This window comes from Clupea harengus, chromosome 3, assembly GCF_900700415.2.
Source record: "Clupea harengus chromosome 3, Ch_v2.0.2, whole genome shotgun sequence".
NCBI lineage: Eukaryota > Metazoa > Chordata > Actinopteri > Clupeiformes > Clupeidae > Clupea > Clupea harengus.
In genome coordinates this window covers 11,307,763-11,560,262 of record NC_045154.1, presented here as the reverse complement: position 1 = coordinate 11,560,262, position 252,500 = coordinate 11,307,763, and the positions used below count along the sequence as shown (strand labels likewise).

Here is a 252,500-nt window from a genome sequence, read left to right as displayed (position 1 = left end):
TGAGCTGGCCAAACACTGTATAGCTAGCTAGGTCAATTAGCTCGCCTAAGATACTGTAATTTAAGCTAACCAATTACCTCATTTCCCCCAAAACCCATCGATTGTGTGTGTTTGTGATGTGTAACATATATCCTTTATCAGTCATTCAAGTTATTTACGTTTATTTACCGCTAGCGATTACACCGACACAAGTGTAATTCAATCGCTATTAATGTTGAACTTGAAATTCAACAACGTGACACAACATTAAAAGTCAGGCATCGACATGGTTCCTAAAGAATAAATCAAAGGTCCTTGTGTCAGTGAAATTGGTACCAGCCTCACATGGGAGTACCAGACTATGTAGGTAACTTACCCTGTGAGCAGGAGCCGGGTGAATGTGGGTGCAATTGTGTGTAAATTGTGATTACCGTCTTTGCGAGGGCCACCAAGACACACTGGTGCTGTCCTTGCAACAGCAACAATATGTTGGTAATCTCACCCGATTGGACAGGCATCAACCATTCAACACAAAGGCAGATCAATTAAGTTGAACACCTAGGGGGAGCCACACAAAGTGTAGTGTCCTCCACGTGGTCAAAATAATGATAATCCACAAATCAGTCTCGTTAAATATATCAGTCTCATAAAATATATTATACTATCAATTTGTAACTCTGATTAATAATTAAATTAATAACTACAACCAAAGTTACCTTACTAATAGTATGGTTGAAGGTCATTAGAATTCTGAATAGAAGAGGTTGGCAACGTCCACTCTTGTGTAACATTAAATAAACCAGCGTATATAATCAAAGTATTTATTTACACAATGATAAGAAAATAACACACAATATGTAATCTAGCTAAATGCATTGAAGGAATATGTGTATGTGTAATAGAGAGGGAGTGTGTGTGTGAGCTTGTGAGCTCGGGGTTGCGCTGTTAGGAGCGCGCCAGAAAGAATGTGTGTGTTTTCCTTTGTTTGATCACCGTAGTTCCGCGTGCATGTGTGTGCACGTACGCGAACATACATGTGATGTGAACAAGGACGAGCCTATATGCAGCGCGAAGTTCGAGTATTCTCTTTGCGTGTGTGGCTACGTGAAGGCCAATGTATATGTAATCGTGCGCGATTAAGATGCCATGTTAGAAAAGAGGGAAATGGTTAGTGATGCATGCAAGACCCGATGTGTCTGAGAAGCAATCCTAACGATAACCCAGATGGTGTGGCGAAGCCAACTACCAACTAACAATGAAAATATATCAACAGTTACGTTCAGTAAACAAAATATATGAAACACATGAACAATGGCATGTAAACAGTCTTATGCTTAGCCAGGTTGTGAATAGCTAGGATAGCTAAATGCCCAGTTAATGTCAGAGTTACCAGTCCTTTATGAAAAGGGTCGTGCTGGCCCGATGTGGATGAGGCAGAGAAGAGATGATGCCGTCCGTAAATGGAGAAAGTTGTCCTTGCTGTGATGTCTCTGTTTTACTGCAGTTTAGGTCGGAGGATTTGATCGCTCAGAACGTTGCAGTTTGCCTTCTGTAGAGTTAGCTAGCAGGTCTAATGTTAGCTGCTTTCGCTAAATTTACTTCGTTTCACTGAGCAGTTCGTTGACTGAGAGATCTTAGGCGTGTGTCGGCCGTAAGAAGTGAGAACAAAGAGAGTAGTTCTTCACCGTGTGCAGGCGATGCCTGAGGTGAGAGGAGGTCAAAGAGGCTTGCTCCTTGGTCGATGTCCGGAGGGAGAGAGGAGGTCCTGGCCAGGTGGGCGCCGACAGAGAGGGAGTCACATCTGGGAAGACGTTGCTTTTGTTCAAGCTAAAGGGGCGTGGTCGAAGTCGAATCAGGTTGCCGTTTTACGATAGGTAAAGTCTGACGTAGGTTCCGGATGAAACATACGTAAGTTAATGATTAAAGTCAACCACAATGGACGAATTCCAGTGTACCTACATCCCCCCTGTGGTCACGGGATTGCACCGGATGTGTGATCCAGTGAGCACAACTGTACATAGTCCATGTGTGGGAAAAGTTCATTGGTCAGACAGTCAAAGTTGTAACATCAGTACTGGGCATTTGTTGATACTATCTATCCTGGCTAAGCAGGTACAAAATCATTAAGTTACAAAAGACAAGGTCCAAATAAACAGTAATGACAATGACATAGCATACAACAAATAAACCAGTGGGTCATCTACTCATCAGGGTTAGTGAGAATAGGAAATGTTAGTGATGTCAACTTGTTAGGCTGAGATGCAGAGATAGTGGCACCTGATACAATGATAAAGCCATTGCTGGAGAATCCAAGAGTGTGTTTGTTGGACCACTCAATAGATTGGATGACAATACTGACTAGTAGATGGCTAGTGACTGACTAGTCTTGGCAGCCTTTGCTGTTTTGTCCTTCAGGCATGTTCTGCTGTGGAAGGGTGTCATCATATTCTCAAAATCTTAAAGCTCAAATGGCTGTATCATGGTTTTGTGTGGCAGTATGGTAATGTCCTAACCTTGTGTTGAATGTGGACATGTGCATGACTAGCTTTGTCTGGGATGTATGAAGCTAGTGTGCTACTGCAGTGGTTTAAATGAAGTACCAGTTCAGAATAATGGAAGTTGCTGCTGTCGCTAACAAATCCAAGTTGGCCTATACAACTACAAGAAAAGTGAGATCCCTGAGCAAGCAGTTGTCTTACTGTCAGTGCAGGGTGGCTTGTGTTGTTTGGCTCAACAGACAGTTATTAACGAACTCTAGAGTTCATGCGCTTGGAGTGTCGCCTGACTCGTGGCTCAGGGCTGTAACGCTCTGGGTAACCATAGTCAGAGGGGCAGTCAGAGGCACTATCACTGTCTGTAGCCTTGCGGCCATGGTCTGAGAGACGGTCAGTGTAACGGTAGTCATCACCTGACGAATCTAGGGGCAGGTCATATTTCTGGGCCATTATTTCTGAATATGGCCTTCTACTGCTTCTAGGGGATGTATTCCCATTACGACGCTGATGATGGACATGGCGGTTACGCTCAGTGTCCCTATGAGGCCGTTTGTCACCCCCCTTTGATCTGTAGTGAGGGTGAACTTGTGAGGCAGTGAATTTGGGAGACGCTCTGGTATCTGAGCAGGCAGGCTCAGTTGTTTTTCCCCTTTCTTTGGAATTGACAACAGTTTCCCAAGCCATCTGTGTCATCTTCCTGATCTCATTCAGTGAGGGGTTACCTTGATGCGTCCTGAGGGAAACGTGAGTGCGCACACATGGATGCAGGTTGCGCAAGAACAGTGACTTGAAGGTGGAACTTTCTTCTAAGCCTGGTGCATTCTTGCCCTGGAAGTATGCATGTCTCAAACGTTTATAAAAATCCCTAGGGTGTTCTCGACGGGAGTGTTTAATTTGGGAGGCAGCAACCAACCATGCGATCTCGTCAGCGGGAGAAGAGTATTCTTCTTTTAAAGCATGACAGAGCTCTGCGTAATCATCTCTGATACGGGGAGGTTGTGCCTGAATAAACTTGTGGACTGCTTTAGAGCTAGTTTTCCACATGAGTTTAATTTTCTCCCTTTGGTTTGCGTTGGGTAGGTCAGTCATATTGATGTCTAGTTCCCTAACGTAATCGTCAATGTCTTGATCACGGTTGTGTGGGTCAAACATTTCAATGTCCTTAGCTATGAGCTCAAGCACTTCTAGACGGGGACTCTGTGAGGTCTTTTCCGAAAAGGGCGAGATTAATCTAGCATGGGAACGGACAGGTCTATCACATGCTAATGTGCTTCTCTCTGGGTGAGAGGCAGATGCTGGACAGCGGTGCTCACTCTCGTGGCTGTATGGAGAGGAGGCTGAACAGTCTGGACATGACCTAGTCCTGCCTTCGGAGGGAAGGGCACGGACGAATGTGTTATGGATCAGAGGCTGAGAATAAGTATGGGCAGTATGTCTACTGGAGGATAAACTACCTGTTTCTTCAGTGTCTGTTAGGGGCAGATGGGAAGTCACTAGTGGCAGTGAGTGTTATGACTATTTGCCTAGTCTAACACTAGAATATAAAATTCTGAATTTGGCCTGAAATTAAGCTGACATTAATATAGCACAAATATGAATGATTGCCAACAGTACTATCCTCACACGGGCTGCACCAAATTATGTAGGTGAAATTGGTACCAGCCTCACATGGGAGTACCAGACTATGTAGGTAACTTACCCTGTGAGCAGGAGCCGGGTGAATGTGGGTGCAATTGTGTGTAAATTGTGATACCGTCTTTGCGAGGGCCACCAAGACACACTGGTGCTGTCCTTGCAACAGCAACAATATGTTGGTAATCTCACCCGATTGGACAGGCATCAACCATTCAACACAAAGGCAGATCAATTAAGTTGAACACCTAGGGGGCGCCACACAAAGTGTAGGGTCCTCCACGGTGGTCAAAGTAAAGATAATCCACACATCAGTCTCGTTAAATATATCAGTCTCATAAAATATATTATACTATCAATTTGGAACTCTGATTAATAATTAAATTAATAACTACAACCAAAGTTACCTTACTAATAGTATAGTTGAAGGTCATTAGAATTCTGAATAGAAGAGGTTGGCAACGTCCACTCTTGTGCAACATTAAATAAACCAGCGTATATAGTCAAAGTATTTATTTACACGATGATAAGAAAATAACACACAATATGTAATCTAGCTAAATGTAACTAACCAATGAATTGAAGGAATAGGGGATATGTGTGTGAGCTTGTGAGCTGGGGGTTGCGCTGTTAGGAGCGCGCCCGAAAGAATGTTCCTTTGTTTGATCACCGTAGTTCCGCGTGCATGTGTGTGCACGTACGCGAACATACATGTGATGTGAACAAGGGCGAGTCTATATGCAGCGCGAAGTTCGAGGCTGAATGTGTACCTAGTGTACCTACACTTGTCCATTTCTGTTCAGGACATGTGACAAGTTTTATCCAACCAGAGACCGGAGTAAAGTGACGACTTCCGGTTTCAATACGGATTCTCTGGTCAACACGTTATCTCTGCCGACAACCGTTCGCAAAAGCCCCGTCCTCTTTTAGTTACTGGTGCTACGTCTTTTGAACTCGTTTATGCACTATACTGTCTGTCAGTGTCAGTGATTCTTTTTGGAGTAATATCTCCGTGATATCCTCCAGATCAAGGCAAAATGGACTGCAATATGCAGTGGAAGGATATATCCAAAACATTAAGATCAACAACGAAGGGGACACAACAATAATCTAAGCATAAGCACAGGTCTCAATCAAAAAATTAGAAACCCCACGACCTCTTCATTAAATGCCACCAGCACAACCTTGTAGACTAGTCATGTTCTTTCACCGCTGGTAAGATCTGTATATAATATTTCAAGCTAGCTAATAACCTACAAAGATTATTTATTCGTATTCTTTATTCCATCTCTGGCGAGGTATCTAGCTAGCTAGCTAGGATGGTGACAATCTAAAGCACAGTACAGTAACGTAGCAGTGTGGAGCAAAATAGCTGCTAGTAACGTTATTGTTCAAGGGATGTGTGTGCATGTTGCTAAAAGTATTTCACAGTCACTGTACCGATAACTTGCTTGTAAAACTGATGATCCTGATGTAATGCTATGACTTTGTATCAGATCGCCAGGTTATTGCTCTCAGGTTGTGCCTTATGCATAACTTGGGATACTCAGGAGCCCATTCACAAAATGTTACAAAGATTAAAATTAAAAAAAATCATAATGGCTTTTTGGGACGTTTTGTTTGAAGATGAACAAAAAAAAAATTCAGTTTCAAGTAATGACTGGGTTGTTACTTTCGGTGCTGATTTAGTATTGCCTATTGTGTTCAAATTGTGTTCAAATAAGGCCCAGTTTATAAGTATGCTCATTCTAGTCAGAATGAACTTCACAATTCTCAAAATTCTGACCCTTTGCTTTTTTATTAACAGCATTTACTTGTACTTTTAGTTTCAATACTTAAGTACATTTAATATCAGACAATTACTTTTGATATTTAAGTACAGTAAAGATTCTAAAAGGTTACTTTACTTTTACTTGAGTCATTTTCCAGTAAGGTATCTTTACTTTTACTCAAGTATGGCTTTTGGGTACTTTATACACCACTGCCTGTTGCTATACTTTGATTTGGTAAAAGTGATGACAGTTGCTAAAACAGGTGGCACAATATGACTTTTGGTCATGGGATCCATCCGCAATGTCAAACTGCTCAGACACGCATAGCCAGCAGTTAGCATGAAGCTGAAGCGGCTCTTCCAACATCCACACACATGCTCCATATGTATGTACAGAGGAAAGGACCCTGACCAATTCTTTCCCATGTGCCTGAAGTTTTACCGAACCACATCATAGTCCCAATTTAGCAATGAAACAGATGGAAAAATAAAGCAAAGCACTCCCACATATACAAACCACTGCAGTTCAGTATGATTTAGCTGAGGTTCACCTCTGATGACCAAATACCATAATTCTATCTGCATTTTGATGCTAAATGTCGGTACACGTTCCTTTAAGCAGGCACAGGCTGGATGCATGTACACTGTTAGCCCCAATTTCTTATCAAGTCTACTGTACTTAAACAATTTATTTACAGTGCACTTAAAAAAATAAAGTTTTATGACATTACTACTAAATGTTAAGTATATTCTACTAAGTGTGATGACATTACTACAAGTTTCTAAGTATATTCTACCAATTTGTAGATATAGTCGAATGTGTGAATAACTTTAAGTGAAATGGCTTTAAATTACTGAGTTTTTTTTCACTTAAAGAATTTAAGTTTATGACATTACTACTAAATGTTAAGTATATTCTACTAAGTGTGATGACATTACTATAAGTTTCTAAGTATATTCTACCAATTTGTAGATATAGTCGAATGTGTGAATAACTTTAAGTGAAATGGCTTTAAATTACTGAGTTTTTTTCACTTAAAGAATTTAAGTTTATGACATTACTACTAAATGTTAAGTATATTCTACTAAGTGTGATGACATTACTACAAGTTTCTAAGTATATTCTACCAATTTGTAGATATAGTCGAATGTGTGAATAACTTTAAGTGAAATGGCTTTAAATTACTGAGTTTTTTTCACTTAAAGAATTTAAGTTTATGACATTACTACTAAATGTTAAGTATATTCTACTAAGTGTGATGACATTACTAGACATTACTACAAAATTCTAAGTACTTTGTAGATATAGTCGAATGAGTAAACATAAGTGTTAACTTAAGTTAAGTGGCTTTCAATTACTGAGTTTTATTCACTTAAAGAATTTAAGTTTTATGATATTACTACCAAATGTTAAGTATATTCTACTAAGTGTGATGACATTACTAAAAAATTCTAAGTATATTCTACTACTTTGTAGATAAAGTCGAATGAGTGAATAACCTAAGTGTTAACTTAAGTTAAGCGGCTTTCAATTACTGAGTTTTAGTCATGACCAGAGTGCATTGTGGGAATGTGAATGCTCTTGACAGCTGAAAAGCATTAAGTAAATTAAGTCTGTAATTAATTTGGCAAAAAAAAAAACTACAAATCAGCCGTGGTTAACCTAACGTGGTCACAACTTGAATGCGGAGCATGTTTAATTGAAACGCTCCTCTTCTTTTTTTTTACAATGTTTTGGAAGTGCAAGTACTGTCCTCATAGCTGTGAAAAGAGAGCACAGCTATTTAAACATTATAGACTAAAACATGGAAGTTAAGCAAGAACAGAGCCTTTTCCATGTTTATATCAGGAATGTCTGTGTACGTTCAGGTTATGCTTAATTTGGGGAAATGCAAGCTGCCACAAGATGCAAGCTTGCGAGTAGGTGCTAACTGGTTGCAATAATAAAAAAAACTTTTATTTTTTTATTTATTTTTTACGTTTTTGTATTTTTGGTTTTCTAAAAAGTATTGAAATAAAAGTGAAATAAAAAACTTGTCATTTTGAACTTGTCATTAAGTGCATTGAACTTACACCCTTAAGTGTAGTAATTATGCAAAGTGATTTTTTTAGCGAAGTGAAATCAACTTTGGAATTAAGTGCATTGAACTTAATGCTTTAAGTTTAATCACTATGCAAAGCAGTTGATATTGCAATAGATTTTAAGTTAAATGTACTCAAGTTTTCATTACACATTACTTGATGTTTTTAAGGCAACCACTTTCCTCAATTTTTTTAAGTAAACTCAACTTATCTGGGCTTAGTGTATTGCAATAGATTTTAAGTTGAATCAACTTGGAATTTTAATGTTCATTGAACTTAATGCTTTAAGTGTAGTCACTATGCAAAGCAGTTGATATTGCAATAGATTTTAAGTTAAATGTACTCAAGTTTTCATTAGACATTACTCGATGTTTTTAAGGCAACCACTTTCCTCAAATTTTTTAAGTAAACTCAACTTATTGGGGCTTACAGTGTAGGTTTCTTTGGGCATGTTCAGGCTGAGAGCTGTGGGGTAGTGCATGTGTCTTTGGGCATGTTCAGGCTGAGAGATGTGGGGTAGTGCATGTGTCTTTGGGCATGTTCAGGCTGAAGGCTGTGGGGTAGTGCATGTGTCTTTGGGCATGTTCAGGCTGAGAGCTGTGGGGTAGTGCATGTGTCTTTGGGCATGTTCAGGCTGAAGGCTGTGGGGTAGTGCATGTGTCTTTGGGCATGTTCAGGCTGAGAGCTGTGGGGTAGTGCATGTGTCTTTGGGCATGTTCAGGCTGAAGGCTGTGGGGTAGTGCATGTGTCTTTGGGCATGTTCAGGCTGAGAGCTGTGGGGTAGTGCATGTGTCTTTGGGCATGTTCAGGCTGAGAGCTGTGGGGTAGTGCATGTGTCTTTGGGCATGTTCAGGCTGAGAGCTGTGGGGTAGTGCATGTGTCTTTGGGCATGTTCAGGCTGATGGCTGTGGGGTAGTGCATGTGTCTTTGGATGCGTTCAGGCTGTGGGGTAGTGCATGTGTCTTTGGATGCGTTCAGGCTGTGGGGTAGTGCATGTGTCTTTGGATGCGTTCAGGCTGTGGGGTAGTGCATGTGTCTTTGGATGTGTTCAGGTTGAGAGTTGTGGGGTAGTGCGTGTGTCTTTGGATGTGTTCAGGTTGAGAGTTGTGGGGTAGTGCGTGTGTCTTTGGATGTGTTCAGGCTGAGAGCTGTGGGGTAGTGCCATTCTTCTAGAGATGCTGATACAGGGAGATTGCAAGCCACAAGTTGCACAACAAGACTACACTCATCTTGAACACAGAAGCACAGAAAATGTACTCGCATACACACACATATACACACACACACACACACACACACACACACACACACACACATACACACACACACACACACACGCATACATTTAAACATACTGACAGAACCAACCATCTCATTTAGACACCAATATACTGTACAGAGACACTCACATTAGCTCAGTCCTGTTAAATATAATCTCTGCATACTCAGCATTTCCTGCACTGTGTGTTTGTGTGTGCGCGTGTGTGTGTGTGTGTGTGAGTGTGTGTGTGTGTGGTGTGTGTGTGGTTATGTGTGTGTACCCTGGAGGAGGCTGAATAGCGTTCTGTCTCTCCTATCTGTGCCGGATCAGAGAAAACCCTGCAGACCTTCCCCTCTCGCAAAAAACACACACAGACACAAACCGACACACACACACACACACACACACACACACACACACACACACACACACACACGCACACACAATCACAGTTACAGACAAGTGTAAACTCACCTGGAATGTTTAAGGAAAGGGCAGGAAGAAGCCTGTTATCTTAGGTGTGTGTGTGTGTGTGTGTGTGTGTGTGTGTGTGTGTGTGTGTGTGTGTGTGTGTGTGTGTGTGTGTGTGTGTGTGTGTGCATGTCTGAGCAGATGACAGGAATAGGAACAGAGGACGAGAAAGTGAGAGACAGAGAGAGAGAGAGAGTGACCGAGAGGTAAGACGGGGGTGAGAGCATGTTGACACAGGCAGTAAAGTGTTAGTACACACAGGCAGTTATACTCCATTGACTCTATTGACTCCGTATATCACACACACACACACACACACACACACACACACACACACACACACACACACACACACACATACACACACACACTGACAGCTGACAGCTTTGTCTCAAAGGCCAGATTTCTTTAAGTATGGTTAGATGACTTATAACTGATAGATCTGCTTTGGTGCTACAATTGTGGAAAGCAAAATGGACATCTTTTCATATTAGAGAAAGATACTATGTTGATAATTGTACTCCATAGCATCTTCCTCCTCAAAACCTCAATTTCCTTTTCTCATAGCAGAATTTTTGCAATGGATGGCCATCCTGAAGCAACTTTTAGTAGGCTACAGGACTCACTCTGGGGTCTGCAACTTACATCCACTATTAATGACTTTTTATATGACAAAGCGAGATTGAAAAAAGAAAAGAAATGTATGGCCAGACAAGAGCAGGTTTTTATGAATGTACTAGCCTGGTATAACCAGACCCAAATGTACTTAGTGAATGGGGTCTGGCTATGCTCCATTGGGTACTGTTGCAGTCGTTGCATCCTAATGGGCGTAGACTTTGGGTTCATTTTGAAACCACTGGATCAGCCTTTAACCGATCGGCATTGACCGCTATGGGATTTGTATACTTCCTACTTTGCCACTAACGGTGCAAGCTGATATATTAGCCTTTTCCCAAACCCAGTTTACCCATTGATGAATAAATGTACACGTTATTTTTGCTTCGGCTTCAATTCTTCGATATTTGCTATCGTTGCTACTTCTGTTTGTATCACATTGTTTAGCTCTGGCACTGCCATCTTTGTTGTTACTACATTTAGAAACAAACGCTTCACTTCAACGTCATCGCACTTAACTAACCCCACTGGTTGCTGATTGGTCCGCCCTTCAGAGTGGTTGAGCGATTCATTTTGCAAATAGGGTTTCCAGACCATAATCTCAGTGAAAACTGAGCTCAGAGCAAAAGGCGGGCGGAGTCAGGCTATGATGGCACCTGAAAATGAGGGGAAAGTGTGGGAGTACTGAGTGACATGCAAACGGTGAAGCAAGCCAGAGAGCCACGTTTGTGAATGAGCAAAGCTCCTCCGATACTCATGTTGAAGCTGATGGTGCATTGAATGTATCTTTACCAAGCTTAATGTTCTACACCAGTATATATCCCCCCCCCCCCCCCCATACACACACACACACATACACACACACACACACACACATTACCCTTAACTACTCCTCTGAGAGAGAGTTAACTAAAGCACTGAAGAAATGTCTGAGAGAGACGAGACACTCAGAACACACACTCTCTCTTTCTATTGTACACTCATTCACACACACACACACACACACACACACACACACAATGTTCCTCTCACTCTCTCTCATTCACACACACACAAAGAGTGGGCAGAGAGTGTGAGCAGTGCCCAGATCTCTATATCCTCCTTCAGCAGTAACAGCTGCTGCATACCTGATGCCAGGGAGCTTAACCAGGGCATGCAGTCACACAAACACACCAACACACACACACACACACACACACACACACACACATGCAGCTTAACCAGGGCATGCAGTCACACAAACACACCAACACACACACACACACACACACACACACACATGCAGTTTAAACAGGGCACACACCCACAATAATAAATCCGCAGACAAACACACACACCCCAACCCTACAGGCAGCTTAAGCAGGAGAAGATGCCACTCACAGATCTGATTCCACACCCATCATAGAGCAGAGAGCTAACACACACACACACACACACACACACAAACACACACACACACACACACACACACACACAAACAAACACACAATAATTCTAACTCTTACATACTTACAATCATACAGTCCATTTATTCATTAACACACATATATACAAAAACATCTGACACACACACACACACACACACACACACATACACAAACTGACAATCAGAATCATGACTTTCTAATCATGAATCATGCAATATGTATTCACTATTCTACACACATGTTCCCAGTACACATGCATGGTGTATTTCAGTCGTGCTGCTCCGCGCTAGGACAACTCAAAACGAGCCAAAACAAGACCTTAGATCCCGACACGCACCGTCACATATACAAACAAACAAGACTAAAAACAAGTACATTTGCCTAGAGACAGACAATCTGCTGTTATGTCAAGAATCCCAATCCATCCAGACTAGTGGCCTGTCCTCACATGCCGTTTGCAATAGGAATGGCGTCGCTCGGTGTGGTTTCACCTGGCTTAGCCCATCGACCAAGTACAGCCTGGATTTGCATTTACATACATCAGGGTCTAATCTCTTGAGGGTGTGTCTTTAAGTAAGGGATGAAGGCAGGCAAAAGTGTCCCAACATCCAAAAATATTCAACAAAGTGGAGGCAAAGAAAGTGTAACGTTTCTTCCGTTTATACCATTTTAGGTATGTATAGCATTAGACAAAGGAAAGAAAAAAAGTAGTTTAGTCTAAAAAGAAACCAAACTCTTTAATTCCCAGATAATCCTTTCTTTAGTGAAAGATAATGGAGAATGCATGGTTATAATTGATTCCATTATTTCTAAGCCCGAATCCTACATTAATGTTCGCTGTTTCTGCGTGGGATAGCTTGCCAGCTTGCCAGCTTGCCAGATAGCAATGTTATTTAACCATGAAATTTATCGTTTTTATAATTCAATGTCTGCCTAAACGCACTCACTGTGGTAGAAATGTCTACTAAATGGAACGTTTACCATTTACTTTCATTTTCTATCATCTATAGTTTTCAAATTCTGCAGATTCAACTTTTTAACCGGATCTGCTTCATACAAGTCAGGAGAGGGTCCAAAATGAGGCGCAGTTTGGCGCTGTTCAACTTGTAATGGCAATGCAAATTAGCTTGGCACAGCCCAGACAAAAGTGCCAACGGAAAAACCCCAACAGTGTCTCAGACCAGCTGATATCTATGGTATGCAAACATGGCAACAGTTTCCAAAATGTTGTTAGTTACATTCTCATGGAATTTCCCACATGCTAGGGCCAGCAGTGTGTCTGTGTGTCTGTACCTTTGTTGGGTTTCCCACCATGACCTTTGACCTGCAGCTCCAGATGGGTGTGTGGTGCTGGGGGCGTCGCCTCTGGAACATCAGGGGTAAAACTTTCATCCACTGGAGCAATGGCAACCTCTCGGTGTGCGACCTATGGGGGAAGGACCACAGCCAAATGGACCAAATAAGATGGGTGCACACACACTGCAAAAAGTGAAATCTTAGTAAGATGAAATATCTTCAATCAAGGCAATATATGCTTGTTTTTGTCTGACAAGATATTTCTTCTTACCAGGCATTTTTTATGTTAGAGCATTTCACTTGCTTCAAGTGTTTCAGTCCTTAATTATCTTAATGAGGTTTTATTACTTGTTACTGAGATTTTATTACTGGTTCTGAGCAGGTTAATGCTTGAAACTAGAATTACCGTAATTATAAGGCAGTATAAGTACAAAACTGCTTTGTCAAAGTCAGAATTTCTTATTTCAAGCATCTTATCCTTCTCATCTCTACATATATAAAAAAACAGATAATGACCAAAGGAATTAATTGTTTTACAGCACAGCACAGCAATTATGTATTCCTGTAGACAAAATACTATACAGTGCAAAGACAGTATTTAACTAAGTCAAACTTTTGCTTTAAGAACAGACTTTATCATCCTTTAGCAGGTTAAAGTGAGTGAGGAAAACGTGCTTATATTCAGCAAATGCTAGCACCAGCATCTTGAAATGAGGCTATTTGCTAGGCAATTTACCTTGAAATCAGTACAGCTACACTAAAAACAAGTATGTTTGCCTATATCCCCAAAAGATTTAAGAATTATTTTCTCAATATGTATTAAATTCAGCAAATGCTAGCACCATCATCTTGAAGTAAGGCTATATGTTAGGCAATTTATCTTAAAACCAGTAAACCTACACTAAAAACAAGTACATTTGCCTAGAAAAAAATATAAATATAAGAATTATTTTCTCAATATGTAGGAAAATGTGCTTATATTCAGAAAATGCTAGCACCATCATCTTGAAAGAAGACTATATGTTAGGCAATTTATCTTGAAATCAGTAAAGCTACACTACAAAGAGGTACATTTGCCTAAATACAAAAAAAATGTAAGAATTGATTTCTCAATATGTAGGACAATTTGCTTAAATTCAGAAAATGCTAGCACCGTCATCTTGAAGTAAGGCTATATGTTAGGCAATTGATCTTAAAACCAGTAAACCTACACTAAAAACAAGTACATTTGCCTAGAAGAAAATATAAATATAAGAATTATTTTCTCAATATGTAGGGAAATGTGCTTATATTCAGCAGATGCTAGCACCATCATCTTGAAAGAAGTCTATGTGTTAGGCAATTTATACTGAAATCAGTAAAGCTGCACTACAAAGAGGTACATTTGCCTAAATACAAAAAAAATGTAAGAATTATTTTCTCAATATGTAGGACAATTTGCTTAAATTCAGAAAATGCTAGCACCATCATCTTGAAGTAAGGCTATATGTTAGGCAATTGATCTTAAAACCAGTAAACCTACACTAAAAACAAGTACATTTGTCTAGAAAAAAATATAAGAATTATTTTCTCAATATGTAGGAAAATGTGCTTATATTTAGCAGATGCTAGTACCATCATCTTGAAAGAAGACTATATGTTAGGCAATTTATCTTGAAATCAGTAAAACTCCACTACAAACAGGTACATTTGCTTAGATACAAAAAAAAATAAGAATGATTTTCTCAATATGTAGAAAAATGTGCTTATATTCAGAAAATGATAGCACCATCATCTTGAAATGAGTCTACATGCTAGGCGATTTATCTTGAAATCAGTACAGCTAGACTTAAAACAAGCACATATGCCTAAATACAAGATTATGTCAGAATAATTTTTCTCAATATATAGAAAAATGTGCTTATATTCAGCAAGTGATAGCACCATCATCTTGAAATGAGTCTACATGCTAGGCAATTTACCTTGAAATCAGTACAGCTACACTAAAAACAAGTACATTTGCCTAGATACAAAAACATTTAAGAATAATTTTCTCAATATGTAGGAAAATGTGCTTAAATTCAGAAAATGCTAGCACCATTATCTTGAAATAAGGCTATGTGTTAGGCAATTTATCTTGAAATCAGTAAAGCTACACTACAAACAAGTGCATTTGCCTAAATAAAAAAAAATGAAGAATAATGTTCTCAATATGTAGAAATATTTGCTTATATTCAGCAAATGATAGCACCATCATCTTGAAATGAGTCTACATGCTAGGCAATTTATCTTGAAATCAGTACAGCTACACTTAAAACAAGCACATATGCCTAAATACAAGATTATGTCAGAATAATTTTTCTCAATATATAGAAAAATGTGCTTATATTCAGCAAATGATAGCACCATCATCTTGAAATGAGTCTACATGCTAGGCAATTTACCTTGAAATCAGTACAGCTACACTAAAAACAAGTACATTTGCCTATATACCCAAAAGATTTAAGAAATATTTTCTCAATAAGTAGGAATATGTGCTTAAATTCAGCAAATGCTAGCACTATCATCTTGAAATGAGTCTACATGCCAGGCAATTTATCTTGAAATCTGTAAAGCAACATTAATAACAAGTATATTTGCCTAAATACAAAGAAATGTAAGAATTATTTTCTCAAAATGTAGAAAAATGTAGTTATAGTCAGCAAATGCTAGAACCATCATCTTGAAATGAAGCTATATGCTAGGCAATGTAGCTTGAAATCAGTACAGCTACACTAAAACAAGTACATTTGCCTATATACCCAAAAGATTTAAGAATTATTTTCTCAATATATAGAAAAAAATGCTTATATTCAGCAAATGTTAGCACCATCATTTTAGAATGAGTCTACATGCTAGGCAATTTATCTTGAGATCAGTACAACTACACTAAAAACAAGCACATATGCCCGAATACAAAAGAATGTCAGAATTATTTTCTCAATATATAGAAAAATGTGCTTATATTCAGCAAATGATAGCCCCATCATCTTGAAATGAGGCTATATGCTAGGCAATTCATCTTGAAATGAGTAAACCTACTCTAAAAACAAGTACATTTGCCTCAATAAAAAAAAACTTAAGAATTATTTTTACCGAAATGTAGAAAAATGTGCTTATATTCAGCAAATGATAGTTCCATCATCTTGAAATGAGGCTATATGCTAGGTAATTTATCTTGCAATCAGTAAAGCTACTCTAAAAACAAGTACATTTGCCTAAATACAAAAAAAATGTCAGAATTATTTTCTCGAAATGTAGATAATGTGTTAGGCAATTAATCTTGAAATCAGTAAAGCTACACTAATAACAAGAACATTTGCCTAGATACCGTAAGAATTATTTTCTCAATATCTAGGACAATTTGCTTAAATATAGGGATTCTTTTTGCTCAGAACCAGTAATAAAATCTCAGTAACAAGTTATAGTACCTTATTAAGATACACCATCTTAGTAAGATGAAATATCTTAAATCAAGGCAATATATACTTGTTTTTTGTTTGACAAGATATTTCTTCCTACACTGCAAAAAATCAGCCTTTAAAAACAAGAAAAGAAAGTAAAAAAATGGGGCATATATCACTTAAAATAAGCAAAATTATCTGCCAACAGAACAGGAAGATTTGACTTACCAAGAGTTTGTAAAACAAGTAAAAATATCTAGCCTCAAAGAACCCAAATATATCTTAAAACTAGTGTGGCCAGACTAAAAACAAGTACATTTGTCAAAATATTTAAGAATAATGTTCTCAATATTTTGGAAAATGTGCTTTTATTCAGCAAATGCTAGCACCATCATCTTGAAATAAGGCTATATGTTAGGCAATTTATCCTGAAATCAGTAAAGCTACCCTAAAAACAAGTACATTTGCCTAGATACGGTAAGAATTATTTTCTCAATATCTAGGACAATTTGCTTAAATTTAGTTCCGTTTTTTTATTTTGTATTATTATTTTTCAAGCTTTATTTTTTCGGCTTTTTTGCCTTTACTCAGATAGGACAGTAGGTAGAGTCAGGAAGCGAGCTGGAGGGATGGATTGAGAAATGACCGCAAGTCAGACTCGAACCTGAACTCTTACCTGTATCCCAATTTTGCCCATTCATGGTGCAGGGTTGCTGCCGCTTGCGCCACAGCTCCATCCCTAAAACAGTCATCTGTTGAGGATATTGCCATTTGTTTTGGAGAGTTTTGAAGTCAAATGCTCTTACCCGGTAGGAAGAAATATCTTGTCAAACAAAAAACAAGTATATATTGCCTTGATTTAAGATATTTTATCTTATTAAGATGGTGTATCTTAATAAGGTACTATAACTTGTTACTGAGATTTTATTACTGGTTCTGAGCAAAAAAAAATCGCTATATTTAAGCAAATTGTCCTAGATATTGAGAAAATAATTCTTACGGTATCTAGGCAAATGTTCTTGAAAAGCTTTACTGATTTCAAGATAAATTGCCTAAGGTACTATAACCTGTTACTGAGATTTTATTATTGGTTCTGAGCAAGTTAGTGCTTGGAACTAGTTTCATCACCACTGGCAAGTACAAAACTGCTTTGTCAAAGTCAGAATCAAGACAAATGTACTTGAATTTGAGCTTAGATGCCCATTGTTTAAAGAAACAATGTTAAGACTCGAACCACATACACATATGTCTGACCATTGGACCCAATGATTTGATCTCTGATGGCAAATTAATCACATAATGCTGTTTAGGTGTAACACTGCGGTCTCTATTATCTCAATGATCAATTGCACATATGCATTGACTTCAAAACTCTCCAAAACAAATGGCAATATCCTCAACAGATGACTGTTTTAGGGATGGAGCTGTGGCACAAGCGGCAGCAACCCTGCACCATGAATGGGTAAGATGGGGATACAGGTAAGAGTTCAGGTTCGAGTCCAACTTGCGGTCATTTCTCAATCCCTCCCTCCAGCTCGCTTCCTGTCTCGCTCTACTGTCCTATCTGAGAAAAGCCGAAAAAATAAAGCTTGAAAAATAATAATTAGAAATTAAAAAAATCGTTGAATTTAAGCAAATTGTCCTAGATATTGAGAAAATAATTCTTACAGTATCTAGGCAAATGTACTTGTTTTTATTGTAGCTTTACTGATTTCAAGATAAATTGCCTAACATATAGCCTTATTTCAAGATGATGGTGCTAGCATTTGCTGAATATAAGCACATTTTCCAACATATTGAGAAAATAATTCTTATATATTTTGGGCATCTAGGCAAATGTACTTGTTTTAAGTGAAGCTGTACTGATTTCAAGATAAATTGCCTAACATATAGCCTCATTTCAAGATGATGGTGCTATCATTTGCTGAATATAAGCACATTTTTCTACATTTCGAGAAAATAATTCTTAATTTTTTTTGTATTTAGGCAAATGCACTTGTTTTTAGAGTAGCTTTACTGATTTCAAGATAAATTGCCTAGCATATAGCCTCATTTCAAGATGATGGTGCTATCATTTGCTGAATATAAGCACATTTTTTACATTTCGAGAAAATAATTCTTAAATTTTTTTGTATTTAGGCAAATGTACTTGTTTTAGTGTAGCTGTACTGATTTCAAGATAAATTGCCTAGTATGTAGACTCATTTCAAGATGATGGTGCTAGCATGTGCTGAATATAAGCACCTTTTTCTACATATTGAGAAAATAATTCTTAAATATTTGGGTATATAGGCAAATGTACTTGTTTTAGTGTAGCTGTACTGATTTCAAGATAAATTTCCTAGCATGTAGCTTCATTTCAAGATGATGGTGCTAGCATTTAGTGAATATAAGCACGTTTTCCTACATATTGAGAAAATTATTCTTAAATATTTTGGTATATAGGCAAATGTACTTGTTTTAGTGTAGCTTTACTGATTTCAAGATAAATTGCCTAGCATGTAGACTCATTTCAAGATGATGGTGCTATCATTTGCTGAATATAAGTACATTTTTCTATATATTGAGAAAATAATTCTGACATTATTTTGTATTTAGGCATATGTGCTTGTTTTAAGTGTAGCTTTACTGATTTCAAGATAAATTCCCTAGCATATAGCCTCATTTCAAGATGATGATGCTATCACTTGCTGAATATAAGCACATTTTTCTACATTTCGAGAAAATGATTCTTCATTTTTTTTTATTTAGGCAAATGCACTTGTTTGTAGTGTAGCTTTACTGATTTCAAGATAAATTGCCTAGCATGTAGACTCATTTCAAGATGATGGTGCTATCATTTGCTGAATATAAGTAAATTTTTCTATATATTGAGAAAATAATTCTGACAGTATTTTGTATTTAGGCATATGTGCTTGTTTTAAGTGTAGCTTTACTGATTTCAAGATAAATTCCCTAGCATATAGCCTCATTTCAAGATGATGATGCTATCACTTGCTGAATATAAGCACATTTTTCTACATTTCGAGAAAATGATTCTTAATTTTTTTGTATTTAGGCAAATGCACTTGTTTGTAGTGTAGCTTTACTGATTTCAAGATAAATTGCCTAGCATGTAGACTCATTTCAAGATGATGGTGCTATCATTTGCTGAATATAAGTACATTTTTCTATATATTGAGAAAATAATTCTGACATTATTTTGTATTTAGGCATATGCACTTGTTTGTAGTGCAGTTTTACTGATTTCAAGAGAAATTGCCTAACATATAGCCTCATTTCAAGATGATGGTGCTAGAATTAACTGAATACAAGCACATTTTTCTATATATTGAGAAAAAAATTCTTATTTCTTTTTTAATTTAGGCATATTTACTTGTTTTAAGTGTGGTGAAACAGATTTCAAGATAAATTGCTTAACATATTGCCTCATTTCAAGATGATGGGGCTAGCATATGCTTAATTTAAGCAAATATTTATACATATTGAGAACATTATTCTTCATTTTTTATAAATCTCAGTAACAAGTTATAGTACCTTATTAAGATACACCATCTTAATAAGATAAAATATCTTAAATCAAGGCAATATATACTTGTTTTTTGTTTGACAAGATATTTCTTCCTACCGGGTAAGAGCATTTGACTTCAAAACTCTCCAAAACAAATGGCAATATCCTCAACAGATGACTGTTTTAGGGATGGAGCTGTGGCACAAGCGGCAGCAACCCTGCACCATGAATGGGTAAGATGGGGATACAGGTAAGAGTTCAGGTTCGAGTCCAACTTGCGGTCATTTCTCAATCCCTCCCTCCAGCTCGCTTCCTGTCTCGCTCTACTGTCCTATCTGAGTAAAGGCAAAAAAGCCGAAAAAATAAAGCTTGAAAAATAATAATTAGAAATTAAAAAAATCGTTGAATTTAAGCAAATTGTCCTAGATATTGAGAAAATAATTCTTACAGTATCTAGGCAAATGTACTTGTTTTTATTGTAGCTTTACTGATTTCAAGATAAATTGCCTAACATATAGCCTTATTTCAAGATGATGGTGCTAGCATTTGCTGAATATAAGCACATTTTCCAACATATTGAGAAAATAATTCTTATATATTTTGGGCATCTAGGCAAATGTACTTGTTTTAAGTGAAGCTGTACTGATTTCAAGATAAATTGCCTAACATATAGCCTCATTTCAAGATGATGGTGCTATCATTTGCTGAATATAAGCACATTTTTCTACATTTCGAGAAAATAATTCTTAATTTTTTTTGTATTTAGGCAAATGCACTTGTTTTTAGAGTAGCTTTACTGATTTCAAGATAAATTGCCTAGCATATAGCCTCATTTCAAGATGATGGTGCTATCATTTGCTGAATATAAGCACATTTTTTACATTTCGAGAAAATAATTCTGAAAAAATTCTTCATATTTTTTTTATTTAGGCAAATGCACTTGTTTGTAGTGTAGCTTTACTGATTTCAAGATAAATTGCCTAGCATGTAGACTCATTTCAAGATGATGGTGCTATCATTTGCTGAATATAAGTACATTTTTCTATATATTGAGAAAATAATTCTGACATTATTTTGTATTTAGGCATATGCACTTGTTTGTAGTGCAGTTTTACTGATTTCAAGAGAAATTGCCTAACATATAGCCTCATTTCAAGATGATGGTGCTAGAATTAACTGAATACAAGCACATTTTTCTATATATTGAGAAAAAAATTCTTATTTCTTTTTTAATTTAGGCATATTTACTTGTTTTAAGTGTGGTGAAACAGATTTCAAGATAAATTGCTTAACATATTGCCTCATTTCAAGATGATGGGGCTAGCATATGCTTAATTTAAGCAAATATTTATACATATTGAGAACATTATTCTTCATTTTTTTTTTATTTAGGCAAATGCACTTGTTTGTAGTGTAGCTTTACTGATTTCAAGATAAATTGCCTAACAAATAGCCTAATTTCAAGATAATGGTGCTAACATTTGCTTAATATAAGCACATTTTTCTACATAGTGAGAAAAACATTCTTAAATCTTGAGAAAATAATTCTTACATTTGTTTTGTATTTAGGCATATGTGCTTGTTTTAAGTGTAGTTGTACTGATTTCAAGATATATTGCCTAACATATAGCCTCATTTCAAGATGATGGTGCTAGCATTTGCTGAATATAAGAACGTTTTCCTACATATTGAGAAAATAATTCTTAAATATTTTGACAAATGTACTTGTTTTTAGTCTGGCCACACTCGTTTTAAGATACATTTGGGTTCTTTGAGGCTAGATATTTTTACTTTTTTTACAAAGTCTTGGTAAGTCAAATCTTCCTGTTCTGTTGGCAGATAATTTAGCTTATTTTAAGTGATATATACCCCCTTTTTTTACTTTTTTTTCTTGTTTTTGAAGGCTGATTTTTTGCAGTGCACACACACACACGCACATATACAGACCCACACAAACATGTGTGCACAGTCATTCCCACACAGACACCTCACACAAACACATCCTCACATGCTTGCACACACACTTTTGTTACATTTATAAAAACATTTAAACTCAAACACACACACACACATTGACGAATGAACCAGTGAGTAAAAGTCAAAGCCAATATACTACTGGAGTAACAGTCAAGGCCAATATACTACTGGACTAAGACTCTAAGCCAATATATTACTAGAGTAACAGTCTAAGCCAATATACTAAATGGGCTCAGTTGAGTCACAGCCATCTCAGAGGAGCACTGAGTCATTCAGCAGCTTGAGGGCATCTGGTCCTGATGATCCGGTGCCCATTCACCAGTTTAGGGCCAGATCAGCTATGATTCACAATTCATGAACCAGCTTTGAGGCACCATACCAGCATTGGGCCTCTCCAGGTCTCCAGATCTCTAACCTTCCTATTTCCCTGCAGTCTGACTTTCCATCTTCCAAGTTTTGTTTTGTTTTGTTTTGTAGCTTTTTCCAATTATACTGTCTTTTCCCGAGAGGAAGACACACTCCACTCGAGCTGGCTACAGTCTGTGCAGTACCACAGACTCTCAGTTCAAACATCTGTAACCAATTACCGCAGATTCACCAGGAGTGCTTCCACGTCATGTCATGTCACAGTTCACATGTCCCTCTTTTGTTGCGTTATTTTTCTCATTGTTGTTTGCTTTATTTATTTTTTCAAATGTTTTGTAAGTTGATTTTGACAAAAGCGCCTGCTAAACACCTGAGCTATGAACTATAAATCCATGACAGAAATGGTGCATAAATGTGCTGTGCAATGTTTTGCTTTGACCCTTTAGGAGATATTTTGGAAGACAGGTGCTCTTCTCATTCATAGAGAGATGGCTGTGTTGGGATGGGCCAAAACACTGAAAGCTTACATTACATTATAATAGGATTATGGATCAGAGAGGCTGCAATGATGGGTATTAGAGCCCAAGTTAGAAGGTTGGCATATTTCACACCTCACTGTATTGGATACCAGAAATGGCCACATGATTGGATTGTGCAAGGGTGTGTAATGGAGATTCATAATATTAAAGTGGAAAAGAACAATTCATATTTCAGTTCATGTTATTCAAATATTGTAGTGCTAAAATAATCTCCTTGATCTCAGACCCTGGGGGGGTCCCACAAAATGTGTTCACCTGGAGGCTATTCAACTTCCTGACATAAAAGTATAAGTATAAGTTTATAACACAGTATATAATGAGTATGTAGTTTATAACACAGTATATAATGTATGTAAGTATGAGTATATGAGTATAGCAAATATATAATAACTTCTTGTACTGGTGTACTGAATCTGTTAGAAATGCAGATGTCTGATCAGAGCTGACCTCCGATTAATTTGCCATCATTTAGCGCTCAACATTCATTCATTCATTCATTCATTCAAGTGTTCATTTGTCTGAACCCTTCAAGGCTCTGATTTTGAGGTTTCTTCATCCTGGGCCTAGATCACTATGTATTTGATGTTTTTTTTTATTTTAAATGCATTAAAGAGAGAACTTATTGATGCACTTATAGGCCAGGCAAAGTAACCCATTTTGGAGCCAAAAATAGAATTAATTGTAAAATAAAAATATTTTCAGCATAGATCATTTCTATGAGGTGTCCAGAACAACATACTAAAAGTCTTAAGAAATCCTAGTTGAGGAAATATGTTTAATTCTCATCAATCTGAGAATAATGCATGGCAAAAATACACCTCAAAAATGTAATTACACAATGAAAGTACCCATGAAAAGTAAATTTTGTGTATTACAAGTTCCTTTGAAAATGAATTTTAATATGCAAATGAGCTATACACTAATCGAATATGCCCACAATACACCCAAATAGGCTTATTTGTTTCCTTTACTCCTACCACAATAACACTTTAAATAGTAAAAGTATACATGAAAAGTTACTTTTTTTGTATTACAAGTTTCTCTTGAAATGAATTTGAATATGCACATGAGCGTCACACTTATTGAATATGTCCTAATTGCATAGGCAGAAACACCATACCCCTGGCAGGTACTACCAAGCCAGGCAGTTTTCAGGTTAGAGGCCAGTCTAAAAGCAGCATTGCCATCTCCCATTGGCAGTAGGATGATTGGATGAAGATTGGGCCGATGTATTTGTCATACATATGAATGGTGTTTCTGCCTATGGACATATTCAATAAGTGTGGAGCTCATGTGCATATTCAAATTAATTTAAAAAGAAACTTATAATACAAAAGATTTCACTTTTCATGGGTACTTTCATTGTGTAAAGTTTCATTTTGATAGGAGTAAAGGAACATTTTTGAGGTGTATTTTTGCCATGCATTATTAGCAAACATCTCAGATTGATGAGAATTAAACATATTTCCTCAACTAGGATTTCTTAGGACTTTTAGTATGTTGTTCTGGACACATCATAGTAATGATCTATGCTGAAAAAAAATATTTTACAATTAGTCTGTTGTAAAACGCTACTTTGCCTGGACTATTAATTTGCCATGGCCTATTCCAGAGATGGTTGTAGCCTGTACATCGTAAAATAATAATAATAATAATAATAACAATAATAATAAAAAGAAAACAATTGAAATAAAATCAAAAACACAAATGAGGACTAATATTATAGAGGTACAGTACAGGAATACTATGCAAAAATACAACTACACATACACAAGTACACATGGTAATAACAAGGATGTCACCTCTTCACCATACAAACACATGGAGAATAGTAGCTCCTCACAGGACCCTTGAGCAGTGATTACTGTGTATTTACATATTTGTGTGTGTGTGTTGGGGGGTTTACAGATGAATGAAAGGACTATTCTGTTTATAGATGTGAGTGTATCACAGAAGGGAACAGAAGGGAAGAAGTTTTTGTAAGTGAGAGGCAAAAAATATGAGTGTGTGTGTGTGTACTACTCATGTTTGGGTTAGCTCAGAGGTCTTTTGAATCAGTGAGCTGTGTGTACTTCCTGATGATTCACAGGAGAGCTTCAAACACACACACACACACACACACACACACACACACACACACACACACGCCTGAGTTCAGCCTGAAGAAATGTGCTGAGCTGCGCTCAACTCCAGCCAACACCCACAAAACATTCAATCCCAGTGTGTGTGAGCACACACACACACACACACACACACACTGCTGCTGCTGTGGCGGGACTTTCCCGCAGGCACATGTTTAAAAAGCCTACATCTCACCAGGACCACTGCCAAGCTGGCTATCCAGTTAAAAAAACACCACTGGTCTCCACCAGTACAGCCAATCACAAACCAGGATAGCCCACCAGACAGGCAGGCCCATGGTACTGTAGCCAGGCCCATAAGACAGCCAACTGTACACTAACAGACTAGTTTTTCCCAGCCCTGAAAGCTGTAAGATTCTGCCGGAAGTGATGTCACTTCCTGTGGGAATAGGAGGCACAGGTAAACATCAGAGAACACTTTGTGTATGTGTGTGTGTGTGTGTGTGTGTGTGTGTGTGTGTGTGTGTGTGTGTGTTAGTGTGTGTGTGCGTCTGTGTGTGTGTGTGTGTGTGTGTGTGTGTGTGTATGTGTGTGTGTGTGTTTGTGTGTGTGTGTGTGTGTGTGTGTGTGTGTGTGTGTGCTCTTCTCTCTCACAGCAGTAGCACCAACAAACAGACTACACATATACACATGTCACTATCTCCACCCTCAGAACAGGAGCAGACCTCAGTCACAGAAGTAAACTCGACTCAAACAAGGGGTCATTTGAAGCAGCCATGTCTACTCTATCATCTACATGCTAAAAGAGTATACTGTGCTGTCACAGTGGGAGATTGCTGGCAGGTTTGGACCTCATCCTTGTCTGCAGAGCAGACTGAGATGGACGAGAAGAGAGCACTAACTGGGTTTTCATCCAACTCATTCGCATATTTTAAGGCATTCATGAAAATTCGGAAAAGGAAATGTGAGTCCGTGCCTGTTTCCATCCACTACTAAGCAAATTAAACATGGACACTCCTAATAAAGGGAGGAGTTGTGAACAGCTGTAAGTGCCATCAACCGTCACAGCATTATATCCTATTGAATCGGTAGTTCATTTCTTATTCGACTTGATTGATTTTATGCATTTCCACTCAGGATTTCTTATTCGAATGGTCAAAACTTGCACTAAAAAGTTGGATGGAAACCCAGCTAATGAGACCAGACTGTGATACTATCTGGGTCTGGCCAGACAGCTCAGAGGCATGGGCACAGCTCAGAGTGGGGGATGAAAACTGTTTCATCATTTATGTGGTGTATTTGTACAATTTTTGTATTGTATTAAAAAAGAAACATAAATGCATCATGGAACAATATCAAAGATTTTACTGAGTTACAGTTACACTATAGGAAATCTGTCAGTGCATCACAAATATAGAACAAAGCACATCCCGAATCAGCTCAACACAGAACACGTCTTTTAGTTTCCAACTACGGGATGATTCCATATCTTACGGGACGGTTGGCAACCCTAAAGGCATGTAAACTATGGACAGTGCATTACTATTGCTACAGATATAAACTTATGCATAAAATTTGTGAGACATTTTGTGAGCATGGAGACATAACAGAATCCCTTATTTCACTTCATGAAACTTCATGTTTCATAAATACAAGATATCAGTGTACATCAACTTCGTCTTCGGGTTTAAAACCAAGGACTTTATGCATGTGATACGGGTAGGGGTTACCTAAAACATTCATCACTTGCCGTATGTGTGTACTTTGTGGTGTATGTGTGAGTGTACTGTGCCTGTAGTGTGTGTGTGTGTGTGTGTGTGTGTGTGTGTGTATGTGTGTGTGTGTGTGTGTGTGTGTGTGTGTGTGTGTGTGTGTGTGTGTGTGTGTGTGTGTGTGTGTGTGTGTTTGTGTGTGTGTTTACGCTGAGCATATTTATTTACAGATACTTTCTGTCATTTCCTCCTGGGTATACAGATCGTGGTCTAGATAAACAACCCTTCAGACTGGCTACTACAGCATTGTGTTATTCTCCAGTCTGCAAGGTGTCTATCAAAGGCTTGCATGGATTTTGTACCCCTGAGACATGCTCACCCTTCACCTACATTAACCTACTCTTCACTTATTATACCATTCGCTGTGAGAAGTGTTCAAGGCCTTGGCTTTGAGAGAGTGCACTCCAATTTCTTGACCACAGGGATGGTGACCATTTTTACACCCAGGTTTGACCCAGCATAGCCTGGTCACTGATCTGGGCTTGGCCAGGCCCACACAGCAGCTTCCTGTAGTGGGGATCTACATGGGTTCATGGTCACATCTGTTCCAGGGTGCAGCCACTGTCGTTATAATTGTTATCTAAGGTACAGTTAAACAAGGAACCACCACACTGGTGAATCACACTGCAAACTGGCAATATGAGGTCCTGCGTTGAGGATAGATCAGTTCTGAACTCCTCAAAATGCAAGGAGGTCAGCAAGGAGGTCTAAAAGAGGGGGTCAAACGCTGCAACAGAGGTAGGCAGGTAAGGACGAATCACAAGGTACCAGTACGAGGCAACCCCAGATACTCCATAGCTATGTGTTGTTACATGCTCATATGCAGGAAAAAAACACTATTTCTGGATAATTCCACTAATTATGGATAATTTGATTTCAGACTAACTTAACTATGCAGGTCTATTTCAACCACAGTCCTAATGTTGAAATAGCACGTGAATGTACAGGTGGACTACCTAACACTGAGTGAGGACTTAACACTTCTTAACAATTCGTTACTATCAGACACACATAGCACAGTGGTGCCATAAAAACAAGAGAGGCACATGCTTGGTGAAACAAAGATGCCATAGCCATTGTCACTGTCAAGCATGCAAATCACACCGGACAGACAGACACACACACTCCTCTTCCAGTGAGCAGTGATATGACAGCCATCAGTGTGTCTCCTGTTACTTTGCGGTGCTTTAAGCCCTTTGAGCTATGTGTGGGGTCTGTTTGAGGTATGGGCTTAAATGACTGGCTTAAATGACTGACTGATGAGAGGACCAACTACAAACACACACATGCACACAACACACACTTCATTTCCCATAGACACACAAGTAATATTCACCAACAAGTTTATGCAGGCCAACACAATACCTGTCTCCCTCCCACAATGCTTTTCAGCTATTCTAGGACTAATACTAGTGCATCTGGACTATAACATTAAACTGTGCCACTGCTACAGCCTTACATACGCTTTCATAATGATGTTGCCTGGATGAGTTAAGGGATGTGAAGCTTTGGGGCCCACTGGTGAGAAAAAGTACACATACTCTAACACCTGGTTCAAATATTGACCTACTGTAAAGCACCTACCGTGCTGGCACATGCGCAACCGGTGTGGCAGGAGTTGATCGAAGGCGCAGTTATACATGTGGGCACAGGGCATGCCTGGGTGAGTGGCGTGGTGTGCTGCTGCTCGCCGCCGGTAAGCTGCAGGATCTCCTGGATCTGTGTAAGCCCGTGGCGCAGCACCTGTTTCTGATGAAAGCTGAAAGCGGGGTGGTTGGACGCCATGGTGAAGAGCAAGAGAAACTGTTCGCCTGTCTGGCCGTCATTAAGCTGCAACCCATAGTTGTTGATGATGGTGTCGATGTGCGTTAGCGTACGAAAAAGGACCCCGGCCGCCTCCCGGTTATCCGAGCTGAGCAGCGCGAGGGAAATAAGTAACTTGCTCCTCACCACCTCGTCCGTGATGTTGGTGAGGTTCGCGAGGTCCGCCGCGTTGTTGGCTTTTATCTCGGCGTCCCTGAGGGAGTGGTAGTCCTTACGGGCCAAGTCCTCTAGACAGGAACCGAGGAAGCGCAGCTCAATGGGGACACAAAGATCCAGGAGCCCGCACAAGAACTCGGCCCTTTGTGCCGAGCTCAGGACGGAGAACCAGCGGTACACCCCCTCCCTCTGGAGGGAGCTCCGCGTCTCTACCATCTTTAACGCGGTCATGGAACTATGTCCGCTCAAGAAAATTCTAACATTTCCATTGTACTGAAAACTATTTCGTAACGAAACACGTTTCAGCTTTTCTAGTAGCTTTGCTAGGCTACTCTTTAACAACAACCGGACATTGTGGATGGAGTGCGCCTTAATGTGTAAATGTTTAAGCCTGCATAACAACCTATTGTGTCACTTAGATCTCGCGCTCGTTGTACCATAGCTCAGTAACGTGTATTTTGTTCAATGGATTTGTTCAGGATATTATAGTCAAATAAAGTGTGAGTTTTTGACAGCGTTTGGGCGCGTGTGTGTGTATGTTTGTGTGCGCGCAGCGGCGCAGCCCCCTCAGCCAGATCTCCTTTCTCGGCCAGCCCCCCGAGAACCCCACGTCAGTTGGTTATGGAACACACTATGTACCGTCCTACGACAAAAAAAATGTTAAATGTTGAAAAGCATTTCTCGTCAAGAGCGAAATGTTTTCCTCTACAGTCTTCCTCTTGTCGTCCCAAATGTTCTCAAGCCCTGTTGCTCGCCTTCAAAGGTTTTCCCAGATAAAATCCGTGGCATGGCATACTTTAAGATTGTGCGGGAGCGTCTGCCAATAAACAACCTCATATGTAAACTCCACTGAATGCGTATAGTTGTACAACCAAATAGAAGTTTGTCTCCAGTGCTTACTCGGAAAAATCTGGTCACGATCAACTTTTCTCTTGTGCAAATGGGGTCCGCAGTTTTCCTTCTCCTCTACGAGAAATCCGCGAGGTCCAGGACAATGAAAAACACACGTTTCCTGTCATCTCCTGGTGCTCGTGCCCTGAAACCGAGTGAAACAGCTGTGTACTTCTATCCCAAACTCCACACAGTCATCCAGCCCACTTTCTCGTTTTCCATTAGGTGGGCTACATGTCTGTCACATCACAAGCGCCACAGATTGGCCGGTAGAGTATCCACAGAGCACAACTTTCTTCCATGCGCTACAGTTCGCTCTGATTTAGACAGTTAAGTGTGTTTTTATTTCAAGAGCTCAGCATACATAATTGAAGTCCACTCTGAAATATTGACTAAACGCCACATTTCATAACTGCATGAAAAAAAAAGAAGGGAACAGTTTTTTTTTTTAATCGCATAAGACGTTTAGAATGGACTGCCTGACTTCGTTGGCCTGCAGAGAATGCTGAGCTCTGGATTTGTCATCATGACGTCAACCCTGCCATCGGTGGCGCCAGCACGCGGTGAATCCGCTGTTTGGACCCTTGCCTGTACTATGGACGCAGAGTGGAGCTCGGCCTCAAAACGCTCAACACATGACTTCAGAAATGCAACTGCGATTTCAGCCACCTCCGAAACAGTTCTACGAACCCTCTGACCCCTTACATCAACACACAAACATCAGTCATCCCATTATATCTTACATTATCAGAATCAGAATCAGAAAGGTTTTTACTGCCAAGTAGGTTTTCACCTACGAGGAATTTTTTGTGGTACGTTGGTGCAAACAATAAACATACACAATAAACAATACACATATTAAGTTACAGCAGGAGTGTGCAAAAAAGGGATTAGAGTCCGTGTTGGGAGGCGGGGGTCCCGGGCCTTGTTGATGAGGCCAACCGCAGACGGGAAGAAGCTGCTCAGGTGGCGTGAGGTTTTGGTCCTGATGGACCGCAGCCTTCTGCCGGAGGGGAGTGGCACAAGGAGTTTGTGTCCAGGGTGGGAGGGATCAGCCATAATCTTCCCTGCACGCCTCAGGGTCCTGGATGCATACAAATCCTGGAGAGATGGCAAATTGCTAGTGTTTCAATAGCCTGTGATTCAGTTTCCTTCCATAAACAACACATTTGTATTTACTGTTGTTATCAAGTGATGACTAATCTTATAGCGCCTCAACATCAGGGATTAGTCAGAAAACATTGATGTTGCTGCAGGTCTCTTACGGATTTATAAGATACAATCTTGAGATACTCAACTAATCTAGATTTTGCTACTAAACTGCAGCAAGTGCCACCACAAACAAGGTTGGCTTCCCACTTGAAGTCCATTATCTCATTCTATGAGATGTCTGTCAAGCTGGCTGGGTTGGTCTTCCTGGACGTGGACATAAACTTGCAATTAAGTCTTCATCTCCTCTTCTGTGGGATAGTCTCTGTTTTTCTCTGGGAACTCCCCTTAATCAGACAACTAAGCAGGAGAGTCAGTGCCAGTACATTCTCCATCTGCAACACAAACAGCCATTTTAATATTGACTACATTCAATTCAGTTTATTAACACAGGGTCATTAACTCTGACCATTGCTGCAGGGCATTTTGCAACAGTAAGCCCATCATGATAGTGGCAAAGCCAAAAAAAATCAAATTAATTTACCAGGAGATCTTTATCAAAACTCAACAAAAAGAACTAATAGGTCTGTACAAAATGTGTATATTTATTACTAATAACTGATTAATTGTGGTCCATTTTATTTTCTTTAATACTGAAAAAGGCATGTAATGAGCATGATAGACATTAAACCAGCAAACATCAAGCTCTGTAGGTGAAATAATTTCACTTTTGTACCACTAGAGGGTGCACTCCACCAAGAACTTGACACAGTAAAGTGTAACTTCAACCTCAGCTCTGAGCCTCCGCCAACTGCATAATTAATGCGTGTAAATAATGCGTGTAAATTCGTGTGAATGATGAGTGTCGATCAGCTAGTGAGAATAAGACTCACACTCATGGACGGGGCTGGGGGAGGTTGGCCGCTCATTTCGTTACGTGGTTATGTACTAAATGGTCGTAGATGTGTCAGTATCGGTTCAGGATGATTTTAAACACCAGATGGCGTGTGCCATTTTCAAAACATAAAATGCTGATTTTTATAAAAAAAATATAATTTTGTCAAGATTATCACCAGCATTCATATGTTTCATCACTGTGTAGGCATATAATTTAGTTTACATTTAGCAACAGTTTACAGTATTTTATCACTTTTTAATAGTTTTGATATCATTTTCAAATTCAGTTAATGGCATTATGTAAAGGGCAGATAAACACATCTGTCAAGCTTTTATCAATAGCGACTGAGCTGTTGTTATTTTTCCAATATTTGATTTGGTGACAAAGCATTTAATCTTGAAATCACCTAAAAATACATACCTTCAAAAAGAGCACATATCTAGTCTGGTTTGTATTAGTGCATCATTTTGCTGCAGCTGAGACAATCTTTCAGTCTGTCCTTGCACCTCTCAGGACTCGTTGCTAGAGGGAGCTGTAGTGACATAGGGAACAGGCAGCAGTTCAGGACGGTAGCCAGATGGGGCAGCACGCCTCACACTCTCTGAAGCTAAGTCACTGAAGCAGAGATTACTAGGCAAGACATGTATGTTCACCTCAAATGAGTTTGAAGAGAGCTGTGGATTTTGGCTGTAACTGCCTGTACCTACATAGCGTGACTGTGACACAAGTGTTTGAGGTGTGTATGTGTGCATGTATGTGTAAGTGTGTGTGTGTGTAAAAGTTTATGAAGTGTAAATGAGGTACAAAGGAAATGTGTGCAATGTGTTTGTGAAGTGGAAAGCATGCTTACGACAAACACACATCCACACACACATACAAACACACACACGCACGCACATACTCAGAGAGTCTGAGACACACACACACACACACAAACACACTCCTGTTAACCCCTCAACCTTTGTGCTGCAGTAGATTAGCTGTGCCGATAGGATCAGGCTGAGCTGATTAGGGCTGTGTGTTTCAGGCTGGCGATAGCTTTGATGGGCTCCTCTCATGAACACAATTCCTCTACTAGAGTTTACACCCTGCGGTGGTATGCCTGGAGCACGTCGACGCAGAAACAACAAAAGGGATTAGAAACCCCAAACTAGTCGAGCTCTAACGAGGACAACCTCGCCAAAAGACAGAATGTGTTTACGTTTCACATTCACAATGGCAACCCATGCCACATGCATGAACGTGCACACTCACACACACCCGTACATGCTTAACACAGGCCTTTGACTGCCCATCTGGTCATTCTGTTTCGTACTGATGGGGTCAGTTATATTGTTAACCATTTGGGGGGGGGGGGGGGGGGGCAGTATGTTAATCTACATAAAAACTACATATCCCAACAAAAATCAGTGTAGAAATGGCACAATGGTGATCACTGGGCTGTTCCCCTTTCAAAATATGACCTATTACATGGTTGGGAACAGCTCCTTCCCACATAGGCACTAGCATTGGTGGTGTTATGAAGTATTATCAAGGCAGCTATGTACTGTATGTGCGAATGAGTAGAGTGGATGAGACATTGAGGCAGAACTTCTGTTAGGTTGATGCATTGCTAGTGTGTTGTGATCGGATATGCTGTGAGGCTGAGATAGACCTAATCGTGAGATTACAGGTGTGCTGTGAGGTTGCGGCATGACTGGCGTGCTGTGAGGATGATGCAGCACTGTACTGCAAGGTTGAGACTCTACTGATGTTCTGTGAGATTAAGACTGTACCATTGTGCTGTGTGATTGATGCATTATTGGTGTGCCGTGATATTGAGGTAGTACTGGTGTTCTGTGATATTGAGGTAGTGTTGGTGTGTTGTGAGATTGAGGTAGTATCGGTGTGCTGTGAGATTGAGGTAGTATTGGTGTGCTGTGAGATTTAAGCTGTACTACTGTGCTGGGAGATTGAGGCTGTACTCCTGTGCTGGGAAATTGAGGCTGTACTCCTGTGCTGGGAGATTGAGGCTGTACTCCTGTGCTGGGAAATTGAGGCTGTACTCCTGTGCTGGGAGATTGAGGCTGTACTCCTGTGCTGGGAGATTGAGGCAGTGGTCCTCCCTCCATCCCCCCTCCTTTCCTGTGGCATGCGAGAGCCTGGAGTGATCCATGCACAGGTGAGGCTACTGCGGAAACAGTGTCATGTCTAAATGTATTTTTACCCGGCTCAATGTGATCTCATCCTGGCTAATTGGCTCCCATATCCTCCCTTGTCCCCTAATCAACAAGAATTCGGCAAACATCGAGATTCTGTCTAAAGAATGAGAAAGACTGCGCTGAACGGTTCTGCAGAACATAAGCTGGGTCTGTGAACTTAGAGGACCTATGTCTGGAGTGAGCAAAGTGCACAGAAATGGATATTAATGTGCTCCTGTTTCTTTAACAGCAGAGAGAGTGTCATAAATATGTGCCTGTTTCTTTAAGAGCAGGGAGAAAGTGTGTGCGTGTGAGGGGGAGGGGGAGCGGGCTGCGTTGGAACAGTCCTCCTCTAATGAGCAGATTTGAGAGACACCATAGAGAGAGAGAGACAGAGAGAGAAAGAGAGAGAGAGAGAGAGAGACAGAGAGAGAGAGGGAGGGAGTAAAGCAGAAGGAGAGAGAGAGAGGGGAAATAAGACGACGACAAGCGACGGCGAGAAAAAAAAACCTGATGAGAGCAGGTTGATGGGGACCACAGGAGCAACGCACTCACAGGGAGCAGTTTAACGGGACAGGATTGTGGATATTTGACCTCAGCACTGAGGAAAGAGACGCAACAGCCAGAGAGACAGAGAAGGGAATAAGAGAGACAGAGAGGGAGAGATGCAGGGAGAGCTGAAACAACAGAGTGGGACAGAGAGATGAGGGCAGAGGAGAGGCGAAATTAATCAGTTGTATTTGTTGTGGAGGATCTGCGCCAGCACCGCCGAGTGTGTGTGCGTGTGTCTGCGTGTGTGTTTGCGTGTGTGTGTGTGCATGTTTATGCATGCATGCATATGTGTGTTAGCGTGCAGCAGGAGTGTGTGAGTCTGTGCCTGGATCACACACCGCAGTGCTGTTTTCCTAAAAGAGAGCGCGAAGCCAGCACAAGACTCATCTCTCCCTCTCTTTGTGTTATTCCCCCCCTTTCTCTCTCCCTCCGTCCGTCCGTCTCTTCGAGAATCAGTGCAGCAACAGCAGCGGCGGCGGCTGGTCAGCTGGGATGACTGCACACCGGAGACGCCTCAGTCCCTGCCGCGCCACTAGCATGGATTTATCATTTTCATAACGCAGCTGATGCTACACGGCTGCCTCTGTAACTCAGTGGATGCTTGCTGCATGATCCTATATCACCCGCCGGATGCTGCGCGATGGGTTATAACCCATGGGATGTCGTGTTGTAACTCAGTGGAAGGCGTGTGATCGTTTTCAGGAGCGGTGCAGTGTCTGGCCTGCGTTGCGTGGAGCTCCAGGCGTCTGACGCAGGGGGGGGGGAGCTGCTGCTGCTGCTGTTGCCGAGCGGCCCGGCATCAGAGCAGTCAGTGGGGCTCAGTGAGAGAGAGAAAGAGAGGGTGCTGGGGAGGGGAAGGGGGAAACACATGGCAAGTTTTGGCTTCCTCCCCAGTGTGCGCCTTCTGGGGCTCTGATCTGAGCTGGAGTTTAGGTCGCAGTAGTTGAGGTGGAGGGAGAATGGTCTGAAGCTCTAACGCTTTTCCTCAGGGGGTGGGAGCACCACCTGTAGGGATCAGCTTTTATACCTCCTTCCTATCAGCTCTTCCCATCGTTTAACCTCTCTACAACACCAATCCTCTTATTAGGGTTTGCTTAGGGTTTGTTTGTTGTTGTTTTTTTCCGCTTTCTTTTCTTCTTTTTTTTTGAGGTTTGGGGTATTTGCCAAAACCTATTTCATGCATGTCCACTGGGGGCAGGTTCAACTTTGATGATGGGGGGTCATACTGTGGTGGCTGGGAAGAGGGCAAGGCCCACGGACATGGGATCTGCACGGGCCCCAAGGGCCAGGGCGAGTACTGCGGCTCGTGGAGCCACGGCTTTGAGGTGATGGGCATCTACACCTGGCCCAGCGGGAACACCTACCAGGGGACATGGGCCCAGGGCAAGAGGCATGGCCTGGGAGTGGAGAACAAGGGCAAGTGGGTTTACAAGGGCGAGTGGACCAACGGTTTCAAGGGCCGCTATGGCCTGCGGGAGAGTACCGGGACCAGCGGCAAGTATGAGGGAACGTGGAACAATGGTCTACAGGACGGTTACGGAACGGAAACGTACTCGGACGGAGGTGAGACAAGCGCACACTTGTGAGCATGTACACACAAACACATACATACACACACACACACACACACACACACACATAGAAGGTTATGTGCCCCCTCTGTCTCACTCTTTCTTTTCATGCACACAAACACACACACTCTAACCGTAAAAGCTAAAATATTACCTACTGGCTGCATCCCAGCTTTATTGCTCCATCCACCATGCATCTTCCTCCATCTTGCCTTTCTCATCTCCATCATGCTGAGCATCCTTCTGCAAAGGGGAGAGATACCCAGATTCAGTATACCTTTCCACACACACATACACACACACAAGTAGAAGCATACTTAACCTCATATACACACACAGCAGCAGCTGTGCCATACATACACACAGAAACACCACACACACACATGTAACACACATGTGGTTCACACACACTCAGCAGCATATATACAAACAAACAAACAAACACACACACGCACACACAGATTTTGCAGGCTCACAGAGAGATGCCAGCACACCTGCCAAGCCTGGCACAGACCCCACTAGATACTAGAGGAAGCAGGACCAACCTGAGGAGGGGAGGGAGAGAGAGGGAGAGAGGGAGACGGGGAGGGATAGAGGGAGGGAGAAAAACAGAAGGAGCAGTGAATAGGGTTATAGAGTGAAGGGTGTTGGTGTACTTTGTAGGGCTCTATATTGCTGATGCAGTGTTTTTAGAACTGTATGGAGCACAGGTGTTTGTGTGGGTATGTAAGTGTTTATTTTCCGTAACATGCCATGCATCCGGTAATAGCTTTGTTTAGATGCCGTACAGGTGGGCATGCTGTATTTTGACAACCTTCACTCTAAGATCTCAGCTGCACCACACGCAAGCACAACCAATGCCAGCAGAGCATCCTTCTCACACACACAAACACACACACACATACAAACACAGAGGGCATGCACTCACTGTGTGCATACTGAGACTGTCACAGCTCTGCTGTCGCTGTACAGTAGGTTTCCGTGGAAACATCCAGAGGCACAAGGAGCAGGTCAGCTGTCACCAGGGACCCAGTGTTCTGGTTGCTGATTGGCTGATTCGCTCTGCTAATGGTGTTTACCTACTCGGGTGCTAATCTGGGATGCTTAATCATTACCAAGGTAGACAGAGGGAGAGAGAAAGAGGGAGTGAGATGGAGAAGAGATGGGAAGGAGTGTTAAAATTGGTATTTTTTTTAAACTTTTATATCAACAGGCCCTCACTTTGCTAAATGTAAAGCTGAACTAAGGAATCAAGGGCAATGCACCAGGTTTTTCACACAGTTACCAGGAGAAATGACCACTGATGAACTATGCAGTCTTTTTTTACCTTTCACATCACAAATTCGTATGTTAGCAGCAAAGCTATCAAAACTCTATCTTAAGTCATTGGCCTACTCAGTTTCCTGGTGTTGGTGTACTCAGTTGTTAAATGCAATCTGGAAAGATTGTATTTGAGGGCCTAGGAATCCCTTAGGGAAAAAAACAGGGTAACGCACTTTTTAGAACTGTCAAACTGCCAAAACATACATATAATATATGCGTGATCAACAAGTCTCACTTAAAGTGTTGTAATCCACAACTATTATAAAATCTCCTGAATCTGCTAAAAAAAAAACAAGTGTTAGAGTCATCGCGGTCTCAGTCGTGCGCCTTTTCTCTGCTCATTGTAATCCTTCAAATGAAGACTCTTTCAGATGAGAAGGACGCCACTGCCTGCACGACAGGGAAAAGTCTAAACGAAATCCCTTTACCCGGATAACAGCCTCGTAGTCGATGTAAGCTTACCGAGAGATTTAGCTTTTAACAGGGGCTTTATTTTTGGGTTGTGTGGCGTCGTTAGCAAGTGTACCGCCCTGGAAACTGAATTTTGGTAAAGAAAGCTTACATGCATATTTTTGTAGCAATAAAGACAGCCAATGCTGACCTGACTTCCCCCTTACCTTTGTCAACATCTCTGTCTGTGGCCTATTTCATGTAAACTTCCATGGTGTCATCCCATATTTTGTTACTTATGTCATGTCCCTGTCTAAACAAAAATAGAAAACTGATTTAGTCGCCCAATCAATCACTGACTCCTCAGTTTTCCATAACGAATAATGGCCCGTTTAGTATATTATATACAGCTCGAATAGCCCACACGCAGACTGTCTCCCTCACACTCTCAATCTCCTTTCACACACACACACACACACACACACACACACATCGAAGTGCTAGTGCTGACTTGGTCAAACACAGACAGATTAATAATTCACTTGAGAGCGACACACACGCATGTCTGCTTTACTTTAAATCCCTGTAATCTCTGGATTAAATTAACCCATTAAGGGATTTTATGAATGTACTGAACGCGGCCAATTATCTCTCCATGCTTTTATGATATGAGGGAGAATATGAATTCGGACTGTTCCAACCTAGAAACAGATGAGCGCACATTGTTAAAGAAACGATTATAAATCTAGCCTGGGGGAAGGCGCGTGATTAAATCAGGGAGCTGTGATGTTTCCGCGTCTTTGATCTGTCCGCATTAACCGTTTCTGTTTTGCCCATCACAATCATAGCGCATCAAGTGGACAGAAGGGCGCGACTCTGAATTCGTTTCGACATGTGAGTTGCAGTCCGCTGAGAGGAAACAAACATAGATAATCTGATAACCACGGCTACGTGGCCGATGATTGGCACGCGAGTCCGAGCTTCTCGGACAGAACATAGCCTCGCTCCTGAAGAAAATCAGGGCCGGCAGCTTTTGAGCTAATCGACTGCGCATGCAGATATTTACGGCTTCGCCGTCAGAGCCCGGTTCTCATGTCTGCGGGGAACTGAAATCACATGTGCACTGATGAGCACAAAAGTCCTCCGGGAAACGATTTCTCATATGAGTTGCTCATCCACGCTTGGGTAGGCAACAGGGTCGTCGTGATTATAATACAGAACCGGCTCCTCTTGTCGTGTTTAGAATACATATTTTAACTGGGTATGTGAACGTTGTTCTAAGCCAACCAAAAATAAGCATCCGCCCACTCTCAATTTCAGTACCAGGGACAGCGCCAGAAGAGCGGCGTCGTGACTGCTCTCCTGTAAAACTGAGTTAGTGCAAAGCAGCATGGGAGCAGCAGTAACTGTTACAAAATTATTATCCGATTAGCATCGGTGCCTGTGTGATTTTCACCTTCCGTAGATGGTGTTTACACTAATTAGGATGGCTGTCCATGGTTACTGATTTGTGACACCAAAGGAATAACCGTTTAAGTGCGTCCGTGCCCCAGGAGCAGGGATGGATTAACGAACGGGCCTACCGGGCCCAGGCCCAGGGGCCCATGAGCTCAGGGGGCCCCTAGGCCAGAGCCTCTGCGTGAAGTCGCTGTTATGTATCTTATTTGTGGTTGAAAAAGGTGTATTTTATTAATTTGCTAATGGCTTTAATTGAGTGTACCTGTGCTGTGTTAGAAAAAGCTAAATTAATGCGACGGTGATCAAGCATGACTTTTTGGGTGGGTTGAGGATACCTTATGCTATATATTCGCTCAAAATGGCAAACCTGTCTCTGTCATGGTTTTCATCATTTTTAGGGGGAATCGTCAGTAGCAATCTATAACAAAATTATACTGTATGCTTATCGTACATACACTATAGAAACTATAAAAAAAAAGATTCAATTAAATGAATAATTTCTTATTTTCTTTGTTATTTTTGTCATATAAAGATATGCAATGATGATTGCTGGGTAATATGTATCTTGTTGTCCAATGTCAAGTCTCTATTTGATCATGTGATGAGACGATACGATATAGCTAGTTTAGGCGCAGAATCTGAAAGTCAAGACCTACAAGCAGGCACAGTAGGCTACACCTGCCGGACGACGCCTTTCAAACATAAAAGTGGTGATGCATGATTCGATTTTTCAATGGACAGGATAGGCAGCCCATTCAGCCTCTCCTGCCCCATGCTGCCCCTCAGGTAGGTCTTAATCAGTTTCAATTTGGAAAAGAATCACTCGGCTGTTGCCCTGTCACATGTTTATGTCAGAAACAATAGCAGGGCAGTGCACACCTCACCGAAGTTGGATGTTACAGAGTAAACTTTGACCTGTTTTCTTTCCCAATACAATAGCCAAAGTATCTAATTCGACCGTAAAATCCAACACGTTGGTTGTGTTTGTGTGTGCGTGTGCGTGCGTGCGTGTTTTGCGGGCGCACAATTATTTTTTTCGCGGAGGGGGGGGGGGGCCTTTAACATGTCCAGGCCCAGGGGCCCGTGGTTTCTTAATCCGTCCATGCCCAGGAGGCACGGTTCTTCCGTGTTGCGCGAGAAACGTTGCCTCACACAAGCATGACGTACTTAAGGAAAGCTGCAGATGGTCGGGGGGGAAAGAAAACGTGTTTCTAAGATCAAGAGCAGGGGTAGATTGTATTACCCAAGAGTCTCCGTCACCAACCACAGATGCCAGTTCAATCCCTGAGGCGCGCGCACATACACAGATTTGAGGTACTCATACACTCCCTCAAAAGCATACACAAACATATCACATTACACAAGTTCACATAAATGCCAGCACACATACCACATAAAAAAACACATGCACACACAAGCATGCACACTCACATACACAACAAGTGCCATAATCACTGCCCTGGGTTTTTAGCTCTCATTCCTATAGGACCTAGTGCCGTCACGTTTACCAACTATGCACTGCCTGTAGAGGATAACCTCATGCGACCACACACACACACACACACAGAGAGAGAGAGAGAGAGAGAGAGAGAGAGAGAGAGAGAGAGACACACACACATCATTTTAGTTAAGTTGCATCAAAACAACCTAGAAGAAGTAGCATGTTTCATCACCATTTAGTCAAAGAAAAGCCAGCATGTCAGAGAGCTATATCTCATCAGACCATAACTATCATTTTATATTGATATATTTTATATTGACCATTCCCACTCACACAATGACAGATGATGTAATAGAACAGGATACATCTATTTGCAACTCTATTCTACAGTGTTGTGTGCATGCAGGAGAGCGGAGGCGTGTATGAAGTGTGTATGACGTGCTCAGCCACAGCACACTTCAGAAATAACATGCATAAAATAATCCTAATCCTAATAAGCCTAACTAGTGTAAAGAGTAAAACTCACAAATGTAGAATCCCCTGCTTTGTTGTACCTGCTGGACTGTGTGTGACTGTCTGTATGGTGGTGGTTTTAACTGTGTGTGTGTGTGTGTGTGTGTGTGTGTGTGTGTGTGTGTGTGTGTGTGTGTGTGTGTGTGTGTGTGTGTGTGTGTGTGTGTGTGTGTGTGAGAGAGAGAGAGTGTAGCTGTGTGCATGTCTATGTGTGAGCCTGCAAGATAGAGAGAGAGAGAGAGGAGAGAGAGAGAGAGAGAGAGAGAGAGAGAGTGTGTTGGTATGGAAGACAGTTAAGTTGCACTCCTTGATTACCTGGCTGTGTGCGTGGAGGCTCTGTATCGCTCATATCAATGAGAGCGCGGAGGTGTACTCAGTGATAGATGTGAGGGTTGAAGTAGTGTAGGGGGCCAGGGAGATCCAGGGAGGCTCTGGGACATGCCAGGGTTTTCTGAAGTGATTCAGTGCTGAGAGCCAGGTAGCCTACAGGGACATGCTGGCTGGTTCATTTCTGTATTCTCTGCTTCTCCTTGTATTCTCTCGCTGTGTGATCTGGCACAAGCGTATAACACTGGTTAGTGGTGAGCATGGTCTAAGGCACGCTGGTTTAGTGGTGTAGTTGTTTCAGCTTAAGTAATTCTGAACAGGAGCGACTCTGTTGTAAATAAACAATAAAGTCTAAGTCAAGCAGACAGCTGCATAGACTATACATTCACCTCCCTTTGTGTGTGTGTGTGTGTGCGTGTGTGCGTGTGTGTGTGTATGTGTGTGTGTGTGTTTCAGTATTATCTTATTGGGGTGTGTAAGAGACGGTTTGTTTGTGTACATACAGTATGTGTGGGTGTTGTAGGTATGTGACATCTACCATTATCATTTGCTGCTCAAATTGCATGCCCTTTCACACTACAATCGTTATATACACTCTGAAGTACTTATGAGAACACACACACACACACACACACACACACACGCACACACACACAGATGTTTGGATGTCGTGCTGGAGGTGGCAGGATAGGAGAAGTGGGGGAGTGCTGATTACGCCACACTGAAGCTTACTGAGCCATCCAAGCTCTCTACATTTCACTACATGCCTGCACACAGACACACGCATGCACACACACACACACATGCTTGTGTTCAGAGATCAATACAGTGCCAGGGAACAGGGACAAATCTATGCAGCCACGTGTGTGAGTGTGTGTGTGTGTGTGTGTGTGAGAGAGATTGAATTAAATTTAATTTAGAGACACAGGGAGCAAGAAAAAGAGGAGAAACAGCGGGTCCAAGGGAGAGAGGATTAGTCAGAGAGCAAGAGCACAAGATAGATAGACAGAGATAGAGTAGAGAGGAAGTAGAGAACATAGTCCAAAATAATCTTCTTTTCCCCTTCAAAAACAAAAAATAGCAAAGCATTGCTAATACAAAACACAGGAAGAAAAAATACTGCACTTCTCACCACCCAGCTAGTCCTCAATCCAAGCACTCCATTTTGGTTGGTCCAATGAGGCGTGGCATTTAAATCATACAACAGAAAAAAAATAAAGTACGTATGTACTGTATATATATATAGTTTGCTGCCATCCCCGCACACACAAAAAACAGGTCCTTTCACCTCACTCCCCTCAACCCTGGGAGTGTAGGCCTACCTATTTAAAGGAACAGTGCCCATATATGTTAGTGATGATGACTATATTTTGCCCCATCTCCATTAAAAGATAATTCAGTGGGATATGAACACAAACAATATTGCCTGTGTTTTCTCAGCACCCTGTAGGCCTATGATGTGTCAGGACACTTACTGTATGTATGTGAACATCACACCTGGACTCATCCAGTTGGTCCCAGGGAGGCTCTTCTAGAGAGGGAAATGTTGAGTAACCAGATAAGAGCCAGCGGGTGTTACATCAGAGGCCGTGAAAAACCCAACAGCTAAACACACAGCGCAGCAATCACATTGATGAAACCAGCTGCTGCATGGATCTAATGGACTTGGTGTGGGTGTGTGTGTGTGTGTGTGTGTGTGTGTGTGAGTGTGTGTGTTGAAAGGAGAGAGGGAGAGAGCAGATGAGAATGCATGAGAGCGAGAGAGAGAGGTAGGGAAGGACAGAGAGAGGGAGACTGTCCCAGATTTCAGGGCCAGTGAGTAAAATGAGTGGAATGAGCAAAGTAGCTGCTGGTCTTAGTGCGGAGGGGAGAAAGAGGACAACAAAGGGATATATAGAGAAGGGCAACACAGAGAGAAGAGGAGAGAGAGGAAAGAAAGAGGACAGGAACAGGGCGGAGAGGAGAGGAGGTCAGGAGAGAGATTAGAGGAGGGAAAATGAGAGGACAAAATGGACAGAGTGATACGAGAGCAGAGGAGGAAGTGAAGAAAAGAACAGATGCAGAGAGGTGGAGGAGACTGATACAGACATCCGATAAACTGAAGGATCTTTTGTGCTGTTGTTGCACATGGTACTGTCATCACCAAAGCACTGGGAACTAAGAGGATATTGTAATTTTGCACTGATAAGTGATAACATGAATCCTTAAGGATAACTGATCACATTTCTGTTGCCAGTGAAAAGAGCTTGCATGTCTGACCTCAATGACAACTGCTAATGTGTTACTTGTCACTGTATCATATTTAAGATGCAATTATGTACTGAGGACATTTCACATTGTTACCATCATCTCATGATCAATATCATTACTGACAGCAGAATGTCACTGTGATGTCTGGTGAGGATGAGTACAAATACTTTCCTGAGGTGGTTCTGCATGACCCCGTCCAGCAGGAGTATTACAAACTGCTACAGCAGTCCTTGGCGGGTTTTGTCACAGAATTATTTTGTTTGTGGTATCCTCATAAATGACATAGTTGGACAGATAGACTGATACTGCAGCTCTTAATATCATTACTACTGCATCTGATACTGTTTCACCCTGGAAAAAAGTGTCTGCTAAATGCCTAAAGTATAACTAAATAAACTATTATGCCACTTGTTGGAGAGTTAATTACTCCTGCCATTCATATTACTATTATGGTATTAGTGCTCCAATGGTTTCATTACCAATACCCCTGGTGCTACAATTCCCAGTACCATTACCATTGCTTGTTATACTACTATGACTTATGTCATTATCTCTGCGGCTAATGCCATTGCTGCTAATGTCATCTCTACTGCCTCTGATACAGTATCACTGCTCCCCCCATTGTCATTGTCACTGCTGATTACACCACTGTTCCTATTGTTATTGCTATGGCCTCTATTAGTCCTGTGTCTCTGTGATTATTAGCACTCTGTCTAATTTCACTGCACTCTAACACTACTGCTCCATGTAGCATTGCTTAGTCCTTCCAGAAATGTGCCATATTGCGACTGCACAAATTTACAACATCATTTGCTATTTCGGGGGGGTTTTGGCTGCAAATATCACAACAAACACTTGCAAGATCCTGGTGGGACTGATTGCCGATGGCCCAAACACCACGTCTCTACTGTTATTAATACAGCCTCTAATACCACTGCTGTTCTAGTGTTCACTGCTGTTCTAGTGTTCACTGCTGTTCTAGTGTTCACTGTTGTTCTAGTGTTCACTGCTGTTCTAGTGTTCACTGCTGTTCTAGTGTTCACTGCTGTTCTAGTGTTCACTGCTGCCTCTCATCCCTCTGCTCTTGATGACATCACCACTGCCTCTGTGCGTGCTACAGCGTCTTTAGCATCATTACCCTTGTCTCTAACACCTCTTCACCAATGTCATTACCGCCCCATCGGATACGGCTGCCTCCAATACTAATGCTTATAATATCATTAAGACTGGCACTAACGGTCCTGCTCTTGATTCCATTAGTGCTGCGTTTAATGCCTCCTAAAGTCACCACCCTCTCTCCTACTGACCTACTGTCTCTAACACTATTACTCCTGAGGTGGACTTGTCACCACTACTAAGTTAACCTTGTCCATAGTGCTAGTAGAACTATGAAGTAATGTTCACTGCATGTTTTTATTGAATTCGCAACAAACCTCCAGTTGTAAAACCTCTCTTTCTCTATTAGTCTAAAGTCTAAAAACACGTTTTAATTATCAATACAATTTCGAAATATTCCATCATTGAATTTCATTTGTGTTTAAAGATTATAATGTTTTTATTTACCTTTGGAATTATAATTTCATGGTACAATGAAACATCATACCCTCACTTCAAGTGTCAGAAAGGGTTCCAACATTATCATCATCATCATGGAATCCGAAAGAACCGTGTCTATTAGCTTTCTCTTCTGCAGCTGCCTTGTTTATTAGTAATCTTCTAATAAGAGTGCGAACTCACAAGCTGGCTTGGCTACAGAGGTGCTATAATTGTTGTTGTCTGTGGTAATCGGCATTTAGGGACCATCAGCGGTGTTTATGCAAGACGAGGGACAAGCTGAGGTAGTGATGACACCATCATTTGCAACAAAGAACAGCAGCATCACAAGCAGAGATTTGTTGTGTCTCTTCCTCTAGGAAAACCTGCTACCTTTCGTGATTGACAAAAATCATTGCAAACCAGGGCTATTACAGTTAACCTATGACTAAAACTAAACTAAACTAAATAAATAAAAACTACAATGACCAATGCAACACAAACTAAAACGAAATAGAACTGCAGGTAAAATTAGCTTTATTTTCGTTTTCCCCCCTCATGTGCGCTGTGGTTGCTATATCATATCCTGTTCTGTTTGACTTCTTGAGAGACACTAGCCAAAATGACCTATTTAATGTCATAGATTCTTTCATCATAGCTTCATCAGCTTATATAAATCAAGGCACAATACCTGAAAAACTAAAATAAACACTAAAACTAAACAAAAACTGAAATAAAACTTGTCAATTCCTCAAAATAAAAATAAAACTGAAACTACTTATGCCCCAGTAAAACTTAATCAAAAACCAAACTGAACAACTAAACAAAAATTAAAACCAATAAAAGTTTCAAAACTACAATAACTCTGCTACAAACTAACAATTCATGGGAGCTCAGGGTGGTTGAGCATAGTTGAGCCGTACTGTGGTTCCTTGGCATGGGTTACTCACCTCGTCAGCCATGCTAGTGTGAGGAAGGGGGGAGATGGAGGTTGGGTTACCTGCTTAGAAGGGGTCTGGTCATTAGTGTGAGGAAGGGGGAGATGGAGGTTGCGTCACCTGCTTAGAAGGGGTCTGGTCATTTGTGGTAAAGAGTGAGAAGGGGGCTTTGGTTCAAGCGCTGCTTCCTGCCGCAGCACACAACAGCAGTCACGTTAGGGTCTCTGTTTCTCTTTGACAAATCCATGCTTTCACTCTCTCGTCCATCACACATTAGATATAGACATTACACATGATAGACATTGCACAACTGATACATATATCACATGAACACTAACATTACATACATCAAACAAATTAGACATGCATGATTTTGTTTGCATATATGTAAAGTGTGTTGGAAAAGAAGAAAGACACTTTTAGTAGAATGATTCGTTTTATTGCACTAGCCTAGTATTATCTATTTTGCATAACTTGCATGCTGTATGATGCAATCTGTCTCAAGCGCATATTATGTTTGAATTGTGAACATCCTACAGCCATTCTATAGCCAATCTATAGCCATTACTGATTTTACCATTAAGTGTTTTTCTGAAGTTTACTCTATAAAAAACAAAATAACTGACGGTGTATCTCCCTCCTGCCTTTAGGTACGTACCAGGGCCAGTGGGTGGGCGGCATGCGCCATGGTTACGGGATGCGTCAAAGTGTCCCGTACGGGATGGCAGCAGTCATCCGCTCCCCTCTGCGCACCTCTATAAACTCTCTCCGCTCCGAACACAGCAATGGCTCCGCCCTGCTGCCCGACAGGGTAGGGTGTGTCACTGGGCCTTCAGGTGGCGGCCCTGGGAGCATGGCTACCAGCCCGTCGGTGTCACGTGGCGGCTTTGTCCTGACAGCTCAGAGCAGCGAGACAGAGCTTCTGGGGGCAGCAAAGAGACGTGGACTGTTTCGGCGGTCACTGCTGTCGGGGTTGAAGCTGCGCAAGTCGGAGTCGCGCAGCTCGTTGAGCAGTCAGCGGAGTAAACAGAGCTCATTCCGCAGCGAGGCCGGGATGAGCACTGTTAGTTCCGCATCCAATGCCTCTGACGTTAACTCCACCATCAGTTTGGGAGATGGTGAATCTGAGCTGGCTGCTGCTGAGGTCACACCCGATGATGTGGACGCTACTGCGACTGAGACGTACGCAGGCGAGTGGAAGAATGACAAGCGCACAGGCTGCGGAGTTAGCCGGCGCTCTGACGGACTGTGTTACCATGGTGAATGGCTTAGCAACAAGCGTCATGGATATGGATGCACCACGTTCCCTGACGGAACCAAAGAGGAGGGCAAGTACAAACAGAACATTCTGGTGAGCGGAAAAAGGAAGAACCTCATCCCACTCCGTGCGAGTAAGATCCGAGAGAAGGTGGACCGAGCCATGGAGGCCGCGGAAAAGGCTGCAGACGTAGCCAAGCAGAAGGTCGAGATCGCCCAGTCCAGGTGAGCAGGGTTGGGTCTGATCAGGGGATCGTCCGCTGGTTAGTGGTGGGAAGCTTTTAGTTGGTAGTTGAAGATGAAGGGGGTCAAGTGGATGATTATTTGTGGACTGATTAAGTGATGATGGGTGTGTCAGAGGGATTGCTGCTTACAATAAGGATTTACTTGAGAGTTCTATCAAAACCCCTGACTTCAGGTTTTCAAATACCTTTAAAACTCCCCCGGCCAATCTTAGGCCCACCTAGCATACCCAGCTGTTTGAGCCTCTAGAAGATCCATCGGGGAGTTGGTAGTCTTGAGTATGACTAAAGACAATACCACTGCAAGCTGATGTAGTTCAACTCTTGCAATACTTGGCTATAGAGCAGGCAAGGCAAGATTAAGTTCAGAAGAACCAAAAAGGGGTAACTTCCACGCAATGATTTCAAACTATATCTCTGTGAGGTAGATTGTCTTCCATGGTAGACAACTTGGTCAACATGCTTCTTTCCCTTCCATTCATACCCTCTCACCTTACTCAGATTCTCCTTGGTTTAGGAGGACAACTGTCTGGATAAGTTTTAAGGCTGCATGTTTTATGCTTTGGCAATGTAGGAATATTTTTGTATGTGATAGACAAGGATTAACTCATGAGATATAAATTGGTTTATTTAACGGGACTGAGAAGGGAACTGTTACATTTTAAAATCAGGATGGATTAATTGGCCACACGTGTCTTTGATGGGCATGGTTTCACACAGGTAGAACGCTCTGATTGAGGGAAAGTCAGATAGCAGGGTTAGACCTAATTGGCCGGAGGGGTCAACCAAACAAAAGATAGGTGGGAGTAACCAGATAACTTTAAAAAAGGCAAACGCACCATTCATTAGGTGAGATTCATCCTTGGGGCCTCTTCTATTGACACTTAGAGTTTGTCAATACAATCAAATCTGTGAGATCAATGCATCCGAGTCTCTGACCTCTGATTGAGAAAGTTGTGAGATGTTTCCCCAACAGCAGCTATCCGGTCATTTAAATCAAACACATCCCAAGGTCAACCAATCCATGACTGGGCAGTGGGCAACTAAGTTCCTCCTGAACTGGGCCGTATCAGTCCTTACTTTAGTAGGTCTTTGGATGAATCCACAGGGATCGCTTGATACATTCATGATTTATCTTTATAAGACCAGTTTAGGACAATAGACAAACTACCAAACATCCTTTGCCTTTCTCACTGAAAGACAGGGTTGGACAGCCTGTCGAAAGCCCCGGGACATTTCCCCGGTGGCCTGACAAGTCATTTTTGGCCTGCAGAGAACAGTCAACTTGACCAGTGATAATACAGCAAGCAGGTATGAGTTAACAGACCTCTCATAATCCACGCATCAAGCGCAACTCTCATTCTCACGGCAGTGAGATGAAGTTTGTGGGTGGTCCTGGTCAGCAGGTGCCACAGGAGCAGATCTGGTGAACGACATCCATCGCAGTCAGTTGCTCTTTGGGGTTCTTTCTGAGTTGCTTCTTATATGCTAATAGCTCAGCACATGCTCTTTGGAGTTATTTGGGTCATTCCTGAAGGCACACAAGTAGGAGGGAAAGAGGGAGAGAAAGAGGGAGATAGAGATACAGGAGGGAGGGGGTGGAGAAAGAGAGAGAGAGAAAGAGATTTCCGCATTATGCCAGCAGTGTTGGCTGCAAGCCGGAGAGGCCAGGATGACAGAGATGGAAAAGGGACAGCTCTATCTCTGTCTCTCACTCTCTGTATGTTGCACACATACACATGAAGGGGCAGATCTCCTTACTTATATTTTACTCCTACCCCTTGTTTTTGAGTGCCCCTTCATTTTCGAGTAGCCCCTCAAAACAGAGTTACAGGGAGGAGTGGTTGATATATCCCCAATGAAAGGGGACAGCCCTCAAGAGCCCTGCCCACCTGCACTGCTTTTAAAGGAGCGGTGTATATAATGCACTGCTTTGAAAGGAGCGGTGTATATAATGCACTGCTTTTAAAGGAGCGGTGTATATAAACAACAACTTTCTCCTATCCCTCGATCCAAGCCTGGCATATGATTACCACCTAGTAGCCACTAGAGAACATGCTATCAGAGAAGGTTACACAATAGCCTACTCCAAGACATGTACTGTATGTGAGTGTATCTGTGAAACTCATTAAATCATACATGTGGATCTGCCCCCCACCTTTGTCTCCCCTTCATGCATAGGTATGCAACTGCTATATTTGTCTGTCCTGCTAACCCTTAAATCTCATTAACCTCCTCAGTTTCCCAGACAGCACCATGCTAAGCACAACCAGTCAGTTTGAGCACAGGCTATCCAGCTCACGATTGAGCATATCTACTGGCAAACAGCCACTGGGGGTGCTGGTTAACTTCTGCTCTCTTAGAGCCAGGCTACCTTGCAGATAGTTTACTATGAAAGCAGATAGCTAGAGAACAAGCACACCATCTCAGTGTTCGGCATGAGACTCACATAGGGTCCATGCTAACAAGCTAACTGTTATCGTTGCTACAAGTATTTTCCCCATTATTAGCCTAACTAGTCATCAGTATGACTTAAGTATGATCATTTTGTTCAGTATTGTTATAACTTGTTATAACTTAAGTATGAGAATACAGTTAATTATGGTTATAACTTGCAACAGTGCAGCTGTTGTGTCAGCACTATCTGCACTATGGCTACGGTCAGTTAGTTCAGCCTGCCTGTAGAAGCAGCCCCTCAGAGAGAGGAAAATGCCTGGGCCTAAAGACAGAATTGTGCATATCATGTCACCTTTATAAAGACAACACATATATTTAAGGACATCTCATAACATTGTAAGAATCTTTATTATTACTTATTATAATTATTATTACATCAATCCCCCAGACACCAAAACTTAGTCTGAGGTCCTGAATCTTCATGTGCATTTGTTTTTGCATATATTTTATCCCATTCAGAGGTAATGCATCACAGTGGGAAATATGTCTTTATTTGTGGTTCATACATACAAGGCTAATCTCATGTTCACGTTTCACTAAATTGCAAGACATTTGACCTTTGAATGTTATGCTGTCATGCTTAACTGTCCGCCAACTCAGTGCACTCAGTGGACCCCAACAGTCTCCACTGTGTTATGTGGTCCCTGACTCATAACCAATTAGCTAGATGGGGAAAATGATGTGTTTCTTTGGAAGTTAGCTCGGCTGCATAGTTACACATTATAGGTCTGTGGAATACCTGTTGTGCGTAACCATGACAACATCGGTGTGACAGGGCTGTGGAAACCTAAAAGGGATGCCTGTAGCTACTGCTGGCTGTGCAGACTGGTGGCTGCAACCCCCCTCCTACCCTGCCACCTCGCCACCCCCCATTTCCCTTAGTTAAACAATGTTTGACTATTCAAACTCTTACTCATACAGTTCCTGCCTGAAGGGGATAGTTTCACTAACTAGCCTAACACAGTGTGAGAGTGAACAGAGGACTCCTATCCTCTCTCTCTCTCTCTCTCTCTCTTTCTTTCTTTCTTTTTCTTTCTTTTCTTTCTCTCTCTCTCTCTCTCTCTCTCTACTTCATGCCATCCATCCCCCCTCCCCATACACACTGCAATGGTTGCTAGGATACAAGTAGGCAGGAGGAGAGCTGTGCCACAGATTGTTTTGGTCCCTATACTGACCTCATCTAACCTCTCGCAAACACACATTAAACACATTGCATACACACTTACACACACACATTGAGACACATCTAGTATACACTCACACACACATTAAACACATTGCATACACACTTACACACACACATGAAAACACATGTACACACTCACATTCACATTAAAAACATTGCATGCACACTTACACACACACATTAAAACAAATGAACACCGTCACACACATCTTAAACACATCATGTATACACTCACACACACATTAAAACACATTGCATACGCACACATTAAAACACATCACATACACACTCATGCACACACATAAAAACACATCATGTACATGCTCACACACAGATTAAAATACATAATACATACACACCACACACGTACACACTTTAAAACACATGACGTACACACACACACACACACACACACACACACACACACATCACATTTATATTCAGGCACACACATTAAACATATCATATGCACACTCACAAATACACATTAAATACACCCACATACCCCGCACACACAGATCACATACACACTCATTCTCTTTCCCTCCCACACACATTATTGCCTTCCCACACCAACACACACCAACACACGCTAATCAATTCTGACACATACATATATGCATCCACGCACATCAGTCAGCCAGAGACACACATATATGTGAATAGCATATACACTCTCGTACATACACTGACATGCACCAATCTGTGACTCACACACACACACACACACACACACACACACACACACTCGCTCTGCTCTGTTTTACACACACATGCACACACACCATTTGCTGTGCATGGCTTGGCTTGGCTGGCTGGCTGGCTGGCGGAAGAGAGCTAGCGGCAAAAAGAAACAGAAAAAAATCAATAGACATTGACATACAATACTGCATCAAGACAGCAACTGCACAAACAAGGAGAGAGAGAGAATGAGGAAGGGCGAGAAAGAGCAATAGACAGGCAAAGTAACAGAGAGGCTGTCCCCTTGAGGAATCAAGAAATCAAAATGAGAGGTAGAGAAAGAGACAGAGAAATGTATAATGAGGGAGAGACAGTGTGTGTGCGTGAATGTGTGTGTGTGTGTGCATGTGTGTGTGTGAGACAGAGAGAGTGTGTACTCTAGTAGGGAACACTGGTTCTGTGGATAAATTATTGATGAGTCTGCAGTTCTTAGAGGTTTAGAGCGAATAGAAGCCTGAAATCTGGGGAAAAGGGTCTACAACCACACACACACACTGTCTCTGACACACACAGAGACTCACATTCACACTGATTTAGTCATACACACACACACACACACACACACACACACAGACATACACACTTTGACACACACATACACACTCACACACACACACACACAGTCACAAACAAACACTCACAAATACATGAATATTGCCCATTCTCATTTCCACGTATAAAGTCTCACACAAACAGAAGCATTCGATCAAGATCATCCACAAACACACACACACCACACATGCAGAATGATACACTCACTCACACACTGTTGCCAGGGTTTTCTGGTCCCACATCGCTGGAAACATGCAACGGTTACAATCACCATGGCGCCCACTCTCTGTCTTTCCCAAACACACACTCAAAAACACACATTTAACAAACTCTCATCACTTGTCTCTTCATTTAATGGGGGGGGGGGGACTATAAATATAGCATTCTGGCATCCCTAAGGACAGTGACAGGAGTTGTATTGTAGGGCAGTGATCTGGCTTGAAATTAAAATAGATTACTTTGGATAAAAGGTTAGCAATGTGCTTCTGAGCAAGTGATGTTTCTGAATGAATATGCAGTTCTTATGTAATTCAAGAATACCCTCTTTGTAACACCCCCATCTCTCTCTCTCTCTCTCTCTCTCTCCTCGTCTCTCTCAGTTCTCTCCTCTCGTCTCCTCCTCTCTCTCTCTTCTCTCCTCTCGTCTCTCTTTCTCTCTCTCTCTCTTCTCTCTCTCTCTCTCTCTCTCTCTCCTCTCCAGGACTGCCCATGCTGGAGGTAAGGCGGAGGCAGCAGCCAGTGCTTCTCTGAAGGCCCAAGAGGAGTGTCATCTGGCCCGGCTTACTGCTAAAGAGTTCAGCCCCTCCTTCCAGCAGCACAGAAATGGTGAGGAGAACCTACAGATCTACATATTTCACCTATCAGACTTATCACCACCACCTTAACCACCATGAAAACATGTGACCACTATTTGATTATAAAAAAAACATTGCTTGGTTCAATGTATGTACTTATTTCAAGAATGTCAATGTGGAAATGCAGCTTTTTATGGGGGAAGGTAACAGGTCAGCGGATTCAGTGGAAAACTACAGAGAACATGTCCTGTGATCCTGTGGGATTCATCATGGCTATTCTGTCGCCTCTCAAGCTAATATTGTCACATCAAGTTTTCAATAATTCTCACATATCTACACTTCTCATATCCTCTCACAGTCTCTCAAACATCTCTCACATGTTACATCTGAGTTGTGTGTTCTACTTTGACTGAGGTATGCACAGCAAGGGAATTAAGATATATGTGATAAGCCAGGATAAGATAACCTGCAAAACACACACACACACACACACACACAAATTCTCTCCCCCACTGTGGCAGGCGGAGGTGAGTGATGCCAACAGCATCAGGAGGCTCACTAACACACACATACACACGCACACATACACACACACACACATACTGGTGCCATCCCCTGCTGTGCCAGGTAGAGCTGAGTGATGCCAAGAGCAACAGGAGGCTGAGAAGAGGTCATCACTGACCTTTATAAAGCGCCCACACACACTCACAAACTGGAGGAAGAAGATACACTCTCACACACACACAGATAAACATGCACACATAGGTACTCTGTCAGTTCTGCTCTCATACAACGTACTGTTGCGAGGTGGCACAGATGAATGCAGACAGACACAGTTTGTTCCCCATACACCATGTGACCCAGGAGTGTCACTCCCTTGGATCCAGTACACAGGAGGCAGGTCTTATACTTAGGGATGGGTATCGTTTGGTTTTTATCCGATACCGGTACATAACCGATACTTTTAAAACGATACCGGTGCCTAAACGGTGCCGGAACCGATACTTTTATAAAAAAATAAAAAAATGTTTACGATTGACGACATTTAAGAAAGGCTTTATTGCCAAATATATGAACTGTTTAAAGTAGATTATATATATAAATAAATACAAAACACCTTTTAACTTAAAACTTAAATAATATATGAACTGTTAACAAAAGTTTAGACTATACTTAAATAAATACAAAACACACACACACACACTCTGTACACACACTACAGCTCAATACTTCAGCAATTCTTTTGTTCAATTCAATTTTTTTTCTTCAAATTGAACAATATATTAACTGTTTGAAGTATATTATAAATATAAATACATACAAAACACTTGGCTTCAAACTTTTTAACTTCAAACTATGAACATTATATTAACTGTAAACAACAGTTTATAGTATACTTAAATAAATATAAATAAATACAAAAAACAGCTTCAAACTTCTTTTGCAAAAATATGAGCATATTTGCCTTTGGAGTCAAAAATGTATTATTTTGTTTGCATTTATTTCATGAAATTTCAGCATTTTATGATTTGTTTATACCTATCTTTTCTAGCTTGTTTATAGTTAATCTTGTTACTTGAACACACTGAGTACGAGAAAATGTGTACTGCCCCTTCAAGAGACTACCGTAGGTTAAGTATAGCTGTCATCTCCGTTTATTTTTCAGTCTTCGGTTGCTGAACTGCCGTTGACTCTTGCCTTCTCTCCACTCTTTTCACGCAATTGTTTTGTTGCATTTGCTGCACGTCGCGATGTTTGAATATTTTGGTGCGAAATACAGCCACACTTTTGACCGTTTACCTTTCGGTATTTTCTCTGTTAAAAGGTTGATGGCTAGTTCTGTTTGTGCTTGCTCTGTGAAATGCTGCATGCTCTTCACTGTCATAAGACTGTTGCTATGAAAACACCAATGAGCGTGAGCGACACAGGACAAAGTTTACATTGGGAGCTGGGGCAGTTTTACATGTGCCCCGCGGAATCTGCCTAGCAACCGTTTTCAATTGGCTCAGGCACCGAAATGAAGCACCGAAATCTGCGTTGCATTTCGGTCCGGGTAGGTACCGGTTGTATTGGAACCGGTTCCATATTGGTACCGGTTCTCGGTACCCAACCCTACTTATACTCTGACACGACATTTACACTGACAGTGGACAGATACGCTAACATAAAACAGGGCTAGAATAAGGCATCAAACAACAATGAAACACGGATTAAATGATAACGGCTACTCACACTAACACCAGACACAAAAAGGGAAGGCATAATCACATTATGCCAATATAGAATGCTGAATTACCAAACAAACAGTTCCTTATTCGCAGGGCGTGCTGGGAGCTGGCTCACCCACACACACGGAAGCATGCAAACCCCTTGCTCACTACAGTTCACTGAAAGGATGGAAAGTTCCTGCAATTGTTGAGTGAAGATGTATTATTTATATTTACTTACTATGATTTTGCCACATTATTCCCACAATTTGAAATTGAATGTGGAAATTCTAGTTTTACAGTAATAATTCACAGAGTGTGCATACCCTGCAAAAAGCTTACTTACCCAATCACCAGCGTTAAGATTTTACCAATGATATCTACCAGCCTTGAGTCTTCCCTCTGTACCTTTCTCACTGAATACAATGAATGGGAGGAATAGTTTAAAAACTTCTCTGATTAGAAATAACTTAGAATTATTATAATTACAATATACATAGACTACATTTACGGTTATGATTCAGCACTACCTATTTTTTATAATGTATTTCTAACAGCTTGTTGTGCACCTTTGATTGTTATATAATGTGCTTTGTACTTTATACATCACAATTCAGAATGAAGAGTTGATACTGGGTCAAGCCCAGCTAGTACTGATGCTAGCCAGAATTCATTGGTTTTACTGGATTACCTACTTGAACTCTCTGTGCTTAATATGAACATGTTTCCCTTGAGCTCAATAAAATGTGGGTCTTTTGACGCAACTGAGATGTCTGTAAGTGTCCTGTCCACATCTTGTACATCTGATGACGGTCTCTTGTGTGTGCTCTGACTCCTGTCCTGTGCTGTTTGTCCAGGTGTCGAGTGCAAGCGTCCGAAGCAACAGGTGTCCAGCGAGAATGAGCTGGAGGTGCTGTCCAGTAGCACAGCCGACAGCCCAGACCTCTACATGAAGACCACGCCTCCAAACCTAAGCCCTCCCACCGGTCGGCCCACCTCCCCCAAGAGCTCCGCCAACCGGCGCAAGAGCACTCGCTTCCTGCGTCAGAGTGCAGTGGACGACGAACAGGCGGGAGGAGGGGCCACAGAGATCCAGGTCTTACTGGAGGGGCCCGGCGGGGCCCGGGGATCCAGCAGTCGAGGGGGCAGCCGCTCCAACACCCCCTCAGCACCGGACGCCCACAACAACGGACACAAGCACCCGGCCAATCACAGACCACGAGAGCACGGCTCCTCATCCAATCACAAGGCGGGGCGGGGCACGCGAAGTGGGCATCGCCTGCAGCAGGGCGACGGACTGGGCCAGCTGGACGAGGAGAAGCTGAGCAACTACGAGATAGAGATGCGGCCACTGCAACCCCGGGACTCCACTTCCCAGAAGCACCACGGACATGACGAGCATCACCATGGCGACGCGCGCTCTAACACACAACAGAGACAGCGGGCAAAGCTTGGGGAGCGGGCCCGGGAGGGGGGCAAAGACAGAGGTGGGTCGGGGGACTCAGAGCTGAAGCAGGACATTCGAGGGGGAGGGGAGAAGCCGGACAGTCGACCACTGCGGAGGGACCTGACCCTCTCCCCCCCACAGAAGTCAAAACCCATTGCACTAGAACACAATGGCAAGACCCAGCTCAAGACTACTGGGGTGAGACAGAGCAACATCTCTCAATCTCTCTCTCTCCTCCACTCCATTTCAGCACTTTCATTTGATCTCTCTCTCTCTATCTCTCGCTCTCTCTCTCTCTTTCTGTCATCACACTATCTAAACATTCGTGTAATACAAACTCCTTGACCTTCTTGTTTGCAGTGATTGGCAGGCTGAAGATCGTATTAGCAGCTCTTGCCATTATATTACACTGCTGCACCTTCATACTAGGAAACCATACTACACAACAAGACACAACACTGTTGCATCCTCATGCTCTTAACTCCTATACTAAATTGTTTTTTCAAAATACATTGTACTGCACTATTGCACCACCTTACTGTTGTGTCCGGGTGGGGGCACGCATTAAATAAGAAAGAAGCGTTGGAGAGGCTGATAACGTAACTGATATTTATTACTAGTAAGAACAGGTAGCCCTGGCTCATCAGGAGCGCAGAGTGGAGTGCGGGCAGAGTCCATGTATAAGAGGGCGAAAGAGGGGAGCGCATCCCCTTTAAAGTCCCCCATGACCTGAAGGATCATGGGAGCTGAAGTGGCAATATGCATACACAACACTTACCACTATACTGGACCACATTGCACTGACCTACTATGTAATAGTCTACCTTACCAAGGACCTGGACCTCCTTTTAGCCAAGTTTGGGAGTACGGCAATTGCTTTTGGCTGGTATATGACTTTACCATTCAAACACTCTTCAAGTCTAAAATCTAACTGGGAAGTTAACATTTGGTTTTAATCAATGAAAGATAGATGAATCTTAAAGGAATGTATGACTGAAATACTCTGGGGTAGCTTGAAGATATTTTCAATAAATTACAATTTAATATAATGATGTAATTAAGGACAGAAATCACCTCCGTTACTGAATTTGGCCCATTTTGATTTAATAGTTTTAATAATTTCTTTTTATTACAAATCTGAGGCCAGACTCAATTGAATGCCTTACTAATCTGATGTATTCCTACAAAGACATCTGATTTGCTGTTTTCTTCCCCGGGGTACTTAAGGGGAGGCATTTAGGTGGTCTGCAAACTCGACGGTTAACTGTTTGGTTGTGTGTATTTGCACTACAGTTTATGTCATGTGTAGATTGTGTGTATGTTGTATGAAGGATCTGTGTGAACGACATTTAGGTTGTGTTGTACTGGTATTGCTCTCACTCGAATATACTGAGAGGGATATTTTGGTGAAGGATCTTGATCAAAGCTTAGATACACATACACACACACACACACACACACAGAGATGTCCTCCATACAAAACACTCATGCATGCATCCACACTCAAACACACACACACACACGCACACGCACACACACACACACACACACACACACACACACACACACACAAAGATGTCCTCTAGACACACACACACACACACACACACACACACAGGTGCCCTAGTGAATGCCCATTGCTCCTTAGTAACAGCAGCTTGGTAAAGGGCTTCTTTCCCAAGCACTGCCCAGCATTGGCTCATCCATGTTTGTTGCTAGGGAACAGCTTATGCCTCACTTCAGATGGAGCCAATGGGAGAGAAAGATGGGGGAAGGGGAGGGGGGAATGTTTGTAGCTGCTGAGAGCGGGCATTGCAGCAGAGTTGTGTAAGACAGGTTAATATGAAACAGAAACAGCTGCAGCTACATACATACACACACACAAACACACACACTTGTGCTTATTCACATACACATATACAAACATGTTCACACACTCACACGTTGGCACACACACATAAATGCTCTCATATACATGTATGGTACAAGTTATTCATACATACTACACTCGGACAGACAGGGAAGCCATATAGCCATACTTCAGAGCTCCATCAATAACACACATACACACATGCGCGCACAGGGACACATACAAACATGCGCGCACAGGCACACATATATACATGCACACAATGCCTTGTCGCTACACACACTACGTCTGCTTCATGATAGCTACATATTTGTGAGGTAAATATGTCGTTTGTCTAACTACAAAAGGAGTTTACAATGAAGGATTGGAGAGTGTGCTTATGTACTGTATGTTTGTGCTTACACCCTCAACACAGTGCATGCATTATCTAATCAATCAATAGTCATACAAACATGTAATAGTCCACACCTTCACACACACACACACCAGCCTAATAGCCATCAGATCAGCTCTACCCATCCCAATATCTCATCCTTATCATAGACTCTTGTGTGTATATACATATGTGAGGGGGATGCAGTATAAGTTTGTGTGTGTCATGGCTGCCAGCATTAATGTGCTCTCTCTCTCCCTCTCTCTCTGTCTCCTTCTCTCTCTCCCTCAACAGGGCTCCAGCTCCATTCTGGTTGTCATGGTGATTTTGCTCAATATAGGAGTGGCCATCTTGTTTATTCATTTTTTTATTTGAACTCTTTGGTCTCGGATGGCTCACCTTCTTCATGTCTCTCACAGCGTGGACGAACGGATGGACGGATGGACAGACAAGTACTAAGAGCAGGAAGGAGTGATGCTGACAGAGACAACATACACACACACACATGTGCGGTGGGACACACACAGTGACAGACACCCTAATGCAGCAGGACCTTTGGATGGACAGCCCTGCAAGCCTGTCTCTGCTAAAACTCTCAGCTCTGGGTTTCATTCCACAGTTACTGCATCCTTTGTAAAAGACTTCTAGTTAAACTTCTTTATTTATACAGTACATATATTAAGTTATCCATTAAGTTATTTCTGTATGATATTCAGTTTTTTTTTCTTTTGAAACTTTCCTGCCTTTCCAATGCAGCTGGTGGTTTTGGTGTTTTTCTGGATTTGAGTGTATGTTATCATGAGGGACAAGTTACCCTAACAGGGGTGTGTGTGTGTTCAAGTGTGTGTATGTACATGGGAGGGGAGTGTGTTCAAGTGTGTCAGAAGAGGTATGTGTCTGTGTGGTTGTGTCAGGAGAGTGTTGGCATGACATCAGTGGTGTGTGTGTATGTGGGTGTGTGTTGATTTGATGTCGGGGAGGGGGTTAAATGTCTTGATGATGGGAAACGGTTCCATCTCTCATCCCTACTCTTCCACATGTCCTCTCTCTCTCTCTCTTCCTCTGTCTCTCTTTCTCAGTCTTTCTCTGTGCATCTTCCCACCCCCCTCACCAGTCACCTTGCTCTCCTAACCCCACCCACCCCCTTCCCCTTTCTCCTCCTGTCCAACTCCACACAGACAACGGGATAGTGCCATGAGCGTGAATTAATGCGTGTCCATGTATGTGTGTGTGTGTGTGTGTGTGTGTATGTGTATGTGTGTGTGATGAGGTCTGAAATAGGGCTACCTCTTTCGGAGCATCAGCTGGAAGAGCCTTGTGATCCCCTCACGCCTGGTGAGCCACTCCCACAGAATGTACATAACCATGGCAACCTGCTGTTACCCAAGGTAACCAGGGGGAGCCAGTCCATATCCAGACCAACTTGATGGCAAGAGGAACTTTAAGCAGCAGAAAGGAAATGTGGTCCAAATAAATCGTGTGTGTGTGTGCGTGCGTGTGTGTTAGCTCTGTGTCAGCATGTGTGTGTATCCCACTTATCTGAAACATTTTCTCAGTTATGATCGTAGTGGAAAATGGTCTTAAGTTGAGCAGCAGACCCCACTCTGAAAGCAGCCCCTATCTCTGTTCCAGCTGTTCAGCTCTTCTGTGGACTTTTGGTCAGTGTTGGTGTGAGGGCTGCAATTCACTTCCTGCCAGGTGGCCCCTTCCACTAATTTTGTCAATCACACTGCAGCACCCTGTCTCGCTACCTCTCACTCACTTTCCCCTTTCTGATGAGAAAATGTTTCCTTTTCAAGTTCACACACCCAACCAGACACATGCGCACACTAACACACACACGCACATACACACACGCACACACACACCTCTGGCTACCTTGTGTATGACAGACGCAGGACTTTGTAGATGGTCAGAGACTGTTATGTTTCAACCGCTGCTTTCAAGAACACTATTTATGGAAAAAGAGCATTTAAAAAAATCATTGCAAAAAAAGTTTTTTAGCTGTTTGCAAAACATCTGAAAAGAACGCTGAATGCCTTGTTTTTTAAAACAAAAAACGTTGCATGTAAACGTATGTTTTAGTTTTGTATAGATAAATTATGGGACAAAAATATATAAAGATATAAAACTGCTCTAATTTTGCAATTATTGTGGGAACAGAAAAAAAAGGTGGGAATCATTTTGATGCTTTGAAAAGGTGTCTATTTCTTTGGGCGGATGTGCATAAGGTTTGCTCAGTCCAGAGGCGTGCTGAGGCACCACAGTAGACGGCAGATCCTTCTGCCAAATCAGCCAAGACAGCAGGGGGCACACTGGGGCTGCAACTCATCCAGAGCACAAACACACACACTCAGACTCACCCACTTACTCACTCACAGACACAGACAGACACACACACACTCAGACTCACCCACTTACTCACTCATACACACATTAAAGCAGGTGAGAGGAGTGTGTATTTTGTAGGTACTTCTGCAGCAGACAGACAGAACTCCAAACAATCAGCCCCCACAACTACCTCCCTTACATCACTCACCATCCAAAGTCTGTGCTCTCTCTTTCTTGTTCTCACTCTTGTTCTCTATCATTCACGTTCCCGTCCTGTTCCATCTCTCCTCTGTCCATATCTCTCCGTTTCTCTATCCAGCATAACAGAACACAACTAGAAAAAGCTGTTGTGTGCTTATGTTAGTGCACGCAAGACAGAAATATGCATCTGTGTGTGTGTGTGTGTGTGTGTGTGTGTGTATGTGTGGTAGTGAAAGTTGACAGTCTAGGGTTTTATAGAGTACCTGACTAACAACAGCACTTCAGCAACACAAGGTTGTGTCCGAACACAGATTTGGACCCAACCGGGAGTAATGCCAGATCAGATCCAAATAGGTTAGTTATCTGGGTAGGGTTCAGGTCAGGTCAGTAGAAGTCAGAGAAGTTCAGAGAGAGCATAGAGGTTGATGGTGAATTGTGCTGTAAACTGGAGTGTGTGTGTGTGTGTGTGTGTGTGTGTGTGTGTGTGTGTGTGTGTGTGTGTGTGTGTGTGTGTGTGTGTGTGTGTGTGTGTGTGTGTGTGTGTGTGTGTGTGTGTGTGTGTGTGTGTGTGTGTGTGTGTGTGTGTGTGTGTGTGTGTGTGTGAGGGGGGTCTAGAGTTCAGTTCTGTTTTTATTGAAACCCTGGAGATATCCCATGGTCCTCTGCGCCTGCCGCATGCCCCAGCATGCCCGTTCTTTCTCTCGCCTCTGCTTTCTTTCTGTTTCCTTTCGTTTTCCTGTCTTTCTTTCCTTTGGGGTTGGTTGATTTGTTCAATTATTTTTTGAGTTATGTGGAGAAAATAATGAAAGTGTTTGAAAGTAATACACTTGTTTTGTGTTTTATTTCCTAAAAACTCTTTCTCTCTCACACACACACACAGAAACACACACACACACACACACTCACTCACGCACGCACACTCATACATAAACACACGCACGCACACTCATACACACACACATGCGTGCGCACTCAAACATGTTTACACACACAGAGAAACTCTGCAGTCTACACTTCTACTTGTGAACGTGCACTTCCTGTGGTGGATTTATTTAATCTGGATCATCTGTGATATGACAATGATTGTCACAGATATGACAAAGTGTGCGTGGATCCTTTTTGGCACGAAACACCAAACACACAGCAAATCAAATTATAAACAAACACTGGAACTCAAATTCACTTAACTCTTTCCACAGCCACCTACTGTCCTTTCAGTGACCTGTATAGTTGTGTGCCTGTACCTGTGTTTGTGTGTGTGTTTGTGTCTGTGTTTGCTGTCTTTATTAGCCTGACGATGTCATACTCATAATTCTAGTCAGAATATGAGTCTGATATCGCTCCATTGGGCTGTGATTATGGGGCGTGTTTCAACCGAACCAGAAGAAAAAATGCCTCTTCGCTCAATTGGTTACCTACAACCAATCAGAACAACTAGTATGTGACCAGGGCCAGCTGATACATTACACTTTTACCGGATCCCGTAGGAAGGAAGGCAAAAACATCTTTTCGATTGACAAATGCCTTAATCGCGTTTCTCTGTTCCTCTTTCAAAATGAATGCACTGTCAATGTCTAAATGGACTCGAATCTATACATTTCAGCTCTCCAGCGGCAGCCATGTTTGTTGAAAACGAATTCAACTCGTGTGTTGGTGACGTGGTTGGTTACGTTACTGTTGATCATCTGTCCATCATCGTATAAAGCCTGCCTTAACAATTTGATTGGTACGGCCGATATCGAGCCGCAGATAATTTCTCCTCAATGGAGTAATGCCAGACCGAACTTCCCAACCAAAAAATGTGTGGGCGGGGCTAAGTTCGGTCTGGTATCCAGGCTATGTCTTTATGGACATTAAGCCAATTTCAGGAGAGATTACAGAATCAAAACCAGCACAGAGAACTGAAGCCTGTCCCTCTGAGGGTATTATGCGTCATAGGTGGAATTAGAGAAAGCCTGGCTCTGCCAACAAACATTGTGTTCATTGTGGTCTGGAAACATTCTGCTGGATCCCAATTAGGGAAAGACCACCACCAACAAGCATCAATCCAAAAATTATTGAAAGTGATCAGATCGGCTCTTAACTCAAGTATCTCAAGCTCATAGCAGCTTGAGTCAGCTGATCAAACCAGGATGGAACCTGTGAGTAAGTTCCATATAACATGGGTTTGAAAGGGTACAGATGACCCTTGCCCAAAGGTCTACGATTAAACAATATAAACAATATGACAATATAAGTCAGAGCATGTTTAGCTACTGCTCTCCTGTATCCTGCTGAAATGGAGTTTGAATGTAAATATGCTAAGTGCATACCTGACGCTTTCTGCTCTTCTCCCATCATCCCACCTCCCTCCTTCGAAGGGGGTTTTCACTGCCACTGACATGCTCTCTTGAGGGTTAGTCTCCAGTTTCTATAAAAGGTCCCTGAAACAATGTTCATTAGTAATGGCCCTACAAATATAATTACGTTGAATGAATGGAAACAGAGCTGTATCAGAGAGTGTTTGTATGTCTGTGTGATGAAACGACACAGGTGAGTATAGGCTTGCTGTTGTTAAATTAAATCACCTTTAAAGGGTAAAGACAGACTGTCACAACACTAACAACATCTAACAACATCTAACATCTAACAACACATAGTAGAGTAGTAACACAGAACTAAGCATTCACAGTAGAGACAGTGATTTACACAAAACACACACACACACACACACACACACACACACGGTTGCTGACACGACGGATGACGAAGGCAGCATGTTCTCTTCGGGACGTCAGAGCAGTGCCCAAAAAAAGTCCCTTTAGTTATTTATAAAACCTGCGATCATACGGGAGATATGGAGCACGACAGAAGGAGGAGTGGGAGGAGGGAGAGAGAAGGTGGGGGGAGGGGGAGGAAGTAAGCAGTATAACAGTAACCTCATCCATCTAAAATCTATTATTCATCACCCCCTGCACACACACACACACACACACACATACACACACACAGAGAGAGAGGAAAGTAGGTCACACAGGGATGTGTGTTACACTGATTGCTCTCTGGCTGTGAAGCTTCCCCTCGCTGCTTAGTTAAGTTCTTTTCAATTATGGAGGAAATACCCTGCCTCGACCCCAGCCCATGTCACGAGACGTGTACCTGTCTCTGCAGGGGTGTGAATAGGGTGCACAAGTGTCCGCCTCGGCATTGTACAGCACAACATTATGATCTTTTGTCCCGCATATTGAGATAATGTCCTGCATTTTCATTGGTCATTTGTTTTTTAATTGTCAGAAATAAAAACACATGGATGTGTTCTTTTACCCACACGCAACACAAGCCACTTGCTATTGTGGCACAGTTTGTACTCCCTTTACTGTTATAGCACCACATCAAAAGCAGCAGCCTGGCTCATACAAATGCTACACAGCCAAGCTTTTCTAAAAGCCTAGCTTTCATCCAGTAGCTGAGAAGACAGCAGTGAAGTCATCAAGGGGCTGTGACGGGTGTCAATCAAACTGTACAGACTTGGGGCTGGTGAACTCCTCTGCTACGTCACAAAAACAAACTTACACAATTTTCAGTTAAGGTAAAACTACCAGGTAACATCATGGCCACATGCTTAAGCACAGCTGCCTTTGATGGGTCTGTAATGACCAATAGATGTTGGATGTCTATCAATAAAGACACTATGTTGCAAAATTAGTGTGCCTTTGAAATGACAAATGGCACTGTGCTCATCATATCTTTCATATACCCAGTGCCGCTGCCAGCCATTTTGGTGCCCTAAGCATAACTCCTTTATGATGCCCCCCCCCCCCCCCCCCCCCCGAGAAAAAAACAGTTTGTTTCTGCCAGTTTAACATTTTATTAAAACGAAAAAGAACAACTTCCTCAACCCCAAATGACCCCATACCATAAACCTATTCATTTCAGTGTAATTTTGGCAAACCACTACTGTACTTGCTTGGATGTATTGTTCATAGTAATAGTCATGACAATTATTACAAGTTTCTCTCAAATTTCATGTTGTTTTCTTGAAATAGCATTAGACCAAGGCTGCCCAATTTGGGGCCCACGCTCGATTTTTTTTGGCCCGCGCTCCGATCAGAATCAGAACGTCATTCGTAGCATTTTAACCCATTTCGAACAGGGCCTTTGTCTCAACGTCCTATGTAACTCAGACTGGTTGCAGTTCACTGTCTGGCCACAGTTTTAACATTGTTTTAGATGGGTCAAGGGAGGGCGCTATTTAGCTCTTGTCAGATCCATAACTTTGCAGCTAAAGTTGTGATTCCTGGTTGCTATGGTTATCTAGCCGAGGCTATGTTAGCTAGCAAAGGAAACTTTTAATAACAAACGATTTAAATGGAAGATTTCCGTTTGCATGACATGATAGCTAGTTATCTAGCTAATGTTATAGTCTCCTCGATTTAACTTCTACAATTATAATGGGTGCCTGTGACACTTCGTATGAACGAGTTCATATTCATCAGTTCATAGTCACACATATTAACACCAGTTCATTATGTGTAAAGAATGCTGATATGAAATATGAAAACAACCAGTAGTCAATGTGCAAGCTTCCAATTTAATCGTGATTTAAGATACTCTATTTGAGTTGGGGCAGTCTGTCCTTTAGTCGAGGCATATATTTTTCTCTTTTCACGGATACAAATAAAAAAGCACCAGCGTAACCTTTTTTGAGCAATTAAATATATCTCTTGTTCTGCCTGTTTTGTGATATACACGCCTAAACGGTGCTTAATATTACTATATGAAATAATATCGGCATTATAATTATTATAACTATGATGATTTTTCAGTTGCCTATTTTTTGGTGGGGCGTAGTGCGCGTTATGGGAGCGTTATGGGAGCGGCGGCACTGCATATACCAAACGCTGTAGCCTGTATATTGTGTGGCCTAACTGGTGTGCAGTGGAGAAAGTATCCACTCTGTGTTTTACAAGCCGAAAGGCAGAATACAAATTTCTTTCTCAGTTAGATAAACATTATATCAAAGTTTGAGGTTATCATTCAGTGCTGGTAACCAGACTTGTCCCACACTTGGTCTGTTTGCATATGGTCACCCTAACAGTGAATAGCATTGTTGCCTAACAAACAGTCAACCAGGGTTCAATTCCCAGTCAATGTACGTCTCTTCTGACAAAATGTGTTTTGAATAATATAACTTTTACCTTTCATCTATTTATGTTGTCACAAAGTTACTGACTAAACATACGGCCTACCCTGACCAAGACGCGTCATAGAGGCGCACCGACAGGAGGTCATTGGGACCTGGGAGGCTTGACCTGGAGGGTGTTCTGTTCTTTTGACCCTCTCCACTGACAAACAACATGTTCCCTAATGCTACGGAATGGGAATAAATCATATAAAAAGAAATAGTAATAAACTATAGTTCCAGTTCGGTAGCCGGTGCCCTTATAATGCAATCTTTCTGTTCAGTTATACGCCTTTCATATCGGTGTTCGACCAAGGCTAAGCCTATACGCCTTTCATACCAGTATTTGACTAAGGTTGGGCAAGGGTTGGATACAGGTTGAATTTGGTATGAATGAGACGAGTTTGTTATGAATGGAACGACAACCCAGATAACAGAGCTGGCAGTCCACTTGCCTTTTGCTCTTTGGTTTTCGGGTGGTCCAATGGTTAGTTGCACACAAATGGCCGACCATTTTGCCACTTGCTTTAGAAACATATTTTTCTTTATTCATGTATACTTCTTCATTCATTTTCACCAACCCTTAAGTGTTTTTTATAGATGTTACCAGTGTGTAACAGAAGTTTTTAATTGACCATAAGCCTTTTAGTAGGCCTACCATGAACTTGGCGGCTGATGTTTTAAAAAGACTATGACGTAGGCTAAATGATTAAAAAATTCCAGAAATGCTAACATTTTATGTTATTTTCTTGATTATCCAGGGTTGCGACCCAGATCCAATCTGGGTATAACCAGTGTCGACTGGCCTGAGATGAATAAACTGACTAAACACAGGTTAAACCTTGTTCAAATAACCTTCCTCCAACCTAGGCCATTGATTTAAAAAGGGTATTAGCATAGACTTTGGAAGAAGGGAGCGGGGCAGCTTCCATTCACTGCGCCAAACGTTTAGGATTTTAAATTTTTTTTTAATAAGTAATTGGTGCTTAAATTTGTCTTAAATTTCTGTTCTGTGATATTTCTGTAGCGAAGGTTCCTTACACCAAAGAATGAATGCTTTCATAGCCTGGTGATGTGATTGTCAGAAATTAGACGTAATGTCACGGCACGTTAAAACGTTTAATGCGCGGGTAAGCACATTCACCTGATTAGCTAGCAAGTGGGGTCAAATTAGTAGCGGACAGTTTAACGCGATGTCACAAAAGCGTATATAACGAATCCTGTCGAAGACCACCTTCTGAGCCAGCTAAGCACCTGAGAGAGACTGAAACGACAGCTGACAAGATGACACCTGCACCTCCCAGATCTGAGCCAGCCCAGACAGTACACTAACTCAGCAACAGGGACAGCAGCAGCACGCCCACTTACTACTGCGGCCCCGCCTCTTGAGGCTTCTCAAAAGGCAGGTGCGGTGTTCTTCAGACCGCCTATTGTAGGCCCTGTCCGAACAATCACGACAGCTTTGAGCGAGCGTGAGCCGCGTGATACGAACCGTTTGTTATTGTCATCTAAACTAAAGATGCTTTGTAAACATCTCAATCTTACTTTCTTGTGTTCTGCTGTGTACTTCTGAAATAATTTGATATTTGAAATGAAATGTTTGGGTCGGGCTGCTCGGTCGAATCAGCACTGCTGTATTGGACAGCGTTGCCCAGATTGAACGAAATACGTCGGTGCGAGGGGTAAGGTGTGCGGCCGGTGTGGCCGGTGTGGCACCCCTCCACGGAAATAGTTCCAACGTACTAGATGAGCAGGAAGGTTTGGCACCTACCAACATCATTGTCATCCATCAACAACATCATTGTCATCCAATTTTTCTTGCATATTTAGTGGATTTATGCACGTTGACTAGATTGGGACATTGTTAACAGACATAAATTGAACAACGTTGAAAGTGACTGCTCAGCTCATAGCTATTGCAGTGAGATTATCAAGGTATGTAGAGAGAGTTGGCAGCACAAAAGCTTAGTAGGGACGGTAAATTAATCTTGCAAAACCGTCGAGACAAACATCCCATCCATGCCATCCTGGTTTCTGATGTATCTTTAACATTAATTAACTGCAGGGTCAGAGTTTAACATTGTGTTCCAATTTTAGAAAAAGAATGACCATTTCCGACTGGGCCACTAAAGTTAGTGAAAAAAAAATTGTTTCCTGACCTATGACATCTTTTAGCCACCATTATTTTGTCCAAAATTGCTTGTCCAATTCCACACAGACTTCATGGTCCATGCCAGGTGTTATTTGCAACTTCAGTCCAGCAAGGGATGCACTTAACCTCACTAAACCTTGTTCAGGACATTGTAGTCCAAAGAGAATTCACCGGAATTTAAACGGTGTCAGAATGCTGCTTTAAAGGTTCTCTATTCTCTTGACACAAGTAAAATCCTGTGGAGGAAACTATGTCTGGCCTCCTGTGCTTTTAAAACCTACTTCAATCTTCAGGAGTTGAACTCATCACCATGAGGAGAGTCAATAATGGCCTATGATTGACTATGAAGGGGTTTGTGTTTGAGGGAGAGGCGTGTGAGTGTACAAACAGCAGGTACAAGTATTTAAATTATTTAATACACCAACCATCTGCAGATACAAATGACTGGCAAGAGGCACGCAGCCACACACACACACAGACACACACACACACGCGCAAACCATACAAAATCCACATACTTGGCAATCATAGAATACACACACACACACATCCACACAGACAGTCCAGGTCACACTCCTCAATGCTCCTCATAGAACACTTTGGCCATGGCTACACCCACTTTCTGCACCTTCTTGTCCTTGGCCTCTGGTCCCATGTTGGCACGTGCCTGCTTCACCCAGTACGATTCTGTCCGACACTGGTACTCCTCCAGAGACTCACCAGCCTGCACACACGGGTGATCACCCTCTGCAACACACACAAACACACATACTCAAAACTTCAGAAGTGCTCCTGACAGATGCACAGCTCATTAACTGTTACTAACACACACTAACACACACACACACACACACACACACACACACACACACTACAACAGAACTGTTTCTGAGACACACACACAAAATGGGGGAACTACAAGTGACACACGCAACAAACTACCGAAACAGTATGACATAAAAATAAGTGTTTACCTTCTTCACCCTCAGTCTCATCTTCCTCACTCTCCTCCTCACTCTCTCCCCCTCTGGCCTCTTCATCTCCATCATCCTCATCATCATCATCACCTTCTTCATCCGACCAGTCCTCCAGCCATTCCTGAGCCTCTGTAGAAAAAAACAGTGTATCAGTTTACAAATCAACACACACAATCTGTATTTCTATTATTATTGACACTACTGCTACATTTGAAAACTAGAAGTCTGAAAATAAGTTCTACAAAGAATAGTATAACAACGCGTGTTGTGATTTTTTTTACTGTCAGAGTATGGTCATGTTAAAAACATTTGTAGAGGATAAAAAGCCTGCAGGCCTAATGAAATACATTTCTTAAATAAAAGACAATTTCTTGAAGTATGTTATCAGACTTTGACAGGCCTCAGACACACAGACACACATGTACTCACTGGGATCTATCTCCTGCAGAACGTCCCATTTATCCATCTTGTGGAGGTCCAGGCTGTAGAGGTCGCTGAGCGTCACCTGTCGGTCTCCCACCTCAAACATGCCCCCATACAGGAAGAGACGCCCCCCCTTCACAGACACCATGGCATTGGAGCGGCCGCAGGGCTCTATCAATGCAGCTGCTGCCGCCCCCTCTTCCTCTCCCTCATCTTCATCTTCCTCTTCGTCACTCTCAGGCTCCGCCCTCGCCACAGGCACCACCTCACGGATGGTCATCACCGTGCCGTCCTCGGTGACGATCTCCTTGACTATCTCAGTTGGTTCCTGTGGCGACGCGTTCTCTTCCGTATTGTCCTCCGTGTGATCCCCTTCTTCTCCTTTCTTCCCCCGCCTCCGTTTCTTCCGTTCTGATTTGGTGCCCTGCAGGTGTGCATAAAGACTTTTTAATCTGTGCATGCGTGCGTGTGTGTGTGTCTGTGTGTATACAAGTAAACGACAACAAGTGGTACTTTACTCAAACAAGTAAAGGCTGGATAACATAACCAGTCACACACACTCACTCATACACACACCTTTAATTGGGCGGGGTACCAGCGGTTCTTGGTGACGTCATAAAGGTAGAGGTCACTGTAAAACTCTCCCTCGAGCGTCTCCTCATCCTCATCATCACACACCCCCCCGAACATCAGGGCCCGGCCCGCCACGCCCACACACACTCCCCCAGAGAAACCGGAGCGCGGGGGCGGCTTCACCCCCGCGGGGCTCACGCGTGACCACGCCCACTTCTCTACAGCAGAGAGAAGAGGATCAGTTATTGTACAGCAACAGCTTTGACACGTTCACACAACAAGGCACCACGACACAGAATACTACCAACCTATGCATGCATATGTTCTACTCCAGAAGCCCAAACAAATACAGTTTATAACTCATTCTTTCACACATTCAAAAAAATGTATACACACACACACACACACACACACAGACGTGTACGCATTCCTTTACACTTGCATGGATTCATACACATCGTTTTATTCATGCAAAGAATTCATGTTGTTGATGTGTATTGTGACATAAAATGTACCCTGGTCGTCTTTGCCTTCTCTTTTGAGCAGAAACATGTCTGCATGAATGGTGCCCTTGTCCACGTCCTTCTTGGCCCTCTGTTAGGGGAAGGAAGAACACGCCTTCTCATTAATCCGTCATAAAATGATGAATGGACTATAATCTGTGGAGGATCTACCACAAACTCACGATGGAGACTAGACTCATGCACACTCCATGTATAGAATCCATATCTACAGCCAAGGGGGACAGATAGTGATTCAGTTGAGTGTCATGATGTTTCACAGACTCTCCTATCAGACTTCAGTATTTGATTATTAGTAATTTAAAGGTAAAATGTGCTATTCTAATGCAATACATGTTTTGTCAACTGCAGTGAATTCCTCCTCACGGCCCTCTAGCTGTCCATGCAGTGTGTGCACTCAAATAAACTCCAGTGTTCGTACACAGTACTGCCTCTGTAAGTGGGAAACAGACACACACACACTATAATACCTGAAAACAAACACATACACACACACACACACACACACACACACACACACACACACACACACACACTCACAGATTTGGAGTAACCCCCATATATGATGACCCCTGAATGGTCTGGAGTGGGGCTCATCAGGCAGGCTGAGCGGGGGCAGGGGCCCGAGCCGGAGGGGGTCAGACGACTCCAGCTGAACAAGTCCAGACTGAAGGAGTGGACGTCATTGTAATAGATATAGTCCCTGTGGGAGAAAGACACACACACACACACACACACACACACACACACACACACACACACACACACACACACACACACACACACACACACACACACACACACACACACACACACACACACACACACACACACACACACACACACACACACACACACACACAGGATTAACGTTATTATCAGATTTTCGACCTCTAACCTGTAAAGTGTCCAAGAATAATGGTTTTTGAAGTCCACTACAGTCCAGTCTCAAATAAATAGAGTGACATCTTAGGAGATAAGTCCATTTTTGACAGGGGTTTGCTTAGGGGACATAATGTGCCATTCATATCACTGTACTTTGTGTTCAGGGCATTTAATGCCTTAGTGTGCCTTAATTTATGTACCAAAAGGTTGTGTACATTTGAATACAAAAGGTGCACACATCTATTAACCTTGTGCATGCACACCACTCTGATTTCAGATTGAAACAGGACTTGCCCAAGTAAGGTGCGCCAGGTGCCAGAGGTGAGTGTGTTGTACGTGCCAGTGTCAATGTCTTAAGTGCCAGTGTCAATGTCAGGTGTGTCAGTGTCATAAGTGCCAGTGCTACTGTCAGGTGTGCCAGTGTCAGGTGTGCCCGTGTCGGTTGTGCCAATGTCAGGTGTGCCAGTGTCATAAGTGCCAGTGCCCACACCTGCTCTCATGGAAGCCTCCAAACAGCAGCAGCTGCCTCTTACACAGGACCATCCTATGTCCACTGCGTCCTGAAGGAGCACCTGGAGCTCTATGCAACAATACACACATTCAAAATATATACACAAACATAGCGCACACATAATTAAAACACATGCAATACGGAACACACACCATCATGTAAACATGTATATGCACGAGGGCAAATATATGCAGCGCGTCTTACTTGATCTGTTCCCATTTGAGTGGGTTGAGGTGCAGCACCCACAGGTCCTTGTAGTGGTAAAACTGCTCTCCATCAGGGGAGGCAAACTCCCCACCAAACAGCCACAGCTGACCCCCTCCCTGGGCTACCACCACTGCCTGTCAGAGGAAACCCAACTCAACATAAGCAAGAAACTCATGCTGCACCGAGAAGCAAGATGAAATTCTTTGACCCAGGACTGATAAGTACAGTTAGAACAGCAACAAATGACTAGATGTAACAACCAGAACAACAAGGGGAGTTGATTGGACATTTCCAGAGTAATAAGGTCACATTAGTCAATCTATCCATTGGCCCAACTCAATGCTCAGCTTCACCATGGCTGGCCAACAACTGCAATGCAAGCATGCCCTCTAGTGGTCACAAAGAAGCCACTGCAGCAATGGCCCCACATTTCTCTGGATCTCTGTATGCTTTGAACTGTGAGAGTTCGGCACACCCCAACTAAAGCCTGTGAGGCACTGTGGTATGAGAAGAGAAACAGCTACAGAATTTTAAACACAGGGCTGAGGTCGTCAACAACACATGCACACAACACACAAACACTCAGTCACGGCAAAACACCAGCATGACATAAAATGAAATAAGACAACGGAGTGAGTAAGACCCCGAACAAAAAAGACACACATATGCAATATCCCACATAGGAACACCATATATATTTATATATATATATATATAACACATAGACACACTAAAATTCAGTGACACTTCAACATAATGATACGCTCTGTGCTGAGGGTACAAATCTGCAGACAACCTGTTGAAACATTTGTATTGAAATGTTTTGAAGTTCACTTTGGAGACTTTGCTCAGTTCCTTACAAAGGCACCATTCAGTAGCTCCATCTTCATGATCAATGTTGGATCAATGTGGAACATTCAAACTCATTTGACACTCTGAGCATTCCCAAACCCATTTAAAGGAATATTCCCAAACACATTTAAAGGAATCACATGATTATGCTGCTCAGGTACATCATGACTCCACCACCCAAAAAGTCCTGGTGTATTTGATGGACATTAAAGGCGGGATCAAGCAGTACCTGGTGAGCACAACGGGGAGGAGGGGGATTGGGGACGTCAACCTTCACCCAGGTGTTCTTCTTGGTGTTGTAGAAGAACAGGTCGTTGTACAGGCAAGTCTGGAGATAAGAGGACATTCAGCTTGACTTGATGCCGTATGACAGAATCTATGTACAAGATGTGATGTACAGGATAGTTCCCTTAAGTTTTGATATAAAAGTAATTGTATATAGAAAAAAAGGAGCCAAGTTAATTATACATTCATAACTATCTTGTTATGGTCATTAAAGAGGTACTGCACACTGGTGGTCTATGCTGGTGTTAATATTGACAAAATTACCATTTTTATAAAGAACAGCATTTTATGGTTTGAAAATGGTTCAACACACCAGCTACTGCTTAAAATCATCCTGAACCTTGCAAGGCCAATGCTGACATGGAGTCGACCCTTTGGGATTTCTCTACGCCCAGCCCCAGCCTGTGAGTCTCCTTTTAATTTGCTGATCAAGACTCATCATTCACTGGGGTTCAAAATTAGTTAGGCTCAGAGCTGGGAGTGGACCTACTTTTCAATGTCACGCTGCTCTAGCTTGATCTGTATTAAAATGTGATGCAACATGCAAAACCTGCAGTAGAAACTCTTAGCATGCTCACTTTCTTTCCATTAAAAAACTCTCCTCCAAACAGGATTAGCTCGTCTCTCTCGGGGTGTGTAGACAGGGAGGCGTTGAGCCTGCGGACACAGGGAGCAAGGGAGCAGGCGCATCATTGTTGGGTTATCAGAGAGTGGCGAGATTCTACTGGCATGTGACAGCCCTGCAGTCACTCACCTGGCCGAAGGCGGGGGACAGGTGGTCTCCATGACCTGCATCTTCTTTGAGTCCAACTGCTGAAACTCCGCTATAAGTGCCTCGAGATCCTCCTATTATGCAGGACACACAGAGACAATATTTTTTTACTTATCTCGTAATATTTTCCCTAGCTAACAGTTGCTAACGGGAATTAAGTTACCTCCTCCCTTTTCGACCGTTTGGACACCTTTTTCTCCATTTTGGCGGCCGTCTTCTCCGCTCCTTTCCCTTTCTTTTCTTTTTTGCTCTTTTTGACCATTTTTATATTTCAAAAGACTCAGATTACTGATAAGTGTAGGTAAGTTTGCTTTACCTCCCAAATACAGCTACTGAAACACATGGGGGCTCTACAGCAGCAGTAACCGCCATGCACATCCGGCAACAACATCCTGCTGGAGGATCGTGCATTCTAGCACCATCAAATGGACGGGAGTGTTGCATGCAAGGCAATGTGAGGAACGATTATTTCTGCTGTCTTTTCGAAGTTCTTCATGTTGCTATAAATGACAAGTAACCTTCCTGGATTGACTGAGAGCAGGCCACTTAAAAAACTACATGGCAGGGAATTGCTCTTGTTATAGTTGCACCTGTAGTAGTTGTATGAAATTATGTCAAAATTAGTTGTGAAGCCATTTGTAAGCTCACAATTACAGTACAGTAATGTTGAGGAGGCCTAGAAGGACAGAGTCAGATCCTTTTCCCCTTCTGCTTCTTGGTGTGGAGCAGACTTAAATGAGCATTGAGTAGAAATAACCGTGGAATACAGAGTGCTTGAGGAGAGTGCGATTGAATGTGTGTGAAGTTTAATAGAACACAAACTTTTGACAGATGAACAAATTCCGAATCAAAAGAGATTCATCCAACAGTATTTGTATCAGTTCTCCCCCCTCTTCACATTGTATGCTTTTGTTGCATGCTAGCATTGAGACGGAACTGAAAAGCTTGTGTCACACGCCAAATGCATGAGTTGGCAACTCTGTCGGTGGGTTGGTGGGTGTGCCTCTACATGCTACATGTCACATTCCGGGGGCGTTTGCCATGCAGTCTTCAGCTGAATGTGCCCCGGAATCCTTTCACCAGGAGGGATCTGGTCTGACCTGTTAGAATAACAAAAAAATGTAATGATGAGATGATGATGGATTTATTTAGCTTCCCCTCACTGCAAATTCTTCTATTCTTGCCAAGATTAAAAATCTTAGATCTGGAAATGTATCTTGTTTTTAGATTAATTTGCTAGTTATCAGTTCTAGGTTGGTTACGTATTCTTAAATGTTCACACCAATATGTCTTTTATGCCTTAATAAGTCAGGAAATCTTAAATCTAGGTAATTTACTTTTAAAATAAGATAAAATATCTCAAACATCAATTCACCTTACATTTTCTCCATAAAACTCAATTCATTTCAAGATTAAATGACACACACTTGCTTGATTTAAGAGTGACTGCATAATTTGGTCAGGAAAGACACTTTTATTCAACAAAAAACATGCTCAACCTCAAAGGGAGAATCACCATAAACAAAATGTGCCTACTCAGTGACAACTGGTTATTTATACATAATGATGAGTGCAATGACTTCAGTTAGAACTCATGATGGGCCAGGACCATTTCTATTTGCAATGATGTCACTAAGATTATATTTTATTGGCACAAACACACTTTCTTTGAACGTAACAGAAAAATATGAAGTGTAATCAATAAGCTTGTGCGCTAGTTCTGTTGCCTGAGCAAGAACAGGAAGTGTCACTTTATATGCCATCAAATCCTTGTCAAAATGTAATGTTTCATAGCGCATCGTTTCAAAAGCAACAAAAGATGAATCTACAATTAAGATGTCCTTCACCAATCCAAACACGGGTAAAGTATCTTCCACATCTGAGACAATCATAGACTTCCCACTGATGTATTTATTTCCATTGAGGATGATCCATTTCACCGAAACAATTGATCCTGTGATGTCCATGCCCAAAAAATCTCTAAATTTAGCTTTAATATAATGTGTGTCTGTCACCTCCGAGACAGGCCCCAATTCTTTCTCATTTGCAAAAATGGGATGTTCAACGCCAATGTCATTCTGACAACACTCAAGAAATTGATTATGTTTTGCAAGTGACATGCAAACATTTTTAAAATTTAACGTTGAAGCCCACTGCTTAAAATAACTGTGCTTTGCTTCAAATCGCATGCACATACTTCTTGTCAAAGGACCAAGGGCTTTGATTTGACTCGGTAGATGCAACATGTAATGTTGCTTAGGTATTACATTACTCTCAGGGAAAAGATGTTTGAATTGATACAAGTGTTCCTCTATCATAATTTTGAGCTGTGATATCATTTGTAACGAGATAACTGGAGCAAGTACTATCTGTACTATCTCAATCAACTTATTAATAAACCTGACATACTCACTGTCCACATCATGCAGAAGAAAAGGTAGTATTTTCAAAAGTATAAACATTTGCCCACAAGACTGTTTCAATTTGTTATCATTAGCTGCCAAAGTGCTGACACTAATAGGGCAAGGCTTATCACGTATATCAAGGGGTGAGTAAGGAAAACTCTGAAGGGCTGAATTGAAGGCATCTAATTCTAATTCTCCTGACAGAATACGTTTTTTTAACACAAGCTTAATTTCCATTGGAGCTACACCCTCGAAAATGACATGCATTATGTCCTGAGGAGTTTGATTGATTAGGTCAAATGCAGGAAAATCCACTAGTCTGCTTCTTCTGTTAATTCCATAAGTGGTTCTGAGGGAGGCCTTCAAATTATCTGTGCTAGCTTTGTCTATTTCAAGGCACTGCCTACAATGATTCTCCAAAGTTCTTCGGACAAACTCATTTTCGTCAAAACATGTTTGCATATCCTCAAAAGTGCATTCACAGTGTCTGCACTTGCTATAGGCAAAGCCAACACCTTCTTTGAACCCCGCAAGCTCATGTTGGGCAAGGGTGTCTCCACACACAGCTATCACAGCACCATGCAAGTCCATGTCACCATTTGATGTTTCAATTTTAACACCATTATAGAGCAAATCCACATCTTTCAGAATTCTTTGTAAAACAACATCGACACCCCACTGTGAAACATCCTCAGCTTTTGCAATAGCTAGGAGTCGTATTGCTGCTAACTTAGACCTAAATTTTGGATCAATGTTACCTAAGGTGTAATAAACCATTAACAATTTATTTGGATGGGCATAAGAACCTAAGGGGTTGCATATTTGGATGTCATCTGTATACAGAATGATTTGTAATGCATTAGGCCTTACAGAATACAATGGATGAGTTGTGAAAATTTGCCCATCAGTAAAGTCATATAAGAATCCCTCTGTGCTTTTCTGTGGTACACTATTCAACATAGTGAAGATTCTCGAATTTGAGAGAAGCTGTTTTAAGCTTTCAATTAGCGGCACATAGTAAAAGCATTTGTTTCTTATGGCCATAACTTTTGAACTGCCTTGCTTGACCCAACAAATTTTACGAGAGACTGTGACTTCCTCTGGACTGACTGGACTGAAAAGTTCTGAAATAGTTCTATTCTGTCTGTACGCAGTAGTGGAGAAGGGGTCTACGAAAGTATCAAAGGTAGCCAGTGCATCCTCTTGAAGTTGAGTAGATGTCCCTGGGTGTTCTTCAAACACTTTTCTCACTCTGTTCCTCAATGTATCCAGGAGAGTGGCTTGGTATTGCTGCACCCCCGCAACAATGTTGTTGACGGTCCTCTGTGAAAAGTTTTAAGTTAAAGTCATTACAAGGGATGACCATGACCATTTTATCCAATTAACTATTGTTCTGACATCTGGAAATGCTTACCTGTGATAAGTGGCATTGTTCCCGAACACTTAGTGCAAAAGCTGCTGCAGATCTGGCAATGTCAGGCCTGGTTACAGAACTGGTTGGAACTGCAGCTTCTTCCTGATCAATCACAAATACCAAGACTTAGGTTAGGCTAGTGACCATTTGTAGTTCCATACAAATTGAATTCTAAATTTAAATCCCACTTAACAAGTCATTTTTTATATAAAACTACTCAAAGTGAAAATTGAAATAGGCTATATTGTATGGCCTATATTATGCTGCCTAATTGAAATAAATTTAGATCCAATACAATTTATCAATGAATATCAAATTAATATAACCTAACAGCCTCTTAGGCTACATATCACATTTCTTCCGCACATAGATAAGATAACCAAACAGGCTACAAACCGCACTCCAAAGTAGCTCACCCATATCATGATCTTCGCAAATTAAAAAAATGCCTAAAGTGCAAACTCACTGCATTGCATGATTGGTCCTCAGGCAGCTCTGGTGGTTCCTGTGTTCCAAGTTCGAGAGGACGGTCAGGTAATGATGATTCCACAGAGTTGTCCAAGGAAGGAGTCGCAGAATCGGCAAATATCGATACACCGAAGTTTTCTAATAGAGCTGGTGATGTGGGTGTCGCTCTCCATCCAATTGGTGGACATCCAGATGTAACATACAGAGGATGCGTTCGCTTCAGGTGGCGAAAAAATGAGTTGAAAACTCTAAACTCTTGCTCACAGCCATCAATTCCACAGAAAACCCAAAAATCTGCACTACGACCATGTGTGACATTAATGTGGCTGAGAAGAAGCTTTAATCTAAAAGCAACAAAAACGATACAGATCATACAACGCCACATGTCTTCAAATGAATGCTACCTTCTTCTTCTTCTTTTGGCTACCCTGTTTCCTGTTTTGGACTTGTTTGGACTCCTGATTGGTTAACCTAATGGCTATTGGACGAAACAATTTATATTACATATAAAACAAGTATTACGCATACGTCGTAATTATAAACAATTGTCAAGATTCTGTGGCAAAAACAAATATTTAATAATGTAATTAAATTAAATTAAATTAAATTAAATTAAATAATAATTTCCGATCTCTTCTGAGCCTGCTGCTCCCCTAACCGTCCGTTACATCTAAATGACGTCAGTGATAAGAGTTTTTGGCGCCTTTCAGACTACCAGACACTACGCAGGAGCATTTGAACAGAACAAGACAACTCCAACTGGGTGCAATTTAAACGTAAGTGTAACGCTGCTTTATCGTGCAAAATTGCATGTTTTAGGATAATGTTGTTTCCATCTACCCTAATTAGTCAAGGATTTGCTGTAATAGAAGCCTCGTTACTGGCTAGCTACCCTAACATGCTAGCCAACCAGATGTGCTTACCATGCTAATGGCAGCTAATTTGCTTACCATGTAGCTAGCTATCATATCTAACTTGAGGTAAACCCTACATGTGGGCAACCCTAAACTTTTTGACTGTCCATTTGTTGGAACAGGAATATTCAACGCTGGATAACTACCATTGAGCAGCTGATGCAGCATGGATGACTTGGATGACACCACACGTTTTGTGTTACAAGGTAAAAACGAGGTATTAGTGGTTTGTGCTAATCCAACTGAGTGAAGACGAGTCTTGAATGTGGGCTAGGCTAGCAAGGTGAAGGAGAGTGCAGTATGAAACCTACGGAAACTATTTCTCAGAAGCTGATATAGGAGCAAAGTATGTGGTTACTTGTGTTGTTTTGCTAGAACTCTCAAAGTTTGTAGGTAATTTATGTTGGCCGTTTCCTGTCGCTGTGCCTAACCGAATTGAATTTGAATTTATTCAAAGCCGTCTTATTTGCTAGCTGACACTTAGCTGGGTGGACTCTAGGGTCTTTCGCGGCACCAAGTCATGGACAATGTATGAATCTAATCATCCCCAATACTATGTGCACTTGTCACACAAAGTACTTATCTCTTCATATAAGTTGTAGCATTAAATATAAGCTATAAATTAGTTACATCTGGGGGTGAACCAATTAAAGGAGAAGCATGACATGATCTATCAATTAAATATTCATTATTATACGGCTCTTCACAATGTTCCAAAAAGTTCCGTTGATTTGAATGGGCCACCCGAACGTCCGCAGGTCCGATATGTAAGCGGTAATGTATACGACAATTCACCATGACGTCACAACAACAAATAACTTACTTCCGGGTGGCAAACGTCGCCCCTGCCCATAGTAAACCTTAACAAACCAACAGGATTTTCCATGTAATTTAACCAAGGTACGAACACGTTTAATCATAATTGTGAATATGATAACATCACAATTTATGAGTATGATCTTGTGAACTGAAAAACGAGACGTTCCCGATGTCGTTGCTGTTGATATTTGTTAGCGAGTAACGGTCATATTGTATCAAACTCGTAGTGACTGAGATCGCTACAATATCCAACTTAACGATGGACGATTTTCAGGACTGTTTGTAGCTTTCCAGCTATCTGTCTGGACACAAGATTTTTTCCACACAGATATTAATAAAGTACCTACCTATCTATCTTATTGACAGTATTGAAAACTTTGGCATTGTATTGTAGATAAGCAGTTTTGAGGATTTGTGCTCTCTTAGCAGATGTGGTTGGACTGGAGTTAGCTAACTCAGGTCCCAGGTGTTGTTATTGGGCAAAATCAGTGTGGTCAGCATCAGGGTTTGGCCGACCTGCATTATAAAAAAAAGATTTGAGTAACTGTATCATAGCCAAGCCAGATCACCCCACTGTGTGTGGTTTGTTTATTTACAACAACAGGACTAGCATTCTCACGCTAGCAAGCTTGCACGATATGCTACCGTTATGCTACCCAACAGCAACCCAACAAAAACGTTTTATAAATGACCTGTGAGAAAATGTCTTCCGCAAATCCGGTCATTAGTGGTTGGTTGCCAGCCTGTCCAGTTTGGTACCGTTAGATGCAACGAGACCGCCCGGTAAACGTACTAAGGCTGGATCTGTGCTAGCGTTATCCACCCGTCTTAGTCTCTGTATCTAGTGGTTCCGTATTACAACCCCAAACACAACACGTTTTCGGCATGACGTTAATCGATTCGTAAATGAACTAGTGTACTGTCCTCGTTGAGGTGTGATAACTTCAACTAGACAGCGAGCTAAACTCTCTTAAATTCATAAAGATGAAGAATGTCTTGTATTCTTGTTTGCAGATTTATTCTTCAAATTTTACTGAATCCACGACAATAAATTCAAGTGATCAAAGGGTGAAAGAGAGTGAAACTAGAACAGAAAAAGCAAAATGTTGCAATTAGCCAAGTCACCTAGTTCCATGAAGTAAAGAAAGGACATGTTAAGCGAACTGTTAACATTTCCTAATAGCATCCACGTTTTAACATAGCCTTTTTAGCATTATAACTACGTTTTTAAACAATGAAATTAACTTAGATATAACAAGATACAGCGATGCCTCTAATGGGGAATCAACCTGTAAGAAGGAATCTCTGCGGCGAAATGACTGTCAGCTTGCCGTTTCCAAATTATTCTGAACAATTTTACCTGCCTACTTCCTGCACAGCTCAAAATTACAACGTCAAAATCAAAGTCTGGATGAAACTGATTTAATGCCTGGAGGCAGAACAACTGTAAACTACTATGTTATGCTACTATGCTACTATACTAACAGCTGTTGACAGGATGACAGTTAGCCACCCGGAAGTACCTTGGCAACCTTTGTTTACCAACATTCTGATTAGGTCTATTGTCCTGAGGTCATTATCGTTGTTTCGTCCTGAAGGGATTTATTTTAGGATAATGACCAACGGACGCTTATTATAGGCTTACTTGCCAAAAACGATAGAAGACATTCCTCCAAAATACCTCTCTTTAATGATTTAGTTGCCGTTTCGTGATTTCTGCTAAGAAAAAATAGTTCTTCAAGCAAATAGAACTTTTAAGTTTCAGGTGTTGCGTAGCAACCCATTACTTGCTGACTTCAAATTACAATGAGTCTGTTACGTTAAATAACTGGACTACTTGCGAATGATATGAAAGATGTGAATTAAAAGCACAAAACCCGTTGCCAATGACAGCGGTCAATATCTTTTCGCAGCGGTCAATATCAAGAAATACTCACCTGCGAACGTTAGGATGGCCCATTCAAATCAATGGTACTTTTTGGAACATTTGCTACACACCACCTGAAACTTAAAAGTTCTATTTGCGTGTAACATACAGTATAAATCCATGGACAATATATTTAAGTAAGGGATAATGTATTGTCCGCAGGTCATTATCCAAAAATAAATCCCTTCAGGACGAAACAACATCGCTCCGCTGCGCGTCAGGGTGCTGTTCGCCCCGTCTGGATTTATTTTTGGATAATGACCTGCGGACAATACATTATCCCTTACTTAAATATATTGTGTTATGTTACAATCAATAGCTTTTGCAGGAATGGGGTTCAAAACTCAGATTTCATCTTCAGAGTAGGGCTAGTCAAATTCGGCATACTGGACCATTTTATCAGCCTGTTCCTTAAAAATGCATCATGAATGCATGTTTCGCAGACCTCTGAGGTTACATTCAGGGCTTTTTTATTTTTTTTACTTTGGCTACTGGGTGGTGCCAATTTCATGCACATTCAATGAGTACTATAGGCCTATTTGGCAGTTGGCAGAGTAATGATGTGATTTGTATGTGAAGTTGCTGTGAAATGAAAGTGCATTGGAAAAAAAATGAAATCATGGTTTGATGTGAAGCTGTGTAAGGTCTGTGTTCTGTCCGTGTTTAATTTCTGCGTTTGTCTCCCTTGTGTTGTCACATGTTTGTTCCCTTGTCTTGTCCTCGTGCTTCCTTGTTCCCGCCATGTGCTTTCCTATGTTTGTTTGTCTATGCCATGTGCCCTCTTGTTGTTGTCCGTGTCTCCACCCCTCACCTGTTCCCAATCTCCCGGTTTGTTTGTATTATTGGTTTCACCTGTGTCCTGTTAATTCCCCTTGTTTAGTCCACCTGTGTCTTTGTCTGCCCCGCCTTGATTGTTCTCACCTGTCCCTCGTTATCTGTTGCCTGTGTGTATATATAGTCCTTGTTTTCTTGTTTCTTGTGGCGTCTTCGTAAATTGTTGTTACCTGGTATGTTCCTTGTTTTTTTCCGCTGTTCCTAGCGATTAGCGCTTCCTCCTGGTTAATGTGATTACTCGTGCTTCTGACCTCTGCCTGTACTACGACTATTCTCCTGCCTTTTCCCTGTTTGGATTGTTTGCCACTCTTGGACTGCCTACCTGTGTACCGAACCCGGCTAGTAAAACGTTTAACCCTTTCAACCTACCCCTGTGCTGAGTCGTGCATTTGAGTCCTTCACATCACCCACCATTCGTAACAAGCTGATTATGTTTCTTGTAATTTTAAAGCTGCCGAGGTTGATGAAGGGATTTTGAAAACCCTCAGTCGGGATGATCTGCTGGATCTTTTTCCTGGACCACAGCACTTTATGAGAAGAAAGAAGTTGTGGGATGGCATTCATCCAAAGGTAAATGTCCACATGCATAGCTAGAGAAAGCCTGATTGTTCAAAATCACACAGCTGTTCGTAGGAAGATTGACAAAAGTTTGGTACAGCATAGACCTAATGGTGGATCGGCTGCTAGGTCTAATCCTAACCTATAACTTGTACTTCAAGTTTAACACATATGGGTTGATACAATTCCTTATTAGGGTGTTCCTGTAATATAGTTTTGACCCATTGGGGCAGAATGATGTCACTGAGAATCCCAATTAAGAAAAAAAAAATGGCATAGAAATGCCCTACTTAGAAGGTGGTTACAGCCCAAAATGTGACATTTTTATTCGTTAAATAAAATGTTGTTGATGGAAACACTGGTATTTCTTAGTTTCGTCACCTGCCATGTATATAATGATGTTACTAACTGTTTTTCTGACTTGACACCACACAGTAACCTCAAATTTGATTTAATTCCCAATTGCAGGTATGCAGGCCTTATGTAAGTGCTTTTTCTCTTTCAACTAATGTACTGGGGTTTGGCTGGGAAAGGCGGAGTAATGACTCAAACATTTCTTTCCCACAGCTGACTGTATACTCTAAAATGTACAAGCGTGTGCAAAACATCAAGTCCCCAAGAAAAAGGCAAGGCCGAATGCCACAACGGGGGGTACAGAAGAGGTCACTCTTTGAACCGAGTCCAGAAGATGAGAGTGAACTTTCAACTCCTTCAACCGATGTGTCATTAGCTTCAACTATATTACTGCCTGAGAGCGATGATGGCAACGATGAGCTCAGTCCAGGTATGCCAATGCAGAAGTAAATGAGTGCTAAAATATTCCACCACAGTAAGATTTTGTTTATGAAGAGCTGTTATCATGAACTCATCTTATGTTTAGGAAAGCCATTCTAGGGGTGTGCATGTATGACATGATTGGCGTCCTTATATTTGATCTTTTCTCTGGTGTTTTCTCTATGTTTAGACCAGGACAGCCGCAAAACCCAAGCAAGGCACTATAAGACCTTAAGTACCATGTACAGCAGACCTAACTCCAAGCCGAACCAATGTGATGTTGCTCAGATTTTGAATTTGGAGTTTGAGGCCAGACGGGCCTTCATCGATTCCGACGCAATAAGGAAAGAAGACAGGGCCGCCAAGGTCATGGATGCGTATCCATGTTTTAAAGATCCTAGACATGTGAGCCATTTGCACCCTTTATCTTTTAGCAAACACTTTTTTCCAAAGCAACATCCTTAGGGCCAGCGTCAGAGCATCTCTGTCCAATTGCCTTGCTCGAGGTCACAAAGGTGGCAGCTGAAATTAAAGGTGCAGTCTTGATGGTTATTTCCTTGTTAGCCCTTCTCCGTTCGAACCACAGTGCAATCACCAACTTAGTAAATCTACTGAAGCCCAATTTTGTCTTGTAGGCAATCGATGAGCTTGGGCGTATCTTGGGTGGCACCAACAAAAGATACATCGATGAGACCAAGAACAGATGGGAAAACTTCTGTGCCAATGTGCAGTTATATGGTCTGTGGAAGAAGGTCCTAAAAAAACCCTTTCCTATTGATACGTATGGAGGTATGTTCTGTATTGTAATTTGTCAGGTCCTAATACTACTTCTGTCTGCATGTGTACGATGCATCTGGCATACTGCAAATCCCAATGTCTCTTCCATTCTATTCTCTTCAAATGGGAACAGTTGAACCCAAGGCTCATGCCAGGTCTTTACAGATTTATCCCATATAATGGAAACATTTTGCTGTTCATCTGTGTCGTTAACTGAAGTAACTTCCATTTTGATTATTTGCTGTGTATTTATGAAGTAATAATGAAGTATTTCTAGGAAGTAGAGTATTATTGTAAGGTTCAATGCATATTGAGTTTTCTCCACTTCTGCTTCCACCCAGCGGAGTTTACCATTGCCCTTCTGCAATCACTACCCTCTCTCTTCCCATCACCAAAACTGCCACCAAAACGTCTTGGAAATGCCAGTGAGGCTCTCATCCATGTTCTGCAGGTGAGGATTATGTTGTGGTGTTCCACATTTTTCCCCTTGTTTTTACTCATATGAACTCCACATCCTGACATGTGTCACATTTGGTCAATTGTAGGGAAACGAGGATCCCAACAAATACCTGGAGACGCGTCCACTGTCGTCCCCAGTCCTTTTGTACGATGGCACTGTGTGCATTCTCGCCATTGGTGAGGTTCCTGTTAGCCCCCTGGAAAACGTATTCGATGGCGTACTACTATGCCTTTAATTTAACGTACCCAAAATGCATTGCAACACTTTTGTCTGTAATTCAGACAGAGGTTCTTTCTGATGAAATACATGAGAGTGATGCCACAAGGGTATATAAAAAGACTATGACTGAGTGGAAGGAATTTACTACGAAATAGCTCAGTTTCTCCCAGGGGGCTCCCAGGCCAAAAGAATGTCCTGTTTCTATCTTAATTGGTTGACTGTTTATTTTTTATTTTATTCAATTGCAATATACACTGGCCCTTAATTAAAGGTAGGTGTTCTACCTTTTAATTAAGGGCCAGTGTATATTGCAATTGAATAAAATAGTCAACCAATAAGGATAGAAACAGGACATTCTTTTGGCTGATAATCCTTTGTTCCTTATCTTACATGTTACACACTGACAGATGTCCTGTTTCTATCTTATTTGGTTGAATGTATATGCATCTCTGAACGTACTTTTATTCAATGCAATGTACCTGAATTAAAGCAAGAACACGTTGGCTGATAATCCTTGTTTGTGGTTCCTTATTATACAGCACAATCTTACATGTTTCAGTACGACCCTGTGACGTTACTTGTGTGGAAATGAATGCTTTGGTCTGCTGTCTGGAACACATGCTCGTGCCCTCTCTTCCTTGATTACCGCCTACTTATTTAAATATGAGGCAACTGGTTTATGTTCTTCTCTCAGTTTTAATGAGTTTGAATTAATGATATTCTTATATTAAGTATCTAACTGTTTGTTGCTCTGACACAGGAAGACTAATAATAAGTACTTTTATCTAGAATTTAGCATTTATGAACTTATTTCCAGCACATGAACACTAATCAGAGACTGGTTATAAGCACTTTTATCTAGAATTTAGCATTTATGAACTTATTTCCAGCACATGAACACTAATCAGAGACTGGTTATAAGCACTTTTATCTAGAATTTAGCATTTATGAACTTATTTCCAGCACATGAACACTAATCGGAGACTGGTTATAAGCACTTTTATCTAGAATTTAGCATTTATGAACTTATTTCCAGCCCATAAACACTAATCAGAGACTTATTTCAAGTACTCTTATCTAGAATTTAGCATCTATGAACTTACTTCCAGGACATGAACACTAATCAGAGACTGCTTGATTCTAGACTAGAGCTAGCTTATTTTAAGATAACTTGTCAAGTAAAATTATCTTGCTGCATGGACAGATAATTTCACTACTTTTGAATCATTTTTTGCTAGATATAAGTGTTTATATCTAAAATTGGGGCCAACCTTTTTTGCAGTGCTCCCGCACTCATGTGCCACCTGACTAAGGGCAGAGGTCAAAGGTCACATGCTGATTCCAGATTTCACCATAGGCTGGGGAATGTGACGCCATTGGTCAGAGAAGAGAGCGATGCACAGTCACCACCGTGTCTGTTCAGCCTGGAGGCCCACGCATCAAACTGCCGACAAACTTCACACACACACACACACACACACACACACACACACACACACACACACACACACACACACACACACACACACACACACACACACACACACACACACACACACCACACACACACACACACCATGTACTCAACACATGCACAACAATCTGAACACACAGCCATGGAAAACCTGCACAACACTGTATGAACAGAGAGGTAAAAGCTGTCCAGTTATGAGAAGACAAGAACCTGTACTTCAAGTTTGTGCTGACATTGCTGTAAATACTAAAGTCCCTCAAAAACAGATACATTACAAAAATGTAGATAGATGTCCATAGCCACACTAGCAGGCTACAGTGAACTGAAAAGTTGAAAGGTCATCTGGTTTTTGTAGAGCTGACTCACTGTTGAGCTAGTCTGTTTTGCAGGTTCTGAGTTGCCTTAAATGGAAGCGCTGACAGTGATTTGAGCTGGCTAGTGATGCTGTGTTGGGACTCGCTGAGATGGCAGCTGCCTCTGGAAATCCCATAGTCCCACAACCTGCACAAATCCAGTGCAGATCCAGCCCTTTAGATGCCCCCATGGAGATGATAAGGGTTGACTTCTGCCTATCTGGTGTAGACACATAGACACACTCACTGTCAAAGGGTAACCGTCTTTTAGGGTAGGCAAAAAAGGCAGCAGGGAGACAAAACTGTGGTTGGAAATGTATTTGTCCTCCGCTAGGTGCAGAATCCAAGAATGTGAAAAATATAAACAAAAAGACTGAGAATATAAATGGAAACAAAAAATATTTTCAAAATACTTTCAATAGTACAGTGTGGTACACAATTTCCTTACACTGAGACATAGGCATCATCCTCACTCTTCTGAGAAAAATAGAGAAGAGCATCACCAACCAAACACTTATCAAAGAAGCTGTCTGCACAAACGCTAAAAGACTAAAAGACACGGTTACCCTTTGACAATTGGTGGCAGCGGTTGGATGTGTGCGTGAAGCACATGGGTGCACTTCCCGAGGGGAGGGCAGTGTGATGGCACTATATATCACCAACGCCACTGTATATCACTACACATGAGGGTGTGCTCTGACTGCCAAACCATCGAGCCTGGCTCTTTGGCGTTGTGGTCAGAGTGCAGCTTTGGCTTCTTGCAGACCTGTGTTCAAGGCCAGGTGGGGTGACTGCTCTCTCCCTTCGCTGCACTTACATTCAGTAGAACTTCCAAAGTTCAATGACAGAAATGGTACATTTTGTCCCATACCCGGTTGACTGTTCTTCACCCATATACAGACAGTGAAGTCTTGCCAACACACAGACACACACACACTCAGAGACTGAATGACACACAGATGCACTCACAACCTCAGTGAATTGCACACACACAAGCACAGAGACTCTGTGATTAACAGGATGTAAAGTTATCTCTGTGTTGTCCACAGGAAATTAAACAGATTAGAATCTTGTGGAAATATCCTCCTCAAGAACATCCTAATCTGCACTCTGTCACATTCTTCATTATACAGTGTGTATGTATGTATGTGTGTGTTTCTGAGTGCCATCATATCGAATGACTAACCTCACATCCTTATGCTTACCAAACCCTATGGTGTGGCTGCAATGCTGTACTCCAAGCAACCAGCAAGGGGCAGAAATGTGTTTGTTTACCGCCTGTGCAAGTACGGCAATCTAGACTATTCTCATTCGTAGTTCCACGTTGGTGGAACGAGCTGCCTAGCACTACCAGAGCAGGGGCGTCCCTCTCTACCTTAAAGAAACTCTTGAAGACCCAACTCTTCAGAGAGCACCTCCCTTCCTAACTTGCACTTCTACTAGTACTTAACTTGCACTTACAGCAGTTACATTCCTGCACTTTTTTCTCTATTTCTTATGTAAAATAGTATGTATTGTTACGCTAGGTCTCTATTGCTCGTAGCTTGACTGTTCTCTCCCTTGTACGTTGCTGCTAAATGACTAAATGTAAATGTAAATAAGGGTAAAGGCCCCGTCACACCATAACGGTAGACACATCTGGCGTGTGACTAACGACAGAATAGCGTGGGACTGACGCATGAGGAGCGTGGAACAGCGACCAAGTGACGTGTCACTGGTGCGCGACGAACATGTTGAGCGTGTGATTAACGTGTGAATAACGACAGAATAGCGTTTTGCTGGCGTGTGGGTTTTATGGTCAAACGGGTATAAAACGCTGGAAAATCATAGTGGATTCAATTGATCTGAACAGTGAACATCATGCCGCCAAGACGACGAAAAGGTGTGAGGGGGGCTTCTGCTACTAGCGCTGCTGCAAGTAAGAAGATGATAAATGCTGCTGAAAGTAAGAAGAATACAAAGCCTCTTTCACTAGCAATGTCTTCGGACGAAGATTTACTGTTATTATTACTGTGATTTACGAAATAACGGGCGTTATTCCTGGGGTTTTATGTTATTTAAATAGCTAAATGATTTAAATTTGACACTGAATTTGTGTTTCTCAATGTTAATTATTAGAAAAACATCAACACATCCACACACATTGTACACATCACAAGTCTTCATATCATATCCATCTGCCATGGAACACCACCAGCTATAACAGTGCTCAGCTATGTTCAAGTTCAGTACATCTACTTCATGCTGGGCTCAAGCAAGCATATATACCCTCCTTAGTCTTTCTGGATCCTCCATAGTGGGTGTTCTCCACGGTAGCCCAAAATCAACTGAACCCTACTTAAAAAACAGCGGTTTGTATAGGGTAGGCTGAGTACAGTTGAGACACTCATTTAAACCCATTGATGGTGACTGACCAAGAAATAAAAATACAGGCTATATCACAATCAAGCTGTATCAACTGTACTCTGTAATCTCCCACCTTGCTTATTTAGACCCCAAGATAAATCATTCTTATTACTTTCATGTTTGAAAAGACACCCATTCATATAGGACAGTTCTAATAACAAAAATATAACATTTTATTTTCATTTGCTTTGTTTGTTGTCTAACTTTGACTTCTAACCTGCTTATCGCGGGTACAGTTGAGACATTGTGTCTCAACTGTACCCCGCTGACCACCTCACGCTTTTCGCTAGATTATGCAATGACCTTGCATGACAGATTTATAGTGCACAGAATAACGTTTGCAATGATGTAAGTTGCGTTTGTTGATCACGTATGGTTAATAACATATTAATTGTAGAAGGGACATGATAAAATCAAGATCTTCCCTTGGTGAAAAACTTTCGCCGATATCTTCGTACGAGAGATGGGTTAGGTGCTCAAATTTCCCGGGATCAAAGAGGACGTTAGTAGGCATGTCCAAACTAAAAATCACATCTCAGGATTGCTGCGCACATAAGTTATTTCGGGTGCATCAACTGTACTCAGTCTACCCTACCCACATGCATGGACGTTCGGGAAACACTAAATAACGCTCATTGGATGCCATATGACGTTCGTTTGACGTTAGTCACACGCTGCGTGCGCTAGGGGTCCGTTCAGTGGTCGTTGACAGGTCGCCAGTGAGTCGGTCACTGCAAGGCAAACGATTAATAACAACCAAGTAACGCTAGGGTAACGACTGACTAACGAAAGCCAAACGCGTGTAGCGTTAGTAAATCGTTCCACGAACGTTCTCCAGCGTTTAAATTAAACGTTGAAGAACGCTGGTCTCCATGAGAACTTTTGTGCATGTTCAAAAAAAAAAATCGGACCAGCATTCTCCGCGATCCCCGACGATTACAGCGTTCACCAGCTTTCACACAACGCTCTTCTGGCGCTATACCAGCGACCAACGTCATAGAACGTTGAACAGAACGTTATGGTGTGACGGGGCCTTTAAGGAGGCCCTTTCATTCTCTGTGTTACCCCCCACACACACAGCACATGACTACCAGCCTACCAACTACTCACCTACTGTGAGTCTTTGTGTGTGTGTGTGTGTGTGTGTGTGATGTTACGTTATGCCAGAGACTCAATAAGGGTACAGGAGGCCCTTTAATTCTCAGTGTTACCCCCCACACACACAGCACATGACTACCAGCCTACCCACTGCTGACCTACTGTGAGTCTTTGTGTGTGTGTGTGTGTGCGCGTGTGTGTGTGTGTGTGTGTGTGTGTGTGAAGTAAGTATTTTGAGATGCCTGTGTGTGTGTGTGTGTGTGTGTGTGAAGTAAGTATTTTGAAATGGCTGTGTGTGTGAGACAGAGGTCAGTGCTTGGAGTGGTGTGTATGTGTGTGTAGAGTATGAATCACATGACAAACCACAATCAGCACCATAGTTTGATTTCCCCCAGGCAGCAGCCTCTCTCCTGTGGACTGGAGAATGAGACCCACCCATTAACAAACACACACACACACACACACACACACACACACACACACACACACACACACACATCAACATAAACCGGCACAGCCACAGAGTACTGAGGCCCTCACCAATGACTTGCTGCTGTTTAAAGGAAGATGATTTCGCTTCCCACTCAAAAGGCATAAACAGTGCACTAATACAAAGTATCAAAATCAGAATCAGAATTATTTTATATTTACACATACAAGAAATTAACTTGGTGTGTGTCACGATTCGTGGCACATTGCAACGATTTGGGACATTGGCGGCCTCTGGTGGCCAAAGAGACATTATTACAGACTTATTATTTGTGCTCACATGTGCCTTTGTTTTCCTTGTGTGCGCTCACCTGTTTCCCATTGTTTGCCCTCACCTGTGTACCATTATGTGCCCTCACCTGTTTCGCATTGTGCGATTGCCACCTGTCACAATTAGCCAGGAGATAAATACCTGGCTAGTTTCCCTGGCCTTGATCGGTTCATTAGATTGTCTTTGTCCCCATGGTTGTTAGTCTTTGTTAGTCTTGACACAAGACACGCAGCCCTCGCATGCACTCAGGTGCCTCTAGCTTTAGCTAGTTTTGGGTTGGTGTCTCGCTGCGTTTCTCAAGCCGTTTTTGTGTCTCCTTTGAATACGAGTCCTAAGAAGGCTTAGTGCTCCCAAGCACCTGGTCACCTCTAACCATAGCTAGTTCAGGTTAGTGTCTCGTGGCGGTTCTCAAGCCGCTTTTAGGAGTGTGCTTCTCCAAGTAGCCTTCCGTGTTTTTGCTTTCAGTTTTTTCCGCCTTTAGAGTGAGAGCTACCTTTTGTAGTTTCCTGAGTTTGTTGCCTTTTGCCTCCATCTCCTGTGTTTTTGGTTTTTCGCTGTCCAAAGTATCTTTTGTGTTTTTAGGAACTTTGTGAAAATAAATAAAGAACAACTTTTGACAACAGCCTGCAACTGGGTCCTCTCTAGCACACTGGGCTAAGTGCTGGTTCCCAAATCCAGTGACTCGGGTTCCAGAGTCAGTGTGATGCAGGGGGCTTGTTTGTGAGCCCACTGCCGTGAGGAAAAAACTGTTCAGGTGGCGCAAGGTTTTGGTCTTTATAGCCCGGAACCTTCTGCCGAATGGGAGTCTCTGAAATAGGTGGTGACTGGGATGGGAAGGTTTAGCGATGATCCTGCATGCTCTCTTGCTGGTCCTGGAGTGAAACCGGTCTAGGAGAGACGGCAGGTCGTAGCCGATGACCTTCTCGGCTGACCGAATGATCCGCTGCAGTCTGCCTTTGTCCTTGGCAGTAGAGGCAGCAAACCAGATGGTAATTGATGAGGTGAGGATGGACTCAATGATGGCTGTGTAGAACTCGACCACCACTTTCTGCGGCATGTTGAATTTCTTTAGCTGCCGAAGGAAGAACATCCTCTGCTGGGCCTTCTTGATTGTGGAGGTGATGTTTTCCGCCCACCTTAGGTCCTGTGCCATAATTGTTCCCAGGAATCTGAAAGACTCCACAGTGTTAACTGGGGAGTCACTCATGATGAGGGGGATGGTTGGGGCTGGGCTCCTCCTGAAGTCTGCTACCATCTCTACTGTTTTTAAGGCGTTCAGCTCCAGGTGGTTCTGGCTGCACCAGAAAGCCAGGCTGTCGACTTCTTTTCTGTAGGCGGCCTCGTCCCCATTGGAGATTAGTCCAATGAGGGTTGTGTCATCCACAAATTTAAGGAGTTTGACAGAGGGGTGGCTGGAGGTGCACTTGTTGGTGTAGAGGGAGAAGAGTAAAGGAGAGAGCACACAGCCTTGTGAGGCTCCAGTGCTGATGGTCTGGGTGTAAGGTCTGTGTTCTGTCCTTGTTTAATTTCTGCGTTTGTCTCACTTGTGTTGTCACATGTTTGTTCCCTTGTCTTGTCCTCGTGCTTCCTTGTTCCCGCCATGTGCTTTCCTATGTTTGTTTGTCTATGCCATGTGCCCTCTTGTTGTTGTCCGTGTCTCCACCCCTCACCTGTTCCCAATCTCCCGGTTTGTTTGTATTATTGGTTTCACCTGTGTCCTGTTAAATTCCCCTTGTTTAGTCCACCTGTGTCTTTGTCTGCCCCGCCTTGATTGTTCTCACCTGTCCCACGTTATCTGTTGCCTGTGTGTATATATAGTCCTTGTTTTCTTGTTTCTCGTTGCGTCTTCGTAAATTGTTGTTATGTGGTATGTTCCTTGTTTTTTCCGCTGTTCCTCGTGTTCCTAGCGATTAGCGCTTCCTCCTTGTTAAAGTGATTACTCGTGCTTCTGACCTCTGCCTGTCCTACAACTATTCTCCTGCCTATTCCCTGTTTGGTTTTGTTTGCTATTCTTGGACTGCCTACCTGTGTACCGAACCCGGCTAGTAAAACGTTTAACCCTTTCAATCTACCCCTATGCTGAGTCGTGCATTTGAGTCCTTCACATCTCCCACCACTCGTAACACTGGGGCTCCGAGACAAGCTTGCCCAGCCTCACGCGCTGCTTCCTGTCTGACAGGAAGTCAGTGATCCACCTGCAGGTGGGCTCAGGCACGCTCAGCTGTGTTAGCTTGTCTTGGAGGAGAGCTGGGGCGATAGTGTTGAATGCGGAGCTGAAATCCACAAACAGGATCCTGGCGTAGGTGCTGGGGGAATCAAGGTGCTGGAGGATGAAGTGGAGTCCCATGTTGATTGCGTCATCTACAGACCTGTTGGCTCTGTAAGCAAATTGCAGTGGGTCGAGGAGGTGGTTGGTGATGGCCTTGAGGTCGGTCAGCACGAGGCGCTCAAAGGGACTGGGACCATTTTGTGGGAGAGGGTGGTGTCTTTGTCCAGGCTGGGAAGAGTAGGTGTGATAGCTGTGGTGGGGACAGGGTTAGGACTGGTCCATTGTCTGCCAAATCTACAGTAGAAGTCATTCAGGTCATTTGCCAGTCTAAGGCCCCATGCAGACAAAGTCTAGTTTGCCTGAACCCGGGGAGAAACGTCTCCGGATAGCCCTATCGTGCAGACGAACCCACTGTATCCGCACACTGTATCAGCACTCCTTCGAATCGGGGGTTCAAAGTGAGTAAACTCGAAATCTGGTCGCGGGTTGGTGTTCGTATGCACGCCATCCGCAAACCCAATCGGATTGCCCCACGTGATCGCCTCGCAACCTCAGGCTGAACCCGTATTAACCCCACTGCTTCACTTCATAACAGCAACAACATAAACTAAATGTATGACGTAGCTCCTTTTCCAGTTATAACAGCTCTCCAGTAAAAAAAAAAATTCTTCCTATTACCTTGCTGCTTTTACACGTGAATTTCCCTAACGGGATTAATACAAATGTATCTATCTATCTATCTAAATCGATGTTGTTAGGAAAGGGATGACATTAACAAGCCATACTTTAATCTATCACTGTTTAATCTATTTGCATCAGACCATTTTTCAAAACCAGTTTTAAACAGTGTCAGCAATAACCTATATGAGCAAATCTGACGTGAAAAGATTTTTATTATAGACGGAAGTTTCAAAATGGTCTGTAATAAAGATGAATGTTACGTTAGCTTTAGTCCTGTCAGACAACGATAGCGATAGCTACTAGCTAGCGTTAACGTTACTTCAGAGGTTCGGTACGTGAAGGACAAAGCCCTCAACAATAGCCTACATTTGTTGTTAGTAATAAAACCATGAAATTGGAAGCAATTGTAAACCATGAAACATCCAGGATCCACAGCACTTGCATTGTGGTCTCTCGTGCTCAAGCTCAGCATCTCCATAAAGCACAGGCATTTAAACAACTCAGACATGTCATGTTGCACATTGCTTTGTTGCACTGTTCTAAACTCTTTATTATCAATAAAAAATATAATTATTTTTCGCTTAACCTACAGTCTGCTCTGACCACTGATTTTATAAACCACCATAATGTGTTACTGTGCAGATTAAATGTAGGCTATAGGGCTAGGCTAAACGTTGCTAGTTGGAGCTCGACTACTGTCATATGTCACTTTATTAGCATGCTCCTGTCTTCTTCTCCGTTTTCTTCAATTGTCTGTAGCACTGTTAAAGTGTCAACAACAGGCGTGTGGGATGTACTACAGCGGATTCAATCGGATTCGCTGGGTTTATGTGCACGCGATTAAAAAGTGGATATGTGTGAAAAATGAATCCGGGTTCAGGCAAGCTAGACTTCATGTGCACCGGGCCTAAGGTCTTCCATAGAGTGGGGGGATTTGGTTTTGCAGCCTGTGATCACCTGAAGGCCTTTCCAGACTGACGAGGAGTCATTGGCTGCAAATTGATGTTCCAGTTTCTTAGAGTACTGTCGTTTGGCCTCCTTAATCTCCTTGCCAAACGAGTATTTAGCCAGTCTGAACCTATCCTTGTCCCCACTCTTGAAAGCCTCCTCCTTCTCCAAACGAAGCTGTTTGAGTCTTGCAGTGAACCAGGGCTTGTCGTTGTTGTAACTCACTGCTATGCAGATGATACCCAACTGCCTTTCCCTCCTGACGACACCACTGTCTCGGCGCGGATCTCGGATTGTCTCTCTGATATATCCACATGGATGAGGAATCACCATCTTCAGCTGAATCTGGCTAAAACGGAACTGTTGGTCTTTCCAGCCAAACAGGCCATCCACCACAACATTGATATCAAAATGGACTCCTTATCTCTTGTTCCCTCCAAAACCACAAGAATGGTTTCATTATCGACTGAACTGACATTCACCGACCATATTGCCTCTGTCTCCCGATCGTGCCGCTTTGCGCTTTACAACATCGGCAAAATCAGACCGTACCTAACCCAGTATGCCACCCAGCTGCTGGTGCAAACCTTGGTGAGTTCCCGCCTTGACTACTGCAACGCCCTCCTAACGGGCCTGCCGGCATGTGTGGTAAAACCACTACAGATGATCCAGAATGTGGCGACGTGTCTGGTGTTCAACAAACCCAAGAGGGCACACGTCACCCCACTACTCATTGAGCTACACTGGCTGCCTGTAGCTGCTCGCATCAAGTTTAAGTCACTTATGCTTGCCTACAGAGTGATTGCTGGTTCTGCTCCTATCTACTTAAATGCTCTTGTAAGGGCAAATGTTACCTCCAGAATGCTGCGCTCGTCTAGTGAGCGTCGTTTAGCACTGCCGCCTGAGCAAGTACGGCAATCTAGACTATTCTCATTCGTAGTTCCACGTTGGTGGAACGAGCTGCCTAGCACTACCAGAGCAGGGGCGTCCCTCTCTACCTTTTAAGAAACTCTTGAAGACCCAACTCTTCAGAGAGCACCTCCCTTCCTAACTTGCACTTCTACTAGTACTTAACTTGCACTTACAGCAGTTACATTCCCTTTTTTCTCTATTTCTTGTGTAAAATAGTATTTATTGTTACACTGGTAACTGAAATAGGTGACAATCGCCACAGACTGTCCGGTAAGAACAAGAACGGATGCCAAAGTTCCAATGATGACGGATTAACTGTATTTATTACCACACACACACTCAAGACATGAATTGAATGATGATAAACTGTGAATATGATTATCCGTGTAAAGGACTCATATTCACACATAAATCCGTGAAATGAACAGTGATAGAATCCGTGATTTGAACGGTGGAATGAATGGAAGAATTATCCGTGTAAAGGACTTCTAACACACATGAATCCTTGAACCGTGTAATGAACAATGATCTGTGGTTTCTATGGAAATAATATATAACAAATATACACAAATATTAACAATTAAATAAGATAAAGATGAAACAGTATAGACATTATGAATATTACGGCTATGATTAACTTAACCGTTTAGACGTGCTCCTAATGGCCAGCCTATTTGTCATCGATGTGACCAACCTGGACACATAGCTCGGTACTGTCAGGCAGTCCGCCCTCTGAGCAACCGTAGGCCAGCTTCCATCTGCCCCCTGACAACTCCACTAGTCAGCCAAGGGCCCCTGCCCACAGCTCCATTAGCCAGCTGGGAAACTAGAGCCCCCCAGTGTGCAGAGCCACACACTGGGAGGGGAGGTCTCTAGTTCTCTTATTTCCTCTTCCTATGGTCAGTTAGTTGGGAAATGTCCTGTGTTGAGTGTAACTATGGGAGGTGTAATGGTTCCTTGCTTAATTGACACTGGGTCAATGGTTTCAACGATCACTGAAAGTTTCTTTTGTAGACATTTCCGTCACCTGCAGAAGAGATTGCAAATGGTTAGGCCTGAAGGCAGCTAACGGACTAGGTTGCCTTTGCCAGTCGAGGGCTAAGACCAACAGAGAGAAACATGGAAAATTATAGTTCCATGAAGCTCGAACTCCTTGTACTGAAGTGGGGTGTCACTGAGAAGTTTCGTGAGTATTTGCTGGGGAACCATTTTACTATTTTGACGGATAACAACCCGCTGAGCCATCTGCAGACTGCCAAGCTGGGAGCACTCGAACAACTTGCCTCTTTTTAACTTCACCATAAAATACCGCCCAGGAAGGAGCAATCAAAATGCTGACGCCTTGTCCAGGCAGTAGCTGGAACGCTTTGCCTTTGGCACGGAGGTGCCGGCCCTGGGAGCTTTGGCTGAGGAGTGCTCGATGCCCGCCATGGAGGGCCATTGCGAAGAAATAGTTGCTCTACCTGGGTGCACGCCGCAAGATCTCAGCCAGCTGCAAGAGGCTGATCGAGTTATTGGGCCGGTGCGCAGGTATCACTGGGAAGGCCAGCATCCAAGGAGGGAGGAGCGTGAGAGGCTGTCTAGTGCTAGCAGGGCCCTGCTTCGTCAGTGGGACCGCCTGGTGGAGCAGGATGGGCTATACCGCCTCATTCGTGCCCCAGGGGGAGGCCCAAAGACATTCCAAGTTCTGCTCCCCCGGTGCTTGCAAGAGGAAGTATTGCAAAGTGTCCATGACCAGCAAGGACATCAGGGCATGGAGAGGACTCTTCAACTCCTGCGGAGCAGGTGTTTCTGGCCGAACATGACCCAAGATGCGGAACGATGGTGTCAACAATGTCAGAGGTGTGTGTTTGGGAAGGCTGTCCAGCCCAAAGTTCGTCCACATTGGGGCACGCTACAAGCCAGCCAACCCAATGAGATCTTAGCCCTTGATTTCACCATCCTGGAGCCTGCCAGTGACCGCAGAGAGAACGTGTTGGTCCTTACGGACATATTCACTAAGTATATGTCACAGGTTTAAACTGAGCCACCCGACACAGGTGGATATAAAAACCTCTCCACACAGAAGACCAGGACAGTTTGTTTAAAATAAATATCTTTATTTATTGCCCACACCGAGCAACATGTATAAGGTCTCCCACACCTCCCCTACTCAGCTCTCATGGGGCAAAGAACCTCCCTCACCTTGTCAATGGGGGTGGACATAAGCTTGGAACCCGAGCAGGACAAGTCACACAACACACGTGGTAAATATTAACTTGTTAGTTCAGATACGCCCCCTAGCTGTCGCGCAGGCGCGACCGGGCTAATAACATCTTAATTACGTGCATGTAGCCACAAAAATAAAAAACATTTTACCATAAACAGACTTTTATCTGAAAAAGCACTAATACTGCCACAATCACACGTAATATCAAATGCCTGTGTTCAGCAGGTCATTAGAAAACGACCAAAAGAAAAACGTGGTGTGCCCCCTGCTGTGCCCCACCCCCTGACGCCTCCTCAAACTAATCGTCCATTTAAACATGCTATCTTTGCCAAAATGTCTTGTTTTCTGCCATGAAAAAATCGTTATCTATCCAAACAACTAAATGATGCCACTGAATAGTTTAACTGAGGATATTATTGTGGTTTATTTATGTACATGTACTATGTTTATCACAGCACAAAACATGCCTCCATTTCCCATATCATATGATCTCAATCTTCTCGAGCTCCTCATGGCCATGACAAATATATTTTTTTTTTAAACATACCTGAATAATCAAAGCCATATATCTCTTCTACGAAACTGTGTAGTTTTTATTGGCCACAGTACATTTTATTCCTTGTTCTACCGTAATTTTCATGTCTAGTGCCCACAAACCAACCACTTCCTGTAACAAACGACCGCATTCAAAATGCCTGTTTCTCCAATCCAGTTACTATAAACTGATTGACACATATTCTATCCAATAGTACTCATTCTCATGTTTACAATGGTATGCCCATTGCCTGTCTTTGAATAATATTACGGTGTGATTGGTCCACGCATAACCGAAGGTTCTCTGGTGCGCTTTCCATGCGCCAGAGCAGTCATTCCAAGCACAGGCTTTGCGCATTCAACACAACACGTGGAGTTCGCCTATGGACACAATTGGAACAGCTGGATTGTGTCCTAGACATGACATGTAAGTATTTATATCTGCATTTATGTTTTCAGACACGCATAATACTATTAGTATGCACTTTGGTATGTTCTCACAATATTGGCTTGCCTATGTATTTGTCTGGCAAATTAGCCAGCCTGCTAGCATGCTCGCTAAAGTTAGCTACATGGTATTTTTGCTGTGTTGTGTGCTCGTAATGTAAACTATGTAAATACATATCTGTATGTATGGTTTCACACACGCATAATACTATTGGTATGCATTTTTGTACGTTTCCAAATTATTGGCTTGCCTATGTATTTTCTGGCATATTAGCAAGCCTGCTAGCAAGTTCGCTAACGTTAGCTACATGCTATTTTTGCTGTGTTGTGTGCTCGTAATGTAAACTATGTAAATACATATCTGTATGTATGGTTTCACACACGCTTAATACTATTGGTATGCATTTTTGTACGTTTCCAAATTATTGGCTTGCCTATGTATTTGTCTGGCATATTAGCAAGCCTGCTAGCAAGTTCGCTAACGTTAGCTACATGCTATTTTTGCTGTGTTGTGTCCTCCTGATGTAAACTATACATGTATCTGCATGTATTCGTTCACACACGCATAATACTATTAGCATACATTTTGGTATGTATGGCATGTTATATTTCTCCTGTTGTGTACTCTCTATGTCTGCATCTTTCTTGTTTTTAGTTGCATATTGTGTTTGGTTATTTTACAATGTCTTTATTTTTTTTGCTGGATTGCTGAGTTGTTTGTGTAACATTTGCCAATTGATTTATTTTTTCCAGAGAGATGTCCCTGCAGGAGATGCATCTGTCCGCTCCCCACTCATTTCATCTCATCTGAACAGATCTCATCTCATCAGAACAGAACTCATCTCATCTTATCCCTCCACACCCACACCCCACTACACCACCACACCCCACTACACCACCTCCACACACCACCACACCACCTCCACACACCACCTCCACACACCACCACCACACACCACTACACCGCCTCCACACACCACTACACCACCTCTACACCACCTCCACACCCCACTACACACCTCCACACACCACTACACCGCCTCCACACCCCACTACACCACCTCCACACACTACTACACCACCTCCACACACCACTACACCACCTCCACACACCACTACACCACCTCCACACGCCTCCACACACCACTACACCCCTCACACAACCACACACTCCACACGCCTCCACACCCCACTACACCACCTACACACCCCACTACAACACCTCCACACGCCTCCACACCCCACTACACCACCTCCACACACCACTACACACCTCCACACCACCTCCACACCCCACTACACCACCTCCACACGCCTCCACACACCACCACACACCTCCACACACCACTACACACCTCCACACACCACTTACACCCCTCCACACCCCACTACACCACCTCCACACCCCACTACAACACCTCCACACGACTCCACACACCACCTCCACACGCCCTCCACACACCATCACACCACCTCTACACACACTACACACCCACACACCGACTACACACTCCACACACCACTACAACCCCCTCCACACACCACTACACCACCTCCACACCCCACTACACCACCTCCACACACCACTACACCACCTCCACACACCACTACACACCTCCACACACCACTACACCACCTCCACACACCACTACACACCTCCACACACCCCTACACCACCTCCACACCCCACCACACACCTCCACACCCCACCACACACCTCCACACACCACTACACCACCTCCACACACCACCTCCACACACCACCACAAAACATACATGATGTACTTTTGAGTACAAAACCACAAAACATACATGATGTACTTTTATATGGATCTGGATAGGTTTTTGGGTATATTTTGGAGAGGCTATAGACCATCATATGTGTTGTCACAATAAATTACAATATATTACACTGAAATTAATTCAGAATGGTTTGCTGTAGTACAGAAGGCAAGAAAAAAGTATGAATTCTTGATGTACAGTGACAGGTACTGTATTTTGTATTTGGTGAGGTTGGAGAGGTTATGAGACACTTGGAGACGTCTAAAGGTTATCATATGGAAACTGATGTGTAACACTTGTAAACTTTTGTCTATCTGCTTCAAATTTTTTACACACACTGTCAAGATGTTGTTGCATCAGGAAATGTAAATGTTAGTTTCCTATGACATTCAAAACCCAGTTCTACACTGAAACATAAAAAAAACACTAGGCGTTTTATGTTTTTTTCTGACAAAAATGTTGGTTTTGCTGCTCTGAAATGTAAACTAAAATGACATAATAAAACACTTTAACTGATTGCATTTGATGGGCCAAGTGTCTTCTTTAATTTAAGCCATGAATGGTTATTATGCAATGTTTAGAACCATAGACATTCAAGTTTTAAATGGGACAGTGCAATATAGGCGGAAATTGTCAAAAATACCCTTCTGAATTAACAGGTTAACAACCTCAAACAATCAGGCAATGCAGACAGTCTACCTAGGGCACTGCGAGGGAAAAGTGAAGGCACTCCACTGCACTCTAAAATACTTGGGCACTGCAATCTATTTCCAAGACCCACGCTAGAACCTAGCCCAACCCGCACCCCCTTAACTTGGGACCCCCAATGGCGATGGAAATGCAGGAGGGGCAAGGAGACAGACACACAAGACAGACAACAAGAAAGTTCAAAAAGTGGGGATCGACCCTCGAGTCCCCACAAATAAAATAAAAACAACAAAAACTGTCCATTAGTGGCTCCCCGCAATGCCACTTCCCTCTGCTAGGCACTGTAGGTACACCTGGAATGGTCCATTGTGTTTCACTTTAATCAGTAACTTGCGTGTGATTTCACCCGGAAGTTACGTCAAGCTTTACCTGTAATAAAAAGGCAACCTGATGCGACTTTAACCACGCCCCCTTTAGCTTGAACAAAAGCAACGTCTTCCCAGATGTGACCCTCTCTCTTTCGCCGGCCTTCCAGCCAGGCGCACACCTCCAGCCACCTCCAGCCTCTCCTCACCTCCAGCAACGCGTGAGCACACCGTCGACCGGTGAAGAGCAACTCTCTTTGTTCTCACTTCTTACGGCCGACATACGCCTAAGATCTCTCAGTACCGAACTGATAAGTGAGACGCAGTAAGTTTAGCGAAAGCAGCTAACAATAGACCTGCTAGCTAACTCTACCCAACGGGAACAGAAGGCAACTGCAACGTTCTGAGCGATCAAATCCTCCGACCTAAACTGCAGTAAAACAGAGACATCACAGCAAGGACAACTTTCTCCATTTACGGACGGCATCATCTCTTCTCTGCCTCATCCACATCGGACCAGCACAACACTTTTCCCAAAGGACTGGTAACTGACATTAACTGGGCATTTAGCTATCCTAGCTATTCACAACCTGGCTAAGCATAAGACTGTTTACATGCCATTGTTCATGTGTTTCATATGTTTTGTTTACTGAACGTAACTGTTTATATATATGTTCATTGTTAGCTGGTAGTTGGCTTCGCCACACCATCTAAGGGTTATCGTTAGGATTGCTTCTCAGACACATCGGGTCTTGCATGCATCACTAACCATTTCCCTCTTTTCTAACATGGCATCTTAATCGCGCACGATTACATATACATTGGCCTTCACATAGCCACACACGCGAAGAGAATACTCGAACTTCGCGCTGCATATAGACTCGCCCTTGTTCACATCACATGTATGTTCGCGTACGTGCACACACATGCACGCGGAACTACGGTGATCAAACAAAGGAAAACACACACACATTCTTTCTGGCGCGCTCCTAACAGCGCAACCCCGAGCCCACCGGCTCACACACACACACACACACACACATCCCCACATTCCTTCAATTCATTGGTTAGTTACATTTAGCTAGATTACATATTGTGTGTCATTTTCTTATCATTGTGTAAATAAATACTTTGATTTATATACGCTGGTTTATTTAATGTTGCACAAGAATGGACTTTGCCAACCTCTTCTATTCAGAATTCTAATGACCTTCAACCATATTATTAGTAAGGTAACTTTGGTTGTAGTTATTAATTTAATTATTAATCAGAGTTCCAAATTGATAGTATAATATATTTTATGAGACTGATATATTTAACGAGACTGATTTGTGGATTATCATTATTTTGACCACGTGGAGGACACTACACTTTGTGTGGCGCCCCCTAGGTGCTCAACTTAATTGATCTGCCTTTGTGTTGAATGGTTGATGCCTGTCCAATCGGGTGAGATTACCAACATATTGTTGCTGTTGCAAGGACAGCACCGGTGTGTCTTGGTGGCCCTCGCAAAGACGGTATCACAATTTCCACACAATTGCACCCACATTCACCCGGCTCCTGCTCACAGGGTAAGTTACCTACATAGTCTGGTACTCCCATGTGAGGCTGGTACCAATTTCACCTACAGCACCGTCCTGGTGACGTCACCCACTGCTCCGTGTCAGCGACCAGGGAAGAAACAATCCGGCAGTAGATCCGGTGAACGGCACAGCCTTCAGTGTGGACAGTAACGAGAGGCAAATAAAAAGAGACTAGACAGCGGAGTAGAATGGGACACATTCCTTACTGTTTGGAGCTTAGCTCCAGTTGCGCGGTGTATAGCCCCGTCGTCGCAATCACGAACCGGGAAAACAGCCACGCTCTCTCCCGTGGAATCAGCAGGCACACCGGCAGGCACACAGACAGGACACATAAAACCAGCACAGAAGCAGACGTACAGAGTGCAGAGACGTACAGAGTTACACCTAAATCCACTAACCCCCCGCACACCAAACACAGGGCCTTTTAAAAGAGGATCAACCTATCCCCACCATGCTCTACCAATGAATGAAATGGGCAACAGCTGTGTCTCAATCACTGCCAATGCCAATCACTGGCATGGGCAACAGCTGGGCCCAACTCACTATCAATTCACCCTGTGACATATACTCAAGCCATCCCCACCAAAGACCAAACGTCCGTCACCGTCGCTAGGACATTAGTACAGCAGTGGTTCCATCGATTTGGCACCCCAGCCCGAATACATTCAGATCAGGGGCGTAATTTTGAGAGCTCATTGATTCAACAGTTGTGCCAAATGGTGGTATTCAAAAGAGGCAGGGACAACACCTTACACCCGGCAAGGAAATGGAACAATGTGGAACGGTTCAACCGCACACTACATGACCTTCTGCGCACCTTGCCAGCAGTGGAGAAGCGACGTTGGCCCCACCACCTGCCCCAGCTCACCTTCGCCTACAACACCACACCCCATCAGACAACTGGGCACACGCCTTATTACCTCATGTTCGGCCATCACCCAAGATTGCCGGTGGATTTTCTGGTAGAGGCGGTCCAACATGCCGACACACTGGAGGAGTGGGTCCAAACGCATCAGGAGAGCGTCAAACTGACTCAAGAACATGTTAGGCAAAGATCGGAAGAACAGGCACGGCAGCGGAACCAGAACCACAATGCCCGAGTGAACGATGCCGGGGTTGAAGAAGGGCAGCTTGTATACCTGCGCAATCATGTGCAGGGACGAAACAAAATTCAAGACCACTGGAACGCCAACGTCTTCCGTGTGACTCGAAGTCCCTCCGGGACCAGGGTAGTGTACACTGTGGCCCCTCTGGATGGAGGACCGATCCGACATGTCCACCGTTCTGAATTGAGAGCAGTGCCTGAAGGGGTGCGGCCGGAGCCGGTGAGGAGCACCCATGCAGCCAGCCGAGCTAACCTGCCTTCAGCCCCCACACCCTCAGAGGAGGGCCCTTCCGAAGATGCTGACATGGTGTATTATGAGGATGAACCCATGGGGGAACCAGAACTACCTAGGGCTACTACCCCAGATGAGATGGATGACATACCTGAGGCTATGCCTGGGTCCATGCCCCCGTCCTTGCGACGTTCCACCCGGTCTACAGCAGGCCAACATTCAAACCCCTACAGACTCCCACTCGGCTCTGCTATCAGGAACGAAGAACAGGGAAGAGTGGTGGACGGTGAACACCAAGATGGGCCAGTGTAACCTGCCATCGTCGGGCCACCGATTTATTTGGGGGGGGGGGGGTGGATTGTAGCCTGTGGTACTTGTTGCTTGAGGACACTGTCTGTTTTGATGTTTCTCTTCCCTTTACCCTCTCATACTTCAGCGACGTCATTATTAGGGGCTGGGAATGGGCAGTGATGGGCTCTTTAAGACGGGCATATATACAGATACCTGGGGTCCTTTAGCCAGGTAACTTGTCTATGCTGGTAGCTTTGTTTGTGCGAGGTAGCGTTATGGGTGCTGTGGTTCATTTGAAGGTACGTTCGAATACGCTTTTCCTGTAGCCTCTCAGTCGATTTGTGGCAACCTATTAAGTGGGTTTCTGTTTAGATCGTGTGGGAGGGAGCCAAAGCAGACGTGGCTGTGAATCATCTTCCGTAGCGGTGTTATGATTGTTGTGATTAACTAACGCCACCACAGGTATGTGAAACCACGCCGATGGTCTTTTGAGTGCATTTTAACACTTGCGTCTTATTGGCACCGTATGTTTTAACTATGGGAAGCATGTCATTTGCATTTAACCCGGTTCACCATTACACTGCCTATTTGAGGGTCTCATGACCATTGTATGTTGGTGAATGCTAACTAAATTGTGATTTATTTATTAGCTCATGTAAAGGGGTATTTGCAATGTGTATTGTGGAATGCAAGCATTTTAATGTGTGTTTGTTTGTTCGTAGACCGACGCAGCTTCACGGTGCTGGCTGCTGTTCTTTTTAGATTGTTTGTATGCGTGTGTGTGTGAGTCTGCTACTAAGGGACTTGGTTTTGATTTTTCCTTTAGCCTGGGGACTGTTTGTATGTCTTCGCGAGCGTGTTGTGAGTCCCAGGTTAGAGGAGTTTTCTTTCTTTGATTTTGTTCATTTTCTTCCCCATAGTTAGCCCCGGTACTGGTCAAGCCATCACACCACATAGGCCCAGGGAAGCCGGTCTCCATAGTGTGGAACTTCACGTAATGACAAGCGTTGCAATGCTGTGTGGTCCTTAACTTATCTGAGTGGCTTAACTTACTTAAGTTTGTAGTGTGTTCACCTATTTACGTGTGGCATTGAGACCCAAGCTTCCACTAGCTTTCCCTCCTCTCAGTGGCTTGACTGATCTACCGGTGGCAGTTACCATCCTCACTATTAGGTATTATTGACCAGCCAGTACAAACTCTTCCAAGGAATTCAATAAAGAATATACTTATTTTTCTAAACGTACCTGTGTCTGTACACTCATTGGGGCAAAGTTCCCCTTGCTCTGACACTAGCAACTAGGAATCTATAGCCCTCCACCTCTTCTCCCATGATGGAAATGGTGTTCATCTTAGTCCTGATCCTTCATAAAATCCACATCCCATCTCAATCATCTTGGCTACATTTCAGATGAAGTGGTTGTACCCACATCACGCCACAAAGTGACGTCCTGTCCACCACTGACACACCCACAAGTGCAAAGTCATCTAAACATTTCTGTGGATGACAGGACTCAGAGTTTTAATGGAAGTCTGAGATATGCAGGGTGAACAGGAAGGGTGGGAGTACAGATCCCTGCAGTGCTCCTGTGCTGCTAACCACCTGCTCACACACACATCCCCTCAGTCACACACACCTGCTCAGACACACATCCCCTCAGTCACACACACCTGCTCACACACACATCCCCTCAGTCACACACACCTGCTCACACACACATCCCCTCAGTCACACACACCTGCTCACACACACATCCCCTCAGTCAGACACACCTGCTCAGACACACATCCCCTCAGTCACACACACCTGCTCACACACACATCCCCTCAGTCACACACACCTGCTCACACACACATCCCCTCAGTGGCACACACCTGCTCAGACACACATACCCTCAGTCACACACACCTGCTCAGACACACATCCCCTCAGTCAGACACACCTGCTCAGACACACACACCTGCTCACACACACATCCCCTCAGTCACACACACCTGCTCACACACACATCCCCTCAGTGGCACACACCTGCTCAGACACACATACCCTCAGTCACACACACCTGCTCACACACACATCCCCTCAGTCAGACACACCTGCTCAGACACACACACCTGCTCACACACACATCCCCTCAGTCACACACACCTGCTCACACACACATCCCCTCAGTCAGACACACCTGCTCAGACACACATCCCCTCAGTCACACACACCTGCTCACACACACATCCCCTCAGTCACACACACCTGCTCACACACACATCCCCTCAGTGGCACACACCTGCTCAGACACACATCCCCTCAGTGGCACAAACTGTGGTCTGTCTGTCTGGTAGTCAATAATCCAGGAGGTTGTGGGGATGTCTACCTGCATCTTTTGGAGCTTGTCTTGCAGCAGTAAAGGCTGGATTGTGGAAAAGGCACTTGAGAAATCAAAGAAAATGATCCTCAGTGCTTTCAGCTGATAATACATGTTGAGCACTTTAGTAAGAACAAAAGTTCTCCATTTTCTGATCTAATTCTGCAGTAACATATGTGCAGGGTCCAGCAATTCATAAGTGAAAGATTAACCCACCTTTCATGTTTTGTGTTTTGTGTTGTTGTCTCGTGGTGTGTGCAATTGTGTGGTGTTTTTGGATTTGTGTCTTTGCCCCTAACCTGCATGACTCAGACCAGCCTGCGTCATTGTGTGATAGCTATTAATTGCTGTCTGAGTGGGCTCTGTAAGGAGGTTTTGTGTGTGTGTGTGTGTGTGTGTGTGTGTGTGTGTGTGTGTGTGTGTGTGTGTGTGTGTGTGTGATAAGGTCGTGTCTGAGATGCAGAGACCAGAATAAAAGGAGGGAAATTGCTTTGGCTGTTTATTGATGAATGTGATGAAAGCAAACAATGCTATCATGCTGAATTTAATGTCCTGTCCACGAGGGAGACAATAGCCAATAGCCATCACAGATACACATACACTCACCCACAGCAGGGCAAACTGTTCTAAATCCCTAGATGTTGTCTGTATATATGTAAGTTACACCACATAGCAAAATAAGTTACAACCAACGAAAACTGAAACTTCATCAATAAAAATAAGAAATAAATTACATTTTATAAAAGTATCTCTTTAGTTTTATTTGTTATTTTGGTGCTAACACATTTAGGGAGCTGACATTAATTGAATACCTGTGAATGTACACCACCTCACCTTTTAGGCCTTTCTTTCAAAGGTGAAAGAAAGGCCTACAAACTGTAGTTCTGTAGAATGGCACCAGTGAAGTTTGGATTCCTGGGGTTCTTGTTCTATGAGGCTTCAGAGATTAATGGACGGACCTGATGACCAGTTGGTGCTGACTCACAGTTGTGCTGCATTCTGCTCAATCTGACAGCCTCAGTGGCCACGCTCGCACCAGATGGTGGTTTTCATTGCGATGCCAGGTTTGTGATGTGCCTATGAAAGAACAGCACCTCAGCCTCAGGGCTCTCTGGTGCCGGATGAGGTGACCCCTCATTCACAGTAACTATGTCTCTCCACCTCTCTCTCTACCTCTGTGCCTTTGCATTTACCCCTCTCCCTATGTATAATGTCACAAACTACATCTTTGTGCCACCATGTATATACAATGCATGTGTGTGTGTGTGTGTGTGTGTGGGTGTGTGTGTGCCACAGGTTGGGTAGGCAGTAAGCATAAGCAAAAGCAAACTCCACCACATGGGGAAAGAATGGGTTCCAGATTGAAGAGGAACTTCCTGACAATCCCAGCGAGAGCCTGAACTCTTATCTGTAAACAGTACTGTGTGAATGTGTGGTGTGTGTGTGTGTGTGTGGGTGGTGCTGTGTAAAGCTTGTGTGTAAACAAAAGTGAGTTTGATCTTAGTGTGTTGGCCACATGTGTGTGTACTCAATAAAGCACAGCTCTCAGCCCCACACCGGCAGCTTCCCATAATCAGTTGGGTAAACACACAAGACACACAAAAACACACACATTTTCAGTTCTTACACACACACACACACACCTATAGCTGATATCCCATATATCTCATTTCATCTGGATAAAAAGTGTTTGAGCTGTGGATATTAGTGGTATGGCCTTATTTTCTGCCTCCCATCCACACACAACACACAGGCCTCCATCACCTCACCCCCACCCACCCACTCATCCTTTCTTCTTGTTCTTGTTCTAGTATTCTGGTTTGTTCTCAATGTTCTCACAAACTCATTACCAACTCATTACCCACATTTGCACCCCCCCCCCCATACACACACACACACACACACACACACACACACACTGTGGATTTAGTCTGGTGCCAGCGCTTCTGTCCTTTGCTGTCTCTGTAGCTTGTGAATGACATGTGGCAGGGAGCCGCGATATCTCTGCTGGTGTCTCTGCATTTCGAGAGGGAACTAGAAAGTATGGCGGGTGATTAGTCTCAGGCCGGTGTGGAAGCATCCAGAGATCACAGGCGCTGCTCCTCTGCACGTTCCATTACCTTTCTTTTGGGAGGGGGTGGGGGGAAGGGGAGATTATTCTAAAAATAGTCCCCCCACTGCCCCAATGCTAAATGACCCAAGCAGGCGGTTCCATCTGAGGAACGGTGAGCCCAGAGATAGTACCACAATTTACAACACAGTTATAATTAACACTATACAGTAAATACTTTGAAAAGCAAAACTACACAGTAAAGTTGCTCAGTTGCAATCAATCATTGTGATATACAACGACATCTAACAACCACACACACTCACACATACTAACATACGCACACACTTACACATCGCATGAACTCATGAGACACATGAAACACACAAATACACACTCAGAAGCTTACATTTCTTATTAACTTCAATAATAATAGGAATAATAATGATGGTAGTAATACTTATTTCTTATAAAGCAAAACAAATTACATTTTTGTTTTACAAATATTACATTTCCATTAAATTCCCTGACTTTTCACCTTACCTGTAGAATGCACAAAAACATTTCTTTCTTTTTTTGCAATTTTTGAAGCTCTGTGGTAAGGATACCCACTGTGTAGGTATTCTATGCACCTTGCTCTACCAGTTTAGCTACTGAAACTGACACCTCACACCAAAGATTCCCATCTCACCAACACACAACCAAAAGACAAACCAATCCACAAACATACACAGACACACAAAGAGAAATTAATGTAGTAGCTGGTTTAGCTGATGAATCTACAGTAGTTCATATGACACATATGAAGGTTTCCCCCAAAACCGGTAGTCCGCCACATCTTCTATCTTCTAATCTACTGTGACATGAAAAATAGGAAGGATCATCAACATTCCGCAGACAACAACCTGTTTGACAGGCACAGGCACTCTTGCGGTAGTGGCTGAGGTGTGAGAATCCCAGGCCTGAGGGGCAAACACACACATTACACAGGACTGTAATTTCAATACTTAATCTGTCTAACTCATACTTGAAGGAGAATGGCAGCATTTTTCATTAATGAGTGATATTTTGCTTAGTTTAATTTAAATCGCTCACTTAATGTCCACTTAAAATGTAGTATCTAGTATAGTTTTAGTTTAGTGTTTGTAGTGAGTATATTCCAAGAAACTGGTAAAACATCTTGATTTGTAGAAATGGGCACAACTGAAAGCTTCGGTTTTCTCCTATATTTGTGTACGTTCTGTGCAGTTTTGCCCTCTTTTTGCATTTGTTTTACATACAGCTGAGTACATGCACACATTTTCTTTACCTATTTCACTTTCTGGAGTGTTGGAATGACATACAGAGCCAGGTAGGGATTACAACAGGTTAGTCTTAATTTGTCACAAATCATGTCAACCCCCCCCCCCCCACACACACACACACACACACACACACATTACCACCCCAAAAAATATCGTCCCAGAAGACAGACATCATTCTATTCATCTCCTACCAACACACTAACACACCAACACATACTCTCCTGGTGTCACTCACTCACTTTCTCAACACAAACACTTCCAAAACAAACAGTATCGAAGAGACGAACAAGAGGCCAGTGACTGAGACATCTTTTATTTCTGAAGCAGTGTTCACAAATGCCCCATAAAAAACACAAATAAGAGCACTACAGTATGATTTCTACAAATAAATAAGTCCCTCTACTGAACACTTCAATAGGCCACTGCATGGCTTGTATGGTTAGTCACAATGCTGCTCTACAAGCTCAGTATCTGAGCAACAGTCAAGAAAGAAATCAGAGCATTGCCTACGTAAAAAAAATAAACAGAAAGAAAAGAAAAGAAAAAGACAGAAGAAAAAAAAACAGAGTAATGTGAGAGCAATGCTCATGATCTGTCTGAAGAGCGAGGGGATGCAGTAGGCAGCCTGCACCTCAACAGGTGAGCAGCTAACGTAGTAACGGCTTCTAGGTTTTTTGCAATGAACAACACACACACATACACGCTACAGCTCCTCCACATATAAACACGTCAACTCGCTCTTCTCCCTCGACAGGAAATAAGGCATCTACTGCTTGGAACTCTCCAAAAAAATGTAACATCATCTCCTCTCCTCTCCTCTCCTTTCCTATGCAGCCCAGCCCCAACAATCACACATTTACACACACACACACACACACACACAGCACTCAAGACTTCTCAAACATACAGCACACGCACGCACACACAGCACTGTGTCCACACATATCCACCAACTTATAAACGTAAACAAACACATACCCAACCATTTCACAGGAAGACATCTCTCACCAGCTGATTTTGGTCCAACAGAAGGTCTCCTTCAACAAACACTTTCTCTCTCATATACACACACAGCACTGGGATTGTGTGGGTTAAGCACACCTGCATGACCATAAAGGTGTAACTTGGATGTGTGGCACTGCACACACACACACACAAACACACACAGCTAGTTTACACGCTGGCAAATCACTAATGGGCTAATGACAGTGACAGTTTCTGTTCCAGTGTGGACTCTGTGTGCGTTCGCAGCTTCATGTCAGTGCTAGGATCAGAAACCGTTTTACGGGGAAGTGCACTTCCACTGACTGATGAAGCTAGTACTGTTCTCTCTGGGAAGCAGATCAGTGAAGAGGACCTGGTCTGCACTGAGCTCAATGGAGCAAGCTGAGCTAGTACTTTTCTCAATGGATTTGGTAATGACTCCTGGGCAGGAGCAGACACACAGTGGTGTCCAGTCAGTCAGGTTTTTACTGGGGTGAGAACTGCTCACAGTGTAGTGACCTGACTTGGTACTGTATTTTCTGGAGCACAGAGGTAATATATCCCATTGAGATACTCACTACTGTACTTTCTGAGGAACTTTAGGCCTCTCTCAGTGGAGTGTGTCACTTTTGTATTCGCCTTGTAGGGGCCTGACTTAATACTCTTCTCAGTGGCCTGTACTGGCCTGAGAGGGACTGTACTTGACTCTGTGGATCTAGTCAGTACTGTAACCTCTTGAGTAGCCTCAGTTAGTACTGTTCTGAGTGGAGTAGCCTGAGTTAGTACTCTACTTAAAGGAGCATTTTTTTACTCAGTGCAGCTGAATAGCAATACAGACAGTGGAGTCAACACTGTACTTCTTAACAACAATCAGCACTGTGCTGTACTAGTACAGTCGTTTATAACTATTCTTACTGTAGTGAGTTAGTACTGTACTCAGTAGATTGCTAGTAATAGCTAATACACAAACCCAACTTCCACACAACGGCAATAACAATAATAACAGCAGAAATATGTCTTCTGCATGGCCAAAGGTACTTTTTCTCCAAATACGAAAATAAACATGACCCTATAAGAACACAGAAAGGTACAGCATGTTGGTCCATCTCCCTTGGGAACTGAATAGCTAAGAATAGTGTGTGTGTGTGTGTGTGTGTGTGTGTGTGTGTGTGTGTGTGTGTGTGTGTGTGTGTGTGTGTGTGTGTGTGTGTGTGTGTGTGTGTGGTGTGTGTGTTTTCAGGATGCTGTTAAGAATGTACAGAGACTGGCATGTCTCCTAGCAGCAGAGACCAGAGGGGAATGTGGAAGCCCAGCTGAGGGGCTACACAAACATGGACACACACACACCACACACACACACACACACTCGGCACAGGGTTAGGCCCAGCACCAGACACAGACACACACACACACACACACACACACACACACATACCGCAGTGCACACTGTCATGCACCATTCTAACACAAAATTCGACCAAATTCTCAAACTGAATGTCTGAAACGTTTCCCGATTAAAAATAACTACAAGACACCGTGGGGCTGTGGTTTTTTAAAAGGTACAAGAAATGACTGCCATCTTGATTAAAAGTCACCTTTCAGCAACACACACTTCTCTTATGATACTGTGTGTGTGTGTGTGTGTGTGTGTGTGTGTGTGTGTGTGTGTGTGTGTGTGTGTGTGTGTGTGTGTGTGTGTGTGTGTGTGTGTGTGCGTGCGCAGGGGAGAGGGTGGGGGCTGTGTTTTCTGGGCCCCTTTATATTCAAGACTCCTGGGGCACCACCTCCATCATCTTCTGACACAGCGCTGTGCTGGAAACTACAGGGGTTGGGGGGGGGGGGGGGGGGGTGGGGAAGCAAGACAGAGAGGGAGAGAGAGACAACGTTTACTGACACACATCTTTGCAAATATCAAATATTTCTAACACACCAATTTAGGTATACAAAAATATCAACATTCTAACATACACAAAATTCATGTTAGTACACCATCAGCTCACACTCACACTCACACTCACACCCACACATATATATATATATACCTTGAATCTAAGTAAGCAGTATTAAATCCTGCCCTATCACACTCACACACACACACAGAGAGAGAGAGAGAGAGACTTACAGATAGCTTGCAAAAGCCACTTGGGCTTATTCTGCCAGTGCACTCCAATGAAATAGACTGGCACACCAGTAGCAATGATGCCAAAGCCAATGGCACATTCAGCTGGCGTTTTCCAGATGGACACGACAATCAGGAACATACATGCCAGGACAAATGAGATGGGCAGCAACATGTTCACCTGAAAGATCACAAGAAGGAATGTGTGTGTGTGTGTGTGTGTGTGTGTGTGTGTGGGGGGGGGGGGTTAGAGGGGGAGGTTAGAAAGAGTTCTCACTTGTCCATACATACTCTGTTGCCAGTTTATAAGGTACACCTAGGGAAAACAAATGCAGTCGAGTGCAACAATCCTGCAGTAGATCCTCCTTAATGACTTTTTATATTTTGAACTTGTTGAGACAGTTTAAGAGAGGTGGCAATTCAACTGTATAATCATTTTGGAGGATGTAGTTTGTGGTGCTGTTAAACTATAGTGAATTAAACACAAAGGTGTTTCGGTTATTTGGCCTAGCCTCATTGACTGAAATAGGGTGGTCAAAATAATAGTTGTATAATAGTTGTATTGTCAAAATGTATAGTTGTGTCAGTACAATGGCATACAATGCAACAGCACAATAAACGGCAGCCTCCAAAATTAGCACACAGTTGAACCATCAGCTCTCTAAAATTAGTTTTAACACATACTGATTATAACCTTCATGAACCTAAGATTTATTGCTGGATTGGTGTATTAAGGCCGAAATATACTTCTACGACTCCGTTACTCCGTGGTCACGCAGTTGCCTCGACGGACTCGTTTTCATTTATGGTTCTCCGACGGTTGTGGGTGTTGCAAAGCAATTTTTTAAAAAAAGATGGCGGGGGACCAAACTCTGTAGATGGTCGTATTTGTACATAAAAGTTTTTAGTTTGACTTTTTTTTGCTTAGATTTTTTTTAAGTTACAGAGAAATAGACACTGTGCAATGTAAAAACCCTGTTATTGTAGCTGAAAAATACGTCTGAGGGGATTTGCGAGGTGTGTGATCCATCTATCTAATGTTGGCATACTACTACCCACAAGGTAAACAGCAATGTATTGACGGATTGACGGAGACGGATAGTTACAAAAATTGGGAGGTGCACGTCAGGCCACGGAGAGGTGCTCGGAGAGGGTTTGCCACGACGGAGAGGGCTCTCCGTGTCTCCATAAACGGACGGCCATAAATTGGGCTTTACACTGCATAAGTTTTAGCTCAGTGAACCAATCAATGGTCTAACTAATCAGAGCCCAGCCTTTCACCCAACTGCCCAATCAGGAGGCCGGCGTTTGGTCAAGCCTCACCTTGATAGGACGCTCCAGCTCAGGCTTCTTGTAGCGCAGCCACATCATGCCGATGATGGCCAGAGCTATGCAGAGCCAGTTAAAGAAGCTGAAGAAGTTGATCACTGAGAAGATGTCGTTGGAGAAGGCGTAGAGCAATGTCATCAGACACTGCAGAGAGAGAGAGAGAGAGAGCATGAAACTGATGGATTTAGTTATGCCACAGATGTGCAGGTTTGTAGGGTGGTCTGGACTGGGCATGTTTACATATGAGTAATGTGAATAGGTTTGCTTGTTTATTTGTTTGTGTGTGTGTGTGTGTGTGTGTGTGTGTGTGTGTGTGTGTGTGTGTGGTGTGTGTGTGTGTGTGTGTGTGTGTGTGTGTGTGTGTGTGTGTGTGTGTGTGTGTGTGTGTGTGTGTGTGTGTGTGTGTGTTTTCAGGATGCTGTTAAGAATGTATGTAAAATGGCCATTCTCTGTATGTATGGTTCTATCAAAACGATACTGTGTGTGTGTGTGTGTGTGTGTGTGTGTGTGATCACATTCGTGCGTGCATGCGTGTGTGTGTTGCGTACAGTGAAAATGAGTGAGGGCATTGGTGTGAGCAGGTTGGGATGGATCATGGAGAGCAGACTGGGCAGGTGACCCTCACGAGAACCGACAAAAAACAATCTGAAAATGAGAGACACAGGAATTAAGCAAAGGTCATCATAGCAATTGTAACCTCCCTGTAAACACAAACACACACACCATTACCTTGATGAAGTAAAGAGAGACCCGTTAACTGAGCCGAAGCAAGAAAGACCCACAAATACTGGAATGATCCACGCCATGGGTCCCAAGTGGTAGTTCCCAAAGTCCTACACACACACACACACACACACACACACACACACACACACATTATCAATACATAAATCACATATAATTCGCATCCATGAATATATGAGCACAGTTAAACATAGGATCGTCTGAAGTGGTGGCTTGTGTCAACAGTTCATATTTAGGGAAATACAGATGCACAAACACAGTTATGATGATCCAATGGGTATTTTGTGTGTGTGTGTGTGTGTGTGTATGTGTATGTAAATGTGTGTGTGTGTGTGTGTGTGTGTCTCACCACTGCCACAGCCTCAGAGGTGAGCATATCCTCAGGTGAGAGTGTGGTGAAATAGGCCAGATTGGTCAGCACGTACACAACCGTCACAATGGGTAGAGAGATAATGATGGCCCGAGGCAGGTTCCTGTCACAGACACACATACAGTACATTAACATTGAAACAATTGCACACAAACTATTTATCCATTCATGATGTATACACACAAACATATCTCTATATCTGTTAGCTATCTGTACATATATATTTTCATATATGAATATACACAGATAGAGATAAATAATCTAAAAATACACACATGCCTAACACAAACTTCCACAGTATACAAATATGTTATAAACAGACTCACTTGTATGGTTCAATCATTTCCTCAGTGACAAAATTCAGGTAGTTCCTGAAATGAGAACACAGAGAGAGCGAGACAAACATAAATCCTCACAGCACAACCACCAAACTATTCCACAAGCTGGGGTTAGATTTTTAGGTTTTTCCCAGTCTGGTTTTTAACCTTTACTCCCCAATTCCTGTCAATTCTTGTTGGTGAAACCCGCCATGTGCTGTCATAGTCCTCCTCTGAGGTGAAGAGCTGTCTAGTCTGAGCACAGCAAACACAGGTCTGGGCATGACAATAATACCACCCCCAACACCAACCGATACCTCTCGCTCTTTGAGCAGCTTTGATAATATTCAAATATTCATAGTCACAAGAATATTTGACAACAATGAGCGTGAGAGACAGAGAATGACAGAAAGAGAGAGAGAGAGAGAGAGAGAGAGAGAGAGAGAGAGAAAGGGAGAGAGAAAGGGAGAGAGACAGGGGGAGAGAGAGATGGCAAACCAGAGAGGCTTAAAAGGTGACAAATACTCCAGATGGAGTCTGACAGATTAAACAGAGAGGGATTTCTAAACAATTAGATTATTTGACCATGACTGGTAGTTGATGTGATTGCTGTGATAAGTAGCTTTGCCAATCACTTTAAGACCCCACTGCTAATGAGGACAGAGATACCCATGCCCCCTGTTCACCTTCAGTATAATGTGTGTACCTGTGTGCTTGTGAGAAGATCCTGTGCTTGTAATAATAATAATAGTAATAATAATAATAATAATTTGTTGTTGTTGCAAACTACTCGAAGCTCCACCCCAAGTACCAGCCCCATGTGACAAAATATGTGTATGTGTGTGTGTGTATGTGTGTGTGTGTGTATACCTGTATTTTATTAAGTGTCCGTGTGTGTGTGTGTGTGCCTGTATTTTATTATGTGTCCGTGTGTGTGTGTGTGTGTGTGTGTGTGTCTCACCAGCCCCCGTAGGCAAAGAGTCCGCTGTAGAGTGCCAGGCCCATTTTCCCCACATCCATGTTTGTCCCCTGGAACGAGTTCTCCGGAAGCAGTCTCGTCACATCACCTATACAACAGCAGGTTTATCAGACACACACAACTTGAGTCAACTGGTTCGGAGAACACACCCATATGGAGTCTGCAGCTTAAAACAGAGATCAGTGTAGTACTTCAGTGCAAGCATAAAATAAGAAAGCCATCAAGAACTGACAGAACGAAGAAATAGAGACAAAGCGAGAGAAAGAGAGAGAGAGAGAGAAATATGACTACAGAAAGACACAAAGAAATAGTCTAGACAGGGAAAAGAGAGAGAATACATTTTTTTGTCACATGTGCGAGTGAGGTGTGTTTGTATTTGTGTGTGTGTGTGTGTGTGTGTGTGTGTGTGTGTGTGTGTGTTTAGCAGCACAGCTGAGACTGAAGAGGCAGCCAGGAAAGGTTGTAAATTAAGGATGACGGTATCACATTACACACTGCATCCCTGCACATCAACGTACACACACACACACACACACACACACACACACACACACACACATACAGGGGTTTACAGATACCTATACTTGACATCACACAGAGGAATAAGGCTATGGATGTTTGGAGTGGGATGAGAGAGATTCCTGGCCTCCAGAAGAGAGCCAGCCGGTGCAGACAAGGGGAACCTAGGGCAGGCTGTTTGACTCATACAACTACACAAAATGATGACAAGGCAATGGCACTGAGACTAAAACAATCCTATATTGTTTATTTGTCAACATATAGGCCTGCCATTCCCTACAGCTACACAACATGCTAGCCAAGCTAAAGAGCATCTTTAGCAACATACTTATTCCACCCTGGTGTGTAAAGGGACGATACAGGAGGTCATTCCTGTCAGGTGCTATTAGACTTAGACCAAGACCAAGACCAAGACCAAGACCTAAACCTAAACCTAAACCTAGACCTAGACCTAGACCTAAACTTAGACCTAAACCTAAATCGACACTTTCAATTCAATTCAACTTTATTTCGCCATGTATACAGATACTAGGAATTTGTTTTGGTATTCTCCATGTAGGCTATAGTATACAAACTATCTCCTGCACGAGATCTCCACGGCCGCTACACAAGCGCCATCGGACAACACATTCTACATGATCACACAAAATCTTTCAGTGCTCAGATGTCTAATGTCTGACTACGACACTTCATAGCACACATGACTGAGGTGTGTCGGTTTGGTCTGGCATGTAGCTTTGGTTTTCTAATGTCTAACTTCAATAATAGCACTACTGACTGTAGACTGTACACTGAACTAACCGACATACTACAGTGTTGTATCTAACTCCAGTTAATAAGGAGTCATGGCACGTGTGTGTGTGTGTGTGTTGGGGGCATTGCGCTGGTGACATTTATTTAGGTTTTGTACTACTATGCTAGAACTACCTTTGTAAACTACAGAGTGACTGTGTGTGGTCATGTGTCTGTCCAGTCTTGGCCTGCTCCCATGGGGAAATTAGAGATTAACCTACTGCTGGCATCACGCCACGGTCTGTTGCTCCCAGACAATGGTTGTGTGTGTGTGTGTGTGTGTGTGGGGGGGGGGGGGGTAGAATATATACTGGTGTAGAACATAAAGCTTGGTAAAGATACATTCAATGTACCGTCAGATTCAACATGAGTATGGGAGGAGCTTTGCTCATTCACAAACATGGCTCTCTGGCTTGCTTCACCGTTTGCATGTCACTCAGTACTCCCACACTTTCCCCTCATTTGCAGGTGCCATCATAGCCTGGTTTCGCCCACGTTGCATGTGCATTCAAACTAAACAGGAAAAGGACCAATCGGACTACTTACATTTGGGTCCCACACCCTGTTGCTCTCTTGCTCTCTCTCCACTCTCTCTAACTGACTCTCTTCTCTTTCTTTCTCTCCTCTTGTTCTGTCGCTCTCTTGCTCTCTCTCCACTCTCTCTAACTGACTCTCTTCTCTTTCTTTCTCTCCTCTTGTTCTGTTGCTATGCCTTTCTACCGGTCTCACTCATAACACACTCTCCAATTTCCTGTTCACCTTTCTATCTCCCTTTAGCTCCTTCCTCTTTTTCACTTTCTCCCCCTCTCCCTCTCTTTCACTGGCTTATCAGCAGACACACCCTATGGTGCCATGCACAAAGAAAAGATTACACAACTCTCCAACAGTCATAACTGACAAACGTATCCTCAGCTATAATATATCTCACCACAGAGACAAAATACAATATAAAGGAGAGAGAGAAGAGAGAGAGGGAGAGAGAGAAGGAGAGAGAAGGGAGGTGAGTTGTCCAGCAGGGTAGTGGTTGGCGCTTATCTTGGCACAGGGTGGTAAGCTACAGGGGTGACTGGACACACAGGAGACATAGGGATATCCCACAAGCCCACTGGGGCAGGAAGACATTAAACAAACAAACACACACACACACACACACACACACACACACACACACACACACACACACACACACACACACACACACACACACACACACACACACACACACACACACACACACGCCCAGCTCCTGTACAAACTGCATGCAAACGGTACTAAGTGAAGACAAAAAGAAGCTCAGATCAGATCAAACCAAATTCAGCTGGAGTAGACAGAGAAGTTACAGGTGACAACAGAGTGGGTCAGATACATATACGGGGGGCAAACAGTGATCATAATGTACACAGACAAGGGGGTGCAGGGAGGTAGGGAGACTGAAGGATGAGCGGGACAACATAGAAAGATATCCAATTTTTGAGAGTAATTTGAGAGTCAGTCTCTATTTAGTTCTGTGTGTGTTGAAGGGCGTGTGCACTGCAATAACAGTATTGTATCATTAGCTTATGTGTTTACATTTCTAGAACAAGATTTGCAAGAGGTGGCATCTGTGTTTTACTTGCAGATGGTTCTCATGCTGTGCAAGTGTTTTGTTTGTATGTTTGTATGTATGTGTGTGTGTGTGTGTGTGTGTGTGTGTGTGTGTGTGTGTCTTTGGTGTTTTGTAAGACGATTAGGTGAATACTTGGCCATTATTCCCATAACTTATAACTCCTAGAGAGACAAAGCCTTCCCCGCTCAGCAGTGTTTGTTATGCGCCTGGACGGGCCTCAGCGTTCCTAATGCGATCTGGATGGGCCTCGTCCAGCCATTGTGCACAGAAAGGCGGAATTTGAGAGTTTAAGACTTTGATCCCAACAGGCCTGGGAGTGTCTCTCCCTCTCCACTCACTCTCTCTCCTCATCCATCCCTCTCTCTGTACGCCTCGCTCTCTTCCTCTAACACACCATCTCTCTTTCACTCACTCTCCTTCTCTTTCTCACACACTTCACTGTTGCGGCCATACGCTAACATCACATGCACACACACACGCACACATGCATGCAAGCACACACACACACACACACACACACACACACACACACTCACACCATTCCACAATGGAATCCTCTGCTCCTGTACAGTCTGTATGATGAACAAAATGGAGTTCGATGTGTGTTTGTGTGCACGCATGTGTGTGTTGTTGTTGTCTTATTGATCATTCTGTGCTAACTCTACGTGCCAGGCACCCAATGCTATGTATCCTTCACCCGACTCCCACCCTCTCCAACTCTCCCCACCTCTCCCTCCCTTGCATTCCCAGTCTCTCCTCCTCTCAATTAGATACCTCTCTGTCTCTCTCTCCTCCCCTTGTTTTGCTCCCACTCTATTACCCTCTGTCTGTCCCTTCATATCGTTCTCACCCTCTGCTCCTGTCCTGCTCCATTTTCTCTGACCTCAAACGCACCCACACACACACAAACACACACACACACACACACACAAACACACGCACACACACAGGACAATCCCCAGTTCTGTTCAGCCATCAGCAGATCTGAGGAGGTGGGGTCTGCTCCTGCAATCCCCTCCCCTCGCCCACATGCACCATGCCCACATTAGTAAGCTTCACAAGGCAGCAGGGGCAGGGGCAGGGGCAGGGGCAGGGGCAGGGGCAGGGGCAGGGGCAGGGGCAGGGGCAGGGGCAGGGGCAGGGGCAGGAGCAGGGGCAGGGGCAGCGCCAGGGTTCCTGCATCAGCATTAATGCTGCATAATGGGTGCCTTCACAGACAAAACACACACAATTTAGACACACACACACACACACTGTTACCCAAGCAGACTCACATCTACCTGCAAGCAAGTAAGCATTTGAAAGCCCCCCCCCCCCCCCCCCCAAACACACACACAGATTTATACGTTTATTTAAAAGCCCCCCTCCAACACACACACACACACACACACACCTGTAAAAAACATGATCACATGAAACATGATCATGTCTCATTCTTAGTTGTGCACTAAAATACTCTTTCTGTCTCTCTCCCTCTCTCACATACGCACACACACACACATATTTTCCTAATCAGGAGCGGTAATCAGTGGTCTGCTTTTCTATAAAACTGGAACATGCAGTGTCCGTCTGAACTCTGAGTTGGTTAAAAACTGGCTCGCAGAACCCCTTTACAAGAACCCAACAATGGCGCAGTGTTTTCCGCAGTCTGGACTTCTGGCTGGTCTGTGTGTGAGTGTGTGTGTGTGTGTGTGTGTGTGTGTGTGTGTCTTTGTGTGTGTGTGTGTGTGTGAGCGCTTCGTTTTATTGCTCTCCAATGAGCTGGAAACAAAAGGAGGCTTTTGGTGACATTACTGATTGGAACGACTCAGCTTTATTCCAAAACAACAAGAGGCCTGTGGAGATTATCAGTCAAGAAAACACACAATCACACACACACACACATACACACAAACCCACACCAACATAAGGTATATCAAAGCCCACACACCTGGCCATTGAGACATTCCTCATTGAAATAAATGCATTTTCTTTGTCATAGGTAGCATGCTACTATCAAAGCAGTTGCAGCTGTTGGCTGTGTGTATAGATAGAAGTGTATTAATAAGTGCGTGTGTGTGTGTGTGTGTGTGTGTGTGTGTGTGTGTGTGTGTGTGTGTGTGTGTTTGTGTGTGTGTGTGTGTGTGTGTGTGTGTGTGTGTGTTTGTGTGTGTGTGTGTGTGTGTGTGGTGTGTGTGTGTGTGTGTGTTTGTGTGTGTGTGTGTGTGCGTGTGTGTGTGTGTGTGTCATACCTTTGCCAATCTGCACAAAACCAATGATGATGATGAGTCCAAGAGCGAGGAGCTTTGCAGCAGCAAATACATCCTGTACCCGCGTGGCAGCCTTCACACTGTAGCAGTTAATGGCTGTTAACAACACTGTGAGGGAGAAAAAGAGAAGAGAGAGAGAAAGAGAGAGATGAAGCATTAAAAAGCGTACCTTCACTGTAAATCAGTCTTGTTTCTTTTTTTTCACAATTGTAATATTTTGATGCGCATGACTTAAAGCTATGCAGTAGTTATCTCCCTATATCTCACGATAATAACTAACAGCTCATTCAAGCCGTCAACCCAAAGAGAGTGTTGTTTCTTTTCCTTTGAACTGACTTTGAGCTTGGGCTTGAGCTTGAAGGAGCACAAACAGATATTTCAATTTGGTATTTTTGCAGTCACACGCCAACCCATCCGCTCTTGGAAGCGTGAGCATAGAATGCTTACCACAGGGCTGAAAGCCATGACTGCAATGATATGTATTGTCATAACCACATCCAAATGTGGTGTCATGGAATGGAGGTCATGCAATGGAGATTTGCACCACAGAAGCACTGATGTTTTCTCGTCTTCACCTAGTGGTCACCAAGTGGACCCACATAATTCTTCTCCATATGCTCCTCTGGTTAACTGCCTAGTTGCGCCCATCCTGCCACAGGGGTGGAGCATCAGCACGGGCATTCTTCAAAGCTCTACATCACTTCTTCCAGATGTGCCAGCTGCCAGTACCACCCTGTCCACAGTGTCCCACCATAGCCTGCCTTAGGGTACACTTACAGCTAATGTAGTGTGTGGATGTGTGTGGATTTACACAAAATTCTTAGTGTATTCGTGAGAGAAAATGTATGCTTCTGTGTGTATGGAAATCAACTGTGTATGGGTGCGTGCGTGTGTGCGTGTGTGCGTATGTATGTATGGGTGTGTGTGTCTGTGTGAGTTTTAAAGCTCTGCTCTGAAACCACCTCACATTCAGGTTTCCAGGGAATTTCCTTTGTAATTCTATGGCATTCCAACATTCCAGTCTTAAGCACTTCATCACCAGCACTTGGTTCTTCTTGGCCCCTGCTCTCAGCCATGGTGCCTGGTGGCTGGTGCCTGGAGCTCACTGTGTTGCTTCGCGGGGGGAGTTTGCTGTGGTGTTCACAGTAGTATATTAGTTTGGCACTGGACTGTACTGTTTGAAATTGTAGTTATGTTGGCCTGGGGCATTGCTTTGATTTGTGCTAAGGGGACTTTTAAGTTGGATGACTTTTCATTTGGTGTGCATCAAGTCTGCATCAAGTTGTTTTTTTCACGATTCCACTAAAGAACAATCTATAGACAGCCAACATATGTGAGAGAGTAGAGGAGTACAGCTTTAAATGCCCCTCCATCATGACAAAAACAACTTTACACAAGTGACCTCTGCAGGTGGGCAGGAGGGGGATTATCAAATACGTATATTTGAATATCAAACCAAATAAAGGGAAGACAGTTGGACAGTTTTATCCAAGTCTATCTTACCCCGAACGCACTTTATGCTGGAATTTAAAGTAGCCATTCAATCTACACACAGGCACACTAAATCACCTACACACACTGTGTGTGTGTGTGTCTCAGTGATTTGCTGAGCAACACTTCAAAGCAGCCAAACCCTCAATCTGCCTCACGCTCCAACAGACTAACTCGGCCACGAATCACACACACAACAATGGCCAGTCTGTGTAGAATAGGGGTGAAGTGCAGACACCCACATTCTCCCTCTCTCTCTTTCTCTCTCTCTCTCTCTCTCACACACACACACACACACACACACACACACACACACACACACACACAGACTAATATACACAATTCATACACTCTCAAATAGACACATTCACATACTCACACTCTAATACAAGCAGACAACAAGCTAGACCCGCTCACTCTTTCAGACAGACAGACACACACACACACATTTTCTCTCTCTCTCTCTCTCTCTCTCACACACACACACACACACACACACATACACACACAGACACAAACACACACACACACACACACACAGACACACACACACAAACCCAGTAGAGGTTGATGGGGATTAGAATGTCTGCAAGCCCTCCTGTCTCTTATATAAACCCGCTCACCGAGTCAGGGGGTCTGCCTCGGGGGAGAGTGAGTGCGTGGGATTGGGGAGGCCCTCATGTGCGTACCCACCCCAATAAGACCCCTCCCACAGCATTGCTGCGGGGCTCTGAGGGGGAAAATGGGTCACTGGAACAAAAGAGCTGGATATGAACAGAGGTACCCACAAGACTGTCCTCTTCACACACAGACACACACACAATGCAAGAAGTCCAACAATGTACCGGGAGTGCCCACAACCCTTATACCAAATAACAGCACCTTAGTTTCCCTCCCCAGTCCCAAGCCTCATACACACAACAGCAACCTGGAGGACACATGTAATCACTGCTGCATGCATAAACTCAGCAGCTCTTACGGACCCATCCCACCCTAAATCTAACAGCATCCACAATGAGTCCAGGCCATCTACAGTAAACCTCCCCCATCTGCAAAGAGCCAACAGCATCCAAACAACAACTCCAAACCACCTGCACACAAACACTCCTCCTGAAGGAGGATGTGTTCCTGGACATCCCCAGACGTGCTCACTCAACTTAAGAGTCTACCTCCACACGGGGCCCTGCAGCGCGCTCAGTGAACTCAAACCAGCTGCAGCGATCCCATGGACTCTCAGCTCATCTCAATGTCTTTATGGCACCCTGTGCCGCAAACACCCTCTCACAGCCCTTAACAGTAACCTGGGCAGAGGCCTACATCCCCCCAAGGGCAGGCCTAAGGCTAGGCCAACACAAATACTGCCCCTCCCTGATGAGACAGAGTGGCTTGTTCCTTTATAGCAGATGGCGAAGCCCCGGTCTGACCTGAGAACTGAGAGTTGGCCACGCTACCCAGAAAAGCTAGAATAGCCACCGCATGACTCTTCCCAGCATGCGACTGTTATACCCCAGGGCAGCACACACATACACACTGACCCTAAGCACACTATGGCATGCCCACTCTGCCTTAGTCGCTCTCCCTCTCAACTTTTGCCTCTCTCTTTCTCCAATGGTCATGTGGTTCTTTTTGGGAGATTAATCAAAGACTCAAAGACGCTCAGTCTCAGTACAGCATTACACCAACCCCACTACTCCAAAAACACACACACACACACACTAAAACATTCAAATATGCTCACTTCATTCATTCACACACACTTCTCTCTCTTCTGTGTGTCTCTCTCTCCCTCTTTCTGTCTCTCACACACACACACACACAAACATGTCTTGCATTCTCATGTATGCTTGTGGGGTTACAAGGAATGACAAAGGTAGCTCAGCTATGTCCTGGTTTTGTGGCCGAACTGTTGATTGGTTGACTAATTGACCAAATGCGCTCAGAGTAAACCCGTTAATCCTGGTCGCGTTAGTCCTACGCGCGAGTGGCCTACATGTCTTCTTCACAAGATACATAGAAGGTAGAGTAGTACTTTTGAGATAGTCACTGGTAGAGAACCGTAGCTGAACAAATCAGCACATTAGGTCCATCGTCCACTGACAATTTCAGGCCTAATTACCACTCGTTTATTCATGTATGCAGAATGGCGCGGTGCCCTTGCGAACATTTTAGGCAACTTCTGAAATTCAGTAGCTACAAAGGTCTGTGGGCAACACCCGTGTGCTCACAAGTAATCCATATGTTTTAGCGTAGCCTTGTCAACAGAAGCCTAACCTCAATGGTATGCTAAATGAATGACTCCAAAATGTGACAGGACTGTACGGAGCCAAATTGCATTCCAGATAGGATGCGGCGCTCATTTTCTTTTTTTACAGTAGCACAGAGCTTGACTAATCACCAGCGTCGTTAAGACCGGTTGTGCCGGATGATGCCTCGAGATGATGAAATCACATGCAGCGTTTCAACACTCGTGCCTCGCCGATGTGAAAAGGAGGTTCTGTTTGATTCTGGCTCCCCTCTGTCCCATCGGCAGCAAGGACCACTCATTTTGTCGGTGTCCAAGTTTAGCAACTAGGCAACTGATAATTTCCTTCTCAAACGATTGTATGATTGGTAATGTTAAATTTACACACTCACTTGCCAACATGCGCGTTCTCCATCAGAGTGGACACGGAAGCAACGGTTAGGCTAACACGTGAGATTGCCTTTACGTTTAACAATAAACTTCAACAACATGACAATGTAACAAAATAAACAAATGATGGTAGACTGATTAAACCACATATGTATACTTACAAATGCACAAACAGGCAACTATCTTCGCCCCCTGCTCCGGTACAGGACAGTCAGGGAAGATGGGCTTCAGGAGGTAAGTGGCGAACACGTATGCCACAATGTACTGCGAGGATGGGCGAATAATCAGCAACTCGATCCATAATTTAAGGAAAGCAGGGAGAGACCCATAAACCTCGAGAATATAAGCATAGTCTCCGCCCGATTTGGAGATTGTGGTGCCAAGTTCAGCGTAGCAAAGTGCACCTATGGTGGAGAACACCCCGCACACTGCCCACACGATGAGGGATGCCCCGATGGAGCCAGCTTCTTTGATCACTCCGGTCGGTGTGACAAATATGCCTGACCCAATGATGGTGCCCACAATGATAGCAATGCCATTGACCAGAGTTATTGTTCTTTGTAAAGCAACAGTTTCTTCTCCGACAACATTGCTCACATCTTTGTCTGTGCCCCCGAGAGAGCCGTCAGCAGTTCGTTTGGAGTTTCCATTCTCTCCGAGCATCCTTTCCGTCACCTGCTTGTCCTCTTCATCTCGGTTTGTAGAGGAATTTGAGTTTCTCTTTTTTAAACCTGACATCGTGTCTTCCTGTCAACACAAGCCTATGTGGGTGTCTTCTACCGCTTCGCAATGATGGCCGCTTTCTCCGCTTCGGTCTCGTTGGAGGGTCCTTTGAGCTGCTTTTCACCAGCACTACACGATTCACGACCGCAGCCTGGTCAGAACTGAGTCAGAAAGCTCAATTCCTCTCTGTTCTAAAGAGCTCACGCGTAGCATCATGGCTTAAGCGTTTTCCTCAAATGCGTCACGGGCTTCCGTTACCCCACAAACAAGATACTGTGGCGTACAGAGGCACGCACTGCCCTCGTCTGGTAGTTTGCGTTCACTCCCCGTGAAACGTGTACAGTACAACTCGGATCCTTTGTTGGAAGGGGTCAGTCAGTTTGCAGACGTACGGAAGTTTTTTGGCCACTATTGAAATGGCGATGTATTTTGCAATTAGCAATTCAGTGTGCAATTGTTTTCATGCGATGTGAAAATGCATTTTGCAATTGGTAATTTAACATGCAAAGTGGTAATCTTAATTCAGTCTGGATTATTTTGATTAACAATAAGAATGAAAATGTAATGAATTGCATATAATATTGCCATGTTTTTTGAAGCCAATCAGCGACCAGTGGGGAAGCTAAGTGTGATGACACTGAAGTTAAGCGGTTGTTTGAAATCTAGTTACAACAATAAAAAAAAATTATGTTGAAAGTGGCAGCAGAGCCAGAGCTAGACAAAGCGATACAAACAGTTACTGCAAAAACTAGCAGTGAAAAAAACAATTTAAACTGAAATTAAAATAAAAAGCTTTCAAAAACTAAAATCAGAACTACAATGATTGAACTTCAATGAACAATGCCACACAAACTAAAACAAAATGGAATAGCAGGTATTTTTTGCCTAGCTCTGTTTGACTTCTTGAGACTGGCCTATTGTAAAGGGCTTAGGACTTTTTCAGTTTCTAGAAATCAAGGTTTTCTTCATAATCCCTGAGAAACTAACACTAAAACTAAATAAAGACTAAACTGAAACTGGAGCAAGACAAATGTGTAAATATATTCATGAAGGGCAAAGACATAGGTTATTTACCATTGACGAGGTTTGGGGAAAGGCTGACATATCAGCTTGCACTGTTAGTGGCAAAGTAGGAAGTATAACAATCCCATAATGGTCAATGTTGATTGGTTAAAGGCTGGTCCAATGTTTTCTAAATTAACTGTGTACTCACTTGTCATTATGCAACTTAAGAAGTTAACTTAAGGTGTCAGGGAGTGAGGTTTCTGGCTACTATTACACCCCCCTGAACCTCACTCCCATCCTGGTCACAGCACCAATGTAACCTGCATTGTATGGACAAGCACAGTCCCACACCAGCCGCGTTCCTATCCACCTTTGCCATTAACTGTTCAAACTTCTGCCCTGTGGGTAATACAGTGGTACAGGCTCTAACTTCCAGGCCTAAGATCTATTGCTTCCCCAAACCTGTATTATTATTATTATTATTATTATTATTAATAATAATAAATTATACACCACACTGGCTTTATTTGTCTTCATCATCTTACTATTATTACTGACTTGAACATACATTGGAATATTCACTGTTGACTGATTGGTTAGGCCTACTTAGCCAGAACATCTAAGCCCAAACTACTACTACTACTATTACTAAAACTAATAATAGCCTATTATTATTATCATTATTGTTATTATTATTATTATTATTATTATAAATAGTAGTAGCAGTAGTAGTGGTAGTAGTAGTAGTATAATTATTATTATCATTATTATTATCAGATAATAACAGATTACAAGATTTGGCTTAAATGGAGGTTAGATATTTTATCCACTTTTTTACCACCACACCACTGATTAGGATATAACAACTCCATCAATCACACCCACCAAAATATTTCTCAAAATGTTTTACTCACTGCCCTTGCAGATTTAATGATGAAGAGCGTGGTGATGTAATGCAATACAGTTAATTTAATTAACTGCCAAGGGAAAACCCTATGAGAGATTATTAGTAATTCCATTCTAAGCTTGGTCACCAGCAATTTCCTCCTCTCTCTTCTGTGTGTTTACATCATTTGAGTCTTACAGTCTGCTCTCAAGATTAGTCAGACTAAACCACCGTTCAGGTTACCACCGGTGTCAATGGCCACCTATTGCTCAATGGCATATGCATTCTGAAAGCGTGTTGCCTCCTTCCTGAAATGATTGCAACAGCTGGTCCCCTGGTCAGTTTTTTCCCCAGCATCCTGAACTTGGCAGATATGCTGCAGATATGGAGGCCCAGCAGTCTGAGTGAGCAGCTATTGTGCTTAAGGCAAACTGAAAGTGACACTTTGTAGACTTGTCCCCTTCAAGTTTGACTGGGATTATCATTGAAGGGTCTCACATAGGCTGAGCTATACTGACTAAAACCACCTTCTTTTTACAGGAGCAGGCTTATTTTCTGATGTGCACTGCAGCTAACTAATAACTGTAAACTGGATACCTCTAAATGTCATACATAAGCAGCAGTATGTGTGGGTCGGTGGGGTTGTAACTTGATTGACACTTCAAACAATCAGTGGGAGTGTCACTGATGCATTTCCACTGTTACCAGTTGAGCATGAAAGACCACACTGTCTGTCATGCTGATATTCTAGGCTAGTCTAGAGTATAATGTACAACAAAAATAACCTAAAAGTAATCTACATCATTTATTTTCACTACAGTCCTCTTTCTTGTCGGATGAGATATGTGCCAAAGACGAATGCCACAGAGCCACTGTTTACAAAATTGCAGTTTATTCTTATAATATATATACTTATATCAAGATAAGTGATGTAATAACTCAGAAATTGGAGGAGCAAAAACTTGATCAGAACTTTTTCATAGTTCTGAAGTTAAACATTTATTTATTTATTATTTATTTATTATTTATTATTTACAACTAATTGGGGAAAAACAAACTTCCTGAGTTATTGCAGAGGTACAATAAACACACAGCAATTACTATGGCAGCATGTGGCACCATGTTCTGGTGTGTCTGTTAAAAGCAATTTTAGAGGTGTTTTTGTTGTTGAGGACAAGGGTGTGTACATGTGTGTCTGGTCTAATAGGTGATGTGTGTGTGTGTGTGTGTGTGTGTGTGTGTGTGTGTGTGTGTGTGTGTGTGTGTGTGTGTGTGTGTGTGTGTGTGTGTGTGTGTGTGTGTGTGTGTGTGTGTGTGTGTGCGAGTGTGTGTGTGTGTGTGTGTGTGTGTGTGTGTGTTCATAACAGTTGTGAGACTTTCAAACCAATTTGTCCCCACTCAGACAGGAGAGTGTTTTGTGTCTTCAGAATGACAGAAAGAATGTTAAAACGTGTGTGTGCCAGCTGTGTGTGAGAGAGAGAGAGAGAGAAGGAGAGAGATAGAGAGAAAGATAGGTAGAGAGAACGACAGAGAGGAGTATGTCTAGAGTCTGTCTGTTGTGTGTCTTCAGTCAGATGGGGGAAAAGGTGTGTGTGTCTCCTTGTCCAGACAGTCTGATCCTGTAGTCTCATTCTGTCTGGGACCACGGATGACTGCCCCCCCCTAAACAGCATCCTTCATTTCCTGTTTCCAGGTGGAAAGAGGGGGAAACCAATTTTACCCTGAAGCTCCTAAACTTATTGGCTGCAAATGAAACACAACAGTCGTGTCGTGTTTGTCCTGTTATCTGTGTCCAACTTGGGCTCGGGAGGAGGTGGCTGGGGGGTGACTGAAGCCATTTCACCCTACTGGCCCAAACAGCAGGTGGCTGGCTGCTCCTACAAGTGAAGCAGTTCATCCAGTTGGCGGCTGTGGCCTCATTGGTCTTCGCTGATCTCTGATGGTGTCCCCAGAGCTGGGTTGTCAGTGTGCCACTCATTTAATTAGTGGAAGTAATATCACTACTCTATGCTCTGGTTTGCTGTTTGTGACAAGCAAAGGACTGAATCTTTGTGTGTGTGTATTTACATTTAGTCATTTAGCAGACACTTTTATCCAAAGCAACTTATGAGGATGTATACACATTTTACATTTACACTGATGGAATTAGGGGTTCAGTGTCTTGCTCAAGGACGTTTCAACAGGGAATCAAACTGGCAACCTTCTGATTACTAAACGACTTCTCTACCTGCTGTACCGCTGTACCACTGTCGCCCGCGCGCGTGCGTGCGTGCGTGCGTGTGTGTGTTTATGATTGTGATATGGCTACACTAGGAGTGATAAAGATGCTCTTGTTTATGTGTGTTTGTGTGACTGTCCAGCTGCAGTAGGGTTCAGTATGGCCTACATTCCCCTCTCACCGTGGTGTTTGTTGTTCATGTCTGTGTGCCAGTTGTGTGATGCTATGTGTGTGTGTATGCCCTTCTACAGAGGAGCTCTGTATGGCCTGCATTCCCCTCTTACAATGGTGTGTGTGTGTGTGTGTGTGTGTGTCTAGGGTGTGGGCAAACCCTGAAATCCTGAGTTGATCTGTGAGAGAAACAGGCATGCACACACACACACACACACACACACACACACACACACACACACACACACACACACACACACACACACACACACACACACACACACACACACACACACACACACACACACACACACACACACAAATCCCCTACAGGCTTGAGGCAAGGCTCAAGACGTCCACCTGAGAGTTTTAATGGAAAAGCTGCTTGTTTATTGGGGTAGGCGCTGACTGCCTTGTTGGAGGGAGAACCTGTGGTGAGCAGCATGTAGCATGGTGGGCCTGATAATGCAGGCTGTGAAATGTGTATGCTAGGTTATGTGTATGGAACGTGTTCAAAAAGTGAAAAACTTGTATGATCTATAGAGGGGAAACTCTAAACAGCTAAGTTCTACAAAAGGGTCACTGTGTACAAATTCAAAGTCAGCCGGAGTTCATTAAGAACCGACGCTAGAAGGCATGTCAAGTGGAACAAGAGGAAAACACCAGGAGGATGTGTTAGGAGAGAGGACATAGGTCAGCATCAGAACAACAAAGAACTTAGCGTCAGGAGGGATGGATGGATGGATAGATAGATAGAACAAATCAGCAACTGTTCCCCTATGATGCCAAGAGAACTTAGCATTAGGAGGGATGAATGGATGGATGAATGGATAGATAGAACAAATCAGCATGATAGCACAGTTCCCCTCTGATGCTAAGAGAACATAGTGTCAGGAGGACCAGGATGAGAACATCTCAGTGGTCAGGAGGTGTCACATCAGGAGGTGCCATATTAGATCATTCTGCTTTATCAACCCTCTGAGCCCCTACTCTGTAGTCGTAAAACAGGAACAACAGTGATCTGACCCCTCTCTTTGGGGAGGTGGGGGGATGCATCTGGATGGAGGTTCTGACAATGTCCCCAAACCACAAGCTTCCTGTTTATGATTTTTGGGGATGGGGAGGGAGCTAGAAGAGGCTTTTCTTCTGCTCTAAATTTAACTTCAAGAGCAGCATAGCAGCAGGGAGGAAACAGAGCTGAGGCCTGGCCACAACTTTCATCCCAAAGCCACCGTCAGTGTTTGTATACACTGTGTGTTTGAAGAGTATTGCATGCGTGCCCAGTGTGTGTGTGTGTGTTTGGTGTGTATGGATTTTATTTTCAGCATGTATTTTGTATGTGTTCAGTGTCTACTTGGTTGTAACTTTAGTGTAGTTAAATGTGTGTGCAATTTGCAATACTTACAGGATAGTGGCGCAGACTTCTTGTTGAGAATTCTTGAGTTCAGGTCCCTGTGTGTGTGTGTGTGTGTGTGTGTGTGTGTGTGTGTGTGTGTGTGTGTGTTTGTGCGTGTGTGTGTGTGTGTGGGTGTGTGTGTGTGTGTGTTGCTGCTCAGACAACTGCAAGTGATACAGTTTCACAGGTCAAAAAGTTTACTTGTAAAACATTTCACAACCCTAGAGTCTGCAGGAGAAGACACTAACAACAACCTCTATCTACTATGACTACTTCAACAAGCAGCCAGTGGGAACAGCAGGAAAGAATCCAACGGCCTTGTCCAAGACACATTATCAGACTCACTGGTGTGGGTGGAGCAAACCCAGCAAGCAGTCAGGGCGAGGGACGACAGACGAGGAGCAAGAGAAAACAGAAAGTATGAGAGACAGCCTGGCGTTTGGCAGCTTGTGTGAACATGTCTTCCTCATTCCTGGGGGGTACAGTGTTTGGTGTGCAGTGCAAGATGGCCACTCTCATTCAGTCCCGCTCTCCTCTCCAGTAACTCTCTGTTCCTCTAAGGATGTTCCTCGCCTCTCCTACCTGGGACTGTTTGTTTGTGGTACATTGGTGAACATTGGTGATTTGTGGTTAGACATCAGCGCTGTATGATTACGCTGAGAGGTTAGCTGGACTGGATTTAGGACTCTTGGGCCTCAAATAGATTTTTAGATGTAATGTGCCTTGTTTAGACGAATCAAGATATTTCTACATTTCTAGTCATTAATAATAATCAAGCGTCTGCAGTACTTTGTCAAAAGTACTTTAATAGAATCATACTCTCTCTTTCTCTTCTTCAATCCCCATCTCTCTCTATCACCCCTTCTCTCTCTCTCTCTCATTCAATTCCTTATGTCAATAGTCACTTCCCGATTGTTTTTTAATTAAAGCTAATAGTTTAACATATGAAAGCACTGTATCACTCACTAAAGGGGACCTTCAGATAGGGTGATCTAGGTCATGGAGGGTGGTGTGTTTCCAGCACTGACTTAAAATGATCAAAGTGTATTTTCTCAGAGGGACCTGCCCATCTTGGACCAGGTTTATTCTCCATTGTTCATTAGAGATCGGAGCTTCTGTGTGCATGTGTGTGTGTGTGTGTGTGTGTGTGTGTGTGTGTGTGTGTGTGTGTGTGTAACAGGCCCCTCTAACACACCCCTCCGCTTCGGGGATGCAGGAGAAAATGGGGCCAGGGCGTGGGCAGTTCAGATGTTTTGGAAACCTGGTTTAGTTTTGTCTCAGGCTGCTTCAAACGCATTTTGACTGTGTGTTTGTTGTTGTTGGCTGAGTCAGTGAATGACTGAATGTGTGTGTGTGTGTGAGTGTGAGTGTGTGTGAGTGAGTGCACTTGTGTGTTTGTTGCAGTGTTTTTATGGTTGAGGTTTTGAGGGGAGACAGGGATCAGTGCGATGCTCTGGTTTCCCATGATTGTGTTTAGGGCCTGAGATGCTGTTTGAAGCCATAGAGAAAATAAACCAGAGGAGGACAAGGGAACTGTAGTCCCATGTTGCTCCGCATCTGGGTGTGTCTATATATGAGAATACATGTGTTACCACAGTTGCTGTCAGAATCTGTGTACAGTATGTGTCTGTGTTCTTGTGTGTGTGTGTGTGTGTGTGTGTGTGTTCCGCAACAGTGACCGCAACCTGAGTGTTGCTCCCCCCTTTGGATTTTGTATTGAGTTCCCCTGATCACAGTCTCCTTCACTGAACACACACCTAATATAAACTCTACACACACACACACCTGAAAATACTCACCAAACTCACTGGACATCAGGAAAAACACATTTCATCCAACACAACAGGAAGTAGGTGCTGTGTTTTCAAATTGTTTCTTTTGTTCTTTGGTATCTCCTGAATTCTTGGAGTATCATTTCTCCTTTCCAGACGCATTTTTTGTGATAAACTGGTTCACCTCCAAAGGCAGTTTCCCTCAGCCTCTGTTCTTCATGTGTACCTAAATTATGTAAAATGCTACATTTCTGTTGTATTTTCGGTTGTACACACACAGACTGGGCGGTTAGCATATGTGCACACACAGAGACAGAAGACACAAATACACAGACACTCACACACAAATCTTTCTCCTAGCTTCTATTCATAATAATCTGGAATTGAACTGACTACACGTGACGTGAGACCACACCAGCCTGAACCTGTGGTTCCAGTGTCGACTCCAGGGGTACGTTCGTCGTAGGATTGAAGCTAAGTTAATCAATTGGCCTTTTAGCCCGTTAAGATTAGCGAGCTGATTGAGAACAGCAAATATCGGTTCGTTAACGGCTGATCCGCATCCAAATCATGTGGTTAATTTCAACCAGGCTAAACTTACCGGCGCATTTGCGCGTGCACGTCCTACTTCAAAAGGCAGGAAAGGTCGATCACCAAAACAATGATTTTCTAGCGGTATAATGGTTCTAAACTCAAAGAAAATTGCTCTTTTTTTCTCAGCTGGCCAGCAGGAGATGAACATGAACGCTTATGAAGAATACAAGACCATAATCATGGCCAAATTCAACACCGCCACCACTGTGAGAGCAAGGTGTGTTGGGATGTTTATAGGGTGATATCTATGTATGAATAACTGACGGCAAGTGTCAACTAGTACAGAGGTTCTCTCTACCGGTTCGAAACTACAAGGTTGCTAGTTCAAATCCCCTCACCTCCTTCCTCGATAAAATTCTACATTTTCTTGTAAGTCGCTTTGAATAAAAGCGTCTGTTAAATGACTAAATGTATTAATAACAAATGCAATAAATTGAAGCAGTGAAAATAAATTGTCTGTATTTCTCTCTATCGAGAAGGTCTTGTAAATTAATGATTCCTTGTCGGCTGAATCGGTAGCGCTCATACAAGAATAATTGATCTTGGCGATTGCAAAGAACTCTCTCCCTCCGCTAATCTTATTACCTATCTAATATCAGTCCTTGGTCAATGGGATCCCTCCTTTTTCTGGGGGTGTGGCAAGCTTATCCAGCTACACTTAAGTTAGCCTGCCCTGGAGCAGGTTAGTGCTAATCGATATGTAACTATGGTGATTTATCAAAAGTTACTTCCACGAACCAAAAAGAGGGGCGTTTTTTTATCTTAGCCTGAAAATTAGCTCGCTAAACCGCTTAGCGAGCTACGACGAATACCCCCCAGCTGTCATTTAGAATTCATGTTTATGTTTTTGTTTGTTTATTTGTGTGGTCCTGTAGCTCTTCCCCACTCACCAACTGACCCTGGAGCAGGAACCTATGTAAGTTAACTCAGATTAAGTGGTAAACCTCCTCAAAGAAGCGTCCAATGGTTTTGTTTTGCTAGGAGAATGAAACCATAGAAGCCTTCTATTAGGATGTTTACCACTTACGCAGAGTTAACTTACCCAGGTTGGTCACAACAACCATGTACTTGGAATACCCCCCAGGTTTGTTACACCCCAGGGGGAAAACACAGAAGGAATGTGCACATCCAACCAAAGTTGGGGCCAGGTGCTGTCCACAAACTAGAAAAAAGGATACATTTCCACAAACCTATTTGCCTGATGAAGACCTGAAGGTCGAAATGTTATGGCATGAAATGTTTCTGGGAGCTCAAAAGGACATTCATCCTTTTTTCTGTCACATCAGGACCAGATTTCAGAGTAAGTTGCAATCTCGAATACATTCTCCTGGTGTGTTGACCAGTGGAACATACCTCTTTGATGATCACAATCTTAGTCACCAGTCACTTCTCCACTAACAACCCAACACCACTGTGTATCAAACACACTGTGGGCAATCTGGTGACATTAATGTGGGGAATCAGTGACGCCAAGCAGTATCCACGCATTTCATTAACAATAATGAGTTGATTGTTACTTTATCACTTCAATTCCTTGCAATGCAAATAATTGGAAGCATGCTTGGATATGAGCTATTCGTTTAACTGCAGGCAAATTGGTATGCACTTCACACAGGTGTTTTTTTTTTTACATGCAGAGGAGTCTGCTGAATTACTGTATGCAAAACCACAACACACACACACACACACACACACACACACACACACACACACACACACACACACACACACACACACACACACACACACACACACACACACACACACACACACACACACACACACACACACACACACACACACACACACACACACACACACACACACACATTACTGAAAAACACAACTAAGAGGAGAACTATATTTTTGATGACATCAATAAGCTCAGTGTGTTCATAGGTTAATAATCTTTATTATACACTTTTTAGTCATAAAATCATAAAACATTTGTCATACTCTCATAGATGATGCACCATTTTAGACATTTTAACAGAATGGCCTTGTACATTGGGAGTTTGCTTTTTCTACACATCTGAACTCAGTTCTGTTCTGAATGGCCTTGTGGAAAAGGGTTCTGTTCTCAGGGTTCCGTCTGCACCAGCGGGAGACATTAGACTAACAGCTGGCACAATAGTGCATGCTGGGAAGAGGCCGTCTTCCAGGGATCCAAAGGAAACCATATGTGCTTCATCAGTAAAACACATATACATATACACACACACACACACACACACACACACCCCGTTAACTCATCCTACACTCTACACAGAGCACACTCCTCTAGCCTACAGAAAACACCCAACCCAATGACAAAAACAGCATAGATAGGCTGCATGAGAAACCACTCTAAATAAACTTGTGCGTACATTTTGCATTTTGCATGATTTCTGCAGTGTAATTAAGGCAGCTGTAGTATACCGTACAATATAAAGAACTCCTTCTGAGTGTGAAACTGCATAACATCTGAAAAAACAGTACCAGGGAAGTTGTTAATAGTCATTTAAAAAGAAAAAAGAAACGTAAGATTTAAACTTTAAATAGAATTGCATTTTTCCACTAAAAGGCCTCACAGCCTACTTCCTGAAACAGCAAAGTCACACCACCTCTGAATCAATGGGATTTTGATTTCTTCAGTTTTCCACCACTAACAAAACACTAAAGACCGTATCAATCTCAGTGTCTTCTTACATTATGCAAATCCCATAACCCAATACATGCTCGTCCCCCTAACCGAAACACACACACACACACAAACCCCAACCAAGCCTTGTTCCGGACCTCCTGGTGTGAGGGGCCCTTTACACTGTGTGTGTGTGTGTGTGTTTGTGTGTGTGGGAGAGAGCGATATGCAGGTGGGTTGAAACAGCCCCCTCTTCCTTTAAACAGCTGTTTGCACAGAGAGCTCCAGCCTTCAGCTCAGGTTAGCATCAGACAGCTCCCCCCGTGAAGCTGAGTGTGTGAGTGAATGTATGTGTGTATAAACGTATGAACGTGTGTGTGTGTGTGTGTGTGTCCGCTGATGGTGATGGTTGTCCGTTCCTCATCCATGTGGCTGAACAGAAATCTGGAAATCCAACAAGAAACAAACCAAAGGAGAGAACCCTCTCCACTTTCAAAGCCCTTTCCCAGTGAACGTTACACAGAAAAAAATGGAAAAATAAACCTGGTCAGGAATGCAGGGAGTTGGGAAAAATATTCCATCCAACTGGTCCCTTGTGAGTCCCTTTACACTAGTCCTCTCAGTCCCATATGCGGTAAATGTACACCTTTAACTCTAAACTGAAAACCTAAACCATAAACTCATCTTTCAACCACAAACACCTCGTCTTCTAAATACATTCACCCTCATCCATGCTCTCTCAGATGGGGTAGTGTTACTGAATGCATGGAGTAACACTGCCCCTGCTGGTCATGAGTTGTAATTACAGCAGACACACCAGATGGGCGTTGCTTTCCTGCTCCAATGGATAAAAAGCCTTCGCTTGGCTGGAGAGAGAGAGTCAGAATGAGGACTCTCTCTGCACGCAACATTCCAGAAACAGCTGAAGAAATCCCTACTGCACGCACACACTCCATACACACACTCCAAACACACACACTTCACCCCGACATTAACCTCAAAGAAACCGCAGGAGAGATTACAAAACCCAGTCAGACACACACATACAAACGAACCTCACACACGATGTACAACCTCACTCTCATCACCACCATGAGACTGGCACTGACTGCACACATAAGCAGGTCAGATTCTCAAATGCACAAATCCAGCCAAGCCTCTGCTGCATCCGGATCAATAACTGCTGCACTCTACAACCTCTTAAATCTGATCTACAACTGATCACTCACACACACACACACACACACACACACACACACACTTCAGTATTGACACATGAGAGAGCTGCACAGACAGCCAGTTGAGTTGTGAAAGGCACTAAGGGGACTTTGCTGCAGGCATCACATGTTGAACCGAGCACTGTTGATGGTGTGCTAATAGTGTGTGTGTGAATGAGTGTGTGAGAGAGAGACAGAGAGTGTGTGTGTGTGTATGCATGTTTGCCTCACTGATCACACTAGTGCCCACAGCAGCTTCAGCATAAAAATGAACATGTGTTGTGTATGTGAGTGTGCCTGAATGTTAAGGGCAGGAATATGGACATCTGTAACTAATGCACATAATCAGAAAGGCCTGAAGAGAACAGACAGCTGCCAACAATGTTCTAAGTGTTAAAACAAAACAAAAAAATGTCCTTAAGAGCTGTTTGATTTGTTTGAAACAACTCAGGGTGACTGTGTGTGTTCAATCCAGCACACTAGAGGGCGCTGAACTTCTGCTACAAGTTAATAGCTGCCCTCTTCCCAGTGTACCAACACACACACACACAGAGATAAGTATGAAAGGAATGAGTTTCTGTAAGTCCTCATAAGTCCTCATAACTCACATGACTGAGGCTACTGCTGAAAGAAGGTAATTTTTAGTAAATGCCAATCCTATTCCCAATACAATCCTATTACCAATACTATTTACCATTAAGAACTGTTAAAAACATTTAAAAGCAAAAATCATATTTCCCCAATTTTCTTGCGGTTAGATTCCTGGTCACGACCCCAGTAAGAGCCATTGAAGCCATGGTTTGTCTTCCAGATATGTTAACAGGTGATTGGTCAGAGGGGACATCTCTCAAGCAAAGTCATCATGGGATTGGCCCACGTGCCCATGGGTGGGGCTTCAGAGGGCGGAGGGCTCCCCATGCTGAAAGGGGTCGAAGGAGGAGCGGACCGACCGTCCGCCCACAGGCTGCTGCACCCGGAAGTTATTCACCATACTCCTCTGGACCTCCTCCTCTGCTGATGTAAACAGAAGACTACGGAACACAGCCAACTGAAAGAGAGAGAGGGAGAGGTGGGTAGACACATACAAACACACAGGGAAAGGAGAAGGAGAGAGTGAGACAGAGAGTGAGACAGAGAGAGAGAGAGAGAGAGAGAGAGGTGGGAGGAGAGAAGAGAAGGAGACAGGGGAAGGAGAGAGAGGGGGAGAAAGAGAGAGTGAGTGGTCATTAAGAGTGGAAAAAACGTTGCTGGACAGCTCTCAGCCTGGAGTCTAGTTTCTGACCCATCCACTGCTCCCTCCCCCTTACTGGTTGCCATAGTGCCGGGGAACATTCTGTCCTGTTGACAGAGCCCTCTGTCGCGTTACAGGACAAACAGGAACACATCAGAAGCACACCACGTCCTTGCAACACCATGCAACGAATAACTCACTACATCAAAATATTAAAAAACCATTCACAAAAAAAAACGTCAATATGTAACTTCACAAATTAACATCAACGGAATGGCCAAAAATGGTTGTATTTTGGTCAACTAATGGCAATTAACCAGCGCATGGTATTATTTCCTGTCCTGTCCTTTCTTGTCCTCTCAGACACAACAAAGCTGATCAGCACCACCTTGAAAGAACACGTCTCTGATATAAATGGTGATTGTTACCATAGAGACCCGAGTTCAAGGTCACGTGGGTGTGACTGTGCTCTACCTTCTACCTCTACCAAACACAGGCTCTCTCCACCATCTCAGAAACTAGAACCTGTGTGTGTGTGGGTGGGTGGGTGTCTGTCACGTCTGTCTGCGTCTGCGTCTGCTTTAAAACGTAGAAGCTCACTTGTTCTACCGATCTCAGTAGAAAGACATCAGAAAGACTGTGGGACCTAGTTCATATTCATTTCATTGTACCAAAGGATTACAGAAGTACATAGAGGTGCTCAAAAGTGTAAACAATGATGAATATGAATGACAGCTACCCTGTAAATAAATGAATCAATGAATGAACAATGAACAGCTAAATGTGTTTGGATAACCCTTGATCCTAAGCCCTGACCTAAGTTCTACATTTTGAGTCACACAACCTCATGTAACAATGGATCTTGTAATCGTCAGTTAAGCAGGTGAAACAAGATTTTTGTCAACACATATTTGGGAACAGGTGAATTACAAAATGACACATTGACTCCAGAGGTCTGTGTTTGATTTCAGTGGATAAGGCCAGTCTACCTGGTCATGGCTGACTTCGATTGGCTGCTTCATGACCATCCAGGTGACAGTTTCTGTTAGGGGGGGTGTGGTCAGTGATCCATAATAAGTCCAGTAGTCTTCTGTGTTCTCTGGCAGCAGGCAAGTGGGGTCAAAGCGGCCAAATTCCACAACACTGTCCTGAAGAGGAAACACATACAAACACACATATGCACAGAGTAATCTCAATGATGCTGTTTTGCAAAAAAAAGTGCATTGGAGTAGACTATTAAAGTGTGAATGCACCCTAAAATGTGTTTTTGAGATGTAAACTAAATGATCGCACACATACCGGTTGCACATGCACACAATTACAGTGTGTTCTCTTCTCAACTATAGTGTACTGTTGGAACAATAGATTCCTTTGAAGCTTACCTTAAGAATGTTTACTTACTACACAGTGAGGTGAAGGGGTATCTTTAACATCTAGAATGGTGATAAGCAATCCAAATAAAAGCTCTTTCATAACTCTTTCTCTCCCACTCACACACATGCACGCGCGCACACACACACACACACAAACATACTACAACTCATGCAGAACTCACCTTGTGCCTCACAGCAGGGAGAGCGTCCACCAGTTTCTGCAGCCCTTCGTGCCTCTTCCCTAACTGAAAGGGAATATACTGCATTTAACTCACTCACACACACACACACACACAATTTCATAAGGGAGAAGAAGGGAAAGAAAACAAAGGATACAGATGAGGTGGAAAAGAGAGGAAGTGATCAGTGGAACGGTGCAGGACAAGAAGGGAGGGGGCTCACCTTGAGAAAGACTCCAACGACACCGAGGCCATTCTCCTCCATCACAGCCTCCTCAAAAAGACTGTACTTGTCAGAGTTCCAGTGGACCAAGTGCAGCTGTAAAGACAGATAAATGGTCACCACCACAAATACACACTGATAACATTTTTAAACAATGTTCAGTTTCAATGTTTATTGTTCAATATTCCTGTTCCCTACACTCATTCTCAGACTGGCAGTTAATCTCAAAGCAATAAGGGACAAGGGACAGCTGCAGCTGAGATAGACTTATAGTTTGTAACACACACACACACACACACACACACACACACACACACACACACACACACACACACACACACACACACACACACACACACACACACACACACACACACACACACACACACACACACACACACACACACACGAGTGATTCTGCAGTCAGCTTGAAGCCTGATTAGGTTATGTAAACTACAGTCAGTCTACAAAGAACTCCAATAACTATGAGGTGAGCTCAAACCCCAGCCCAACTCCTCTCTTCCTCCTACCCTCTACTCCCCGAGCCCAGCCCTTGTGAAAAGGCTTTTGAAAGACTCATTGTCAGGCAACCAAGTTCAGCCCTTTACACAAACAGAGATCACTTACAAGAGCAGGTCTTGGTGAAACATAAAACATGCCCCATACACAAAAGACACTGGTGGCTAGGTGAGCGCACGCACACACACACACCCTGAAATCCTGAGTTGATCTGTGAGAGAAACAGGCATGCACACACACACACACACACACACACACACACACACACACACACACACACACACACACACACACACACACACACACACAGGGCATCTGGCATTATATAACTAATGAAGGAGTGTGTTTTTAAAATAGATGTCCAGGTCATCAGGCGGCAGTGACAGAGGAGTTGATGCAGAGTGTGCTGCACCGTCACTGGCAGACACACGCAGTACATTCCAGGAGATTTATAAATGGAGGTCTTTCCAACCAGCAAAACCTCTAGAGGTCAGACTTCCACTGTCCCTGGCACACAGCTGTCCTCTCATGCCACACACACACTTCCAATTGTTCTCTCTCTCTCACACACACACACACACACACATGTTCACACACATCCACTCCCTCAAACACAGCCACTGATAGCACTAGTTAAGAGTGTGCGAGTCCTAGCTCCATTCAAACTTCTGACCCCTCCCCTCCTTAACCACTCTTATGTGTGGCAACCTGAACAAATGGTCCAGTGAAAACCTACTGAGATTCACCATCAGTGATTGCAGAAAGTCTGGTAATTATAAAAGGGCGATGCGAGGAGTAAAGACAATAAGTAGCTACAGTGGGTCTCAGAGCAACCCTCATCACATCCTCTCAGACACGATACCTCTGCAGGAAACAGCCGTCGATCTACGGAGTGCTCAGACCCCCATGCATTGGACTCCCCCCAATGAAAATGGAACTGGCAGAGTCGATACTGGTCCTCCAATGGCCCTCCCTTAACAGCTGGGAACAGAAATTAAGAGACACCAGATTAAGCCTGAGATTTGCACTGTCAGGAGCCAAGAAAGCGTTTTACAAGTATTAAAGTTCACTTCTTTTATATTTACAATATATTTTTTTAAAAATCGAAAGAGTTTAACATTTAAGGGTTAAGGCCTTATAAGAGATGGGTCACATTCTGTTTTTTGAAACATCTGACACCATAGTCTTGTATAAGGAAGTGGTCAGTTTAGTATCCTCACTTGATCTGTCAGTCGTGTCGTCGTATTCGACCATGAAGGAGTAGCCGTTGTTCCAAATTTGCTGACAGGTCCGCGGGTCGTAGCGCATCTCCAGAGGCTTGAGCTGCCGGTCCCACTGCGTCTTGCGCACCGCTATATCTATGGGAGACTGGCGATCTCCCCCCGGGACAGCCAGCGGACCCTGCCACATCGGGTGCACTTTGGGGAAGACACAAGGCACGGGTTAAACCATCGACGGTACAAAGACATAACAGCCTACTCATAACAAAGAAAAAATAAATATAGTTCTCCAAAACAGCCACAATTAAACACTACAACTCACTTTTCATTATACACTCAGCTGCCTCCAAAGCAGATGTACACATGTTTAGAGAATATATATATATATCGTAACAAATTAACTTCACCGAGAAGCGCGAACGCGAGGCTACTTCAGGGACAATCTGTCCTTTCTTGACTCTCGTCAAAAAAAATTAAGGTCGGAAAAAATGATTTACTTCCTCCTAGTTTAAACTTCATTCAGAGGAGCTACGCTCAAGAAACTGACAGTTGGAATGTGGGCTGCCTCCTTCACAGCTGGACTCTGGAAGGGCGCATTTAGAAACGATTTAGAAACGATTTTCGATTTATTCCATAATCCCCTGAAATACTTTTTCTTTGCTTTAAAATGTTCATGTCTGTAAGCTACAAGTGGACCGCCTACCGCCACGAAATACAATACTGCAAGGAAAGTGTCCAAAAGTAATGACTCGGCATCACGTGGGAATTACTTACTACCCACACTGGTTTAGAGAACTATTTCAGGAAAAGGAGATGAAATTAAACTGCTTCTATGACGAAGGAAGAGATTTTTTTTTTTAGATAAGCTAGTTATTTAAGTCTTGCTCCTTCATGTGTACGTGGGTGTGAGCTAAATATAATAACAGAGCATCAAAGATTAGGCTTGCAGTGAAGTTTGGGATTTTCTCTTTTATAATCTCTGGCTGTTAATTGACTAGTACATAGTACTAGTGTGTCTGTGCTTGTGATCATCTGTGTTGATAGCATGACAAACATGTTAAGTAATTCTGTGTAGTGTCAGCAACTTTACCATTACTCTCACAAAGCTTCAAATGTTTGACTGCACTGTGGGCCTCTTTCCTCAGTCTGTAACTACAACGGACATGACCTCTGACCGGCTTTTGGAGGTCTCACATACAGTATAGGTGATGTGCAGTTTTACTCCAAGACAACATGCACACACCAAGACTAGGCTCTCCAAAATTAAAGCTGTCCATTAAAGCTACAATGGGTTGATATGTTGAACTTTTTTTTTAAGATGTAAAAGGTTTTTAGCTAATAATAACATTTCCTTAATGTTCACCAAAAATAATAGTTTTACATATTTTATAGGTAACAACCATTTCTTTCAGATTAAACAAGTATAGTAGGGTAAAACTATATTCCACCAGTAAACTAAATTCCATGGGTTTTGTACAACTTGACTTTGTCCATTTAATAATATCAAACTGGATAGGTAGGTACCCATGACTTTTTGGCATTCTTCAAGGGAAAATAACAAATTCTCCCAAATATCTTTGCAATGTGATTTGTGCCATTTCTTGTCCATATTAATATGTTAAGATACAGTCCGGATCACAAATTTACTTTAGAAGAATTTCAATTAGATATAAGACACAACAACATAGTCCCTCACAAACAATGATTTTATGGTGGGGTTAATGAAGATACCAGTCAATGACGTATTCAGTACTGATGGCAGGACACTGTCACCTTTAGAACAGCCTCCAAACCTGACACACAGCTCAAGAGGAAGCATTTACAGGTAAATGACGTCAATCACATGACCAGCACATCTGCCTGAATTTGTCTGTCCTGTCAAGGGGGATTAGGACTGTAGGCAAACAGCTGAAAAAAAATGGCGCATACACTCGCAATACAGTCAAACACCAGCCTAGTTAACCTATGCTTTCCTCAGTGAAAGGAATCTAACTGCCATCTAACAAGTCATGCCCTTACGAGAGAGGCATGAGCTTGCCTCCAAAATCTACTATTGTTTCCGTAGGCAGACCGAGTGTGTTGAGCTGTTTAGGGTTATTACAGATCGCAGAAAAACAAGTGACTTAACAAGGTGTGGCTCCAATCCTGTTTGGAGGACAATAAAACACTTTTGCCTGGTTTTAACATAATGTTTTAAAGTTGTTGGACGTGTTGTCTCATAATTGCACCTGGAGGAACATTCACTTAAATTATTTAAATAATGAATCAACACAAAAACTTTCCATGTAGCGTGTGATAAACATCTTGGGGAGCTTGTTCTTTTCCCAGGTGATCATCTTGGTCAAGCTCATCCGGAAGCCGTCAACAACAACAGCAAGTAGCCTAGCACCACCACTTGGGTAGTGCTACACCAGTGTAAGAAAAACAGTTGAACCCCCTTGACTAACACCATAACGCTAACGTTAAAAGAAGCGATGTTCCGCACAAAGGCGAAGAGTTCATTTCTCAACATTAGATCAGGTTTGGCACAGCATGAAAAAAGGAGATGTGATACTGTAATCCTACCTAAATGGAGGGGTGGCTAGCTCCCCCCATGACCTATATAGCGCTGATTGACCAAGCACACTATAGCCCATTAATTCACGTGGTGAAACAACTCTGCTCATCTTCAATATGCAAAGAGACAGGCTATCTAAGCACCAGATTCAACTACTTACTTGCGGACAGTACATATTTGCTGGAGCACACCGTTAGGCTACATCTGCGACCAGGAATCCATCGATGGTCCCGCAGCTCTCTACGGAGCTGTCTCTGAAGCTGACGACCAAGCGGGGTTAGAATTGCGGATAGAGTGACCATGCTGTTTCCAGACAGAGCTGCAGCTCTTCTCTAGTCAAGAGTAGCTCTTCTCGGCTTCTCGACTATATCTCCCTTGTGATGACACTTCTGCTGAGTGGGTGACTAGTTATTGAATCAGTTTCCTCGATGTGCTTACACTACCGTCATCCGCATCAATGTTTTGAAAACTAGCACATTCTGTGAAACACTTCTCCGAACTGCAGCTAGGTGGCTAACAATATATAAGTAGTAAACGGTGCCTTCGCTTGACGGGAATAATTTGCAAGTGTAATTCAAATGTTTAGATTTTACAATTTAATGACTTTTAATCCTAAATTTCATACGGATTGTTCTGGTCGGACCATCGTGTTCAGAGTAATGCTGGAGATGGTTAAATGTCCTGAGTGACTCGAGAAGGCCACTTCTGTGACTCGATGGATGTTGGTGAAAAGGGTGGGGGTCTGCAGAACTAGCCAATCAAATTCGCTCCAGGAGGGGCGGTTCGAAGAACGTCCTCATACTCACACAGTATTTACATATTAAGTCAAATCCACATGGAGGAGAAGCATTGTTACATCACGTTTGAGATTAACTCAGGCATTGTTCAAGAAATATTTTGTTTAAAAAAGGAAACTTTTTATAATTGTCATTATCTGCTATTGCTCCTACTACTACTATATCATTAGCTAAAAATAAATGTTTAGTTTTTGTGTAAAAGAATGCGCATGAACAAGTAGCTAAACATCTGTGGTGCTGACAGGTCTGCTGTGAAAGGATGCGCAGTTCTATATTCCCATAAACGCTGAGCCAATTTGGTCAAAGATGAGTGAACTCTCCATGCTTTCAGCAATGACAGGTCAGCATCTTGACACACAAACACGCCTGTGGACTTTGCCCAAAGCATAGCATTTGGTTCTGAGCTGGGTTTGTTTTTCTCTTACAATATGACATCACATGTGTGGCAAGAATTTGCCCTAAGGACAGACAAACTTATGCCATCAGATTCAGTGTGGTCAGTAGGCCTAATACAGCTGTTGTAGAAGAAATGTGAATTTAATTTATAGGCTAACACACAGAAATACCCATGGTACAATCCAACAAAAACAGCTATATATCTGTACTATAAATGTGGTATCACACGAGAATCTACATTATCTGCAATATAACTACGGAGTATGGTTAGTTAAGTATCAGTTACCAACAACGGAACTAAGGTTTGATATTTTTTAAGGAAATTAATTTAATTGCCGATTGGATGATGAAGCAGTTGTGCTTCAGGAGCCTATTTGTAGTCCAGTCTGAGCCTTACAGCTTGCTCATGTCGAAAACTCATAAGGTGTTCTAGCTGTAATCTGAGGGATGTGTCTTTTATACCTTTGTCAATAAGATGGTCAGGCACATAGAAAGATGGATCTGAAGACACTAGTGCAAACTGGAACACTTTCCAGTCGCAGATTCTTGATCAATTTCCTATACATTTTTGTAAATCTTGCAAGTCTTTCTATCCATACTGGTGTTTAACTGTTATATATAAAGTATATATCCAGATCAACCTGAATTTGAATGAACCCTATGGACATATAAGCATGTCATTTGGAAATACAACCATGTTCTGGCATGTAATGTTTACTGTTCACGGCAGTAAGGGAGGACATCTCACGGGTATTTTTGTCTGGGCTCTCGTGATCTGTAGGACTAGCAGTTAGGTTTTTAGATTCTAAAGAGATTAAGATTAAGGCAGCTCTTACAGAATCATTGCTCTGCAAACCGAGAGAAAACATTTCTCATGACAGGCCAGACATTATTAGGAGTCCCAGTCTAACTTACACAACACTATAGCTTTGCTAACTTTACTAGTAGAGCTGCAGATTTATTGGACTGCTTGGAAGAGAAAAGACAGCAGAGGGCAGTAGAAATACCAAAGCTGCAACTTGCTATACATAAACACACTCCTACCCTGTCATAGGTGACTGTCTGCTCATATCTGGAGATAAAGTCCTGATAATGTGAACAGGCACAGTCTTAGATGACATGAAACACAAAGCAGGTGTGTGTACTGCAATGCTTTATTAGGACTTGTGTATGTATGAAAATATGTGAGTGTGTATGTGTAAGCTTTGTTGCTGATCACACATACGGTTCTGGACCCTTACCGGGTCTAGAAAACAGACAGTAAAAATAACACACCTCAGTGTTCAGCTCCTTGTCCCCACCCCTCCCAACTGTGAAAGTAGTACACCTACGACCAAAGACTCACTGAAAAAATACGGACACATCTTTCAGGGCCTGTCGGGTTTTGTTTCATCAAAGGTTTTTCTTACAAAAAAATTAAATATGAGGACAAAATAAAGCAAGATACATGAACCTCTCCGAACATTGTTAAGCACACACCCCACCCCCGCCCCATTAGAGACCAGACGATAAGCAAAGCTACAAAAAAAACCAGCGTGGGGTCCACAAGAGAAAGATCACTTCTGTATCAACCGCCATGATTCTGCCCACATAGCTGGTTTCGCTGGAGTGGATCAGTGTCAGACCCACACCAGAATCAGCTGCAATTTGGGATAAAAGCTTAATTGGAAAACAGGTTCAGTCCATGGTAGAACAGAAACGAGAGACAGGGGGCGCTGTTTTGTACAGATCTATTTACAGTTCAGGCAGAGGGGCAGAATGTAACCAGAGAGCGCGACATCCCAGGGTCAAGGTGTGGCTTAATCGAGAGCGATGATGTCATCATCGTCATCCTGCTCGCTGGCGGTTGGCTTGTCCAGGCGTTTGCGTTTGGCCGAGGATTCGCCAGTCTCGGCGTCAGCGAGCTTCCGCTTTTGTGCTGATCCCCCCTCAGTGGAAACGTTCATGGCAGAGCTGGATGATGGCTCTTCGTCGGAGTCGAGAATGAGAACGTCGTCATCATCATCCTCCTCTACAGGAACTGACAGACAGAGGGTGAAACAAACACACATTGAGACAAATAATAGCTGGGGACAAGATAACACAGCTGAGCATAATACTATACTACTAGCATTTACAGATACACATAGTTACTGCATATATACATACATTTACACACACACACACACACACACACACACACACGTACCTTTAGATGAGGTGGAAGGTTGGGCGGAGTCTTTGTTGCCATTAGCAATGCTCTTGCCGTCCTCGGCTGCTGGTGCAGGACCTTTCTCAGGGACTTCACCCACGACCTCGAACTCCACATCCTTCTCTAGCTCCTCACTGACATACATACAAAAGAATGGATGTCACACACACACACAGTGACACAAATTCATCCTCCACACACACATGTAAACCAATATGAAGAAATCACATACACAAAAGACCAAGAGTACATATGCACACGCACACACACACACACACACACACACACACACACACACACACACACACACACACACACACACACACACCTGTGCAGAAGGTTCAATTGGAGTGTGTAGTCCTGAAGGAAATCGTCCGATTGGAGGCGGCTGCCATTCCGGATCCCAAAGTCAGACAAAACCTTGTTATTATTTGCTACAGAAACACACACAGAGGTGGGGGAGGGGGTTAATCTGTGTGTGTGATATGCAGTATTAATATGTTTGGTGTCTATTTATGTCTACGATGTGTGACAGCAATCACTCTATTACCAAGGCAACAGTGGCAAAGCATAAGGCAGTGTTAACAGCAGCACAACAATCTGACTGCTGAGTGTTTTGCACTGACAGCCTTGACGTTCCCTATAGTCCTGCTCTGTTAAAATCTAATTTCCAATCTAATCTAATGGTTGAAATGACTGAAAATGTAATTAGAAGAATCATTCATGAACACCGTATTTCTGCTGGAGTTTCAGCAATGTTCAACTCAAACAAATGTACAACTCAGCAATGTAGTACAATGTCACCAAATCTACCACAGAGCAAATCCAAGGAATATCCTCTACTCTTGCCCTGTGTAATGCTTACCTGTGTGTTCGCTATCTTAGCATGTGTGATGGTGTAATTCGTTAGCCTGTGTGATGTGGAGTATTATTGGATCATCTACAGCACTGATGCGTGTTACGCCGTGTGGTGGTGTGTGGTTGTTTTGTCAACCCCTGCTGGTCAAGTAGAACAACTCACCCTCAGTCTCTCCCTCCTCTGAGGAGATGAGGATGGTGCCTTTGCCATCCTCTATCTGAACATCTGGAGCCACCATCCCAAACCTCTCCTTCAGAATCTACACACATGCACACAAAACAATCAAACACCAAAGTACAGTGACCTAATTTTTTTTGTGTACATTAGTGTTATGAGTATACCTGTGCTTATTGACGGGAGGGAAAGTAACGTTTATTTTAAAAAACAAAAATTCAGGGAAATGACAACCCATGAGAGCCATAATGAGCAAAATGGCACACCAAACAGAAACAAGCAGTTTTTATTTATACATTTTCTAAAACAGCCCTTGGTAGGTAAACATTTATAGGAATTCACTTACCAGAAACAAGTGTCTGTGGATTAAGACACTGCCTACGCTTTTCACACTGAACTACATTCAAGTGAATCATACTGCGATATCGATATCTATTTAAGCTACATCAAATCAAATCATATCAAATAGGTTGCTGAATCGTAATGCACTGCCTGAATCCTGGATTAAATAAATGATGTTTTGCATGGTGTGTGTTGATGCGTCTTGCTACAAGGCACACTGCCCTAGTGTATTTGTGTGTGGGTGTGTTCACGGTTACCTTGTCTTGCAGGGACAGGACGGTGGTTTTGTGGACGTTGAGTCTGACTGTCACCTCGGGTCGGCTGGCACACACGTAGCAGTTGGAGCTGGGAGGGTCAAGGGCACAGGGCACCAGCAGTTTCTTACGTGGGTTGGGCTGCTTGTTCAGGAAGATCTTGACAAACAAACAAACAAATAAACAAACACACACACATAAGTGTTAGAAATAACCCAAGTGTATGTCTGTGATTGGGCAGTAAAAATCCTTAAGAAATGCAGTATGAATGCCTTTGAAAATAGCTAGGCCTTTACGTACTAGCAGATGAAACACACACATTAGTATACAAATATTAGGAGGTGATGAAACTTATATTAAACAGCAATGTTTTTTGTGGAACAGACTAAATACTAATTGGATTATGTAAAATATTCATTACTCAGACTAAAATGAATATGGCTTAATATGCTTGCATTTGTGTGCGAGTCCATCAAAGGGGTGTGTGTGTGTGTGTGTGTGCACATGCATGAGTACCGTGCGGCACTTGTCCATCTGTCCTGAGAGGATCTTGAGGCCCTCTAGCACGATGAGTCCAGCAATGATGGCGTTGGTGGTGGCGATTGCTGGGATGATGTTCCCTGCCATGGCTGCATGGGGAAATAGAGGGAAAAGATGAGACACCACACACACAATGGCAAAATCACTGGCAAATGGCAGGGTGCTCACAAAGCTCACATCAGGCACCAAGTGGGTGCTGCAACTTTACTAGCTTGGCCTAACGCACCCCACCTCAGTTATCGCTAGTGTTATAGTCTGGTAATGAGTAAGACGGGAGCAGTTCCCAGGCTGCCCTTGGAGTTCCACCAATCAGAAACCAGTGGGAAATGGCTCGGGTTGGTTTGGCCAATGATATTCGAAAGAAGCACCAGGTTTTTATGCTATAGCACTGGTGGCCTCACATCCATTGCAAATGATCCAATAACTTCAAATGTAATCCAGGTCAACACCCATGACCAATGTCAGAGATGCAAACAGATCCCAGTGGATCTGTACAGGCCATGAACTTGCACACTACTAAATCAAACAAACACACACACAGACACACACACACAGACACACACACACAGACTTTTACCCAGCACTCACATTTGACATCAAAGCGACTCTTCATGTTCATGCTGAAGATATGCATGCGCAGGTTGGCTGCTGCAGTCACAAAATCCATTGCTGGAGGGTCGTCCTGGAAATGACACACCGACCATGAGAAGAATAGCTCTGCCCAACACCTAGACATACTAGTTCCATCTATTACAACAATTAAGCTCCATCTCTTCTATGCTCTGATCCGAATTACAATGCTCTGCACTAGTGTAGTCTTGTCTTCGCAAAGACTGTCTGTGTGTGTGTGTGTTTGTGTGTACACAAGCGTCACCTTGTCCCATTCTAATTCATCTCATGTCCTTTTTGCAAAAGCTGTTCTCAGAGGGGGTCTCTGTGTACGGAAGGTGAAGGTATATTACCTTGTCCCACACAAGTTCTGCGCCATCTCCTTTCTGCTGGAGGTCTTCTCGGAGTGTCTTGACACTGCTGCTGAACATCTGGGCGTAACCCTGAACCCCAAACACCTGCTGGTCCTTCAGTCCGCTCACACTCACTGCCTCTGACGGGCTTGCTGAATGCACATACACACACGTTAGCCTGCCCTCCTCTCAACAGTGTAAAGAAATTAAATAAAAATATTGCTGCAGCAGAGCACTATAACTCTCCCTGCCACACAGGAAATGAATGCCTTTATGCAGCTGTGTGTGCCTAAAACTAGCTTCCATGGTACTGACATAATATTGACGTGCTTGTGTTTATCATTGTATTTGTGTTATTGGTCACCTTGCTGTAGTAGCTCTTCCCAGTCTAAAGGCATTGGGGCTTTCCTCTTCTTCCACAACTTGTCCATAGTCAGGAGGTACCTGATGTCATCTTTAAACAACTGCAACACACACACATACCCAAAAAGTCCATTAACAGACAGTAGCCTCCCCAAGGTCATCCTTAAACAGTTGCCACAGACAGACACACCAACCTTGTTGAAGAGTTTGACTGGGTCGTATCCGGTGGACCGGGCCCAATCTTTGGTGCTGACACGCTTGATGTCTCCATCCTGCTCAGAGGCACTGGCCTTAGCTGCAGCCTCCGCAGAGTCCCCTGGACAACACACAAACAACGTCTACAGCAACAGCAAACCATTTCACCAAAAACCAAAACGGTTCCATGTATATCTGAAACATCTGCAATCTGAAACCGAAATCTGCAAGTCCAAGTGCCTCTGTGTAAGGCGGGACATGTGCTCACATCTGGCCTCTGGGTCCGCTTGGTCGGGAGAAACTTCCTGATCAGCATCCTCCTCTCCAAACAGCTGACTGCGCACAAAGACACATCACACGATAAAGACTTGCTATGAATACCGTTTCATTTATCTGGAACTACAGTCAAATTTAGCTCACTCCAGTCCAGTTGGAATAGTTTCCATCACACCCTTGGTGTGTACACTCACTTGAACAGGTACTTAGCCCACACAATGCAGTGGATGGGCTCAGAGGGAGTGTTGCGGATGGTGCACCCAGGGAATGTCTTCTGTGTGGGTTTGGGCTGGCACTCGTAACACTCCGTTTGACCCTGCCGAGGGAGCAGACAGTTCAGCCACAATGTTCAACATAATCATGATAAACACAAGGCCATCCACGTCAGCGTCTCCAAATGCCTTAGGGAAATGGGCCTCTGATACTACAATGTACCCAGTAAAATAGGACTTTGCGGATAACTGCTGTCACCCACCATCAACACCAAGAATGATCTCCACAAGAAATAACTGTGGGGCACAGGGAGCAAGAGAAAACTGACCGAATGAGCAATTCAAAGGTCACTCCCATTGGTCATTTAGGCATGCTACCATACGTACCAAGTATGTCTGTAGCATGACAAAATTGAATCATTTTAATACTGTGGTAATTTTTGTCTTTGAATGCAATATTATGTTTAATCTTGTAATAGCATCTCGACAATCGCACCGACAAAGCTGATGTGTCTGTGTGTGTGTGTGTCTGTGTGTGTATGTATGTATGTGTATGTGTATGTGTATGTGTGTGTGTGTGTGTGTGTGTGTATGTATGTATGTATGTATGTATGTATGTATGTATGCACTGGTGTCTGACCTTCTTGATGACTGTAACCTGGCCCAGGTATCCGGCTGTGCCGCTCTCAATCAGAGGGATGTCTGCTGACAGACACATCCTGTTCACATGGTTACGTGCCGCTAGCATCACAAGAGATCATGGAACACAGGCACAGAGAGAAAAAAAAGAGGTGGGAATAATGGGTTAAAAGGAGTCTGATGAAGAACCGATGAGTCTCATTCAACAATTGAATGTTTGGTGTGTGTGTGAGCACAGAAGCTGTATGAACTCCTGTGCTATCGATGACTGGACAAGACTGGGGCTGAGGTCAGATAGTCTTTTTTCCTTAGGAAGGTTCATAACTGAGTGTTATGACCCGGAAGTATCTAAATGGCAGTCATGAGAAGAGCTGGTTGAATTCTGCAAATGCTATGGAAAGGAACTTCAATGCTTCCTTTCTTATCTCCTTTACCATAGCCTACAGTGGACATCCTTTCCGAAAGGGAAAGGAGATAATGCCGTCCTCTAAATCTTTGCGACATCGAAATGTCAAAACCCACATCAGTAACACCCACCAAATAATTACATAGGCTAAAGTGTAAGTGCAATCGGATTCTCTTAGCACCGCTTTTACTAAGTCCTTGGGAATTCTCTTTCACATCTTTCCTTGACCTCATGACGTTTTCAATCGAGGTCAAGGAAAAGTGGTTAGGAAAAGATATAGGACGTTATCATTTCGACAATCTGACTGCAGCCCAGACCTGGCTCTGATCTGATGTGGAAGATCCTTTGGTTGATATGTTCCAGACTAGTACCAGATCCATTACGGGTCCAGCAGTTATCTGGGATGTGTAAGTACCTCTGTTGTCCAGCGCATTCATGACCAGCACAAACTTCCTGAAGAACTCCACATTATAGTCTGGGCTGCAAAAGCCATAAATAATATGTGAGCACAAGCAAAAAAAAAATGAGACACCAAGTGAAATTAGAGCACAAGCTAAAATTCAACCAAAACTTCAAGTTATACTGAAACCCACTTCATGATGCTATCGTGATATGCTGTGATGTTTGCTGATGGGCAAAACTGCAGCACACTTTCTTTAGCCACCTGAACCAAAAAGATACACAAAGCAAGACACAGAGCATAGTTAATCACTTGGATCAAAAAATGATGATGGCTGATAACGGATAGCTGTTGACTCTGAGCACGGGCCCAAACGCTAAGCAAAGTCAAGAGGATTTTTCTGTCTTACCTCTGCTTTGGACTTCCCCACATGCTTCTTCTGAAATAGGAACTGTCTGTTCAGGTTGCTTACATCGATGGTGTCCAAGTCGATCTAAAAAACATTGTTGCACACTGTTCATATTTTGTACATTGTGTCTCTCCACACAAAGATCTCTGTTCAGTTGACTCCAATATCTAACAACAGTCTACCACGACCTCTGCTGCTTCCTCCTCCAAATCTCTACCCTGGTGCATTAGACTGATTTGCAACGACCATACGAAATACCTAGGTTATAACAATTTGCAGGTGCGCCGTGCAAAGTAACTGAAAGCTTTGATGTGCCTTACACTGAAAATGTGCTCATGCGAAGTTTTTCTTCTATGCCTTTGTAAAACGTCACTACATCTGACGTCCTCGGTAGACTGAAAATGCCGCTCAACTATGATGGTGGAACATGCCGCTAAGCTGCTAACTTCATTAACGCAAGATTTAATGAAGGAGCGAACATACAAGTGTGAACACAGCTTTTACAATAGTTTCGTGTTAATCTTTACCATTGACTGGAAAAACACAAGCGTTTAAATCAATTCAGACAGCTAATGTCACATTTAGCTTGCTAGCTGGCTAACTAACACTACTCTTGACGTTAGCTAGAAAGCTGATGGGTAAAAGGTAACTTAACAGTTAGCACGTTAGCTAATCATCTAAAAGTAGGGAAAAAAACTAGAACGAGTTCACAGCTACATAATCCAATACATCAATGAGATTCAGAGACGCTGTATACCACGAGGGATTGAAACAAGAAACATAACGGAATAGCATTTTCTTATGTGGCAATGTATACAGTAGTAATATGGAACATCATGAAGCTACTAATACAAGTTTTATTTCTATGGAGCTTTAGCTGCTGGCTAAAGAGCTTGCTAGCGCACCTTCCCGGTTAAAGCCAAGACTGGCGCAAAGGAAAGTTGGAGCATTACTCAAAATCAATAAATGATGAGGATGAACCACCAAGAGTCATAACCGTCTGGCTGAAAATCAACCAACAAACCCTCTAGACATACAAATTTAGCAACCTGCTCCGCCCGTTCATACAACAAAGGTGTCCAGCTATGCTAGGTTAAGTTGGTTATGGTTAGCCGGCCGGATAGCTAATGGTTACTGGGCCCGTCTGAACGCCATTAGCCAAGCAGCTAGCTTGCCAACAGCACAAAGGATATTGATGTGTCCGCCCCCCTGAACTTACCACTTCTATGTTTTTGAAGCCGGTAAGCACCAGATTTTTCAAGAGTTCACAACCTATTCCTCCAGCTCCAACCACCAGCACCCGGCAGCTAGAGACAGAATCGGCGAGTTCTTTGCGAAGGGACCCCACTAGGTGAACCATTGTTGAGCGGTTGATATAGACAGCCGTGCAGCGGCTTCAAATCTTCAATCTTCAGTGGGGTTACTATCAAGACAGAGGGCGCTCTTCTCCAGAGAGACAAACATCCGCCCTTTCCAGATCGACTCTTCAGCTTTCGGAACGTCTACTCACTACATAGAAACATCTATCGAGTTCAATTCGGTTTCAATTTCATGTGCTTTATTAGCATGCCTGTGCAGTGTACAGTATTGCCATAGCAGTCTACAAAACATAAATTTGTATGAGAAGTAATTGATACTAAAAAATAAAAGGATATGAATAACAGGAATAAATAAACATGAATGAAATGGAGATGGATAAAAGGCTAAAAAAACAATACTGCTGGTTATTGTCATAAACTCATATCTGAGGTCCGTATAATGACTGCACTCAGAAAGGAAATGCAGCTGTTTCAGCCACTGTTTCATTACACTGAGAGTACAGCCTGGCCTCTCTAAACGGCCAGTACAGGTCTGTTTCCGCCTTCCACATTATATTGCCAGACACTATAACTCACTGAATCTGTACATTGTACAGGATTTTGAGAGCTTTTTGTCTTTAAAAATTACTGAGATATAGTTCTAATTTATATTCATGGCTATGAGCCAAATATAGCAATCAAGTTTGTGTTTTGGTGACTTGATTCCAATAAGCAGTATATTTTTTCTTTTTAAAAGTATATATAGTTAGGGTGGATTTTCTCTGTTAATTGGATTGTGTCTCTGTGATTTTTGGTTACTGTCTGATTGGTGGGTCTGAGATATTTGTCAATGCCTTGTGTGAGATTGCTGAGTTTTAGTATATGTGGGCTCATCTCTATGTTCATCTCCTTGCTTTTGAGAGCTTCATGATGAAGTGAACTGGCATCACTTGTTGTATGTGATTCCCAAAAATATAGGGCTCTTTTTTGAATGTCTATAATTAGGGGGTACGGACCCCCACTCTACGTTCAAGTTATTTATTTAGTTATCCTTTGTGCCAAGCTGAGTCAAATGTTTTGGGGAAATCAACAAAACAAGCATATATTTTTCTTCTGTCTTGGTTTGGGAGGAATCCAATTTGTATTTAGTTTAGTCTGCTGTGTTCAGTGATACATTCTGTAATTCTTGTATACAATACTGTAAATGATGGAACAGAACAGTTTGCCCAGGTTGGTAATGACACAAATACCCCTGTAGTCGTGTGGGTCCAGTGTGTCACCGCTTTTGAAAAAATGTGATATAGGTCCTCTGCTCCATATCTCATGAAAATAACTTACAATTACAACTGAACTGAAAAGTTTCATGATGGCCAATTGGAATGTGAGATCCATGTTTTTAATCATTTCATTCAAAATGTTGTCAGCACCACAAGATTTGTTTTTGGTTGCAGATTTTTTGGGAACTCTAATGGGTTTTATAATGTTTTATTGCTTGCTTTTGTATTTGTAAAATGTTTGAAGTATTTGGTCTTGACAACCGTTTAATAAAGTCTCTTCATACAGGGATATGTTTTCCCATAATCCCATTTCTTAAATTTGAGTTTATATCTGTATTGCTTTAGTGATTCAGAATATTGTTGGTGAATGATCTGATTGTTTGGTAGTCTGTGTTTTTGATTCGACAATGTTCTTAATTTCTTTCGTAGACCGGTGCATTCTTGATCATACAATATTGGTTTGTTACAGTAAATGTTTATTTTGTGCTTCTGGAGCTTTAACTCCAGATCCAGAGCTCCAGAGAATCTGACATTATCAAATAATCTATTCAGATCATTTACTGCTACGTTTCTGCCTTCCTTGCTCAATGGAGTTAGAAAGTTAGTCAGACACCTGCTTAAGAGTGACTGTGTATCTTTTTGTTTATATGCTTTGTGATATTGCTCATTACTTTTATCAGTCAATCTATAGGTCTGCTGATTCTGTGCATTTTACATGATTCTGTTGATTTTACTTCATTGCCTAATTCCTGAAATGTATTTTCATTGTAGTATGGTGACTCTGCTGCTGGTATGTATATCGCACAGAGAAAAAGGTCTTTCGGAGTAGATATGCACTGCTTTCCTATTTTTAACCACCTATCTGACAATGGTGTTCGGCTTTGCAGCATATCAGTATTTCTCCAGAATGTTGGTATCCTGATGGGCAACCAATAAGCTCACCCCCTCTATACCACGTTTTTTGTAGTATTTTATCAATATCCTTTGTCATTTCGTTGAATTCAGGATATTGACTCTTAAGACCATGAATATTCCCTGTAAATAAACAGAAAGAGATATTTTGTGTGACTCTACACTGCAATAAGAGTGGGGTGAGTTGAAAAAGTAATCCACTTATTTTGCTTTAGGAATTCAGTCAGGTATAATGTGGCCTTCCTTCTCACAGAGGTAAGAAAGAAGGCTGAGACTCAAACCAAATGATGAGTCTTTGTCAATAATCATTTAATCGATCAATCAGTCCATCAAGCAAGCCAACCTGGTACTTTTAATGTGTAATATAGTATTCAGGACAGTTATGTTTTTTTTAGCAGCCTTTGAATTCAGTTTCATCTTCACTTTTACAAAAACAACTTTGGTGTCTACAGGAAGGGGGTAAGCCTAGGATCTCGTCTGAGTTTCTCATCCAGAGCGAGGTACTTCTGTGGGGCTCGATCTTTATGCCTGTAATAACAGCACATATATAGTTATAACATTTAGTAGTGTTACTGTTTACATCTAATAACACTGACAACTTAATCTAAACCTATTACTCACATTCACAGCCTTACTATGCAAAAGCCTACAACTACTGACACCTTGTACTGCTAAAGCTTAGTTTTGATGACACCTATACACCACAAAAGTTCAAGATAATATTGTGAGGTTGCATGTCATGTTCTGCAATGCCCACTATAATATTGTTGCATAGTTTGCATTCACAGTGTCAATCCCAGACAAAGACTGTTGTGAATTTATATGACAGGTTTGATATTGTAGCTCTAACAGGGGTGGTGCTGTGAGTTCATACCGACTGAGGCGCAGTTTAAAAATATGGATCCTGAACATGGCATCGGAGCAAAAAGCCAGGTACTGGTCCTCATCCTCTTTGTTCATGGTTAACTGGTTCTTCTGATACCATTGCTGCTTCTGCTGCAGCTCCTGGGTCTCCTGGAACACCCCAGAAAGGAACAGTCAGCCTTTCCAGCTCTCATTTCAGACTGCCAGACATTTTTTGTTCTCACAGGAAAATTCGGCATGTGATGGTCCCTCTGTACGTAATTCTACACAGGTTTTCTTGCAGCCTCTCAGACTACAGTGGAGAGCATTGAAAGCATTGAAACAACAACAGAAACACACAGAAGTCTCAGGGCATCTCCCCTGGACAAGGTCCTATGAGTGTTCATGAGACATTGTAAGGGGTTCTGACAAACATGTTGGACTGGAAGAGATTCTAAAATGTTGAGGTTATGATGCACCTTGTCATGAGTGAGACAGGTTCTTGGTGAAGATTGAAGCATAATTTGGGGCGTTATGCCCTATACAGCCATGTGCGAGGTTGTGGTGAGATTCATGGTAAGGTTTTAATGTTCTGAGGTTGTGGCGTACCTTCTCAAAGCGGGCCTGAATTCGGTTGGCCTTATCTATAAGACGCTGCTTGAGGTCGGCCAGGCAGTCGCTGCGCAGCTGCAGGGCCATCTGGCGAGTCAACTGATCCGGGTCGCCCAGTTGAGCGAGGAATGGAGCCAGGAAGTCCAACTCCTTCTCTTCCCGTCGTAGGCGCGCCTCCTCAGCCATACGCTCCTGAAAGAAGAGGACAAAAAGGGGAGAGGAGAGGGAAAGGAAATCATAACAGAGACGGTCATAAAAAAGGTTACTACCAAAACCTTACTTAAAATTATTATAGTACACAGATTAGAAGGGTTGAAAACTGGGGAATGAAAATGAGAAGAGGGAACAAAAGCGAGGGGAGTGAAAAGTGAGAAGGTCTAACAGGAGACAAAGGAGACTGGAGGCTAAGAAAGGTAGTTAATGTGTCTCACCAGTGCCTCCCGATGTTTGCGGGCCTTGTCATTCCGGGCTGTGTTGTAAATGGAGATGTGCAGCTCAATTGTGTTTTCCTCATGCTGACGAAGCTCTAGGATAGCCCTCACCTGAACACAGACACCAACAAATATACACACCACACAAATAAATACACCTTTGATACATCAACACAAACTTCATTCTCAGACTCTTCTGTTCTACTTTGTCTTTCTACTCTTCCTTCACCAGTCATGTCAGTGTTTCATTAAGGTTCCTACAAGTTATCTCAAATGAGTCAACCTACTGCATACACACACACACACACACACACTTAACCAACTACTTCTCTGAATGTGTAGTATGTATAGGTTACACTGAGTAGGGGCATTATGGAGTTGTCTAAATGGCTGTGCAGAGCTGTAACATGTAGCTGTTGTGTTTCTGTGTTGTATTGTGTAATTGTTTACCTCTTTCTCCAAGTCTTGTAGCTGTGTTGTGTTTCTGTGTTGTGTTGTGTAATTGTTTACCTCTTTCTCAGAGTCTTTTATTCTCTGAGCCACTTTCTCCTGCTCGTTCATCAGACCCATCAGTGTCTCATACAGAAACAGGTTCTTACTTGGCTTCTGAAACGGATCTACCTATTTCACACACACAGACACAGACACAGACACACACACAGACACACACACACACACACACACACACACACACACACACACACACACACACACACACACACACACACAAATAAATAAAAGCAGAGACACCTACTGTATGTTACATTGATTTTCTACAGCTATGAAAGACGAGGGGCCTAATTTCATTGACAGGCAACTGGCAATGAGCAAAGCAACGAGCAATAAGCAAAGTCTGCCACACATGAAGTGAAGCTAATTGAATAATTTTGCTAATTTAATACCATGAGCAAGATCCTAAGCGCAAAACATGGGTGGTTACAGCGTAATGCTTTGCTTGTTGCTGGTCAATGAAATTAGGGCCGAGGTGTTTTGTTTATGAGTATAATGTACGTGTGACTGGCACTTTGGCGTTGTGGTCAGAGTGCAAGTTTGGAACCTGTAGATGGGTGGGGTGACTGCTCTCTCCCTTCGCTACAAATGGTGTCCGAAGTGGGATGGCTTGCCGTGAGGTCATCGGAGGCGCGCCCAGTATGTAAACCATATGAGGGACCCCCAGGTACGTTAACCCCTGTGTGAGGGACCCCATAGATGGGTGAAGTACTAGTGTGTGGGTTGCCCTGGGATAGGAGAAGTACGGTTGGAGGATGCGCAAGAAATGTCTGTGTGCCGTCACTACACATGAGTATGTGCTCTGACTGCCATACCATCGAGCCTGACTCTTTGGCGTTCCGGTCAGAGTGCAGGCTTGGTACCCTATAGATCCGGGTTCAAGGCCGGGTGGGTGACTGCTCTCTCCCTTCGCTACAAAATGCCTGTATATTTATTTGTGTGAGAGGTGCATATGTGCACGTTCATAGATCTGGGCACTTATGTGCGAGTATATGATGTATGTATGTGTGTGTGTGTGTGTCTACCTGAAAGGTTGAGGCCATATCTGGTGCAAAGGTGTCTGTGTTCTTATTTCCAGAGTCTTGCGGTGTGGTGAAGATACTCCAGGCAGGTATGATTCGGTCGTCATCACGGTGATAAGTCACTTGGATACGCTCCTCTGATACCAGGAAGACCCGCTCCTCCACATCCTCACTGGCTGGCTTCGTGGTGTCTCGATGAAATCGCTCCACCACCTTCTGCTCAAAGGATGTAGGCGTGAGTGAGTGAATGAGTGTGTATGAGTTCATGACAGTGTGCGGAATACTGTGATTATTATCATTGTGTAGTGGTGGTTGTGTTAGCTTGAGTTTTCATTGCCCCATTTCTGATAGATGTGTTTTGCGTGATCATTTTACGTGTGTGTATGAGAGAGAGTTCTGTTGTGTAGTGTGTGCTATGCTGTGTGTTTGTAAGAGCTTAGCTGAATTCTTTGGCATGAGTGAATGTTGTGCTGTGTCATTATGTACTGTATGCTTACCATTAAGGGGCGAGGCCTCTGTTCCATGTTTTCTCCAGGCATGAGAATTCGGTTGCGCTTGCCAAACACAGTGTGCCGATAAAACAGGAAGTCAGGCCGGTCCTCGAAGTTCTCTGTCATCTCTGAGCCCGCCTCGACCCGGCGGGCCAGCCCGTCCGCTCGTGCTTGGCTATAGAACTCCATCTCACGGTCCGAATCCGGTGTCAGGGTCACATACCTGTGACCTATAGACAGGCGGTTTGAGCGGAAGATGGCTGGTTCTTCTCACCAACACTTATGCTTCAACCATTCTAAGGCATTCCTATGTGATACAAGTGTGTGTGTGTGAGTGTGTGTGTGTCTGTGTTTACTTTTTAGTGCGAAACTCCTTCCACGTCTAAAGTGTTCCAGCGTGATGTTTCCATCCTTCCGGAGTTCTCTCTCTTCCAAATGGTCATTCCTGTGTTGATACCACTCTTTGACAATGCACACATGAGTGCCTTTTCACACACACACACACACACACACACACACACACACACACACACACACACACACACACACACACACACACACACACACACACACAACAGTCTACTCTGAGCATATGCATACCAAAACACACACTTACAGTCATGGGTAGGCTACTCTTGATAAACAAAAAGTCATACTATTCGAAGGGACTCAGGATACCTATACTGGAATTCCAAGGTCAACTGAACATGTTGACCAACTACTGCATGTACAGAATGGAGAAAAAATTATTTGAGGCCAGTTGTACAACATGACCAATTATCACTAAAAACCAACAGCTGTGACAGACAGTCAGAGGCTTGCGTGTGGGACTCACAGTCGAGGTCATGGCACGTGGTAAGACGTGTGAGCAGTCCATCTTTCAGCAGGTAGGGGGCGAACTTCTCCAGCTTGGCCTTTCTGTACTGCAAGACCTTCACTCCACCAGGGCAACGCATCTCCATATCTACCACACACACACAGATACAGACACACACACACACACACACACACACATATACAGATTAATCCTGATTATTCCTAGACAGCACTAATCTTTAATATACAACGCACACAGGCACACAGATACAGACAGACATACGCACAAATTCACACGCAACCTCATCCTTTACTCCATAGCCACTCTGTCTTTCACAGGAGTAAATTACACTCAGTTGCACACAACTGCAACAAAATAACAAAAGTTGTAGAAGGTCAAGGTAGTGAGGAAGGAGGCAGAGAGGGCGGTGCATGTTCAAAGTTCAAATTTCCTGAGTGGATACACTCTGTATGCATGTGTGTGTGTGTGTGTGTGTATGTTGGTGTGTGGGTGTGTGTGCGTACCTTGTTGTGAGATGTGAAGTTCGCTCACCCAGGATGGCGGCATCTCGAACGCCTTGGACTCCTCCTTATCCTCCTTTATAAAGCATCACAAAAAAAAATATCCTCACATACCAAATGACTGTCTGAGATATATGCACACACACACACACACACACACACACACACACACACACACACACACACACACACACACACACACACACACACACACACACACACACACACACACACACACACTTACTTCATCCTCATCAAATTCCTGCTGTTTCGTCATGGCTGGAATGAGCAAAAGTGATTGGCCGGTGTCCCCACACAGCAGGTACTCCCACTTGATTGGATCTCCCAGGTCAAAGGACATGTTCTGCAGACAAACCATACACACATTCACACACAAGCACAAACAATTCAATTCCATTTTCTTTATATAGCATTAAAACAACAGAGTTGTCTCAGGCCACGTTTACACAGAGCCTGGACTTTGCTGAATCCGGATTTTTTTTTGGATCTGGTACCTTTTTCTATTGTGTTTACACGGAGACGTGTCAAGAAAAATTCGCGTTCACATGGAAATGCTGGAGCGGAGCGGTTGAATCTTCTGTTAAGACGTCATGGAGCATGCGCATAAAGTGACAGAAGACAGAAGTCGAGATCCAACTAGCAATCTTCCGATTGCTGAAAGACTTCTCTACCACCTGAAATCACTGTTACCACAGCACCAATCCGCCGGGTTCGTGTAAACGAGAGGCTGATCTGACAACATTTCTTCCTGGATTCAGGCAATCCAGGTTCTGTGTAAACGGCCCCTCAGGGCCTAAACCCCCCTAGAGCAAGAACAATGGCGACAGGGACAAGGAAAAACTCCCTGTTAACAGGAAGAAACCTTGAGCAGAACCTTGGCTCATAAGGGGGGGCCCACCTGCTTGGAGCCAGCCGAGTAGAGATAGAAAAAGAAAGGGGGGAGGGGCTTGTGGCAGAAGGGGAGGGGAGACAATCAGAAACATGGCAGATTAATTCATACATATATCAGGATGAGCATTCTAGCATACATGTGGTAAATGTACACAATACATACAAACATGTTTATACATGATACATACAAAATTGATAGTGGATAAGGTGGTGAGAGAGCATACAAGGGTAAGTACAGTACTGGAACAGAAAACTATGTCGATGGTGGCAATTATTTACATTGCAGGTAAATGCTAGCACGAGTACAGGGTTGAATAAGTGCATGACAGTGTGGTGGGGCTGGGTAGGTGTAGGCCGGGGGTTTCTGCAAGTAGATCAGGTGGCTACAGCAGCCTCCCACAGCAGAGAGTCTAGACTAGGAGTGAAGAAAGTGGGTGGGTATAGTGTGATGGATATGGTGATGAGGAACAATGCTTCCAAAACTATCGGCATTTGCCAGCTATAAGAGAGAGAATTTGGTTAGTAAACATGAATTTGATAAACAGATAAAGAGATACATTTTGGTAAACTAATTAACAGTAGTTAATATGGCCACTTTATCAGTATCAGTATTAGCAGAATGTGATTTAGAAGGCGAGGGAGAGGCTGCCCGGCAAGGTGTATGGCAATTGTGTTCATGTTTAGTTTTGATGAGTTATGTTTAGTTATGGTTGGCTGACATGGCGCATGCAAATTTTAGTTATACCCGGGATCTGTAAGAGCACTCCTTCTGCATCTGTTGCCCAGTTTTATTGATACTGGGAATTTTATATGTGTTTAGTTTCAATGAGTTATGTTTAGTTATGTTGGCCTGCTTGGTGCATGGGGACTTCAGTTATACAAGCAAAGTAACGGTGGCAGGATACAACAATAGTGCCTAACTGGCTGGTGACAGCCCCATGCTGTACCCGGGAATTGTAAAGGCCCTCCTACACAGTACAGCATGCGCTGTCTGTATCCCACTCCTGTACAGCAACATGGCTGACAAGAAGTATGAAGAATGTTACGACAGATGACGGGTTTTTGATGCATTATTTATGACTATGGGATAGACTAAATAGGGACGTCTTTAGTCTAGATTTAAAGATGGAAAGGGTGTCTGCTTCTCGGCCGGAAGCAGGAAGATTATTCCACAAGAGGGGGGCTTTGCCTCCTATTGTGCTTTTTGATATTCTTGGAATTACAAGTGGTTTTGGTGGGCACAACTCATTCTTTGAGGTAATTTGGAGCTAAGCCGTTTAGGACTTATGTTAGAAGGAGTACTTTGAAAACAATTCTACTTTTTACAGGGAGCCAGTGCAGAGAGTCAAGTACAGGTGAGATATGTTTATATTTTTTACTTCTAGTTAGTGTGCGAGCAGCAGTGTTCTGTATAAGTTGGAGGCTCTTTATTGAGTTGTTGCTACATCTGGATAGGAGAGCATTGCAGTAGTCTAGCCACGATGTAATAAAAGCATGGATTTGTTTTTCTGCATCTTGGAGGGATAGGACTTTTCTACACACACACACACACACACACACACACGCTAACACAAAATGCTCACCGTACAGCCGTGGCGACAGTCCTGCATGTTGACCCAATGGTTGTGGTTGTTCCAAGCACTCTCGATCCCAAGGAAGTTTTCATCTGTGGTGGGGAAGGTCTTACCACTTAGCGGCTCAATGAAGAAGTCCTCTGGCACCTCGCGAGCGCCACATTTCACTAACACCCAGCAGTGAACACGCAGGCCATACAGTGGATCAGGAGGTGGCTTCTCTAGCTCCTACACACACACGGACATATACACAAATATGCTAGCACATGGAAGTAAATATGCATAAATACGCTAGCACCTGGAAGTAAATATGCGTGCCAAAAAGCTCATGTTCACATACATGAAGAAACACACAATACTTGACCCTGCACACTTCCACCTGTGCACACACACACACACACACACACACACACACACACACACACACACACACACACACACAAATATACACACAGGGTCTTAAACACACAAACACAAATGCACACACACACATCCAGCACCCAGCAGTGCACACAAAAGCAACAGGTCTGGAGGAGCCCTCTGATGCTCTGGAACACACACACACACACACACACACACACACAGAGGCACACACACACCTCCTGTAGCCTGTCTGCCTCCTGTTGTTTCTTGAGACGGACTGCTTGCACCTCCTTCTGACGTGTCTCCTCCTGACGCCGCTCAAATCCACTGCTCAGATCCCTGGGTGGCTTTACTGAGTAATTCAGAGCTGTTGCGGCCTGTTCCTCCATTTTACCCTGCACACACACAAACACACACAACAACACACTCACCTCCAACACAGACGCATGGACATATCTAGTACACACACACACTATCGACATTTATGCAACAGCAATTTGAACTCACAAAGCCCTTTTTGACCTATAGTCATATCTGACTATGCAGTGACATGTCATTCTAAACTTTGACCATGTTACTGGCTGCTTTGTTTTGACTTTGTTATGATGACTTGTGACTATGCCTCATTCACCATAACATTTCAGCAGTTATGGTATGATGAAGAAACCAGAACATTTGATTTTATATAGCAAGGAATATGTAGTACACTAAATTTCACTAAAAAAAACACTGGTGATGCACAGTATGTAATAGAAAACTAATAGCTAATAGATCTGGCCTGATATTTTTTCTCAGCTGCTATGTGTGGCTTTGCACTGCACTGGCAGCAACCAACTTCTTGTTGTTCTATACAAATAACTGGTTGAATCTGACACATAGTAGCACACACACACACCACATTATCACCTTTGGACTACCCCAAGATGCAAATTGACGTACACTCTAACACTTCAAACACATAAACAGCACATAGCTTACAAACACTGTTGACTTCACTATGCTGCTCTTTGCTTTAGATCCTGTATATGTAGAAAGAGCAACAGTTTAAGGTCACTAAATTTGAACGTGTGTTTCCATCTATGGGAAACATATGCTAGTGCCTCCGGTAAGAAAGTACAGACAAGTCTGCCTGTGAGACTTAAGTCAGACTTGATCTAATCACAATATCATTGTCACCCAAGTGGTCTGCTTATCAGAAAACCAAAGGTCCACACATTTGCTGTCGATTTTAAACTTGGAGGTGAGGCTAAAAGACCTCTGAATAACACCCATCAATTATCAAATGAGAACGGGAGTTGGTTATCAAGATTCGTCTCAGACAAAGGGACAGTGGAACTTCATTATCACAGACAGTCTTTCAGGATACTTCATTTGCATTAATAGCCAAGTTCATTCAGTGCTGCCAGCAATCTGAAGTTAAAAGGGTGTTTACTGTTAAAGTCCAAGAAGGTCATTGCTCAGTCTAGCACTGCTGACCTGTTTTATTTCTGTGTGTGTGTGTGTGTGTGTGTGTGTGTGTGTGTGTGTGTGTGTGTGTGTGTGTGTGTGTGTGTGTGTGTGTGTGTGTGTGTGTGTGTGTGTGTGTGATCACAGATTGATAACCTTCTCACGGTTGGCCAGTAGGGGACACTCCTGATGGCACAGGTTAAGGAAGCACACATCCTTGGTGGCATAGCCGCTCACACAGTATGCATTATAGCCAGCAGCCAGCAGTAGGCTGCACAGCAGGGTGGAGAAGTCAAAGCATGAACCCCTCTGAGTCTGCAGCACACACGTAGGAGAGTACAGGTGCCTAGGCTGCAGGGGCAAACAAAATACCAAAGGCATATGTTTTACACATCACACTCACATGCACATGTTAACACATGCCACTAACACATATAAGCATTCACAAACATACACATGAACACACACACACACACACACACACACACACACACACACACACACACACAACAAAGAAAACCACACACACAAGCAAACGAACCAACTCGCTCTCACATATAGTGCACACAAAGAAACGCTCCCATACATGAAGCATTTGCACAGCCCATATACACTGGCCTGTCAACACATGTCAAGACCAAGGTCAGACCAAGGTTTTTTGACCCCAAATTATAGGTCTACACAGTAGTGACCACACAGTTCATTGCACCTCGGGTTACTGCAGTACACTCTAGGGGTAAATACAAGAGTATGCAAGACAGTCTTCAATGACAAGGTGTAATCCAATCATTAATTAAGACCCCCCAGATTTGGCTAAAACCTCCTCCTTCTTCCCTCCCTCCCTGATTTTTCTCCCATAAAACAGCCTGAACAGCAAAAAACGAAAGATCCAGAGACACTATAACTATTAGTGCATAATATCAGGGAAGTTAAATTCTCACAGGCATGAAGACGAATAAGTAAATGTACTCTTTGGCCAGTGAACTAGAATACATTTATCTTACTCTCATTACTATTACAAATGCCCAAACAAAGGATGACAAAATTGATGCTTTCTATCTCCATAACTATGGAAACATTACTACTGGTGACAAATATGCCTACTGAATTTCTGCACCTTTGTTTAATGGGTGTTTTAGAAAAAAAATTACAAAACAAAGCAATGTCAGTGAAGCACAGCACTGATCTCAACTGTTCATCTGAAATCTATATAAGCGACCCATATTTTTTTCAATTCAGCAACAATGCAGGGGACTGTGTCTGAAGCAGGATATTGAACTAAAAAGAGGGTAAAATACACATACAATGATTTAGAAGAAACACACAAATACATTAACGCCTAAACAGGCACACTGACCGGGTCTGTGGGAGGGTCTAGTGGCTCCAAAGACAGGAAGTCAGACACAAAGTTGGTGCACCCTTCCCAGTGGAATAGGTCTGGATAAGGAAGTACGGTTGGACGCAGAGTAGTACTCACAAACTTCTACAGAGAGAAACAGAGAAAAGGAGGGATATACAGATGAAAAAAAGCAAGATAGAAAGTGAAAGAGGGAGAGAGAGAGAGGGAGGGAGGGAGGGAGAGAGAGGGATAATCAGTGGGAGAGAGGGGAGAAAGAGAAATAGAGCCAGGATACATGGAGAAGAAGATGCACAGGTGTCTGTAGTATGTACGTACATGTATGTACTGTATGTACGTGTGTGATAAAGGTTTGCAGTGAGTGTGTGTGTTTGTCTGTGGGTGTGTGTGTGTGTGTGTGTGTGTGTGTGTGTGTGTGTGTGTGTGTGTGTGTGTGTGTGTGTGTGTGTGTGTGTGTGTGTGTGTGTGTACCTCAACCCCACATTCGTTAAGGGGACTGAGGAAGAGCGGCTTTCGATCGGGGTACAGGTGGGTGAACTGGCGACGGAAGTTCTCAGCCAGAGCGATGAGCAGCTTCTCCTTTTGACAATTCCTCTTATAGGAAAGGGGACACTGTTTATTATTCAACTCCTCCCTTTTAGCAGGCCTACAGGAAGGACAAGAAGGCACATCACACATCTACAGTCTCATCTCTCTTGCATTCCCATCACAACCAGCTATCATACAAAAACTCTTTAAACACAGTTGTTAGTAATGCACATGAACACACTCTCTCATCCCACACATCTAGGCACTAATCTCACACACACTCTCTGAACTCCCTATAGCAACAGCAGGCGTGTAAAGTGATACATGGATTGCATTTCTATAGCTTTCTTCCTCTATAAACACTGTGAGAAGGCATTTAACATTGTATGCCTTACATCTGCATGCCAATGACGAAGGCTACATTCCAAGGCCCTGTTTCTAGCAATTGGGAGAAATTTAGCATTCAGCGTCTGGCACTTTCAAAGGCAGTAAAAAGAAGCTGGACTGAAACCAGAGACCCTCTGAATAGATGTCGAAATATCTCTGGACACTGTTGTACTGCTACATGCCCAACCTTGGTTAGAAATGGTTTTGGTGTGTTACATATGAAAAGTCAGTGTATTTTTGTTTTTGTTAAAGAAATGCTTGTCATTCTTTTCGTGAATACAGGGATATGACCTATGGAAAATAAAAAAAAAATGCCCATTATCCATTCTCTAAAATGTGCATAGAACTGACAACGGCTGTTTTGGTGCTTTTGCTGGTTCATAGCATATAGTGTCAAACTCTTTAAAGTATTGCACAATACTGTCCTCTAACACAAGCAATATTGTGCTGTAGTTCTTTGTGTAATAACACTTTGTTGCCTGTCTGCCACACATGTGGTGGTGCTGCTTTCACTGAAATTCTGGACAAAAGCATGCAATGTTGTTATTGTTTTTGTAACATGCCAGGGTGTGTGTAAAGTAAATGTTGTGGGGGTCATCTTTAAATCCATGTGTTCCTGTGTGTGTGCGTGTCTTAACAGCTGTAGGGGCTCATGACCCACTTTCACAAGACCCAAGATTGTAGGTTACTACATGTTAACGCTCTATAGTAACCTCGCATCGGTCAATCTGAGTGTAAGGGAGTTCCCCAAGGCCCGACTCACATCGGCAATGCGCTGTTGTTTATCTGCACTGTACTGAGAGCACGGTCCAGCTCCTCCAGTGCCTCCTGTGCAAAATCCACCTGCACTTCATCATCTTGCTCCGGTGCATCCTCTATATCCAAGTCACGCTCTGGGGCCGCTTCCATCTATGTTACAAAATAAACCAGAAGGGTGATGAAAAAGATGCTCTGAAACAGTTCTAAACCGTCTCTGGTAACAATGATAATACATTAATAATAATGAATATGTGAATAAATTAACGTATTTGAAAGTTCTGCGGCAGCTGAAATGTCCAAAAAAGCCAAAAGAAACAGTATTCATCTGGGGCAATCCGAAAAATCATGCAGAAAAGTGAACTGAACAGGTTACCTCAAGGGACTTTTGGTGAACTGTTTGGTGAACCTTAGCTACGAATCCCAGTTAGCTATCGTTAGCAAGCTAACTTTAATTTTAAAACTTTTGGCAATCGTTAAATCAAGGTCCAATGGCAAGCAAACAGCGACAGCGACCAGTAACAATGTCTAAGACATAACACAATTTCTAAATAAGGATGTGTCTCGGTCCAGCACGCTGCCAATGTTTCATTGTGGGACTAAATGTACCTTCGTCCAGTGAAACGTGAACGCGCAGAGTATACAACTCTAGTTCCGTCTCCATGGTGACAGGAGGGCACATGATCATGATGTTCCAGGGAAGAGTTAAGAGATTTTCCCGACAATGACGGAAATGGTCTGAAGTCTATACTTAACGCGTGCAGTCACTTAGGTACTAGGCGTCTAGGCTTAGGTTATAGGCCTACAAAAACACCGAATTTATAATTGCTTTGTGGCTTATTTTAACATGACATTCACATCTAAAGTGGCCGTGTAAAGTTGGAGACTTCCACGACCTTATTTGGCTTTGTTAATATTTCACTGTCTGTGCCTTTACTGAGTGAGCGACTTAAAATCAATAGGGCATGTTTATTTTTACGTAACACAAAGCAGTCTTTTTATTTGTAAATTGAAAGTTTATTTGTGTGTGTATGCTACATCATCTGTGCGCTCGTGCGTGGTTCCACAGTGATGTGGATGCGTTTTTAGATGAGCGCAGACGAATAGGCCATCCTTATGGTAACAACATGGAATTCTGTATAGGAACAGCGGCGGTTCGATTACCCGTGTTGACCTCCTGAACTCACATTTGTACTGAACGTACCCATGCCGCCCCCTAACTCCCCCGGTCAGTGCTGACAGCATTAATAGCGCAGCCCTGTGAGGAAGAACTAATTGTAGCGGCACGAGATGGCATTCTCTTACCCCTCACTCGCGGTAATTTTAATGTTAGCTATTCAACAGTCTACAGGATTTTGGCTTTTCAATGTAATTTTCCCTCCAACTGCAAAACCTCATACTGCAAGCAACAACACTCCGCCGGTTATTATAGGTAAGAGTTTTTTCGCCAAGTAAGATTCCTGAAGTAGAATTCGCATGAGCAGTTAATAACCTACAATACTAAGTAGCGTAGGCTTTTTAAGATTGTAGCTTCATGTTTAATAGATAATAAGTGTGGGATGAATGTGACGAATGTGTCATTGACCTGGATTTTCGGGTGACTGCCAATCCAGTAGGCGATGTTACTGTTAGTGTTCCTTTGGCTCACTGTTACCTTGAGCTTTGTCAAATGTATGTTTATGTATGTTTCACGACTTAAAGTGGGCCAGTGACTTCACCCTTGTTTTAGTTCCAGGAAATTTAGGAAATCGTCTGGAAGCGAAGATTGATAAACCCACCCTGGTGCACTGGATGTGTTACAAGAAAACTGACCACTTTTTCACTCTCTGGATAGACCTGAACATGTTCATGCCAGTTGGCATAGACTGCTGGATTGACAATATCAGGTGGGAGAGAATGAAGCCTATGAAATCAGACTGCTGTAGTGATTCATGCAAACTGTGTCCTCAGTGTTTATGACCCCTATTACATGGAGTATTTAAATAAATGGAGCAGGTGTTGTCTCTGACTCAAGTTACCTTACTTTAATGCTAAATACGTGAATACTGATTTACACAGAAGAGGGGACGTAGTAATGGAACAAGACTGTTCTATTGCTTCACTTGAAAAATCATCATGTGGCAGCATTACGCAATCTTCTAAAATCAATATGGCTTACTTCCCAGCGATTCTCTTCATACTGAATGCCGGGTGCACTTTATTCCAGATGTAACATAATGTATGCCATGGTATTATGTATGTAGTCTTGATGTAAAACCATGAAACATGGTTTTAGATTTTACTCTATTAGATGGTAAAGTGTTACTGAATTGCATGGGGTAGTATTTTAGTGTACAGGTATGTCCATTTTCACTTGCCATACATATTATGTATGATGTTGTATTCTAGGTCAAGTAAAATCAATAATTTGATCAATAAACATTGCCTCTGTCTCCCACAGGATTGTGTACAACAAGACCACACGTAAGACAACCAATGCCCCTGGTGTGGAGGTGAGAGTGCCTGGCTTTGGGCAGACGTATCCAGTGGAGTTTCTCGATACAAACAGATTAGCAGGTAAGCACAGACACCCTAAACCCCAGACTCTCTGGATGTGTCTACATCCATGAAGTGGATCTCCTGCTAAATTAAGCTTACCTTTCCCAGGTTACTTCCACACCATGGTCCAGCATCTGGTCAACATTGGGTATGTTCGCAATGAGACGGTTCGAGCAGCTCCTTATGACTGGAGGATTGCACCAAGTATGTAAATATTCTGACAAACATACACACACACACACACACACACACACACACACACACACACACACACACACACACACACACACACACACGCACACACACACACACTTGAGAGACTACTCACTTTACACCAGAACCTACAAATAGGAATTCTATGGTGCATAAACATACAGTCACATTGCATTAGCTTCTCCTCTGTCTCCCCCTGCAGATGAACAGGAGCAGTACTTCACTCAGTTACGGGGCTTGGTTGAGGAGATGCATGATCTGTACCAGCAGCCAGTCCACTTGCTGGGCCACAGCATGGGCAGTAACTACATTCTGGTCTTCCTAAATCAGCAGAGCCAGGCCTGGAAGGACAAGTACATCAAGAGCTTCATATCCCTGGGGGCACCATGGGGGGGTGCCGTCAAGCCTCTGAGAGTGCTGGCCTCAGGTATAGAGCCCTCAGAGCCATCTCATATAGCAGCTGTCTCTGGGCTTCAGGTATAGACCCCTCAGAGCCATCTCATATAGCAGCTGTCTCTGGGCTTCAGGTATAGAGCCCTCAGAGCCATCTCATATAGCCGCTGTCTCTGGACCGGAGCTGCACCAGATCAATTATGATCCAGAATAGGGCTGGGAAATGAACTAGAAGTTTAACGCACCAACCAAAAATCTGTTATTTTGATTAATTATCTAATTTTCAGGTTGGGATGGTTGGGACTGTTTGCTTCATGTTTTTCGCTTCTTTAACAACAAGGTTTCACGCTTCCTTGCTTTTTCTTGTGCTAAATAATAAGTATGATACTCCATTTGTCAAAATCTGGGTTCTCAAACTTCTCAGAACACCAAATGGTTGGCCACCGACAGCAAACACTGATTCCTCTTATTTCTTCTTCTTCGTCATCCAGCCGGCACCACCAAATTCCAGCTGCAACTTAAAAACACGAAAGGCCTTCTCTAGAGCCAGCGTTGCCCATTCTGGGCTACTGTAGAAACATGGCAGTGCAACATGGCGGCCTTGACTCGCTCCAATGTAGATATGAAGGGTTCATTTTAAGTTTATTGATTATGCACTGATAAAAAGATGATTATGAATGCTATATTCCATTTCTGCTCATAAATCTCCCTAAATCCTACACACACTGCAACTTTAAACAGATCATGATATTTGCCACAGACGTTTATTGTCCTACATACATATCTAAATGTTTATTTATTTTATCCCTAATGCAGAATTAGTTTCTCTTGGCTTCTGACTGTTTCTTACATAGGCCTTATTTCATGAAAATGTTCAAACTGGAGTTGCAGTCGTCATAAAGTTCTTAAGTAATTTACATGCATGATCGATTAAGATAGAGCAGAGCTAATAAAATGCACAGAATGCACAAGCATATTGGTAATCATTGCCTTTTCAATGTTCCCATATAATTATATACTATAAGTGTATGAGGTCATTTTCTTTCTGGTCAAATGAATGGTATACATGGATATCATGCAAGAACAGCTTCCAGTTTCTAATCCATTTTATGTGGTATGCAAAGTTGGTCTCGTCTTGAGTGTGTAGATTGCCTACACTGCTCACTTGAGGCAGAATAAGTGAATGTATGGTTTGTGTAGGTGAGAACGATGGCATCCCTCTGGTGTCCAACATAAAGATCCGAGAGGAGCAGCGGATGACCACCACCAACCCATGGATGGTCCCTTCAGAGGAAGCCTGGCCAAAGGACCACACCTTCGTCTCCACCCCCTCTTTCAACTACACCAACCAGGACTACAAGCGCTTCTTCCAGGACATCAACTTTGAGGATGGCTGGTACATGTGGGAGGACACCAGAAACATCACCGCCGGACTGCCCCCACCTGGCGTGGAGGTGTACTGCTTCTATGGAGTGGGGCTCCCCACACCGGTCACCTACGTGTACGATGACCAATTCCCCAACGCCGACCCAGTGGACATGATTTACAGTGACGGTGACGATACAGTGGACAGCCGGAGCATGGGCCTGTGCAAGCGCTGGGCAGGCCAGCAGGAGCAATCGGTCCATGTGAAAGAGTTGAGGGGCCTGCCCCACCTGGACATTGTCTTCAACCCCAAGGTTCTGCTCATGATCCAGAGGATCCTCGAGGGGGAGCACAGGGACGAGGTGTTCAGTGCATACGACCTCTATCCTACACAGGCCCCTCGCCCACAGAACAAGAGCCAGCCGCCCACAGATCAGTCGCCCACCGATCAGCCCCCTCTCTCCTCACCTTAGGTCAGGCCTACATGGAGGCAGAATCAGCACTCTTAAATAGAGATCCCTGGCTATCATGAGTGTACATGTGTACAATGCTAATGAGTGTTGGAGTAAACTTCTCTGTTGGTAACTCAAAGCTAACATCACACACATTAGCGAGACAGCGGTTTAAACAGGTATCAAGCAGGAGAAAGTGTTCCTTCTTTACATAGTCTTCACAGACTCTTACATTCTGAATCTTTTCAGCCTCTGTTGTACAGTATGTGTTACATGTGTTGTTTTTCCGTTGTGTTGAAGATGGATTATTTTAGGTGCCTTAAATACAAACTGTTTCTTTTTATAGTATGTGTGGATATATTTTTATTTTAATTCAATATACAAAATCATTTTTATATACCTGGACTTTTATATAACTGGATGCCTTAGGGCTGACCTGCTGATCCTTCCTGTGATTGACTCCACAGACTGCAGTGCAAAAGGTATGGAGTATGGTTAGGTTGCACCAAACAGTAGAAATACAAAAATAAAGAAAATAACACCAATATTCTTTTGATAAAGTACAATTTGAGCTTTGTTATATCATCACCTATTGATTTTATTTGCATAACGTAATCAAATACTATGGGCTCTTTTGTGCACTAAATAGGGCCTGGAGATCACTTGCAATCACACAGGGGGAGGGGTAGGCTATTGGGTCTATCTGATAAGACAGTAACTAAACACAACTGAAATGTGATATTGCTTAGCTGTTCTTTCTTCTTCTTATGTTCAACTGAAAATCCATTGGCTCAGTATAAGTCTCAGCAAAACAAATACACCTCTTCCTTTCATGGTTCCCTCCAGCACCAATGATATGTGGCTGACTGGCAGGTAGGAGGCCTTGTTTGTCCCGTGATATATAAGGGACGAGTTTGTCCCGTCAGTATAAGTCTCAGCAAAACAAATACACCTCTTCCTTTCATGGTTCCCTCCAGCACCAATGATATGTGGCTGACTGGCAGGTAGGAGGCCTTGTTTGTCCCGTGATAGTGGCCAAGTGGTCTCCTAGACCACATGATATTCATGTATGAACGAAATGATATGGGAAATATGCATCTTATATGTATATATATACACACACATGCACTGTGCTGTGTTGTGACGTGGTGTGACTGACAACTTCAGAGAGAGGAAGTAACACAAGCTGGTGCTGTTTCCACACATTCAGACATGGTGAAATGCACGAACATGAAGTAATTTAAATGTGGCAACAAAAATATTCTCATCCACATTAACTAATGACCCACATTTGTATACATTTAATCCAGATCAGAATATAATACAAATCTGTTCTACCCTTTCAACTGTGTTGTGATTAAAGTATTGTAGATTTGTATGTTCTGCAAAAATAGTCGATTTTACATTTAGTGACTTGTGACTACATAGATGAGCTACTGGCGGAGGCCTCCATGAATGAAATAGAGTCCTTCTTATTTCTGTTGACATATGGAGAATAATGTCAATACTAGTAGGCCATAAATATAAGCAATTCCGTGGCCTGTGTAGACCAATAGCCTACCTCTATAGATTATCAATGTAAAGTGACAGTCTGGAAAACTGCTATTATTTATTAAAACTGAAAACGACCGTCAAGAACAGCAAGTGATTAAGGTGATGTGATCACTAGTCTGAGCATGGAGGTAGGCCTATATGCAGCTATTATGTGATTCTATTAATGTATTCCTGCAATCACACGCCCGCCCATTTCCTGTGTGCGAGACGATTATATCGGCTGTCTCCTGCTCTGGCCTGACCAGTATTCAGAACCCCTCTTCATCGTTTTATAATTACATTGCATCACCAGCGACCAAGAAGCCTACTGATTTCGAATTGTTTGTTTTCCTGTCGCGTACCGTGACTGTGTATAAAAACAGCAGTTGACTCATGTCGACTATGTAATGCAATTCCGATGGAGATGGTGTCCAGCCACAACTTACTGCTCAAGGTGCTCCAGCTGTTTGTTTTGTTAGCTGGGCTCACTTCATACACTGAAGGCAGAAGTCTGAAGTGTTCTTCTGCGAAGCCATGCTCGGACAGAACCCCAGTGATCATCAGTAAGTTCTTAGGCTACATGAGTTTAACAATACGATGGGGATCAAAATGTCGAATGATACTGATAGCCTCAACTTCTGATAGAATGTGGCAAACAGTGTTTTATCGGCTGTAGCTTTGCAAATTGTTGTTAGGGTAGCCTACTTAGTTTTAAGGATGTATGCAGTGGCAAGATTATCTCACAGTGTTGCATGGACAATCATGATTTAACGAAGTATTGTCATACAGCCACTTGCTCTCTGTTAGCTCGACATAACGACTAGCGAAACGTTTCTCTTTCTCCGTAATGTTTGGTGGCTGAAGTAGCCTACAGCGCGCCCAAATTATGTGTTTTTGTTTAATTTGTGATGTGGTGACACCGGATAATATAGAGGTTAACGGGTTTCGTCGACCCAGTCCTTGTTTCTTGGGCACTGTTTACAGTACTTGTTGTTCAGGATCGTTCATATGACAGTGGTCATATGACACACGACTGAGGCTGAAGTTCCCTCCTCACCCACAGCAGCCAGTCTGTTGTTTCCTAGGATGTGTTGGAGAAAATACAATTTAACTCGATAATTCAAAGCATAATCATAACCTCTATTCTCTCGCTTAGGCAGCAGGCAGACACTATTGTCAGTGGTGGCGGAGAGTATGATTCGATAGGAGCGAGTTGTGGTTGATATTTCAACAGTAGCTATTTTATCCACCCCGATAGCTTGTATTTAGTTACCCATGAATCAGCTTTGTGTTGGTGTAGTCAGAAGATAGAGGTGAAAAGATTTTGTGGTGAAGTTATCTTTTAGGCATTCGTGCGGTTACGTCTGAATGCACGATTATTATGCCAGCCTTTGGGCTCTTTCGCTCACAGGTCTCATTCTCGGGCCGATTAAAGGGCAGTGAACTTGTGCTTTCATCTGGGTGCAGTTTGTCCGGCGCACTCACAGTTGGTTACTTCAGGAACGTAATGTGTTTGGGGGAGCAATTGAATCTGTTTGATCAGCATATGATTGATTGGCCACAAAGTACTTATCTTCAGCGGGGCCATTAGGGTCAGGGTCCAGCACGAACATGGGTTTGTTTTCTACTGTTTTACGTGAGGTTAGAATATTGAAAATCTGTTCATGCGATAAGGCATTATTGATCTGTGAGATGAAGTATGTTGCTCATGATGGCTGCATCAGTGTTTTCTTGGGTTCACATTAGCCATCCCTTTATCATAAATTATGTGGTGTGTGTGTGTATTTCATCTGAAATCAGTTAAAATAAAGCAATAATGGCACCAGTGGCGTAACGTTAACGACGGGCCCAGGTGCAGGCTATTATGACGGGCCCCAGTCAGTGGCGTAAGGCAGTGGTTCCCAAACATTTTACAGTCCCGTACCCCATGTTTGTAACCGCGTGAAAGTTAAAAGAAAACAGCCAACAACAGGGCTAATTTTGTATGGCAGTTCTGTTACAGCATAGTAGCCTATAACTAACATAGTTTGTAACGAGTTTATAGCCTATTTTGTAGTCTACTAAATATAATATGGTCAGGGCCTAGCGTTTAGATTATATGTTACAGTAGAAGGGATGACTAGCCTGATTATTAATACAGCATGAACATTGCATGAAGAAGACACCATGAGGAAGGCTTTTTGAGAAGTGAATAGTCTATTCTACTACTTCTCTAGCGCTAACAGGACTTATTTGTAATTAAACTTCAGATTAAAGGACCTTGATCTGAACAGCCTTTGGATGCACATTGAACAGCGTATGGATTGATCATCCACATTTTTTATGTTTTAAACAAGAGCTCTGATGTAATGAAATGACAAAAATGTTTGTGAAAAAATATTTAAGTTTATTGATTGGTGAAATGAAATGGAAAATGTTCAAACGTAGAAGTAATGTCTTTTGCAACGGCTGATGGGCATCTGTATTTTTTTCTTAAATTGCAGGTAAGATGTGAGTGTCTTTGTTGTGTTGTTGTGAGGGGGGGGTATTTATTTATTTATTTATTTTTGTCAAAGGGAGGCTTTTTTTATAGAATTACAAATGCCAAAGGTGTTAATGTTTATGTAAAGTTGAATTGGGTCCTGATGCGGGTACCCGTATGGTGCTGTAGTTCCAGGCGACCTGGGCAACCAGCTGGAGGCGAAGCTGGACAAGCCCAGTGTGGTCCACTACATCTGCTACAAGAAGACCAATGAGTACTTCACACTCTGGCTCAACCTTGAGCTGCTGGTACCAGTAGCCATAGACTGCTGGATTGACAACATCAGGTAGGCTACATCCATACTCCATAACCCGCCCCCCCCCAACACACACATGCGCACACACACACACACTGTAGCTCACACTAGCACACAAATTGGCATGGCCATCAGAAACACTTGAATAAAACCAATATTCAACATTTATACTCTGTTATGTAACACTTTTAGATGACCAAAGCCTGTATTGGCAAGTAAGTGGTGTGAGACACAGATCGGTCTGAATGGGAATGTGATGTTTGGCCGTAGAACAGTGAAAGTAGCTACATCTTCAGTGAAATGCGACTTGAACCACCTTTTCACCACTAAAGTGGAAGAGAGGATTTTCACTTCTTGTCTCAATTCCTGTCGTTTGTGATGGTGTCTATTTTTGGTGTGTGTTATTCGATAAAGTAAATATGTATGTAGGTGCATGAATATATAGTTATGTCAGTGTGTATGTATTTATGTGAATAATAAATGTTGTGCATGTTGTGGTATTCTCCTGAAGGTTGATCTATAACTGCACCACACGGACCAGTGAGGCTCCAGTTGGAGTGGAAATCAGAGTGCCAGGGTTTGGGAAAACGGACACGCTTGAGTACCTGGACCCCAGTAAACGCGGCGTTGGTAAGAACTGAACTATACCCATAACATTTATCCAATGTTTGTATTTTTGCATATGTTGGCCTTTGGAGGTGCTCAGTACTCATTTCTCACTCAGTACTCACTGTGTGCGTGTGCGTGTGCGTGCTCTTTATTGTTTGGATCCTGACTGGCTGTGTGTATGTTGCAGGAATGTACTTTTTCGCCATAGTGCAGGGGCTGGTTAACGATGGCTATGTCAGAGGTGATGACATCCGTGGAGCTCCCTACGATTGGAGAAAGGCACCTAGTAAGTTGTACAGCACAGCACAGTGTGTATACATCCTAGCAAAACAATCCATTACAACAATGTTTCTCAACAGTGTTTCTCAACAATGTTTCTCAGCAGTGTTTCTCAACTGGTGGGTTGTGGAATCTTTCTGACTGGGTCACAGAGTGTCTGTCTTCCTTCAGAACTTTAATGACTTTTGTAGGAAGTATATGAACAGTAGATTGTATTTCATTTAAAAATGGCAAAAAGCTGAGTCTTTGCGGTTCTCAATGCTCAGTCACAAAGGGAGCTCTCACAAAAGAGACTAGTAGCTGAGACTACAGGTGATACTTACTAGCTGTCTACAGGGATGCCACTGGTGGGCTAACTGAATCTTTGCATTTGAATTCATAAATCTGTTGCAAAAGTATGACATTCATCAAATTACTGTAGTTATATTCCTAGGTAATGTATTTTCTATGTTTCAGTTATGCATGAGACTGAGATTTGCTATGTTATACTGTATGCAGTTGATGGGAATTATCAGGCCAACACTCTTTTAGACAGAAGACCACGAGGCGAATAAAAGATTTCTGGAGGTGTATTTCAAGGTACTCCTGCAGGGAGTCAATTCCAACATCAAGTAGAGGCAGGCAAAAGACTAAAGAGCTTCACAGTGTTACAGGTTAAATACTAGTCAGTCATGGGAGGTTGCATGGGTCAGCATTGGTTTGTTACAGGTCAATGTGGGGAAGGGGGCATGTGAGTGGGAGGGGATCTTCCTATGGAGGAACACACACAGGCCCAAAATGGTGGACAATTGATGTGTATTCCTCCACCTGGGGCAGGGGGGGGATGTCTGCTAGGGGCTTTAAACAAAGGTGTACCAAGACTATCAATACACATGGCACACACACACACACACAGGAGAACATGCTTGCAATGCAATGTAAGTATATAAATTAATGGTAATATCAATTTCCATCAGTCCCCTATTTGAATATGTAAATATTCACATCTTAAGACTATAACATACAGCTACCACAGGTGCATGAGACTCCCCTCTGCCATGTCCACACCTATACAATGTTTCTACGCTGGGGATTTGACCCAGAGGCAATGGCCTGAGCAGTAACTGGCTTGGAGGGGATGGTGATGACCTTAATACAGAGACGTTCAATTGTCTTGTAGAAGGCTAAGATAACTGTGATAGCCAGGAAGACGCCCACCAGGCCTGATACCGGTACCCACACTCCCTTGGACGTCTCCAAGGTTATATGGGACGGGCATCAGTGTAACCTGAGGGCATATTCCGGCAGATCCAACAGTTAGTATAATCTAAAGTGTCTGCGTAGTCACCCACCATCCCAACAGCCAAGTTTTTATGGCCGCTATGAGCATAGGCAGAGTGGGGTGCCAAAGAACAACAGACATAAGGGATCTTTACATGAAGAATTGTTATAATCAATATGGTATGCCATGGCTGAGTAGACGTCAAACTGAAAACAAAAGAAGTGAAGGGATGTGGAGAATGTCTGACACACCCTGCATTAAATGGAGGCAAATGATCACTGTCACTGTTTTGAGGGTCGGTCAAAAAAAGGATGTTAGCCCTTCTCTCTCACAGGCAGAAGCGAAACCTCAGTTCTTTTTGAGGGGAAATTCTTCTGCAGCTCTGCGTTGCAACAGCTCTTATGTTAAGCTGTGAGTGATAGTTGCGCATCGACCAACCCAATTTACCAAATTATACCCTTTCCCTGCACAGACTACTATATTGACATATATGAGCCTAAACATTCAAGGGCAATTCAGTTGGAGTGGTAATGCAGGCAATGTCCAGCTTGGAGAAGGGGTCGAAGGAAGTCCGTAGATGATGGTAGGACCTCGTGTAACCACGCCTTGGGTGCCACTGAGACGGTCAGGGGGTGATGGTAGAATCCTCCTGGTCTGCGATGTGCTCTCGGGACCCAGATGATGGGGATGGGGTCGGTGCAGCAGCCTGGGTGCATCCATGTCCACTGTATCTGAGGAGACAGGAAACGGGTGACAGTATGCATAGCAGAGGCAGTTGGCAGAGCAGGGCACTGATTGACACAGGCAGATTCACAGGATAATACAGTACATTTCACAATAGACACAGACAACCCATGGGACATGAACATAAAGACGAGCATGGCCATACCAGACCTACTTACACATCAGGTATGACCGTCATAAGTAGTAAGTTAGTACACGTGCAACATTTAGCCGGCGGGTAGTCAAGCAAAACTCTTGGTCTGGGAAAGATGGTACCATTTAGATGTTGATTTCGCCGTGTCCACTAACACTGATGTGGGAGTGGCCAGCAATACTGGAAAAGGTTCCTTAAACTTTAGATTGGAGAGGCTTAAGCACGCTAATGTTCTGGACAATTATCATATTACCAATGTTAGCTTTATATTAACATTCCAGATCTAATTGAGTTTTATCATCTGTTGTATGCTGGAAGGAAAATGCTTTGGTCATTTTTAGAGGGTTACAGAAAATAATTTCAGACACTGAGTCAGTAACTAATGCAGAGACGCCTATATTGACTGCTATGTCTGCTTGATCGTTCCCCTCTTGTTCCTTGCTATTATTCACTGTGCGGTGGTTTTACATAGTGCCAATTTGATGAATATGGGGATGGATTCAGGAGTAAACGGCAAAGAATGATAAAACCGTTAGATATATCTAAGGCTGAAAACATAATATGGTGGGGACATAGACTCGTTAAAAGCGCGGAGGGGTCAGGGAAATGTGTGACGATCCACTTGTGGCTGGGGGATGGAGCTGGAGCGCTCACCGATGCCACGCTAGGGTTGCGTTTACCTATATGAAGGGGGAGGGCACGCGCAAAGGGGGGGTGGGGGTCAATTTCATGTACATCAAGCAAAATCTTATCTGTGTTAAGGAACAGGAAATTGTTATTCATCCATGCTTTATCATCCAAGCAAGCTTCCTTCTTAGGTAGTATAAAATGTATAATTTCATCAGGTTTCATGTATGGGTATAGTTGGATGTCATCAGCATAGCATACTTCCTTATTACAGTAGCTAAGGGTAGCATGTACAGAGAGAAGAGCAGGGGTCCAGGCACTGAGCCTTGGGGAACCCCATGACTTACTTTTGTATGACTGTATGACTCATTATGGACATGTACAAACTGAAGATGGTCAGAAAGGTAAGACCTAGTCTTTCTAGTAAAATACGATCTATAGTCTAGCGCTAAGGTCTAGAAGAACTAGTATTGAAATGCATACATGATCAGATTAAATGAGTAGATCATTCAGAACTTTGACTAAGGCTGTCTCAGTGCTGAAATTGTCTCTAACGCCAGATTGGAGGTTGTCTTGGATGTTGTTTCTGTGTAGAAAAGAAGTGCTTTGTTATTACTTTAGTATTTTTGACCGGAAAGGGGGATTGGATATAGGTCTGTAATTAGCCAGATTATCAGGATCGAGGTTAGGCTTTTTGAGAGATGGTTTGATTACTGTTATTTTTAATGATTGTGCTACATATCCTGAAATAGAATTGTTACTTACTTTAAACAGTCTCTCATTTATTAAGGGCAGTGTGTGTTTAAGTAGTTTTGTAGGGATTGGGTCTAGTAAGCACATTGATGATTTAGATGAGTAGGTCAATAGGTGTGAAGGATTGTAGGAATACAGTACACTAGATGGCGGGGGTGTTAGGTAGCCAGTGCATCCTGAGAGGACTACAGGACCATGGACGGGGAGGAGACTTGCTCATATTGTTAGAATTTAGTTTGGTCTTACATCATTACTGCTACAGGTTATTGGAGTGTTTGTTATTGTTACAGGTTATTGGAGTGGAGTGTCAGTAAAAATGCTGTTGAAGAGAGTAAGTCCTCATACAGTATTGAGGAACCTGAGGCTCAGAGATGATTTGATGGAAATGTTATTCAAGCTGTGGACTTGTTTTTTGGGGGTGGGGGGGTGCATTCAAATGACCCGATGGAAGTCTTGCACCTCTCCTCAGGCATGTGAGCGCAAGACTTGCATGTGCATGAATCAGCTGAATCAAGGGGGCCTGTGTAGACACAGCTGGCTTGCACTGCGAGCCCTGCACGGAGTCATGATGTGGTTTCAACAGGTTGTCTGGAAATGTCAGTCACTGAATACTGAATTTACCACAAATGATATCAACTGTGGGTGATAGCCATGTGACTTTCCGGAGAACTGTAAAAATTGTCAGCTGTTGGTGTGTCCGTGTAACCGCTCATGCTAGATAAGGATATGGTCAGGGTAGGGGTATGCATTTCAAGGGAATGCAATGGATTGTAAAGCATTATGCTGTATATGTTTGCTGATAAATAAATGCAGGTATGTCATGTTTTTTAAATTTATTTTTGTGTGTTTGTTTGTGTGTGTGTGTGCGTGCTTGCGTTATCTCCCCACAGATGAAAACAAGGCATACTTCTTGGCTCTGCAGCAGATGATCGAGGAGATGGCCCATAAAGCAGGCCGGCCAGTGGCACTAATCGCCCACAGCATGGGCAACGTGTACACGCTGTACTTCCTCAACCAGCAGCCGCAAGCCTGGAAGGACAAATACATCGAAACCTTCATCTCTTTGGGGCCGCCATGGGCTGGTGTTGCCAAGACCCTCAGAGTAGTGGCCTCTGGTGAGAAAAGAAGCTTGTTTGTTTGTGTGTGTGTAGGACTGGGTATTGGCACAGATGCCCGGATTCAATTTGATTATGATTCACAAGCTAATGATTCCATTCAATCCGATCACAATTAAAAAATGTATTGATTCTATAGGAATGAGATATGAAATGCTATATAGTAACTTTCCATATTTGGACAGATGTTTTAAAAAGCTCTACGGTGAACACCAATTTACAAATGCAAATAGACATGGATGCAAATGGCAACAAATTGTAAAAACCACTACAGAAAAGGCCTTACATAGCAATTATTTTCATTTCAGGCACACATCCAAACCAACTTATCAATCTGCCAACCTTTCAAAGCACAAAAAATGAGTAGACAAGAATTTGGCTCAAAAGGATTACTCCACATAAAATTGAATGTCAAAAGTCACATTCCATTTTTTTACAATTAGATTAGTTTAACTTAATGATGCATGTGTATGTGAAAACATCTCGACATGTTGAATGTAACATGGGGGCGAATGTTAAACGATTTATTGAAAGGGTGTTTTGCACACCCCTAGTATGTGGATGTGTGTTCGCGCATGCATTAGCGGTTAATACCTATTCTCCTAGCTCTCCATATAATTGAAAACTGCGTACTGAACTTCCTGAAGATTTTATCTCCGTCTCTTACATTTTTCAGTTAACCGATATTATCTTGTACGTGCAAATAAGTACTAATGTGTGTCTGTGTGTTCCTCTGCTCTCAGGTGATAACAACCAGATCCCGGTGATCAGCTCACTGAAGATCCGTCAGCAGCAGCGCACCGCCGTCTCCACCATCTGGTTGTTCCCGAACGCCAACACCTGGCCTGCTGACCAGGTGCTCATCCAGGCTCCCACTGCCAACTACACAGTGCAGGACTACCAACGCTTCTTTCAGGACGTGGGCTTCCCCGATGGTTGGGAGATGCGCAAGGACACGGAACCCCTGGTGAGCGCCCTGGAACCTCCCCGCGTCTCCATGCACTGTCTTTATGGCAGCGGCGTGCCCACACCAGAGCTTTACCGCTACACCACGTTTCCTGACGGGGAGCCGGCAGTGACGTATGGGGACGGTGACGGCACGGTGAACCTGCGCAGCGCCACACAGTGCAAGCGCTGGGTGGGGAAGCAGACGCAACCCGTCAAGCTTGTGGAGCTCCCTGAAAATGAGCACGTAAATATGCTGCTCAACCAAACCACAGTGGCCTACATCAAGGCTGTGCTCAACCAGCCTTGACCCTAAAGACATATACGCACTCACACACCATTCAACCTCTGTGCTTGACATCAAGACCAATGCTCAAGTCACCCTGACCCTCAGTGGCGTGCACCACACCAGTCCTATACCTCTAAACCCTAGTCAAACAACCCCAAACCCATAATTGCCCTCATCAGTCCAGGTAGATGCTGACTCCACAGCACATCTGGCCCTGATCTGGAGCAGAGCTAGGACACAGCTGTGGCAGATCTGGCCTGTATCCAACTGAGCCAACTGCTATTTAGGCCTGACCCCTCGGAAACGCCAAAATGATGAAGCCACTGCCTCCCACTGACCCTGCAGACACTGTCATTGGTACAGGACCAGGTCCACCATGATTAAATGGAACAACAAGTAGTTTATGTTTCTGATAGTTCATGTATAATTACTAATGAAGGAGTGTGGCCAGCTCTCTCTGCTACTCCTAAATTAATTCCTGCTCTTTCTAGTATTCTACATTTGTGATGGGTCCTTCGGGACCATTTGAACCAACAGTTCCAGTCTTTGCTAAAGTCAGTGTACAATAATGATGTGTAGTGCCTCAGTTCTGTTTTTTACTCTGTCAGGGAGAGCAGTCTGGCTCCTGTTGTGCACAAACCTAATTGGCATGGGTTTTAATGTTTTTATCATGTTTGAGTGAGTGGTGTACATACAGTATTTATCATTTCAGAAGGATAACTGTTGGATGTTAGTGCCATTATAGCACCAGCATTTAAGATGTGAATGTACCCTCTCTTTATCTCAGTGTTTGTCTTTTATTTGAAAATTCTGGGCCATGAGATTCTGGTTCCTTAGAGGGACAAAAAAAAAAAAAAAAAAGATTTCATTATTATTCCTCTGGTAGACCTGTTTATTGGAAGTTCATGTGTTGGCTTTGCCTCATTTTTCAATGTCCCATATCTATTGCATTGCAAAAATTGAATGACAAAAATACAGGGTTTTAAACCTGCCTGTTGTTACTTTGATGGTCTTTCCTGACCTGTTGGTGTTCTAGTTACTTGCAAAATGTTATTCAGCATCTTTGAAATTTGTACTAATCACAAAAATGTAATTTCAACTAGGCATGTATGTTACCAGTGGTGGTATTGAGAGACAAATCATGTAACTTATGTTCATATATATATTTTAAATGATTCATAGTGGAGCCTTAAGTGAAAGTGGTGGAGACAAGTGGACTCTTCAAACAGCTCAATTATACTGCCACAAGTGATTTGATTAATGTGAAAATGCTGGAATTCTCTGTTTTGTCCAAATGTTTGTGCTTACTGGACGAGAATATTTAAAAATCTGCCAAAGAGCAACCTTTCGTCTTAATGCGTTTCAATTTTTGGTCAAAAAGATTTTTACTATAAGTGGAGTTGGAAATGTGTGTGTGTGTGTGTGTGTGTGTGTGCGCGTGTGAGTGAGTTAGTCTTTCCTACTTAGTACACAGGATGTCATGTCATTTATATATTGACCATACACCATTTGCGAAATTTGTTGTGGATCCATCTTGACTACAGGTTTAAGTTTGTGCAAAACCAGTTGTTTCCACATAGAACATTAATAGTGGCCTATAATAAGGTTACACAGATGTGTTTAAATAAGTCTCATGAATGATATTCTTTTTGTGGTAGCCATTAATATTCAGACCATGTTTTTTTTTTTTTTTTTTCTTACTCCCTGAATAGTTCTGGCTGCCTCTTTAGTTTTCAAGCTGTCTGTCCCAATGACTATATATATTTATGAGAGAGGGGGGTTGAGTTTGGTATATATATTAACATATATATGTTCGATTGGGGCTATGTATACAGTCATTCCAAATCTCCACGTACCTAATATATGAGTGGCCATTTTTAGAAACACTTATTTGAATGCTGTGCTATCACAGCCCAGTCCTTTTATGTATGAGAATGACCGTGACATGCCAGTACTAGAATCCTTAACTAAAGCTTGGGGTTTTCCTCTTCACCGGGCATTATTTATAGAGAATTAGCAATCAAATGCAGCTGACAGTTTTGTACTTTCAGTCACACAATTTCCCTTTCATTCAAAATAGTATTCAAACTACTGAGGAAAATACAAATGGATTTATTTAGTTTACTTAACTTTAAAAATAAAGGATTTTAGCCTGTAAAAGTTAGGGAAAGCTGAGAGTTTTGAATTCTCGGTCACACATTGTCCCTTCCATTCAAAATCGTATTCAGTTTATTGTGGAAAATACAGTTGATTTATTTACTTTACTTTAAAAATAAAGAATTTTAACCTGTAACAGCTAGGGAAATTAGTATGGTTTAGGTTGTGATTATTAGCATTACTGCAAAAGAATGGAGAAGACTTTGTTTCCAGTCTTGCAACGCAGCTCATGACAGTGTATCCCCAGCCGGAAGGGTCCTTCTTCATGGTGATCCAAAAGATTCTGAAGAGAGACAGAGACAACATCATGAGCACATACCCACATAGCAGTGAGCTCTAGAAGCTCAGAAGGGAAGCTCAATTCTGCCTGTGAGAAGCTGTGCCAGTCTGGCCCAGGTGAGTCCCCCATACCTGCAGCTGTGGCAGACATGCTGACTTGAGCTGTGCAATCTGGTCACCAACACACCAGCCAAGGCTCACGTGGAAGGAAGGGTTCTGAAAACATTACAGGAGTGAATCGGGAACAGTGAAACCAACAGGATGGACTCAACCATTTGAGATGAAGGATCATCGTCAATAAAGCCACTGAAGTTAGACAGTGTTGTTTATGTTTGTTTTTGTGTATGGCTTTATCTGTGCATGTGTGAACGGACTCGAACCTGGTAAAATGTTGTGAGGCGGAACTCCTCCATGGTTCTGTCAATCACTTTAGTCAACTCGACAAGTTGAGCATGTCCAATGGAGATTTCCAAGCCCAGAAATGTCCTGCATGTACACACCTAATCAGTCCAACAATATATACAGGGTTTGGTATTTCGGCACCTTACACAGTTCACTAAATTACATTCACTAAAAAAAATGTTCTTCCCTTCTGCAGTGATGTGTGCAAGTTATAAAAGCATCTTGAAACCGTCTTAGAATCAAAGGGGAAGCATGGAGCACGCACCTGGTCTTGTCGCTGTTTGAGTACACATTCAGTCTCTGAGCCAAACAGAAGAACCTGTGCAGAAGCAGCATTGATTAGTTAAGTAAAGTCATGCAAAGGTCCTCCAACTCACCTGACAACAGAGACTTTTTTGATGCTTCACACAAGCAACCTACAAGTTTTTTCAAGAATACAAATGTCCAAATTTCAGAGCTAAGCACAGATTTAAACATATACATTTACTTAATTTGTTTATTCCAAAACTCACAAAGCAACTGATTCTAAGATAGATGTGGCTCTGATCTGTCCTGGTACAGATCCTCACTAGCTCAGGGCCAGATCCCTTTCATAGCGACTGCTATTAGGCCTTTCCACCTTTCCTCAATCTTCACAGCAGGAACCATTGAGGAGCAAAAACACACACCCCTTGCTGTCTGCCATGCTGCTTCTGAGGGACTGCACAAAAGGCTGTATCCAGTGGTGTCGCAGAACTACTGTCTGGGACAGGCTGATGTGGAACTCCTCGGCATGGGTCAGGGGAACGTCTAGGGATCTAGCCAGGGCTGTCATCTCATCCAGCAACTCCAGAAATACCTCGTCTGGCGTGTCTGGTAAAGAGAGAGGACTACTGTCAGTCTTCAGAGCTAATAAGCTAAATCGAGGAATTGCACTAAAAAGTCAAGTATCACAGATTGACCATGCAAAAAAAGTACAGAGCTTCCACCTCAGCCAATCATCATGAATTAGGGTTACTTGCAATAGATGGGGCTAGATATATTGTGATCCCAACCACTAACTATCACTCTAATTGGAGTGTGTATTTTCCATTGTCAGAAAATAGATATGACAAGTAATTGATTGATTTAAATATCAATTTCAAGCATTCAAAGGAAATGAAGGGAGCCTATGTATCATAACCAGGGTATATATTACCCTTCTCCATGTTCTGGTCACAAAAATGTAAGACCATCTGACGCTCCTGGGATGCAATCGCTTTGAGGAATGTCTAGGGAACAACTGCCATATTCCTAATCACAATGTGTGTTGTGTTGTGTGTGTGTCAGTGCAGGTGCCGAGTGTCAGAAAGTGCAAGTCTCACACGGCAGGAAAACGTATGTGGCCCAATTCCCCCGCTCATGCTGAAAAGATCGGCACCGTCCTCCGTGATTGGCGCTGTCGTCAACCCACGGCTCCTCACGGAACATATGCAGGACTGTATCGGGCACAGGTAAGCGACCGTGCTCTCCTTCAGGTAGGGATTCTTTGTTTTGCTCATTACTATCATCGCTGATGGGAAATATTATATTAAGTGAAAGGGAAAACCACTTACGTTACTGTACAAGTTGAAAAGCGAGGCTTAAGTAGTGCGGGCAAATATATATATATATATATATATACGTTCATTCAAACGTTCAAAATATCACACTCAAAATGCAAACATGTACCTGTTTACAGACTCGACTTTGGTTCTCTTGTCGAAGCGCGAGCCCTCGCCGTGGCAAGTAACGTTGCTTGATCGTTTTCTTTGAACTATAAAACAATCGCTTTCATCCTCGGAGCTGCTACTGTAACTCACCAGCATTCTATGGCCTTGCTGATAACAAAAGATTACACCACACATTTATATTCTAAAGATGTCGACATGAATAATATTCGTAATAACGTGAAAATCGCATTTGACCCCATATTTCGTTCAAATGCAAAGCGCCACTGCAGCGCACCAGCATAAACAGTACATCAAGAAACAATGTAACTCAAGTCTGATGGTTCCGCTCGTTTTCAAGCACATTGGGCGACACGCTTCTTTTACCAGGGCAACCCTGTTTTTATTTTTGTAACGTGATGTTACTAAATATTGGAGTATATTTGGGTGATGGACGTTTATGCTGTAGCCTACATTTGAGGTAGGATATGTGAATACATTACATTTTATTTTGGATTTTATCATGTATGTCAACGATTTTATGTAAATCATGCTAGATCTTTTGTTCAAATGGGAAAATATACTTCGGTGATATGTTATTTCGCTGTTAGTATCAGGGTTAACGAATGAGTGAACTAGTGTATAGTGAGTTCCGGTATGTTTTGTGAAGATGCCAGTTATTTTTTTATTCAGGTTCCTGCGTGCTTGCGCGTTAGCCTGTGGGGGTTTCGGTGGTCAGCGAGCTCTGTGTCCCCTTAGTACTAGATATCCAAAAACAAGGCATTTTAGCTGCAACAGCATTATGTATGCTAAAGCATTTTAATTAATACACGATGCGTTGACGTTGCAATGTGGTTGTTAACATTATAGGCGTTCTATGAGTTGATGCAATCACGGATATATCCCCGGGATTGACACGGCTGAGGAAGGAGAGAGGCCTACGGTGTAGGACTGACCAAGACAGGACGTGGATATTCGAGGTAACAGGCCTACGGGTAATTTCAAGACTGCATATTTCGATGTTTATGGCAATTGTTTTTAATTTATACAACGTATAGTGCACATATATAGGTAAATAACCATTATGTAGTTGTTATAATCGAATATTTTATGTTATGTTGTCTTGAAACGTTTTGTTCCGTGGATGAAATAAGCTAAGTGGCTATGCTAATATTAGCAGTCGCTAGCTAGCGTTAGCTGTTTTGCAAACTCGCTGATGCAAGGGCTCGCTACAGTACTATACAGCTCCGGTTTTTAGCAGATGAGCACAAACTGAAAATGCTATGCTTGCTGTCGCCATCAACACTGATTTATACATCAGATGGATTTCCTGCTGTCTTCGATTGTTATTGTATCGGAACATGGTTTGTGGAATTGCAGGATTTCGCTTCAAAGCTATCTGGGTGTATTGACAACTGGGCTAACCTGCTTAGACGAGTGCGTAGCTTTGATGGCTAGCGAGGGCCCGAGTTAACGTTGGGGATCCATTACGTTTAGCTAACATTATGGTGTTTCGAATTAATGACGCCTATTGATCAACACATACTTTCGTTTCAGTTTGGGTTCAGACTTTTCTCGTTCTCCTGTGCAGTTTACAGGCTAAGCAACTTCAGTCTAGACAATAAGCTATATGTATTTTTTTTGGCCAACCGATTTGTACCTTCCTTAAAGCCCCAAACGACAACCTTAGCCACCACACCTAGTTTGTGGTTGCAATCGGTTTCTCTCTTCGGTCCTCTCTGCAAGAATAGGTGAAGTGGAAAAAAAACGCTGTCCACTGACCCCACGACCTCCCAGACCTTTTAGAGCACAATGACAACAAGACAAAAAGCAGCATTCCTTTAATAATTGACTTAAAACATAATAACATTCCGAGGAGCCCGTATATGTTTGCACGTTGCTTCTTAATTAGCAGAGAGCAACAAATCGTGCGTTTATTTTTTATTTTTTTATTGCATATGCCTCCCCGTTCTCATTCCATTCTTATTTTTGTACATGGAAATACACAGTACTGTGATTACATAGGATCCATATTGTGTTTGTGTCCAAGAACCGAAGAAGAACTAATGGATTTCAAAGCCCGCTGCATTTGTAATATTTTCAGTAATGTTCTAACATTGTAACACTTAAGTATCTTCAGCATGAAATTTGTGCTCGATGTCAAAATGTTTCACCCCCTGAAAGAAGCAGCTGTAAATATTCGCGCCATTCAGCGTGCAGTCGCGGGTAGGGTGCATTGAGGAAATGGGGGGGGTCCTTAATTTTACAACACACTGAACAGCCAGCTAAGTATAGAACTTAACCAACTAAAGTACATGCGCGGTGCTTACTTCTGACATACGGGGCAGTCAGTTTCCCCATTAGGTCTTCAACGGCTTCAAATCCACCACCACATAACTATAGAGACTGAGATAGCGCAGTAAGAGAAGTCATCAACGGAGTCGAGTGTTGAGAAGATGCTTACCTCGTTTCACTCTAGACTCTTTACTTTACCTTTTTACAAAAGTTGCTTTGATATTCTGTATATACACCATAGCCCAAGTGAACAAAAACAGTACTGGTGGTTATAATTGTTATTATTGTTGATCTAAAACATTTAACATTACAAATACAATACATAAAAAAAGCTTGTGTATGATCCCCACCAGAGTGCATGGTGTCTGTGATCAGTGCTGTCTTTAGTAATGATGCCCTATTTCCTCACAGGACATGAGTGCTTCTGGAGCTGCCTGAGGACAGGACAGGACCAGGACCAGGGAACTAGGGAAACATTTTTCCACGCCATTCTCCACACCCTTTTCTATTTTTTCTTTCCTTTTTCACTTGGTTGATACTCATCCACACCATCATCATAGCATCTCTTTAAGTGGAACACGTGTTTTGCAGTCCCTCATCCAAACGAATATATATCCCATTTTTCTCTGTAGAAGGGTCCCACTGAACCGGCAAAATAAGTTTCCCCGTGCCCCCCCACTTGTCCCACCGCAGCCAGTCGTCCAGCCACTTCCCCCTGGATCCGCACGGCAAACGCCCCCACTCCACCCCAAAACTGAATCCCTACAGCCGTGCCAGGATGACGGAGGCGTGGCAGCAGCATGCCGTGGCCCCGCCCCCCCCGGTGGTTCACACCATCCCGCCGGGGGCCGAGAGCTCCCTGGGCTGCGCCGTGTACGGCATAGTGCTGCAGCCGGACCCTGCCCTGCAGCAGCAGCAGCCACAGCAGCCACAGACGCAGCCCCAAACACAGCCGCCGCAGCCGCACCACGGGCAGCAGCACGGCCAGCAGCAGCATCCGGCTCAGGCGCAGCAGCCCTCCTTACAGGTAGGGGGCGAGGGCGGGCACAAGTGCGGCGCTTGCGGCCACGACATCTCCCACCTGGCTAACCCTCACGAGCACCAGTGCATGGTGAGTCAAGACCGCTCTTTCCAGTGCACCCAGTGCCTGAAGATCTTCCACCAGGCCACGGATCTGCTGGAGCACCAGTGCGTGCAGGTAGAGCAGAAGCCGTTCGTGTGCGGAGTGTGTAAGATGGGATTCTCCCTGCTGACGTCCCTGGCGCAGCACCACAACGCCCACAATAGCACCAACCCCATGAAGTGCTCCATCTGCGAGAAGACCTACCGGCCAGGCTCCTCAGGCAACACCACCCCAAACTCTAGTGCCAACCCCCAACAGCCCTCTTCCGATGCAGCCACAGCCAGTGGCAGCGCTGCGGTAGGCACCTCCTCTCAGCCGACCTTCGAGCCGTCAGTACCCGACAGGCCCTACAAATGCTCAGTGTGTTCTAAGGGCTTCCGTCATCTGTCCGAGCTGACGCGCCACGAGCGAGTCCACACCGGGGAGAAGCCGTACAAATGTGAGACGTGCGATAAGAGCTTCAGCCAGATGTCTCACCTCCAGCATCACCACCGCACGCACAGTTCTGAGCGGCCATACAAGTGTGCTGTGTGCGAGAAAACCTTCAAGCACCGCTCCCACCTGGTTCGGCACATGTACGCCCATTCTGGTGAGCACCTTTTCAAGTGCAACCTGTGTGAGCTGCACTTCAAAGAATCTTCTGAATTGCTGCACCACACATGCCAGCCTCAAGGTGCACGACCATTCCGCTGCGCAACGTGCGGGAAGGGCTTCAAGCGGCCGTCGGACCTTCGCCAGCACGAGCGCACGCACTCGGAGGAGCGACCCTATCACTGCGAGGACTGTCAGATGAGCTTTAAGCAGCAGTACGCGTTGGTGCGCCACCGTCGCACGCATAAGGCCTCTGCCGACCGCCCCTTCAAGTGCAACCTGTGTGACAAGGGCTTTCTTCAGCCCTCGCACCTGCTCTACCACCAGCACGTCCACGGCATGGACAACCTTTTTAAGTGTGCTTCCTGCGGGAAAGGCTTCAGCCAATCAGGAGAGCTTTTACGCCACAAATGTGGCGAGGCCTCATCGAGCAGTAACTCAGATAAGCCCTACAAGTGTGACGTGTGCGGCAAGGGCTACAAAAAAGCGGCGACGCTGCAGCGCCACCAAAACGCGCACTGTGCTGAGAAGCCTCTGAAGTGTTCGCTGTGTGACCGCAGATTCCTCTCCTCCTCCGAGTTCGTGCAGCACCGCTGCGATCCGTCCCGCGAGAAGCCGCTGAAGTGTCCTGACTGCGAAAAGCGCTTCAAGTACACCTCGGAGCTGGCAAGACACAGGCGTGTGCACACAGGCGAGAAACCCTATAAGTGCTCCAGCTGCGACAAGCACTTCAAACAGAGAGAGCACCTGGCCAAACACCAGAGCGTCCACGCTCGCGATGCTCAGTTCAAGTGCGTGTGGTGCGGAGAACGCTTCGGAGACCTGGGGGCCCTGCAGGAGCACACAGTGCAGCACACCGCTGAGGGAGGGGGCTACCCTGTGCCCTCCCTAATCCAGTGAAACCCACACCTCCCTCCCTCCCTGTGTGGGAATGGCCGATGAAATATTCCAGCTGGAGGCTGAAGGCTCCCTCCTAATATCCCAAATCTCCACTTAGTCCCCACCCTCTTGCCATCAACCCAGAGCCCCTCCACTCAGATAAGAAACTACCTGTTCATCAAGCATCAATGTAAGTGTTTGTGTGCGAGAGAGATTTTTTTGTGGAAGAGGGATGGTGCCACAAACTGATCCCCCCCCCCCTTTTTTTTTTGAACAACATGCTGTTGAAGGCTTTACTTTTTGACATACTGTTCCTTCCTGAAGTACACACGCATACAGACACATACACACACACACACACACACACACGTCTCGAATTATGCTAAAATACACTCACTCGCCTGTCCCTTTTATTCTAAAACACAATCGCTTACTCCCATCATGTTAACACACACACACACACACACTCACACCTGTCACATCATGCTGAAGGGATGTGTTACTCAGACTGTCTCTTTTCGAGATGAAGGAACAGGAATGAGGAACGGTTCCCTTGTGGGCTCCAACAAAACGTTTCTCTGGTTGGTGGGGTATTCCGGCTTCCATCTCGCACACAAATCCACCCCTACCCTCCTCCACACACACACACACACACACCTCACTTGGCCATACATGGTCCACAGGTCTAACCTGCCTCACTCACCCACTCACTCACAAGTCTTTGTCATCCCAGCTGTTACTCACCTGTTCGTCCTTGTGTGTGTGGTGTTGCCGTCTGTGTGTGTGTGTGTGTGTGTGTGTGTGTGTGTGTATGTATGTATGTATGTATGTATGTATGAATGTGTGTCTGAGAGGGTGAATAAATATCCACCCACATAAGACTGCCTGTGATAATGACAACAGTATTGGGTGATTAGCTGTCCTCAAACTGAGGAAACCCAGCGCACCACTGTAAGTGAAAGCATACTGTATAATTATTCCTGTGTGTGTGTGAGTGTTTGTGCGCATGTGTGTGCATAAGTGTGATTTTAACCTGTTTGCAGTTACTTGTTCCACATACAACCCCATAGCTAGTGTGAAAATATTTTATATTTTTTTGTTTGTTGAATTTCTTTTGTTTTTAAACTTTAGGGGAAACAGATGTTGTGCTGTCTTTAACTAATACACGTTAGTGAGCGTGTCAGTCTGTCTGTGCCCCAGTGTCCATGGCAGCCCGTCGTCTGTACCGAACTGTGCCGCGCTGCACCAGATCTCGTCCCGCCGTAGCCTACGCTGCACCGGATAGCGTCACCACGGCGACCTGTGGTCTGGACTGTACCAGATCCCCAAGGGACAGCGATTGGATCGTGACCCTCACAGTCTACACATTTCACTGCTATATACATACATATATAGAAGTTATATAGAAATATATATTTCACTCTTCATATTCCCACACACAGATCAGTCCTGAACAAGATTTCCTCTTCTCTATTACTGTATGTACATAGATAGTATGTATGCCAACTGTTTACCAGTTCTGTCGTAGAAAGAAAGGAAAAAAAAAAAGATTGCATCGTCTTTCTAAACTGCATTATCTATTTTATATGTAACTACTTTTTATTATGTGACTTTTTTGATTCATATTATTTCTCTCTCTCGTAGTGGTAGTTTTGATTGTGATGGTGTGTTTAAGTGTAAAGGAAGTGGTGTTGTGTCATGGGCTCTGCACCTCCATCAGTTAGTCTTTCCTCCCTGTGAGGCACGTGAATGGTTGAACCTTTTTTAATCTTTACGCTAATCTTTTTTTTTGGTTTTTATACTTCTGAAGGTTTTTTTTAAAAAAATTTTTTTATGTTTGCATATGGCCTCAGACCTATGTTGGTGAGCTCCATAAGTCTCGTCTGTCCACAAAGTTCTTTGCTTATTGATGTGTATATTTACACACACGCACACTTCTGCTGGCCCTTCAATGATCTTGTCATATGTTTGTCAGTGTGAGTCCATCTGCATTGACTGCTGGTGGAGCACTCCCCTGCCCCTACAATCCAGATGGCTGCTGACTGCCACAGATCTGGCCTTGATTGGGACGGGTCTGACTGAAGCCTGGGGAGTATTCGAAGTATGTGATTTAGTGACAAACCTGGGTAAGTTAACTCAAAAATAAGTGGTAAACCTCCTAAAAGAAGACCACTGACTCTGACAGACCCAGGTTTGTCACTAAACCGTGTACTTTGAAAATACCCCCCAGGTCAGCGTCAGATCCTGCATCAGAGTCTGCATCTGTACGTGAGGAGACTCGCTCACCAAAACCTCAAGCAACAAGTCTAAATGCTAGTAGTTGGCTGTATGTTGGGCCTTCAGCGTTGACACCAGATACGTTTCTTGTGTGGCAGAGGCTCTTCCTACATATTTTCTTGAAGTTGAAGCAGCGCATCACTTTTAAGGAATAGTTTCAAGGGAAAAATTATAGTAATGTGTTCTGTGAGTTGAGCGTACAAATTCAAAGCATTACACATAGATATGGTCACTGAAAGGGTTTCCATTGACTTTGCCAAATGTAAGACATCATTTGTATTTTAAATCAGAGGATATACAAAGCTAAGATAATTTCACCATTAAGCAATGTCAAAGATGTAAGATTTAGGTCAAAATCATGGTTTGTGGTTGAGACCCTGAAAGCACAGGAAAACCTACCGACCTTTACTTCCAGGCAGTTGAGCCTGACAAAGCTTTAGTAAGTCATTCGGTTAGGGGTTCTCCCCAATCAGAAATCACGCAGCAACTTGTCTGTTTTGTTTTATTGTTAACCGAGTTGTGGTGGAGCTGAAAGTTGTGCAGTATTACCAGAGGCCACGGATCTCCCTTGCAGTCAATAGCATTAGCAGTATGTTGTAGTAGCTAGACCTACTCTACTAGGAGGCCGTCTGTAATACTGTCAGACGGTTACCCTGATGCTTTCTGCAGGTTTTTCACCTGCATCACAGTGACGGGCAGTTAGCAGTACTGTCAATTGTATCAGTGTGATGCTGTAATAGTTTCAGCTACCTGATTATTTGTGCAGCAAGGTCAGCTACAGCACTGAGCTGTATTTGCAACAGCTGCACTCGTGCAACGCTGTCTGCAATAACGCTGGCTCTGTTAGCAGTGCTGTGGTCTGCAGTAGGGCAACAGTTTGATTCTGTTGTTTGCAGTGGACTATCCGCTGGAACTCTTTGGCCTTAAATGGGGTGTCAGGTTGGATTCTGAACCCAGCTTATGCTCCACGTTTTTTTTTTTCTTCTTCTTCATAATCCCATATATTGTGTGTTTGTTGTGCCCATTTCTGAGTATAAGGTTTTTTTTGTTTGTTTGTTATTGCTTTTTTTATGCTGAGATCTCCAGGCATTAAGACAAGGTTGACATCAAGTGGGGTTAAATGAAACTATGTATGTCAAATGTTTTTTATGTTCTCAAGTTTGCGTTGTATATTAATTTTTTTATTAATATTGTTTAAGATCTATATATAAATATCTATATTCTGGGTTGAGAGTAATCAGAGAGGCAGGGGAGAGGATGAGGGTGTCAGTAGTGGTGTCATTGGAAAGAGCCTGACCTTTGACCTTAAGAAGTATTAGCATGTGGCTCCTCCCCCCAAAACCTCTGTGGCTCCACCCTGTGCATGCCTGCTGTGTTAGTTCCTGTAGTCTTTCTCGGTATCTGCGCCATCTGGCGCATTTACCTACTCTTTAACTTTTTTTCAAATTGTAGATTGTGGATGAGCTAGTTAAATTACATCATGTGGCAATGGATGTGTACATTCATGCTCAAATATCTGTATGTAGCATTTAATATACACAGCACTAACAAATAAACCTTTTCATTAATAATATGTTATCTGTAAGTTTGTCAGTATTTTCATGGTAAAGATTCTCTTAACAGCATCCATGCCTTTCACCACATTAGAGCTTGGAAGTCTCCATTATTCAGGTAGGAGTTGACTAGCTACACAGCTAGCTATTTCATCAGAAGAGGTAAGTGCATTTACCAATGTCACATTTTTAGATTATTTTTCAGGTTTTTCTTTTTCAATAAACTAACATTCAACTGTAACGAGAGAAAGCGTAGCAGCTTGGTATGTCCACCATAAATATTACTCAGTTTTAAGCAAATTGTCAAATTGCTTACAGGAATCCTATATCATAATGATTTGGAAAATGGTTACTGAACAATGTTTATTTGATAAATCATATCAAATCAGTAACGTGTATTATACTTTGAAGCAAAATATGCCTATGGTACATGATAAGAACGGCATCTAAGTTTTGATATAGGCCTAGTGAGCTCATAGAAGACATCTGCACATTCTACATTACATTCTGTGAATAGCAATGTATAAGACAATGGAATTTAGTCATAGATTTGTTTCAGGACAGGCATACGTCATTCTGTTGCTTTTATCTGTACAGTACAAACAATTTAATGTGAAACGTAATTTCTCACATTCAGTGAGGTAAGGCTCCCTGTGGATCGTTGGTTCCAGGTTTGACAGGTCATCTAAGAGGCTGGTCCTGGTCCAGCAGCTATGGCCCTCAGCTTGTTCCAGGCCTTGGAGTGGGTCTTCAGGGCCATCTGGACACAACATGAAACAACACTTACCTCCACAGGAGTGATGCACTCTGTGTACTTTGAACACAAGTCAGGCTGTTTACTATCCAGCTGGGTATTCCAGAAAGTGTGTAACATATAAACTTGCTAAACTGGTCAGAATAAATTTGATACTATGGGAATATATATATACACTGAAACAAAAGCGCTTGAATAAATAATCTCTTAAAACGGGTTTGGCTATGGTTTCTATTCAATAAGATAAATCAATAGCTAGTAGTTAGGGTTGTGCATGAGCAACATTACTCTATTTGGACGTCAGTATTCGTTCAATATATGGAGTAATCACGTTCGTAAACTGAGTCAATTTAGAGTCAAACTTGCAGTTTCTGTCATATATTTCTGTCACACTGGTAGTAAACAGTTGTAGCTGGTGTGACTGATAGCAGTTAGCCTAACATTAGCATATGTTAGCATGACAGCGTTTAGCCAGCTCTACTTGGGATCACTTCACAGGCTGTGTCTCAAATACTCGCTGCCTTGATAACCCAGCTGCTCACGGACCACAAAGTAGGAGTATGAGTAAAATGTCCATCTCTGCTAGAAGCCGTGATAAATTAGTTAACGTTAGCTGATCTTAGCTGAATCTCAATGTTTAAGACGCTCTTAGCTGTCTCCAACTTTCAAATGCATCTCCAATATAAGCGTTTTACTAAGTCTCTGGTCATGGAGCTTTTTAGAAGGATGCCGAGGCTATTTTGGTCAGGTATAATTAAACATCATCTGTTGGTCCAGTTTGTTTGTTTGCTTCCATGGCGGTCGCACGCTGTGTTTGCGTGTCAATTAGAATCTAATAAAAAAAAATTGCACAGAACAATTTATTATATCTAGAAGTAATTCTATAGTTTTCATAATTCATGTTTTTTGCAAGTCTATTGTGTCATGTTATAAACCTCATTCATTTGTACGACACAGTTACTGTAAGGTGATTGAATGGAATGAAAGAGATAATTTTAGCAACAGAAAGTCCACAGTAGTTACCTACCAGATAGTATGGCCAAAACCATTCCATATTTAGCTATACTGTCTGGGAAATGGCTAATAAAAAAAAAGGCGGTCGTATGATATTCTAGCAAAATATATTGTATTCTCACCTCTGAAATCTCAACTTTGCGCTCCCAGGCCCGTACAATGTGTTCCAGCTGGTTATGAGAGGCCTTGGCTGTGATGTATTGCAGAACGGGTGGCACACGGTAGTCTGCCAGCTGACCTCGTAACTTCCTGTTCAGAACCTCAGCCTTCACACGTTCCTGACACAGCAACATTGAGTAAACATCAGAGGATGATGGCACAACACAGACCGTAGCAGAGTCTAGCAATCAGAGTAAACAGCACCGTTTTAATGACAGTGAACAGCAATGTATAAAAGTAGCCTTGTCTCAGAGAAAAGTACAAGTAATGAATGAGAGCAATGGTTCATTGGGTTGTCCTCGTAATGTATAAAATGCATTTCCCACGTGATCATGCTCCACTGAACGCAACTGATAAATGTATCATCATGTAATCAATACGTTTACAAAGTGACTAGACCAAAGAGTTTGCTGTGTAGAAAGTACGATGAAGTCTTATAACACTTATTTGTGTGCCAGTTTTCTCAATGTGTTAACTCAATTAAACTCGGTTATAATGGAACTTGTCAGTTACCACTAGTATCATCAAGATTGCCAGGCATTCAGATCCAACTTCCTGATGGTAAACTCAGGCATGTCAGAGCTTATAAGGTCATGCCCAATGGTGTATATGCAGCAATGTAAACAACAAGAGCCACAGAGTGTAAACACAAAGTAGACTCAGAGTATGGGGCTCAGTGTAACCAGCAGTCCAACCTCTTCAGCTTGCTCCGTCTCTTCCTCGATCTTCACCAGCATCTCCCGCCGTGAGGCAATATCGCTGCTCAGCAGTTTCGACTCACAGGTCATGTTCTGCAGCTTCTTCTGCACAACACAGCCAAGAAGAGCACACTCAACAAAGTCACATAGCAACAGACAAAGCAGATAGTAGTAGTTCACATTGTTGTGACTAAAGCTTGTGTCAGATGAAGACTTTGGCAACTCAGACCTTATATGAGTTGAGGATCTGCAGGGTGTTCCCTGCCAATAGCTTGAGGCGCAGCAGGTCCTGGTTCCTCTCGTCAATGCGCTCCAGGTACTGACTGTTTTCAATCTTCAGCTGCTGAAAGTCCACCTCGTGCAGCGCCTCTCCCATCTCCTCCTTCTGAAACATCTGCAGACGGAGCTTACGCTTCTGCACGAGCAATGCTGCATTCTTCAGGCGCAGCTTCTCCACCAGTGTGTCCTGCAGAGGGATGGAAACAAGTACTCCATAGGAAACACTAGATAACCAGGACACAACAATAGAAAAACACAACAGAGAACTGCAGAAACTACAGCAAAAAACATAGCATTACACCCACAGAGGAACTAAAATACAGCAAGCAAAACCACCTCAATAACCTGAAACATACACAGTAACTACAGCAGTTACACAGCAGACACACATAGAAGACCATGCACTCCATTGCAAAACAAGGCCTAAAGATGGGGTGGAGTTATGAAACCCCAGATTCGTCTAACCTTTGCCCTCATCCTGTCCTCAAAGTAACGGATGACCTTCTCAGCGCCCATCATGACGCCCTTCTTCTCTCTCAGAATCTTGGCCACATCGCGGTCAAACTCGTTGCTGGCCTTCTTCACCTCCACGAGCCGCACGTCAGCTTCCTCCAAGGTAGCCTGATGGAAGCACACAAGAATATGAACACTGCACTGCTAAAAACTCTTACTGCCCACATGTCTTTTGAACCCACCCTGGTAGCACCTGACTCTGGAGTCAACCTCCAGAGTCTTTGGACCCTGAATTCATTGTCACTCATGCTCAGTAACCTTAAGGTTGAGCATCACTCTCTCAGAGGTATCATTCAGCTTCTCCAGGTCGTCCCTCATCTCATCCATTTCCCTCTGGGCAACATCACATTTCTGCTCCATCGTCAGCTGCTGAAGCTTTTCTTGGGTCATTGTTCGTGCTCTGGTGGTCTTCCTTGCACGGCTCTATGGTTACATGGTAGTACACCTAGGAGAATTAGGCTATGTCCATGAACAACTACGTCACTAGTGCAGTTATGTGATATGAACACAGAATAACAAATAAAACATGCCTACTAAGATTGACATGTGAGTGTTCCAAAGCCTGCTGCCATCTGGACATTTACTTGGTGCTTAAAAGCCCTTCAAGGACTATATCCCTGTGGAGGGATATGTACATGTTTGTTCTTGTTGTCAATAAGCCTTTAAAGCTCCATGAGTTTTTGTCCTAGAGTCATAAAAAGAACACCTCGAGAAACATTTAATATTCTACATGGCACTTGTCAATGAATGTTTTTAGTTAGAGGAAATATACAAAAACATCAAGGCATGTCAGAGTACCTAAAAAAGTCCTTTAGGAGTTATGGCTTTTCATAAATGTAGCCTGACCGGTAAACAATGAAAACGACAGACAAGGTACTTTACCGCCCCCATGTCCCCGTCAGTTCCACTTTGTAGCACAAGTTCACGTGGGTCCAAACGACCAACATACCGCTCAAACATGTCGGTTTCAGCTCGTAGCACCTCATTGGAGCGTCTGGAAAAGACCAGTGAGTGTAAAACATAGATTTGGTTCAGATTTGATTTGACCTCTCAAAATGGGGGCAATGGTCGTTATTTTAGATAGGATATCTATTTTAAGGTAACATTACTGTGGGCTAAGTTAGCCGTCAGCGGTGGTAGTTAAGCTACTTTCATAAACAAAATAAGCACAAATACATAATTTGATGCGAAAAGCGATAGTTAAACCAGTATTCCTAAAATGTTGCCTTTTTGTTACCTTAAATTCTGTATAAGTTCAACAAGTTGTCTCTTGTCTTCCAGCAACCCGCTGTCCTCTAACTTCGCCATGGTTACTAAGGTAAACAAAACTCCGCAAGATGCGCGCTTGCGTGAAGTGCTTAGAATCAAACCTCCTTTGTGGTACGACTGTTCTATGCCCAAAATGGTTTAAATTATTCAAATCTTAGATATATGCAAATATAGTTATGTGTTGAAGGCCAACGTGTATTTTCTAATATTCCTTTTTTTTTTTTTACTTATTTCAGGTCTTTTTACAAATGTCAGGTCTTGAAAGAAATATCTTTTAATGTATCAATTCTCTTAGACAATGTTTTAACTCTAATAGCATTATAAGTACACTAGCGTGCATTTTTCTTAGGTTCATGCGTTGTTGTTTTATTTATTACATCTTCATTTCTTTTTACACTTGTTTTCTATCCAGTCCAAATCCAAGAGCCATGTTGTGAAATGCACGGGAGTAAAATATCGATCTATCACAACATAGGCATCATCCCAAAGTTAAAGAATTGACTTTGGCATGTGTGTATTTTAGAAGTCAGTGGAGCAGACGCCCTCTAGTGGGTTTACGGGAAACCGGTTTCACAGATTTCTGCTTGCTGGTGAAGGTCTGCCTTTGATTGATGTTGATGTTGTTGGCAATATGTTTTATCGCCTCTCTCTTACATACACACAAATTATCTTTCATAACGGTGGTGGTGATAGTAATGATGGTAGTGGTTGTCAAAAGCATAGTAATATTGTAGATTGTAATATTTGTGGTGATGATTGTAGTAGTGATACTGGTGATGATTGTTATCAATATTATCCGGAATGGTGGTGGTGTTCTGGCGGTAACAATGGTTGAAAAGTAGAAAAGGAGAAGTATGTTTTCAATGAATCACCTGTATATTAGTGAGGGTAGTGAAACATACAGACATGGTTTTCTAAGCACACTGTCTGTAAATCTGTAAAGGCCTTCAAGTGTGATGTCTTGCACGTGTGCAACCACTGGATTGTGTTTTGAGGTTATAGAGTGCACACAGCCGTAGCCATGTGCAAGTGGTAGGAAGGGGTGTGTGTGTGTGTGTGTGTATGTGTGTGTGTCTGTGTGTGTTTTCTCTTCTGGCCTGATTTGGCGTTCACGTGAGCCCGTTTGCGGACAGTGCTGTCAGTGTGGTGACCGAATGGAATTACAGATCTGACACCCGAGGAGTCGCTTCGACGACGGATGCTATCGTCATGGGGTGCTCTCTATACCTAAATCCTCTTGACCCCTTCACACGTGCACACGTCCACACACACACATCCACACACACAGTGTATGTCCCACAGCAGCACCCCAGAAATAGTCCATATCCTACATTCACATCTACACACACAACACATGCTATTTACCCCACAAGACACACTGTTCAAAGTATGCACAACAACACATTCACAACCATAAATGCCATACAACGTATACTGTACTCATGAGTCATGATATCACAACACATTAGTATGAGTGCGTAGTACAGGCTTGTACAGAATGGCTGCTGTGGTGTTTTCAACAGTCCATATGTGTAAGATGACTTTTGTCACCTGTTTAGTCTGCTGTCTGTAGTATTTCTGTGGGAAAAAAAACGGTGAGTGTTCGTCAAAGCATGCATCCGGGTTGTGTAAGTATGGAAGTAGCTTTAGGTGGACTGAAGTGTGTTTGTGAGTGCTAGTATGTGTTGAGAGACTTAAACTGGCTGAAATAAGTTTGAATGAATGTTATTATGAGTATACAATTGTATTTGAGAATGGAAGCTTGGCTTTGTGTGCGCATATGAGGTTTTGCATGCTGAATATGAAAGGCTGGTGTGTGTGTGTGTATGTGTGTGTGAACATGTGCGTGAAGATTGAAGTGTATGTGATGTAGGGTTTAAGTACATTGTGTGTGTGTGTGTGTGTGTGTGTTAAACCACAGCGACATCGACTTCCTCCCTGAAGAGAAACTTGAGCAGTACTTCCTTTGTTCCAACACGGCCCTGCTGCGCTGAGACAACATCTCACATGAAACTTTCAGCAGAGCTGCTCACACATTCCAGTGCTTGTACCCGAAGATAGAACTGGGGAAACGACTAAATCCAGACCTTAATGTATTCTTTTGGAATGAAACTGAAAATGTCCTCAAATACACTACTGTGACTAAACCAGTTTAGGTGTAATGTATTCACATGTATTCAAACTCTGCAGAGTTTTATTTTCTATCTTATGTTATGCATTTTATGTATTCTATTTTTTATCTTAAATCTTTGTGCATGTAATTTCTTTGCTGTTAAGCACTTTGAGCTGCATTGTTTTGAATGAAAGGTGCTATACAAATAAAGTTTATTATTATTATAAATATTATTATTATTATTATTACTATTATAATAATGCCAGGCAATGTTGCAGCCATATAATAATACATACATAATGTTATATCCTGATTGTCTTAGGAATATGTGTGCTTGCTTCCTGAGAGGGTGTGTGTTATTTTTAAGGCTCACATTTCAAGAAACCAGAATGACCATCCTGACAATTGAGTGTTTTACCACAGTTTTCCATTGAACTCACTCCCCAACACACACATATCGACACACACACATACACACACACACACACACACACACACACATCCCACACCACTAGAATATCTACTCTGACACATTCCACACTTACCAGGTGTGTTAACCTGTTCTCTGAAACACTCTGGTCTGATTGGTCGTGGCCAACTCAGAGTCCTGTGCTATATGGTTACATTCGGATGTGTATTTAACAGCCCTGAACAACTGATAAATAACTCAAGGAACTGGAGCATAAATGTAAAGACATTTTTGCATTTAAATATACTGACACAGAGATAATGTGGGCAATAATGTAGACATGAATTGTCATGTTTTGTCAAATCAATCTAGTTTTATTTATATTGAACTATAGCTTAAACGTTTAACACACAAGACTGTAAATGTCAGGAAAACCATTTCCAGGAAGCACTCCAAATACAGGAGAACACTGTGGTCAACAAGAAACAAAAATGGACAGCAAAATAGTTTTAAATAACTTCAAGAACAGTTCATGATTTATAATTAGTTGATACGTTCACAATTGATATAACACACTGATATAATAAGAAACACACATGTATTCATTGTTTTTGACATATTGCTATATTTATTCAGTTTAATAATAACAAAATGAAAATTATTTGTTAATGCAGCTTTTTTTGATAGCAATATGGAATTGGCCTGTATAACTTTCTGTTGTATATATGCACTTTGCTGAAAACAAACAAACACATAAAACAAACAAACATACAAACAAGCAGGTCCGGTTTCCTGACTTGGGTCAGGTTGCCCTGGCTGTAATTACAGCAGTGTGGCAACAAGACAAGCTTTAGCCTCTGGAATTACACACCCACACACAGGGGGGGTCCACAGATGAGAGTCTTTGAGGGAAAAACATAGATAAAGAGTGTTTGAGAAGATGTATAGCTGTGTCAGATTCCCTCCCATAACATAAAGGAGTATCTCGCAGGTCCACAATTTCTATAGGTCTGTAAAGGGGATGAAATGGATGATGGTGATGATAATGATACTGAGGATGGTGAAATATATCATGATGATATGATTGAAGTTGTGCGGAATAATGCTGTGGAAGATGAAAAAGATCTGCGAATGAAGATGCTACTGCTCATAGTAAAGGATTTTGATCATGTTGAGTGTGTGTTCTGTCAAAACTGTCACACATGATGCTGGAGGTGTTTCCAGGGTCCTCTTCCAGTTGGAGCCAGAGCAAGAGAGAGGGGTCCTGTAGGTGGCCCTCACACATCCAACAACTGCCCCTGGGGGGGTTTTGGCTCTCTCAGGAGCTCAGCCACTGTTACCCCACTCTCTTCAGGCTGGCGTTGCGTCTGCGGCGCAGGCAGTTGAGGAGGCACCTCTTGCCGGTGCTCTTCCCAGGAGGCGGCCCGGGAGGAGGACCGGGGGTCGAGACGGCAGTGCCCTGCTTTCTGCCAACAGACAAGAGTGGCAAGAGTAAGACCCAGTGCACAGGCTATAGACAGTAATCGGAGTCTGCACACAGGCTCCACACTGAACATGAGATAGACAGGTGTCAGACAGGAGCCTCATTGAGATAGCAGAACATTCTGGTTTGGATCTGGCTTTGATATGGTGTGGTTAGGATCGAACTGGCTACTGTCTTGGACATAACATGGCTCACTGGTTAGAGACAGGAGTAAGACTCTGGGTACAAATGGCAGGAAGGAGTCCATGCACAGACTTCACCCTGAGTGCCCAGTCAGAGTCAGCTCACAGGCTTCACATTAAACACTGTAACAGACAGACGTCAGAAGGCTCATTGTGCTGGCAGAATGAACTGCTGTCTGGGACGAGTCAGTTCACAGGCCTCATGTTTAATATGAAAAAAAAAGGGAATACGTTTACAGCACTCCGGGAGCTAACTCTGGACCCAGAGCTGATGCCTACCAGATCAGGGCCAGATCAGCTGGGTTGTTTTCAGTTTGAATCTGCCCTGTTACTTTGAGTTTTAAATGTCCTGAACACACTAGTAATTCCCACACACTTTTAGACCAGATTTCTACATAGTTGCCTCCAGGTTTGTCTTATAATGGATGTCTGCATCAGTTAGACCTACAACATACTGCTGCTTTATATACCAAAACTGGTGTATAAACACAAGTGTCATGATGTTATCAAAATGTGATGCACAAGATAGTCTTTTTCACTTCTAGTTCTTTGGTTTATTTGTTTGGGGGTTTTGTAACCTTTTTCTGCTGACGTGCAGACTGACCTGGCGGCAGCAGCGGCGGCAGCAGCCTCCCTGTTGCGAACCTGGCGCATTACACGCAGCATGCAACAGATCTGCCGCAGCGACATCTTCGGGGGATGGCAGACCATTCGGGGCCGGGGGCCTCCGCGAGGGTTACGGGTTTGCAACAGGGACATGTAGCTGCTGTTGGGGGACTTCCCAAAGAGCTGCAGGGGCTGGACACTTCTACTGCCATAACATGACGCACACTGCAGAGAACAGAGGGAGGAAAAGGGGCAGAAAGAAAGAAAGAGAGAGATTGATACAACGAGAGAGAAAGATGGAAGGAAAGAGAGACAGGCCAGAGTGAAGGCATGAACAGAGACGGGGAGGAGAGAGAGATAAATGTGAGGAAAAAAGATAAAGTGAGACAGCCACAGACAGAAAGAAAGAGACAGAGAGAGTGAGTCAGAAATACAAACATAGAGAGATGGAAAAGAGGGAGATGGAGATGAGCGGTTAAATGCTGGGGACCTCACCGAAACAGTTGTAATGCATCTCACATCTGATACAGGATTTATAGCCTATCTGGAGAATAGATTAGTGTTCCTGTGCACTTAATTTAAACTTAATGAATCACCTTGTCAGAGTGAAATCCAATCCTAGCATGCACTCACCAACATACAGTACTTCAGGATCTGTCTGCCGAGAGGTGGCACCCAAGCAGATTGTTTTACTGACACCTGATCCATCACACCTTCACCACCCTCCACCTCCAAGACTCTATCACTCTAGAGGTCCGCTACCCTAAAACCTCATCACCTTAAAAACTCATCACCTGGGGGGCACTGTGGCACAAGCAGTAGCCCCGACCATATACGGGTTCGCCCACGGGGACACGGGTTCGAATCCAGACCCGTTGTCATTTCCCGATCCCACTCCCCACCTCTTCTCTCCATCTGATTTCCTGTCCAAAAACCTTCACTGTCCTATCGATTAAAGGTAAAAAGCCCCAAAACAAATCTTAAAAAAAGTAAAACTCATCAGCTTAAAAGCCCATCACCCTCACATCTCATCATCTTACTGCATCACTGTAGAACTTAACAACTCCAAATAATGATCATCTTGGAGGTCCACCAACCCAGCATCTCATCAACCTAAATCATCATCACCTTAAAGTCCACCATCTTAATGTATGATCACTTTAAAACCCCATCACTGTAAAACCTCACAACCCCAAAATGATCATCCAAGAAGTGTATCACCCCAACGCCGAATCCCTAATCATACACCACCTTCAACATTTCATCACCCTACAACTCTATCATAGTAAAGCCAAGACAAATTGACTTGTGTTATCATAAAGCCCTATCCACAACCTTAAAACTCTATCACTCTATGAGACCAATACCCTTGCCCAGCAACATGACTATTAAGCCCACCTCTCACGCTCTGAATCTCTATCACCCACAAACTCAGCGCCGTTCTCTAACACCGCCATTCCCTCAGAAAACTCCTTCAAGGAGGTTACATTTCTTTTCAGTGTTAAAATTCATTACGATGAACAAAACTACTTCATGACCTACAGACATTACGTGCCAGGTACTCACGGGTACAACTGTTGCCATGGTGACGATCGCTCTTCTCTGGGTGTCAGATGATGCTGGTGTGTTCTGACAAATGCTGGCCCAGTTCTCTTATACCTGTGTACAGGTGTGAGTGCACGTCGCCTGGCCAATCAGCATCAGGTAGGAGAACAAGCAGCCTAGCCCTGGTGTGCTGACATCACCGTGTGAGGTCAGAGCTTCTTTTCTCACACATAATGGGGTGGTGGTTGAGGGGGCGGGAGCTAATGGGTTGATGTGTATGTGGGGGGGCTCACATTTCTGCATATCAGTGCCAGAAACGGTCTTTAAATTATTCAGCAATCTTTTGTTTTGTCCCCATGGGTAAAATTAGAAGGCAGGGGCAGGAATAAAACACCTGTCCAGGAAGTAGAGCAGGAGGCAATGATGGGAAACGATCTTGAAAACTCAACATGTCTTTATGTATGTATGAATGGGTATGCGTGCGTTATGGATACCTTTAATGCGAACAAGTTAGTGCAAAGACAATGAGGACATGTGAGTATATGTGTACATAAGAGAAAAAGAAGAATTAGAAGAAGCACAGGTGTTGTGTGTTTTGTGTGGGGAGGGAGGGGGCAAGTGCTCAATGTCAACACTTTGCCAGCTGATTGGGGAAACTGATCATTGTGCACAGGTTGCACTGGATCTGGTTAGAACCTGTTAGTTGAGGTGCCACTCGATGGAGCCACAGTGACAGTCCAGAGGTAGAGACCTGACGGATCCTGGCGTCTAAGAAACGCACTTCAGCCAGTGTCTGGCGGTCTGCTTAGAGAATGGACTCGGGGTGGGAAACATATGTTAATTCACAATCCGATATTATCTAAGTATTCTTCCTACAATATCGATATATCACAGCACAAGAAAAGTTACAAAACAGAAAGAGTAAAAAAGTGCACTCTAATCCCAGCCAGTTACTGTAAAAGGCCTATTTTGATGAAATAATTGCATTCCATGACCATTACCACTCTAAAAGGAACCCCAGGCATGGGGGTGGAGGGTAGTGATGCTCTGGAAAACTAGAATGGTTAGGTGAATAAATTCATTTTTAACTGTTCTGAGTCTGAAAAAATTTATTGATATTTGGTGTCAGTGTATCGACAATGTATCACAAGCAAAAATATCATGATATATCGGTGTATCTATTTTTTTTTGTCCATCTGGTAAAATAGACCCACTACAATTCAGAATTGGAGAGTTTCTATCGATATGCTCCTCCTTAGACCCTCTATGTGAGCCTTAGTGTGACATCACCAGCATATTGTCAGAGCAATCCTGCTTTTCCAGGAAGTGTTGTCAGGGACTCCTGCAGGTGAGCAGTTAGAGAGTTTGTCAACTGTGAAGGTTCTTTATTCTCAGGGGTGAGCATGGGAGGAGGGATTCTCTGTCCCAGGTGGCAGTTGACTGTGGAGTGCATCTGTCTCGGAGCAGATTCGTGCCAGATCTGAGACAGATCCTAAGCGCCTATCTCTGCTCTGAAGTCAGTAGCGGTGACGGTGACTACCTGAGGTGTTTGCACAGATGACTCATGTTGAGGCTATCCCTGGGCCTGAAGCCTTATTTACACCACACATCACATAATGTTACGTTGGAAATGCACTGATTAGGTGGCAAGGGCCCTGGAAGTAAAGCTGTTATCTAGAAACCAGAGGGTTCCTAGTCTGACTCCTGGTTTCATGCCACTGTGCCCTCCAATGAGACACAACTTGTGATAGCCATCTTTGTATCATTGAATATTCATGTACAGATCATAAATATATCATGTGGGCCACAAGGTAGCACATTATTTCTCTAATAACACCCTTATCTCAAATGGTTGCAATTTATTAGATTTATGGCAGTTGTTCTGTTTATCAGGCCTGTTTATCTATGGCCCTGTTTGTCAGCAGTCATCTGCTCACTATCTCTTAAGGTGTGAGGCCCCTGTAGACTCCCAGTCTCAAGCGGAGCCACTCTGTTGACTACAGCTAAGAACTTCTGTGGATGTGTGGGCACCTAAGGGCAACACTATGACTAGTGTCATGTAGCATTGCATCATTGTCATGCTTACTGGGTAAAATACTGGATATGGATCCATTTTGGAATATATTTACATGTAACTTATCAAAAATGATTTGAATCCCCTTCTCTTAATTTGTATGTTCTTACCTTGCCATATTATTGAAGTAATCTTTAACTTACACTAAAGCACACCTGTAAAGAGGTTCTGAAAAATAAAGATTTACACACACAAAGAGGGGATGCAGAGACAGACAAACTGAACAAAAATGTACCAGACTGTGGGCCTACTGTATTTGTATTTTGATTGTGAGATTACATTAAGACATTAAGATTATAAACTAAAAAGAAACGAAACAAAAGTGATTATGGTTATTTGTTTAGTTTAGTTTTATGTTTTCCCATAAAGGTTCAAATTTGCAGTAGCCTGTTCTTGTTGATAATGTCACAGGTAGATGGCGCCTTGGGACTTCTGAGAATCGCCAAAGTAGCCAATCAGCCCTAGGCTATTACGTCAGCGTTTCGTGGAGCGATACACAGTCACTCATCCTCAAGTTTGCAGTGCAACTCTGCCATCTAGAGGTGAAGTCGATAAGCAGTGTATAATATTTGTTAAGTTCTGTTACATTGGAGGATGGATTTATCGAGTGCACTTACTGCAACGCTAGACAAAAACGCTCCATAGCCTACCACAATGGGATAAAAATATCAAATTAAGTTACTTCTCCAACGGTCCCCTGGAAGGATCCTAAATTGATTGCGCGCTCATTTAGACAGGAAACTATTTTTTTTTTAAACCCGCACCATTAAAATAAGGAAGTGGACTCGTTTGTTGTTTAGCCCTGTTTGTAAGCTAAAAAAACGACAGTTTTTAAGATACAACTGGACACATCGGGGCTATACTTGTAGGAGAGCTCACCCTTCCTGAAACAGCAGCGCAACAGGTGCATCCATCCACCCATCTGGGCTTTGGGAAAGCTTCGTCATCAATCATTAATGAGATGCTAATGAGACCGCGGAGCTAAGTCAAGCTTGAGAGAGGGTGTGTGTAGGGGGGAGTTAGTGAAGTGACTTGCGGAAGGTTGGGGAGTCTGTCAGTTGTCGTTGCATGAAATCAAAATCACTTCTCGGACGTGAAGATGATTGGAGACATGTCCCCATCTGTATCCCCCCGTTTTTTCTCGATGAAGGAGGTCTCACGGCACTGCACTAAGGACTCGTGTTGGGTACTGCTGGGCACAAGGGTTTACGATGTGACGGGCTTCCTCACAAGGCACCCCGGCGGCGAGGCGCTCATCCTGCGCCGCTCAGGGACGGACATCAGCCAACAGTTGGACGGACCCCCACACCGGCATTCAGTGAACGCTCGGCGCTGGTTGGAGCAGTACTACATCGGGGAACTTGACAGAGATGATGGCGATGACACACAGGTATGATGAAAATGCACTGCTGGATTGACTTTTCAACTATGATCAGCAAGGCCACTAAAAAGTTACTCTTTGACTTAATGGATGGTAGGCTATAAAGTTCCATCTCAGTTACCGCCATCAAAGTAACCGGTGGAGCAGGATACTTTAGTTTATTATGCTGCAGCCGGGTAAACACGCCATTTGAAAACTCACCTGTGGCGGGTATTATTTCAGCAACGCCCACCTTTTACTAACTTATGCTCACTGTTATTCACTGTCATTTTGTGCAGTAGCCTGATGTTATACAAGTTTGGGTCATCTGGAGTTGGTTGTTGGTCATTTTGCATATGATCCGCTCTGGAAAATTCTCTGTGGCGTTTGTTTAGGGAGGCACAGGACTTTGCCTCCATGACGTTTCCGAGGTCGCAGGTGTAGCCCGCATTAGATGGTTGGGTGGTGTCAAGAGTAACACTCAGCTGTTTCTTGTAGTCTTAGGCTATTTACTAGGCTATGAGATGCTTAACTGATGGAACGAATCAAGACCTACACTCAGATCAGTTAGACAGAGCATATTTTTCAATCTAAACATATGAGATGGATAGTAACAATTAGAAATGAAAAATGAAAAGAGAAAGGAGGGGAAAAAAATGAACGGAACGGAAGAGTCAGTAGATTTAGATTTGTGTCTTGAAAGGGTTTTGAATGGTGAACTAAACCACTTAAATCAGAGTGCAGATGATTGTTCTCCTGATCCTCAGTGTGTATGCCCCTCAAACCGGTCTGGCTGGTTCCATTGAACCAGTGACCCACAACACACACATGACACTCAAAATTGACTTATGAGGAAAGTTTCCAGACAGCCCTGATACTGACGGGGATTTTCTCTCTCACACACACACACACACTCACACACACAGAAAGAGAGAGACACGTGCTGGCACTGTTGATATGATATAATCATTTGGGTCCACTTGTCATTGGTTGATTTAGAAGTGACTTGTGTAATCAAGACTAGCAAAAAGTAAGTAGCCTGACACCTCACAGAACGGTTGATTGAAATAATGTTATAACCTGGTCATAACCCTGTCATGCCACTGCCAAAGAGAAGGTCACTCATAAATCTGTCTCCCGTGTGTTTTACACAATTTTGTACTCTGACAAAAGCGGAGACTCTATAGTATCTTTTTCTCTGATGTCTCTCACCGATACAAGTGTTGTGGTCATGCTGTTTCTTTTTGGACTTGAAGACCTTTGATAAGGACCGGTCTTTGCCGCCAAAAAGAAGACTTTTGGATTCATATTGCACTGGTTATCTGTGCCCCTCATAAATCTTTTTTTGAATGTGTGCATGTGTGTCTGTGCGTGCATGAGCCCACAGTCGAGTTCGCACAGTAATGCTCTGGCTTTAACCAACCTTGATCAGTGTGAGATGTGTGAACCTCTGCACTACAAAAAAAATCTCTTTGTGTGCCTGTGTGTGTTATCATAGTCTACATGTTTTATTGCCCCATAGTTCTAATGTGTAAATAGCTCAGAGAGTCGGGTGTCTGGGTGTGAGTGTGTGTGTGTGTGTGTGTGTGTGTGTGTGTGTGTGTGTTCTCTTAGTCCCTGTGTATTGCACTGCCCTTTATTTAGTCATGGGTGACTGCAGTTTCGTTAATGTGTGAATAGCTCACATATGAAGTGTGTGTGTGTGTATCTCTCTCTCTCTCTCTCTCTCTGTGTGTGTGTGTGTGTGTGTGTTTATGTGTGTGTGTGTGTGTGTGTCTGTGTGTGTGTTCTCTTCATCCATTTATTTTAGTTGTAATTCATCTAGTTGTGGTTGGGGGTGATGTTCCAATGTGTGAATAGCTCAGATGTGCCATCTTTACACACATTCGGTCAGCAATGTGGCTTGTGACAGCTTAGATGCAACAGAGAGGCCGGTGAAACTGAAGCAGCCGCTCCCTCTCAAAGGCTTATTGTCCCGGGGAGCAATCTACAGTGGACTGTGTCCCAGGCACTCCCTTATCACCCCCCAACACGCTTACACACACACACACTCACTCACATACACACACAACACCATAATGTACTTACACAAAGCAGCCCATATGTACATATCCTCATCCCACCACTCAAGCACAGATATAATCATTCATCCATCACACACATACACATTATAGTCATACCTAGATACATGCAGAACCTACAGAAACACTGACATACACTACCACTGGATCTTGGGAATTATTTTAGCTAATAATAATGCAATAATTGGAAGTTCATTTGAGGAGATTGTGGTATGGTTTTGGTATTCGTTTGTGGAGTGAGAGGCCACTATACACACTAACAATAAAGGGTTTTACTGTTTACCTGATACAGTTTTCTATTTGCTGTAGCCTTACATCCAACCCTGCAAATAACCGGATAACTTTTCATAGACACAGTCTGCTATTGGAATTTAAAGAATAATCAGCATGTAGTACACCCCCAGCATGACTAAATAATGGAAAAGGCCATTCTTAGCTGTGACGGGTGCCCAACAGATTATCGGGTTAAAGTTTGTCTGAGTATTTGCACATGTTTTTTAAGTTTGCTCGTTAAAAGACACTAAAGTACTCTCAACGCATGCTGTTTTAAGACCTGTGATTCCTAAATGGGAATCCTGTGACTAAGAGCTTGATAGTTGTGATGTGTGTTGGTATGTGTGTGGTGATGGAGGTATGTGTATGTTTTGTACATTTGTGTGTGTGTGCGTGTGTGTGTGTGTGTGTGTGTGTGTGTGTGTATGTATGTCTGTGTGTGTGGTGCCTATGTGTGTGTTTATGTGTTGCTTGTCCATGTCAATTTAGTGTGTGTGAATGAAACAGAGTTTGTATGGAGGTGTGTGCATCTCCACGCATAGCCTAATGTTTTTTGTGTTGTTCATCTGTGTGTATGGCATGTGTCTACGTGGATACATGTAGCCTCATGATTGGCAGGAATGAATGATTGACAGGACCCTCACGGAACATTGGTTGTCGATATATATGCACACTCTTTCACTCAGCGGTTTCCTCACACAGACACTGCTTATTGTTTGGTACTCAAGGTTGAAACGTCTCCAGAACAGCAAACAGTTGAAAAATACCTCATGATAACCCCACACACACTGAAGTGTCTGTCTGTCTCTCTCTCTCTCTCTCTCTCTCTCTCTCTCTCTCTCTCTCTCTCTCTCTCTCTCTCTCTCTCTGTGTGTGTGTGTGTGTTTGTGTGTGTGTGTGTGTATGTTGACTGAGTGTGACTCCTGATATGTCCTCCATTGTATACCATATCAATTGACCCACCCTGGGAGTGTGATTCTACACAGTCCCGATAAAAAATTGGCCCTTTTGGTTTGGTATGTAAGGGCAGCCATAGAAAGAGTTCAAGAAGAGTGGACAAGAAGAATGGAGATGGAGCAGAATAGACAAAGGAGAAGGAATGAGATGAAAAAAGAGGGAAGATAGACAGAAGAAGATAGAAGGAGATGGAATGAAATGATGAAGGAAGCTGAGGTGAAAAAGAGGGTTTAAAAGAGGGGGGAGAGGAACAGAGAGGAGGTAGGGGAAGAGAGAGGGAGTGAGGCCTTACATATGTGGACAGATGTGTGTGTATATGTGTGTGTTGGTGTACTTGACAGGGAAATGTGTGTCATTGTGTGAGAGTGTGTGCACGTAGTGCATGAGAAAGAGGGATGTGTGTTTGTGTGTGTGTGTGTGGAGGGATGTGTGTGTGTGTGTGTGTGAGAGAGGGAGAGAGAATGGGAATTTTTCTGTGAGTTGAGGAGAATGTGAGTCTGAGTGTGTGTTTATCTGTCTAAGAGAAGAGAGAAAGAGAGTGTGTGTGTGAGTGCTTACCAAGTGTCCATGTATAGCAGTGTGTGTGTATGTGTGTGAGTGGAAGGATGTGTATGTGTGTGTGTGTGTGTGTGTGTTAGGCTGCGGATGGCCACTGAGCTGAATGCCTTTCTGTTCTCTAAGGCTTCGTCTGTTTGCCATCTTCCCAGCCTTACTCACAGGGCCCCAAAGAATGAAATGTGTGTGTGTGTGTGTGTGTGTGTGTGTGTGTGTGTGTGTGTGTGTGTGTGTGTGTGTGTGTGTGTGTTTGTGTGTGTGCATGAGAGCATGCATATGATTGCATGGGTCACATTCTTCATTCTTTTAAAATTGTAAAAGTGAATCCTTTGCACAAATGAGAGGTAAATGTTAACCAAGCCCCACCCATTCCTCCCTGTGGAGGAAAGTTCAGCTCTACTGAGTGCAGCATTTGGCACTGATCATAATATATAACTATCCACATAGACTGGAACATTGGGTTGTATTTTTAGATATGGTTATCAAGCGACTCAGATCATACTTACAAGACAGGAGCTTTTTTGTTGCTATGGAAAAATTATACCAACATCGTTGACCTGTTGTGTCCCTCAGAGGTCAATCATGGGGCCTTTTTTTATTCAACCTTGCTATGCTCCCGTTTGGACAAATCATTAAAAAAAAGATTTCTTATCATATCTCTGCTGATAACACCCCAAATGTACTTAACCCTCTCACCTAATGATTATGGTCCCCTTGAATCTCTTTGTCAATGCAAAATTTCCTTCAGCTGAATAAGGATAAAACTGAAATTATCTTATTTGGGGAAAAATGAGCAGGGTTGATTACTGCAATTGTCTTTTCACAAGACGTCCTTAAAAGATCATCAAACAGCTTCCTTTTATCTGCTCATTTGTAAAACACTTGCCAATGGCCTAAATAAATGTATCTGGGCTTGCCTTCTGTGTAGTCATCAAACACTGCAGGTAGATGTGTGTGTGTGTGTGTGTGTGTGTGTGTGTGTGTGTGTGTGTGTGTGTGTGTGTGTGTGTCTGTGTCTCTGTGTGTGTGTGTGTGTGTGTGTCTCTGTGTGTGTGTGTGTGTGTGTGTGTGTGTGTGTGTGTGTGTGTGTGTGTGTCTCTGTGTGTGTGTGTGTGTGTGTGTGTGTGTGTGTGTGTGTGTGTGTGTGCGCGCGTGTGTGTGCTCTGCTTGTTTCCACTGTGCTGCAAATATGTGCAATTCCTTGTGGGGTTGACACATTCATTTACAGTCACAGAGGGAGGAAGAGAGGATGGGAAGGAGCAGAGGGAAGAAAAAGGGGAGAGAAACAGACAGAGAAAAGGAAGTGAGAGAAGAAGAAAAGAAACAAGGACCAAGGAGAACAGTAAACACACTCGCACACACAGGCAGGGTCTCCTCCCGCACTGCTGTTGCTAGGCTGTTCTGGACAGCAGGATTCACACCGAGCGTCAATTTGATTTGAGAAGTGCTGGGGACATAGGTGGGATTTGACATGATCCTACCTGGCACTACTGCGTTGTCTGCCTCTGCTTTTACAGTGAGCGCAGCCCGAATACAAATGCACCAAACTGCATAGGTCACTGGGATTATGTAGGTCTTTAAAACTGAAATGTTAAAACATGGTAAAAACATATGGGGTGTACCTCTGTCGAAAAGTGGGCAGTGGATACAGAGCTCTGCAGTGACAAAAACATCTCTCCCCGAAACTATATGAGACATGCCAGCGACAGACAACAAATCCAGCGATTTTTGCTGTTTTTTCCTTTGTACGTTGTTTTGGATAAAAGCGTCTGCTAAATGATTAAATGTAATGTTTAGCGTAATTGTTAGAACCCCCATTAAACCGTATAGAGAGCACATTAAAAACCAATAATGTTAATCACCTGTACACCTGTGCCAAGTTTCTGTTCAAACATCAAGCCCTCGGCACTTTACAGCAGAGACTGTTGTTTCACAATGTTAGTCACCGATATCTATGAGCCTATCAATAAAATAATCAAATTGCTGCATGTGTAACTAGCTTGTTATGCACACTTTGCCTGTGACCAACCAGGCACAGCGAAATTGAATGGGGGTTGAGGATTTTACAGCCAGGGAGAAGGGCGTTATGGGAAGAGGCCTCATATTCAGTCACTATACTAAAGATATGATATGCATTTGGGGTCCAAAAGAATTGGGTGAAACTACACAAGTTGGGGAAGAGATTAAAACACCAGAACCATAATGACATGACAAATATTTCAAGAAATTGACATGAAACTTCTTGTTGTTTGTTTTATTCCAGTTTGTGTGAGGGCAGTATCTGCGGTAGAGAGGTGTGTGAGAGAGCAGAGTGTGTGTGACAGCAGTGTAGTAAATGTCTGAGGTTGGAAGTTGACCTTTGCTTGTGTGATTGTGTGTGTTTAAGAGAGAGAACTGCTCCCCAATATGAAAAGCCTTCAGGTAGCATACACCCAACAAACACACACCCAATGCTTATTTAACACACACACACACACACACACACACACAGGCAAAGGCACAAAGACAAACCCTTAACACATTTCCAGTTTTTACACAGTTGTTGCACTCACTTCAGTGCAGGTGTGCTGATTTTGCTGGTGACATACCCTGCCACAGGAACAGTGACAGAGAAGGAGAGAGGGTGAATGACAGAGGGTGAGAGAGTGAACCAGACAGATGGCGGGATGGAGGGGTAGAAAGATAGAGCAAGGAGCGGTAGGAAAGGGAGGGGCTAAATCCCTGATGACCTGATGGGCAGGTTCCACAGGTTTCCTGGGAGACAATCGTTTGTCTCAAAGTTCAAACAACTTAAGGAGTGTAACCATCACATCCCATTGCGGAACCCCCCCTCCTCAAGGCATTAAGAGATGGAGGGTTTATCGTGTGTTTGTATGTGTGTGTGTGTGTGTATGTGTGTGTGTGTTTTGGGGAGAAGGGGGGGATTGTTTAGTGTAGGATGACTGTGTGCGTGAATGTGTTTGGGAGGTTGGTCTATTCAGATCTGCATAAACAAATATTTGTCTGTGTGATTGGGAGGGTGGTATGATTAGATGTGTGTGAGGTGGCAGTCTTTACAGGTGTGTGTAGGGGATGGTCCATACATGACTAAATGTAAAAGTGTCTTTCTGTGTGTGTGTGTGTGTGTGTGTGTGTGTGTGTGTGTGTGTGTGTGTGTGTGTGTGTGTGTGTGTGTGTGTATGTGTGTGTGTTTCCACTGAGAGAACTCAGCCCTTAAACATGTCATGTCAATAAATAAAATATGCAGAAACTCTGCTGCCATCTCCTAGATATTTTAAATACCAGACGATGTTGAATGTGTGTAGTGTAGAATCTACTTTGGCTATGAATGTGTCTGTGTCTGTGTCTGACAAATCAATGCTGTGAAAAAGACATCTATTCAGTTTAATCTCCACCATCATGACCACTAACATGATTGTTTGGCTTGGCCAGTATAAACAGCATTGTACAGGACAGGACATTTACGGAGTAAAATTCCCTGTAATTGGCTTGGTTGATAACATATTTCAATTAAGCAACCATGAATTCTTCTCTGAAGATTTTGTACGGTCACACGAAATCCCTGACTGTTTTGTAATCTTGTTTGATATACAGTATTTGTGGGTTATTTTTATTTCCTTAAATTAGAATACCACATAAGACCGTTTCAAAGTATGGTGAAAACATGCCCCTGGCACTTCTTAAAATGTGAGTTTTGGCAACCTTTTTCATCATTGCACATATACTGATGATACTGAATGTTAATTCACCAGGTTGAGCATGTACTAGTCCTTCACTGAGACTAGAATGTACTAGAAAGTCTACGGATGTATGTGAAGAGTACACTGGTGTGTTAATAATGTGTGTGTCTGTGTTTGGAAGGTGCATTTGTGTATGTAGATAGTGTATGGGTAAGCATATGTGTACATGTGTGTGTTTGTGTGTTGACAATTTATGTGTATGCATGCATGCATGTGTGTATTTGTAGAGTGTACTAATGTGCAGTGTGCCATGTGTGCCTTGGGTATGCAATATGTAGGAGGACTAATTATTACGTCCAAATGCTCACTGCTCTCTGCTTCTCCTCTGTGTCAGATTGCTGATAAGTTGTTCTTATGGTAACCATTTGAACTGGCAGGGTTGGACTATGAGACGGTTCAGTTTTGTAATTTGCCACTGTACTGTTATATGGTTGCCTAGTCTTAATTTCAATACATTTGTGTGTTATAACTAGTCTCATAACCAGTTACAGCCTCAGAGTCTTCTGATCTTTAGAAGTATTACAGTCCTCCAATCAGTACGACTGTGTTAGTCCTTACTGTCCTGACACACTGATCTGTTGACTTTTGATAAATACCCTTTCAGGGAGGCTCAATGGAAGATATTCTTTAAAGTGAATGAATTGTCCTCAGTAGGTTTTTTTTTTTTTTTTTTTTTTTTTTTCAAAAAGCCTGTGCTGTTTAATAGAACAGACAGTGGGTTGTACTGTGCTAATTGCTGTGGATTTGTGTCACACCAAGACCCGGTCCAGTCTGTGGTTGTCCGCTATCAAGGAGGAGTCGGTGCTGAATGGAAGCCCCAGGGTAACTGTGAGAAGCACAGTCGAGCTCTGGACTCGAACCCACATCCTGGTACACGGGTGGCGTGCTAGCAAGGAAGCTAAAGTCCATGGGTGCTAGTGTCTGTTGTCTGAAGTGGTCAGGGAGTGAGGTTTACTGACTGCACTTCTCTCTACCCTCTGGCCACCATGCATAGGACAGCATTGAGCTACCTGAACACAGCGACCACAGCAGTAATGTTGTTTAGTGGTTTGTCTTCTTTATCTGGTGTGTGTGTGTGTGTGTGTGTGTGTGTACCAGGTCACTGTCCTCTCCTATCTGTTTGACTGACTCGTTCGCTAGCGTAGCCAGGCACCAATTTGATAACAGTTAACCATTGACATGGAGGAGTGGTCTGTAAATGGTAAGCTTGTGTGAGTGAGTGAGTGAGTGAGTGTGTGTGTGTGTGTGTGTGTGTGAGTGAGTGAGTGAGAGAGAGAAAAAGGACAAGTGTACCTGTTTGAAGCTAGGTGATGTAAATCTGAATCTCTGGTTTTGCAGTGGCCTTTCAAGTCCAAACGACCGATCATAACACAACCAAATATGTAAGACCTACCAAATGGCTACACAGACAATCCAGGAGCCTATCATTCATCAGGGCCTCAAAAAGTGAGACAGAAAAGTCATATTTGTTCATCTTTTACATCATAGTACATAGTTAAGATCACTAATCAACGCCTCAATCTCCCTTTACTCTTCTAAAATTGCCTTAAGTCTCTCAGCAAAGTGGTAAGAATCGCCATCATCATATACTGTAGGTAGCCTATAGTTATAATTAGCCTTATACAGTTGTAATCAAAATTATTTATCCCCTATTGCACATTAGGTTTATTGGCAAAATATACAATATCTCAGCTGTTTGCAATAAACAAATTACACAACAACTGTTTAAGCAGTTCAATGAAACTAATATTACAAGGGTTTTTATCCAAATTCAACACAAAATGCTACCTTTAATGACTACTGCAGTCTCAAAATGATTCAACCCCTTCGTGACAAGCATCTTCAGTACTTAGTAGAGCACCCTTTTGCTGTTATGACCTGCTGCAAACGTGATGCATAGCCAGACACCAGCTTCTGACAGCGTTCCTGAGGAATCTTAGCCCATTCCTCCAGTTCAGTAATATTATTGGGTGTGCGTTTTGCAACTGCCTTCTTCAAATCCCAGCAGAGATTTTCGATGGGGTTCAAGTCAGGCGACTGTGACGGCCACTCTAGAATCTTCCATTTCTTCTTCTGAAACCAAGCCTTGGTGGACTTTGAGGTATGCTTGGGATCATTGTCCTGTTGGAAGGTCCAATGACGCCCAAGCTTCAGCTTCATCACAGACAGCATGACGTTTTTTTCTAAAATTTCCTGATACTTGACTGAATCCATCATGCCCTTCACACGCTGCAGGTTTCCAGTGCCAGAGGCAGCAAAGCAGCCCCAGAGCATCACTGAGCCACCGCCATGCTTCACTGTAGGCAGGGTGTTCTTTTCAGCATATGCTTCATTCCTCTTCCTCCAGACATACCGCTGATCCATAGGCCCGAAAAGTTCCAGTTTTGTTTCATCGCTCCACAGAACAGAATTCCAAAACTTTGGTGGCTTATTTATATGGTTTTCAGCATATCGGAGCCGACTTTTCTTGTGATTTTGGGTCAGAAGTGGAGTCCGGGCATGGAACCCTTCAGTGTTTAGTATGCGCCTTACTGTGCAAACTGAAAGCTCAGTGCCTGCTGCCACCAAGTCTTGCTGCAGGTGTTTTGCAGTCACTCGAGGAATCTGGTGGAAGACGCTGATAGCTTCCTCTTTCTGCCACATCCAGGTAGTTCCTTCAACTTTGAACTTGCGAACTATGCTTCCAAATGTATCTCTAGGGACATTCAGTGCTTTTGCTATCTTTTTGTATCCTTTTCCTTGTTTGTGCGAGGCAATGATCTCTTCTCTGAACTTTTTGGACAATTCTTTTGACTCAGCCATATTTCTAACATGCAATCAAACGTCACTCTCAACAAACCCCTAGCCAGTCCAGGTATTTATGTGTTCCATCTCAAGCACACCTGAACAAATGATTCCCCTGGATTAGTTGCACCTGGTGTGCAACTAATGAAGCCCTTGATTAGTTGCACCAGGTGTGCTTGAGACAGGGGGTTGAATAATTTTGAGACTGCAGTAGTGATTAAAAGTAGCGTTTAATTTTGAATTTAGATGAAAACCATGGTAATATTAGTTTTATTAAACTATTTCAACTGTTCTTGTCTACTTTGTTTATTACAGCTGAAAAATTGAACAATTTGCCAATAAGCCTAATACGCAATGAGGGGTGAATAATTTTGATTGCAACTGTAGCCTTATTAGCATTAAATGCAAATTAAGAATGCAACCTAATTATTACAGAAAGATATGGCGAGGTAGATGATACATTTCCTTCCCTGTCATTCTTGACACCTGGTCACCTGGTTTGCATTGAACTTGTAAGACTTTTTAATCATTTCACAATGACAATTTAACAGTTTAAATATTTTTTCACTTAAGTCACTTCATCACAGCACATGTCAGAATTCATATAGATATGATTGGCTCAAAAAACACAAATTCAACGGCGCACCAACACTCTAGCATCCTATGATTGCATACATGCAAATGACAAATCTTCTCGATCCCTCCCTTTCATGTGTGCCATTACATGACACGCATAACACACAGCTCGTTGCCCTATGAAATTAGGTCCCACAGCCTGTGGTCATGTTGTTTGGAATCTCCTAAGTCTGTTGTCAAAATACAGGAGTATAATTGCAACATTAACACAACCCCCAAGCAATAGACGACAAGGGCATGGAAATGTTTATACAATGGTGACACGAAACAACTCCTATTTGACAATAGTCTCCAATCCGCTATTGCAAATGACTGCAATTCTTCTCAAAAGTGACTGTGTCCTGCTCTGAATCTGACCGCGTGCTGACTTCTTATATTTCAAATATGACAATGACTGTGACTACTATAATGTAGTTATCAATTCCAGAGGGCATGAACTCAGTTTCTACCATACACAGCCAAAACTGGACCAAGAAAACTCCTTGACTAATCAGGGGGAACGGGTCTGTGTGAGTGTGTGTGTGTATGTGTGGTGTGTGATTACAACTTCCCTCTCTCTCTCACACACGCACACACACACACACACACACACACACACACACACACACACACACACACACACACACACACACACACACACACACACACACACACACACACACGTACCCACAGACACACACACACACACACACACACACAAATTGTGTGAGACCCTATGTCTCTGTTCCTCTGGTACCAGCCCTGACATGGCTCCTCTCCTCCCAGACTCTTGTTCCCATCCCTTTCTCTATCAGTCCACTCCTTCTTGTGTGTGTGTGTGTGTGTGTGAGAGAGCGAGAGAGAGAGAGAGAGAGAGAGAGAGAGAGAGATTTCTAAGTCATACCAAAAACAATGGCACTTTTGGGAGATTTCAAAGGAGAGAGTGAATGAGTCATCAGTGACTGGTGAGCCCAGATGAGCTCAGTGAAGTTCACACTAGATAAGAGATGTGTCATAGACATATCAGTCATCTGCTGTGCCTATGATGATTTTACTACTTCCATCAGGCATGTGTTAGATGACTTAGAATGAGTCAACATTCTTTGGAAGAATTGTAAATCTTATATTTATTTTAAATTATGTCACAGTTGCTGTGCTAATGCAGCAACATTTTTTGCTTATTCTGTCAAGCATGTCAAGCATGTGTACCATCATCTCTCTCTAAAATCAGACTGACAGGATTATTGTACAGAGTGGCACAAGCACTTCTGTGTTAATTACCATTTCCACACCCTAACACAAATTAAGAAACAGATCTCATTAGGTTTTTAGGGTAAACTGTTGGGGAATGTACCCAAACGTGCACAATGACACATTGTTTTGCTCTAAGGGTGTGCCTCTCCAATCAATACAGATGAGTTGGTCAGTTTACAGTAGCTAACTGAGTTGTCCCATCGTGCCACAAATAGTCCACACCTCATTTGTGAACCTATTTAAAGCAGCAGTAAGGAGTTTTGGTCTAAAACAAGCGAGCTAACTACGTAAAAGGCAGGCAAACACCTTGCAAACACCACCAACAGCACAGTTGACACTGATGAAAGCTTGTTAACATGTTAACTGGTGTCTTTTGGCAATATAGTTGGCAATGTAGTGCTGTGAAAGACTTTTTTTGTTTCCCGGGGTATTCCGACCTGGAATACAGAAATACAGTGGGCATATCCTGGATGGCTAGTGGGAACGACACATGTGTTTACCGGTCCATATATGACCATATACCATCAACATGAATTTGAAGATGACACCAAAACTACTTGCCTATAAAAAAAACATACCTCAAAAAGTGGCCAATTGTGGCGTAGTTTTGCTTTAAGTGCCAATCACACATATCCCGACGTAACAAGTTATGATGTCATTGTTAGCTCCACATGCCTGTGGACAACATTTAGTAACAAGATATGACATGTTTCAAGAATTTTGACACCGACAGGATTTCAAGTAGCACTCCGCATTCTTAATGTGTCATCTCATGTTACGTGTCAAGTTGTAGCCTAAGTGTGTTTCCTCATCTGTTTAAATGGTCATTGAGGTGAGCTCTTGTATTACACAACACCCATAGACTGTTGTATTATTTAAAAAAGTTGAAAATGGAATTGAATATCACAAATGTAAAAGAAACATTTATCCATGGAGTTTTTCTTTACAAATACAAGCAAAGCCATTACCGTTGTTTAGCAACTTTATTTATTATTTATTAAAAATGAAACCCAAGACATTTCAAAAGAGGTAACATTAACCTTCCTGTTTTGAAATTTATTGGGTTTCATTTTTGCATTGCATTTCATTCCTAAAGTCCCTTGGTCAGCCTCTATTCGGCACTGCCCCACTCCAGGGCCGAACTGAAGTATTTGGGCCATGGCCCTGGTCCAGCCTGAGAGATGGAAACAAAAAAAGTCAAAGGCTTTTTCGGCATGCAGTATTTTACCACATAGTGGGAATGCACCGCAGATGCACTCATTTCTATCTGGAACATCATGTGGTTAAGATCGTGGCAATGAGTTGGACTACTTTTTTGTATGTGTGTGTGTGTTTGTGTGCATGCGTATGTGTTTATGTATGTGTGTGTGCGCGTGCATGTCATTTTGGGTATATGGAGCTGATATAGCCTAGGCGGAAGGTGTATACATCTTGTGTGAGCTCTAGGTTAAAGTCATATGGATTGGAGTGTGTGTGAGGGCTCCAGTATAGCCCTACGTCGACATGTTATTGTAAACTGTTGAATCACTGGCACTCTGAGACAACACCTTTCTGGTTACAGCCACCTGTGGTCTGTGTTCATTATTATACTCCACACAGGTATAAGATGAACGAACCCAATGAGTAAATTAAAAAGGAACATTTCGTATGCTAAGTGCTTGTATGAAATCAGCCTGCCAACACCAATGTGCTCCATTTCAAACACTATCTCTTCCACTTTTCATAGCAACTGACTCTGGAACAGCTGTGGTCCTGATTAAATTCAGATCTGCCCAGAACTATACCCCAGTTCAAAAGATGATAGAATTAACAATCTAGGCAGTGTTTTGTCAACCCAAGTATACGTCACGTGTACTTTATGTCACAATTGGGCATAGACAAGATCATTTGGGGGGCCTCAATCTTGTAGTTTTCAGTACGAGGCGTAAGTTACTGATGAATATATTCCTTTTTATCAGTTCATTAGTTTGCCTGTGGAAACATGATTTAGAACGCTAATAATAACCATGTTTAGCTTGGCAGCTGGCCGAGGTCCTGGGATGCCTTTAGCGGAGATTGCGTGTGTGAAGTCCTCTGACATCCTCTATGGATAAGGGGTAATGTGAGCTTAAAGCTACTAGTGAAATGGAGGGGATGGGACGCTTTGCTACACTGGAGCATGTGATGTAGGGAGAGGTAAGGCAGGTTTAAATCTCCACGTCCTAAAACGTCCACGATTACACCAAAATGTGTGAATGTGCCGAAGAACATCGAAGTTGCCTTTCAGCTTAAAGAAATCATGAAGTATGCATTTCTGTGGACGTGTTTGTGCATTCTTTAGACTTGTTTGTCTGTCTAAGTGTGTGTGAGGCTATTTTGTGTTTGTAATAGACTTAAGGCATAGTTATTGTGTTTATGTTTTAGGATTAGTGTGTGTGTGTGTGTGTGTGTGTGTGTGTGTGTGCATGTACAGTGCTTTATCAACAAAAAAATCAACAACAAACTGCATTTTTCATAGCTTACGGTAAAAGAATATACTAAATAATTGGAGATGTCAATGATTCCGTGTCTCTATAAATGCTTTGTGGAAATGTGGTAGGCTCAAAATGTGTGTTTGCGTATAGTGATAGACCACAAACACCTACACACACTCACACATACACTGAGACTTTTTTTAACAAGTGCATCATCCGATGAGCTAAACCACCCCCCCCCCTTTCCAGTGAAGAGAGGGAGAGGTATCTGGAGAGTCATTGAATGTGCGTGCATGCACACATGTGGATGCACTCACAAAATAGAGCTCAGTCTCGCCACTTACAGGATATAGTGGTCCATGGCTGCAGATGTTTAGCATGCTTTGCATTGAGATCGTTTTCACAGAAAACAATACTTGCACTGTGTTTTTTAGGTCGAACCGTATGCAATTTGCAGCTGACAATGTCATTTTCAATTCCCCTCTACTGAGACCATTTGTTTCTGCCTGCTGACTGTGGCCCTTGCTGCAGTGCAATGCAGGCCATAGTGAACTCATGTGATCCAGGACTAGCATTAGAAGGCCAGAGTATGGACCAGTCATATGATGATGACTGCTGATTGTTAACCGGTTCATTCTCCTCGTCATTCACACTGCGTTGGAGGGCTGAGGCCTGAGGTTACCGAGGGGACGTCAGCCCCAACTGGCGATGCAACTTGTGGGTTATGCTGACTCATACCTGTATAGGCTAAGTGGTACCCACAGTGTGAGGCTACACATTTCTCCCAGTCTATCAATAGCCTTTTTTACCTAAGTGAAAGGTCACTCGTTAGTGACGATAACGACGATTCCACGCAAGAACGTGTAAGGTTGTTTGGTGAATATTTCTGAATTTCTATTTCTGCATCATGGGTTGATCTTTGTCATTTTTTCCCTCCCTGCTCCACAGTTGTGTGTGTTTTGTGCCTGGTTTGTGTTCAGTTTGTGTGGTGTCTGTTTAATGTGAGTTTAGAGTGTTCTTGCTGAGAGTGCAGGAGTCCCTCTTGAGACTGTAACTATAACAACCAGTTAACCACTCTTCACTATAGTTACCAGATACTATAGCTACCTGTGGATTTTTTTCCCACCTGCAACACCCATGAGAGTGTTCTGTTACTGGTTGGTTGTTTTGAAGTGTGTGTGTGTGTGTTTGTGTGCGTATGCATATTTATCAATCTACATGTGTGTGTGTGTGCGTGAGTGTGTGTGTGTGTGAGTGTGCACATGTGTGTATGTTACATTTGGTGTGTGCTTGACAAAATAGAGTCTAAATATATACATATTTCTTTGGGTTTATGCATATGTACTGTTTTATACTTGTCCGATGCATATATGTATGAGTGTGTGTGTGTGTGTGTGTGTGTGTGTGTGTGTGTGTGTGTGTGTGTGTGTGTCTGTGTGTGTCTGTGTGTCTGTGTGTGGGTGTGTCCAGAGCAAACAGTGTGAGGTGGTCAGCTGCACGTAGGCTGATGGGTGTTTCCATCCTAGGTCATTAAGTGCTTTACTCAGGGTCACAAACACAGCAACATACGCTTAGAAGCCATAAACATGTGAACCCACTCACACACACACACACACACACACACACACACACACACACACACACACACACACACTCACACTCTCTCACACACACACACACACACACACACACACCCACACACACACACACACACACACACACACACACACACACACATACACACACACACACACACAGCATTGTAAATATCTCTCTTTTACACACACACAACTTTGTCACAAAACCTGTCACCCAACTTATTCATCATAACTGGCTGAACTATGCAGCCACACATATTGTCATCGCTCCCACAAATACCCACTGTCATAACTCATTGTGTTTGAATGTATGTGGGGGTGGTGAATCATCTTAAATACCTGGATTATCAGGTCCTTCTCGTCTTGGTTGGTTTGCATTCAGGCTCCCCATTGTACCACCAGGAGGAGAATGGCATGTGTTTTGTTTTGATGTAGGGTGTTTCGTTGTTTGAGCGACGGGTTTCTGTTTTAAAACAATCTCTTGCCTGGTTTCCTTTGTTTGACTTTTCCCATAGAGCTTTGCCCTCTGGTCCTACTTAGGAAGTGACTTTCAGTGTGGTCAGAGGTGAGAGTGTCTCTTAGGAGGGATAAACCTTAACCTGAACCTTTCCCTCGTACTCCTTATACTCCAGGAGCCATAGCAAGACAGTGAAAAGGCTTGTTTGTACAATTTAAGTACTAGACTGTCTACATGCTACATGTGTGGCACTTAAATACATCGAAAACAAATCCATGGTGTGTATCCTGGCAGTTTATGACGTGATGTGCTGTGGGAGAGGTTTCCACACCCCCTGTGTACACAAGGGGCTCAACAGAACTGGGAGAGGGCAGTCCAGGACTGGAACTGATACCTGACTCAGGTTAGCGTTGAGGCCTGCCTTACGTTTCTGGGCTGCTGGTGTTTATGTAGAGCTGTTAGCTGTGCCAGAGGTTTGGCTCTCAGTACAAATCACACTCCTGAGTGTGCAGTTTGTCAGAAGCAAAGATTTCTTTTTCTCCCACAATGCCACAGCTGTGACAAAATTTCCTTGCAAAGGTGTCGGAAGCAGGCATTGCGGGCTCACCGCAATCAGGGCAGTACATTTTAGAATGTAGAACACATCAGATCAGACGGTAGAAGTTGTCAACTTCAAAATAGTAACAGTTTTATCAAATGTAACAATCTCACTGCAGTGACTGATCATTTCCCCCAAAACAAGATAGCACAGCACACAAATTATTTTTTTATTGTCAAGTCATGATGGTTAAGGATATATGTCCACACACACATGATGACTTTCCCTCTGACTGACCTTTTCCTCCCCTCTAGTCTCAGGGTCAAAGCTGACCTTGTGATTGGATCAGCAGGCTTCTTCACTGTATCCCAGCCCCACTCCATTTCCATATGATTATCTGTTTAACAGAGCAGGTGTTTATCAAATGGGCTTTTAGATGACCACAGTGGAAACACAAAATAAATCCAAGCCACCACAACATCTCAGGGCTAGTATTACAAAAGTGTTTGCATGATAGTGACAAGTGTTTGCATGTTATAAAACTATACACTGTCTCTGGAGTGTTCTCCATTATGTTTTGGTGGTGCTTTTCCAGCACCCGATCAAAATAATCTAACCCCATGGAGGCCAGATCAGATGAATCATGGTAAATCAGGAAGTGCCGTTTTTCTCAAGAGAAGATGAAAAAAGTGACACATTAAAAAGGATGTGAAAAATAAATTACGGAACTCAGAAGAAAGTTGTGAAAGGGGACATTTTGTCAGTCCTGCCTCCCCCAGGTGTGCAGTGTTTTTGAAAATTGGTATGAATCTGCACACACACACACACACACACACACACACACACACACACACACACACACACACACACACACACACACACACACACACACACACATACACACACACATACACACACACACACACACACTCACACTCATGACACTCACACACACACATACACACTGCTGTTTATCCATATCTTGAGACAGAGGGAGATGGGAACAGAAAGTTTTGTGTGTTTTACAGCATTCTGAGATGTTTCACGCATGTTTCACCGCATGACTTTGACCTTTGACATAGCAGCATGACTTGGACAGCATGCTTTGACTTTGAACCTCGCGGCTTAAACAACGATGCGGCTAATTTATGGATTATGATACCTGTGACTGTATACGGTGGCTTTGTGTTTACGGTGGCTTTGTGGAGCTAGGATGCTAGCATGGATGCAGCCGCATGGATGCTTAGCTCCACGCGATTTCTCAGTATCTCTCAATAACTTAACTAATGTCAAAATAACCACAGTCTACCAGCGTAGACAGAACACAACTCAAAACACTTTAGAAAATAAAATAAAAGTTTACAAACCATACAAATCCAGTCTTCAAGTTCTTTAGCTCACTGGTTTCAAACTAGCGTCTGTCTTCAATCTAACGTTCTAGCTTCTGATTGACTCTTGCGACTGTGCGCTCTTAAAGCAACAGTGCACTTATCTAACCGGCAAAACTAACTATTGTATTAGTTTTGATATCATTTTAGCCTGTGTAAAGTTAATTTGTTTCAATGTTGCGGTAGGCACCTGCGGCTTATAGACATGTGCGGCTTATTTATGGTTAATGACCACTCTGATTTTTGAGGTAGGTGGGAGCTGTGTGTGTGTGTGTGTGTGTGTGTGTGTGTGTGTGTGTGTGTGTGTGTGTGTGTGTGTGTGTGTGTGTGTCTGTGTGTGTGCGTGTATGTATTAGTGAGAGGTATTTGTTATATTTTCTCTTAATTTTCTATTGTTATTTAACTTCAGATGCATCAAATTTTCTTAACCTTCCAAATCTGCTCTCCACCTGGTGTGCTGAATGATGAGTCCCACTTTATCATAAATTGGTTATTAGCATCGGTAACACTATATAAGAGCAGGTGTTGTGCCATGGGAAAATACTCTGGCACATGCCAAATAATTGGAGAGATGCCACCAAAAAAAGGCTTTAAGAAGAAGAACTTCAGCAGTCGTGAAATGGACGTACTTTTAAAGAAACCTAAACAAAGTCAACATCTTTGTAAATGTGAAAATACTGTCTTCTTTCTTATTAAGTGTACTCTCGACCACTCGTCAAATTTTCTCTTGCCTAAGAGAAGATCAATGATAAGAAAACATCTGTGATTCCCAGAAATCATTGACTACTAACAGAATAAGAACAAGTTGTGGATACAAACAAAAATAAGAGAAGATTTGTTCATATGTCATTCCCTGCATGAGGCCCATTGTGTGACTCCCTGTAAATCGGCAGAGCGCTAAATCTCTCCCATGCAGAATATTTCCTATGTTACAGAATTTGTATGTTTGTGATGTGATATCCCGAGTGTGTCCTCAGAAAAACCGACACAGTATTCTCTACCAAAACCTTGTTATATCTGTGAATATTTTGTTTATTCAGTTATTCACCAGCATTACTATAACACTGCCTTCTGCACTTCCAGAGTGGCCAATCACAAGTGTTGTTTTGAAGGTCCAGGGGTGACTGTAGGTGTATGCAGCTGTTCTGAGTTTGCATATGTATGTGTGTAGCTAATCTGTGTGTGTGTGTGTGTGTGTGTGTGTGTGTGTGTGTGTGTTGACAGGCTCCCAGGCAAAGGATTAAAGGCAAAGAACTCACAGGGGAAGAAACAGGACTCAGCAGATGCAGCAAAGTCGACCTGGAGACGGTGAGTGTGTGTGTGTATGTGTGTATGAGAAATAAGGAGAGGGAGTGTGTGTGTGTGTGTGTGTGTGTGTTTGTTTGTTTGCGTGTCTGCACGTGTGTGTGAGAAAGAGAGAGCGAGTGTGTGTGTGTGAGAAAGAGAGTGAGAGAGTGTGTGTGTGTGTGTGTGTGTGTGAGAGAGAGAGAGTGTATGTGTGTGAGAAAGAGAGAGAGAGTGTGTGTGAGAGAGAGAATGTATGTGTGTGAGAAAGAGAGAGAGAGTGTGTGTGAGAGAGAGAGAGAAAGAGAGAGTGTGTGTGTGTGTCTGTGAGTGTGTGTACCTAGTATGCAAGTGGAAAGAGAAAGGGCTAGACATAGATAGGGAAAACAAATCTGCAACTGTAAACATCACTGTTTTGACATCCGAGAGTTTAAGTCAGGTGGTGGTGCCTGCGTCTGTGTGTTTAGTACGGAGGTACACGTACATGAATTTTTATTACAAAGGATAAAATCCAATCAGTAAAGACATGCTTTACTGTCCTGAGGGAAGATTTTTCAAGCTGAATAGGTCTTGCTTTGCCAATCATAATTACATAAACAAATCCTCATGGACACCTACATATGTGCCCATTGAAGCATGGAAATACACCAGGGTGCTGATTACCAGGATATTACTCTGAAGTCAATGGGAATCAGATTTATTTTGTGCTTGATCCATAAGGAGAACACTTACATTTACAAGACACTAACATTTGTTGCTTTGTAGAACTTCCCTTATATCTTCACACGTTTCTGTTGGTCACATGTTCATGTTCTGTGTAGAGAATGGGGGAGAGACAAATAGAGGGGGGGTGGGGGATGGGGATGGCGGGAGAGGGGTAGGGAGCGCGGGGGGGGGAGCACAAGGTGACTGTCCTGCTGGCCACTCACCTCTGAGATCTACACAACCTCTGTGTCATTTTAAAGTTCCCAGGGGGGTTCACGCAGATAGAGCGGCACACGTATGTGTGCTTTTCTGGAATCCCACGTAATCTAGAAACCAAGTTCCTCACAGGATCGTTACAGAGCTCTCATCTCTGTGTAGTGTGTAGTAGTCAAAGTGTCCTCAAATAACACTGCGTCATCTGATGGCTGTCAGTAGAACGTTACAAAGGGTTCCTCTGTGGAGTGGAGCCGAAGAACCATTTCTTGCAAGAGTGTGGGAGGGGTAGAAGTGAGGGGTTAGTGTTCACTAAGGCTCCGCCATCTTGCCTTGACTGTCATCAGAGCTTGTCCTTGCCCACCTCTGAACATTCCTGCCAAACCAACTCTCCAACACTGCTGCAGAGAGAGAGAGAGAGACAGAGAGAGAGAGAGAGAGAGAGAGAGAGAGAGAGAGAGAGAGAGAGAGAGAGAGAGAGAGAGAGAGAGTCAGTGTGTGTGTGTTGAGTGATGATTGTGGCGAACTCCGATTAAATCAAACAATAAATACTTTCCATGGAGCTGTCAACAGCCACAATAACACGGCATGCCACACCACTCCCTCCCTAAAATTAATCAACTCGCTCACTTTAATACTTACACACACATACATACACCTTAACACACACACACACACACTGAGACACAAATACTTGTTATGTTTATTCAAACGTGGCGCTTAATGGCCATCAATAGAGCTGACTCACGTGTCAGACAGTGGAGGTATGGTGTTTGTGTAACTGACACACGTGTCAGACAGTGGAGAGGTATGGTGTTTGTGTAACTGACACACGTGTCAGACAGTGGAGAGGTATGGTGTTTGTGTAACTGACACACGTGTCAGACAGTGGAGAGGTATGGTGTTTGTGTAACTGACACACGTGTTAGACAGTGGAGAGGTATGGTGTTTGTGTAACTGACACAGGTGTCAGACAGTGGAGAGGTATGGTGTTTGTGTAACTGACACACGTGTCAGACAGTGGAGAGGTATGGTGTTTGTGTAACTGACACACGTGTCAGACAGTGGAGAGGTATGGTGTTTGTGTAACTGACACACGTGTCAGACAGTGGAGAGGTATGGTGTTTGTGTAACTGACACACGTGTCAGACAGTGGAGAGGTATGGTGTTTGTGTAACTGACACACGTGTCAGACAGTGGAGAGGTATGGTGTTTGTGTAACTGACACACGTGTTAGACAGTGGAGAGGTATGGTGTTTGTGTAACTGACACACGTATTAGACAGTGGAGAGGTATGGTGTTTGTGTAACTGACACAGATGACACGTATTAGACAGTGGAGAGGTATGGTGTTTGTGTAACTGACACACGTGACACGTGTTAGACAGTGGAGAGGTATGGTGTTTGTGTAACTGACACACGTGTCAGACAGTGGAGAGGTATGGTGTTTGTGTAACTGACACACGTGTTAGACAGTGGAGAGGTATGGTGTTGGTGTAACTGACATAAGTGACACGTGTCAGACAGTGGAGAGGTATGGTGTTTGTGTAACTGACACACGTGTTATACAGTGGAGAGAGATGGTGTTGGTGTAACTGACATAAGTGACACGTGTCAGACAGTGGAGAGGTATGGTGTTTGTGTAACTGACACACGTGTCAGACAGTGGAGAGGTATGGTGTTTGTGTAACTGACACACGTGTTAGACAGTGGAGAGGTGTAGTGTTTGTGTAACTGACACACGTGTTAGACAGTGGAGAGGTATGGTGTTTGTGTAACTGACACACGTGACAGACAGTGGAGAGGTATGGTGTTTGTGTAACTGACACACGTGTTAGACAGTGGAGAGGTATGGTGTTTGTGTAACTGACACACGTGTTAGACAGTGGAGAGGTATGGTGTTTGTGTAACTGACACACGTGACAGACAGTGGAGAGGTATGGTGTTTGTGTAACTGACACACGTGTTAGACAGTGGAGAGGTATGGTGTTTGTGTAACTGACACACGTGTTAGACAGTGGAGAGGTATGGTGTTTGTGTAACTGACACACGTGTTAGACAGTGGAGAGGTATGGTGTTTGTGTAACTGACACACGTGACACGTGTTAGACAGTGGAGAGGTATGGTGTTTGTGTAACTGACACACGTGACACGTGTTAGACGGTGGAGAGGTATGGTGTTTGTGTAACTGACACACGTGTCAGACAGTGGAGAGGTATGGTAATTGTGTAAGTGGTGTGTCAGGTGTGTACTGCATATTAGTCTTGGTTGTGTGTTGGATGTATTTGTGGATATGTGTTTTTGTGTCTTTTGATGTGAATGTGGGAGATTGTAATTGTATGTTTGTATGTGAATGTGGGAGTTTGTAATTATGTGTGTGTGAGAGAGAGTGTGAGAGAGAGTGTGTGTCAAGGCAAAGCTTGTTCTGAGATTCATTGACACATTGATCCCCCCCTACACACACAGACACATGTAATCTCTCTGTAGGTCATGGTCAGTGCACAGTCAGGATGTTACCAAACATACTTCCAGCTTCTTGCTTCATTTGTGTAAGGCCTTCCTGCCCTCTTCCTTCTGTCTTGTCCTATACTGAAGTCTGCTGCCTCCTGCTGGAAGCCATGAGGTAGTGCAGGAAGTCCATTCATCAAAAGGCAGCCGGGGTCCATTTTCCGTTGAACAACTAAACTCTCATTGTGAAATGACAGAGGTACCACAGTGATTGCTTAATGACGCGTTTGGGAAACGCAATCCAAGAACGTGAGAGGCAGGCTGTGTGTGTGTGTGTGTGTGTGTGTGTGTGTGTGTGTGTGTGTGTGTGTGTGTGTGTGTGTGTGCGGGTGCGTGTGTGTGCGTGCGTGCGTGCGTGTGTGTCTGTGTGTGTGTGTGTGTGTTGAGGAGCTGTTGGACCGTCGTAATCTTTTGGAGAGGTGTGTGCGTGCGTGAGTATGGTTAGCACTCTGGACTTTGATCTATTGATCCAAGTTCACATCTCAGTGGAACCTTCCTTGCTGCTTACGTATTGCTGATAGTCTGCCGTGAGCCGATGTCGACCCAGTTTGATGGTGGGATGTCATAAGCTGATCATATAACTTAACTAACAGAGCAGGTTGCTAACAACACTCAGTATCTAGCGTGCTAAAAGCTCACTACCCAGGAAACATCTAGAATATATACCTGTGTAGTAGCTTCTAAAGGTCACTTTGTGACTGCTACATAAACAAATGTAAAATGTTAATGTAAGGCATTGTGTAGGATGTGTGTGTGTGTGTGTGGTGTGTGTGTGTGTGTGTGTGTTTGTGTGTGTGTGTGTGTGTGTGTGTGTGTGTGTGTGTGTGTGTGTGTGTGTGTGTGTGTGTGTGTATATGTGTGTGTGTGTATGTGTGTGTGTCTATGTAATTTGTTTTTATAATGTGTGTTTGGGTGTGCGTGTGTGTTTCTGTAGGATCTGGTGGACTGGCGTAAGCCTCTGGCTTGGCAGGTGGGTCATCTGGGGGAGAAGTATGACGCGTGGGTGCACCAGCCTGTGGACCGGCCCATACGCCTGTTCGAGTCAGAGTTCCTGGAGGCCAGAACCAAGACGTCATGGTAGCAGACGCACGCGCACACACACACACACACACACACACACACACACACACACACACACACACACACCCAATACGTGCAAACTCAGTCACACACAACTAATATAAACCCACATTACATATACAGTACAAAAATGTGGACCACACAATGCTTATTAATTATATACCTATAATATATTAATACTGTCAATAATAGGTCAGTAGTCACATTAAGCAATTTTGGCACTGTCAGATTGTCGATACAGTACACACCCAGTTATTTGATCTGTTTTCGGTGTAGAAGTATGTATTTAAGTCTTAGCCAGGGAGATCTAAATCAATGGAGTGGATGGACAAGTAGCTATTGCTAAATCTCAGAAGTCATGTGATTGAGCGATGACTGAGAGATAGTTATCACATGAATTGGTCTCAGAGTAATAGAGCAGGATATGCCACCTCTGTGCTCCTGTAAATGCAAAACATTTGTCCAGTTAGTTTGTCCAAGTAAATAACCTACTCTCTCTCTCTCTCTCTGTGTGTGTGTGTGTGTGTATGTGTGTGTGTGTGTGTGTGTGTGTGTATGTGTGTGTGTGAGTGTATGTGTGTGTGTGTGTGTGTGTGTGTGTGTGTGTGTGTAGGTATATGGTTCCACTGGTCTGGTTGCCTGTGGTGTTCTTCCTGAGTTGGTACTGCTTGACACTTCTTGCCCAGGAGAAAACCAGATTGCACCTCACTTCAAGTAAGACACACACACCTTTCACCATATAGAGGTACTCCTTTAGCCATATATCTATAAATATATATACTTACAGATGCACACACATTCTCCAACACATTAATTCCAGGTCAATGCATACACACACACAGACATACTGTACCTACGACCTATGCTCACACATTCAAATACAGTACAGTTTGGAAGTATTTGAACACATAAATACTTTCTCTCCCCTCACACTAGTTTTGTCTTTATGTCTTTTTCTCTCTCTCTCTCTCTCTCTCTCTCTCTCTCTCTCTGTCTTTCTCTCGTATTCTCCTCAGATTACTCCATCCTGGTCCATAAGTACAGTTTCCCCGTGATCTTCCTGCTTGGCATGTTCCTGTGGTCCTTCATAGAGTACTGCATCCATCGTTTTGTTTTCCACATGACCCCACCGGCGCACAATTACTATCTCATCACGATCCACTTCCTGCTCCATGGACAACACCACAAAGTAAACACCACAGTGAACGCACACACGCACAAATACACACACAAATACACACACACACGCGCACAAATACACAGGTCAAGGAAAATATATCCATAGAATATCTAGGTATAGGCACAGTGTAGGCATTCAGATGAAGCCTTATGTTCACTGCTCCACCAGTAAGTGAAGTGAGTATATATGAGAGAATAGCAACTCAATGATTTATTTTAATGGGTGCCTTGTATTTTGTTAATACTAACTCTTTACTCCTTCCTGCCCATAACACTGACCAAAGATGTGATCTACAGGGACTAGAAAGGAGGGTTTTGGCATCTAAACCTATCACAAACTGACCTCTTTCTCTCTCTTTCTGCCTCTCTCTCTCTCTCTCCCTTCAGTCTCCATTCGATGGGTCTCGTCTGGTCTTTCCTCCTGGTCTGGCCTCCTTTGTGGTCGGCACGTTCTACCTGACCCTGCGGTTCTTCTTCTCAGAGGGGTTGGCGATGTGTCTGTTTGTGGGGGGCTTGTGTGGATATGTGGTCTATGACATGATCCATTACTACCTGCATTACGGATCTCCACGCAAAGACTCCTACATGTATGGGCTCAAGGCGTACCACGTGAAGCACCACTTTGAGCACCAAAGAGCAGGTATTTATTACCGTAATTTCCGGACTATTGAGCGCACCTGAATATAAGCCTCACCCACTGAATTTTTGAAAAAGAATTATTTTTAACATACAGTAAATAAGCCGCACATGTCTATAAGCCGCAGGTGCCTACCGGTACATTGAATCAAATGAACTTTACACAGGCTAAAATGAATATCAAAAGTAATACAATAGTGATGCATATTATTAGTTTTGGCAGTTACGATAAGTGCACTGTTGCTTTAAGAGAGCACAGTTGCAAGAGTCAATCAGAAGCTAGAACGTTAGATTGAAGACAGAGAGCTAGAAGAAAGACGCTTGTTTGAAACCAGTGAGCTAAAGAACTTGAAAAGACTGGATTTGTATTGTAGTTAACTTTTATTTTCTAAAGTGTTTTGAGTTGTGTTCTGTCTACGCCGGTAGACTGTGGTTATTTTGACATTAGTTAAGTTATTGAGAGATACTGAGAAATCGCGTGGAGCTAAGCATCCATGCGGCTGCATCCATGCTAGCATCCTAGCTCCACAAAGCCACCGTAAACACAAAGCCACCGTATACAGTCACAGGTATCATAATCCATAAATTAGCCGCGTCATTGTTTAAGCCGCGGGGTTCAAAGCATGGGAAAAAAGTAGCGGCTTATAGTCCGAAAATTACGGTAATCCCATGTCAGACACATTACTAGCCCTAGGTGTGTTTCTATAGAATGTGTGAGTGTGTGTGTGTTTGTGTGTGTGTGTGTGTGTGTGTGTTTGTGTGTGTGTGTGTTGGTGGGTGGGTGGGTGGGTGGGTGTGTGTGTGTGTGAGTGCTAACTCTCTTACATGTCTGGCTTTGTGTGTCTGCAGGGTTTGGGATCACCACCACATTCTGGGACCACCCCTTCAACACAGTCATCCCATCTGAAGAGGCCTTCTGAGGAGGAAGGCACCGGAGACAACCCAACCACAAACAGACTCACACACACATTCACACACACACACACACACACACACACCCACCCACCCACACACACACACACACACACACACACACACACACACACACACACACACACACACACACACACACACACACACACACACACACACACACACATATATACACTTGCTACCTGCACCTTACTTCCCTTCCTGCTTTGCTTGGTCTACATTCTTAATACACAATGAAGGAAATGTCAGCCTGCCAATCACATGAGGGGGGTGGTGGCCTGGAGAGTGTCGTGTCATGTTTGAATTTAACTGATTTTGGATACCGTAATGGGCAATTTTTTATTTTTTAAAGCAGAATATCTATTTGTATGGGAATGCTTTTAGTGGCACTTAACAAACGTGTCTTAACCTGTTCCATTTGTCTATGGATTGAGAGTGGATGTATGTATGTGTGTGTTTGTGTGTGTGTGTAAGAGAGTTTGAGAGAGTCTACACGAGAGCATAAAGAGAGTGGGTACACGATGTGTGTGTGTGTGTGTGTGTGTGTGTGTGTGTGTGTGTGTGTGTGTGTGTGTGTGTGTGTGTGTGTGTGTGTGGTGTGTGTGTGTGGGGGGTGTGTGTGTTAAAGACAGAAGCAGGTATTTGGAAGTGTAAAAGGGAGTGTGAATGTGGAGTGAGGGAGGTGTCCTGTTGTCATAGGAACAGTCAGAGGACAGGAGCGGTAGGGTTCTGAAGGTGGTGTGTGGAGAAGCCTTCTGGAGTTATTTTAGTTCCTGTCTGAAGTGGTAAAAACAGAAAGAAAGAAATTTAACTAAATTTGTGATTAAATGGTTGCTCCTCTTCAGAACCCTTTTAAGTTAATGGAGATAGGAGAATGGAGATTGCTGTTTGTATTCAGGTTGGGTTTAGACTTCTCCTTTCAGTGGTTAGGCCTGTGGGTCCTTTTTGACTTTGACACCCCATCTAAAGATATTTGTGTATAAACACTCATACATTTGTGCTGTGTCGTGCCGATTTCTTCTCTAAAAACTGCTATTTATTCTGGTTTTGGTGTTGAAATATTGAGGCACTGCTGTATTTCAATACAATCCCATGGCCAGGAGTGATGCCACAATGCACAGTCCAGTTGAGTGTTTGGTATCTCAGAAACCAACTGTTTCAGGAACTGAAATGTATTCAGCTCCAGTCACAAGCCCAAGTGCAAAAGCATGATGGTGGTTATATTTAAATATCTTTTCAGAGTGAGGTGCTAGCTTAATGGATCTGCTGTGGTATTCCAGCTGCCCTCAGGGCAGTTCAGCTGATTCCGGAAACTCCCTCACACCGCCTCTCAGAGTCTGCTGACCCCTGCTGGCCACAGTTGAGCACTGCACCCTCAGTCGCTTTTCTGTGCTGCTGTGGCTGCTGCTGCATTAGCTTTCTGCCTGATCAGGCTCAGCACTGAACTGCACATTTTTTTCATTGCCAAGACATTGGTTTAGATGTGTGAAAATGAACAATGTTATTGGTGAGAGGGCAGGTTCTCAGATTTACATAAGCTTTACACACACACACACACACACACACACACACACACACACTCACACACACACATACACACACTCACACTCACACAGTTAGGTTACCTGTTGAATATTAGCATGACTGTGAGTGAAGATGTTGAATGTACAGTGTACATTTGTGTTTGTTTGTGTTTGTGCGTGTGTGTGTTTGTGTGTGTGTGTGTGTGTGTGTGTGTGTGTGTGTGTGTTTGTGTCTGTGTGTGTGTGTGTGTGTGTGTGTGTGTGTGTGTTTTGTCAGGGCCTCTGGCAATGAGGATATGACGCAAGGGCTTGAATCTCTTCTTCAGTAACTTAACATCTTAAGCCTGATACTGGACAGGTGTGAGTGTGTGTGAATGAGTGTGTGTGTGTGCATGTGACTATGTCCAGTGCAGCCTCTGGATGACGATGCTCGATGAAGATGCATCTGACGGGGCTGAAGGTAAAGGCTGTGTGCGAGCCCTGCCGATTCCTCATTCAGCCTTCAGCCCTTAATCTGACACACACACACACACACACACACACACGTGTCCTTTTTGATTCTACAATAATATTCATGTCCCTCCAAAGGCTGTTGAATTCCATTTGTTGGAAGACAGAGCATTTATATCTGTCAGTGCCAGCATAAGGTGATGACTGCTGAACTTCACCCACACACTAGCACATGCTAGCACATGCTATCTGTGTCATGGATGTTGTAGCTCCCTGGCGGAGTGAACACAGCAACACGAGCAAACCCCCGTACTGCTGTGCTCCATGACCATAACTCCGTACCCCGTGCTGTGCTATGCTCCAAGTGTCTGGTTGGATATCATCTGTGGCTTTGGGAAAACATTGCTGTGTTGGGAACAGTGATGAGAACCTAAACACGTCCTGTGTTAAACAATATACAAAAGACTCGTTCCTCTTGCCAATGAGAGGAGCTGATTTGAAGAAGGTTGTCTGTGGTTGTGGTTGTTGGTGGTTGTGTGTGGTCACTCACTCGCCTTGACACACCAACCACTCAGGGGCATAGGCTTAGTGCTTAGTGTCTGTTTGGTGTGTGTGTGTATCTGTGAGTGTGTGTGTGAGTGAGTGTTAGAGAGTTATGTGAGAGGATTACATGCTTGTTTAATTACATTAAAAAATAAAAACTCAGCTGATGTTCAATGGAATGTGCAAGGAGTGGTGGTGGCCTGAAAGTGCAAAATGGTTTGTTTATATATTTATAAAAATGTTAAAAAGCTTTAATTCAACTTCAAAAAGGCTTATTATTAACGTAAATCTGTTTACTTATATTTTTAACATTTAGATTTATAAAATGTCTATGCAAATGTATGTGTAAATAAAATGTGTGTACATATCTGTTTATTCTGTATGTGTGAAATCTGTTCAATATTGGGTTTATTCACGTACCTAATGTATGCCTTTTTACTGACAATGGGATTTAAAGGCACACTCTGGGTGTGTTTGCCCTAAACGTGATATGTTTTGACTGACTAGCTAACACTGGACAGTTTTGTAAAAGTGTCAGTTCACCCCCAACTCCACCCAGTTGAGTCTTGATCAATAAATGAAAATGAAAGACTCACACTCATGGGTGGGGGCGGGGGCGGGGGCTTGGGGAGGTGGGCTGCCCGTGTCTTAACATATGTGCCAAATGTGGGTAGGTATGTCAGCATCAGCCTTGTAAGGTCCAGGATGATTTTAAACAGTAGCTGGGATGTTGAGACATTTTCAACCCATAAAATGACGATTTTATGTAAAAATTGTATATTTTGTCCATATTAACACCAGCATGTGTTTCATCACAGTTCAGTCATATGATTTAGTTTACAGCTCAATAAACACATTTTAGGGCGCACTTACACTTAAGTTATTGATATAAATTATCGATAACCGTTATAATACTGAGTCAGTAAAAGCAAACAATAATAATAATAACGATTTGTCACTATGAGAGATGCTGTCTCAGGAAGAAGTAAAAAAAATTGACCTTTTGTGATTAAAATGTACTTCCTCCAAATCTTGGTGGAATGAGTGAAATCAATGTGTAGTCAAAACACAGCAGCTTTGCATGGCACTCAGAAAACCATGTGCCTGACTGGACCTCTAATGACACCCATGAAAGCAAGTGACTGCAGCCTCTCTGGAGGGAAGTCAGCTGATATCTTGGCCTGTTATTGTGCACCAGTTGTACAAGTCCCCCTGTCCTCTCATGGCCGAATGGCAGGCAGGGATTTTGTGAGTGTGTATATGTGTGTGACTGTGCTTGTGTGTATGTGTATGTACGAGTGTGTGTGACTGTGAGTGAGAGGGTTGTCAGATGAAGTGGCCATTGTAGTGTTGTGTAAACAATTCCTTCAAGCCTGACTTGAATGCAGAGTAAATACAGTAAACAATGCGATTTGTTTTGGGTGTCATCAGTCACAAATCTGAAAATACGTGTGTTCAAAATGAATCCATCAGCTGCATGTATGTATGCAGGCCTATGTAAAGGCAAACACAAAGAAGGCTGCACTTAAACTGACCACAGCAATAACAAACATAGTGAAACATATACCATTTGTAAAGACATCCTATATAGGGCTGGCATATATTACATACTAATTAGCCCACACGCACACACACACACACACACTTCTATGGTTTCATGTTCTTTTGGGATCTTTGTTATTTGCTCTTTCAATTGCATGCTATTATCAGTCTGCTTGGAACATCTGTCATTTTCATTTGCCTTTCACTTGTCTACTGGCTTGCGTGGTGATAGTTGCCAGGGGCCAATCTGCCTAGCGTTTGTAATCACTTTTGTTTTATTGTGTGCTGGTGCTTGTTGATTCAGTGATGTAATCTGATATGTTTATGTGTGTTACGTGGCATTCTCTTGTGAGGTGTTCTTCTTCTAATTTTGTGTTTTATCTCTAATTTAGTATCATGTTTGTTGTGCTGGATGTTTTACTTGCCTCACTTCACTTTTTAAAACCTCTGTTGCAGTAACGTCCTCTTTATATTACCAAACAGCACTCGTATAAGCTGTTGCATCAAACTATTATGAGCTGTTTGTTAACAGCTACACACTGGCATCAGACCAGAATGAACAAATGAATCTCTCTAACAATCTATTTGGGTTCTCTGACTCACTTTCAAGTCATTTGGAAGAAATGCATGTGAGCCCATGGGTGTGAGTGAGAACTGCAAACTGGGAGGCTTTTGGACCCAGGGCAGCTGTAATGCTAGTGGCAGGGCTATCCAGAGGAGTTTCACTGCATTCCTCTCTGCAGCTCCACCCTCCCAGAGGCAAACTGCCAAGCGTTCGAGCCAAGCGTGTAAGGGTGGAAGAGATAAAGAGAGAGAGAGAGAGAGAGAGACAGATGATGTGGGTGGGACTGGTGGTCGTGCGTAAGGAGTGAGTGTTTGTGTTTGGTTGTGTGCGAGTGTGTGCGTGTGTGTGTGCCTCTCCGCCATTGTGTGTTTTATAAACACCACTCAGAGGGGAGGGGGAGGGCGTGGCAGGACCTGAACGACGGGACCCCAGATCAGCTTCAGGTAACATAGCATCACCGTCACTCATCTCTTTCTGAGCTCTGCTAACCTTTCACTGTCTCTCTCTCTCTCCCCCCTTCTTCCGTATCCTCCTGTCTCACTTTCTTCTCTGGTTGTTTACTTCCTGTACTCCGTGTGTTCAGGAAACTGTCTGCTGAGAGAGAGAGAATGGTCTGGTGAGAGATGTCTGACTGTTCTGTCTTAAGGACAGCCATGAGAGGCAAGCAAGAGGGAAAGAGAAGGAGAATGAAATTTAAGAGAACAGCCAGTGCCATATTGAACAGACTTTAGACACACACACACACACACACACACACACACACACACACACACACACGCATACACACAAACACACACACATTCTAACTCAGCAAAAACTTGCCTGTTTTGCATCAACTCTTCACACACACACGCACATGTGCACATAAACAGTAAAACAGAGCAGCTGGCGTTACACGTGTGTGTGTGTTTGTGTGTGTGTATGTGTGTGTCTCTTTCTCTCTCTCTCTGTGTGTATGTGTATGTGTATGCAAGTGTTCATTTGCATGTGTGTATCTGAGGGTATGGTAAGTAAACCTGTGGGGTTTTTGCATTTATAGTGTGTAATATTAGATATAGATTATCTCTGCTCTTCTCATGAATACACCCATTTGTCTGTCATCAGAGTTTCTATGCTGGTCATTGAATGTACTTTTGCACTACATGCAAATGAACCCGCTACCTACAAAATACATCAGTCTCTCTGTGTGTGTGTGTGTGTGTGTGTGTGTGTGTGTGTGTGTGTGTGTGTGTGTGGCTGTGGAGAGACAAGCTATGAAGGGCCAAAACATGTCAAAGTGCCTCATTCTGGTACTGTAAAGACTTCTGAGTGTGATCTCTTACCTGTGCGTAGAGACTCACCATGGCCTGCCCAGAGAAAACCCCCCTCCAATCAGCTTCACCAGAAGGGCAGGACCTCAAGAGAGGAAGTAGCTCCATGTTGACTGATTGGTGGATCTCTGGTTGGAGTCCCGCCCACTGCCCCTGCTGCGCGTCTGATTGCGTGGAGCCGATGGTGCTGCTACAGCTGGGAGAGGGAATGGAGTCAAACACCAAGAGCTGGATGATGAGGCTCTTGTCCAGGCCGCAGACTCAAGGAGGTGAGAGGTCAAATGTCACACAAAGGCCCCAGGAAACAGTTAGTGTTTCTCAAAGTTAAGGATGCTGCCTTAGTAGGACGGGTTCTCCGAGTCCTTCCAAGTCAGGTCTTTCAGAGGCTAGGCAAGACTCCTTCCAAGCATTCTGAGAACCTTGGAAGAATTCGAAGAATCCTACACATCAGAACAGCCTTTTGCCGGGATTCGATGATGTAGCATCCTTGAAAACACAGCCGTTAAGAATCCTACCTTGACTCTGAGAAGCTAGTGAGAGCATCTGGTCCCAGCAAACAGGAAAAGGTTATTCAGGTAGCAAGTGTGTTACACTCATGGCACAGGCAGGGATAGGGTCAGCAGTGTGATCCCTAGGAATCAAACCATTACCTCCCCATACTGTTGGTGGCCCTTTGCTCTACTGGATGTACACTTGGGTCATAGTGTGTGTCAAATGCTACATTTGGAATGTTGTCTAAAGACGAAAGGTTGTCACAGACAGTTGTGGTTGTGTCACAGTGATGTGCACACACTCATATATATTGTTAATTCATAGCCATTTTATCTGTCTCTCTCTAACATTGTCTCTCTCTCACCGTCTTTGCTTATCCCTGTACCTCCTTTGTCTCTCCATCTCTTTCTCTCTTTCACTCCATCTCACTCTCTCTCCATCTCTCTCTCTCTCAATCTCTCTCTCCATCTTCATCTCTGCATCTCTCTCTATATATATCTTCATCTCTCCATCTCTCTCTCTCTCCATCTTCATCTCTCCATCTCTCTCTCTCTCTCTCTCTCTGTCCATCTCTCTCTCTCCCTCTCTGCTGTAGGTGCTGGCCTGCTCGTTCACCCCGGTGAGGACGACTTCAATGATGTCCTGCTGCTCTCGGCTCCCCGCTGCACTCTGCTGCAGGCCACTGAGGAGCTGGGGCTCTGTAGGCCTGACCACGATGGCAACATGGCCACCTTCTCCTACCACAACAAACAGCTCTTCAGACACTCAGGTGACTGACTAACACACTCTACAGCACTGGGAATTATGATCATACACTAAAATTAGTTTTGTATGACATAATTTTTTAAATGTAAAGGTCGATTTGTTCACGTACAAAATAATTTCACACTGTGTTGCATGCCTCCCTACAGTATAGAAATGTGTAAATATATATATATATAAGAACCATTTGAACCAAGATTTTGTAAATTACAGTAAGTAGGACGCAGTCACCTCTGTTGCCAGAACATTCAGTCACCGTCTTTAAAAACATGTAGGACAACATGAAGACATTGATTCTTTGCAGCCATGCTTTGCCACTCCTGAATCATGTCTGAAAATAAAAACTAAAGGTACACCTGGCAAATGTGTGTGTGTGTGTGTGTGTGTGTGTGTGTGTGTGTGTGTGTGTGTGTGTGTGTG

General features: G+C 43.1%; 14 protein-coding genes and 2 long non-coding RNA genes across 22 annotated transcripts in view; 7 read left to right on the top strand and 9 right to left on the bottom strand.

Annotated features, from left to right (window-relative positions):
- Positions 1 to 30,343, bottom strand: part of zcchc14 (zinc finger, CCHC domain containing 14) — a 41,239-nt gene extending 10,896 nt beyond the window's left edge. The window contains exons 1-2 of the mRNA XM_031564581.2: positions 28,282 to 30,343; positions 13,027 to 13,159 (exon numbers count right to left, since the gene is read on the bottom strand). Of these exons, the coding sequence (XP_031420441.1) occupies positions 13,027 to 13,159; positions 28,282 to 28,908 (760 nt within the window). The 5' untranslated portion in view covers positions 28,909 to 30,343. The remainder of the gene's footprint in view (positions 1 to 13,026; positions 13,160 to 28,281) is intronic.
- On the top strand, positions 16,569 to 17,283 carry LOC122128833. The gene is made up of 2 exons (XR_006151645.1): positions 16,569 to 16,606; positions 17,200 to 17,283. It is a non-coding gene; the product is annotated as an uncharacterized LOC122128833 (long non-coding RNA).
- A 331-nt stretch (positions 30,344 to 30,674) lies between the features above and the next one.
- Positions 30,675 to 39,280, bottom strand: LOC116219979. 2 transcript variants are annotated; one of them, XR_006151643.1, is made up of 5 exons: positions 36,847 to 39,280; positions 36,413 to 36,463; positions 36,073 to 36,161; positions 32,036 to 32,147; positions 30,675 to 31,112 (listed from the first exon to the last, which is right to left on the bottom strand). It is a non-coding gene; the product is annotated as an uncharacterized LOC116219979 (long non-coding RNA). The 2 variants fall into 2 exon arrangements; XR_004163384.2 differs by lacking the exon at positions 36,413 to 36,463 and having other exon boundaries at positions 36,847 to 39,279.
- jph3b (junctophilin 3b) lies at positions 33,973 to 60,983 on the top strand. Its single transcript, XM_012818362.3, has 5 exons — positions 33,973 to 35,910; positions 46,742 to 47,573; positions 53,227 to 53,351; positions 56,385 to 57,172; positions 59,512 to 60,983. The coding sequence occupies exons 1-5, from the start codon at positions 35,529 to 35,531 to the stop codon at positions 59,590 to 59,592; spliced, it is 2,208 nt and encodes a 735-aa protein (XP_012673816.2). The 5' UTR covers positions 33,973 to 35,528; the 3' UTR covers positions 59,593 to 60,983.
- An 8,473-nt stretch (positions 60,984 to 69,456) lies between these two features.
- klhdc4 (kelch domain containing 4) lies at positions 69,457 to 75,490 on the bottom strand. The gene is made up of 12 exons (XM_012818356.3): positions 75,232 to 75,490; positions 75,051 to 75,142; positions 74,875 to 74,953; positions 74,241 to 74,339; positions 73,157 to 73,293; positions 72,932 to 73,021; positions 72,097 to 72,259; positions 71,551 to 71,629; positions 71,039 to 71,253; positions 70,469 to 70,886; positions 70,037 to 70,168; positions 69,457 to 69,809 (listed from the first exon to the last, which is right to left on the bottom strand). Exons 1-12 carry the CDS (start codon positions 75,328 to 75,330, stop codon positions 69,640 to 69,642), a joined length of 1,773 nt encoding a protein of 590 aa, XP_012673810.2. The 5' UTR covers positions 75,331 to 75,490; the 3' UTR covers positions 69,457 to 69,639.
- Positions 75,491 to 112,746: 37,256 nt separating this feature from the next.
- Positions 112,747 to 129,593, bottom strand: slc7a5 (solute carrier family 7 member 5). The gene is made up of 10 exons (XM_031564579.2): positions 128,742 to 129,593; positions 124,440 to 124,565; positions 119,274 to 119,379; positions 118,322 to 118,366; positions 117,975 to 118,098; positions 117,611 to 117,714; positions 117,430 to 117,526; positions 116,876 to 117,025; positions 115,556 to 115,733; positions 112,747 to 115,252 (listed from the first exon to the last, which is right to left on the bottom strand). The coding sequence occupies exons 1-10, from the start codon at positions 129,316 to 129,318 to the stop codon at positions 115,197 to 115,199; spliced, it is 1,563 nt and encodes a 520-aa protein (XP_031420439.1). The 5' UTR covers positions 129,319 to 129,593; the 3' UTR covers positions 112,747 to 115,196.
- Positions 129,594 to 139,237: 9,644 nt separating this feature from the next.
- On the bottom strand, positions 139,238 to 149,163 carry ca5a (carbonic anhydrase Va). 2 transcript variants are annotated; one of them, XM_031564580.2, is made up of 7 exons: positions 148,645 to 149,163; positions 145,928 to 146,125; positions 145,570 to 145,688; positions 144,189 to 144,284; positions 143,969 to 144,031; positions 143,403 to 143,561; positions 139,238 to 142,230 (listed from the first exon to the last, which is right to left on the bottom strand). In XM_031564580.2, the coding sequence occupies exons 1-7, from the start codon at positions 148,784 to 148,786 to the stop codon at positions 142,078 to 142,080; spliced, it is 930 nt and encodes a 309-aa protein (XP_031420440.1). In that variant the 5' UTR covers positions 148,787 to 149,163; the 3' UTR covers positions 139,238 to 142,077. The 2 variants fall into 2 exon arrangements, with proteins under 2 accessions (XP_031420440.1, XP_012688592.1); XM_012833138.3 differs by lacking the exon at positions 148,645 to 149,163 and adding an exon at positions 146,250 to 146,740.
- Positions 149,164 to 150,813: 1,650 nt separating this feature from the next.
- On the bottom strand, positions 150,814 to 159,386 carry uba2 (ubiquitin-like modifier activating enzyme 2). 2 transcript variants are annotated; one of them, XM_012833135.3, is made up of 17 exons: positions 159,119 to 159,386; positions 157,900 to 157,983; positions 157,684 to 157,754; positions 157,506 to 157,570; positions 156,686 to 156,786; positions 156,028 to 156,149; positions 155,826 to 155,893; positions 155,557 to 155,678; positions 155,364 to 155,463; positions 155,000 to 155,151; positions 154,626 to 154,719; positions 154,014 to 154,126; positions 153,501 to 153,656; positions 152,890 to 152,986; positions 152,197 to 152,302; positions 151,866 to 152,002; positions 150,814 to 151,697 (listed from the first exon to the last, which is right to left on the bottom strand). In XM_012833135.3, exons 1-17 carry the CDS (start codon positions 159,257 to 159,259, stop codon positions 151,477 to 151,479), a joined length of 1,950 nt encoding a protein of 649 aa, XP_012688589.1. In that variant the 5' UTR covers positions 159,260 to 159,386; the 3' UTR covers positions 150,814 to 151,476. The 2 variants fall into 2 exon arrangements, with proteins under 2 accessions (XP_012688589.1, XP_042559640.1); XM_042703706.1 differs by lacking the exon at positions 159,119 to 159,386 and adding an exon at positions 158,805 to 158,889.
- Positions 159,387 to 161,557: 2,171 nt separating this feature from the next.
- Positions 161,558 to 174,558, bottom strand: ccdc135 (coiled-coil domain containing 135). Its single transcript, XM_031564578.2, has 18 exons — positions 174,333 to 174,558; positions 173,964 to 174,109; positions 172,757 to 172,931; positions 172,286 to 172,411; positions 171,085 to 171,279; positions 169,719 to 169,877; positions 169,129 to 169,347; positions 166,878 to 166,997; positions 166,637 to 166,709; positions 166,131 to 166,259; positions 165,652 to 165,780; positions 165,302 to 165,525; positions 164,808 to 165,020; positions 163,783 to 163,893; positions 163,273 to 163,383; positions 162,839 to 163,033; positions 162,261 to 162,400; positions 161,558 to 161,914 (listed from the first exon to the last, which is right to left on the bottom strand). The coding sequence occupies exons 2-18, from the start codon at positions 174,107 to 174,109 to the stop codon at positions 161,833 to 161,835; spliced, it is 2,547 nt and encodes an 848-aa protein (XP_031420438.1). The 5' UTR covers positions 174,333 to 174,558; the 3' UTR covers positions 161,558 to 161,832.
- Positions 174,559 to 175,013: 455 nt separating this feature from the next.
- Positions 175,014 to 179,260, top strand: lcat (lecithin-cholesterol acyltransferase). Its single transcript, XM_012833112.3, has 6 exons — positions 175,014 to 175,388; positions 175,686 to 175,842; positions 176,397 to 176,512; positions 176,603 to 176,698; positions 176,910 to 177,134; positions 178,301 to 179,260. The coding sequence occupies exons 1-6, from the start codon at positions 175,247 to 175,249 to the stop codon at positions 178,936 to 178,938; spliced, it is 1,374 nt and encodes a 457-aa protein (XP_012688566.2). The 5' UTR covers positions 175,014 to 175,246; the 3' UTR covers positions 178,939 to 179,260.
- Positions 179,261 to 180,682: 1,422 nt separating this feature from the next.
- On the top strand, positions 180,683 to 191,325 carry pla2g15 (phospholipase A2, group XV). The gene is made up of 6 exons (XM_012833159.3): positions 180,683 to 181,013; positions 183,101 to 183,257; positions 183,739 to 183,857; positions 184,024 to 184,122; positions 188,524 to 188,748; positions 189,492 to 191,325. The coding sequence occupies exons 1-6, from the start codon at positions 180,869 to 180,871 to the stop codon at positions 190,001 to 190,003; spliced, it is 1,257 nt and encodes a 418-aa protein (XP_012688613.1). The 5' UTR covers positions 180,683 to 180,868; the 3' UTR covers positions 190,004 to 191,325.
- An 863-nt stretch (positions 191,326 to 192,188) lies between these two features.
- On the bottom strand, positions 192,189 to 196,473 carry usb1 (U6 snRNA biogenesis 1). 2 transcript variants are annotated; one of them, XM_031564577.2, is made up of 8 exons: positions 196,148 to 196,473; positions 194,510 to 194,658; positions 194,164 to 194,351; positions 193,489 to 193,672; positions 193,086 to 193,139; positions 192,799 to 192,904; positions 192,551 to 192,634; positions 192,189 to 192,422 (listed from the first exon to the last, which is right to left on the bottom strand). In XM_031564577.2, the coding sequence occupies exons 2-8, from the start codon at positions 194,644 to 194,646 to the stop codon at positions 192,318 to 192,320; spliced, it is 858 nt and encodes a 285-aa protein (XP_031420437.1). In that variant the 5' UTR covers positions 194,647 to 194,658; positions 196,148 to 196,473; the 3' UTR covers positions 192,189 to 192,317. The 2 variants fall into 2 exon arrangements, with proteins under 2 accessions (XP_031420437.1, XP_012688569.2); XM_012833115.3 differs by lacking the exon at positions 196,148 to 196,473 and having other exon boundaries at positions 194,510 to 194,796.
- On the top strand, positions 194,839 to 203,225 carry znf319b (zinc finger protein 319b). Of its 3 annotated transcripts, XM_031564576.2 has the most exons (3): positions 194,839 to 194,968; positions 195,358 to 195,467; positions 197,194 to 203,225. In XM_031564576.2, exon 3 carries the CDS (start codon positions 197,561 to 197,563, stop codon positions 199,394 to 199,396), a length of 1,836 nt encoding a protein of 611 aa, XP_031420436.1. In that variant the 5' UTR covers positions 194,839 to 194,968; positions 195,358 to 195,467; positions 197,194 to 197,560; the 3' UTR covers positions 199,397 to 203,225. The 3 variants fall into 3 exon arrangements, with proteins under 3 accessions (XP_031420436.1, XP_012688604.1, XP_012688606.1); XM_012833150.3 differs by lacking the exon at positions 194,839 to 194,968 and having other exon boundaries at positions 195,027 to 195,467; XM_012833152.3 differs by lacking the exon at positions 194,839 to 194,968 and having other exon boundaries at positions 195,027 to 195,482.
- A 329-nt stretch (positions 203,226 to 203,554) lies between these two features.
- On the bottom strand, positions 203,555 to 209,102 carry ccdc113 (coiled-coil domain containing 113). The gene is made up of 8 exons (XM_012833071.3): positions 207,860 to 209,102; positions 207,505 to 207,616; positions 206,881 to 207,045; positions 206,575 to 206,730; positions 206,060 to 206,296; positions 205,828 to 205,935; positions 205,096 to 205,251; positions 203,555 to 203,965 (listed from the first exon to the last, which is right to left on the bottom strand). The coding sequence occupies exons 1-8, from the start codon at positions 207,928 to 207,930 to the stop codon at positions 203,891 to 203,893; spliced, it is 1,080 nt and encodes a 359-aa protein (XP_012688525.2). The 5' UTR covers positions 207,931 to 209,102; the 3' UTR covers positions 203,555 to 203,890.
- Positions 209,103 to 216,915: 7,813 nt separating this feature from the next.
- Positions 216,916 to 244,968, top strand: fa2h (fatty acid 2-hydroxylase). The gene is made up of 7 exons (XM_031564575.2): positions 216,916 to 217,693; positions 237,581 to 237,664; positions 242,000 to 242,142; positions 242,759 to 242,859; positions 243,162 to 243,334; positions 243,712 to 243,964; positions 244,810 to 244,968. The coding sequence occupies exons 1-7, from the start codon at positions 217,403 to 217,405 to the stop codon at positions 244,878 to 244,880; spliced, it is 1,116 nt and encodes a 371-aa protein (XP_031420435.1). The 5' UTR covers positions 216,916 to 217,402; the 3' UTR covers positions 244,881 to 244,968.
- Positions 244,969 to 249,655: 4,687 nt separating this feature from the next.
- The window catches only part of ano10b (anoctamin 10b), a 9,292-nt gene continuing 6,447 nt past the window's right edge, over positions 249,656 to 252,500 (top strand). The window contains exons 1-3 of the mRNA XM_012833117.3: positions 249,656 to 249,959; positions 250,849 to 251,095; positions 251,914 to 252,087. Of these exons, the coding sequence (XP_012688571.2) occupies positions 250,858 to 251,095; positions 251,914 to 252,087 (412 nt within the window). The 5' untranslated portion in view covers positions 249,656 to 249,959; positions 250,849 to 250,857. The remainder of the gene's footprint in view (positions 249,960 to 250,848; positions 251,096 to 251,913; positions 252,088 to 252,500) is intronic.

Excerpts from the sequence above, each read along its gene's own strand:
- jph3b (XM_012818362.3), top strand. The coding sequence starts at position 35,529 with ATGTCCACTGGGGGCAGGTTCAACTTTGATGATGGGGGGTCATACTGT. Across the intron at positions 53,352-56,384 it reads CTTCCAGCAGCACAGAAATG|GTGTCGAGTGCAAGCGTCCG; the intron begins GTGAGGAGAACC and ends CTGTTTGTCCAG. Across the intron at positions 57,173-59,511 it reads CCCAGCTCAAGACTACTGGG|GGCTCCAGCTCCATTCTGGT; the intron begins GTGAGACAGAGC and ends CTCCCTCAACAG.
- klhdc4 (XM_012818356.3), bottom strand. The coding sequence starts at position 75,330 with ATGGTCAAAAAGAGCAAAAAAGAAAAGAAAGGGAAAGGAGCGGAGAAG. Across the intron at positions 73,294-74,240 it reads CTCCCCGTTGTGCTCACCAG|GCAGTGGTGGTAGCCCAGGG; the intron begins GTACTGCTTGAT and ends TTCCTCTGACAG. Across the intron at positions 69,810-70,036 it reads TGAGACTGAGGGTGAAGAAG|AGGGTGATCACCCGTGTGTG; the intron begins GTAAACACTTAT and ends TGTGTGTTGCAG.
- slc7a5 (XM_031564579.2), bottom strand. The coding sequence starts at position 129,318 with ATGTCAGGTTTAAAAAAGAGAAACTCAAATTCCTCTACAAACCGAGAT. Across the intron at positions 118,367-119,273 it reads CTCTTTGCCTACGGGGGCTG|GAACTACCTGAATTTTGTCA; the intron begins GTGAGACACACA and ends TTCTCATTTCAG. Across the intron at positions 117,715-117,974 it reads CCTCTGAGGCTGTGGCAGTG|GACTTTGGGAACTACCACTT; the intron begins GTGAGACACACA and ends GTGTGTGTGTAG.
- ca5a (XM_031564580.2), bottom strand. The coding sequence starts at position 148,786 with ATGGTCACTCTATCCGCAATTCTAACCCCGCTTGGTCGTCAGCTTCAG. Across the intron at positions 146,126-148,644 it reads CAAATATGTACTGTCCGCAA|TGCACCCGATGTGGCAGGGT; the intron begins GTAAGTAGTTGA and ends TCTTCCCCAAAG. Across the intron at positions 142,231-143,402 it reads TCGAAGTCAGCCATGACCAG|TTGGCTGTGTTCCGTAGTCT; the intron begins GTAGACTGGCCT and ends TCTCTCTTTCAG.
- uba2 (XM_012833135.3), bottom strand. The coding sequence starts at position 159,259 with ATGGTTCACCTAGTGGGGTCCCTTCGCAAAGAACTCGCCGATTCTGTC. Across the intron at positions 152,987-153,500 it reads TCCTGTCCCTGCAAGACAAG|ATTCTGAAGGAGAGGTTTGG; the intron begins GTAACCGTGAAC and ends GCATGTGTGTAG. Across the intron at positions 151,698-151,865 it reads ACCTTCCACCTCATCTAAAG|TTCCTGTAGAGGAGGATGAT; the intron begins GTACGTGTGTGT and ends TCTGTCTGTCAG.
- ccdc135 (XM_031564578.2), bottom strand. The coding sequence starts at position 174,109 with ATGGAAGCGGCCCCAGAGCGTGACTTGGATATAGAGGATGCACCGGAG. Across the intron at positions 172,412-172,756 it reads TTAACGAATGTGGGGTTGAG|AAGTTTGTGAGTACTACTCT; the intron begins GTACACACACAC and ends TTCTCTCTGTAG. Across the intron at positions 163,034-163,272 it reads GCAAACATCGGGAGGCACTG|GAGCGTATGGCTGAGGAGGC; the intron begins GTGAGACACATT and ends CTCTTCTTTCAG.
- lcat (XM_012833112.3), top strand. The coding sequence starts at position 175,247 with ATGGCATTCTCTTACCCCTCACTCGCGGTAATTTTAATGTTAGCTATT. Across the intron at positions 175,843-176,396 it reads TGCTGGATTGACAATATCAG|GATTGTGTACAACAAGACCA; the intron begins GTGGGAGAGAAT and ends TGTCTCCCACAG. Across the intron at positions 177,135-178,300 it reads TCTGAGAGTGCTGGCCTCAG|GTGAGAACGATGGCATCCCT; the intron begins GTATAGAGCCCT and ends TGGTTTGTGTAG.
- pla2g15 (XM_012833159.3), top strand. The coding sequence starts at position 180,869 with ATGGAGATGGTGTCCAGCCACAACTTACTGCTCAAGGTGCTCCAGCTG. Across the intron at positions 181,014-183,100 it reads CAGAACCCCAGTGATCATCA|TTCCAGGCGACCTGGGCAAC; the intron begins GTAAGTTCTTAG and ends ATGGTGCTGTAG. Across the intron at positions 184,123-188,523 it reads CGATTGGAGAAAGGCACCTA|ATGAAAACAAGGCATACTTC; the intron begins GTAAGTTGTACA and ends ATCTCCCCACAG.
- usb1 (XM_012833115.3), bottom strand. The coding sequence starts at position 194,685 with ATGTGTGGTGTAATCTTTTGTTATCAGCAAGGCCATAGAATGCTGGTG. Across the intron at positions 194,352-194,509 it reads AAAGTCGAGTCTGTAAACAG|CGATGATAGTAATGAGCAAA; the intron begins GTACATGTTTGC and ends ATTTCCCATCAG. Across the intron at positions 192,635-192,798 it reads GCCTCACAACATTTTACCAG|AACCCTTCCTTCCACGTGAG; the intron begins GTTCGAGTCCGT and ends TAATGTTTTCAG.
- znf319b (XM_031564576.2), top strand. The coding sequence starts at position 197,561 with ATGACGGAGGCGTGGCAGCAGCATGCCGTGGCCCCGCCCCCCCCGGTG.
- ccdc113 (XM_012833071.3), bottom strand. The coding sequence starts at position 207,930 with ATGGCGAAGTTAGAGGACAGCGGGTTGCTGGAAGACAAGAGACAACTT. Across the intron at positions 207,617-207,859 it reads GAACTTATACAGAATTTAAG|ACGCTCCAATGAGGTGCTAC; the intron begins GTAACAAAAAGG and ends GGTCTTTTCCAG. Across the intron at positions 206,731-206,880 it reads GAGTGATGCTCAACCTTAAG|GCTACCTTGGAGGAAGCTGA; the intron begins GTTACTGAGCAT and ends TGCTTCCATCAG.
- fa2h (XM_031564575.2), top strand. The coding sequence starts at position 217,403 with ATGATTGGAGACATGTCCCCATCTGTATCCCCCCGTTTTTTCTCGATG. Across the intron at positions 242,143-242,758 it reads GCCAGAACCAAGACGTCATG|GTATATGGTTCCACTGGTCT; the intron begins GTAGCAGACGCA and ends GTGTGTGTGTAG. Across the intron at positions 243,335-243,711 it reads TCCATGGACAACACCACAAA|TCTCCATTCGATGGGTCTCG; the intron begins GTAAACACCACA and ends CTCTCCCTTCAG.